Here is a 282870-nt window from a genome sequence, read left to right on the forward strand (position 1 = left end):
CACAACAAAATGAATCAGTTATATATATACATATGTTCCCATATCTCTTCCCGCTTGCGTCTCCCTCCCTCCCACCCTCCCTATCCCATCCCTCCAGGCGGTCACAGATTACCGAGCTGATCTCCCTGTGCTATGCGGCTGCTTCCCACTAGCTATCTACCTTACGTTTGGTAGTGTATATATGTCCATGCGTCTCAGATGTACTTTTTACCTCCTTCCATCCCTTCACACCAATGTCGGATGGGATGGATGGGTGTGTGGGGCTGGGGTCCAGGGCCCAGGGAAGCTGAGACTAAGCTTGTTTGGATGAGGTTCGCGACGGGCCGAGAACGTGGTCGGCTGTGGTCGCGCCCGAGGGGACATCGAGTAGGGGTGACAATGCAAACCCAGCCTCCTCTTCGGCCCCGTTTTCGTTCGCTCTTTTATACCAGCGTGTGGGATCGGGCTGAGCTCCCTGACGCTCTGCAGGAGTAACACGACGGCGGGCTGCACTGGGATTCTCCAAGAGCGCTCAGAGAACCTTTGGTGCCCGCCGCAGCTCCTCTCCACCCCCACCACAGAGCCCCGCAGACGACGGAGAAGTCCTGGCCGGGTCAGCCCAGGTGGGGGTGACGCACCTGGAAGAGGCGTCCGCAGCAGGCTGGGTAGAACTACTGCGGTGGGGGGAGAGGGGAGGCATCACGGATTATCGCAGGCAAAATCGTGGATCTGCACACACATAACCATCGAAAGCTCTCACGCACGGAGGGCAGAGTTTGCCTTGCCCCGTGGACGGCAGCCTTGGAGGACTGGGCAGAGTCTCCCAGAAGACAGTGCCGTGGTTGATTCTAAGCCAAGATGGTTGCAGCGCAGTTGGAGCGCTGGGCAAGAGAGGACTAGATCTGTGGGCGGGGCCCAGGGGCGGGGTGGGGCGGGGCCTTGCGAGGGGCGGGGCCAGGAGCTGGGCTGTCTGTGCTTGTCAAAAGGCAGCCGCCGATCCCCAGGCGCCGGGAGCGCGGAGCAGCGTGCCCACACGCAGTACCAGGTGCGGACCCGGGACCGGCGAGGAGAGGGGGCCCCAGTATCGGGATTAGGCGCGGGGTGGGGGCGTCGGGGGTACCGGGTCTGAGTGCCCGTGTGCAAGCACTAGAGTCTGGGCGAACTTGGCGACCGAGATCTGGGCTGTCGTGCCTTGAGGCTGGGGCACTAGGGGGACCCTGAGGTCTGAGAGAAAGCTGAAGTTCGTGCCAGGCTGGAGAGGGGAGCAGCGACCTCCTCGGGGCTCAGGCAGCGGATCACAGAAACGGTCCTCCAGCAGGGTGCTCGGCACTTGGGCAACAAGAAACATTTGTTTCCTTCCTCTGTCGGGCCGCCTCGGCATGGACTGGAGGAATAAGAAAGGGAGGGATGGGCTCTGTAGGGTGCTGAGGTCTTCTGGGGATGGAGTGTGTATAGCCTTGCTATCTTATAGGACCCACGCATGGTTACCTGCGATGATGAAATTGGATCTTTTAAGTAGAGGTTTTTTTGTCCTTTCCTTTTCTTTTCTCGCTTTTTTTTTTTTTAAGCCACCAATTATTTTAGACCTGGTTGATCCAGTGCACTGGACTTATTTTCTCAGGAAAGTCCATCCATAGATGTCCACAGGAATTCAGGGGCAAGCATCTAATCGAGTAGGGGGCTCAAGGAGTAGCTTCTATTGGGGGAGTGAGGAGTCCCACATCTGTGGGTGGTGGATGAAGAGGATTTCAGGGGAAGTATCTAGGAGGGAACATCCTATGGTCTCCGGGGAGCAGTTTGACATGGACCCCCTCCCCCCATGGACCACTGAGGCTGAGACCTAGGCTGCCTGGGCTGGGAGAGCCCTGGGTCTCTGAACCCAGGCCCTTCCCTCATCTACTCCTCCTCTTCCTCCTTCTCCATGCGGTGAGTGAGTCAACCTCCTGTCTGGGCTCAGCAGCCAGAGGGGCCAGAGCCCAGGCAAGCAGTTGGGCAGGCATTTTCCAAGCATTGCAAAAGCTCTCCTGGGCAGAGTTCAGCTCTGCACCAGCTCCCTGCTGGAAGGCGGCTTCCTCATGGCCGGTGGTGGCCACTCCTGAAGGGGACACTCTGCACAGCAATGATTATGGGATGGCTATGGTATGACTCCAGAATGGGTTGACTGGGAAGGGATTGTGGCTTTGTGGTAAATCCACATCTCTTATTCTCCTGGGATCAGGAGGTGCATCCCAGCACGGCAGAATTTTCCAGCCCCTCATATGCCATTTCTGCCTAGTGATCTTGTTAGCTGCCTATGTGTGTTAGGGAGGTGGGCATGCACAAGGGATTGGGAAAGACTCTGGGATAAGGGAAGCCGTGGTGCTGGCAAAGGTTTTAAGTCGGGCTGGGAAGTGGGGGTGGTTTGCTGAGGTGGAAATGGATTACCTGGACACTGGAGCCTCAACTTTACGAACCAAGAGGGCTGTGTTTCGGGGGGGATCTTCCTCATCCCATCCCTGTCCAAGTGCTGGAGGGGATGGTGAGTCCTTCTGGAATGGTGTCAGGATTGTACGCAGCCAGACCAGGAGGCTATTAAGACTGCAGATTTCTCTCTGGCTTTTGCTTTGGGTGTTTCAGATCCTTGAGCAGAAGTAGGGGCCGCATTTGGCCCCCACTCAGTGGCCTCTCTGGACCCATTTGAAGACAACCCACAAGCAGGCTGGGGGGCTGACTCAAACTGCAAACAGCTGGGGAATTCACAGTCTGTGCTCTGGCTGGGTCCCATGACTTCAGTTTGGCTGTCCCTCATCAGCCATGACTTGAACCCTTTCCAGGGTAATGGATAAGAAAGGGGGGAAGAGAAAAAGGATGAGAAAAGAGGAGAGTGGGATAAGGAAGGAGGGAAAGAAGAGGGTTAGGGTTAGGGAGCTTTCCTCACCACTCACAGCCAAAACCATCACACGCTATTCGTATAAATACTGTGGAAGGTCTGATGCTGTTTGAGGTGCCCTAGTTACCTGTGTTTATGGTTTCTCGGTCTTCTTTCCCTATTCGACCTCAGAACTGATCTCCTTTGGGCACCGAGTCCCAGAGGAAGCACCAGGAGGACCTCTTGGACCCACACCGTCCGCTCCCAGAACACATAGCCGGTGTTAAAGCCAATGTCTTTCACAGTTGGAGGAAGGCCTGGGGTCTAGTGGGCCAGACCAAGTGGTTATCCAAGACAGGAGAAGGACTTGCGGTTGTTCATTTCTTTACCCCACATCCTGAGGAGGCAGAGGTCATCCTGCCTGAGAGCCAGAGTTTCTCTGCAAGAAACTGGCCGGTGCTTAGATCCAGCAGGTGGGCTCTAGTGGCCGGAGAGCCAGAGTCATGAGCACCTGGAGGTCTGAGCTAGGATGGCACTCCAGTGTGTTGCTGGACAGGATGAACTATAGGAGCTCCAGCTCTCCATTTGTTACTGTTTACGTCTGGTTTGGATGCAGGTAAAGAGAAGTAAGGAAATGACAAGATTTTCTTAAGAGCCTCTTGTGTGCCCAGCATGGTACTAGGCCCTCTGAGGGATAACAGGGAACAGAGCCCACCAGCCCGGGCCTCTTCTTCCTAGATGGTCTGAGCTCAGGCTGGGCAGTGGCTGGCGGTATCTTCTTCCACTACAGTCCAGTTCTCAGGGGGTCCAGCTGGACAGGAGCCAGCCTGGCTGTAGCTCTGGACCACTAAGGTCTTGCTTCTAGTTATGCTTTTCTCCGGTTCCCCATTGACTGTCTCCTGTCTCAGTGCCCTCTTGGATGTGCTAGAGAGAGTGACTGTGTAATTTATTGCTCAAACTGGGAGACTTTTGAGAGTGAAAGGGGTGTGATGAATAATTAAACCCAAGCTGTTCAGGACAAATTGGAACATCGAGGCATTCTAGCAAACCCCACCCCAGACCCAGCGGAGGTCACTGCGATGAGGGGAAGATGGGTGGGTGTGGGTTTAATGAGGAGAAGAGGGGGGTGGTGCTTAATGATGAGGGGAAGATGGGGGTAGCCTGCTCTGTGGTGTCATCGCTAATTGCAGTCTCTCCCTGAGGGCAGCACTGCTCTCGGCCACCCTCTGTCTGGACTAGCCTAGTGTTCACTCCCTGCCCCTTGCCTGAGACTTCCTTTCACCCTTGACTTGTGAGTGGCCTCACCTTTGGTTCTCCTGCCCCACCCCTACCTCAGACAGGGACAGGAAGGCCTGCCAACTCGCCTTCAGGTGCCCCTGGGGAACTGGGATTTATACTGAAGCCAAGACTCAGCCTCACGCTTCCTCTTCTCTCTTCCCCCAAACCTTTAGTCTCTTCATTCTGTCCGCCCATCTTCCCAGACCTCCGGGGGCCCCACTGTCCCGCGGGAAACTCAGCATTAAAGCGGGTAGACAACCAGGAAGGGTAGGGTAGTCAAACCTTGCCCATGTGGATAAAGGGCACAGGTCACTTGTAATCAGGTTCTGGGGAAATGCTAAGCAAAGTGGAGGTCAGGGCCGAGAGCAGCTGCATAGCAGGGGAGGGAGCCAGGGCCCCTGGACACTGGAGCTTGACTCTTGGCTTGTCTGACGACTGGGGAAATGGTCCAGGGGAGGGACAGACTCTTCTCAACCCCGACTAAAGGCGTTGGTGGCGGCGGGTGACTGCAGCCTGCTGTGGAGACATGTGGAAGAGAAACTGCCTTCCCTCCTTGGTCCTCGCGGCCCAGATGCTCAGGGTGGGTTCCCTGGAGAGTCCCCAGAGGTTCAGCATGAGAGACGGGGCGCCGGTCATGGGGGTGGAGCCTCCTTGATGACTGTGTAGTGACTCTGTCCACTGTGGCAGGAAGGCAGTCATTCTCATCACCGACAAATGAAAACGGCAGGTGAAGACCTCTTGGGAAGTCCCACCCTTTGAAGCAACTTATGGGGAGGGGAGAGGAGAGAGCTTCAGGGGTGGCAGGGGTGACAGGCCGGTAGGTAAATGGCAAAGGCAGAAGGAACAGACGCTCGGGGAGTCTGAGTGTGTGTCATACCTTCGCAAACCTGCCCGACAGGTCCCGTGCCAAGGAATAGACCAAGCTGCCTATTCCACAGTCTTTGCCACACAAAGTCCCCCTTCTGCACAGGGCAGGGGCCTGGTCCTGAGCATGGTGTAGGCAGCTGCACCAGTGAGAAAGTGGAGTTTGGGCAGGACCCAGCAGCCAGTTCCTGGGAAGCTGCTGCCTCTCATTGGCCTTCTGATGACAGGTTGAAGCTTTGAGGTGTTATGCGAAGGGTGATATTCTGGGCCCTGGGAGGCACCCATGAGGCCCAAGCTTAGCTGGTGACACATCCAGTGTACAACACCTGCTGGGACTGGAGTTGTAGCTCCAGGAACAGCTGCTTACTGAGCACTCAGCCCAGTGGAACCAGGTGCTGGGCCCCAGACGCCGCGTGCACTGCCCCCGAGGGCTGTCACGGCTTGTGAGACGAGAACCACCACAATGTTCATTTTACAAAACTGGGGAAACCGAGGATTGGGGAGGTAGAGCCATGTGCCAAGGTGACACAGCTGGTGAGAGGGAGCGTCAGGACTCACACTGGGTCTGTCTTAACCTCAGGGGACCCTGCCACCTCTGCCCTGACCAGGCGGCCACAAGCATTCAGGGCCTGCCTCACACATAATAGGCCTGCAGAAATGTCCCTGAGCAGCAGGCTTAGGTTACGTAGCAGTTTGAATGAATTGACCTGGGAGCAAGTTCAGTTTGTCCAAAGGTTACTCTGGGGACAGTGGCCTCTCAGAGGAGGCTCCCTCTGCCACACCCTCAGCCCTCGGTGCCTCTCTGGCAGTCTTGGGTACCTCACTTGGGTAAAAACAGCAGACAAGGGCTTCCCTGGTGGCGCAGCGGTTGGGAGTCCGCCTGCCGATGCAGGGGACACGGGTTCGTGCCCCGGTCCGGGAGAATTCCGTAAGAATATGCCACAATTTGTGCACCCTTCCTCTTGTTGATGAACATGCCGCGGAGTGGCTGGGCCCGTGAGCCATGGCCGCTGAGCCTGCGCGTCTGGAGCCTGTGCTCCGCAACGGGAGAGGCCACAACAGTGAGAGGCCCGCGTACCGCAAAAAAAAAAAAAAAAAAAAAACAGCAGACAAGAACCCGAGGGAGATAGCCCTGTGTGGAGAGATTGCAGGGATCAAAGAAGACTTGGGAGGTCTGGAAGGCGAATAAGAAACTCTCAGTTTCAAACAGACCACTTCATTGATGACCTTCTATGTGCTAATTGCACCAAGGAAGAAAAGGCCATTGTCCCACCGTCCAACTGGGAGCTATTCTCACCTTGTTTACCTCTTCCTCTCCTGGCTACCCCTTAAGGAACACTCCCCAACCTACCCACCTGGAAAGAGAAACAGACTCCAGCCTCACCTGACGGCCTCTGCCAGGCACTGTGCTGATCACTTTCCTTGTCTCCTTTAATCTTCCCAGCTTTCCTTGGGAGTAAGTTACTAGTGTTCTCTCCAGCATGCATATGGGAAACGCAGGTTTAAAGAGATGCAGTAACCTGCACCGTGCTGTAAAGTGAACCCATGACCACAGCTCTACGCTGTGTGCCGGTGATGGGCCTGGCTGTACAAACCACTCTAAGCGCCAGAGCCAGAGCCTGGAGACACGTAGAAGGAGGAGAAAACACTGAGCCAACCCCTCAGCTGGGGTTCCCAGGGTTTCTTGGTAAATGACTGAAATTTTAGATAGTGCTATTAGGAGCTGTGCTAGCCGCCTTGCAGAATGGGAGAAACGCTGGTTTTGAGTTAGACACACGTAGGTTTAAATTCTGGCTTTGTGTGTCACTTTGTAAGGTTTAAATTCTGGCTTTGTCACTTTGTAGCTCGTGACCTTGGGCATGTTTCTTAATCTCTCTGAATCTCAGTTTCCTTATCTGTAAACTGGGATAAGAATAACTCCCTTGCAGTGTTGTGTGAGGATTAGAGATGATACAAGTGGAGCGCCTGGCACGATGTAAGCCCCGGAAGAGCTTGTGCAGACAGTCATTCACTAGATATGCACTGAGCACCTACTGTGTGTCAGGTACTATTCAAGACACTGGGAATTTAACAGTGAAAAGAAAAGACTCTTTCAATTGTTTTCAAATTTCGTAGACCAGAAACTTATCATTTCTGAGAGGTCCTTTTAGAAGCCAGGAATGGCTAAACTCAAATTCAGTAAATTGATTTCTCTTTCTGTTATGTGTTAGCTGATGAGCTTGGAAAAGTCGTTTAGCTTCTCCAAGACTCTATTTTTTTAAACTGTGAAATACATCATACACACAAGAGTACACAATAGGCCTATGTATACATTAAGGAGTAGTGTAATATATCCTGACCCACCACCTAAGTTCGGTGGAACGTTTACAGAAGCTTAAAAGCCCCCTTTCCTCTTCCCAGTTGCATCCCCTTCCTCACTCTCCACCACACTGTAACTAATATTATGAATTTTAGTTACTATTTCCTTGCTTTTCTTTGCAAGTTATCATCTCTGTATGCTTTACAAAACAGTGTATTGTTTAGTTTTACGTCTTTGGAGTCTACCTACACGTGTGTTGTCTGCGATGCACTTTTTTCACTCAATAGCATGTTTCTGAGATTCATCCGGCGCTTTGAAGCACACAGCTGTATTGAGTAGTTTTCAGTGCAGTGTCGAATTCCGTAAGAATATGCCACAATTTGTGCACCCTTCCTCTTGCTGATGAACATCTGGGCTGTTTCCGGTTTGGGGCTATCATGATAAGCTAATACTGCTAGGAAGACGTTGTGCTTGTCTTCTGGTGCATGTGTAGCCTTTTCTCTAGGGCACATACCTAGGAATGGAGTTGATGGGTCACACGGAATTCCCTGTTTGGCATTACTCTACATGTCTTCCACTGTGACTGTGCCAAAAACGCTCCTTTAAGTAAACACTCCTTTAAGATAAAAGTTCCCATGTTCCCCATCCTTTTTAACACCTGGTATAGACTTCATTTCTAAAATGAAAAAGTTGTACTAGATGAGTTTCTTTTTTTTTTTTTTTTTTTCGGTACGCGGGCCTCTCACTGTTGTGGCCTCTCCCGTTGCGGAGCACAGGCTCCGGATGCGCAGGCTCAGCGGCCATGGCTCACGGGCCCAGCCGCTCCGCGGCATGTGGGATCTTCTCGGATCGGGGCACGAACCCGTGTCCCCTGCATCGGCAGGTGGACTCTCAACCGCTGCGCCACCAGGGAAGCCCTAGATGAGCTTCTAAAGTCTCTTTCGGCTATAATAAGTGTATCATTCTTAATCTCAGGACCTGGTTTCTGGCTTATGTGTGTGCCTGTCTGATGTGTGGTGCACAGGTGGCCCCGTAAATGCCACAGTCTGACTCTGAGAGCCCTTTGCAGGGTCCCCAGGTGCAGCTGAAGCCCTTCCTCACCGGGCTTCCACCGACAGTGGGTGAGGGATCCCGTGGCTCTGCATCCTTCCCAACACTTGCTGTTCTGTTCAGTTCAACCGAGAGGCTGATGTCAGGGCTGAGAACATACCAGGTGCTCAATTAATACCCACTGAATTGCATTTTTGCCAAATGGATTGGGAGGGATGTATATTTTCCCTGAGCATTGATTTTAAGAACAAGATATGCAAGTATCAGAATCGTATGTGCTAGTTAGTTAACACATGTATGTGTTCACACGTGTATGTGTTCACACACACACACATGTATGTGTTAGCTAGTGCTAACTAGAGCGCTGGGGCTGGGGACAGGGATGGGATTTATGTCTGTCTTGGGCTTCTTGATCATTTGAAGCTCCGGGTGAGGTGAACCGAGGTTAGTAGTCTCCACTGATCAATTGTTCAGAGTCTGGCCTTGAAATTTGACCCTCTGGCTTGTCTGGTTGGAGAGCAGGGGGCGTCTGGAAGATGGGGTGAAGAGAACAGAGGAGGTGCCGAATAGGCTGGGCAGAAGTAACTTCCCACCTCTGGCAGAAGTTTGGAAATTCAGAGCCTTTTGGAGCAAAGACCTCTGCCCTGAAGGCGTTTTCCAGCATCATCCTGGCCAGCCTGGAACCGTCCCATTCCCCCTCCACTGGCACCAACTGCGGCCACAGGAGGAGGTGAATGCCCACAGAGAATCCCCTTCCAAGAGTTGAACACTCTGCCCGGGAGTGGAGGGTACCGGTTTGAAAGGTGTTAGATATACTCAGTGTCCTGGAAGCCGGATAAACAGCCAGCTGCCCAGCCACCCAGCCACCCACGGGACAAAAGAATGTGGCTGGTCGGGCAGTTGCATGGGCCACCCCAGCCCACAATCCCGTAATTACCCATCGAGTCTGTGCCTGTCAGCTCCACGGGCAGGCGAGCGCCTCTGCCCTGGGCCTTATCTTGGTGACCAGGCCCCTGCTGGGCTCAGCGGCAGGGCCTCACCTATCCTTCAGCCACTTCTACCCCCAACTCTGCCCCAGTGTCTCTCTCTGTACCAACCTTTGACCCTTTTGAAGCTCGCATATCATATAATAGCTGATAATCATAATAAACCAAAAGGTTACTATAACTTAATATGTTCCAGGCACCGGGTTAAATGTTTTTCGTGCATCTTCTCATATACGCCTCTCAATAATCCTACGAGGGAGGTAATATTGTTATCCCCACTTTACAGAAGAGGAAACTGAGTGTGAACAAGTTAAGAGGCTAAATTTCTTGCCCAAAGCCATCGAGCTCCCAAGTCAGAACCAGAACTTAAATTCAGGTCTTTCTAAGACCCGACGTGGGGTCCTTCTTCGCCTGCCACTGCCTGTCCTGCCCTGCGTCCCGGTCCTTCAGCTCCCCAACCCCTTCCTGTCTGAAGAGGGCTGGAAAAAGAGGCCGCAGTTGGTGCCAGTGGAGGGGGAATGGGACGGTCCCAGGCTGGCCAGGATGATGCTGGAAAACGCCTTCAGGGCAGAGTTCTTTGTTCCAAAAGGCTCTGAATTTCCGGACTTGTACCAGAAGAGGGAAGTTGCTCCTGCCCAGCCTATTTCGCAAGCCTGCCAACTTCTTGGGTGCCATGATGTTGAGAATTGGGGGATGGGCTGCCTCAGGTAAAATTCCATTATAATGAACGCCATCTAAGATCGGAATGACTTGGTTAAAATGGAATTATTTTAACCTGGGTGCAGTGGAAGAACTCAAATATGCAGCCTGAGAAACTAGAAATGAAATGGAGTTGATTCGCCCTTGAGAGTCTCTTAGGGAGGCTCTGGGAGGGTTTGGAGCCTAGGAGAAGGGTCAAATGCACCCCAGTTTCTCCCTGAATGCCAGGCTCCCCGGTGGTTGGGCAGGACTTGGAGGGAGCAAGGCTGTGACTGTCCAGTTGTCCATTTCCCCCACTGTGCTGTGAGCCCCTGAGAACAGCTCTGAACCCTGTCTCTGAGGTGTCACCACTCCACACAATACCTAACTCATCGTGGATATGCTCAGTAGATGTCTATTGGGTTGTTTTTTAGGTAGACCGGGTCCCCTAAGCTAGAAAAGAGAGTTGGAGGGCAATCGCTTCGTGTGACTAAAACATCCTTAAAAATCTGGACTGCAGCTCAGATGAATTGAACCAACTGTGCATAATAACAAGCGCTAACACTGAGCAGGTGCCATGCACCAGGCCCTGTGCTGAGCACTTTACATACATTGTATCTCATTTAATCCTCACAGATGAATGAGGTAGGTATTGTTATTTTTCTCATTTGACAGGCGAGGGAACGGAAGCATAGAGAGCTCAGGTCATTGGTTCTGGTCACACCTCTGGCAGGGAGGGAAGGCAGGGTTGGCACCCTGGCAGCCTGCCTCCAGAGCCTCTTCTCTCAAGTGTCTCCCTCATCACAGAGCTCGGCTGAAGCTGGGGGTTTGTCCCGGGAACTAGGGCCAGGTAGGTAACAGTGAGTGCAAACCCTGGTGGGAGGGCACAGGCCTGGTCTAGAGGGACAGCCCCGCCTCAGGCCAGCAGGGTGGCCACTGGAACTGCAGCACAGTGTGGCCAGATTATACAATATTTTTAATAGGAAGTGGGACATCCAGGTTTTTTCCAAAAGTCAAATCTCTCTCTTTTTTTGGAAACATTGACAGGCAATTCAAAAACGTATAATCACTGGTGGTGATGAGTAGGGGGGTGACAGACAGAACTCATTCATGGTCAGGTTTAGTCTGTAGGCCTCCTGTGTGTCCTCTGGTAGTTCCTTTCCTTTAAGAGATGACTGTTACCTGGAGAGGGACCAGGAAAGCCCTAGTGTATATAGAATTCCTTACTAAAGGCATGAATGATTCCTCTCCATGGGTACCCCTCCCATCGTGTGATAATACTTTACAATGCAGAGTGTTTCTTTCTAGAGAGTTATAATGAAATCTTTCAGTCTGATGATAAAAAATAAATCCTCCCCTTTCCTCCTTATCTCTCTCTCCCTCCCTCCTTCCTTCCTTCCTCCTTCCTCCTCTACTGTGTCTTCCCAGTCAGATATTTCCCTATAGATATTAGAAGGAAGGTTCGATGTAGAAAAATCAAAAGGAAACTAACAGTCAAAGAAAGGGTCTCTAGCCCCCGCCCCCCCCTCAAAAAAAAGTGACATTTTTGGATTGGGCTCGGTAGGCAATGAATGACGCTTATCAGGCCGGGTCTGAAACCCTCACTGCACTGTGGGCTCTCCCGGGCTGTGAGGACCTCATGCTGTCAGAGACGGGATCACGCTCTATGTTATACTTCAGAATGTTTTTTCACAGCTTTCCCCTTTATGCCTGAGAATAGGCCTTCCTCTCCCTCTTAAATACCTGGGAAAATCATTGTAAACTAATAACTAACATTGGTATGCAGTATAACAATGTTATAACACACTTTTTTTTTATCTCAGCTGATACAACATTCCTGTGTGATAGGCAAATGGGTGTAGAATTCCCTTTTGGAGGCTTGGTAAAGTAGCAATGTTTAATTCTTTTCCTTCCATTCCATGAGAGAGCCATAGCCAGGGAGGACTGAAACCTGGTGTGCGGGGAGCCCCTGGCTCCCGCAGGCCTTCCCATACCTGCCGCCCTCACCCCTCACCTGGCATCCACAGGTGGGAGGGTAGGGGGGAGAGCTGGTAGTCCGGAGCCCCTGACTGAGGTCTCCACCTCCCTGAAATTCCCGCTCCAGGGTGAGTGTGGCGTGGGGCACGGGGAAGGCCCTAAACCAAAGGGTGGCCCGTGGCCAGCCTCCTCTCCACGCCCACCCCGACTGCCTGTCACCCTGAGCTATTATTCCCCAAGCTGGGCAGAAAATAGCTCACTCAAGAGAATTATTTTTGTCTCTGTTAAACGTCAATCCTGGATTACTGAAAAGCCTGGTTGCAGAAGTGTGTTTCAGGACAGGAGGAGTACTGGGAAAAGTGGTGAGTCGGGGCGCAAAGGGGAGGCGGTGGGTGGAGGGGTACCATCTCTTCCCCCAGGGGCTGCGATGGCCACAAGCTATGGCCTTCTTCCCTAGAAAGCTGCTCATCAGGCTGCCCGACCAGCGGCCACTCCAGCTGACAGTGCGCAGCCTGCCCAGCCAGCTGGAGTGCAGTTCACTCACAGCTCCTTTGACTGAGTGCAGGCCCTGAGCTGGTCCATCAGATTCCTTCTCCAGGGATGTTTGCCTCTGCCCGAAGGAGTGTTGAGTGAAGGAAGTGGAAATTCTGTTACCTGTGTGGAGGTCCAGGCGGGCACCTGGGGGGCTGCAGACAGCCAAGGATGTTTGCCTCTGCCCAAAGGAGTGTTGAGTGAAGGGAGTGGAAATTCTGTTACCTGGTGTGGAGGTCCAGGTGGGCAGCTGGGGGCTGCAGACAGCCAAGGAGGGAAAGAAGTTGTTGCTCTGGAGTATAGACCTCCTCCCACTCCTAAATACCTGGGAAAATAATGGTAAACTAATAACTAACATTGGTATGGAGTATAGCAATTTTATAACACGCTTTTTTTTTTTTTTTTTTGCGTTACGCGGGCCTCTCACTGTTGTGGCCTCTCCCATCGCGGAGCGCAGGCTCCGGACGCGCAGGCTTAGCGGCCATGGCTCACGGGCCCAGCCGCTCCGCGGCATGTGGGATCTTCCCGGACCGGGGCACGAACCCGTGTCCCCTGCATCGGCAGGAGGACTCTCAACCACTGCGCCACCAGGGAAGCCCTAACACGCTTTTTTTTTTAATCTCAGCGGATACAACAGTCCTATGAGAGGATTGTTGGAGACCTGGTCTCAGCTTCTCCTGTACCCTGAGGCAGCATTGAATGCCACTCTGTGTAGCGAATCTGTCCCATCTTTGCCCCTGGGTACCAAAGAAAAACAAGGAAGAGGAAGATAGCCAATGGGTAGGGTTGGGGTGGAGGGTTTAGTTTGGAGAGGGTTCATGGGTTGGGACAAAGGCCACTACTTCCTACCACTTTGTGGCCCCAGGGAAGAATCCTCCAGCGGTTTGGCCTGAAACATTGAAACAAGAGGGTTATCTTCAATGATAGCTCTAAGGGGAAGGCTGTGCTTGTGTCATGTCATGGGCCAGCAGTGAACGTGGACGTCTGGACCCAGGGTAGGGGCTGGCGTGTGCCCACACATGCAGCGGACTTCCCACACATGTCCATGGCGCAAGTTGTTCGTGACCATAGTGGTTGGTGCCCTTAGAGGGATTCCTGGCAACAGGGAAGTGACCTTGTTGACTGGGAGAGAGGAGTAAGCTGAGCGCGCTGGCGGACGCAAATGTGGGGACCGGTGGGTTCTGTGGTAAGGCAGCTCTCCCTGTGCCCGGCAACCGCATCTGGCCACCCTGGACAGATTGACGCATCCACTAAGGATTGACTGGGGACGTGCCACTGAATTGTTCACAACTTCCATCTGCCCTTGTTGAATCTTTTGTTCTCTCTTTGGGTTTTCTCTCACAAAAAGTATGTTTTCCTATTTAGCTGGGCAGGATTTTCCAGAATTCTCTCCTCTACCTCTCCCTTCCAACTCAATTACTGATAGAATAATCCCAGGGGAAAGCAAAGGAGAACAAGTGGTGTGCACCAGTGCGGTAGAAGAGGCCCGCTGCCTTCCTGACCTGGGGGGCCCTTTCTCCGTGAGCAGTTGGGAAGGAGGCCCATTTTTACTTCCTTCACAAATCTCAAGGTCAATTCTGGTTGGAATGGGAAGCTGAATGGAGTCTGAAAGTCTTTGGTTGCAAAATATCATTGCAGTAATTTTAAAATTCCTGGTATTCAAGACTCAGTGTGTTTACGAGAAGTACACTCGGTAGAGGAAAGAATGGAATTTACTTCCGACTGAAATGAGTGTGGTCAGTTGGTTTCTTTCTTTCTTGCGTCCCCTCTCTCTCTTCAGCCATATGGAGCTAGTTTCTCCAGCTCCAAAAGGCTCTTTCCCTTTTGCCTCATAGCCTTTGCTCACATGGTATCACCTGCCCGGACCCCTCTTTGCCCTTCTCACCACTGCCATGTTAAACTATGGTCCCTTCTGTCTCAGTTGAGGTGCAGAGAAGTGACGTCCTCTAAAGAGCCTCTCTCCCTCTCCAAGACCAGGCCAGGTGCTCTCCCACGTGCTCCTGTCACACCTGTGCCTACCTGTATTGCAGTGCGGATCTGAGTTGGAGATTCCTGTTTGTCTCCCTCAGTAGACTGTAAGCTTCATGAGGGCCGGGTCTCTGGGCAGCTCACCATGGTGTCTCTGAGTCCTAGTATACAGCATGCCACATAGTCAGTGCTTAAAACCAGGCAGGGGTCACCATCGTAGATAAGGCATCAGAGGCCAGAACCAATACTGAGGCCAAGAAGAAATGCTGTGGCCTCCTTGGCCCTCCAATATGGTCCCCAAGAAGAAATCTACACGGCACAGCAGGACGGCTGGAATTCTGACCAAACAGAAGCCCTGGAAAAGCTCTATTGGGGAAATCATTCACACAGGAACTGAGTAGCGGCTTGCGGGTGTCTGCGGCTACCCTCTAAAGTAAATGGGAGCCTCCCCGCCTCTTCCTGAGAAGCCTCATGAATACGTGAGAAGTGTTCACCTCTTCACTAATAATGCAGAAGAGAGACAGGATGCCTTTGGGTAAATCAGCCCCTTATGGGACTGGAGCTGTGTGGTAGAGAGTTACCCCAGCCCCACCCCTCTCAGAGGACCCTGGGATCCCTCAGGGATTCTGACACAGGCCTCAGAATCCATCCTGGGATAAGTGAATGGCTTTCCAGGGCTGCCAAGAGCCAGGGTGGCTGCAGCCCTTACTGCCCCACCCCCGGCTCCGGCCCCCTGGCCTCTGCCAGCCTTTCCCATTGCTCTGCCTTCCAAGGCCTGCTGTGGTGGCCGGGAATGGGGCGAGGAAGTGCCGCTGCCCTGACAACCGAAAGGGGGCGCCCCTGGGCTGCTGAGCAAGGTCCCACGAAGGGGAGACAGATGCCCTATAAGCCCTGGATGCCGGAGAAGGTAGGAAAGAGACTCACGGGGTGAGAGAGGGAAAGGACACGCTATGAGCAGAAGCAGTGAGCAATCGGTGGCACCTTGGGAGTCACGGCCTCATCTTCCCTGTGGAGGAAAAGTCCAGATGTGTAGCCCAGCTTCTCTGCTTGTCAGGGAGAGATTAGAACCATCCAGTCTCCCTACCCCGAGCAGCCGGATTTTTAGGAGTCGTAGCCAATGGGTGGGGTCGTCCGTTTTTTCCCAGTTCGGCAGACATGTGGCTCTCTGGGCAATGCTTGGGGTGGAGCCTTGGGGATGGAGAACAGGCTTCCTGGCCTCCACGGCACGTCTCTGGGCCCTGAACTCTCCGCAACCGTACTAACAACAGTAACCGCTCTAATAATGAGAGCGAACATATAACGCTCCAGTGTGCCGGGCCCTGTGCTGAGTGCTGCGCAGAGATCTTGGTCCCCGTGACCACCTGTGACCTGGGCACTGTCATGTCCCTATTTGTAGATGAGGACACAGGGACGGGTTCTGGGGGAAGCTGGACAGTAGTCAGGTAGCCAAGGGTGTCAGGCTGGCCGAGGTGATTGTGGAGGTGAGCACGGGATCTGATGCGAAGGATCCCGAATATCTCGCTTGGAGTTGGCAGGACCTGGGACTTGGGTGCTACCTTTCCCACAGTGCAGGAAGAGGCTGAGGGATGCAGACATTGCATCGATCCCAGCAGGCGTAAACTTGGGCCTATGTGAACTTGGGCTGGGGACCAGCAGTCAGAAAGATGCTTAAGCTGGGGAGAGGGTCATGGGGCACTAAAAGCTGGCCTTGGGAATCGCTTGGGAGAAAGCTCTCTCCTGTTGTCCTGGGGCCATTTTCTTTTTTTTTTTTTTTTTTAGAAAATCAAGGAAAATCCCATTTGGCCATCCGTTACATCAGCAATCCCAGGGGTTCAGGTGTCCCCAGAGGAGGGCTAGATCTGTTCTCCCTGTATTCTTGGTCCTCTCCCTTTGGGCTGCCTCAGTTTCTACCCCTTGGTCTCCAAGTCACTGAACAAAGAGCCTCCTTGTCCCATCAACTTCCACCTGTGGCAGACGCCCCAGGGAAGTACTCCCACCCTAGTATCCCAGGAAAGCCACCCAGAGGAGCGAGATACACCCAGGCCAGGTGTATCCTGCCTCCCTCTAAAATAGTCCCGGACTGTCTTGAGTCCTCATCCATTTTTTCAGGCCAGAGAAGCCGGATGTGGGAGCAGAGTTGGTCAGGCAGGAGAGAGTGGGTACCCCTCACCCACCACTTTGTTTTTCTGTATTGCTTGTAAGGATGGAGTCAGTGCTGGGTGGCCTCACTGCAGACTGCCTCAGGGCCTCCTCGTGGCCTCTCCACAACTCCCCTCCTCTGAAGAATGAAATTCGTGCCCCCTTCCATGGCCTGTTTCTCTCCCACCTCACTCTGTTCCCCTGGGAAGCTGCTCGGGCTGGTGATGAGAGGTCTTGGGACCTGGGTGGGGTTGGAGAAGCATCCTCCCTCCTTGTGTGGCCTTTGACAACTCGCTTCCCCTCTGGCGGCCTCAGTTTCTTCTGCTGTAAAACCAGAGAGATTGGGCTGCAGCTACAAATGGGCCGGTTCCTTATGCTTCACCGGCCACTGTCACTGCCCACGCTTTCCGGCGGGGACAGGGCATGGCCTGCCTGTTACCTGAAGAACAGTAATCAACCCAGAAATCTTGTTGACAAAGCTGAGGGCTGAGTTTCCACTGGAAAAAGGCAGCTTGCAGGAATAATTGTTGTTGATAAGAAGTGGAAATATATCTAAGTAAGCTATGTATCTCCTGTCCCACTGCCTAGAGCTTCGTGGGTTCCTGCCTCTGGGTTTTGCTCAGCTCCAGGAAGCTACCAGTACTCCCAAGAGTGACAGGACCATCTGCTAAGAAAGAGCCTTGATGAATGGCCAGTAGAGTGGGAGTCTGCAGCATGGCTTCTCTGGAGTGACCTGCTAACCCGTGACACCGTATGGGGTGTCAGTCCATGACGTTTACCAGGTCCTCAAAGGCGAGGGATATTCCCCAAGAAGTTAATTAAGAAGTGCCTTCAGGGGTAAAGTTATTCCTGAAACTGCTGGATCACCAACCACTTAATTTCCCATCCTTCAGTCAGTCGTTAAACAGTTTGGTCCACCTCAGGCGTGTTCTTAGAGCTGCAGTGCTGGGGGCCAGCCTCCCCTGGAAACAACTGAGCCTAAGACAGAGGCGGCAGGCTGCCTTGGCAGAAGTTACTCACACTCTTCCACAGGGCCCTTTTCTTGGGCTGGAAACTTCTCTCCAGGTGAAGCCAAGGAGGCAGATGCTGTCCGCACTCACCACCTTATTCACTGCCCTTGTGGGAATCATGATGGTACCTGGGACGTTTATGAGGTCTAAATCAAAGTTAAATGTAGCCAGGCTAGCTTCCTGTGCTTCTCCCCAAAACCTCACTCGCATCATAAACTTTGTAGATTTTTTCTATCTTTTCATGACAATTTCCCAGCAGATGAGGAGTGTGCTTCTTTTTCTAATGTGTGTGGTAGTATCACATGGTGGCCCTACCAACCCCTCCTCCAGAGACACTGTGGGAATGGCCTAGTAGATTCATCTTAGATGGCTGCGGAGAGCTGGTCTAGGACCAGTGGTTGAAAACTGTAGGGGCTATTTCATCTGTGCATAATGAAGAACTTTCTAAGCACAGAGCCATCCAAAGAGTATGGATTACCGTGGGAGATAGTTCTCCAACAGAAAAGATATTTAAGTCCAGGCTAGAAAACTGGCTAGAATATTATAGAAGTGATTTAAGATGGTTGGAGTAGGTGGTGTTGAGTTTCCTTCCAATCTTGAGATATTCTGAGATGACTGGTATCCACTGGGTTTTACTTTGGAAATTGTAGTCTTCAGAAAATAATTTCCGAATGTTCTCAGCCATGTTTAAAGTGTGTGTGTGTGTGTGTGTGTGTGTGTGTGTGTGTGTGGAGGAACTGGGGAGACAGTGGGGAAAGAAAGAATTGGGCCAAGATCTAACTCTACAGTACACTTTCCTCTTTCCTTGCCCTCATTTCCACTCTATCCCCCCTCAGCTTCTTCTGCAAAGTAATGCTGAGACTTTCCTGGAGAAAGAATGTGGGCTTATGTTGGGGATGGTGAAGAAGGAAGAAAAGGCATCACCTCAACTGGCCATGATACTGCTGTGCCTAAGTTATGCTAGGATAAAGAGACAGCAGGTAAGAAGTTGGGTAGGTCATACAGCGTTCCGCACTCTATGGGCAGAGTTGCAAGGATGATGAAATGAAAACAACAAGAAAAGGGCGTGCACGCATAAGCGCGTGTGCACTTGTGGCTGGCATGCTCACAGGCCCATCCGCTCCAGAGAGAGCCCAGAGTGTGGTTGATTCCATGTGGGCCAATTTTAGGAAGAAGAGGAATTTTCTCCCCCTCTGCTGGGAAATCACTTACCTTTGCATTTCTTTCTAGAAGGAGAGGGAACTTTGAGCTAATGTCAACAATTAGAAAGCCCGTTTTTGATCAGTCCAGTCCCAACCGTGCTGAGGGAAGCCCCTCTCCTGGGCTCTCAGTCCCCACAAGACCCAAAGGGGCCACATCACTCCCACCCTTCCTGCCCCTTAGCATCTGGGGGTGAGTGGGCCTCACCTGTTACTGGGAGGGCTGGGGAGAGCGCTCAGTGAAGGAATTTCACTTCCTGAATGGTCTTAAGGCCTCATCATGATGGGAATTCAGCCTTGGAGTTGCATACTTTCAGAGCTAGAAAAGACCGTAGAAGTCAGACCTCTGTCTGCCGCTTGGTCCTCCTAGAGTCACAGCTTTACTGCCCTCAGGACTCCGAAGAGGGTCTAGTGAATGCAGCAGAGTTAAACTGAGCCCTGTAGCACACTTCGATCCTTGTCTTGCCGGGGCTCTCCCCAGGACACCCTGCAGTCCCCACGCTACAAGACTGTCCTAGGTGAGACTCTGCCTGGGGATGCCCATGCAGCAGAAGTCACTGGAAGTTGGGGTGTCTGTTGTGTGAGCTGACGGGCAGATGTGTGGGAGAGGCAGTTGTGGCTTTGATGACTGGAAGGAAACACATTATCTCCTCATTTCTTGCTAAAGCAAGGTCAGGCCTGGGGTCAGGCTCAGGCAGGGTTTTTTTTTTTTTTTTGGCTGTGTTGGGTCTTCGTTTCTGTGCGCGGGCTTTCTCCAGCTGCAGCGAGCAGGGGCCACTCTTCATCGCGGTGCGCGGGCCTCTCATTGTCGCGGCCTCTCCCGTTACGGAGCACAGTCTCCAGACACTCAGGCTCAGTACTTGTGGCTCACGGGCCTAGCTGCTCCGCAGCATGTGGGATCTTCCCGGACCGGGCCATGAACCCGTGTCCCCTGCACTGGCAGGTGGACTCTCAACCACTGCGACAGGCAGGGGTTTTGATGTAGGATGCTGACCCCAGAGGAATGGAAGCCAGGGGCTTTCTGCAGAGCTGAGCTGCTACCCCTCTGCTTCTCCGAGGCTCAATATTAGGGGTTTGGGTATTTCTAAAGCAGGGCAGGAGGGGTTGGCTCTGGGGACAGCCCCAGCAAAGGCAGTGGGATGCTCTTATACTCAGAACATGAATTGGGGGTGGGGGGTGTATGACGTGGCAAAGTGGGTGGTGTTAAGCTGAGGGTTTTTCCACTTGTTTTTTTTTCGCCCTGTGTCTTTGCCCCACTTTCCATGCACTTGGACCTACAGGCTAAATCTAGGACAATCTTTCCTAAAGGACCACCCAGTAGTGCAAAGTTGCATGGGGAGGAGAGGCCCATCTTTTGAATGGGGTTTTCCCAGGTAAGAGGGGTTGGCTGGCAGAAGAGATATCCTGGCTGATTTGGGAGCCTTGGAAGGAAAAGTGCCACGACGTTCTTCCGTCATGACCTGGGGATTGCCATGTCTGCTCCTCCCTGACTTAGTGGAAGTGAAGGGTGTCCAGGGCACAGGGTGAGGAAATGACTGAGTTATCTCCCTTAGGAAAAGTAGAGCAGAGACTCGGGGCTCAGCTGCCTCGGTTCAGATCTGGGCTCCAAAGGCAATCGTCTCTGTGCCTCAGTTTCCCCATGCCTAAACTAGGGGAAATAACAGTACCCGCCCGCGAGGTTGTCGTGAGGATTAAATGAGTGAGGGTACAGTGCCCGGCGTGAGTATTAGCGCCTGTGCTGGTGATTACTGCTGGGATGGGTTGAGTTGGCAGGAGGCAAGGGCAGCCCTTGGCCGTTGTGGGCAGCCAGCCTGTCCTCGTTGGGTCCCTGGCATCACCACTGGCCTGGCCGTGGGACCCTGGGCAAGTCTCTCAAAGTGCCCTACGTGGAGTTTGGTTTTGCCATCTGTAGAATGAGACTGCCCCTCATCTCACAGGACTGTTCGGAGGTTACATGAGATCCCGGGTGGCACCTAGTAGGTACTCAAACGCCTTCTCTTTAAGCTCAGGGCTGGTAGGCTACCTGGATCTCAGGTCTGACTTCTAAATATCTTAGGGGCTGAGAGCAGGAAAGCAGTGGTCCTTTCTGTACCCATTTGGTCCTTACCTCAGCCTTCCTGAGGAACAAGCAGGGAGTCTGGGAAATTGCTAAGGCCATGGGATAGCATCTAGAAGAGCCCGGTTGGCTGGGGGGCCTTGGGCAGTACAAGCAGAGGGAGCAGAGGAGAGCCTGGCTTGGAGGAAGTGGCCACATGTCTGTACCCTGCAGGTACCCCTCCTCCACCCACGGTGCTTGGGAGTGGGCCAGCCATGTTCACGTTATCTCAGCAGGGTCCACTGACACTTTCCTCAGTTGTTCCTTGGGGGTGGGCAGTGCCTGAGGGGCTGGTAGATGGGTCAGTGGGCTGGCAGTCTTAGGACTGGGCCCAGGTCTTGGATACCCCTTGGGCTCTCCCCTTCTCTGCCTAGTCGGGCCACTAGGAGGCAGTGAAACAAAAGCTGGGGGTCTGAACCTTCCCCACATGGAGTTTGCCTGAAAGGCCTTTGCCAGGGTTCCGGGTCAGGCACCTGCATATCTATTATCTCCCCAGCCACTTCCTATTGGCGTCAGCGAAGGGAGGAAGTGTGTGTGTGTTTTTCTGTCTGGGTGGGCAAGCAGCACTGAGTGTGGGTGGAAGTGGGAAGGGTGAAATTCCACCAGCCCCACCTTGGTGACCCATCACGCCACTAAGACCCAGAGTCTGGACACTAGAGTCAGCCCACCGTCAGCCTTCGCCGAGGCCGGAGGTGTTGAGCATGTCTGGGGAAGAGCTAAAAGTGGCAGAAAACATCCTGTTTGAAAGCAGTGCGTTGCTGTATTTAACCCCTGCAGCACCTGCCCCGCCTACACCCAGTCTCCACAGACTGCAGATCCCAGACACCTGTCTTTGAAGCTATCCCAAGAGGCCAGGGCTAACCTGCACCATTCCCAGCTCCCGAGGGGCCTCTGCCATCGCCCGGGCACCGGTCTCCTTCCCGCCCTCAGCAGCCTGCCAGGCACCCCTCTGGCTCTGCTTCTCGAGCATCCCTAAAACCCCGGCGTGGGGCCGTGGGAGCAGTCGCGCTCCCTTGGAAGAAGCCCTCCCTCCCTCCCAGCACTCTCTGCTACGCTTTCCATTTGCCCATGTGCTGGATGCCACTCCCACTCCTTCCCACTGCTCTTGCTGCCCCCGGCCTCAAGGGAGGGCTGTTCCTGGCTGACGCTGGGCTCCCGCCCCTTCAGTCCTGCCAGGGATGACACCGCATGTCTGCCCCCACCAGATCACTTCCGTCAAGTTTTCAGTCCCTGATCTGGGGACTAAAGCCCCTGGAAAGAGCCTCTCATCCTGCTTGATGAGCTCTCTAGCGGTGAGGTCAGCGCTGAGCTGTAAAGTGCTTCCCCTTTTCATTTCAGGCTCCTTTTGGTTGGAAGCGTCTGTGAGCCCTCACAGAAGGGCACCTCTGCGCTCGACTTCCCTTCCCTCCTCTGCTCCTTCAGGTGGGTGTTTCCTCCTCAGCCACAGCCTCCTGGCTTTCTGTTATCCGGGGGCGAGGGGAGGCGGGCGTGGGCAGGCGGCGGGCAGGGGGAAGAGGAGATACTCCCTTGCCCTTGGCAAACGTGGGTCGGTCCAGTCCTGTATCAGCAGAGTCCTCAGCATCCCGCGGCCAGAGACCTGGAGCCAGGCTGATCGGGGTGAGGCCTCAGTGGGAGGGGCTTGCAGATGCCCAGGCCAGGACCCCAGGGGGCCATCCAGCATGGTGAGGTTTCCTATCCAGCTCCCAACTCCTTTCTCTTTCCTGCCCTCCACGGTCTCTGCCTGTCACTCCTGGCACTGCCAGCTCTCAGGCCATATGTGCCTGGGACTCTTCTCCACCTCTGGACTCTTGGTCCTGGGCCCTGGCTTCTTGGTAGCAGCGCATAACCCCAAGCAGGGCTGAGTTTTCTCTCAACTCACCTGAAATTGTCCTGTTCACTCTGGGCCTCCGGCTGCCGGGTCCAGCCTTCTGTCAGGCCTAACCCAGTGCCTGGGGTCCCACCCCCGGGCCAGGAGCCTTCCTGCCATCACTGTGTTGCAGGAAGGCGCAGTTGCCCGGCTGTGGCGCTGTGTTGTTTCAATTCTCTTGCATCATCACATCTCCAGTGAGCCCAGATGATGCTGAATACTTGTTGGACGGATCTGACTGATTCCCTTCCACTCTCACATTTAACTTCTCTTTTTCCACCAAATCCACCGGATGTTTGGTCGCTGGATGACACGGACTCTGTAGCAACATCATGATGACTGGGAATGGCATCATCTCAGCTGACCTGGGGTCAAGCCACAAGCATCCTAGACAGTTTCTCTTCTTACCCCAATGGTATTGGGCCTCTGGGATCCCTGCCCACGTCTGGGTTGTGGGTGACACTCCAGGAGCCTGGAATCAGCCTGGACTTCATATGGGCTATAGGGACAGTGTTGACAAACCCAAAGGCACTCTCTTTTATTTTTAGTTGTTTTACAGTTATGCAATGTTTTATGTAGCATATAAAACAGAAAATAGAGTTTTAATAATAGTAATAAGAATAATAAGACACTGTATACTGACCAGTCAGAGAAATGGAATATGGTTACTGCATAATGCCTCTGCATGCCCTCCCCAATCTTACTCCCTCAAAAGTTTCTGTTAATCATTCCTTTGTTCTTTTTTTTTTTAAAGGGCTTCTCTCTCTGTCTCTGCATGTGTATATATATAAACATTATCATTTAATAAGTATCAACCTAGCTGTGATAGGGATGGGCAACATGGTCACTATTATTACTTTAAAGTTCCCAGGAAAAGAAGAGCTGAAAGAGAAAGTTAGGGAATCCAATACATCTGTCTGTGATCAGGGCCCCTCTGCCCCTGCAGGACTGACAATACCTGTCCTTATCTGTCCAGCTTCCTTTGTTTGGCTTGAAGCTCTTGGGGAGATTTTTCTTTTTGTAAAATTAAGTATTTGTTTTGTGCACTTTGTAATTATAGTTGCTAGAAAACCTCAATGTTTGGGCTTCTCTGGGCCTCATTTGGAAATCGAGTGATAATAATAGCACTTGCCTCATTGGGGTGAGATGAAGATGGACTGAAATAAGACCTTACCAGGCATGGATGTGTCAAACCTCAGCTCAGGTTGAGAGCCTAGTCATTGGAAAGAAGCCTGGAGCTTCCCAAGGGCCCCCGGAAGCTGCCTCTCCCTCTTAAGTGGGAGGACATGGCGCCAGGGTAGGAGGGGTTAGGGTGCTCGTCTCCTCACCACTGGCTTTCTCTCTTGTTTTTCTTCTGTCCTGAGGGACCCTCCTGCCCTGGAGCCAAGGCACTTAAACCTGTAACAACCCATGTGAGGACTCAGATAAAACCGGGAGGCAGCAGGGTCTGAAACCATTTCAGGGAGGCAGGAGGGACCCCAGAAGCAGCTCTGAGCTGACAGCAGTGGGGGTCAGAGGCAGCAGGAAACCAAGGCCCCAGTTTGCCCAAGGGAAGACCTGTCAGCAGCTTCCTGAGAAGGATCTCCCAAAGCTATATACTTTGTTCCCTCTATCTCTTTCCCCCCTTTCTTCAAGTGTGAAATCCATCTCTAGATAATGCCTATTTATACAAGCCATCTCTGAAAACAAGATTAGTTCACTGTGTATGACTCACATTACTCAGAAGGACGTTCAGAACAATGTGTCGAATTGATATTGAAAAAAAAGAGAGAGAAAAAGACTGATGAATTAGGTACCAGGACCGCAGGAGCACAAGTCCTGTCCATCCTGAGCTGCAGGGCGGCGAGGACCTGACACGATAAGGTCTGATTTGGGCATGTAGTCTATCCTCTTCCCCTTGCCCTGAAGGAAAGGGGGGCTGAGGGTTTCCCTCTGCGTTGGAGGCTGTTGGAGGGCCCTTGTCCCTCCTGGAGGGGACACTAGGCAAGAGAGGCCTCTGACCTGCGGCAGGTCCGCTGCTGAGGTGGAGCTGAGACCAGTGGTGTGCGTCTGTTCATTCGCATAATCCTTCCTCACACCCGGTGAAGAGAAACACATTCTTCAGATGAGGACGGTGGGGTGCAAAGAGGCTAAGCATCTCACCCAAAGTAGCCCAGCCTGTAGGCAGCAGCCGCAGACTCTGCTCCCTGGCGCCTTGGTTCCAGGCCACGCCGTGAGCATCACTGCAGCGCCCCTCCACAGGTTTGCTCCGAACTGGGTTAGGAGCCCACCTTCTGCTCGAGGCCGGCGCAGTGTCAGGAGGGTGAGCTGGGGACCGAGAGCCACGAAGGGAGGGCACCAAAGAATCCTGCTCCGGCCTGGGCCCCGGGGAGCTGCCCAGCTTTGCTGAGCTCCTGGCGGAAGGGCCGCCAGCCGGCCCTGGCACTGTCTCACCCCTGCCTGCTGTCCTTGCAGGGATGGAGGCGATGGCAGCCGGCGCTTCCTTACCTGACCCCGGCGACTTCGACCGGCACGTGCCCCGGATCTGCGGTGTGTGCGGAGACCGAGCCACCGGCTTCCATTTCAACGCTATGACCTGCGAAGGCTGCAAAGGCTTCTTCAGGTAAGTCCTCCCCAAGGGCGACGGGGAGGAGAGCAACGGGGTTTCCCAGGAAAAGACCCTGCGTTTTCCGCGTCTCCTTCCCTACCAGGCCCGGGAGCACGCCAGCTCTCACAGCCCCCGGGGGCGATAGGGTCTCGAGGCTGTCTTCTTCCTCCTCTGCCCACAGCTCCAGCTCGTCCTCTGACTCTCTCTGAAACTGCTTTCCTGAGGTGGCATGTAGGTCCCCATCCTTCCATTACCCCTTGACCCGCAGCCCCCTGCACCGACCCACATGTCTGTCCTCCCGGAGCAAACCTCCTATCAGTTGATGATCACAGCTTCCTAATCCAAGAGGCCGGCATGGCCTTGGGGAGGCCCAAGAACTTGGCCTCAGAGCTTGCCTCTCCCCACCCCCCATAAAAATCAAACCATTCCCTGGAACAAGGGAAACTGCATCCCTGATTTGACCTCCATAGTTGATCTGTGCCCAGATCTGCGTCCACGGCTTGCTTGTCCCAGGTTGGAAAGCCAACCTCAGGAAGCACAGGCATTCCTGTTTGGTCAGGGCCATTTTCTCTATGAGCAGCCTTCTCTCTCCTCATGTGAGCCCAGCATTACCAGTGTAAACAGTGTGGGAAAGTACTAGAAAGGCTAGACAAAGGCTGTTCCCATCCGGAACCAGGGAGGGAGGATAGGGAAGTGATGAATTACAGGATGGGATTGGGAACCATGAGAAATTGGCATTTGGCATATTTTGGAGAGAGAGAAAGAGAGAGAGGGAGAGAGAAGCCTGCAAGAAGGTGACCAACAAAGAGCTTCTGTATAATAGTCTTGTTGGAGGTGAGTAAAACTAAGGGCAAGGCTTTAGCCATCAAAGAGAGGAAAGTCAATCAAGTCTAGAACAAGGACTCCCATTTCCCTGAACGGGCATTGAGGGCAGAGTGAATCAGAAACCTCAGGATGTCTGCGGTGCTCTCCTCCAGCTCGGGGACCCCCGGGCTCTATATATACAGGCTCCCGACTCACCTGCCCTCTGTCTCGGGAGCTGGCAGGCCTGGAGTTTCACTGCCTTGAGCAACCGCTGGGCCACGGGCAGGGCTTCTGCGGGTGCTAACTGCCTGTGTGGCCTGGCACTGGTTGCCTACTCAGTTCGGGAACCAGACCGGCAGCGTCGCTGGTTCCAGGTCCTGTTGCCACGACTCTTGTTCCTCTGGTCTGAAGCCCGTGCTTTCTGCAGGGTGGGCCTTCCCGAGCCCAGGCCTTGTGTCCCAGGTGCCACCTGGACCCTTTGCTGCCAGGGCCTGGGGATGGGGGAGCTGCCTTCAGAGTGAAAATGGAGAAGGGGTCTGGGTGCTCGCTTCAAGGCCTGTTTTGCATCTTAAAACCAGGCAGAAATGTGTGGGCTGTAGTTCTACCGTGCCGTTAATTAATTGTCTGTCTTTGCTCAAATCTCTCGACTTCTCTATGTTTCAGTTACCCCGACCCCTCTAGTATATAGAATAAACGGAGGATTAATGAAATAACATATACAAAGGTGTTTTGAGAAACAAAGCACAGTAGAAATATATACATATTTGAGCCTGATGGGTCAATACTGATGTCCTTTGTGGAACCTTGTCCTAATAAACAGAAGTCTCTCCAGCCATCCACCCTCCTTTTGTTTTCTCTTTCACACACTGCCTCCCAGATTTTAATGAGCAACTGTGATCCGAGCACTGGACTAGGAGCTAGGGACATGGAGACCCAGACAAAGGTCATATCTCGTCAATCTGTAACCCAAACGTCTCCTGCGGCTCTCAGGGCTGTTTGGTTGATTCATGGACCCCACCCCAAATCCCCTCTCTTTCCAGGTCACCACCCACTGGGGCTCTGCTCTGAGAGATGGGACTCTTAGGTGGCTGCTTATCGGACTATGACATGTGGGAGTTCCTCACTAGAGTAGCTCCGACCCCTGCGCACCTGGGCTTGCTGCCCTCAGACACACCACTAGGCGGTGAATGCTTGGGACAGACCCATTAGGCATCCGAGTGGAGGGAAGACAGTCTCCCTCATGTCCAGAGCCGGGTGATGCCAAAAGGACAGGGACGGCAGGTTTGCACCTCCAGGGCACCACGGACCAGCAGTGTGGCTCGCTGCACGCGGGCACATTATGCTACCGTAACCCAGCCTTAGCCCCTCTCTCTGAGATGCCTCAGAGTTCTGCTGCTGGCTGATGGCCACAGCCCCCGCCTGCAAGGCCTGGCATTACCGGCAGCAGGCTGCTTTTATCTTGTTACCCTGTCCTCGGTCTACCTTACATCTTTACTCTCTCTGCCTTGATGACTGAGCCAGGCTGCACTTTCTGAAAAGCCAACACCTCTGTTGTTTGGCTTGAATTTTGTTTTATAAATACACGCACACACGCATGCACGCACCGTTGATCTTCACTGTCTGTGGAGTCCGTATCTGCAAATTTGACTACCTGCTAAAATTTACTTATAGTCCCCAAATCAATACTTGCAGCCCTTCTGTGCTCATTTGTGGACACGTGCAGAGTGGAGAAAACTTCGAGTCTCCCGATGCGCATGTTCCCAGCTGAGGCCACGCAAGACATCCTGCCTCTGCCTTGGCTCTCACGCTGTAAACAAGTGTCTTTTTCTTGGTCTATTTAGTGCCACCCTTTTTGCATTTTTGTACCTGGTGGTGATTTCACCGTTCAAGATGGCACCCAAGCTTGGTGCTGAAATTCTGTCCAGTGTTCCTAAGCACAGGAAAGCTACAAGTTGCCTCGCAGAGAAAAGACGTGTTAGACAAGCTTTGTTCAGACGTGGGCTATAGTGCTGTTGGCTGTGAGTTCAACATTAATGAATCAACAATATGTATTAAATGAGGTGCCTTTAAACAGATAACACACATGAAACAAAGTTATGTACTGAGGGATTGATGAAAACGTTGTGACCAGAAGCTCTCAGGAACCTAACCCGTGTTCTCTTAGGAGCGATGGTACAATATTTGCTGATGGTTCAATATTTGCTTGATAGAACATAACTACCTCAAATAACAAGAATAGACTGTCTATATGTAATGTCTTCTCTTCTTTCCCCTCCCTTCCCCTACTTCTCCTCCTTTGCTTCATACAAATTCTGTTTGATATTCTTCCACTTTAGTCTATTTCAAATAGTTGTTTGAGAATTCCATTGTCACTTGTATCTGTTTGTGAAATCCTGATCCTGGGAAGGAAGGCCTCTGTCAGTGGGAGGTACTTCTCTGTGTCGGGTACCACATCCTTGAGAACACAAAGATAACACAAGTCCTTGCTCTCAAGGAGCTCACTCAACCCTACGGTAGCAGTTCTCAAGGCAAGAGCATTACTCTGGTGTTGGGTCACTGGCTATTTTCTAAGCCCTGGGGTATAAGCCCATTTGACCATTTCGTGTTTGGTTGACTTCTAAGTCAAGCTAAACCGCTCTAGAAGGTAGAGCTCTGGTCATCCCAGCAGGTCCAAGACTCATAATCAAACCGAAGTGTGATTATGGGGGTTGGTCAGTTCTGTTGATCCATGGTCAGACATTAGAGACTATTGCCGGCCAGTTCCTCACACACACATATATATATAGTGATGATCTATGGATGTGGATGAATCTCTGATCATGAATGGCTTTGTCCAGATCTTGATATAAGGGAAAGGTGTAAAGGACAGAGAAGAAAAATCAGAAAGACCCTTTTGATGAAGAGAATGAAGAATACTGGCGACGTTTAAGAGGTGAACTTGGAAGGCAAGGTTGAGAAACAGATCACTGCTCGCCTCTGTACGTCGTCTCCCTCCTCCTCAGGACACCGTGAAGCTGACATGTGCAGCAAGTACCAAGCCAACAAAGACAATGTGGAGAAATGTCTTCTTGTTCGTGAGCCCCAAGGTTCTCAGGGACCTTGTTGATGACGGGCCTTGGGGAGCACAGGCTGGTGAGGATCCAGGAACGTGAGGAGTGTTCTGGCTTTCAGGAAGTTCATCCTGACAATATTTGCAGGAGCTGTGCTGTGAAGGGAGCAGAGCAACGGGGCAGGAGTCCAGCGACTCAAAGTGCTAAAAGGCAGTAGAGTAAATAGAGAGGGGAGGGGTGGTCCTTTGGGGCCTTCTGTGGGCACACGTGAATGAGTCAGCAAGAGGCTGGTGTTGCTGGAGAGAACTTTGTCCAGGTCAGCTTGGCATCTGGCCTCTCTCCATAGCTGCTCAAAGATGTGAACAGAAGAGAATGAGGGGGTCAGCTATGAGTGATGTTTGGAAGCTTCGGGAGAGGAGGCCAGAGTAGTTGGAGAGGGAACGCCACTGGAGGTGTCAAGAAAGGCAGCTGGACTTCCCTGGTGGCGCAGTGGTTGGGAGTCCGCCTGCCGATGCAGGGGACACGGGTTCGTGCCCCGGTCCGGGAAGATCCCACATGCCGCGGAGCGGCTGGGCCCATGAGCCATGGCCACTGGGCCTGCGCGTCCAGAGCCTGTGCTCCGCAACGGGAGAGGCCACAACAGTGAGAGGCCCGCGTACCGCAAAAAAAAAAAAAAAAAAGAAAGGCAGCTACGTGGACATGAGGGAGAGGGCACATCTCTTTCTGGTCAGTGTTTTATTTCCTTAGGAAGCCAGCACTCTCCTCAGGGCTCACTGGTGTGAATTCCCTCTCGACACACACTGGGAATCCTCTCCGTGCGATGGCAGTAGAGGTGCCAGTGGAGAGGATGGCCATATGTTATCCCCTACTTCCAGCCCGCCCACCTCAGATCCTGCCTCTATCCCAGTGGCTTCTGTGCCCTACAGAAGTCCTTCAAGCAGCCCCTGCGTCCTGCTCGTGGACTTTGGAGGGCGTACTTTTGACGGCTGCTCTGGCTTGGACTGAGATATGGTGGATTCGTGATAAGGACCATATCATGTAAGAATATCAGAGGCTTTGGAATCAAACAGATCTTGATTCTAATCTCAGCTTTTACACTTTTTAGCTGTGTGACATTAAGCAAATTGTTTAACTTTCCATTGCCTTTTTGTACCACCTGTAAAATAGGGATAATACCTATCCTAATAGGTTGTTGAGAGCATTGGAGAGAATATGTAAAGTACTGGCAGAGAAGGCTCTCAGTAAGTGGTACCTATTATCACTGTCCCTTTGTAGTGTCTGAGTTTCTGAGAACAGACAGTCCTTTCCTCTCCTCTATCGTGGAACCTGGAACACGTGTGACTTTGTGTGTCAGCAAGGGTCTCTGATTAAAGGTCCCCAAACAGGAGTTAAATATCAGGTATGAGAAAGAAAGGGCTGGTCCGGGGGCTCTAGAGACCTTCACGTCAGTCAAGGACTCTGTGAGACCTGGTTGGTGCTCAGAGAAACTGGACATTGCTCGCTGTAACTCACACAAAGACTGTGGGTCTAGACATCAGGTGCAACAACACATGAAGCAACGGCACGTTTCGAGTTTCTCTGCCTGCAGAGCCCCACACCAGGCACCCCAGGCGTTGGTGTGAGATGTACTCTTTGCTTCCAGGGTCTCGGATTCTCACTGCTTTCTTCAGCCACCCTTCAGCTCCCACTGCCCCTCCCTGCCAGCTTCTCTCCTTTCCCTTTATTTAGTGCTTACTTTGTACCAGATCCCGCTTCCTTTATTTAATCCTTACAGCAACCCGCTCTGTAAGGTTGTTTCCATTTTACAGGTGTGGAAACTGAGGCATGGGCATGGGGAGATTAAGTAACTTACGCAAGGTTGTACATTTGAGTTTAAACCCAAACAGATCCATCTAACCAAAGTCTGTGTTTCATTTAAATTTTTAAAATAGCTATAAAGGGTGGGGTTTTTTGTTTTTGTTTTTTGTCTGGTTAAGTAATGCCTGTGAATGGTTTTTTTAAAAAAGATGTAGACAGTTCAAAAGAGAACATAAGTGAAAAATAAGTCTCCTTCTCAACCCAACTCTCATGTCCCTACCCACAGGATGAATTCCTGGAAGTGGCTTTACTGTGTGAAAGGCTCTGTGCACTTTATATATTGGTAGATACAGGCATACCTTTGCAGATACTGTGTTTTTTACAAATTGAAGGTTTGTGGCAACCCTGCATTGTCAGATGATAATTAACAGTTTTTAATGATAAAGTATTTTTTAATTAAAGTGTATTCATTGTTTTTGTAGATGTAATAGATCTTAATAGATCACAATATCGTGTAAACATCACTTTTATATGCACTGGGAAACCAAAAATTTGCGTGACACGCTCTATTGCGATATTGGCTTTATTGCGGGGGTCTGGAACCAAACCTGCGATGTCTCAATGTGTGCCTGTATTGCCAAATTGCCCTCCACAAAAGAGGCCTGCGCTCTTTACCAGTGCTAACCTACCTTCCCTTAAAGTTGGTTTTTCTTTTTGAACCCACCTGCTGAGAACCCCTTGACGTCATCACACACAAATGTGCCCAGTGGGTCTCATTATCAGACCACACAGGCAGGCCTTTCATATCAGGAGCTCTGTAAGACATCTGCATCCCGACTGGGCTCTGGGATTTCTGTGACACTAGAGCTGCAGTGGAGACAAAGCTCAGAGCTAGTATTTGGCCCCAGTTTTGGGTTTTACAAGGTGTGTCTCTGCTGTCAGGGGTTACCTACTGAAAAAGGACCCTCCTGTCCCAGGCCCGAGACCCTGGCCCCAGGCGCTCGATGCTTTTGTGAGCTGCTTGTCTCAGACAAAGTTGGGCTGAGCAGCTATCTTCCACTCTCCTGTGTGTGGAAGCCTGGGTTAGGCTTCAGATTTACAATATGAGAAAGATAAAAGAAAGAGAGTGAAGCTTCAAAATCTTTTTCCAAGCGAATTTGCAGTTGGGGGAGGTGCGCACTGGTGAGGGGCAAGGGGCAGGCCCCGTAGAGCCTGAGGAAGGAGAGACGGGCCTCGAAAGGACGCTGGGGCCCCCTCCCTCCTGGGGCCTCGGGAAGCTCTCAGCCCCCAGCGCAGGGATGTGAGAGGCTTTGGCTCATGTGTCTAGAGGTGCCGTGATGTGTGTTCTCCTTGGTGCCCGCGGCCCTAGAGAATGAACAGGGCGACCTCTGAGCCAGACAAGACAGTGGGTAGGAGGACAGAGCAGCCCCTCAGCTCAGCCCCCAGGCTAAATGTGTGGTTGTTTAAAAAAAAAAAAAAGGAAATGAGAGTTCACTCTAATTAGAAACTTCTGGTCCTTGAGTAGGGTTAGAGAATTATGGGCATTCTGGGGCCCGAGCATTTGTGGTATGACAGGTGGGAAGGAGAGAAGGGAGTAAAAGGGGAGCCAATCTCATGTCCGGGAACAGATCGATGTGCCCTGTGGTGATGACAGTATCTCATTTCAGGTTAACCAAGGTGCTTCTATGTTTTTCTGTTCCTCTGGGAAGCTGCGGTAAACGTATGGAAGCACAAGGAAAAAAGGCTTTCTGTTTCCATAGGCAAGAGCCTGGGATACTGTCTCTCCCTGAGGAGTCACTGCAGGGGCAGTGACTTCAGTGGGCTGGACTCGGGGCTAAACCACCCGAATAGCTAGCACTCCTCCACCTCCCCGTATTGCCCAGTCTGCTGGTGACCCCTTGGGTGTGAGGGTTGTGATGGGAGGGTACCAGGGCCGAGGTCCAAAGCCAACAGCACCTGCTTCCCAGACCACTGGGTGTCCTTTGCCTTGAGCTGTGCTCAAGGGCCAGCTGCCTGAAGCCGTTCGCCTGTGAGCTCAGCTTCATCGAGCTCCTTGAGTTTCTGGGTATGCAACAGTATGTCCAATCCAGGAAGCTAAAAGCTGAGCCTCACATTCCTGAGGTCCCAACTTGGGAGCCTCAACTCTTTGCTAAATCGCCTCAAGTAAGTCTCTTCACCTCAGGGGTCCTATCCATAAAATGAGGGGTGCCCTAAGGGTCTTAGAGTCTGACTACCTATGACTTCCTGTTCCTCTAGTCTCTTCTCCCCTCTCCCATGGGTCAAGTTGGTTTGGTCCCCGTATGTCCATGTCGACTGATGAACGTGTTTGTCCTAAATCATATGTGTTCCAGTGAGTGTGAACAATAAGTCATTTTTTCACCAAAAACATAACTAGTATATGACAACTGGAGAAGACGATATCAGTAGCTTATCTCCAGGAGAGGGAAAGGGTCGAGCCCGGACCTTGGCTTCTAAGGCTTGGGCACCTCCACAGCTCCTTGAAAGATGCTGCTGCTCACAGAGAAAGTGATTCTGCCACCATCTTCCCCCAGCTAAATCCTGGCCCCTGTCCTGGGGCAGAAAAAGCGGGGCCTCCCCTTGCTGGGGCTGGCGAGAGTAAGAGGAACCTCCAGGATACAGATGCTGAGAAGCCTCTGGGGAGCTGTCCTTTACGCAGCCTCATGAGCGTCCCATGTGCCGTGGCTGGGAGCAGGGGAGAAAGCCGGAATTAGGAAAATGAGCCTTTGGGCTTGCAGGCATGCCTGTGCGCACACACACGCACACGCACACGTGTGCAAACACACACACAAACGTTTACATAGGCTGTGGGGTGGAGCGGGGGGTGCCAACTAAGAGCTAAGAGCTCTTCGGTAGTTTTCTGTTCTTACAGAACTCTTTAACTTCCTCTACCTTTCCGAAAGCCGAGGCCAAACCTCGAGGCACCCACCTGCTCCTGTGGCTGCTTCTCCTGCTGGGCAGCTCGTCTGGGTGTCTGAAGCTATGGTTTGGGCCCTTTCTCCCTTCTCTGTGCACCTGTGCACATGTCTGTCCCTGAACCGGGGATGCTCTAGTCACAGATCTCTGACTCTAGAAGACTTAAAGAGATAAAGCTGAGACCAGCTTCATCGCCTCTCATGAATGCACTAAAGGCAGTGAGGGCAACTCTACAGATTTCAGTATTAAAATGGTTTTTTTTGCTAGCTAATTCACTCACATTTCCTGTGTAATAAAAAGAAAGGGAGAAAAAAAAGAAAGAAAGGGAGGAGGAGAGTACTGTAAAGGTAAGTAAAACCAATGATGGGGGCAGAATAGGAAATGACTGGGCTGGGCCGCCATCCTCCTTGGGAGACATAGAGCCCCGGGGTGGGGGGTGGGGGGGGCATTGGCAGGTCTCCTGATCACAGCCCTCTCAGGCCACTCTCCCACAGGGCAGGGCCGAGGGGCTGGGAAGCAGGTGACCCAGCCGAGGGTCTGTGCTCTCTCCGCAGACGGAGCATGAAGCGGAAGGCACTGTTCACCTGTCCCTTCAATGGAGACTGCCGCATCACCAAGGACAACCGCCGCCACTGCCAGGCCTGCCGGCTCAAGCGCTGTGTGGACATCGGCATGATGAAGGAGTGTGAGTTTCAGGGGCGGGGCCTGGGCGGGGCGAGGGCGCGGTCAGGGGGAAGGTGGCTGCCGTTTATGCAGGTTTGGCCAGCAATGTCCTCTTGCCCTTCCTCTGTAGCTGCCGGCATTTGAGGCCTGAGTCGGGAGTCCGGGCATGAGTGGGACCAGCAGCATCAGGCAGGGTGGCTGGAACTCCAAGATCAAAGGCCCAAAGAGTCCTGCCAGCCTTTTTAGGATCCGTGTGTGTGTGTGTGTGTGTGTGTGTGTGTGTGTCTGTGTGTGTGTGTGTGTGTGTGTGTGTGTGTGTCCTGAGGCCCAGGAAGGGCCTGTCCTGTGCGAGGCCTGTGAGGAGGGACAGGCAGGGCACTGCCTACATGAGCCCCCCCAGGTTTGTCTTCCTCTAAGACGTCATCGCCATTCTTACAGCAGCCTCTTTCCAGGACCTTCGGGGAAAGGATGAGGGTTAAGGACCCCAGCGTTCTTTGGACTTTGGGAGAGAGGGCTGCTGTGAGTGGGGAGGGGCAGGAGTGATGGAGAGGAGAAACATTCAGAGCCTGGCTGTCATGGGGGTTCTGCCCCACCCTAGCCTTCCAGCCACTCTGGCCCAGTGAGCAGATCCGAGGGCTGGTGTCCAGGACTAGGTGGAAAGATCCTGTAAGGGGAAGCCCTAGACTCTAGGAGGACCCTCTAGGTCCAGATTGAAAAAGAGGATCGATCCTCTAGGACTTCCTGCCCAGCACTGGCATTGCAGAAGAGGACCAATGTGGCAGGTTAACAGGTTCTGACCCACTGTTAAAAGCAACCCTTGGGGGGCTTCCCTGGTGGCGCAGTGGTTGGGAGTCCGCCTGCCGATGCAGGGGACACGGGTTCGTGCCCCGGTCCGGGAAGATCTCACATGCCGTAGAGCGGCTGGGCCTGTGAGCCGTGGCTGCTGAGCCTGCGCGTCCAGAGCCTCAGAGCCTGTGCTCCGCAACGGGAGAGGCCACAACAGTGAGAGGCCCGCGTACCGCAAAAAAAAAAAAAAACAACCCTTAGGGACTTCTCTGGCGGTCCAGTGGTTAAGACTCCGTGCTTCCAACTCAGGGGGCGCGGGTTGGATCCTTGGTCGGGAACTAAGATCCCACATGCTGTGTGGCGTGACCAAAACAAAACAAAACTAAGCTAAACTAAAAATAACCCCTGGACTTTGCATTTGAGCTCTAGTGCCAGTTACTTGGTAAGCAGAGTAACCATTGAATTCAGTAGACCCTGGGAAGGGCTGGCCAGGCCCTCCCCTGGGCTGGAAGCAAGGGCACTGGGCTGGCCTGGTCACAGGTGCCCTCGGCACACTACTCCCTGCTCTGTGCCTTTTGCTCACCCCCGTCTGTGAACTGTACCCTGATCCCTTCCAGGGCCTGGGATGGGGGCCGTGCCCTGCTAAGCTATGGGCCTGAGGAGTCTCAGGAGGGACATTCAGATACAGCCACCCCTGGAGGCCCTCCTGGCCATGGGGCCAATTCTGGGGTGCGGGGGGGTGGGCATTGGAGACGTTAGGTACAGGGGAGACGTGTCTGGAACAAGGAAAAAACCACAGGACAGGGCTGAGGGGATGGGAAATTTCTTCCTTGCTGGGAAAAAATGCTCTGTTTTTGGGAAACAGAGGCCAAGTGGTGGTCCCAGTGAGGCCTCCTCGGGCTTTGACAGGCTCCCTTCTGGTGGGCCATGGCCCCTCACTCCCGATACCAGCTCCCCAGCCAACGCCAGCAGCCCTGGAAGAAGCTTCCAGGCCATCGTTCCTCCTCGCCCCCATGGGAGCATGCAGGTCTGGGCACGCTGATCACTCCTAGCCCGGGTCCCCTGCCCCGCCCAACTCCTGTTTATCCTGGAGTCATGGAGGCTCAAGGCCTGGGTGCCTCGTGGAGCTCCTCACACGTTGGCTTAGTGCAGCCTGCTCTGTTCAAGGTGCCAGGCTGGACGTAAACAGGAAGCAGTGTGCGCCGCCCCTGCCCCTGCCCCCTCCGAGCACACAGCCTCCACAGGGCGGGGGACCATGGCTCTAAGGCTCCAGCCAACCAAGAGTGGCCCAGAGTTACACCTGGAACTCAGTAAGGCGCTGCCGCAGGAGTTCTGGTCAGGGCCAGCCTCACTGATGTCCCGGAAGTGCCTCTCCTTTGTCTCAGGAGAAAAGAGGTGCTCCATCCGCTTAGAACAGGAAGCACACTTAGAAATCATCTGAGACCCAGAAAGGCAAAACTATTAATACCAGGATTGGAGTCAGAAGGCGTGTTGGGACTAGAATCCAGCTCTTTATCCCTCCTGGATCCCTCCTGGTCCCCGTGGAGAGCACTGCACCCACCGTGATGAGCAGGCCTTGAGTGTTTCAGGGTGCTTCCACCCCAGGAACACCACGTGGTGGGGGGCCAGCAATCCAGAAGTGGACGCCCACCCCCAGCCCCTGGTCAGCTTTGTGCCTCAGCCAACCTGATCTCAGCCTCAGTCCCTCGGACGGAGCCCCATGCCCCCCTCCTGCTCTATGCCCAGGGCAGCCCTGTGCCCACCACTCTTGCCAGGCTAGTGCAGGGAGCTGTGCTGAGTTAGGGATGGGCTGGTAGAGCTGCGTTTTGGGGTCTGGGCCCCAGAGCTCCATTTGTAAGAGAAATGTTGGGCCAACATGAGGCTTCTTCTTCCCACTGCCCCAAAGGGAAGGTCCTCCAGGAAGAGCTCTATTTCCTGCCTCAGGTTAGCCAAGCTTTGGGGGGCCTGGAGCTCCCCAGTTCAGGTCCCCTAGGAGAGCCGCTTATATATCACCCAGGCTGGCTGTCATCCCCAAGGCCTAGCCTCCTAGAGACAGCTGAGTGTCAACATTAGTAAAACCACAGGGCACCCCAGGGCTCCCTTTGAAGGGAGCTGCAAACCCAGGCTCCTTTCTGCTTGGGACAGGGAGGTGGCCGTTTCTTAGAGGAGGCAGAAGAAGCTGAGGAGATGCCTGTAGGAACCAGTGTTTATTGACCACTTACTGTACCAGTGTCAGGCACTAGTACTTTCTTGTTAAAGTCTGACAACAATCCCTAAATATATAAATGCTTCTGTTTTTATTTTTTGTGATAGATGAGCAAATTCAGAGAAATTAAAATATCATGCCTCCAAAGCTAATAATCTAGGCCTGTTTCCAAAGGTCAAGCCTGTGGGCTCCACCCCAGCACAGCCCCTCGGCCCCCCTCCCCTTTTCTCCCCACTCCCCTCAGTGGGCCAGAGCGCCTCCACTGTGCATTTCCAGACACTGCCTGGGGCCCTAAGAGACGGGCGGAAGAGAGTTTGTTCCCGCTAAACACTCTGTCTCTCTTCGAGTCCAGGTTGACTTGATGTCCTTGGAGCCCAAGGCATTTCACAGTTGAGCTCTGGCCTCTTGTAGACCTGGCCTGCACATGTGAACTCGTTTAATGTTTTTATACATGTACATCTTTTCTGCCCAGCATGAGCACAGCCCCTGGCACATAGTAGGTACTCAGTAAATATGTGTTGAATGATTGAATATTAGCTCCCCATTATGCTTCTTTGTATCTCTGCATCTCCCACTGATTTATCTATCAGGAAGATCTCCCAATCTGATATTGTCAATGTCATTCATTTGGGAAAATTTTATGTCTGTTTCCCTAATGCTGTCCTTAGGCCACCTGTGGCAAACTGAAATGTTTTTACCTTTGTTCGTGCCTTCAGATCTTGACTCCCTAACTCTGTTCTAGACTTTATGGAACAGGGAATATCTTGCATGGGATTAACTTGAGCAAAGCCATTTGCACACTCAGCAAGGACCTGGGAAGCGACTAAGCAGCCCTACAGATTTCACAAAACCCCTGTACACAGCTCATGTCCTTTATTAACTGGAGAGCCCATCGATGGGCTTTTAACTTGAGTGGCTTTTAACTTCAAAATGTGCCTCCTAGTGAGAAATAAATTTCTATTGTTTAGCCAAAAAAACACAAAAAATAAAACAAACAAACAAAAAGAGTGTCCTCCTACATGATAATAATGGTATTTTTAGTAGCAATTCATTGAGAAAATGATTCTTTAAATCCTATGAAATTAACAGCCGCTTTAAACAAATGACTTATTTCATAAGTCACAACAACATCTGCACATGTGAGAGAATTATGACTTATTAGTCCCCAGAAAATGTTGCCTGGAGAGAGGCCCACGGATTGGCAGCCTTCATTTGAAACCAGCAGATCTTAGCATTTCTTCCTCTAGTACCGCACGTGGGATGGTGGTCACTGTTCACTAGAAGTGAGGGAGAAGATCAGTCAGTGTCATAAGGTTAACCTCAAATCTCTTCACTTTTTCCTTTTAAGGTAAATCACTTACAAGCTTTGCGACTTTATTTACTTTTTCATACTCTTCAGATGGATTGGAACACCTTGTGCGTCAGGGCTCCATGGCTGAGGACCAGGGTCCTGCTGAACATTCATGGCCAATTATAGTCACAGGCAGTATGGGGTAGTGGTTAGGATCTCGGACTGTAGAGCCAGACTGCCCAGGCCCAAATACCAGCTCCACCACTTGTCTGCTGTGTGACTCTGAACAAGTTTTATAGCCTCTCTGGGCCTCACTTCCCTCATCTGCAAAGTGAGGATAATAGTACCTGCCTTAGGGGTTATTATAAGGACTAAGTAATGTGAGTTAATATATAGAAGCAGTTAGAATAGTGCCTGGTACATTCAAACAAGCCTCTATGTTTATTAACAGTATTTTTTATTACATACAGCTTGATCACCAGGATATCCAGCTCCCGACAGATGAGAAGTAACTCTTAAGGGGGATAAAGGCATACTTCTAGAGACACACAAATAAGAAGAGACAACACATAGCTGAAGAGAGCGGGCTAGACTGGTATGAAAAGTAGTATGAGAACTCAGAGTCACAGCTGAGTCATATAGTGCCTATAGGGAAACAGCCCGTACAATTCTGAGGTCATAACCTTGTCCCTGCAAAGTCCAAGAATTATTCAGAATGATGCCTCTGAATCATCAGGCAAAGGTTACATGATGTTACGGGTGTTCTGTCACAAGGCATTCTGTCTTGAAAATACTTCCGTCACAATGATTTAGATTAAAAACGTAAGCTTTGCTCAGTGATCTGGTGGACTGGCATGCGGCGTGCGCCATTCCGACATGGTAGGGAACACGCAGCATTGCTATACTTCGCACCGTTCTTTCCTGAGCCAGGATGACGACCAGCACATAGTAGGTACAGCCAGTGTTGGTGTGTTGGGTGTCCAGGGCGTCAGACTATTGAGGAAGCCTCACTGGGCTAGCCTTGGTGCAGAAGACACAGGCACTGTAGGATGTGGCCCCCACCCTTAGGTAGCCTGCAGCTCCAGTGAAGGAGACCTTGAACTTCTTAGGCTCTCTCTATAAAGGTATTTACTGGGACCTGTACTAACCGTAAATGTAACAGAGTGAAAAACGATCAGGTGCCCGTGTGTGTGGGAAAAACGGCTCAGCGCAGATCGAGGTAATAAGAAAGCCTCTTGTCGTACGAGAGGGCTGTGAACTGGGTGCTGGAGAACCAATAGAGCTTGCATGGCTACTGGGGAGAGAAGACCCAGCTGGACAGGCATCCAGCACAAGGAGAAATGCAGTGGCAGGTCGTGTACACAGGTCAGCAGTCCCAACGTGACTAGAGCAGAAGCTGTGTCCAGTGGCACCGGGAAATGAGGTTGGAAAGTTAGGGAGGAGGGGAATCACGGAGAATCTTGACTTCAGGTGGGGCATGGTAAGCAGGAAGGATCCAGAAAAAGTTTCTGAGCAGGAGAGTGACATCATAGAATCACAGGGGGTTATCAGAGCCCTGTCGGGGCTGAGAGGCATGCCTGTGGGCACACAGAGCCAGCCCCCCACCCCCCACCCCGGCTCCGCCTGCCCGGCAGGTGAGCAGGAAAGACCCGACACCTAATCTCAGCTTCCCCAGGCTAGGGCCTCGCACCCTGCCTTAAATGGGATGCCCCCTCGCCCACCCTGCTCGATCTCTTGGGGTCTGAGCAGACACCCTCTCTGGGAGGAGGGCTGGCAGCTCTTCGGGCAGGTGAGTCAGTAACCTGGGCGTGGTGTCCACCCCAGTCTTCCTCTTGCTATAGTTTGTCTCATCTCTGGAAGAAACAGGCCATCTTTCGCAGCAGGCTTCCCTTTCCTGCTGTGCCCACTCCCACCCCGGACCGGCTCTCCCTCCCCGCCCCTGCCAACTTCTCTCGTCTTTCCCCCACCCAAGGGGCCTAGGCCAATAGGCCTTTCTCGAAGCCGGGCACCCACCCACTCTGGGGTTCTGGTTCCTTTTCCTGCTCTTGTGAAACTCTCAGTTCTGTGGGCAGATGCCCTGGTAAGACCAGCACAGAGCAAGCAGCTGCAGGCCGAGGGCCCCAGCGCCCACTCCTGCCATCAGCGCTCTGCAAGCCCCAGCCGGGAGGTCTGTGTGCCCGGCCGCTGTGCTCAGCACTGCTGCTCCCAGCCCTGCCCTCCCGGCAGCTGGCCCAGCACCGGGAGGCCCGGAGACCCTGCACAGCCTGCAGGGGGCAGGGGACCCCCGAGGTGGGATACACTGGCCAGTTGCTGGAGAGAGCTTCCCAGGTTAGAGCTGTGAGCTGCTATGCTTGGGGACTTCCAGAGGACTCGAAAACTTCCTTGGGCAGTCATTCCAAGACTGGATGGGCTGAGACACGGGTTGTTTGGGCCCAACCGAAGAGGCAGTCTTTCTACGTTGCTCATAGTAGATCGCAAACATGGAAACTTGGATGTGGGGAAGGTCGTGTGAGGTCTTCTCAGCACCTCCTAGCCTCTATCGCCGTGACTGTGCACCCTCCCTCCCCATAGTGTCTCCCTCAGGATCAGGAAATACAGGGACGGGGTAGAAGCTACAAGAACAAACGTTTAGTGAGCGTCTGCTCTGTGGCAGGCCTGCATTCAGGTCTCAAAGCAGTCGGTCCTTTGAGATCGGATCCCCACATACGCATGCCTTATGGAGGAAGGAACAAAACAGGGACTTAGAAGAGATCATATGGTCCAAACTTCTCATTTTAGAAACAAGCAAACAAAAGCCTGGAGAGCTCAGTCTGTGCAGAGTCAGACACCTTGTTATTGAGATCCCAGGCTCCCTAACAATGCCCAGGCATCCCATCTCCCCAGTCCTCTATCTCCTCCTCTCTCACGTGTCTGCCTTTTCAACATAGAACACGCAATCTTCCATTTGTATTGTGGGCTTGGGGTCCCCGTGGCCGGACGGCCCGGTGAACTCCAAGTGTGAGGCACAGCCCCTTCCATCTCGTGCCTTTACCTGGAGGAAGGTTCCTTGGAGGCGCTGCAGGGGAGCCCTCCTGACTCCCCCCTTCCCGCCCCACAGTCATCCTGACTGATGAAGAGGTGCAGCGGAAGCGGGAGATGATCCTCAAGAGGAAGGAAGAGGAGGCCTTGAAGGACAGCCTGCGGCCGAAGCTGTCCGACGAGCAGCAGCGCATCATCGCCATCCTGCTGGACGCCCACCACAAGACCTATGACCCCACCTACGCCGACTTCAGCCAGTTCCGGGTACAGCACGAGCCACCAGCAGAGCCCGGGCTTGGAGGGGGACGGAGGGCAAAGAGGCGTCTGGGCACAGAACCTGGGAAGGGAGGGAGGCTGCTCTGGCCTTCTGACACTGGGGAGGACTCCCCCTCCTGTCAGAGATCAGGGCTGGGGTAGGAAGGTGACCTCCAAGTGTGGGCCTCTGACGCTCCATCTTTCCCTCCAGCCTCCGGTTCGAGAGGGTGAGAATGAAGGGAGCCATCCCTCAGGGCCTTGGTTCATACACACGCCCAGCTTCTCTGGAAACTCATCCTCCGCCTGCTCAGATCGCTACACCTCCTCTCCAGGTAAGTGGGACTGCACACCCCCGCCCAGAGAGCCCAGAGCTTCCCCAGCCCACCTGTCCTTGGCCGCAGCTGGAAGGACAGCACTTACATACTGTGTGCCTGGCAACGTCCTCAGAGAAAAACCTTTTTTAGAGAAGAGGCGGGGCTTTCCTGAGGGCCCACGTGGAGGACTCTGAGGAAGGGGCCAAACAGGGGTCTGGTGGGCAGGGTCTGCCTGCAGAGCCTCTGTTCTTTCCTCTAAGCCGGGCTTCGGCCCCTGGCTCCCTCCCTGGGAGTGACCCGATTCCTTTAAATGGTACTTTGACGCGGGCCCTTGGGGTTTTTTTTGTTTGTTTCATTTGGGGTTTTGTTTTCTCCAGTTTTATTGAGATATAATTGACATATAGCATTGTATTAGTTTAAGCATTGTATTAGTTTAAGGTGTATAACATAATGATGTGATGTATGTATATATTGCAAAATGATTGCCACAGTAAGTTTAGTTAACCTCACATAGTGACAAAGATGTTTTCCCCCCTGTGATAACTTTTAAGATGTACCCTCTTAGCAACTTTCAAATATAACAAACAGTGTTGTTAACTACAGTCACCAGAGCCTGAGTCTTTGGAAGGTGGAATTCAGCATGGAAGGAGAAGATGTGGGTCCCACTACAGCCCACCTTCCTCTCAAGCCCTGGGGGGCCCCTAAGGCCCTGGAGGACCTGTCTCTTCCAGCTCATCCTTGCTTTCCTCTTATAGTCCTTTCCTACCTTTCTCTTCATCTTCCTGCCTCATCCTCCCCCTGCCCTTCCCTTCATCCTTCTACCTCTCACCCAACCCAGCTGCCCTCTGGTTGGGGCCTGTAGAAAGGCAGGGATGGAAAAGCCCCCTCCCCTCTGGGGAACTAGAATCCTCAGATATGGTACTTCCAGACTCATTGATGGATATGTGCCCAGATCCAGAGTAGGTGGGAGGGCTCCCTGTGTCAACTAGACAGAGATAACAGTGGAGCTGGCCGTGTGTCTACTCACCTGCATGGACCACTGCACAGATAACTGATCCTCTGAGCCCCTCACCTTGTAGTTAACCTTGTAGTAACCCCTCCCCTGTGGTAATTTTCTCTACCCACTTTCCTGCTCTTTTTACTCTATGGTATATTCATTTTTATCAATGAGGGTCAATCTGGGGACTTCCCTGGTGGTCCAGTGGTTAGGACTCAACACTTTCACTGCCGAGGGCACGGGTTCAATCCCCGGTCGGAAAGCAAAGATCCCACAAGCCTTGCGGCACAGCCGGGAGGAAAAAAAAAAAAAAAAGAGGGCCAATCTGCATGCTATACATTGGTCTGTACTTCAACTTTTCATAATAATTTAATATTATTTAGAAGTTTTGATTTCTTATCATAGGTTAATTAATTTGAGGTGTTTACCAACCCCCCATGGTATGTTCAGTATAGCATATATTTATTGAAAAATTCAAACTAGTTAACATTTTTAACTTTAAAAAAATTATTATATAAAAGTAATATGTGTTCATTGTAGACATTCAGAAAATATAAACTAAATTATGTATATTATATATATTATATATAATCTTTAATCCTACCACCCAAAGATAATGTATCTTTTCCCAATTTTTTTATATCTATTATTTTTATATTTTTATTTATTTTTTTATTTTATTTATTTATATATATTATTAAATATATAATATATATTTTCATATATATATAAAAATATATAAATATATATAAATATATTAAAAAATATAAAATATATATAAATATAAATATATAAAATATATATATAAATATATAAAACATATATGTATATTTTATTATATATATTATATATAATATATATATTATGTTATATATAATATATAATATATAATATATATAAATATATAAAAAATATATATAATATATATTTATATTAAATATAAAATATATAATATATATTTTTATTTTATTTATTTTATATTTTTTATTTTATTTATTTTTATATATATTATTATATATAATCTTTAATCCTACCACCCAAAGATAATGTATCTTTTCCCAATTTTTTTTTAACACATATATATGTTCAGAAATGGAATTGTGCTATACGCAGTCTGGTAACTTGCTTCTTTCTCTTGATAGTATATTGTCATATCTTCATACCATTCAGTACACACCTAGAATATAATTTTTAAAGGCTGCATAGTATTCTGGGGTGTAATGTACAATAACATATCCAAACCCCCATCACTGGATATCTAGATTTTTTTTCCCAGCTCTTCATTAAGATAACAGTATGCTTGTGGCTAAATATTTGCACTTATTCTGAATTTTTCCTTGTGTTGAATTCATGGAAGTAGGATTACTGGTCATAGAGTGTACATAATTGTAGGCTTTTGGCCATCACGGTCAAATAGCTTTCTAGATTAGTTGCACAAATGTATGCCTCCTTTATACCCCAGAGCTGCACAAGGATTGCCTAATTCCCTGCATCTTTACAAACCCTGGTGTCAACATATAAACGTACTTGCTTCTAGTTTAGAGGTGAAAGGTAGATGTTCTTCTTGGCCATTCTTTGATCACTAGTGAGGTTGAACATTGTTTTCCACAAGTTTATCGGTTCCAAATACATCTTTTTTTTTTTTTTTTTTTTTTTTGCGATACGCGGGCCTCTCACTGCTGTGGCCTCTCCCGTTGCGGAGCACAGGCTCTGGACGCGCAGGCTCAGCGGCCATGGCTCACGGGCCTAGCCGCTCCGCGGCATGTGGGATCTTCCCACACCGGGGCACGAACCCGTGTCCCCTGCATCGGCAGGCGGACTCCCAACCACTTCGCCACCAGGGAAGCCCCCAAATGCATCTTTGATTTGAGATCATTAGGAACAACATGTAAACTCATATCTTAAAGAAGGTCTCTTATCTCAGAGTGTCTCTGATATTTGATTTTCCTGCCCCACTCTGCTGAAGGAAGACACAGAGAACCCTAGGGGGAAGCCTGGGCTGAAGTGACCTTGGAGAGAGATGGTGACTGTGGGATTCCCAGCTGGCCCTGCTGCCAGGGTGTAGGAGGGCCTCGCGGGGCCTTGCAGAAGCCTGGCTCAAGTAGTTCCTTCTCTTCCCTCATCCTTCCCCAGATACGATGGAGCCAACCGGCTTCTCCAGCCTGGATCTGAGTGAAGAAGACTCTGATGACTCTTCTGTGACCCTGGACCTGTCCCAGCTCTCCATGCTGCCGCACCTGGCTGACCTGGTCAGTTACAGTATCCAGAAGGTCATTGGCTTTGCCAAGATGATCCCAGGGTTCAGGTAAGGAGCTTCTGGGACATCCAGGGAACAGAGTCAGAATCCTAGACTGAGCCTGAAGAAGGCTCGGAAATTACCAATCTACTGCTTCCCAAGATACAGCCTCAGGCCCTACCCCAGACCTCCTGAGTCAGAATCTCTGGGCAAGGCCCAGGAATCTGTATTTAAGAAGTGCAGCCCATCCAGCATTATTCGGCAGGCCAGCACTGGAGAGCCATCCATCCCTTATACTTTCTATGTGACGGAACAGGAACCCAGTGAGGTCCAATGGCCAACACCAGGATTTCTAGTGTTGGAGCCCACGTGTCAGAGCCGGGTTAAGAACTCTTAGTTCACTGCTGTGTCCACTCCAGCTGCCTTGGATCTATTCCTCATATTATCCTTTTCAATTAAACCTACAGTGATCCTGCACACCCAATTCTGAAACCAGGATGAAGTGATAAAGAGGAAAAAGGGTTGGGCTAGTGATGTGATTTAGGAATCCTAGAGGGAGACGCACTTGTACATATAACCTGGGCATCTTTCACCCGATTTACCCTTCACTCAAGGCTGTTTCCTAATCACACTGAGATCTTTTTTGCCAAAGTAGGTAAGTATAAGGAGTTCTACTGGAGTAAAGACCCTCCCTTATGGATTCATTCATACAAATTTCATTCATTCATTCAAATGTTCTATTGTTTTGGTAATAATGCTATCTATAATACTTATATTTAAATGGTCATACAGTGTTAACTATTCTTAAAAGTACATAAAAGTTGACGCTTTTGCTAGATATGTTGGGAGGCAGTTATATCTATATTTGTGTATATCAATAGCTTCATTCTTTCTAAAAGTTCATTTGGAACACTGTCACCAAAGAGATATACATTGTGGTCAAGAAATAAGTGAATAAACTTCCCTGGCGGTCCACTGGTTAAGGGTCCACCTTCCACTGCAGGTGGAATCCCTGGTGGGGGAACTAAGATCCCGCGTGCCACGTGGCGTGACCAAAAAAAAAAAAAAAAAAGAAAGAAAGTAATTAATATCGAGCAATACTCTCATCATTTCAAGTAGTAGCAATAGTTGCAGCTCTAGCAGAAGGGGTAGAATGCTTCCTCAATACTGATGCTTGGATTCAGCGCTACAATACTGGGAGATGGAAAATGACTGGACGTTGGCCAGCTCTGGATGGAAGCTAACACGAGGTGCCGTTTATGGTTTGGTGAATCTCTGGTGCGTAGGGAAGCCATCAGCTACTGTCTAAATTGCTGCATTGCCAGCTAAGTGATGGTAATTCACACAGCTAAACCCAGCGCATCCCAGTTTGTTTCTGTCCTGAGACAACCTGCTCTGTGTTATTTTATGCCTCACACCAATTCAAATAGCAGGGATTCACCAATGTTCTTTCCTGGAATTAATGTGAAAATTATAAAGGAGAGAAACCATCAAATGGTGTTGAGACACTCTTACTGTATCGCACGTTTTGGTTACATCAAAAAGAATAAAGGCCACTCTGCAGGCAGAACGGGTGTCACCTGTGAGGTCAGCATCGCACTGGGCCTGGGATTTACCCTCCAGAGTCTTTCCTTGGAACTGATGGCAACATTGCGCTTAGTACAAGTTCCAGCTCCCTCCCCCACTCTTCTCTTTACTGTTTGCAAACTGCACGTGTTCCCAAAGTCTTGTTTTGTGCAAACAGCTAGAGAAAAAACACTTCAAGGTGTTGATGGATACACTGTGGCGGGTGGCTCTCGTCCTAATTCCAGGAGGAGCAGCCCTCACCTACGCAGTCCCCAAACCTTGCCCAGTGGGGAGCTGGGCCAGAGGGCACCTGAAGCCCTGTCCAGATGCTAAGGTTTGGTGGCTAGGATTGCCCACGTGGGAAAACTGTCCTAAAAAGAAAGTGACCCATTTAACCGGATTACCCCAACGCAGCCCCCTCCACTAAGTGACCTGAGCCCCAGTTTTTCTCTTGGCCCCCATCCCTTCCCTTCGCCACATATACCCTCGCACAAAATAGCACCACCTGCCCCTCAATTCCTCTCCCCAAGGATGAGCTGAAGTCTACCCCCTTCCTTCCCTTTCAAGCCTCATTCTCCAGAGTTCCCTGGTCTAGCCCTGCAGTCCTGGCCGAAGTGAGGTATATATGAGCAGGTATTGGAGCCGCCCAGCTATGGAGGCAAAATCCATTAAATCGATCCTAAACACGCTTGGGTTAACTTTTCTGGCTTCAGCATGTCTTGAGAAGACCCAAAGTGGAATGTTTTCCAACAAAAATGGAGCAGGCTTCAGCAAGAGCTCTGTGGGGCCTTTTACGTGGATGCCCCCTGGGAATGGGTGGAGCTGATGCTGCACCTGACGGGGGCCAGAGCCCAGGCTTCCATAGGAGCCAGGCAGGGGCAGCCCAACAGTTCTCTGGTTCTGCCGGTTCCTGCACTTAGAGGTTCTGTTTTTCCAAGAAGTGAAAGAACAGTGGCTGCGCCCCTGGTGGCTTTGATCTTGCTGCCTGGAGGCGGGGGTGGAGGGTGTGGGGAGGGCAGGATGAGACTTCTGTGTGGGTGAGTGGAGGGGGGAGTACAGGACAAGATTCCAGTGTGGGCAGGACTGGATGGGCTGTGCTGGGTGTGGACTGCCCTGTGGTGTGGCCTTGGCCCTGCCCCTGGCTCCCACCTCTTCTCCCTCAGCCTCTCGGTCTGCACCCCACAAATCCCCCTCCTTCAGCCCTGCAAAAGAAATGCATGGAGGAAGCGGTGTCAGGAGCAGAGACTCCATGGCCAGGCGCCGTCTTGGATCCGAGAACCAAGGACCACAGGTTTCACTGCCCAGAGGGGCGCATGAGGGACCAGGCCCCAGCCCCAGAGGGCTAAACGCCTTCAACCTCACTGCCATTTCCATCCCCAGGGGCTCCTTCCTGGGTCACAGGCCTGGGGTCATAGTGCTTCCCTCCTCCTATGCCCTTTCCTCTATATTCACTTATTCATCTGTCCAACAATCAGCTTGCTTATTACATAAACTGTGAGGGATAAAAGGTGACTAGGACACAGTCCCTGGCCTCCAGAGGTACAGCGTCTGATGGAAGAGATAGACATATGGATAGCCGCGGTGAAGAGATAAGGGCGCCAAGAGGTACTGAGGGAAGGCAGATGGGGAGAGGCTGGACCCTGCCTAGGGGGGTGGGGAAGACGAGACATCCCCAGAGCACCTCACAGGTGCCCAGAAGTGGTCACAGGTGTGGAAACTGATCAGGGTGTAAATATTACTCAGGTCCAGGGAGGAGGCCCAGAGCCGGAGCCGGTGCCCATCACAGCAGGAACGAGGTCTCTTACTGAGTTCCCCTTTATCTCCACCGCTACCGCCACCCACTACCATTTCCAGTTCTGGCTGTGAGCTGCACTTAGAAAGTCCCTGTATTTCCAGGCTGTGGGTGGTAATTTGAGGTCATTCTAGGTTTGCTTTCATAGAAGTAGTGTGTCTGGATCACAGCAGGCAGTGATCCCGCTGAAATCTCTCTAGCCAGGCACCCATGGGATGTTTGTTCACTTCTGGCCATCCATTTTGAGTGGGCCATTGAACCAAAGGTTATATACAAAGATGTTCCTCATGGAATTCCTTATAACAGCAAAACTTAGAAGCAACCAAAGTGCCCAAAAATAGGTGGCTGGGAGACTGTATTTTCCAAAGATTTGATAATGAACTTGTTTTACTCGTATAATCAATTAAAACCCAAATGAGGGTGGTGTTAGTTTTTATTCTTTCAATGTGGATTGAGCACCCAGAAAAGGGTGACAAGGTTGATGAGACATCTAGATGCCATGGCATCAGGGCTGTTTATTCCAGAGAAAAGGCAAGGAGGGACATGGTGGCTTTCCTTAGATGGTTAAAGGGATGTCCCACGGCTAATGGAGAAGTCTGGTTCTGTGTTCCTTGAGAGGACAGAACTACAAGCAATGGATGAGTGTGTGGATCACGTGGCTTAGAGCCCAATAGAAGAGACTATTAACCCAAAAACCAAGCACCTCATGGCTGTATCCAGAGGCCAGAAGCTCCCTGGCACTGGGGGAGTCCTGCAGAGGCTGTGTGAGAGCCGTCTATCAGAAACTCTGAGGAAGGAAGTGGACCACATAGCCTCTAAGTGGGGCCTTCCAACCCTAGCACTTTGTGATTTTCCTTCAGTGCAGGCCCTTTGGCGGTCATCTAATCATGCAAGCCCTTTTACGCCTCCTCATACATCACCTGTTCATACAGGACTCTCATCAGTTAATATCCGGTTCCCACCTTTTTACTTTCCAAAGTGCAGCCACAGGGGATGACAGCCCATCGACAGGATATCCAGGAGGAAATCCACAGAAAGAGAAAGGGAGGAAAAAGAGGAAGCAATTTGATCTGTGGGTCCTGCCTTTTCCTTGTCGTTGTTCAGACAAGCCCAGCTCGTGACTCAGAACAGTGGAACTATTCATGAGCCTCTTGACTCATCAACACATAGCTGTTGACCCTCTCCTCATGCTCAGGGCTCAATGAACGGTGTGAGGGCAACACTAAAGTCATTAAGAGCTGGTGCTGGCCCTCAGGTAGCTTACGATGAAGAGCCAGAGACAAGTATCTGAAGGACAGAGGCAAAGAAGGGGAAAGGGCAAACTAGGATTACAGGCAACGTGCAGCAGGTCGGAAAGGAATGGCTCTAATTCTATGAAGAGAATCGAAGGGTGGAGGGATCCAATGGAGACCTCACTGGATTCAGGACCAGAAAGGTGGGGCGGAGCAGAAGATGGGCGCTCTAAGCTGGAGCTGTCCCATGTTCAAAGGCATGGTGGCATGAGAATGCCTAGCATCTGAATGTGGAGTAGTCCGATGTTGTTAGAATGGAGGGTTGGTGGAGTCTGTGATGGGAACGGGGGCTGGAAAGACAGATTGTAGCCAAGTTACGGCGTATGGGCTTGATCCTGGGGCATTTGATAGTCAGTGGGGATTTCTGAGCGCAGGAGTGACACGTCCCTGTAACAGTAGTAAGAAAGGTGAACGAGAGACTTGACTCCAGGAGTCCAGTAAGAGGCAACCTGAAAAAGATGCTGGAGCTCTGAATCAGAGCAGCCCAGTGGGAGTGGGAGTCCAGAGATGTCCTGGAGACAGAGTTGACTTCACTACGGGAAGGACCGAAGGGCAGGAAGAGGGAGAGGGAAAGAAAGCATGGGAGCCACTGGGGATGGCTCTGGCCATGCTTTTGCAGATGACCATATTCATGCCATAGCCCTGGGAGCTTCTCCAGGCTCTATCTTCCTAACCCTAGAAGAGCCATGGCTGCTCCGACCTCGGAGACCCTGGAAAGTCGCTGGGTTTTCCGTGTCTTAGTAGCTGAGCTACATCAGTTGGCATTTGGTCACAGTTTTGAGTTGTTCTCAAGTCTTTCTCCCTCAAGAAACAGCCTCGTTCTTTCCAACCAGGCTGCAAGCTCCTCGAGGGAGGACCCAGGGCACATGCTGGTCACCTGGCAGGTGTATACCTGTCAAAGCACTGCACTGGTTCGCATGAACCAGTAACCTGACCTCCCCCCCGCCGCCCCCTCCCTGGCAGAGACCTCACCCCTGAGGACCAGATCGTGCTGCTGAAGTCGAGTGCCATCGAGGTCATCATGCTGCGTTCCAACCAGTCCTTCACCATGGACGACATGTCCTGGACCTGCGGCAGCCCGGACTACAAGTACCAAGTCAGTGATGTAACCAAAGGTGCGGCTGGGCTCTGCCTCCCGGGGTCATGGGCCCCACCAGGCACATCAGAGGGAGTGCGGCAGCACCAGGGAGAGAAGGGTGAGGGTCAGGCCGGAGGCGGGGTGGGGTGGGTGCCCACAGCAGCTGGCCGTTCTCTCTCATAGCCGGACACAGCCTGGAACTGATCGAGCCCCTCATCAAGTTCCAGGTGGGGCTGAAGAAGCTGAACTTGCATGAGGAGGAACACGTGCTGCTCATGGCCATCTGCATTGTCTCCCCAGGTACCTAGCAGTGTGGGGAGCAGGAAGGAGGAAGTCCCGCTGGGGGCCAGCAGGGAGGATTGGAGGGAGAAGTGAGCACAAGGAGAGACCAACAGGGAACCACCCACTTTGCGGGGTCCGCCCAGCCGGTGTGCTGTGTGTATGTTGACGGTTCCCTCACTACCCTTGCAAGACCATTGGTGATTCATGGGTGGAATTCTGAGGAACCAAATAGATGAGGCGTCTCAGGCCACAGACAGTACTCAAGCTCTGCTCTTGTGTGAACTGGACTGACCTCTGCTGACACTTGAGGTCCCCTGGGGATGGGGCACAAAAGCCTGGGGCCTGATAGGAGGTTCTGCTGGCCCGACAGACAGTTTAGCTGCCTGATTTTGGAGGCAGGGTGCTGTGATCCTTGAGCTCTTCTGCCTGTTTGGGGTGGGAAGAGGGAGAGAAGCCGAGGAGGGAGGTCTTGTGGTTCTGGGGATGCTGGATTCCTGATGAGGTCTCCACTGGGACTGTGTTCAGAGAACAAGCCAGTGGCCTTTCTCCAGGGATGCTTTCCTGGGCTGGGGGCCCAAGGAAAGGACATGGGCGCCCCTCCTCCTGGCCAGTGAGCATTCACTCATTCATTCGTTCATGCATTCACTCAGCAATGATTTACTGGGCTTCGGGCAGGAACCAGGCACTATGCTGGGCATAGGGACTCAGCGGCAACCAGGACACAGACTTCTCTCCCAGGAAGTGTAGAAAGAGACATGAAACAAATACTTTATTTTAAAAATAAAGAAGTACACGCTACATGATGCTACAGAGGGTATAGCAGAAAGTGGGAAGCTGATGTCGTCTGGGGCATGGAGGTACGGGGTCATCAGGGATCGCCTTCTTGAGGAACGTCCTTTAAGCTGTTACCTGAAGGGTCAGCAGAGTCAGGCAAAGGTAATGGAGCTGAGTTCTGGGCAGAAGGAAGGCAAATGTGAAGCCTGGAGTGCAGAGAGCATGGCTCATCGGGGTCCTGATGAAAGATGGAGCACAGAGACAGAAGGAGAGAGAATAGGTGGGGACAGGCCCAGATGGCCCGCAGACGGACCTGAGACTTGATCCTAAATGCCACGGGAGGTGGCCGAGGGGCTGGGGAGGACTGTGGTGTCACAGGTCAGCAGCCGTCCAGGAGTGACCTGGGAGGATGCTGAGGCTGGGGGTCTGTCTGTGTGGGCGGGGGGAGGCCGAACGGTGAGGCAGCTGTGGCTCAGAGCTCCTCGCCCGCCCGTCTGCCCCAGACCGGCCCGGGGTGCAGGACGCTGCGCTGGTCGAGGCCATCCAGGACCGCCTGTCCAACACACTGCAGACCTACATCCGCTGCTGCCACCCACCCCCAGGCAGCCACCTGCTCTACGCCAAGATGATCCAGAAGCTAGCGGACCTGCGTAGCCTGAACGAGGAACACTCCAAGCAGTATCGCTGCCTCTCCTTCCAGCCCGAGTGCAGCATGAAGCTCACGCCCCTCGTGCTCGAGGTGTTCGGCAGCGAGATCTCCTGAGGAGGGCAGCCTGCCCTGGCGCCTGGGCGGGGCTGCCTCTCTGGGGCCGGAGGCTGCCCAGCTCTCCCCACTCCTGGAGTTCAGCCCCTCCTCTCCCACTTCCCCTCCCTGCCCAGCCCATCCTCCCTGCTGCCCAACCTAACACCAGGTCTCCCTTACCTGCAGGCCACGGGCTGCCCCCAGTGCCTCGAGACCTCAGTCATGAGGAATTGCTCTTTATTTGACAAAGAATCTTGAATGGGGGCAGAGGGCAGAGGCTGAAGGTGGGCCCGTGCCAGGGGATACCCCCTCCCACACCACAGAAGTGGCGGCTGGCTGGTGCCAAGGGAACAGGCAGGCGGGAGAGACGCAGCCATTCCTCAGGGACAGAGATACCCTCACCTCTACCCAGCTCCAGGCCCACACGCCCAGAGCCTGGTGGGATCACCCTTCCTTCACCCCACCCACGATGAACACTGACCCGTGACCCACACCTCATCCTGCTGCCGCTCTGTCCTGGGCAGTGTGCCGCGATGGGACCTTCTCCCTCTGCCTTCCTACCCTGGCCTGCCCAGGACACTCACTGCCAAGGAAGACCAAAATCAAGGTGACTAAGGTCACAGCCTCCCCTCATCCACCTCTGCTGGCCAAAGGGCATTTGCCTAACCCCACGGTGCCCACCTTCTTCCCATCGCCATGGTAACATTCTCCTCCGGAAGTAGCTGTGATAAGATGGGCTTTCTCCCCACGGCGGGGGCCACTGGCCCAGAACCCGTGTGCTGAGAGGCCAAGGAGGGAAGAGAGCAGGGCCCAGGCAGTGAGGGGACAGGCAAACCCAGCCTGAACGTAAGAGTAGCCGATGGAGGCCACACCCGTCCTGCCGCCAAGCCCACAGCTCCTCAGCCTGGAGCTGAGGGGTTGGCCGAGGCGGGGCTCTCCCTCCAGCAATCCACATGGCAGGACTGAATGGCCCCCAGGCTTCAGAGAATCGTGGGCACCATCCTCATCCTCACCCTGCCAGTGCCTTACCTCCCACCCCAGAGAGAGAACCGGCCGCAGGCTCCAGGGCCCTTGCGCAGCGGCCAAGGGCGCTGAAGGGGCCTGATCCTGGGATGGCCAAGGGTGGTGACCCAGAGACCATCCCACTGTCTGAGCCCCCCGGCAGCCTGGAGAAGCAGGTGCTGCTCTGCTTACCAGCGGGGCCTCATCTTTCCCACCTGGCAGGGTGGGATGGGGGAGAGGAATTTCCAGACCCCCAAAAGCCCAAGCCCTCCCTGCCCACCTAGTTCTGCTTCTAACACTGCTGTCCCCCGAAGGCAGTGCTTCAGCACCCCGGGTGGGGGGACAGCGGGTTGGCCTGGTGGCTGGTCAGTGAGAGCACTGGGGGGGAGTCGGGCGGGGTACTTCCTTATTCCCACCCCCCACCCTGACGTCCAAAGGGACCTGTGAGGCAGGGCGGGGTAGGGGCACCGAACCTCAAACTCCCTGTATGCAGAGCAGCTCAGCAGGTGGGCACTCACAGCCCGTGTACCCGGTTGGGCTGCTCTGGGGCGTGGGTGACAGGCATGCCGGAGCAGAGCAGAGAGGGCTCCTCCAGGATCGACAGAGGGTCCTTCAGATCATACTCAAGTCTGGGGAGTTCAGCCGCGCTTGCTTTCTCAGCCAGGAGGAGGTGGTGTCAGCACCTGCGTCCGCTGTTCCCTGAAGACCCCGGCAGCAAACCAGCTTACCTCCACGACAGCCGCCAGTGTCTGCTGGCCAGTGTTTCTTCATCTGACAGCCACCGTCCCTATTGCAGGACCGTCCTTAGACTCAGTGTGATGTCTGTTAGAGGCGGGTTGTCTTCAGACTCCATTTGGTACCACATTCTAATATAGCGGGTAGTAGGCGCCACTGATGAAGCGGTATTTATGGGTGGTGACGTACGTTGTGAAAATTCTACACGTTAATTACTGTTGTTGTTATTTTACAAATTAGGGAGAGGCCCCTGGGATTTGATTTTAGCTGCAGAACACATTGGTCCAGTTGTCAAGTCAGTGGTAGAAAGGGCTTGAAAATCTCTGACCCAGTTCAATCCCCTTGTTAAAGAAAACTGACGCTGAGAAGGTGTGACTCACCCAAGCTCGTGTAACTAGTTCAAAGCCGCCCCAGGACTGGACCCGGACTTTGGACTTAGGGTCCAGTGCTGTTTTCACTACACCATGCTTGAGCTCAGACTCCATGTCCCACGCCCCTTGTGGCTGACCTCATCCCTGGGGGAAGCCCTGGGTTTTAGACAGAGCATGTCCAGATCCCAGATCCCTGCCTTGCTTCCCTGGGTTGTCACCCCACTGACCCATCAGGAGGAGGAGAAGGGACACCTCAGCCTGTGTCTCAATGTGAATCACACCCCAGCCCCAGTGTGGCCTTGGCCGGAGGGGGTCTCTGCCGCAGCTCGGCGTAATGCTGTTGCCTTATCAATAAAGTGCATCTGTCTTTGTACTGTCTTCACCCTCCTGGCGCTCCCCTGGACCTGCCTTCCCCAGGGAACATGACAGGATCCACTGAGAACGCCAGTTCCTCAGCCCTGGGGCCCATGACAGCTCAGTCTAGTCCCAGAGGGAAGTCCAGCAGCTGGGAAGATGAGAAGTGAGGCTCCCTGGGGCTGAGTTGGGAGACAATGTTATCATCTTTTCTGTTTTAGAATGAGAGAATGTGAAGGTAGACATTCATACGTCTCAACCTTTTTAACCTATATTATTGGAAAGCTAGGAAAGTCTGCACCAAAAATGCCCAATAAACGAGATTCTGGGAGATAGGAAAACCCTTCTCTGGCCGACTGGAAGAAGTGGGAGAATCTGAAGGAGGCCAACAGGGAAGCTTGGAACGTACAATAGATCTGGTTCAATCTGGGAATAAAGCAGCAAAGAAAGCTTTGAAGAGGGCCTCCTGCGTGATTTCCAAAGAGAAAAAAAAGTTTGCCAGAAATGTGTCAAATAAACCAATGAAGAAAGCTCTGCTATGGTAGTAAAGATGGTGCATACTTACACAGCACTTACCTGGTGGCAAGTACTGCTGTAAATAAACGCTTTATGCAAACCAGCTTGCCTTATCCTTATAAGGACCCTAGGGAAGATGGACGACTGTTACTCTCATTTCGCAGAGGGGATAATTTGCCCAAAGCCACAGTGGTGGCAAGTGAGAGATAGGGTTTGAACCCTTGGCGGCAGGCTCCAGAAACCATTAATTACCTACTACACTGTACTGCTTCGTATTGAGCTGAGTGGGCTGACAAATGACAGCTAGTCATGCCAGCTCTCTATTCAAGTGGATGTAAGGGAGATTCCCATTCCTAAAGTAGGCCTTGGGAGAGAGAAATTGGAGCTGCTGGATCCAACAGGGCTGTACTCTCAGGAAGCATTCAGTCACATGTGTTGGGTCCATTTCTGTGTGGCCCTTACCTGAGAACCTCAAGAATAGGAAACCAGGCAGCTGTTGACAAAAATGTGCCTTGTATTTGAAATGCTGTGCCAGTGACTTGGCAAACTTCAAGTGACTCCTGTGAATATATAGGACTCCCAAAGGGCCCCGAGGAACAAATGTACCCCCTCCATTTCCAAAAACAAGGGGGGTTTATGATAAAGGGCAGCTTTCGTTAAACACACAAGCAAAAATAACTAACCAAAGACACACGTGGTCATCTGCAGGGAAAATCACGCAAGGGAAACATAACCAATGTATTTATTTACAATAAGTTGGCCTAGGGACCTGTGGATGTGATTTAATTTTTCAGAAGCATCTGAAAAGATTTCAAACCAAATGTGTCAGTGGGGGAGGGGAGGGGAATAGAAGAATTGGCGGTGGGGCTTGAGGGCCGTTTTGTCAAGAAAAGTGAATGGACTTAGGGAAAGGAAACCAGCAGCTGCATAAACGGACACAGGCTCTGGCAGGGGAAGCGTGAAGACATGTCCTTAGAAACTGTTAGGAGACTCTTTATTTAGCATTTTGATAGACGGTCCAGAGGAACACAAAATCTCCACGGCCGTGTGTTACAATCAACGTTTCCAGGTAAACAGAGAGGAATGCACCCACTTAGGAGAAAGTGATTTTAAGTTTTCACATTCCAAGTCTTGGGGCTACATCTGTGCTGTTCAGTAAGGTAGCTGCATGTGACTATTTACATTAAAATTCATTAAAATTCAATAAAAGTAAACATTAAGCTCTTCATCTGCACTCGCCACATTTTCAGCACTCGATAGCCCCAGGGCTATGGGAATGGACGGTGCAGATACCGAACATTTCCCTCATTGCAGAAAGTTCTATTGGACGGTGTTGGTCTACACAATGCATTCTTATCTGGTCCTATGTTTGGATGGTATGTTGCTGTTGATCTGTTGGGCAGATGGCCACCAAGCGTTCGACACCATATAGAGGGTATTCAGGGAACATCCTCCCTTTACATCAAGCAATGCTGCAGCGGGACTGCTGTGAACACGTCTGCTCCTCGAAAGGACATAAAGAAGAAACATCTCACACATCGTGAGGTTGATAGGCTCAGAGCTTCAGGTGGCATAAATACGTCAGCGCTGTTCCAGGAGATACTGATTCCTTCAGTCCTGGGGACAAGCAGACAGGGCCTGCCTGGAGCGACCAGATCCCTCAGGTCAGGGTCTCTAGCTTCTACCGGGGCTCCCTGGAAGCTGTCTATGCACCTTGGGTCTGTCTGCCTGCCCCACGGCCCTGCAGGGGACAAGGGTGATGAGTGACATCTGGCACTCCTAGTACGGCCAAAGGGCTGCCTCTTCATGCCAACGAGCATCACTGCGGGCAAGAAGCCTGTGAGGCTCCTGAAGGGGTCTGTGCTCCAACTGACCAAGAAGCACAGCAGGAGGTGGGGCAGAGGCTGGGAGTGGTGATGGGGGGTTGTCACTGCTCCAGAGAGCTGCTTGGAATCTCTGCACTCAGACATGCCGTATGTGGTATATGAGATAGTGTTGCAGGTCGGGTTCTGGGGAAGCCAACTCTGAAATGTAGATGGGAGTGCAGGAAGTTTACTGGGGAGAGGTCTCGAGCTTGGGGGGCAGGGAAGAAAGTGGGATTGGGTAGAGGGAGCAGGGCTGTCCAGCAATCTCAGAGGAGATCTCAACCAGCCCTTACGGGGAGCTCTGAAACGGGGAGGGCCCTTTGGGTTGCCCCAAGTTGAGGTGAGAGAGCGGGCTTTTCCATTCGTACATCACCCCGTCCCTGGAGGCAGGCTGTCCCCAGGAAAAGAGTTACCTCTTTTCAGCCAAGGGCAGGTAGGACTGGGGGTTGTTTCTTCACATTTTGTACAACCTGACGCCTTGGGGAGGGACCAGAATGCTGCCAGGCCCTTCTTTTTGGCTCTAGGGAGGGGGGGTAGCCATAGCTCCTGGAGCTCTCTCCAGAGGGGTCGGGGTGGGGGTGGGGGGCGTTCCCAGCCTCTCCCCAGCTCTGGACTGTCTAGTGGTTTTTTTTTTCCTCCCGAAGTCATGTTGAGCTTCACCACTAGGTGGTGCTACTGCCCTATAGGGACAGGTTTGGGCCGCTAGCCGGGCCGCTCTCCCCCACTCCCTCCTCCCTCTACATCCTGCTCCTGCTTTTATAACTCTGTGAAGGTGCCTGGCCTGCCGTGCCTGGGGCCTCTGAGCACCTTCCCTGCTGGTCCCACGTTCCCTCTGAGGTCCAGCTTGGTTGTGCAGTGCTTGTAGTGTCTCCAAGCACAAGTGTCTCCAAGTGTCACACTGAGCCCAGTGCTGTGGACACAGCGAAGAATAGGACAGTCGCTGCCCCCCAAAAAGGTACAGTCCGGGGGGAGAAGACAGACCTGAAAACAGGCCATCACCAAGCAGCAGAAGCAGAAGCTGAACGCTTAATGGCATAAACTGCTGGGTCCCTGTCCTGGCTCTCCCACTTGCTACCTTGTGTGACCTTGGGCAAGTGACTTAATACTTTTGAGCCTCAGAATCTTCATCTATACAATGGCAACAATAATAGTACCTACTCCTAGGTTCGTTGTTGTGATATAACCTGTGTAAATCACTTTTCACAGTACCTGTGCTGCCAGCACCACTATTAGTTTGCAGAGTGAAAGGGTGGTCAAATAAGTTTTCGTTGCAAGTTAACATTGCTCCAGTCCTCTGACCATGGTCCTTGCTAGGCTCTCTGGACTGGTTCCAGGGGGATCTCTTTGACCCCCCCATGCAGATCTCAGCCTCTGGAGCTGTGAGCCCCTGCTCCGTGAATATCTACAGGGGCTGGGGGAAGGCGTCATTGCTCCATGTGGCCACCAGGAGGCAGGTGTGCGACTTCATAAGCTAAATAGGCCCGAATTGAAACAGCCCGGCTGGAGAGAAAAGTGTGGGAAGGAGATGGGAAGGTAGAGACAGAAACACGGGGAACTCTAGTTAATACTCTCTCCGGCTTCTTTCAATTATGGTCTTTCTTTGCCAGCTTCACTGCCTCAATGACCACCACCACCGACTTCCCTGCACACACGTTACTGACCCATAACTAACGTCAGTATTCGCTGGACGGAAGTGGTTCCTGTCCAGAGAGGGGGAAATCAAGATAAGCCTCAAGAATCAGGTTTGCCCCATGTATTTTTTGTGTCACAGTTTCTATGCGTTTACCCTGGCGTTCTCTGGACCCATGTTCCCTTGGCGAGGTGCACAGCCAACATGATGCCGCCTGTCTGCCGCTCCAGGAAAACGTGTCATTGTCCAGACTGTGGGACTCGAGCCACGGCCACGTCCAACCACTTGCAGCTCTGACCGTGCACTCGGCAGGCTGCTTCTACACCAGCCCTTCTCAAACATTGTGTTCTTTGGACCCCTATTTGGACTATTAAAAATAAAGATCCCCCCAACCAAAGAGCTTTTGTTTATGTGGGTTATATCCATCAATATTAACCAGATTAGGAACTTAAATTGAGAAGAATTTTAAATACTCATTAAATTTTAAAAAAAACTATAATGAATCTAAGTTAACATAAATAATACAATTTTTATTAAAGGTAACAAAACAAATTTAGTGACAAGAAGGTATTGTTTGACAGTTTTGCAAATCTCTTTGATGTCTGGCTTCATAGAAGGCAGCTAGATTCTCAAAACTGGTTCTGCGTTCCATCTGTTAGGGTATCACACACGATGGAAACCTTGGGAGACTCCTCTGTACACAGGTGAGAGAATGAGAGTTAAAAAGGCAAATGATGATGGGGCTTCCCTGGTGGCGCAGTGGTTGGGAGTCTGCCTACCAATGCAGGGGACGTGGGTTCGCGCCCTGGTCTGGGGAGATCCCACATGCTGCGGAGCAACTGGGCCCGTGAGCCACAATTACTGAGCCTGCGCGTCTTTAACCTGTGCTCCGCAACAAGAGAGGCCGCGATAGTGAGTGGCCCCCGCTCGCCGCAACTAGGGAAAGCCCTCGCACAGAAACGAAGACCCAACACAGCCAAAAATCAATTAATTAATTAATTTAAAAAGGCAAATGATGTCGTAGTATTATGAAAGTAGCTTTGACCTTGCAAAGCCCCTGAATGGGGCTCAGGGATCCACAGGGGTCCCCAGCCTACACTCTGGGACCCACAATGCACACTTTTCTAGGCCTTGTTTCTTCAGCCAGACATGCCCCACCCTGTTCTCCATCCCCCAGTTTTCTCAACTCAGCAAACCCCTGCTGATCCTTCAATTTCCAGGTTCATCTCTTGCACAGATTCTTCCCTGAACTTCACAATGCTGTACCCTCCCTTGCCCCATCTGGGTAGAACGGTGCGCCCACTCTATGGTAGAATGAAGTGTACATTGTTGTGTGTTTTAAATTTCTGGTTTGCCTTCGGGGCTCCCTACCAGACTGGAACAAAGGAGGGATTCCATAAATGTAGCTGAATAAATACATGTATGAACGAATGAGGATGAGGCCATGTGCCGCCCACTTCTGTAAGCATCTGAAAGATCTGATCTTCACAATAGATGTCAAATTAAAAAAAAAATTCTGCTTGGGTTCCTGCTGGAAGATGAAATGCAAACAGACTTATGCAAATTTCAGCACCTTCCCCTGAACTTTGGAAACTGAGAAGTTAAGTCCCTGTGGCTTCAGAACCCACATGCTAACTACCTCTCCCTACAGCACCTGCCGTATCTCCCTCATTCTGCATGTGGAGGGTTGGGTTTTTGGTCCAAAATGCAGAATTTAGCATTTAGCGCTATTCATATCTATCTGATTTGATTTCGCCCACATTTTAGCCTGCTCAAATCTTTAGCATCTTCATTTTGTCATCCAACATTCTGACCATCCCTCTTGGCCTTGCATCTTCCAAAACTTTGCTCCGCAGACCATGTACAGAGCTGGCTAAGACAGAGGCGAGACGATGCCTTCTTGCAGGTTGACACTAGCGCACTGACCAGACTTGGGATCAGGGTCCCTACCAGAGGGACTTGACTTGGGTTCAGTTGTTCAAGACCTCACTGGGAGAAAGGGAAGGGGTGGGTAATGAGATTGAGTCTTGGGGAGGCGAGTGGATGCCTTGCAAACACCCAGGCATCCACGGGAATTTGGGAAACTTGGCAATGCTCCCACAGCCCTTCCCTCTCCAGGACTCAACAGTCTTACCCCAAGTCTGAACAGATTCTTATAGAATTAGACCAGATCTGAGCCAAGGCTCAGGGATCCAGGGATACCTGATATAGGGGATGCAGGAAGGGGTGGATCAAGTATCAAATTCCAAGCTGGATTGTTCTGCAAATACTGTCTGAGCTGGACTCGGGGAAGAAAGACACAGTCTCCTCCATAGATTCTGGTTGCTGAGAGGGGAAGGTGGCGAGCAGAACTCTCCGGAGGCATCCGTACCTCCTCGGTGAGAAATGGAGAAGTCACGTGCAGCCCAGCCTGGCAGCCCTTATTTAGCTCAGCGGGGTCTCCCCATTGTCCCCTCCACTTGCACTCAGACTCCCACAGGGCATCTGGAAAGGCCCTTGCCACCCTGACCCAACCCCATCTAATTACAAATCCTGTGAACATCTGTGGCAGCCAGCGTGGGGCAAGGGCAAGGTAAGGTGAAGTGAGTGCAGGGGCCCCAACAGTGTCTGCACCTGGCTCCTGTTTCGCTGTTTGTCTCCCAGGAGGGCCAGGTAGAACAAGCAGCCCATCACGAAAGGCTCAGCCACCGGGGCCAGCCCAGCCTGGGTGCGGAGGGCCATAAGCAACCGGGTTCAGAGTGTGAGGGAAACCCCTCCCCGCTGCCCCCTTTGTTGCCCCCAGCCCCACAGATTTAAATGTCTTCCCCTCTCCCACCCTGGAGCCCTAGAAGAGCAGCAGGGAGGAGACAGTGAAACAGCCCTGGGTGATAAAGTGGGGATGGGGAGAAGTGATAAAGGGGATGGGAAAGAAGCCAGCCCCACTTCCTCTCCGATAGGGACCCCGCCCCGAGGGGCTCCCGCCTTCTGCTGTGTTCACAGGAAGGCCTTGAGGTGGCGGAGGAGTGGATGGGAGGGGAGCAAAGGGAACATTGTCAGTGGGCAGGATGCCAGTAGACCTGGGAGAGGACCGTTCAGTTGGTTGTTGGTTCCTTCGCATGCAGCCCACCGCGGGCCTGCAGGGGCTGGGCTGTGGGCACGGAGGCAGAGGGAGCCCAGGTGCTCCCTCACACAGCGCCCTGCCCACGTTGCACCACTCCCAGCCTTGAGGGAAGCAGCCACGGGGGTGAAGGATGAATCCTGATCCCACCTGTCACTAGCTGTGTAACTTGGCGGCAATGACGTGAGCCCTCTGGGCCTCGGTTTCCCCACCTACGAACAGGGTCTTTGTGCAGCGAATGGGAGGAAGCTTGCAGGCCCTCCTCTAGGGGAGCAGGTGAGAATAGCAGAAGCTGCAACGAGGGGGGAGCAGGATTTGAACTACCTGCCGGACTGCTGGCAGCTGGACTTGCTCTGTCTCTGCTACAGAGCAAAGATGCTAGTTGCGCTCACTTGGAAGGTGTTGCGAAAAGTAAATAAGTGAACACACAGCATTTAGACTTGGGTCTGGTTGCGGTAAGTGCTTGGTGACTCTCAGTCTTGGTTATTAAAACTTTCATCACTCTCTCAGGGATCCTCTCCTCTCCTAAGTCATCGTCCTTCCAACATACACACATCCCGAGTCAGGACTAGAGGAGGTGGAAGCTGGGACTCACAGGTGGGCTCCTCTTGTGAAAGACCCAGCCCTGCTCAAGCCACCCAAGGAGGGGGAGGGCCAGGCCCACGGCACCCCGTTCCAGGCCAGGGCTCTGCTCCCTCCCATTATCTTCTCCTGCAAAGCCGCCTCCACCCATCAACCCCCAACAGACATTACAGACCCTCAACTGTCTCCAACTGCCCTGATTCACCATGAGGCTGGGCCCTTGCCACACCACAAACACCCCATCCCCCCGGCTACCCCACCTCTGTCCCGAGGTGGAGGGGAGGCTGCCTGCTTCTCAGGGAGCTGGGGGAGGAAGGGGGGGATGGCCAGGAGGACACGGCCCCCACCCCGGGGCTGCCTCTGGAGCTCGAGAGGAAAGAGGGAGAGATCTCAAAGGCCCCCAGGCTTCCTCTGTCTGTCTTATTTCGCCCTCTCTGCGTCTCCAGGCCGCGTCTGCAGTTTCTGCCTCCCTCTCTCTCTCTCTCTCTCTTTCTCAGGCTGCTCTTCCCCCCACGCCCAGAGCACACCTGGTTCCTCACATCAGATAACCCAACCACAGCAGCCCCTCCTCGCCCCCTGCCCTCTTCCTCCCCCGCCTCCTCCACCTTGTGGCTCCCTGACTCACCTAGATTTCCCTGGGGAGGGCTGGGGAGGGGGTCCCCAAAGCCGTAAAGCCTTACTGTTTAATGAGGGTGTGAGAAGACTACTCTTCCTTTTCCTGCCCCCCAACACACACACACGCGTGCACACACGCGCGCACACACGCATGCACACACATATGCACGCACGTGCACACACGCGCACAGATATGCACGCACACGTGCACACACGCGCACAGATATGCACGCACGCACATGCACGCACACTGGAAACTATACCCCCGTGCCCTGTTGGAAACAGAATGAAGGGGAGGGAGGGACCTAGGGGCCAACCTTGAGGTACCAGGAAAATCCAGCCTGAGGACATAGGGGGCGGGGGTCGCAGAAAGGGGTTCCCCAGCTCCCCGCTTCTAGGCCAAGAGAAGCTTCTTCCCTTTTCCTGCTTGTGTGAGCTCATCTGGAGTCTCCGCAGGGCCTGCCTCAGGCCAGGGTCCCAGCTGGGGAAGTGGGTAGACACAGTCTGGGCCGTTCACAGTCCCAGCCCCTGCCTCCTACTCCCCAGAAAAGGCCGGGTAGGGAGGGGCTAGGAAGAGGAGGAGGAAGAGGTGCTGAGAGTGCGGGGCGCTGGGCTTGGGGGAGAATTGGTCAAGATATTGTGGGAGGGGGTGGAGTGGGACACAGGAGGGAGTGGGACACAGGAGGGAATGGGACAGGACCTGCCGGGTGCCTGGGAGCTGAGGCTGGACGTTTTAATGCCTCTTGACAACAGATGAATCATAGGCAAATTATGTGGAAATAATGGCATAAATAAAGATGTGTTATTTCAAGGCCCCAATGTGCGTTGCTGGAAGAGAGCTGAGGGGGGCGGGACAGGAGGCTGCCCAGGCCGGATGGTGCCTGTAGTTGGGGGCCCAGGTAGAGTTCCCGTGGGGGGCAGTGGAGGTGATGGCCCACTCACGTCTCTCGTCACCTTCGGGGCGATATGAAACAGCAGGTGGCCAACCACAGCCTGCCAAACCCTCCCCCAGGGCAGAGTGGCCCTCACATACCCTAAGCTCCCTGGTGATCCCCCCAACCTTCCCCTAACCTCCCTGGGGCCACTGCTACCCACACACATTTTTCCCTGTCCCAGTGCCTGCTCTTGACTCCTGTCCTCTTGGGACTGTCCCTCCAGGCCCAGCACAGGGTCTTGCCCCGAGCAGGGACACAGGAGCCAACCAAGCTCCAGGGGCCTTCAGTGAACAGAGCACCCCCGGAACCCAGACTGGGAATCTGGGCCTCTTCCATCTGGTGGGTGCTGAGCTAATACCCGCAGTGACCTAACGGCTGGTACAGAGCCCAGTAAATATACCTGCTAGAGGAATGAAGTCAAGACCCCCATCAGGTCATCAGGGCGCTCCCTGTAGCCCAGTCTAGGCTTCTGGTCAACCCTCATCCCCATTCTCCGTAGCGCTTCACAATGTCGACAGTTATTAAACGACTAGAGAAACGTGTGCTTTCACACCACCCAACACAGTCACTACCTGTTACTCGTATTTCCTCTCAATCTTTTCCTCTGTGCTTCCGTCGGGTTTCTTTGCCATCACCTGGCATGTAGAAGTCTGTATTCTCTTGCCATGCTATGTCACATTCAAAACATCTTTTTAACTGTTTCATAATTTTCTATTGAGTGGAAATATAATTTGCTTCGCAATTTTCCAGTTGTAGGTGTTAAAATTGGTTCTCATTTTCCATATGGTAAAGAATGTGGTGATGAGGGCTATTATGCACATATTCCACTCGCCCCACCCTGAATTTTGGTTATAGAAATCGAGTTTAGGGTACTTTGGGTGGGGTCATTGAGCCAAAGGGTAAAAACAGCTTCTAGCTCTTACTATATATTGCCAAATTGATATCAAAAGAAGTTACACCACCAACAACGACATGTACATTTCACCACATTCTCACTAATGTTTGAAAGCGGTGCTTGCCCTCATCTTGTTTGAATTGGCGTTACTTAGATGGTGATCAGGTTGAATGTTCCCCTACCTTTGCTTACTGGCTGTGTTTCCTCTTTCCCCGAAGAGTCATTTCTGTGCTTTGAGCTTGAGCCCACCCCTGTTTCAGTGTTTATTACCAATTTGTGTGAGGCGAGCTCTCTCTATAAGGATTTTAAAGCACCGTCCATTGCCATCGAGTGCAGATCTCTCCTTCGTGATGTTCTCCCCACTTTGGATTGTGACATGGCGCTTCCTCTTGCTTCATTTAAATCTCTGACTGCTCCCTCTCCGCTCTCACCGAGGATCTCTGGCCTTTAGTTGTCCTTCCCTCCTCTTCTGAGCTCCGGAGAGCAACTGTCCACTCAACTTCCCCCTGACCATCCCACCAGCACCTCAGTCCATGTGTCCACAGCTTGACTGTTTTTTTCCTCCAAGTTTGCTTCTCCCCCCATATTCCCTAACTCTGCTGCCCGAGGACCTTTGGGTGATGTGTCCAGAAGGAGACAGAGGAACGCAGAAGCTAGTGTATCTGAAGGGTTAATGAGATTCTGTCAACCTTTGGCTTAAGAGGACCAGGGCTGGGAAGAGAAGGAGGCGGCCAGTTGTCTAGGGAGATGTCACTCTGTGACTCAGTCTCCTTGCTTGTCTGTATACTGGGACTGGTTCCAGGTCTAGAGACAGATGCTTGAAAGCCAAAGTGGGTGGCCTTCCTCCTAGAGCAAATTAAGCCTTGGCATTGACCTCACTGGCCTCGTCCTCCACTTCCCAAGCCTCTTCCCCGGCAAGGGACTAGAAGGGCTGAAGAGGAGGTTAAGCTACTGTTGTCTAAACCTCTGCTGTTCGATACAGTAAGCCACTAGGCACAGGTGCTATCAAGCACCTGAAACATGGCTACAATGTACTACAAGTGTAAGATACACACTGGATTTCCAAGAGGTAGTATGAAAAAAGAATGTAAAATGTCTCATTAACAATTTTTTATTTCGATTGCAGGCTGGAAAGATGTTTTTACATATATTAGGTTAAATAAATATACTATGAAAATGAACTTCACTGATGTATTTTTACTTTTATTTTTTAAGAAAATTTAAAGTTACACACATGGTTCCCATTCCGTTTCTATTGGGCGGTGCACGTCTAGCCCCTCCTAGCGGGCAAAATGTGGGGCTCCAGGCTGAGCGGCTCCAATGAGGGCTCATGACGGATACAGATACAGACCCACTGGAGATGTGGACCAGCCGAAGGTCGAATCAGATGTAACCAACCAGGCAGTGGCCAGTCTCCCCCAGGCAAGGCAAAGCAAAGCAACATTTCCGGGACAACAACTTACATCCTGGACTTCATGAGGCCCCCTTAGCTGGCTCTCAGCTCTACAGAGCTTGTTCCCGTGGACAAGTTAGTCCAGGAACAATAGTCCCCCAGAGCTTTGGATCTCCCCACCTCAATAGTTCATGGGGAAGTTCTCCATCATTCCATCTCCATCATTCCCTGGGCCCCTCTCCAGAAGCTGGAAGCATCCTTCCTTTTGTCTAGAGCCCTGCCTCCCGCCCACTCGGGCTTCGGCTCAGCCCACCTGTGGGCTGGGAGGGGATGAGAGAGGATGGTGGGCCTCTAGATACACCGGCTGGGCCACAGACATATTTTATGCTCCATTTCTAATGTCTGTCCTTCCTGTTGTCCCACTGATAGAAAAACAGAAAGGGAACAGGAGGCGGCTGGGTTGGCAGGCACAACTCACTGGGCTGCCCTGCTCTGTCCCATCCTCCCTTGCCCGGGCCCCAGCTGAGCCATAGGAGGGCACCAGGGGCTGGGGCCACAGTCTGCGTGGGTGTGCCCCTCCTCTCCCCCAAGCCTAGAAGACTCCACCTCTCCCAGGTCCTGGCTGGGATCCGAAGGCCCCAGGCAAGTGGGGGAAGGGGAGCCACTCCTACTTTCCCAGCAGCTGCTGCTGCCTCTTCCTGTTTTGCTAAAACTTTGGCTCTGGACCCGAGGGGTTGGGGGAAGTCGCCAGCCGCTCCCGCCCCCCAAAGGTCAACCTCATCCCCCTGGTCCTCTTAGCTAGTTATTTATAGCCCCCCAGGCCCTGACTGAGGAGCTAGATCTCTCCTCCGTCAAATGTCAACAGCTGTGGCCATTGCCCCAGGGATGCAGCCAGATGTGCAGATCACTCCAGATGTGCAGTGCCAGGATTTGGGAGAGCAGGCGAGGCCCCTTCTTCCGTTGGTGTGGGCATTCCCTGCAGCCTGGTTCAGGGTCCCCTCCTCAACACTGCGTCAACAACACCTGAGTATGGGGACGGGGTTGTGGGTGGGGGGTTGGTCGGCCAAGATCCCACATATTTTCTCCAGTCCCATAGCCCGGCTCCCAGAGGGGACAGCTAGGGCTATAGACCTGCTTGGATTTCTTTGAGTGAATTAGGTCAGTACTCATTTTGAGACTGAATTTGTAGGGGAAAACTGCGGTTTAGTGGGACAGGACGCTATCTGCTATTACTAACGTCAGCAGCGGGCTCGTCCCTGACAGCCCAGTGGACGGGAGGCTCCACACCGAGCACTTCACGTCCTGATCAGTCCTCACAACAACCCTAATATGGCAGGTACTTCGTATCCCAGTTTGCGGATGAGGAAACCGAGAAATTCCAGCCCAAGCAGCCCGACTCTAGAGTCTCAATCTTAACCACAGTACAACACAGCCTCCCTCAGCCAGTCCTCCTTTAAATGGTTCCTGTGCAGAGAAGACTGGAGCCCAGCTTCAGGGTCTGCCCAGGGGGAGAGCGGCTGTCTCTCTGCCTCCCGTCCCCTCCTACCTCTGCCTCTCAGGCCAAGCCAGAATGAGGGATGTGAGGATGGAGCGGAGACTATTACAATCACTGCCGTTCCAGGCACAGAGGGGGCCAGGTCAGAGCAGAACCACTGCCCTCGCCCACAAGGACCCAATGGTCCGTCAGGTCCCTTCCAATGTGGTGCATCCATGACTCTGGGAACCCAACAACTCTTGCAGCATCAGTGGTGGAGCCCCTCCTCTGACAGTTTTCTCCATTCCAGGCTCTTTTCTTTGGCTGTATCCTGCTCTCCAGGAGACGATGAATTCCCCAGGGATAGGGACTGCAGTTCCCTTTGCCTCTGTGCCCAAGAACCTGGCTTGGGCAGAGGAGATGCTCAATAAATAAGACATTATACTCAATGAAAATGAGTACAGTGGTGGTTGTATGTGGGTGGGCACTTCAAGGTTGCAGCAAGCATGCTCCCACTCCTGTCTCTGCATAGCTACCCTCACCCCATTCTACCCTCCCCTCAGCTCATAGCTCCTTTCCTACACACAGGGGCTACTAGTCCAAATCCACCCTAAAAGACACTCCTGGGGAAGAGAGGTGAGTGTTCTTAGGCCAGGACCTCCTCAAGGTCTTTCCTGGAGATTCCAGGGCCAGAGGTAAGTGTCTCCAAAGAGGAACCATTAAGGTTGGTAACAAGGTAAGATCCTGCCCAGCCACAGGGCCTACGGAGGGCCCTGCTGGGGGCACGTAGCAAGGCTGAACTCCCGAGCCCACCGGTGGGTGGACTGCAGCCTCCCTACAGGGGCCACTGGAGCGAGTAATTGTGAGCTGGCTACAGAAAGGCATTTTGCAACTCAGACGAATTTCTTCTCGTTCACGATTAGGGTATGGCCCAGTGGCTGCCTCCCTGACCATAATCTCTGCTGGCGCAGGCATCTCGGGGCTGGGCAGTGCAGGCTGGGGAAGGAGCGCTGCCCTAGAAGCTGGGATGCCTGAGTTCTCTGCCTTCTCCCCGCCACGGATTAACCATCACATCTCCGGCAGGGAGACTGGGTCCTTGGTTCCCTCATCTCTAAAGGCGTGGTTTGATTAGATCAGAACGTCCCAAAGCTAACCACATCTTAGAATTACCTGGGGATCTGCAGATTACTAGGTACCCTCTGCCACCCCAAAGAGACTGACGCAGACTGTGAGAGAGCCCCAGAATCTGTTTTTCACAGGTTCTTCCACGTGACTTTGATGTAATGTCAGGTTTGGGGGATCCTACACACTAGATAATCTTATAAATCACTAGCAGCTCTTAGAAGCAAAGATTCTAGTAAATGGAATGGCCATAACAAGAGGTTTTGGTGCTGCGGGGTTTTATCAGAGGGCAAGTGATGAGTGGTTTATTTCATTATTACCGTCCATTACTATTTTTTTCCCAGTTTTATTGAGATATAATTGACATACAGCATTGTATAAGGTGTACACATGATGATTTGATTCGCATACATCATAAAATGATTATCACAAGTTCAGTGAACATGCATCATCTCATATAGACACAAGATTAAAGAAATAGAAAAAAAAGGTTTTTTCCTGTGATGAGAACTCAGGATTTACTCTCTTAATAATTTTCATAGATATAAAGCATATATAAAGCAGTATTAATTATATTTATCATGTCGCACATTATCATTATATCCCTGGTACTTATTTATCTTATTACTGGAAGTTTGTAACTTTCGACTACCTTCCTCCAATTCCCCCTCCCTCCAACCCTCCACCCCTCACACCCACCCCCTGCCTCTGGTGACCACAGATCTGATCTCTTTTTCTAGGAGCTTGTTTGTGTGTTTGTTTTGAAGTATAATTTACCTACAACACTATGTTAGTTCCTGTTACCCAACGCGGTGTTTCGATATCTCAATTTTCAATATTCCGACCGTCATCATCACTATTGCTGTTATTATTTTGCCGCTGGCATTATTGTTATGGAGGGACGTGGCACTGCCCCCATCTGCCTGTTTCTGTCACTAACAGGGCTCTGGCTTGGAGGGGCCCTTGCTTACCTCCAGGCTAGAGTGGAGCTGGGAGAGAGGGGAAGGGAGGAATGGGCCGTCCCTGTAGGTGGGGCCTCTTGGCCAGGGGATCTTTCTGTCTCTCTCTCCTGGGTGGAGTTTGGCTGGATGGGCTTTGGCACCCGCCTCTGGAGCTGGGAGAGGATCTTCCCATCCATGTTCCTCCCCCACTTTCAGTCTCAGTGGCCTCAGCCCTGGGGACTGCCCCTTTCTCCTCCTCCTGTCCCCATTTCCTCCCCAGGCTCCCTCAGTCCTCACCAACCCCATTCCTAAACCTCACTAATCTGCTTGTCACCCTCTGCTTCCTTGCCTCGCCCTTGCACATGCCATTCTCTCTACCTGGAATGTCACCCCCTCTCCCCACACCGATTCACATTTCTGGGCTCTTTGAAAACCCAGCCAAAACTCACCAACTTCATTTCGGCTGTGATCTGCTCAGGTCTTTCCTCTTTGTCATGTACTCATTTGCACTCGAAATAACACGATCAGAAAACTGCTTTTAGACTCAGAAAAATAAGTAGAGATGATCTAAACCAGCTCTCTCATTTGATAGATGAGAGACCAACCTGAGGCCCAGAGAGGTCTTAACTTGGCCAAGATCACACAGTAGTGAGAGTTTTTGAAATAGTTGGCTTCACAAGAGGCTTTCAAGTATCTTATGTGTTTTGTTTTATTTCCTCAATACAATGTGATCAATATGAGGGCAGAGGCTGTGTTTTTGTTTTCATTTTTGCTTTTGTTTTTTATCTCCACTGTGGTGTGTGTGTGTGGGGGGGCAATTGTAATAGTTCTAAAACTCAAAGTGGTACAAACTTTTGCATATATTATTCATATGATCTCAGACCAGCCCTGTGAGGTAGGTAACCAAGGCCTTGCTATTTTACAGAGCAGGAAACTGAGACTTAGAAACGTTTGACCCAGGAAGTTAATGGCAGAACTCAAGTTCCCTGCCTCCTCGTCCCAGCCCAGGGCCCTGACACCCACGATGCTCTCCTGAGGTTCCTGGCCGGGACCTGGGGTAGCCAAGGGGGTGGCCTCTGCCGTCTTCCTCGTTCACTGTGCATTCTTCACCTTGGGGTTGAAGAGGCCTTGCCTTTGGCTTTCTGCCGCTCCCCATACTGTCCCACTGCTTTCTCCTTGTGTCCCCCCGTGGCATGGTTGGCACATAGACACATACACATATATACTCAGAACTGCAGGTGTCTAGGGCAACAGACCACAGGGGAAACCACATCACCTTTGTTGACACTGGAGGGAGGTAGGGGGACAGGGAAGGAACTTGCTTAGTTCTCTCCACCTGCCTCTGCCCCCACAGTCATCTCACCTCCCAGCTCAGGCTATCTGAACTTGTAGCCATGCCCCAGCCTCTTCCTGATTTATCTATCCAATTCTGGCCCAGGAGGATATATGGCCTCTTCTGTCAGATCCTAAAATCCTGGATGGGATCTGCCTAGCTGTACCCCAAAGCCACAGCCCTCAATCCTAACCAGAATACTTACATAGCTCCTCTGATCCCTACTGGGCAATGTAGCAGACAAAGGTGGGAACCGGGGATGAGAGGACAAGGCTGGGGTCAGTGAGGAAGGAAACTTGACATCTAGAATGTCACTCTTAGATGAGCGGGACCTCTAGTAACCAGGCTGCACTGGAGCGGGAGACCTGACTGCAGCTTCTGCACTGTTTTGACCTGCTAGAAGAAACTGCACAGGCTCTGAATCAGGCATATTTGGGATTAAGTCACTTACTGGTTCTATGGCCTTGGGCAAATCATTTTGTCTTTCTGAGCTTTAGTTTGCTAACTAAAACAAAGGGGATAATAATGAGATATAAGTGAAAGGGCCTTGAACAGCACATGATACAAAAAAGATGCTCAGTAAATCCTAATTACCCTCCCTCCCTCCCTCCCTCCCTCCCTTCCTTCCTTCCTTCCTTCCACTTGTTACATCTGATCCCATGACACCCTCTATGGAGTGGGGGATCTACTGCCCCTATTTATGTGGAAGTCCAAATCCTGCGCATTGGCACCCGATTCTAGGTTCAGAAACTGGAATGCAACGCCGAACCCACCCAAGGAAGTGCTGTCCCTCTGAGATCTCACCCAGGCCAGGGATCAACACTTTCTGATTGGCCTTGTGGAGAGTGTGGGGGAAGTGCGGGTTAGGCGAGGGATTGTGGCTTCAGCTACCACATCTAGAAAACTGGGTCAGGAGTGGTCTCAGAGGCCTGAGGTTCAGACCAGAAGACTTCGGATGGAGCTTTGAACGCTGGCAAGAGGAGGGCACCCAATAACACTCGTTGAGTAAGTGAATGGCCTCATCACTTACTAGCTGTGTATCTTTGGTCAGGTTTCTCAACTGTTGTGAGCCTTACTTTAATCACAAGCATAACAAGGATAACTGTGAAGAATAAATGATCTAATGTTTGCCAGGGGGATGGCATAGGGCTGCTACATGGGAAATAGTCAGTAAAAGGTAGCTAAGTAAGGGGAGGAGAGAAGAAGGAGAAAGAGAATGTCAAGCAGACCCAGAGCCCCAAAGAAAGCAGAAGGCGGGTGCCCTCAGGCTTTGTACTGGCCAGAGACTCAAGGAAGAAGCCAGGGAGCCAAGGCAGGTCCTATGGGACTAATCTCTTCTGCCAGGTGCTTAGTTGAGCAGTCTGTGAGAGGTCTGGACTCAAGAACCTTTAAAAAAAAAAAAAGGGCTTACCTGGTGGCGCAGTGGTTGAGAGTCCGCCTGCCGATGCAGGGGACACGGGTTCGTGCCCCGGTCTGGGAAGATCCCACATGCCGCGGAGCGGCTGGGCCCGTGAGCCATGGCCGCTGAGCCTGCGCGTCTGGAGCCTGTGCTCCGCAACGGGAGAGGCCACGGCAGTGAGAGGCCCGCGTACCGCAAACAAAGAAAAAGAAAAACAACAACAACAACTAAAAACCTCCCCATGGTAACCAGGGTAGAGGAGAGAGAGGTAGCCTGCACTCTTCTGCCTCATGTCTCTCTCCTGGAGGCTCTCTAACACATCCCAGAAAGGGACGTGTGATTTAGAAACTGGCTTAAGACTTGTCCTCTGGGTGGGGATGGGGGGATGGTAAGTAAAGGGGCAAGAGAAGGAGGGGCACAGTCCAGCTTCCTGGTTGTAGGACTCACCTGCTGTCTTTCTCTCTGCCTAGACTTCGGGGGCAGGGAGTTCTGGTGTGTGTAGAAAGCCACGTGCTGGGTAATGTGGGGACACGCAGAGGCAGGAGGAGATACCCTTTGTGCTCACACCTCCTGGAACTCAGTGATTAGGTCAAAAAGAAAAAGAAAACTCACAAACAAATCCATGAATGATGCATATGATAGACATGAGCAAACAAGGGCCTGATTTCAGTCCAGAAATAACTACGGGAGTCCTGGGGGGGGGGTGTCAGGAGGGGGCATTGTGAGGCTAAAGGAGAAAAAAAGCAGGGGAGAGGCTGGGAGTCTGAAGCAACCAAGCCATTTTTCTGGAGGCTGTGGGCAAGGACAGGGATTCAATTAGGAAGAGGGGGGGCGGTGCTGGGAAAAACACACCTGAGGTGGAAGAACATGTGTCTTTCAGAGTCAGTATGGGGAGTCATAGGGAAAAAAGGTATATTGGGGGTGTCCAGCTGGGGGATGGTCCTTGAAGGCCATGAACCTCTGTTCCAATTTAACAAATAACTCAGAGGGAGCCTGAATTCTGTGCAAGGTACTCAGCAAGACACTACAAGGAATGCACCCATGACTAAGGCCATAGCTGGGCTCAGGGGGTGTCCACTCTTGAACATTCTTGGGAAGGAGGAGAGAGTTGAGACAAGTATACAGTGGGTGACGGTCAAAGTACAGGGAAAGATTGACAAGGTGCTGGAGTGGGGTCCTTCGAGGGAAGGAAAGAATCTCTCTGGCTATGGGAATCAGGGAAAGGTTCCTGGAGAAGGTGATATAGACGTTGAGGATTGGACAGATTTCAACAGGAGGAGGAAGGGGCTGGGAGGGAATGCGCTGAGCCAAAGTAGGGGAGTGGGAAAGCATGAGGACACGATGGGGAGCAGCCAGTAGCCCAGTATGGCTGAAATAATAACAGTAATCATAGCAACTAACATCAGTGAGCGCTAAGTACCAGGAGGTACTGAGCAGAACAGCAGAAGGGGTGGGAAGAGAGAGAGAGATGCGTGTAGTGCGGCGCCATGCTGTAGGAGACCTTGGATGCCAGGAAAGGGGTCTGTGAGGATAAGTGAACAAGCGCAGAGGGGTTGGACCTGCCTGCTGAGTGAGCGCTGGGACCAGGAAAAGGCCTGAAGTAGGAAGCAGGAGCAACAGGTGGTGAGGCCGGACCCGGTCTGGCAGCAGCAAGGAGTCTATGGTCATATTGGACCTTGGCACGGCCAAGCCCCCCTAGGCCACTGGGACTCTTGCTTCTAATTTGTCGTGGCTCCGCCGCTGGCTCAGCCTCAATTTCTTCTTCTTCTTCTGTAGAATCCGGGACTCTGGCTTTCCAGGACCGAAGGAGGCAGGATGGGGACGGAGGGAAGCTGCGCTCTGCCTTCTAGCAGCGAGGCCCCCAGCGCAGGAGAGCCCAGCGTTTCCGTTGCAGACCTCTCCCCTTCCCGGGAGCCGCTGTGTCTCTGACCCAGCAGATTGCCAAAGGCGACAGGGCTCATAGACTAGGCCGGGAAGCACAATGGCGAGGTCCTCAGCCCCCGACCCCTGACTCTGACCTTCTGGTCCCGCTAAAAGGGAGTGGGGGTAGGGAGGGCTGCTGCGTAAAGCCAGCCCGGAGCTGAGTTTATTAGCTGAGGGAGGGCTGGAGGCGGCTGCATTCCGACTCACAGACTGGAACATTTCTGTGATCCGCTGTAATGCACTGGGAGACACTGGGCACATTGCTGAAGTTTGACTCATAGGGACCGGGAGGGGGAAAGTAGGGGGGAGGGTGGTGGGGGGAGAGGAATGGGAGGAAGAGAGGAAGAGGAGAGGAGGGAAGGAAATCCCTTGAGAAATTTCTTTAAAAAAAGAGAACTTTCAAAATCCGCACCACCCCCACCCCCCTTTTTCTTTTAATAGGAACAGGCTGGACCCTTCGATTCCCCTCAGCTGGCGAGGTCGGGGCGGGGGGGGGGAGGAGGTGGCAGAGGGGGAGGGCTGGGCAGTGATTCAAATCAGATCCTGGAACTTTCCTCAGGCAAGTCGTGCTTGGGGCGGGGGGCGGGGGTGTCTGTCTGGGACTCCTCGCCGGGACCGGGGGCTCCACGCGTGTCCCGCCGTCCCCCTGTGTAACTGTTGGCTGGTGGGCCGTACGTATGTGTGCTTGTGAGCGCGGGGGTCCTCCCCTGCAGAGTGTCTGTGTGAACGAGTCTGCCCTGGGTAAACATGGATGTGTGCTCGCGTACGTGGTGTCTGCGAGGGTGCGTGCGCTCAGGTATCTGAGTTTCCGGGAATTGTGCGCGGGTCGCTGCGCCGCGCGGCGGCCGGGGCTGGGCGGCAGCGCGGCATCCGCGGGCGGGTCGGGGCCGCGTCCCACGTTCCGGGTTCGGCGCTGCCTCCCCGCGAGCCGGCCGCGCGGGGTGTCCGCCGCCCGCCAGCCCGGGCGCCGCGCCGTGTCTGCGAGGTGGTGTGTCCCCGGGCCGCGAGCGCCGGCCCCCTCCCTCCCCTCCCCCTTGGCCCGCTCTCAGACTCAGATAAAGCATTTCCTTCCATTGTCATCCTACCCGGCCGGCCGGGCTGCCAGGGCCCTCCCCCTCCCGGCCCCCTCCCTTCCTCTCGCCGTCTCACAGTCGCTCCGCAGCCTCCGGCGACCGGGGGGATGTGAGGCCGGCGCCCCAGCCCCCCGCCCCGCCATGAGCCCCCCGCTCTGAGGGCCCCGGCCCCTGGATGCACAGCCCCGGCGCTGGTGAGTACTGGGCTGTCGCCCCCCGCCCGCCCCGCCCTGCGCGCGGCACCCAGCGCCGCCCGCCCGCCCGGGCTCGGGCTCCGGCTCGGGCTCCGGGCGGCCCCGCGGGCCCGGCCCGGCGTGCGCCCCCCCCGCCCGTGCCCGCCCCGCCCGTCTCCGCGGGGCTCTGGCAGGCTCCCGGCCCGGGCTGGTTCCGGGGCCGGAGGGTTCGGGCCTCCAGCGGGGCGCCCACATCCGCCAGCCGCGGGGCAGCGACAGGCCCGAGGGAGGGAGTTGGAGGCCCCGGGCCGCCGGTGCGCGGGCCCGGCGTCCCATCACCCCCGTTTGCGGGGAGAACGGACCGGGGGACCCGGGAGTGAGGGACGGCTGCCGCGGCCCCGGGAGGGGGCGGTGCTCCGGAGCGGAAGGTTGGGAAGCGCAGGGCAAAGGGCAGGACCCATTGAGTTGGGGCCGGGCTCTTAGCCCCGGACATCAGCGTCCCCATCCCGCGAATCCCGGCCGGACCGTACTCCGACCCCTCCGCTGGGAAGTGTGATCCCTGGGAGGGAGGGTCTCTGACAGCGAGGTTTCTCTCAGCACCGCCCCCGCCCCCCACCTTTGCTCACCCATCAGGGTGAAGAGACACCTGTGCCCGAGTGAGCTGCGGAGGTGCTGGAGGGGCGCGGGAAGATGGTGACCGCAGGCTGTGTAGTGAGTGGTGGGGGACAGGATGTGTGCCCCCCAAGCCTGCGGTCTGTTGGTCCTGGGGAGTAAGAGCAGGCGGCAAATCTGGCAGCTGGGCTGGGCCCTGACGCCCAGAGTTTCTAGGCCTGTGGGCTGAGAGAGAGAGAGAGAGAGAGAGAGAGAGAGAGAGAGAGAGAGAGAGACCGACCTCTGGGGCTTGCAGGCCGCCCAGCTCCCCCTACCCCCATTTCCTTCCCTCCCGCTGCCCAGGCTACCCATTCGGATCTGACCTTGCCAGCCACTGGTGCTCCTCCCACCAAGTCCAGGCCATTCCCCGTCCCTGCCGGCTGTCCTGCATACCCCAGAGGCCTCCCCCTGCATCTGGACACTGGCTGTCTTGCTGCTGCCCATCCCTCCCCACACCCTCATTCAACATCTGCTTGAGGCCCAGCTCTGCCTGCCAGTTTCAGTGGCCCTGCTGGGGACTCAACATCTGGATTCATCAGCCTGTTCCCTGGACTTGCACCTGGATCCACGGGAACCTTCCTAAGACCCCTGCCCAGCCACTGGGCTGAAAGCAAAGAGAATGTGACTCAGTTTCCTACCTCCTAGTGGGCCACCTCGGTGGCCCATTTCTCCCCCATAGCACCCCACAGGCCAGGTCCTCCCAGTGGTTTAGGCTGCCACACACTCCTGTCCTCATACCAGCCCTCTCGGGAGCTCCTTCTCCAGCCTCTACTACACATCTCCTAGCTCCTCCTTGCTCAGCATCGCAACCTCCCTACTCTGCTCTCTGTTCCCTCTACCCACCTGCATTAATAAGTAAGTTTCCTCCTCTGTGGAGTCACTTCTGGGGAAACTAAGGCACAAAGCAGTCTTGCTGTGTTCTTCCCAGTGAACCTGGACTGGAACCAGGTCCTGGACCTGCTGGGACTCCTCCCCTGCCTTTAGTCCCCTGATGGTTCTCATCCCTGGCTTGGCCAGGCTCACAGCTGCTTCTTGGTGTAACATCTGGAATGGCCCCGGGAAGTGTTCGCCCGAGGTCTCTGTGTTCCTTAGCTTGAGCCCAGGGATGGGTGTCTCTCTGGCCACCAAGTCTTAAGCTGTGATCCTGAGGCTGAGAAGGTTGCATTCAGGTCTTGCACTGACTATTCCAAGAATCTAAACTGGTCGCTCCGCTTTTATGCTGGAGCTCAGTTTCCCCATCAGTAAAGTGACCACAGAGGAGGAGATGGATCGGTGGGGGCTCTTATGCCCACCACTTCCTTCAGGAATAATGGACCCCAGCTTTCATCCTGGTCTGGGAATGAGAGTTGGAACTTTCTCTTCGTCCATCCTCTCCTCAATTCGGATATGAAGCCCTTGGAAGGGAGAAACGCATGTGTGATGGGCGTACAAGCGGGGACCCTCCTGTAGCTGCAGGCGTCCTTGCCCAAGGCCAAAGCCTGCGTAACCCCTGGCATCTCTTTGTCTTTCTTCTCCTGACCTTTCATTTTAAGAGCTAGTAATTCTGAAGTTGGCAGGGGTCTGAGAGAAGATGAGCTAATGCAAGGCCCAGGGTCACCCAGCCAGGGAATGGCAGGCTGAGCAGGGCTGGGACCAGACCTTCTAACTCTGCCCGTGCCCATTCTCCTGGCCTTCTTCTCCCCTGGCCTGGCTCAGGTCCTGCCCATGCCCCCTTTACGCCTCGGCCCTGACCTGTCCTCAGTCGGCGTTGAGACTGGGGCCTGTAGTGGGGTGTGGGGTATTGCTGGAAACAGGGCCCGGGGTAAGGCGTGGGAGCTGGCCTCTGTCCTCCCCAAGGCTCTGGGACTGTGCGTTTATGTGTTGGATTTGTTCACTAGATGGGGCACTTCCTCTGGGGCAGGAAGCTTTGATTTCCTGTGGTGGGGATGCTGGTAGGATTAGAAGCGGGGGACTCAGCTCTGGGCCATCCCTGATGTTGTTGTTTGGAACCAAAAGGGGCAGAGTTTCTGCATAAGGCTGCTTTCCCTCACCCAGGGGAGGCAGGAAGGAGAGCATTGGTGAGGAGGCCTAGGCTAAGGCCAGAGGAGGAGGCCAAGAAGGCAATGAGATGGGGGGTGGGCAACACAGCAGGAAGCCTGGTCAGCAGGTGACCCTACCGGGTATTGTGTTTCCCTGTGATATTTCCCCCTGTTTCTGTGGCAACCTTCCCTGGGGGACCCAGGCTTTCGAGCTGCAGGAAAATGCCCCCAGACAGCCCTTTCCTTAGAGGTCTGAGTATTAGGAGGAGTCCCTCAATCTGGCCACCTCCTTTGCCATTTTGGCGCCTAGGCCCAGGGCTTGGGAATCTAGGCAAGTGGGTTGAGCGAGCACTGGGGGTCGGGGCGGGGGGCTGGGCTGGGTGGAGGCCCTTTTGCACCTCCCCGGGGGGACGGGAAAGAGAGGGCCTGCTGGACTTTGGGGAGGGCTCTGTGCCTCCCCTCATCCCATCTCCCCACTGTCCTCCAGCAGCTCTCCCCCTTCGAAGGGGGAGCTGGACAGCATGCTGCCTGGGGCAAGGGGTGGGGGGTGGCAGAGGCGGGAGGGATGTTTTCATCAGCAGAGCATAGCTCCTTTGGTCCTGGACCAGTTCCCAGAGGCAAAATAAATTCAGGATAGTGTCTGTTTAGTGTGGGTCAGCATGTGATGGGTGTGTGTGCACACTGGGTATGAGGTGGTGCGCCTGCATGTGTGCCCCTGGGCTGTGTATGTAGAGGTGGCGATCCACGTGGTGGCTCTCTGTTGGGTGTCTGGGGAACACGCACACGTGTAGTGCAGATGTGTGTCGTCTGTAGAGCTGTGCACCGTTGCAATTCGTGGCTCTGCGTGGGGTGTGTGGACACGTTTTGGGGGGACGTATGCCTGTGCAGGAGTGGCTTTTTTTTTTTTTTTTTTTTTTTGCGGTACGCGGGCCTCTCACTGTCGTGGCCTCTCCCGTTGCGGAGCACAGGCTCCAGACGCGCAGGCTCAGCGGCCATGGCTCACGGGCCCAGCCGCTCTGCGGCATGTGGGATCTTCCCGGACCGGGGCACGAACCCGTGTCCCCTGCATCGGCAGGCGGACTCTCAACCACTGCGCCACCAGGAGAGCTCAGGAGTGGCTTTTTTAATGGAAGTCCAGGTATCTGCTGGAAAGCATTTTCATCCCTCCTCAAATGCCGGTTCCCGGAGCATTTGCTTTAGAGTCACCTGGGAATGTATTAAAAATAAAGATCTTCAGGCCCCATTTCAGATAGACTCAGAGTCTGCAGGGGTTGGGCCTAGGAATCTGGAGTTTGACATGCGCTTCAGTGAGCCGGTGCAAAGCCGTGTTTGAGGACTGCCAATCTCTTCATATTTTCTTTTGAGGAAACTGAGACCCACAGAAGGTATGTGGTTTGTCCAAGGACACAGGGATATTAAGAGGAAGAGCCAGGACAAAATTCAAGCCTTTCAAGACCAATCCAGGACCCACCCATGCGTCCCCTGCGGTGTACATGTCCATACTCAGCGTGATGCCGTGGACCACATGGGACTGGTGCGGATGCTTACTGGGCCTTGACCTTTTCCCTGGGGTCCCGGGCTTCCCGACCTTGCTCTTCCTGTTATATCCTGCTTCCTCGTCCCTGGGGAAATCCTGGAACTGTTGCTCGTCAGTCCTAAAAGTGAGGTTGGCAACCAGAAGGCCCCCTTTACTGAGCCAGGCATTCAGCTATTTAGTTACTCATTGGATGCTTACTGAGCCTTGCTGTGTGCCAGGTCCCAGGCACAGATACACAGTGAACACAGAGGCAGGGCGTCTGCCCTCAGGGAACTTCCACTCTAGTGGAGGAGACAGTAAGACAAGTAGGCAAGTAAAGAAATGAGTATATACACCTAGTTACCCATTGCGCTAAACCCTAAGAAGGAAATGAACCAGGTGCAGCGATAGAGAATAACAAGGTGGCACTAACTTAGACAGGGCGGCCAGGGGAGGCCTGCTTGAGAAGTGACATCGATGCCTGCTCTCACCCCCCCAGACTGGAAGTGAGCCCTCAGAGCTTCTGAGCCGTTCTTGGCAACCGCCTGGGTCCAGGTGAGAGACCTGGGCTGAGTGCTGGCAGGGGACTGGAGCGCAATCTCCAGCCTTCTGCCTGGCAGGGAACAGCAGGGTCTCGGCTGCTCGAGCCATCCCCAGAGGCTGGCAGAAGGGGCGAGGAGGAGGGAGAGCTGGACAGGGCTGGACCCAGCCTGCTTCGGCGCCTGGGGGCGCAGCCTCTTCCCCGTCGTGGGGCCGAGTCCAGGGCCCTGTCGACATGTCGGGGGTTGGGAAGGCGGCAGCCTCTCTCAAGTGCCAGCCCATTCCTGACCCTCCTGCCTCACCTTCCTCCCACCTCGCTCCCTTCCTCCCATCTCCCCACCCTGCAACTCCAGTGCCAAGTCCCTCCTCTCTTGGTCTAGCCTGGCTGCCTCTGTGGCCACTGGGATTTATTTACCTGGCTCAGGAATCACCCGGGGTGGGGGTGGGGGTCAAGGCTTAGAGAGGAGCTGGGCCCTGGAAGAGAGGACACACCAGAAAGAAGGGCTGGGGCAGGGGCCAGCGAGGACAGGGCAAAGGGAGGGCCGAGGCTGGCCGAGCAGGGGGCCGGGGCAGGAGAGAGGGAGCAGAGGAGATCTTTGGCTGGGCGCTCCAGAGCTGCTCCTGGGCCCTTGGAATCTGCTCCTCAAACTGGGTGAGCCTCTGAGCGGGGGGCTTGGGAGGTGTTGGGTGGGGGCAGCAGATGACAGCTAGAAGGCAGTGCCCCCCCTGGTCCCCCGGCAGCCCCACCTCTTCACCCCCGTCTCAGGAGGTTCACTTTCACATCAGCAAGCAGCCTGGAGACCCTCTCACCTCCAGGCTCTTCTCGTGGTAGCTCTTCCCTGGGGCCCCAGAGCTGGCGGCTGCAGGATGGTCGGGCCCTTTGCTCAGAGAGCTGAATATCAGAGGAGCCCTCACGTGAGAGAAGAGGCCCCGTCTGGCCTCCCACCCTCCAACCCGCTGCCTGGAGTCTTTCAACCCTGGCCTCCTTTAGGCTGCTGGGTGCAGTCACCCCCTGGACTCCTGTGTCTCCCAGGCCTTCTGCCCAGGATGGGGAGGGGACATCCCATGAGGAGGGCCCTGGGCTAAACTCTCCGTCCCCACCCCTTCACCAGCCACTTCCTTTTTTCCCCATGTTGCCTGCAGGGATTGGAAACCCTGGTGGGCAGAGACCCTGGGCTTTCAGGGCGAGCCTGGTGCCCTGGAGGGAATGAGGGGGACCCCATCTCCCTTCGGGAGTCCAGCTCAGCTCTCTTGCACCCCGAGGAGGCCAGCTCTGGCTCCTGCAGCGGCCCCCCCCTCCCCAGCCCTGGAAGTCCCATTCCTCCCTCCCCCGCTGCCAGGATGACAGGGAGAAGCGGGGCAGGCGGGGAGCCACAGGTTCGGAAAGCGTCGGGGTGGGGGAATTCGGCGACGGGCCGTAACTGTCTTGTTTTGCTCGCCCCACAAACCTGCACGGGCATCCGCTGCGCCCTCCTGGGCGTTCAGGTTGTGGAACTGCTCTCAGAATGACGGGCTTGTAGCACCCGGTTGGGGCAGGGGGTGGGGGTGGGGTGAAGGGGGGAGCCCCAGGCCAGGGGGAGCTGGAGGGTTAAAAATAGCAACAGCCGGGTTTCGGTTAGCAAATGTGGAGGCGGGGAGCTGGAGGCGGGGCAGGCGGCAGGCCGTGTTTGCCCGCAGCTCAGGGCTGTGTTTCCCCTGGGTCCCAGGAGTGAGTCACGGTGGAGTCGGGGGAGTCGCTGATGAGGTGCTGGCACAGCACCCCACCCCCGCCGGGCGAGGGGCTGGGCGCAGGCTTCATCTCCGGGGTGCTAGAGGCCGTGCATCTCCCTTCCAGGCCTTCAGAGCCATCTTGAGAGTTGGGCCAAGGAGATTGTGTGATAGAGGGGAAGCAGCTTGCCGTTCTCATACCAAAGACCTGGGTTTGAATCCCAGCTGAATGGCTCTGGGACCTCGTGCGAGGCTGCCACGGGCTCTGAGACTTGATTTCCTGGTCTTTCGTGTGGGGATTTGCTCGCATGCGCGTGTTAACTCCCGGTGGATTCTAATGCACCCTACAGATGTGAACGGTCACCCTCGACTCTCCTGTGCCCATTGCAGAGCTTGGCAGAAGGGCCTTCCGAGTGAGGACACAGAGGGAGGAATGTGGCAGTGTCCCCGTTTCTCCTGCAAACCACTGAGTGTAACCTTGGGCGCATGGCTCTCTGTGCCTCAGTTTCTCCATCTCTGTAATATGAAAATAATCATAGTTTCAAGCTCCTGGAGTTGTTCTCAAGATTAAAGTAAGTAAGGTTAGCACCGTGTCTGGTATGAAGTCAGTACACACAGAATATTATCACTGTTATTGATGTTATTGTTCATATTTTTGAAGGTCAGGGATAGGGAATGTTAAAGACATGAAGAACAGAAACTGGGCTCGGCCCCAGTTCACAGGAAAAACCAGGCCAAATTCACTGTTCCAGATTCCTCCACCCATAAGGGCCTGGAACGGCAGGAGTCTATAGCCAGAAGTCGCAGGGTGGACCCCTTCTCTCTTTCACTCCCCCACCCCTGGCCTCTCCCAGTGAGGCAGGATGCGGGGGAACCTGAGGGCCTCGCTGCCAGCTGGCCCCGGGGAGGGTCTGGGATGGGACTGGCCCTGATGGCCCTGCTGTGGAGTAAGTACCTTGCCAGCATCTGTTGGGGTGACCTTTATTTTAGCCCCCTCCCTGGCAGCTTTTAAGAGGAGCGTGAGGCAGAGGAGGGATGAGAAGGTCAGTGATGTCAGCAGTCTGTATTCCCAGCACAGTGGCCCTGGAAGAGGCAGCAGGCATTTCTTTCAGGAAATGATCATTATTCAGCCTACAGGCATCCATTAAGTCAGTCCTGACTTTGTGCCCAGGCCTGTGCTAGGCCCTCTGTGTGATTCGGGAGAAGCGGAGGATGCTGAGCTGTAGATAATGCGGAACTCCAGAGGATATGGGGTCCAAGAATATAATACGTGGAATCAGTGAAAGCCCTACGTCCCAGTTCTCACGGGAACCAGAGGTCGCATCCTGACTTTGCCGCCCGTTGGCAGTGCCGTCTTGATATCGTGTGGGTGCACATACACACATCAGTTCTGTTTTATTATTCCAGAGGCAGTTCCTGTGCATCGTAGGCAATCAGACAACACAGAGGAGCAAAAATGAAAGAATAAGAAACATCCCGATCCCAGCAGTGGGAGATCACTGCCACGGTACCTCAGTGTACACCTTCCCATCTCCTGACATGCCTTCATACACCGTGCTTCTTACCAAAACGAGACCATACCACGTATGCCATTCTTTTCAGTCAGTGATCTCCACCTTCCAGTGCAGTAAATTTTCATCTCATCGCATTCGCAGTTGGCTAGAAATTGTCCTTCACAGCTGGTTTGTCCAAATCTGTACCCAGGACTGTGCATCTGGCTTTTGAATTCCCTGAAAGCTGTGTTAAGCACCCTGGCTGGATCTGTGGTCTGGAAAAACCCCAGCTGAGTGAGTCTCAAGGGCAGCCCTGGCCACAAAAGGGAATCGTGTCACCTGGAGAATCTGCCCGACAGAGTTCTGCCATCTTCCAAAAATAACAGGCAAAATGAGTGGGATTCTGGGGCATCACGGGGATGGGGATCTGGTATTCACTGTCATGAATATTAATGTGGCATCCCTGTGAGTGCCAGCATTCATAGCTTGTTGCTATTCACGGACTCATATCCGTGATGCCCCAGGCCATGGAGCAGGCCGGGGCCTCGCTGTGGCCTCTCTCCCTGCCCCAGGTCCAAGGGTGCTGATGGCTGTTTGGTGTTGTTCCTAGTTCCCGGGAGCCTGCCCTGAAGATGGGTGCTCCCTTTTGCACTTGTGGGCACCTCCATCCTTGCCCGCGGCCTGCCCGGGTGTGTGAGGCCTGGGCAAAAGAGGAGAGAGAGAGAGAGAGAGAGAGAGAGAGAGAGAGCGCGCGCGCGCGCGCGCGCGCGCACCCATCCCCTCCCTGGGGGATTCGGTTCACTCCCAAGTAGCCGCTCGGGGGTGGGGGGGGGGTCTTGCTCTGGTTATGCAACGTGCATTTTAGACAGGGCTTGACAGTTTCCAGAGGGCTTTCACACAGCATTGATGCTCCCTGGCACCTGGGGGTTTGCTCGTTTAGTTATACCCTGCTGGGGGCAGCTTACAGGAAATGATAAAATGGTAATATGTACATTTAAAAAGCAGGGAAAACGTAAGATGAAAAAGGGAGCGAGGATGGGGTCGTAAGATGAAAAAGGAAGTGAGGATGGGGTCGGGGAGTGCCTCCTGGACATGAAGAAGCATGTGAGGGACACGGGCAGAGATGATTCAGTTTTTATTTTTGTTGTTGTTTTCTGGATGGAGTACCGGCACTGTGAGAACATGTGAGTCACGCCCAGGCCTTCAGATGTTGGGACCGCACTGTGTCCTGTGTGACCCCTTGGTGGCCTTACCTCACCTCGGTGGGTGGGACTGGTTGTAAACACCAGCGTAGTGATTATAGCTTAGGTTCTGGAGTCCCAGAAGCCCCACTTGCCACCTGTGTGACCTCGGCAAGTTTCTTAACCTCTCTGAGCCTCAGTTTCCTTCCTTGGTAACGTGAGGATGGTAGCAGTATCGACCTCATGGGGTGGTTGTGAGGACCAAAGGAGATAGTACAAGTCAGACACTCAGCACAGTAACCAGCACCCAGTAAGCATTCAGCACGTGGTTGTTGATCATACTAATACTACTAGTTACTGCTAATAATAAAATAATAACGATGGACATTAATATCATAGCTTAAGCTTTTCCCTGGCAGTCTCGGGAGTGGGCTGAGTGGCCTCGTGGGTGGCACAGGTGAGGGGAGCCAGGAAGGCACATCTGGGAGAGGCAGAACCGGTGGGAGGCAGAGGTGGGGTGCGCAGGGAAGCAGGGTCTCCAGAAGCTGAGGGATCAGTGAGGGCGAGGGCATGAACAGGAGAGAGGGGAGAAAGGAGCGGCCCCGAGACAGCCCCGGGGCGGTGACTGTGCTTCCTGTTGGGGCAAGCGCTGGCCCTTGAGAAAGACTGGCTGGGGCTGGCGGGCGGCTAAGAGGGAGCAGCTGGTCTAAGTGGGGCACCAGGGGGTGGGGGAGGGGGAGAGACAAAGGCAGAAGCTGATAGAAACTCGACTCTTCTCCCCGTGTTACAGATGGGGGCCCCATCTTGACTGCTCGGGCTGTTTTGCTTATGATAGGAAAGATGGTGGTTAGACATCATGCTGAACTTCCTGTTTCAGGGATTGGTGCTCCGGGAACAGGGGAGTGAGGGTAAGTGGGAACTGGGGTGTTTGAGGCCTTTCGGGACCTGGGACACCCTAGGGCAGGCTGGACCAGGGGTCTGGGCGTGGGACTGGAGGAACCTGCCTGCTCAGGGGTGTTGCACACCCTGAGCCCCTGAGCAAGTGGCTCTGCCCTCCCTTTCCCACCTTCACAGAGGGCAGCCAGGGAAGGCTGAGTGGTGGTCCGAGAGGCCCCGGGAGCGGGGGCGGGCCGGGCTTGGAGGGACTTCTGGTTTTCTTTGCCAGAGGGCAGGGAGGCTCTCCAGGGAGCGCCAGTCCCAGGAACTGCCAGCCGCTCACAACTCAGAACGGCCCAGCTCCCCCTGCCATCTGTGAGGAGAGGCCACAAAATGGAATGGACTTGGGGCAGGGACAAGGAGCCAGGGAGGACGCTTTCCCACCCCCAGGGAGCGCAAGCTGCCGCTGCCATGGTTACGTCTGCTTCCTGTTTGATTCATCTCAAACAGCAGAAAGGGGGGTGCCGGCTCCCAGCTCGGGCCGCCGCTGCGTGGGGCTGTTTACAACTGCCCCATGTGGGATTCCCAGAAAGAGACTCCAAACCGGACATCCTGCGGCTGCAAAATACCCAGGTGTCAAGAGCTAAAAATAGCTGCCCCAGGGCCCCAGGCGCGGGGAAAGGGGCATGCTGGCTGCGGAGGCGGAGGGCCGGCCCTGCGGCCCTCACGTCCAGCCTCCCGCCTGGCGCACAGCTGCTGAGCCTGCAGAGCGGCGGCCCCCTGCCTCGGCCTGACTGGAGGCCTTTGTCTGGGCAGGTCCACATCCCAGGCCGCTCACCTGGGAGCCGAGCCTCTGCCCGCCCCGCCCGCCCTCCCAGCGGAGCGTGCTTTGAGAAAGCCTCAGAGGGACTCGGGAGCAACTAAAGAAGGGACAGGGCAGGGCACCCGACCGCCTGGAAGATGAAGCCGGTGCTCTTGCAAGGTCGCCGGCTCCTGTCCCCACGTACAGTACGAAATCATTTCTTAGAATCTGCAGAGTCAACAGTTGCTATCTATTAGTGATTTGGGGGGGCTTGTCTTCACGGGGGCCCAAAGGTGGAACAGGCAGCTTCTGCCCTCTAACCTGCAGCAGGGCTGGAGTTGGCCGCCGGTTCGGGTCTCTGGGGGGCTATGGGATTCTGGGGTCTTTCCCTGTGCCCTGCCGGGTCGTGCATTTGCTGTCCCCCCGCTGGCCTGTGGCAGTGCAAGTGCTGGGGAGCAGCAGCGGAGAGCGTTGCTTGAGAACATGGATTCTGGGGCCCAGTTGCCTGGCTCGAGTCCCGGCTCAGCCACTCCCATGTTCTGTGCCTTCAGACAAGTTATTTAATACTGCTGGGCCTCAGTTGACTAGTCTATATAATGGGGATAAAAACAGGAACCACCTCATAGGTTTGTCATGAGGGTTAGGCGAATTAGCAAACGTAGGCCACCTAGAACAACTCCCGGCGCGTAGTAAAGTGTTAGTTTACAAAAGTTCAGAGGGCGGAGAAAGAGGAGAGCCTGTGGTTGGGAGAGTCGGGATAAGAGGTGGGACCGGGACTGCATCTGGGAGACAGTGGGCTGTGGCCGACGCGGGGAGGACACAGGTGGCATCAGACACCGAAATGCTTGTGCCAGAGGGAGGCTGCAGACTAGCCTGGGAGCAAGCAGTGTGAACCCGACCACGGTGGGAGCACCCGCCATGTGCTCCCTGCTTCACACGCAGCACTGCTCATCTCACACGGCCTCTTCCCCGTCCATATTCTTTATCCTCTTATTTCAGAGGCATAGCCAAGGCTTGCCCAGGCTGCGACGTGTCCCTGGCTCTCCCTGCCGGTCACTGAGGGAGTCAGAGTTTGAACCCAGGTCCATCTGACCTCACAGCCAATGGCCTCTGTTCTGTGGACCCTCACTTCTGTCACTTCATGGGGCAGGAGTTTCCAGCCAGCGAGCAGCCCACTGGGCTCTGGATAAATCTGAGTAATAAGCAGCTTGGTGCCAAGATAATGAGCAATAGAATTAATAACGAGCAGAGAATTTCTGGAAGGGGAACACAAGAAACTGTTAAAAGGGGTTGAGTCTAGGGAAGGTCTAGGGAGTTGGATGAGTGAGAAACTTCTGGTTTCATGCTTTCAGGGGCTCTTTGAATTACTGTCGCGTCTGCAAGTAGTATACTTTTCAATTAAAAAAAACACCACCTGTGGGCTGTACCTTAAACTCCTTAAAGTGAGAGCCAGGTTTTATTCACTTTTCCATCCCTTCAAGGCCTGGACCAGGGCTTCCCTGGTGGCGCAGTGGTTGAGAGTCTGCCTGCCGAGGCAGGGGACACGGGTTTGTGCCCCGGTCCGGGAAGATCCCACATGCCGCGGAGCCTGCGCTCCGCAACGGGAGAGGCCACAACAGTGAGAGGCCTGTGTACTGCACACAACACACACACACACACACACACACAAAAGACCTGGACCAGTGACCTCACACAGAGGTACTTAGTACCTGCTTTTGGGATCCACTTCTTGGGTTTCCCCCTGCACTGGTCTGGTCTGGCCTGGCTGTACCACTGACCTGCTGGGTGACCATGACATAGCCCCTTGCCCTCTTTCTTTCCCTCTCTGGGAAGTGAGAGTGTTGACCTGCACAATCTCTAAAGCCCCATCAGGTCCTAATGTACACTGCACAGTCCTCACTCAGTGTCAGAGAGTCAGGCAACCATGATGTTCTCTCTTCTGTTTATTTATTCTTGGACCTTCCTGAAGCCATTTCACCCCCAGCTTTGTCTTCTTTGCCAGCCCCCCGCGAAGTCAAACTTCGTCTGCCCATGTCAGGGGAAGCAGACCCAAGCTGAGGAGGGCAGTGGGGTGGTGGAGGGAGTCCGCCCTGGACCCAGGGCTTGGCCTCTTGCTCCTGCCTGTTTTCCTCTGCCTGCAGGGCCTGGGTCTGCCTGCTTCTCCTTTTTCAGCTCCTCAGGAGACCAGGGAGGGGGACACAGCCTCGACAAAGACATCAGAGGCGTCAGGAGGGGGCTTGTGGGTGGCGTTGCTCCTGGGGAAGCCCTCCCCTGATGCAGGGCTGGCAGCACCGGGAGAGCAGGCGGTCAGGCCAGGCTCGGGTTTCCAGTCGCATCTGCTGGGCAGGTGAGGGCCTGGGGCAACAAGGGAGGAGTGGGAGGCCAGCTTGTGCTTAGGGGACAGAAGAGTGGCATTTGTGTCTGCCCTGGAGGTTGCTGAGGGCCGGGGTGGACCCATTAGGGTGGGATTTCTGGGTAAGATCAGGTGTCTGGTTGGGGAAGGTGACTTGATAGGAACCGCAGCACGAGGTAAACTGCCTCTTCAGCCTGACCAGAGTTGCTTCCAAAGAAGGTAGAAACGGGGGTGGCCAGGATTCCAGAAATGAGAGCTCTCCACCCAGGTCCGGAGCTGTGTGGAGAAGGGTCCAGCCCTACGCAGTGTTTTCTGTCCCTCGGGTCCATTCACTCCTGATTTTATTTCAGTCTGACCCCAAATTAATGGTAACGGCGCTCTGAGAGGGGCTGATGAGAAGAGGGGTCCCCAGATTCATCCCCAAGCCTGGGATGCAGCCACTGACTGGGTGCCTTTAGATACTCTCCTCTCTCTGGTACACAGGAGAGCTGTCCCCCAGATCTTATCTCTGTTGCTCTGGGCTCTTCTGAATCCAAAGGCTCTCACAAACCTAGGGGGTTGGAGGAGAAGCAGAACTTTTTCGAGGCATTGCTTTTAGAAGCTGCCCCTGTCGGCAACACACACACACGCACACGCACACGCACACGCGCACACACACACACACACACACACACAGCTTTTCTGAACAGAGTTTATATCATCATAGATCATCATCACAGAACATCCCTTTTGGGCCCCGTAACAAACACGACAGAGTTCAGGGCCATTAGCTTTTGTCCTATCCACAGGGTGCACGGTGTCCGGAACCCATGGTTACCAGGGGAGCTGGGCACAGAGAAGCTGGCTGTGCTCCCACGCGTGAGTGTTGCTGGCCAGCCCTCAGGCAGGGACCGAGGGAGCTAGGGGAGAATTCCCAGGAGGTAGGGACTGGAGGCCAAGGACTCCAGGCCAGACACGGTCTCCGGGACTGCACCCGGAAGTCCAGTTCAGAAACCTCTCTTGGAGGACCAGGTCCCGCAGAAGAAAGGGGAGGTCCTAAGAGAGTCCAGGGTAGGGGGCTACCACATCCTGGGGAGGGGAGGCTGCCTCCCATACTCCTGTTCCTTGAGGCTCACAAACCCTGAGAAATAACGCATGCCGTGTGCTAGGCAGGGGGCCATTGTGTTCAAGTCGCCAGTTCCTAACAGAGCATGCCAGGTGCCCAGCAAGGTGTTAGGAGCAGATGGGCATGGCTTAGCCGTGACACCGCAGAGACCTGGATTAATGGAGTGTCGAGGTGGGGGGCACAGAGTGGGTGCTGTGGATGGTAAGGGGGCTGTGGTCAGGGTGAGCTTCATGAGGAGATGGCCTCGTGCTGGACTTCAAAGAACGGGCAGCATTTGAACAGGTGGAGCGGCATTTCCCTACCAAATGTCGACATCCGAAGCGCAGGCCACTAGTGTCTGAGGGCAGTTGGTGGGAGTCTGTGCCCAGAGTTGCCGCCTCCCCCAGAGGCTCCCGCCTGCAGGGAATTCTCCTTTTCCAGCTTCTGGAAGAGGACTGGGGCTGCCCCTTAGGCAGTAGTGCAGCGCCCGTCAGTTGTCCTTCAGAAGATGCCCCTTCTGCCCGAGGAGGGCTTCTACCACATCCGCCTCCAGGAGGCCTCCAGGCTCCAGGTTCCATCATCCCCTTGGCCCTAAGCTGGGACAGCAGGAGGGAAAGGTGGCCTCAGGACTCAGCTCTGTCTTTCCCCGCCCCCCAGCCAGTCCCTGGGATCCCCGGACCTCTCGGCTGCCGACAGCACCGGCCCTACCGTGGGGTTCCATGGGTTCTGAACGGAATGGAGGGCCCTGGGCTGAGCCTAGGAGCCTGGGAGAGGTGACCATTTCCAGAAGGAAAGACTTCTTTTTGAGGTCATCCACGAAAAAGGCTGAGTGGTTCTCTCCTCGGGGGGCACAGAGGCTGCAGGACCCAGGATGGGGCAGGAGGAGGAAAGGGGTTCCTACCATGGGGCCCTCGAGCTATGCATTCCAGACCCGCCACTTCACAGCTCCCACCAGATCTGACTTGACCTCCAGGCCACGACCCGGTCCCTCCCACACTGTGGAAGCCTCAGAGGGGGGCCCAGTTCCCCTTCCAGGCCTGCTCTCCCTTTCTCCCCGTCTCCCTCCTGGCATCCTTAGTGCAGTCTTAGCAGCCGTGCTCTCCCGCCTCGCCTCCCAGCCCTCTTCTCCCCCTTCGGGCTAGGGGAGCCTGGTTTGGCTGCCCAAGGAAGATTGTATCTGAGCACATCAGGGAGGGCCGAGGGCACCGTTGCGTAAACCAGGGCCTCCTGAGTTTCTTGCTGTGGACTGAGCTCTGGCGGAGCAAGATACCTGAGCCGCTTGAAAGATCAGATGAGGAAGATGGAACTGGGGATCGCTCTCAGGCGGCACGGGAGTCCGAGGAAAGGAATGGGGTGGGGTCTCGTCTTTTCCCTTAGCTTCTGGTGGAGGTGCCCTTGGGCTGGAGTGGGGCCCCCTGGACCAGCAGGCGGCCTGCCTGGCTTGGCCCTCTCTCTTCCTCCTCCCCTGCCCCTCCCGGCAGCCGCCTCACTCCATCTCTCTTCTCTCTACAGATGGGACCCAGGTGAGCCCGGGTGCCCACTGCCCCAGTCCCCCTGGCACAGGTAAGAGTGGGCCTGAGGGAGAGTGTGGTGGGGAGTGGAAGATGCGCTGGAAAGGACAGAAGCGGGGCGAGGAGCTCAGGGGTGGTTCAGAACGGTGGCTGGCTGATTGGCCAGAGAGTTGGGAGGTTGGGGTTCTGGGGGAGGGGGCGATGTTGGGGTTTTGTGGGGAAGGGGTAAGAGGGGGGATAAGAGAGGCAACTCTGGATCCAGGTTGGCCCCAGAGCTGGGAAGCACAACAGGAAAAGGAAAGGCAGGATGTTCTCCTCGTCCATGCTGGTGCAGTGAAACAGGAAGGCAAGTAGGAAGCTAATACTTATGCTCGGACCCCTGCCTCGGGGGCTCTGGGCAAGGCGGCGCGTTCTCATTTGTAGGCTCTGCAGTCCTCACACCAGCCCTGCGGGGTGGGAAGATGCCTCGTGCTGCTTGGGCGGGAAGGAGAGGACCCCTCTCCGTGGGTCTCTCACCATTCCTTGCCCCCGCTGCTCTTAGGCCGTGCTGGGCGAGGAGGGTTTAGGACGTGCCCATGGGGCGGGGGCGGGGGCTGGACCGGACGAGGGCCTGTTGGGTGCAAGGTGCACACCTGACACCCAAACTACGGCAGGGAGAAAGGAAGGCCGCTATCCTCTTTGATTCAGTCCTAGCCATCAAAAGCTTACAGGCAGGTGGGGAGACAAGATATACAAGTAAAAAGGGAAATAATAGTCGAATGCGATATGTGACCAGTTCCAAAGGAGGGGGCAGCTGATTAAGGAGTTTGTCCATCCATTCAAGAAACAGTAAGTTCATCACCTACTGTTATTTTGTTCTCCTAGTTGTGTAATTTTCTAAAAATTTAAAGACAGAAATTGGAAAAAGAAACATTAATGAACCCCACCTCTGTTCCAGGGCACCGAGGATATAGAGATTTATTCATCGAATCAAACAGTATTTATTGGGTGCCTGTCGCTTGCTAGGTACTGTTCTAGGTGATGGGATAGTGAGCAGTAGGCAAAACCAAGTCCCTGCCCTTGGAGCTTAATTCAGATTTGGTACCTGCCTGGGCGGTGCTTTCAGGGCACAGAGCAGCCAGTGTGATGGAAATCCAGAAGAGGGCTTGACCCAGCAGGGCACTGGGCTGGGTCCGGGAAAGAGGGAAGACTCCAGCTGGGCTTGGAAGTCAGGGTAGGATCTGGAAAAGTAGACACGAGGGAGGAGGACGGCACCAGCAGGGGGACGTGTGAGCTAAAGCTCAGAGGTACGTGGGCTGTGACTGGACAGGAGCAGACGGCTGAGGCAGGGGGTCCGTGTGCAGATGTGGGAGGCAAAGCTGACAGAAGCCGGCTTAGCATCAGACCGTGGAGACCCCCAAATGCTGAGTCACCCTGGGAGGCGTTGCCAGGGCTGCAGGCAGAGCCCCTCCCATGTTCCCAGCAGCCTTCTGCTCTGGAGGCCGGGGCACTGCTGGGAGAGAGGGAGGGGGCCGCTCCCAGTCTGTATGGCTGAAGTCTGGGTGGCCTGCCCTGGGTGCCCTGAGGGCCCCCTTGCATCACCAGGGGAGTCACCCCGGAAAGCCAGGACACCTGACGTGGGAAGACTGAGACCTTTCCTGGGGCGGGAGTGCAGTGGCATCAGAGGCCCAGATGGAACCAGAATGAGAATTTGGGGTCCCTGGGTGGACACATGAACAAGAGGTGGGAACATCAAAGCAGTGCATTGCCTGCTCTTGGCCATATCGGGTGCCCAGACACCCGCTCCGGTCTCTTGACATCCAGAGAGTCGTGAGGGCATCTCCCTCCTCTGCTCCTCTCTTGTGTCCATCTCACGGTCAGAGAATGTGAGAACAGACACCGCTTAGTGACCACCTACTGCAAGCCCCTCTGCCTTTGCCCAGTGAGAGACCCCTCTGCGGGTGGGGCAGGGGAGGTGACTTCCTGGAAGTCAATGGGAAGACGGAGACGGAGCACTGGCCTCAGCAGGACGGAGCCCGAGCTCACTGTGCCCCGAGCTGGGTGGCCTTGGCCAGGTCCCTTCACCTGCGCCTCAGTTTCCTCACGTGGGAATAGTAATAACTACCTCCCAGGGCCTACAGGGGTGATGAGGTAGAAGGGTTTGCAGCGATTGTGCACGTGTGCTGTGGATGTTAAGATAATGGTTGAGTTGGGCCCAGATGCCGCATTTCCTGACTCCCCAGCTGGTCTTTGCCACAGTCCTCCTCAGTCCTTCCAGTCCTTCCAGTCCTCCCGGCTCAGGCCCAGAGGACGGCCTGTGGCTGCCCCCGTCGGGGAGGCCCAGCGTTGGATGAGCTGAAGGAGGCCTCTCCGGAAAGGCTTCCCCGCTTGTGTGCCCTGTCTGAGGGCACCTGCTCCCAGCCCCACCTGCTTCCCCTTCTCCGGGATAACTGTCCACCTCTGAGCACCTCAGAGTGTCTCTGGCTGCTGAGCCCGGCCTGGCCCAGCAGGCGGGGCTGGCACAGGACCTGGTCTGGTGGCTGGTTATAAATAGCCCCTGCATCCACAGCCTTGGCAGGGTGCTCCTGGCATGGGTGCAGGGGACACTCGAGAAGAGGCAGCTGAGGCTGCTGAGGCCCAGAGCTGGCGTGAGGGTACCTGGGCGCAGGCTCCACGGGCATGTGGGCTGTGCAGGCCCAGGGCGCAGGCCAGGGCTGGCTGTGGCTTTGAGGCACCTCTCCTTTATCCTGTGGCCTAGGATAGAGTAGGGAGGATGGCAACTGAGAGGGCCTGGGACGCCCTTTGGGGCTGGAGGCTGAACAAAGGGGACTGCCTGTCCGATCGCTGTGTCGGAGCGCAGCTCATCGGAGGGCAGCTGGGCCCAATCCTCCTTCCAGGGTGGGAAGAAGGGAAGGAGAGGCCAGGGCCCAGAATGTATCACTAAAGGGCCCTCAGCCCCCAGTCCTGGCCTGGAGAGGCAGCGTATTTCGTGGAAAACTCTGTGCTTGGAGTCAGAAAGCTCGATCCACACAGCACCAGCGATAGACTGTGTAGTTATATGACCTCCTTTCTCATGGGTGAAACAGGCTTGAGAATAACCACCGTGCGGGACTGTGGGGAGGGTGTTTTACCATCGTCAAGTGAATCTGAAGGAGGCTGATGAGGTAACCGTGCACCTGCAGAGCCTTCCGGCCGACCCTGCCCTCTCTGTGTGCTCAGGCTGCCCCAGGCCCTGCGCAGACACGCCAGGCCCTCAGCCCCAGCCCATGGACCTGCGGGTGGGCCAGCGGCCCCCGGTGGAGCCCCCGCCGGAGCCCACGCTGCTGGCCCTGCAGCACCCCCAGCGCCTGCACCACCACCTCTTCCTGGCTGGCCTGCAGACCCAGCGCTCGGCGGAGACCATGAGGGTAAAGATAGAGCTCCCCACGCACGCAGCGGCCTCGAGCTCAGACCCGGCACCCCTCCCTCCCTTCAGCCTCCCCAGACCCTCGCCTCCGTCTCCAACTCCTCGCCCCTCCCTGGGCGGCCGGCCCTCCCCACAGCTCTCAATGGACACGCCGTTGCCCGAGTTGCAGGTGGGGCAGCAGGAGCAGGAGCTGCGGCAGCTTCTCAATAAGGACAAGAGCAAGCGCAGTAAGCATGGAGGCCTCCCCAGCCGGTGTCCACGGCCTCCTTCGTGGGCACGGGACGGGGGAGTGCCGGCCTGGGTCCCCCTCTGCTTGCTGGGCGCTGCGGGCGAATGTGGGTGGGGCCTCAGGCTTGGCTTTTGCCTGAGGGGTCCCTGGGATGCCTCGTCCTGGGGGCGTGGTCAGGGCAACGGGCAGAGAATGTTCCAGGGAGGCCACCAGTCCACCCACCCCCAGCCCACTGATGATTTCTGCCCCTGCAGGTGCCGTAGCCAGCAGTGTGGTCAAGCAGAAGCTGGCAGAGGTGATTCTGAAGAAACAGCAGGCAGCCTTAGAGAGGACGGTCCATCCCAATAGCCCCAGCGTTCCCTACAGGTAACTTCCTCTCCCACCTGCCCCCTCGTGTCCCTGCCGCGCCCCTCCTCCCTGGAGCACACGTACACTCGCCCCCTCTTCCTCCCAGCTGCCCATCACCTGATCCTCACCCCTCACTTCTAATCATAAGGCCTCCCCCCAACCCCTCTCCCAACTGATACCTGCTCTCTTGTCCTTTAATTATCGCTCCTCCCCCGCCTGTCGCACACACACTCTCACACACACACTACGCTAGCTTTCTTTTCTCTTTATATCTTCCTGTAATCACAAAAACATCCTGATTCCTAGAACAGGATCCTCCCATTGTGTTTGGCCCTTATCCAAGCCCCGGACCCTGGCTCCCATGCCTAGGCCCGAGGGCGGCATCACCAGTGGGCTGCAGGTAGGATGGGTGGCCCAATGCTGCCACCTGGAGATGGCCGGTATTCCTGCCGGCGAGGCACTTCCTGACCCTGCGGGCTGCTGCCTTCCTTAGCAGGTCCCAAAGGGTGGAATGAGATGGCTGTCAGGCCTCTGGGCATGCCTGCCCCTCTGAAGCAGCCTTGGCACTCACCCCACAGAACTCTTGAGCCCTTGGAGACGGAAGGAGCTGCCCGTTCCATGCTCAGCAGCTTCCTGCCTCCTGTACCCAGCCTGCCCAGCGACCCCCCAGAACACTTCCCTCTGCGTAAGACAGGTGCGTGGGACAGGCCGGCAGGGACCTCCAGGGGAAAGGAAGGACCTTGCATGAGGGTCAGGGAGGGGGGCCTGGCTGGGCGGGGGACAGTCTGCACCCGGTGGCTTTCTCTCTGGCACTGCCTTCTCTGGCCTCTCTCAGAGAGGACTGGGAGGGAGGGCGTAGGCCAGAGACCGGGGTGGGGGGTGTGTGGGGGGTGGGGGGTTGTGGGCCTAGTAACGCCGGTGTTCCCACAGTCTCTGAGCCCAACCTGAAGCTGCGCTACAAGCCCAAAAAGTCCCTGGAGCGGAGGAAGAACCCGCTGCTGCGGAAGGAGAGCGCCCCGCCCAGCCTCCGGCGGCGGCCGGCAGAGACCCTCGGCGGTGAGGCCCGGCGCGGTGGGCGGGTGGCAGGCCCGGTCCCTTTGGGTCAGGCCCCACCCAGACAAGGGATGCCCGCCTCAGGGCTGCCATGGGTATCTGTCGGGGGGTGTCCTACACACTCTCCAGGGCGCAAGTTGGGGCCGAACCCCCCGCCCCCTTGCTCTGTTGGCTAAGCTGTCGCCTGACCAGAAGAAGGGGCACGCTAAACAAATAAGTGTCCAAACGCACTGGAGACTGGTGGCGGCCTCCCTTCTGCCCGCCCTGCTGGGAAGAAAGCAGGAAGCAGAGCCCGCCCACTGGGGGAAGGGGCTTGTTCCCGGCCCCGCCTCCTGGCCCCGCCTCCTGGCCCCTGACGGCGTGTCCCCCTCTCCCCAACCCTCAGACTCCTCCCCCAGTAGTAGCAGCACGCCGGCGTCAGGGTGCAGCTCCCCCAATGACAGCGAGCACGGCCCCAACCCGGTCCTGGGCTCCGAGGTAAGGCCTTGCCAGGCTGGGCTGTCGGGGGCAGTTCTGAGGCTCCTCTCAGCAGGCGGCCCGACCAGGCTGGGGCCGCAGGGTCTGGGCAGCCCCCACCGGAGCCTCCTGGGGGTTCTGGGGAAGGCGTGCCCAGGGGTGGAGGTCTGGGACCGGTGACCCCTGCCCTGCTCCCATGGCAGGCGCTCTTGGGCCAGCGGCTGCGGCTGCAGGAGACCTCTCTGGCTCCGTTCGCCTTGCTGCCCACAATCACGCTGGGGCTGCCCGCCCCTGCCAGGGTGAGTGGCTGAGGCGCCCTCCCCCACCCCAAGCGCCCGAGATCTCTCTCTTCCTTCTACACCCCACCTGATGGCCTTCACCATCTCCCTGCTGGAATCTTCTCCCCTGTGATGCTCCCCACCTCTCCTCCAGGCTGATGGTGACCGCAGGACCCATGCGACTCTGGGCCCTCGGGGACCAGTCCTGGCGAGTCCCCATGCTCCCCTCTTCCTGCCCCATGGCCTGGAGCCCGAGGCTGGAGGCCCCCTGCCCTCTCGCCTGCAGCCCATTCTCCTCCTGGATCCTTCGGTCTCTCACGCCCCCCTGCTGACTGGTGAGTCCCAGCTTCTACAGGAGAGGGGCTGGATCCCTGCACCCTGCTGAAGGCCAAGCGTGGGCAGGGTCCCTTCCTCCTGGCTCGCCCCCTCCCCGCCCCACCCTTGCTTCCTTCTGCTCCTCCCTGTGGTTCCCTCCTTATGCCCCCCACCCCGTTCTTTCCAGTGCCCGGGCTTGGGCCCCTGCCCTTCCACTTTGCCCAGTCCTTACTGACCACCGAGCGGCCCTCCGGGTCAGGCCTCCACCGGCCGCTGAGCCGGACCCGCTCAGAGCCCCTGCCCCCAAGCGCCACTGCCCCCCCACTGCTGGGCCCCCTGCAGCCCCGCCTGGAGCGGCTCAAACCTCATGTCCAGCTGATCAAGGTGAGTGGAACTGGGTAGGGGAGGTGGTGAGGGGTTGCTAAACTGGGACCCTGGGGGCTGAGAGAAGGGAGACTTAGGAGGGGCAGAGATCTGGAGGGTCGGAGGGAGGACGTGTGGCTCCTGGGGGCCCAGCGTGTCTCTCAGCTATCATCTCCCCTCCCCAGAGGCCAGCCAAGCCGAGTGAGAAGCCCCGACTGCAGCAGATACCCTCGGCTGAGGACCTCGAGACAGATGGCGGGGGCGTGGGGCCGCTGGGGGATGACGGCCTGGAGCACAGGGAGGCCAGCCATGGGCAGCATGAGGCCCGAGGCCCTGTTCCTCTCCAGCAGCACCAGCAGGTATGGTAGTGCCCAGGTGCCCCTCGGTGGAAGGCAGAGTCAGGAGACTCTGGGGCCTGGTAAAGATGGAAGGGAGGGAGATGGGATATCAGCGCAGGGGACAGCTCGGGGACCCACAGTTCCTCTGCCAATTCCACAGCAAGTTACAGACAGACAGACAGACACACGCACACACACACGTGCCGCACCCTCCAGCAGCCTTCCCATCTCAGGGTGAAGCCGTGTCCCTCGTCCAGCAGCAAGACTGGCCTTTCACAGAGCCCCACACATTCCTGCCCTAGGACTTCTCCCCTGTGAGCGCTTGTACTGTTTCCAGGAAGGTGCTAGGGCAGGAGGTGTGGCAGAGATGGGCTCAGCCCTTCAACTGTGCAAGTCAAGCCGTGGGGTATTGGTTTGCTGGAGCTGTTGTAACAAGTGCTGCAAACTGGGTGGCTTAAACAACAGGGCTTGTTTTCCCACACTTCTGGAGGCTAGAGGTCTGAAATCAAGGTGTTGGCAGGGTTGTGCCCTCTGAGGGCTGTGAGGGAAGGAGCCGTCCCAGGCCTCTCTCCTTGGCTTGTAGACGGCCGCCTTCTCCCTGGGTCTGCACATCGTCTTTCTTCTTGTCCGCCTCTGTGTCCCAATTTCCCCTTTTCATAAGGACCAGAGTCATGTTGGAGCTGACCCTAATGATCTCATTTTTAACTTGAGTACCTCTGTAAAGACCCTGTCTCCAAATCAGGTCGCATTCTGAGGGACTGGGGGTTAGGATTTCCATCCTAAATGTGAGGTGGGAGGGGACACAACTCAGCCCGTAACACGTGGTAGCAGGCCACACACATGTAGGCTCACTCAGGTCCCTGTGTCCTTGGGTGGTTGGCAGTCCTTGGAGACAAGGAGATCCTGGTCAGAGCCAGCCTGAGGCCCCTCACCCAGGTTCTCACCTTGGAGTCTCGAGGGCCCAGGGAGCTCTGGTGGAATAGGGTGGTCAGTCTGGGGGGCAGACCTTTCGGGGGGGTTGGTGGGGGCAGGGAGCTCAGCGACTCAAAGACCAGAGCCCAGCTGGGAGGCAGGGCCAGAGGCTTCTGCAGAGAAGGGGCCTGCATGGAGGTTTCCAAGGCTGTGGGCAGAGGTGGATGGAGCAGGGTACTGAGAACCTGGAGACTGAGACCCCTGTGTCCCTCAGGTGTACCTCTGGGAGCAGCAGCGACTGGCTGGGCGGCTCCCCCGGGGAGCCACTGGGGACTCCGTGCTGCCTCCCCTGGCCCAGGGCGGTCACCGGCCTCTGTCCAGGGCTCAGTCTTCCCCAGCCGCGCCTGCCTCCCTGCCAACCCCAGAGCCCACCAGCCAGGCCCGTGTCCTGCCCAGCTCAGAGACCCCTGCCCGGACCCTGCCCTTCACCACAGGTAAGGCCCGGATTGGAGGGCAGGAGGAAGTGGCTGGGTGCACACGGAGCCTCGGGGCAGAGGACCATGTCTGTGTCATGGTTCACTCAGGACATTTCTCGAGGCCACAGAACACTTTCTTAGTCTTATGAGATCCCCCCAGCGTCCCGTGGAGCAACTGGTGGTTCTCATTTTACAACTGAGGAGACCCAGGCTCAGGAAATCGAAGGGGACAGCAAGCTGGCAGTCAGGCCAAGCTAAGAATTCAGGTCTCCTGACGACTAGTCCGGGCCTTCAAAAACGATATTTATTATTGTTGCTCTGCTTGTGAAAATAACTCAAGAGCATTTTAGAAATTTTGAAGAATACAGAAAAGCCTTAAGAATGGAACAAAAATCACCAGCCAGTATCCCGCCACCCAGAGGCAGCCCCTTGTAAATGCTGCCGTATTTCAAGCCGGTCTTTGTTTTAGCCGCATCTATAAATCTCACATACGGTCCATTTTGTGGCTACGTTTTGTATCCTGCTTCCTTCACTTTGCACATCATGAACACCTTGTGATATAATTAAACTCTAAAAATGAGATCTTGTAGTATGTCATCACAGTATTTTTGTTGAAAGATTTCCTGTGGGTTGAGCAGTTAGGTGGTTACTCACTTTTGCTCGTTTGAATTTCCTTGTAAATTTCTATAAATCTCCCCTTATCCCTGGGATTGTTTCCCGAGGGTCACTGTCAAGGAGTGGCATCCCCGGGTCAAATGCTGTGAGCGTTCTGAAGAGCCTAATGTCCTGAGATGTTCTGAAAGTGACCCTCCCACTGGCAGCGTGCAGGGCCCTCCTCTGGGCGTCCTGCTGGTCAGGCTGAAACAGTCACTTCCCCAAAACTGCATCTGTCCTGTCACGTGGCCCACTGTGGACTCCCAGCTCCCAGCTCGGGGGTGCCTATTTGGGTCCTGACATGCAGTGCAGCCCCTGGCATCAGGCCTCCCTGTGTTAGGCTCTGAGCTCTTGAGGTCATGGTCATTGTCCCTGGGCCACGTGGGGGGGTCAGTGAGTCGGGAAGGCAGCGGCTGGGTGGCGGTTGTGCTGGCCAGGGCTGCCTGACGTGTGGGTGAGGTGCCCAAGGCTGCCTGGGTAAGCAGCTGGGGGTGTGCGTACGGGCTCCGAGGGGCAGGATGGGGCATGTGGGGCTGTGCGGGGGTGTGGAGGGTGTGCCCGGCCTGGCTCCATGGTGGGGCTGGGGGTGGGGACTCCCCGGGGCCCTGGCCCTGACCCCTGCTCCCCGCAGGGCTGGTCTATGACTCAGTAATGCTGAAGCACCAGTGCTCCTGCGGAGACAACAGCCGGCACCCGGAGCACGCGGGCCGCATCCAGAGCATCTGGTCCCGGCTGCTGGAGCGGGGGCTCCGGAGCCAGTGCGAGGTCAGGAGGCGGCGTGGGGGCTGTGGGGTCGGAGGGGCTGAGGGTCACAGAAGGGAAGGGGCTGGGAGGCCCTGGAGCCAGAGTGAGATGAGGGGCGGCGGGGTGGTGGGAGTGGCAGGGGAGGGGCCGAGCAGGGGCTCAGGAGCTCTGTGGGTCCTTCCTCAGTCTCTACGGGGCCGGAAGGCCTCCCTGGAGGAGCTGCAGTCAGTGCACTCGGAGCGGCACGTGCTCCTCTACGGCACCAACCCGCTCAGCCGCCTCAAACTGGACAATGGGAAGCTGGCAGGTAGGGGACCGATGGCGCCTGGGGCCCCCAGACCTCCCCTGGCTCACCCAGCCTGAGCATCCCCTGTGCTCTAGTCCTAGCTCCGCCCAGCCTGTCCCTCCAGCGTCCGGGACACCCCCATGCCGCCCTTAGTCCCTCTGCTGCCCACCTCCACCCCTCCCTGCCCACCCCGCCTGGCCCTCTTCTCCGCTTCCCCGCTCCCGGCCGGAGGCAGAGCAGATGCGGCTCACACACCTGGACCTCTCCCCACAGGGCTCCTGGCACAGCGGATGTTCGTGATGCTGCCCTGCGGTGGCGTTGGGGTAAGTGTGCCGAGGTCTCGAGCGCGCGTGGCCACGGGCTCTCAGACCTCCTCCCTTCCGTTCTCCCGGGCCCAGCCCCTGCCTGCTTGTTCTTGTGGTTGTGCTGGGCCCCGTGGGCCAGGGGCTCTCCCATAGTGCCCCTGTGCCGGCTGGAAGCTCCCTGTGGCGGGCATGTCTTCCTGAGTGTGGAGTCCCATCCCTCACACTTGCAAGGCATTTGGTGGCTGTTGAGGAGGCCCGAAGAGCAGGGCCGGGCCCGGGGCTGGGGCTCGTCTCCCGTCGTGAGCACGCTGGCCTCCAGGCTGCTTTGCGTCCCTGGAGTGGGCTGCCCGGCCTGGGGCTGCAGGGATGCCTCTGGCGACCCTGGGGCTGCAGGGGTGTCCTTGGCGACCCAGGCCTGTCCCTCCCACGCCCTAGCTTTCCGGGCTCCCTCTCACTCTGCCGGGGGACTTCTGCCTGCTGGCAGTGCTCTCCTCCCCTCAAAAGGTCCCTGCGCAAACCAAACCGGGCGTGTGGAGGCAGGGGACGGAGGCCCGGTCCTGGAGGGAAATGGGAGCTGTTGCTGGGGGGCTGCGTGGGAGCCGGTCAGCGCCCTGTTCACAACTTCCCATTTCTTGCCACTTTCTGATTTTTCCAACTGTTGTTGCTTCTGTTTTCTCCTCCCTCCGCTCCCTCTCTGTCTCTGTCTCTCTCTCTTTCTCCAGCCTCTTGCGACTCTCTCTGCCTTCCTCGCCTCTCTCGGTCCGCCTCGCCCTCCCCATCTCCCCATCACGCCCCCCGGCCCCTCCCTAGCCTTGAGGCCCAGGGACTGGGTTTGGGGGGCCTCCCAGCCTGGGCTAGGGGCCCCGAGTGGAAGACAGTGGTGCAGACGGCCCCTCGAGCTCCGACGGTCCCGAGGGCCTGAGCAGAGTCAGCTGGGGCTTAAAACCCCCTCCAGGCCCAAACCCCAAGTCCCGCCCAGGTAACGCCATGCCCCCTCCTCTGACCGGGGGGCAGGCGCGATGCTGCCGGCAGAGTGCTGGCCAGTTGCGGGCTGGTGATATGGACTGAAGCTGGGAAGGAGAAGTCGTGCTGGGACTGGGGGACACGGGAGGCCTTGCTTTTCTGGGCGGCGGGGCAGTGGGGCGGCAGCGCCGTCTGCCCAGCTCCCTGCCCCTGGGGTCCTGGCCGTGGGGTGGGCACCGCCCCCCGGGCCCTGGCTGCCATGGGAGGCCTAGGATGATGCGGGCCCTGACTCTGGCCCCCGCAGGTGGATACCGACACCATCTGGAACGAGCTGCACTCCTCCAACGCGGCCCGCTGGGCTGCCGGCAGCGTCACTGACCTCGCCTTCAAAGTGGCTTCCCGAGAGCTAAAGGTAGGAGGTTCGAGTGGAGGGTGGGCAAGCCACGGAGGAAGGAGGCAGAGGATGGGGTAGCGGGGAAGGCCAGACCCGACACCCAGCATCACATTCCTCTTGGATATCACCACAGGGTTTCGAAAGGGAAATTGAGAGCTCTGGGGACCAAGATGAGATCTGAACCCTAGGCTCCTGTTACCTGGTGGGGAAGCAAGCCACTGTGCCCCTGGGCCTGTGGTCTCTAAGAGAGACAGGGTCACGATCATCCAGGATCGGTTAACACAGACCCGCTGTGGACCGTGGGCAAGTTGCAGGGCCTCTCGGGAGCCCCGTGCGTTGGCAGAGCGCCTGTTGGTGATGCTGAGGTTTTACAGACCGGGTTGGCGCTCATTTCCTCATTTGCTCCGGGCTGGGCACCTTACGGGGGCTTGTGCTGAGCCCCCCTCCTCCCCCCGCCTGCTGTTTAGGAGCTCACAGCCCAAGTCCTGGCTCCACCATCTGCAACCAGGCAACTTTGCACGTGTTGGTAAATCCGCGGAAGCTCCAGGTTTCTGCTGTCTGTAAACCAGATATAATAACAATGTTTATCTTACGAAGATTAGATAACGTTTACCTCAGGGAGCTGTGAGGATGAAATCCAGCATTTACCCAGTGCTTAGCACAGTGCCAGGCACATAGATTTTGCCCAACAAATGACAGCTGTTGTGATTCCAAAGTGGTAACGGCCAGGAGCCACCGGCGTGGGAGGTTCTGTGTTCACGGCCCGGGGGTCAGCACAGGGCCCTTGATACCCAGCCTGGTCAGGGTCAGTCACACTGGCAGCTGTTGCCCTGGGGTCCCTTCTCGGGGGAGGAGCCTGGGGGTGGGGTGGGCGGGGGCAGGTTCATGGAGGCGTGGGTCAGAGGTCTGGCTCTTCGGTTGACGAGCATTCTTTCTGTTTCCAGAACGGTTTTGCTGTGGTTCGGCCCCCAGGACACCATGCAGACCATTCCACAGCCATGTAAGGCCTGGGGGAGGCCTGGGTGGGCTGAGGTAGGGGGCAGGCCCTCAAGGCCCTCCTGTTGGGATGTTCCCCCTCCTTCCTCTGAGCCTTCTGGGGCTGGGCCGGGCCAGAGGCAGGTGGAGGGGGTGCGGCACGGGGAGGGAATGGGCTGGCACGACCTCTCTTTTCCTTCCAGGGGCTTCTGCTTCTTCAACTCAGTGGCCATCGCCTGCCGGCAGCTGCAACAACAGGGCAAGGCCAGCAAGATCCTCATTGTGGACTGGGTGGGTCCCGGGTCCTGGCCCCGTCAGGTCCGAGAGGCCTGTGGAAAGAGCCCTGAGCCTGGCGTTAGGAGACATGGCTTAACGTCCTGCCTAGTTCCGCATTAGCCTCCCCAAGCCTCGGTTCCCCCACTGTGTAAAACGGGGGAAATGCGGTGAGGATAATGCCCCCATCACGGGGCTGTTGGGAGGCCCAGAGGAGATGGTATATGGAAAGGCCTCAGCTCCCACAGGGGAGGGGCCATTGGAATGCCGTCTTCTGGCCTCTGGTGGCTTCTTCCTGCAGATCTGATCATTTCTGCCTTTCTCCTGCAGGTAGTGACAGTACCAGTAATAACACATAACATCAACATACCACTAATCGCATCCAGACACTGATGGTTTCACGCCTCATATGTCTAACCCTGGCTCTGACCTGGTTTACAGATGAGGAGAGGTTAGGTAACGGGCACGCAGCTCTACCCCTCGTCAGTCCTGAGACTGTGATTTGAACCGAGGCCTGTTAGCTCTGGAGCACGGCCTCGTGCTCTGCTTTGCATTGACATCTGCTTATGGGACATTCCTACACAGAATGGAGGGGAGTGGAGGAACTTTCCACACTTGCGCCCACGCACGGTCCTGTGAGTTACCATGGCTCTCCCTGGAGGGGTGGCGCTGGGCCTCATGGTCCGGCCCCTCTGCAGCGGAGCATGGCTTCCATCACTTGCATCACTCCATGACCTTGGGCAAGACACAGTAGCGAGAGTTCCTGACATGTGTGACCCTGGACTCTTCCCTCTTCCTGGCACTGATCCTCCCCTGGCACGCACTCTTTCCTCCCCTTCAGGGCTTCGTGTTATTGCTACCCCCACCTAGCGTGCTATGTACACATCTCTACATACAGGGGGAGACTGAGGCTCAGAGAGTGCCCGTGGGTCACGCAACAGTTTAGCTCTAGGAGCCCCCATGTTCTCACCCCCAGTCTAGACTCCTGACCCTCAGAATGGTCACCGACCTTGAAACCTTTCCAACCTGCCCCAGTCTCCATGTGTCTGCTTTCAGACCTGCCCTAATCCACTGCCCATCTCCCTGCACAGGACGTTCACCATGGCAACGGCACACAGCAGACCTTCTACCAGGACCCCAGCGTGCTCTACATCTCCCTTCATCGCCACGACGATGGCAACTTCTTCCCAGGCAGTGGGGCTGTGGATGAGGTAACCACACCTTCCAGCCCCACTGACTCTCCCTTGTGGCCCTTACTCGGCCCCTGTCACAGCTAGCTGTGTGATCTGGGCAGACTGTTTAGCCGCTCTGAGCCTCAGTTTCTCCATCTGGAAGTGAAGAGGTTGGATGAGCTGGTCTTGCAGCTCTGACATCCTGGGATCGCTCTCTTGGGACTCTGCTCTCCTCACGTCTCTCTTGCCTCCTGTTTTCCAGGTGGGAGCTGGCAGCGGTGAGGGCTTCAATGTCAATGTGGCCTGGGCTGGAGGTCTGGACCCCCCAGTGGGGGATCCTGAGTACCTGGCCGCCTTCAGGTAAGTGCTCTGGGGACCCAGCAAGGCCACCCTCTCGTCCCCTTTTCCAACAGCACCAGGTTGGAGGCGATCAGGTGGCTGGTCAGCCTGTCCTCATCCAATTACTAGACATTCATTGTAAGTCAGCCCCGGAGTGGGCCTATGGACTGAGACAAGCAAAGGGAAAGGCACTGTTACACTGGCCTCTAGGGGCCTCCAGTCCCTGTGGGAAGACAGGAAACACAGAATGAAAGGTCAAAGGGTGCTTTATATTATAAAGTTTATAATGTCACACGTTACCAAGAGCCAGTGTTGACCTGAGTGCGGGGAGATGGGCAGGGTGGAGTGAGCACCTCTGCACAGGAACTGAGAAACTTAAATTGTGGAGAAAGAGGGCGAGCAAGCAGGTGATGTCCGTATTGGGGGAGTTGCTTAAGAAAGGCCATTCTAGAAGAGGGACTTTGCTCAGGGTCCCTTATATCTTTCACTCTGAGGGTTCCTATAGTCCATTTGGAAAAAGAGAACCCTGGAAGTAGGTCTCCATATACTTTTCTAGAGTGTTCTCGATGAGAGCTAATTCTGTGGGAGCCCTGGGCTGGGGTTCCTGGCATCTGTGTGCCCAGAGCCCGGGGCCTTGAAGGACACCAAAATAGACCCCCGAGTTGGGTGAGGGATGGAGGGAGGCAGCTGTGAGGGGCCAGCGGGGGCAGAGGACGAGAATGGATCTGGTGGCCCAGGACCTCAGAGGGAGTCCGTCGCCCTGGTCAGCTCTCAGGTGACGAGTGGTGAGGTGTGGCCAACTCAGTCCTAAGTGGGTGGCAGCTAAGTGCTGAGTGTTTCCAGTGTTTCCCTGAGGCTTAGTGACCTGCCCCTTCCCGAGGCCCTGCCCACCGCACCCCCCGAAACACACACAGACACACCCACACGCCCACTCCTCTTTCATTCCCTCGGGTGCCTTCCTGCCTCTCGCCAGTGAAGCGCCCTGGGTGGCTGAGTCCTTAGGCTGTACCAGGGACATGGGTGGCCAGCCAAGGTCAAGGAAGTCAGAGGCATCTGCTCATCCTGCTGGGAGAGTGGGTGTCTAGGAGTCCTGAGAGCAGGGTGCCCCCAGTAGAGTTGGTGGGAGAGGGCTGGCGGGGCCCTTGGCCTCTGCCCCTGGCAGCCCTGCACAGCGTGGTGAGCCCCCCTTCTGCCCACACAGGATAGTCGTGATGCCCATCGCCCGGGAGTTCTCTCCGGACCTGGTCCTGGTGTCAGCTGGGTTTGATGCTGCCGAGGGTCACCCACCCCCACTGGGCGGCTACCACGTTTCCGCCAAATGTAAGGAGGGCCCAACCCAGGGGGCAGGTGTAGGGAGTGAAGGCTAGGCCGGGAGGGGCGGCACAGCCCAAGGCTAGGGGGAGGTGGCAGTGGCTGGCCCAGGGCCCCAGCACAGACCAGGTCAGTTCACTGTGGGCGGCCTAAGTCACACCCAGGGGGCTTAAGTCCCGTAGACCTGGAAGCTCAGTCACAGGACTCCTCCCACCCCAGCTGTGTCCTTCCCAGGCTGGGCTGGCAGCTTCTCCTGGGGGGGGCAGTGGGGAGGAGCAGTGTTCTCAGAACAGAGGGAGCCCACTCAGCCCCCTGGGCCATGGGGCCTGGAGGACAGAGAGGAATATGGTGTGTCTTAGCGAAGAAGACATGGGCTGGAGTCCATGCCCTGGGTTCCGGTCCTAGCCCTGCCACTTACTAGCTGCCCTTAACCTCGCCGAGCCTTCAGTGAGGCATACTAATGGGATTTACAGGGGATTCCGTGTGAAAGCACTTGGGAAGGTAGAGATTTGTGCGTGAGTCACTCTTTCTAAGGGAGGAGTCAAGCAGGGAGTTACCAGAGGTAGAGAGGGCCCCCCTCTCCTCCACCGGTGCCCCCCTAACCCTCCTCGCGCAACCGTCTAGGTTTTGGGTACATGACGCAGCAGCTGATGAGCCTGGCGGGAGGCGCGGTGGTGCTGGCCTTGGAGGGTGGCCACGATCTCACAGCTATCTGTGACGCCTCTGAGGCCTGTGTGGCTGCTCTTCTAGGCAACAAGGTGAGGAGCCTGCCCCTGATCCGTGCGTCGGTGGGGCAGGGTGTCCGGCTCTCCCAGGAGTGCCCCAGGGAGCAGGTAGACAGGGCGCCTCCCTGAGGGCATGCAGATGGGCGGGGTGGGGGTGGCCAGGCCTGGGATGAGGGGAGCGGCGTGGATGCCTCTTCCCCAGGTCAGGCGTAGGGCCAGCGTCCCCTGCCCTAGGTAGAGCCGGGAGCACGTGCCTATTTGCGCTTGGAAAGCGGGGGCCCGGGGGTGGGAGAGAGCTGGGCCTGGGGGTCCCTGAGAGGTGGGTGACTGATGTACTCTTTGCTTCTGTAGGTGGATCCCCTCTCAGAAGAAGGCTGGAAACAGAAACCCAACCTCAATGCCATCCGCTCTCTGGAAGCTGTGATCCGGGTGCACAGTGAGTATGGACAGAGGACACTGCTGACCCCAGACTCGGGAGAAACCTGGGGCTCTGCTGCCCCCAGTGACCAGGGCCCCAGGTCTTCCAGCACCAGCCAGGCCAGGGGTGCTGCTGCTCTGGAGTAGGCTTCCTATAAAGTACCCCACGATAATGGGAAGCAGCCCCCCCCACCATGACTGGATACCCTCGGAGCCCTCCAGACGGACCCAGCCCTCCAGACGGACCAGGCAGGACTGGCCTCCCATCCCCAGCTGCTGCCCTAGGCCAGGGCCCTGCCCACAGCAACACTCGGGCCCTGTTTGTGGAAGTGCTGGTTCCCACCCTAACCCTCAAACCTGGCCGCAGGAGCTCTGGGTGCTTTCGGGGCCGAGTCTTAGATTAACCCCACATTTGGAAAGCACTTTAAATTTTCAGCTTCAGCTCAGCATCTGTGGAGCCCTTTATGTAAAGACCCGTGATCTATGCCAGGGATACAAAAATAAACAAAATAGATTTCCCACGTCCGGGCTCAGTAGGGCTGTTGTACATGACAGTGCAGCTGCTGCAGGTACTCGGTGTGGAGCCCTCCCACCGGGCCAGGCTCCGGGCCGGGCGTGTTCCGTGGACATTATTTCTCGCCACAGCAGGCAGGACGGTCGTGCCCATGGTCTAGATGGGGCAGTGGGAGTCCAGGGTGGTAAGTGGCTTGCCAACAGCCAGACAGAGTGGCCGCGGTGTTGGTCACCTCTCCCGGCACTGTGTCCTCTGGCCTCCCGTGCCTGTGCTGCGCTGAGCGTTGCCAGGGGCTACATGTGAGGGGGACCCTGGGCTCCAGCAGGCCGGGGCTCAGGGCTCCGTGAGGTCACCATGACACAGACCCCATCTAGGGGAAGGGAGGCCCTAATGGGGCACTTAGGAACCCCACACCCATGGGAATGGGTTAGCGGTGGCCTTTCAGCCAGAGGCGTGTGGGACTGGCTTGGACCTCTGCGAGGGCCCCTCACTGCCACGCTGAATCTGCACTGCTCACCCTGTCAGGGCTTCGGGGGCCGAGTCAGGGAGGGTGTTGCACTGAGGGTGGAGGCAGGTGAGAGCTGACCCCACACCGAGGACGCGTCCGCTACTCCTGGGCCTGAGATGTGCAGCCTCAGGACCAGTCTAGGATGCGTGGTGGGCAGGTGGAGGGCCTTGTGCCCCCAGCCCTTTCTGACTCGGCTTCTTACCCAGGTGAATACTGGGGCTGCATGCAGCGCCTGGCCTCCTGTCCAGACTCCTGGGTGCCCAGGGTGCCAGGGGCCGATGCAGAAGTGGAGGCAGTAACTGCACTGGCATCCCTCTCCGTGGGCATCCTGACTGAAGAGCGGTAATGCCAGACCCCTGGCTCACAGCCCCTCCAGCCCCTTGGACCCTCCCAACCTGCAGAGCCCAGGCTCCAGCCCAGCCACCACGGCCTTCTCGGGCTTCCTGGGAAGCTGGGCTCAGGCCTTTCCCCTGGCTCTTCAGCGGCACCCCCCCCTTTCCCTCCCCCAGGACCTCAGAGCAGCTGGTGGAGGAGGAAGAACCCATGAATCTTTAGGCTACAGGACGGATCTGCCCCCTGCCGCGCCCTGCCCCGCCCTGCCCTTCGGACCTGGTTCTCTTCCAACCTCTGGCAACAGTACCCGTTCCCGGGGTCTTCAGAGATCCTTCGGGCAGGTAGTCGGGGCCAGAGAACAGCCTCTTGACAGTCACCCCAAGGAGCCTGGGAAGGCCCCTGGGTCTAGCATAGGGACCAAAGAAGACCCTGACAGGAGGCGGGCTGCGTAGCCAGCCGGGCCCCAGTAGGGCTCTCCCCGAAGCCCAGTCTACCCCTCTGGGGTCTGGGCCCCTAGATGGGCCCCCGATCCTCAGGCCTGCACAGAGGAGGACTGGCGCAGCCGGGCCCGCTCGCAACCACTATTCCTGGTTCTGTAGACCCCCGACTTTGCACACAGCCCCAGGCTCCACACAGAAATGTGAACTCGGCCTCCGCCAGAGTGGCCCTTCCTAGGCTCTGGGGGAGGGAGGATGGGTAGCAGGGGCAAAGGGGTCCCATGTCCCTGCGTGCAGGGGGAGTCCCTCCTCTCCTGCTTCCTCAGATGACTCTGGAAGCTTCCTCCCCACCACTGGGCAGTGAGACAGACCTCCCTCTGAGAGCAGTCATCGGCAGGCCTCCCATCTGGTGCCTGCCCCTGCCAGAGGCCACCTGCGTCAGCCATCTCAGGGCTCTGGTGCAGCAGACAGGTGCTCCTGGAGTTCTTTGCTTCCTGATCCAATGGTGCCAAACCCTTCATCTCCCCTCAGAAGCACAGCATGACCCCCAGGGACCCCTCAGTAGTCACCACCCCCCTCCGTGAGCCTTCTCTTTCTGGGGTCTCCCCCACCCCAGCTGACTCCTGCCCTACATAGGACTAGCTTGGCTGACGGGAAAGGGGGTGGGAGAGTGAATGGAAGACATGGGGGAGGGGAGGCTGCCCTGGCAAAGACTTCGAGGCTTCTGGGGTCCAGGCCTGGGGCCAAGAAGGAAAGTGTGTGTGTGTGTGTGTGTGTGTGTGTGTGTGTGTGTGTGTGTGTGTGTGTGTGTGTGTGTGTGTGTGTGTGTGTGTGTGTGTGTGTGTGTGTGTGTGTGTGTGTGTGTGTGTGTGTGTGTGTCAGTAAGAGGAGGGTTTGTATGTGTGTGCACATGAGTGTGTCTTCCCGAGGACCACCATGCCCTGTGTATGTATGCATGTTTTTGTAAAAAAGAAAAAAAAAAGGAAAAAAAATCTGAACAATAAATGTTTTATTTGCTTTAAAGGTTCATGTGAAAGGGCCTCCGGGGGTTGAGGGGTGGGCAGCGGGCCTACAGCTACACAGCACAGCCTGTGCCTGATTCACTGTGGAAGAGAAGGGACAGGTTGGGCCGTGGGGCAGCCCCCCTCCAGCTCCTTGGCCTTCTGTGGCCGCTGCCTTGCGGGAAGAATCCATTCTGAACACACCCTGGCTGCCCCCGCCTGCCCCACCTCTGGGTAGTGAAGAGGTGGCAGCTCTGGGCTGAGTCCGTAGACAGAGGGCCTGTAAGGGCGTGGGGAACATGGATGCCTGCAGACCCGGCTCGCTAAGGCTCCCCTAAAGAGTCCTGAATCAGACCTACCTGGGTTCAAGTCCCAGCTGGGAGCTCAGGTAAGTCACGTCACCTCCTGGGGCCTCTGTTTATCAGTTAAAGGTTCCCGAAATAGACACTGTTCGGTTCCTTCCTGCTCTAATGTACCATGACTTCTTCAGCATCTGCTGAGCCTAGAAGGGAAGAACGGGCGAGACAGCAGGCCTGGGCGAGCTCATCCAGTGGCGCCTGTCTTTATGGTTCCGAGGCGGCCAGGCTTCTTCAGCCAGCAGAAGGAGCGGCCTCATCACCTCCGACCTGGGCCCAAGCCCTCACAGCCTGGAGAATACGAGGGGAAGCATGTTCATCCCCTTCTCATCTGTCCTGGCCTCTTGGGGCGATAGGCACTCAATCCCACAGACGTTGCTGAGACTGTGCCCCGGGGCATCCTCGCCCTGGCTGGGGGGTTTGCTGAGGGGGCTGGAGGAAGAGAGCTGAACTGTGGGTTCCCCCATGCCAAGTGGGACCAGAGGGAGAGGGTCCCCTCTGAGCTAAGGAAACGGCTTGATGAGATGACTGGAGACCCCCATTCCCACCCACCGCTCCCACAGTCCACCCCATAAGAAAGCACCAGAGGCTAGCTGATACAAATGGCTGCTGTATTTCTGCTAAAGTGACAGTGACACAGATAAGGCAAAGAGCTGAGGGGCAGGACACGTCAGGTGGGAAAGGGGTAGACCGTGCAAAATGACAACCTAAGACAAAAAGATGGATGGAGCCCTTCCCTTCCGAGTTAGGTGAGCCCTTGGGCCAGTGTATAGGCAGTAAAGCAGATTTTGTCCTTCAGAAGGGAGATTTTAAAAGAGAAAAGCTCTGGGTGAAGGGCAGGGGCAGGAGTGGGGGAGGCATCTCGGGGCCAGGGGCAATCTGGGTGCCATGAGGGGCAGGCATGAGAAGGCCAAATGGAAATGCTGGGCTGGAGGTGCCTGGCACAGGTTTGAGGGTTCCTTCTAGCCCACCCCGTGCTGCCCCCTTCCCCAAAGCCCTTCGGGGGGCAGAAGCACCTTCCCCAAGACCCTTAGTCTGGCCTCATTTGGGGCGTCCTGCTCTGGGGTGTGTGGGGAAGGGGAGGACGGCTCTAGCATACTCATGGGAACCACCTCTGCGAGGAACAGGGTGGGTGGAGAGAGGGACACTGAACTCCCCTCGGGTCCCCAGGCCTTGGGAAAAGAGAAGCAAGTGTTACCATCCCTGGGACCAATGAGTTCAGCTACCTGACTCTTGGGGGACAACAAGATACGGGTGCTGGGGTAAGGGGCTGAGAAGTCTCTACTAGAGATCCCTTACCTGACCTCACCTCCCCAGGGTCCCGTCCCACCTGAGGGAGAGTGTCTAGGGCAGCAGGGAGCCCTGCCCCCAGGCACAGGTCAAGGCCCCACTGCCCTACCCCTTGCCTGTTGCCCTGGCCCTACTTAGAAAGATTGCCCACTGAGTGCTAAGAAAATAGATGCACTTGAAAAGGTCTAAAGCTGCCCTCCAGTCACGCTGATGAGCAACATGGCAGGACCCCTTTCCACGGCACCCAGGGTTCCCCCCAAGGGGACAGGACAGCTCCCAGGGAGACCACCGTCCTCCTGCTGTATACTTTCTGCCCAGGTTCTGGCGTTCCCAGGGGGTGTACAGGCCCGCCTGATGTCTCAGAGGCTGAGTCCAGGTCCTGAGGACCACCAGGGTGCGGAGACCTCATCGCTCAGGTCAGAAATCGCTGAGGATGCTGATGTCGGCAAAGTCAGCCCGGTAGCGGTGGGCATAGAGGCTGAGCAGGAAGGCCCACTTGAAGGAGATGAAGCTCCACACGCAGGAGAGGTAGTAGCTGTTGGGGTCTGTGAGGCCTGCAGGGGAGAGGAACCCAACCGTGACTTGAGAGGACCTTGCCCTTGACCCTAGCCACCATGCCACAAGCCCCGGGCCATCCTTCCCCACAACCTCCAACAGAGGCTGAACTGAGCCAGGGGAGAGATCAGGTGTGATAGAGGTTTCAGAGCATTCAGAGTTTGCAGGCAGGGAGCAGTGGGGATGAGGGTTGGCTAATCACAGGGCTGTATCATCCGCTCTGCTTCTGTGACACTGACCCTAGGCCACTGCCTTCCAATGTGCTTCAGCATCAGAGCGGGCAGGAAGAGCCTCTGGCTGCTTGCAGACTGCAGCCACCAGGAGGCGCTCCCATACCCTCCGCTGGAGGCTAAAAAGGGCGGCTAACCACACACTCCTGGGTGCTGAACGCAGCACACACTTCCCACGCGTTTCATTGATCCCTACCAACCCAGGGGCGGGGATAGGGGGCGTCCATTCTCCCCACTTTTACAACGAGAAAACTCGGGCACAGGGAGGTTAAGTGGTCTGTCCAGTCCCTTGGACGTAAGTGTTGAACCCAGGACAGGAATCCCGGGCCTCCGGAGTGCTCCACCCACCGGTCCTCCCACGCCCTCCCTTTGTGGAGGGACACCTTACTCTGGTGTCCGGTGACGGCCAGCACAAGGAAGGTGCAGAAAGTGGCGACAGAGACGGCCGAGAAGAGGACGCCCACGAAGAAGAAGCCACGCAGCCCCTTGAGCCACGTCCTCCAGTAATCCTGCATGTACATCACGTGCGTCACCAGGACCCACAGCGCTAGCACACCTGCCGGGAGAGACGGCTCAGGCAGCACCCCTCTCCTCACCTGCCGACCCCCCAGAGCCCTGCAGGTCCCCCAGGCCAGGCTCTTCGCATAATAACAGTAGTGTTGGCCTTTTCACTCTCCCGGTAAAGTGGAGTTTGCTGGAGGCCGCGTGGCCTGTGATATGAAGAGGATGTGAACGCAAAAGCAGCTAGGAGAATCTGGCTGCCTTTTACTAAGCCACACATTAACGAGATCTGCAAAAAATATAAAACTATGTCACTCTTCTCCCTCATTTTTTTGCTTTGGAAAACCTGAATACTTCTTACAAAAAAATGTTACTTATGTTAACACAATGTTATTATTATTATTATTTTTTGCGGTACACGGGCCTCTCTCTGTCGTGGCCTCTCCCGTTGCGGAGCACAGGCTCCGGACGCGCAGGCTCAGCGGCCACGGCTCACGGGCCCAGCCGCTCCGCGCCATGTGGGATCTTCCCGGACCGGGGCATGAAGCCGTGTCCCCTGCATCGGCAGGCGGACTCTCAACCACTGCGCCACCAGGGAAGCCCACGATGTTATTTTTAATATTACTTTAAAATGCTTAAAACTGTTCTCAGTTTTAATTTCTAATACAGTCCATATCGATAGATATAACCCACATAAACAAAATTTCCTTCGGGTCTCACCACTTTTTAAAGAGTGTAAAGGGGTCCTAAAGTCAGAAAGTTCAAGGACTGCTGCAGCCCAGCCTGCTTTCCGGGGACTCCCCACTACCCACCCTGGGGGCCACAGCTGTGAGAAGCATTCCTCCCGCCCTGATGCTTCTGCTCTCCCAGCCTTCAGAGGCCACCACCGTAACGTTGCAAGGCCTGTGGCTGAGCTCTTGGCAGTGGGGCTCTTCCCAAATTCCATGCATTGGTTTTATGGGATGGGGAGGCCCAGTGGTTAAAACCCCCAGGGCCACCCAGTACCCAAGTGGCCTTCTTCTTGCCCTTGGCCAGACTCCATTTTATTAATTTCCTTTTTAGGCCACACCACGAGGCATGCGGAGTCTAAGTTCCCTGACCAGGGATCAACCCGTGCTCCCTGAAGTGGAAGTGCAGAGTCTTAACCACTGGACCGCCAGGGAAGTCCCCTAGCCAGACTCCATTTTCCTAAGTCGTTTGCTGAAAGGGCAGGCCAGATGCCCCCAGCCGGTCCTGGGCCTGCCCTCTGGGCCCGACTGGGCAGTTCCCCTACGATGCCAGCTGCCGCTCAGACAATACAATGAATGCCCTCTGTGCCGGGCTGTGCCTGCCGCCGCAGCCCAGAGAGTGGAGCAAATAGCAGTTCCATTGGCAAGGGTCCAGGGCAGGGCCGCAGGGTCCTGACAAGGGACGAATGAGGGACAAGGCAGAGCCAGCTGCAAGCTGTCCACCTGTGTGTAGACCGCTGGATCCTAGGAGTCAGGAGGCCCTTCAAAAAGTGAGCCGCACACGCTGCACGCAGAGGAGCACGGGAAGGCTGGGGAAAGTGGTCAGCTCTGGCAAGGGAGAGAAGGAAGAGAAGGTGACAGGGAGATCGGGGTGGGAGAGTGCTTTGACTGAATCTATGACGTTTTAATTTTTTAGGCTGAATGGTAAGAATGAGGGAGTTCACTAAATTGCCTATCCTTTTTTACTTGCCTGCAATATTTCATAATGTTTTTTTAAGTTGGGGGAAAATCAAAAGGCAGGGGTGAATGTCATCACAGATCTCTGCTCTGATTACCGGCTCAGAAGCTGTCACAATTCAGGCAGCCTGGCAAGGGCCAGAAAACCACGAGACTGCCAACCAGGAGACCTGGGCCTGGCACCGATGTGCTGCTCGTGACTCTCAGAGCCTCGGCGCTTCCACATCTGCAAGTGGGGGAGCCCAAAGGTCCCGCCAGCCTGGAAACGGTGACCCAGGACTCCCTGCTAGTGAGGACTCAGCTCTGCCAACACCTGCCGCTTCCCTTCCCACGCTGTTTGACCCACGCTCTCCCAGCTCTGCCCTTGCCCCCCCTCAGCCTTCCTCAGGGGTTGGGGGCCTGGAACATGGGTCCCTCCAGCCCTGGGATCAGGGTGAGGCAAGACAAGCTTGTCTCTGTCCCTGCCTAGGCAGGAAGTGGGAGCAGGCCAGAGGTGGACAGAATAACAATCCCCCGGCTACAGCTTAACATCTTCCGTGATCCGGATGGACGGTGTGATAGCCACCTTTTCCAGAAGTGTTTCCCAGTCCTCTCACACAGGTCCTAAGTGTTCACTGGGGGAGCTGTTTGGTTTCTTAAAGGGCCCGCGGAAGGAAGCGTATCGTCACTGAGCACATCCAAGGAACCGTCAGATGGGTACCTTTGCGACCGCTCCACTTGCCCTCTATCTGCTCACTATGCCACAGAGGGGCTGAGATAGATGGCTCTCAGACGCTTTACCACTCAAAGATTCTAGAAGCCAGCTTAGGGGAAAAATAAGGTCAGAGCAATTTCCCCCGTGACTCAGCAATTTCTAGGTTAGGAAGTGTTGAAATAGGGGCCTGTGGGATGCCCTCTCTTAGTCCACTGGCCACGCTCCAGTGGTGCCCCCAGGACACCCCCCACACACACACACATCCATGTACCAAAAAGGGCTGAGCAGAAGAGGAAGATGGCCATTTTGGGTGTGCCAGGCCCCAGCTCTCTGTTAATAAGCAGACGCATCCTGCCCCACCTCTCACTTGCCCTGCACACAGCCCTGGCCTCCAGATAAACACAGGCCACATCTGGAAGCAGGCCCCTCCCCACCGGCCCTGGCTCCCGCCTCTGTCCTTAGAAGGGGGATCTCCCCCAACTCCATCCAGGGGGTCAGTGAAGGAGCACAAGCCCCCCCCGCCCCCCCGCCGGTCCCTCCCACACCTCAGCCCTGCTCACTTCCCTGGGACACTCTGGACTCCAGGAAGCCTGGTCTGCATAACTCAGGGCAGAATGGACGGTTTCCCAGGCCCACCCGGATGCATGTCCACACCAGACCTCACCCCTCGCTCCACCCCACCTGCTTCAAGTAGCAGGGCTCTGCTCGGTGGCTCGGGGCTCAGAGCTGACAGGCCCAGGACAAGGAAGGCACACAGGTGGTCAGTGAAAGTACCCCCAGCGGCTGGGTTGGAGGTGAGGGGCCAGGAGCCCAGGGGAGCTCACAGGGAAACAGACAAGTGGGCCACTGGACCCAGGCCCTACTCTCTGCCTCCACCCCTCCCCTCCACCCCTGTCCTTTCTCAGCTCATGGGGAAGAACACAGAGCTGGTTAGACTCCTGGGCAACTTTTCTATTCTTATTCTCTTTCCTCGGTCTACTAGACCTAAAGCAAGTCTTTTTCCCAAGCGTTCCCACAGCAAAACTATTTCTTCCGCCTCTCCTCCAAGCCAGTTCTTCCCAGACGCACACCAGGATGGGAGAGACTGGGTCTCTACCCACGAACGTTTCTCCCAGGTCCCCAGGAAATCAACAGCCCCCAGCAGCCCCACCTGGCACACAGGGGAAGGAGCACGCTGGGGCTGCCCTCTGGTGACTCAGCAGTTTCTGGAAAATGCCAAGTCAGAAGCGGGGTACGCACCAATCTGCTGACGCTTCATCCCCAAAAGAGGAAGAGGCTGACTGGCTGCAGACCCTCTCAGCACCCATTCAGGGCGCAGAGGGTGTGTGGCCCTGGCAGCCCTCCCCCACCTGCCACACTGCCACCACCACCACCGTCACCAGGCGGCTTTGGTTCTGCGATGGCTGTCGGGGAGCTGCCAGGACCCTGCTCTAGCTGGTCGCTGCCCTAGCACCTCTTGCTGTGGGCGGCTCCACAGCTGGCCTGCCTCAGAGGCCAAGGGAAATCTGCAGGGAGGAAGAGAGGGCAGGGCTCAGGTCAGAGGGAAACCCTGGGACTCCCTGGAGCTGCCCCCCGACGGGCAGCTGAAAGATGGATGATTCGGGGAGAGGACATACAGCTGTAGCATTCCAGACCTGAACGGGGTCTCACACAACACCCCTGTCAGCAGAATCTCCTTCCATTCCTTACGGATGAGGAAACTGAGGCCCAGGGGGCATCGATGTGCCCATGGTCACACAGCTCGGTGGGGCTCACTCCACCAGGCCAGACTCCGACACACCCAGTTCTGATCCCAGGGGCAGCCCTCCCTCCTCACCGCCCACCAGCGCCCTCATCTCAAGTCTCATCAGGGCAACCCCTGGGCCTCGCCTGGAGAGTCACACCTCCTTCCTGAGGGGAAAGCAGCAGGCCGACAGGAAATAGGAAAACACTGCAAAGCCCAGAGAATCATAAGGAACATGGTGGGCGGTGGGGTGCAGCGGGGAAGGGGGTCAGGCGTCTGCTGATAACTGAGCAGAGGTGGGCAGGCTGGCCCCCTGGGAGGAACCACAGGTGGGGCATCTAGGCAGGCATGAGAGCAGCCCAGCCAGGCAACCACGTGCCCTTCCTCGGAGAACCCAAGTGCTCTGCCTGGCATTGCTTAGGCCGTGGTTACCTACACCCCTCTTCCAGGGCAGAAGCCCCACCTCCCGTCCCTTCTTGACCCAGGTGTGGCACTCAGGGAGCTTTGGGGCCATGAGCAAACCTCGTTATTTTTAGTTAGTCCATGTAGGGCTCCTGTGGCAGAGGAGTTTAATTATGGAGTCAGATCATCCTGTGCAGAACTATGAACCTTACACGTATTTTTTCCCAAAGTGCTTTCCCCACACATATAATTTCATGTAGCTGTGTAACCCTAGGTAAGCTATATAAATAGCTTATAAATAAATAGCTTATATATAAATAAATATATAAAAAATATAAAAATATATATAAATAGCTTATATATAAGTAGCTTATATATAAATAAAAATAGCTTATATATAAATAAATATATAAAAAATATATATATAAAAATATATATAAATAAATAGCTTATAAATAGCTTACACTAAGCCTCAGTTTAAGCCTGACCTGTAAAATGGACCCAATAATAATGCCTACTTCCTAGGACTAACGTAAGGATTAAATGAGATGATGAAAGCAGTTTGCTTAACACAGTGTCTGACACATAGGAAGCATTAAAAAAAAAAAAAGTTAGCAAGTAGAAATGATATGCTTCGTCTTCACACCAATTCTACAACACAGAGAGGTTAACAACATGCCCAAAGGTGCACAGCGAGTACAGAGCACCGGTAAGCACCAGACCTCCCCCAGCGCATTGACGTTCTCAACTCCGGTACAAGCCTCCTCTGGCCTCCTTGAGGCACAGAAAGGGCGGTCGGAGCCGCCCTTGGCCCAGGAGCCACAGCAGAAGAGTGGCAAAGAGACACCAACATGGTGGGAAAAAAAGTCGTTTCCATCAGATCCCTAGCGCGGTCCTCCGGGGCTCCGCTGAGGACTCCTCTGGCGACTCCGTTGGCGGTGGACTCCACCCTGTTAGGAGGCACATGGGCTTCCCCGGGAACCCCCAGCCCTCCTTTCCACTTACTTCTTCTCTGCCCTCACCCAGTCCCCAGGGAAGGGGCGCGGATCCCCCAGCACAAGTGTGTGTGTGTGAAGACCGCCGGGTCTTCACACCTGGTTGCGCGAAGGAGGTGGCGAGAGCAGCGGGCGTGCAGGGAGGACGCTGTCACTGGGCCCAGGGTGGAGGGCGGACGGGCTAACCCGGGGGCGCCGGGGCTGGTGCAAATGACACATACGGGACGTCGGCGCCTCGGGCGGGCATTGAGTCCCTGAGGCCCCCCGAGGATGTCCAGGAGCCCGGGCCCGCGCGGGGCCTGCTCTGCCCACGGCCAGTTTTGGGTAAACACCCCACCCGCTCCCCCGGGAAGCGCCGCCCGCGAGGAGCCTGCGGAGCAGCCGCCGGCTCCTCCCCGCAGCCGCGCGCCCGCGTCCGCGCGGCCGGAGCCGGGACCCAGCGACCCCCGCGCGCCCCGCGGTACCTGCGAGCCCCCCCATGGCCGCGGTCCCCGGCTGTCTGTAGACCACCGTCCAGACGAGGAAGATGGAGAAGCCGGCCACGGAGCTGAGGCCGGAGTAGGCGGCGCGGAGGCCGAGCTGCAGGCGGGACGGGGCCATGGGGCTGCGGGCGCCGGGCGCAGAAGGCGAGCGTGGCCGGCGGTCACAGGTGCAGGGCCCAGAGCAGGAGCCGGGAGCCGGGAGCCGGGGGCCGAGCCGTAGCCGCCGGCCGCCCGCGCTCCGCCCCCGGCCCGCCCCCTGCGCCGCCGGCACAGCGCCCTCCCCGGCCGGAGGCCGCCCGCGCCCGGAACCACAGTGGAGGGCGCGTCCTGGGCTTGGCCTTGAGTCCTCGGGCCCCTGATCATTCGGGGATGCCGCCTAAAAAGGCAGGTTCCGGGCTTCGTCCTCTGAGCTACAGGATATTTGGTCCCTGGCGGGGCCCGGAAATGTACGGGTGTACAAGCCAGCTGCCGTGATTACTTTTAAAATTTATCACGTTCTCCTTTAAAATTTAAGATGTAAATTTCTCGTTAAAAATCAAGATATAAAAATTAAGGTAGATGAAAGTACACAGTGAGTATGATTCCTTCCGCCCCTACCTATCCATCAGTTCCCTCCTCAGGGATTAAGCGATTCTCAGAAGATTCTTGTCATGGAACATCTGCCCCATCTTCTAACGTCAAACACCTCACCCTCAAGGACAGCTCCCTTCTCCTTTCATCTCCGCAAGCCTCGTCCTCCCACCCCAAATCTACCAAACATCACTCCCATCAGAATCAGACAATTCTAGGGTAGAGGCTGGAATCTATAGCAGGTGTATACTGAGCTCCCTCCGTGGGCCCAGTGCCACGCTGGGAGCCGGCAGGGAAAATCAAAAAACACAACACACGGAGCCCTCAAACACTTATAATCTAGTTGGGGAGGCCCGTCACATACTGGCGCAAAATAAGTAGCCAATATACCTTGTATTTATTGCTTTTCACTGCTGTAACAGAGTACCACAGATCTAGGGGCTTCAAACAACACACATTTATTATCCTACAGTTCTGTAGGTAGGTGTCCAAAAAAGGAACTCAGAGGGCTAAAGTCTAGGGGATGGCAGGGCTGCCTTCCTTTCGGAGGCTCGAGGGGAAAATCTGTTGCTTTGCCTTTTCCAGCTTCTAGAGCTGCCCACATCCCTTGACTCCTGAAGGTCTTCCTTCATCTTCAAAGCAAACACACCCCTCGGACCTCTGCTTCTGTCATTACATCATCTCCTTTTCTCCTGCCAACTCTGCTGCCTCCTTCTTTTCCCTTATAAGGACCCTTATGATTAAGAACCTGGATAATCCAGAATAATTTCCCCATCTCAAGATGCTTAACTTAATCACATCAGCAAAATCCTTTTTGCCATGTAAAGTAACGTATTCACAAATTCCGGGGATCAGGACATTGATACCTCGGGGGGCCATTATTCTGCTATCACATCTCTCTGGAATGTAATCTCCATGAATAGCGACTGTGCCTCTTTCATTCACACCAACACATAGAAGAGTTCACAGCACATAGTAGCCCTTTAGTAAACATTTGTCGAATAGATGAATGTGAGTGAATGAAGGTAAGAATCAAATAACAATAAAGGGGATCATACACAAGAAATCTAGGCAGGACATGATTAATTGCCAAGCGAGCAATGTAAACCACATTTGCCTCACTTCAGAATAGTCTAGGGAGCTTCATTTTTTAAAAAAAAAAAAAAAAAGACCCCCAGACTCCACCCCTGACAGTAAATTTGAATCTTGGGAGTATATATATATTTTTAATGAGAAGTGATTTTAATGAGGTGAGCTCGGCATCCAGCCCTCCTTTGGGAGCCACTGATGGAGAGAGTTAGTGCTGGCTGTTCAGAGGAGGGAGCGAGCCCTGTGGTCCAGAGTACACTGCCACGGATGGTTCCAGAGCTGGCTGGCAGGGATAACAGTCCTCCACGCAGTGGGAGCAGCCTGTGTGACAGCCCAGAAGGAAGAAATAACATGGCAGGTTCGGGAAACTGTAAGTAGTTTGTGGTCTGTGGGTGGAGTGATGGATTTTGAGGTTGGAAATGTTCTGAACATAAAGGGCCTTGCTTGCTCTGCTGAAAAGGCTTTCCCCTGTCTCTGTGAAGCCAGGGGAGAGAAGTAACAGTTCTGTGTTTTAGAAATGTGGCCAGGGTAATAGTGTGAGGGTGAACTTCCTTCGAAAGGACTAGAAAGCAGAGAGGTCATTCGGACAAATTCTTCACCTCCCTGTGCTTTAGGTACTCCGTCTGTAAAATGGGGACAGGGCACAGCTGTGATGTCTACTTCAACATGTTATGATGAAGAGGCAGTGCTTAGAAGAGTGGCAAGTATGTAGCAGGTGCTTAAAAAATGTCGGCAAGTATGGTTAGTAGCAGCAGAAAGGTTGCCACAGGAGGAGAGCCTGAAAGGTGGTTCAGGCTGAGGCAGTGAGAATGGGGAAGAGGGGCTGATTCAAGAAATATTTAAGCTATTTGAACCTTAAGGTCAGGTAGCAATTAATTAGCTGGGCAGACAGAAAGGAGGAGAGCAAAAATATTTATTATGAGTGCACGTCAGGAGTATTGGAGAGGAGTTAACAAACTCGTTACACTGGAGAGTGAGGTTGTGCAAGAAAATAACGAGAGATAATTATGTAACAGTAGCTTGGGCCCAGGATGTAGGTTGCCAGCAGGCTGACACTTTTTTTTACATGTGGAAGCAATACGGAGCTGTTGAAGGATTTTATGTTCAGATGGGATCACCACTTACTGTGCGACCTGGGCAGTTTTCCCCTAACTCAGGAGAACTTTCTGCCAAGAAGAAAATATTCTATATCTGCCCTCTTCAGAATGGCAGCTACTAGTCACACGTGGCTGTTGAGTATTTGATATGTGCCTAGTATGACTGAATTTTTAATTGATTTTAATTTAAATAGCCACACGTGGCTAGTGGCTACCATATTTGACAGCACAGGAACTTCTCGGAACCCCTGTCGCTCCATCTGTGTAGTGGGAATGATGATACATCATTGGCTTGTTATAGCAATCGAGAGATATTGAGATACTGCAGTTAAAGCACTCAACACAGTAATTTGACAAACTATTATCACTGTTGTTGAAATTCTTGTTATTATTGAACAGGGCTAGCATGACATAAACCATGCCTTAAGAAGATTATTTGGTATCCAAGTTGGATTTGATGGGAAAAGAAAATTGTAGAAGAGAAAGCGTTCACAAGGCTATTTCTGTGGTGAGATGGGGGATAATTAAGATCTTATCTGGAGAAAGGCCACGAGAAGGGAAAGCATGGGAGGGTCATGAAGCTGCAAAGCACACTGGTATGCACCACGCATGCTCTTCTCCCCACATCAGCTTCCTTTCCAAGGTGCTTTCTGAGAGTGCACTCCCAACCGAACCCAAGACAGGCACCACTGCCCACCACCCCCCATCCCCAAGAGAGGTAGCCGTTCTCCCTGCCTGTGACAGAGACCCCAGTGCTCACCGTTAGCATTCTGGCACAAGACCTACGAAATAGGAACTCTGAACACTTCCCAGCTTCCTTGCAGTTAAACTGATGCCATGAGAGTGAGTTCTGAGCAATGGAATCGAAGCAGAAGCAATGTGTGCCATTTCCAGGCTGGACCCATACAATCTCCCACGCAGCCCTCATTCCCTCTTCCCATTCTGTGATGATTCTAGAGGCCACATGTTGAAGACAGCTGCGCCACATGGTGAAAAGAGCCTGGGACCCTTGAATGAATGAATGAACAGAACTACCCACTCCATTCCCCAAACCTGCATCGGACTGTAATATGAATGAAAAATACACCCTTTTCTTCGTGCTAAGCCACTGAGATTTCGGAGTCATTACAGCTAACCTCATTACCCTAATACACCATCCCTCATTCCATTTCAGGTCATGAAAACGTCTCTTATGTGGATAACCTGTCTGAACTACCAATCCCTCCGAAATCACTTTTAAATTGGGCCCCACCAGTATTAAGACAGACTCCTGACTCCCACCCACAGACACCTTGTCTCCTAAGACATTTCTTTCTCATTCCCCCAAAGCAGGCACATTCCAGACATAGATCTCCTCCCACAACGTTACATCAGGGATACCCCTACCGAGCTATATGACAGTTCATTGAGTTTCTTGGACGTGTGAGGGTTTCCTCCTCTCTGCTTCTTAATCCCCGCACAGAGGGACCTCTGATGTCCTTTGGGGTATATCCTTGTCTACTGTAGCTCCAGCCCCAAACCTAGGCACCAGTTGGTCCTCTCCTTCCTTTACCCGCTATGTGCAATTCATTAGCAGGTACGGTTGGGTCTGCCCTGTCCTTTCTCCCCAAGACACTGCTTAGTCCAGGCACCATCATCACCACCTCCCCACTTGCAGCAGCTCCCTACGTGGTCATCCTCTGCTCGTTCTTTCCCCTCCAATCCACTCTCCAGCCAGCAGCTGGAATAGTCTTTTTAAAATAACAACCAGAACATGGCACTCCCCTGCTTAAATCCCTCCAATAGCTTCCATAGCAATTGGGGTAAACAAGTCAGTTGCCAACTCCGACTAGTCTCACCTCTGCCCATTTCACTTCAAGCACACTGGCCTTCTTTCTGTTTCTTGAATGTGCCAAGCTTGTTCCTGCCCCGGGGTCTTGGTAACTTTGTATCTGGAAAGCTCTCCTCTGAGTTCTCATAAGATTCATAAGGCTTGCTCATCGTTCAAGCCTCAGGTCACATGTTACTTCCTCAGAAAGGCAATCCTGTCCTTCCTCTCTAAAGTACAGTCCCCTACTCTGTCTTACGTCTTGTGGTAAGTGATAGCACTATGTGAAATTGTCTTGCGTATTTGTTTATCCTTTCCAACTCCACCCTTGCCGTCCCATTGGAATATAACCTCCATGAGGGCAGGGGCTTTACCTTTTAGGGACCAACTCCTCTCAGTTTGCCTAGGACTGTCCTGGTTTTGCCAACACACGTCCAACATTCCAGGAAACCCCTGAGTCTAGGGAAAACTCTGATGGTTAGTCACCCTATTGCCTTCCTTGATCACTTCTGTATCCCCAGTACCTAGTCTAATGCCAGGGCCTTAGGTAGGAACTCAATAAATATCTGTGCAATAAATAAAGGCAAGAATGGCTGGCTGTCCATAAAGAATTCTTTGATCCTGGCTCTAGGGGGCAGCCTTCTCCACCCTTGTGTCTTGAGACCGAGCTCTGCAAGGTTGGGCTAAAAATCTTATTTGCAAGATTTTCCCCAGAACTTACGTGGTCCCTTTGCTCACCTCCAGCCCTTGTGGAGTTCAAGGCTAAGGACCCTGGTTAAGGCAGCCCCAGGCCGTGCCTGACACGGAGGTGGATCCCCTGGGCCCAGCCCGCCTCACCTGGTCCCCCTGCAGCTTCGTCTTCCTCTTGAGGTCAGGCTCATAGACCACAGAGCTGAAAGGACCATTCTAGAGAGGAAGAGCAGGTGGCTCATTGCAGGGAAGAGCTGGCCCCATCATGAGCACTGCAGCTGCCCAGACTGCAGGAAGTAATCCCGAGTTGAGGACTCAGATCCAGGGGACACCTTGGCCACTCCTCCCCCAGCGCTGCTCCCTAGGGCGGTGGCTGCCTTCTGCCCCTAGAAGGGGACATCTTCACCTTTTATGGCTAGAGTGAAACCATTCACAGTCTGGCTTCTCACTGAGACCCCACTTCCTCTGCCTGCCCACTGACGACCTGGAGGTCCACGCAGAGGACAGGATGCTGAGTGAGAAGATGCTGAGCGGGAGCAACAGGTCTTTGAGCTCCAGAGCTAGATAAGCATCAGAGACAGACAAGTGTGGAGAGGGAGAATGTGCGAGCGTGTACGCGTGTTAGCAATCACAGCCGCCGCAGCATTTGGAAGGGCAACAAGGAGGGGCCCGGGGCCTAGGCCTGCTCGCCTCTCCTTGTCCTCTGGTGACTTCCATCTGCTGACCTGAACCCCCAATCACAGGTGCATCCTCCAATGCGCTCGCTCTTTTCCTTTCCCTTTCACTGTGGGGTTGTTGTTGGGTGAGGGGAGAGAGAGGGAGAGAGAGAAAGAGACACAGAGAGATAAAGCCAGGAGTTAACCTCTGCATGGACTGGAGCCTGGGGCTGTGGGGAGTGAGCGAATACAAAGGCTGAGGCCAGGAGAGGAGGGCATCAACTCTCCCTAAAGGACAAAGCCCGGCACAGGGATTAGTACATATTTGTCCTTCAGATTTGAGTTTAGGGACTGGATTTGTTGAATGAGAAAGTCACCACGGAGGCTTGATCAGTACACACAGATCCCCCCAAAAGCTTGACACCTGTGCTTAGTCCAGCGCTCGGGACCCATGAATAGCACCCTAGAGAGGTTTGAGGTGCGAATCTGAGGGCACTCCCTGGAGGAGGGAGAGGATGGGCTAGAGACAGACTGAGGCAGTGCGAGGAACAGAGATGGGCCAAGAACCGGTTGGAAAGGTGACAGAAGGAGAGGCAGACCTGGGGGAGCCATGAGGAAGGTAGAAGGACCCATGGCAGGAGAGGGGGAGATGAGTTTACCTATTCCACTCAAGAGGCCTCTCCTGGGTCTTCCCTGGTGGCACAGTGGTGAAGAATTCTCCTGCCAATGCAGGGGACACGGGTTCAAGCCCTGGTCCGGGATGATCCCACATGCCACGGAGCAACTAAGCCCGTGTGCCACAACTACTGAGCCTGCGCTCTACAGCTGCGAGCTACAACTACTGAGCCTGCATGTTGCAGCTACTGAAGCCCGTGTGCCTAGGGCCTGTGCTCCACAACAAGAGAAGCCACCACAACGAGAAGCCCGTGCACCAACAAGGAAGAGTAGCCCCCGCTCGCCGCAACTAGAGAAAAGCCTGTGCTCAGCAACAAAGACCCAATGCAGCCAAAGATAAAATAAAATAAATAAATAAATAAATAAATAAATAGAAGAAGCGTCTCCTGAGGGCCTGCCCTGGCTGTGCTAAGCACGCGGCCTGGATTTCTGATTGTAGTTGTGGTGAGTGCCGGGCGTGTGGAAGAGAAACGGGGCCCTGCAGGAGGAACTGACACAAGCCGGGCTCTGTGGCAGGAGAAGAACCCGGCAGGGGCACAGCAGTGGCTGCTTCGCCTGGCACCCAGGACCCCAGCCGGCACCGTCAGCTGAGGCCTGGGGGAGACTGGAGATTAAATCAGGATCCAGTCCTCTGTGGAAGGAGGGGGAATGCTGAGGTGGGCTCCATGCCCGCCCTGCAGCAGGTTTAAGGGGAGTCCGCTGCCCCTCCATTTCTCTGGAGGTAAAGCTCCTAGCTGAGGGGGCTCCGAGGCAGGAGCAGGAAGGACTTCCTGAGGCCTGGGTGGGAAGTCTGAGCCGCGGGGGGCCGCCTCTCCATCCTGGAGCGGAGGACTGATCCCAGGCGGGGAGGGAGTGGCCTGCGGCCTTCTCTCTCAGTCAGACCTGCAGACGTCACCTCTCTTTTCTGTTTCCCTCTACAGACCCCATCTCTGCAGCCTCCCCTGGCCTTTCGCTGCGTCCTCTCTGGAGGGAGGAAATGGGCAGTGGGTCTAGTGCCGAGTCTTTGGAGTGTTCAGCTTCCTCTGGCCCCTGCACTTCCCGAGTGGGATTTGGGGGCAGGATGGGGGTCTGCTCTGATGCTGGGAAGGGCCTTCTCTGCATGGCCTGCTTGCCTGGTCACTCACAGCCTTGCCCTCTCCTCGGCCAGGGCTCAGGATCCACACGGAACCCTCCCTCGGGCTACTGCAGCTGCCCCTGCCTAAGTCTCTAAAAGGGCAAAGTGGGTGCAGAGTTCGAGTCCTGAGCAAGGGCCCAGGGAAGATGGGAGCCCCTGAGATGAGGGTCCGGGGAAGGCTGGGGATGTTGGGAGGAGGTAGTGCGGGCAGTGAGCCCCAGGGAGAGGCGGGGGAGTGGTGTGGGCCGGCAAGTGCAGACTGGAAGCCCCAACAGGGGTGCAGGCGAGGGAGCCAAGGAGAGGGCTCTGGGCCTGAGGGAAAGTGGTCATGACTGGGCTGGAGCCATGGTTTCAGAGCACTGATTACTCAAGGGCAGATGCAGTGTCTCCTGGGTATGTGGAATACACACACACACACACACACACACACACACACACACACACACACACACACACACACACACACACACACACACTTGAGAAGCAGAAGCTGGAGGGAGAAAGCACCGCCTGCACATTCAAATACCACCAAACTCGCCTGCTAGGCAGGCCTGTTCCCCTCCCTTTAGCACAGCTCCAGACCTGCCCCTGCCTTCTACCCTGCTCTGCCAGCCTCTCCTCACCCTCTGGCTACCGCCATCAGCACCATGGGCCTGTCTAGTGACCGTTTCCTTGCTCCTGTCATGCACGGGTAGCTTGACCACCAGCCAGAAGAATGAGCCTGCAGGAAAGTGTGGGGACTCTGTTCTCGCCTCAGTCAGCTCCCCACTGCTCCCCAGCCCTGTCCCGCCCTCACAGACCTCCCTCCAGCTTGCCCCCCACTTCCTCTGCATCCCTGCTCTACCACTGTCATAGTGGCTCAAGAGTGACTGGCTGTGACCTGCTGGTCCCAGGAAGGTTTGGCTTGGTGCCCATCAGTGTTCCAGCTCCCTGCCTCAGCCCCCCAGGAATGGGCAGGGGAGGAGATGGGGGAACTGGACTGGAACCAACCTTGGGGCCAGAAGCCTGGACAAGTGCCAGAGGACCTTCAACCTTCCAGAGCCGGGAGGTAGAGCCCAGGTGAGGGTACCTGGGCTCTCTTCTCAGTCCCTCTCCATTTGTTGATAAGCTATGGCCAGGGGATCACATCAGGATGCTGAGGGAAGCTGCAGCAGGCCGAGGTACCCAGGCACAGCCCTTATATCCTCTGGCCTCCAAGCTGGCCCTTTTCCTCAGTCCCACTGCCAGCCTATCAGCTAAGACGTCCTCCAACCTCCCACCCTCCAACCCACCAGCAACCTCAAGGGACACAGCTGAGCCTCGTAAGCAAGGTTTGCAGCACAGAAGGAGAAAGGAGACAAAGAAGCAGCCGGGAGGGAGGTGAAACAAACTGTCCGAAAATGAACTGGGGCAGCAGCCCCTCTCCCTTCCGCCCTGCCCTTGGTACAGGCCCACAGCAGGCCCCGGCTGACTGTCCCACCGACTTCAGCTCATTTCCACCCGGAATCATTGAGCACCTGCTTTATGCCAGACACTGTGCTGGGTATGGAGGCCTGACCAGATTAGTGTGTTAGTGAGCTACCAGAAAATTCCACCAGGCTCCGTGGCCCTGGAGCCCAGTATCTGCCCAGTTTTAGATCTCCAGTTTACAGCAGAGTTGCTGGAACTTACAGTAAATGCCATTGAAGGAATTAAAGATTCTTGTGGCACTGCACAGGAAGGACTGAGGAAGGCAAGGTTGAGAGTAGCGATCACCAAAGTGTGATTAAGAGGGTAGGCCCTGCCGTCAGACTGAGTTTGGCATTGCTACTTACTAGCTGTGTGACCTTGGCCAAGTTACTTCACCTCTCTGTTCTTCAGTTCTGTTCCTCACTTGTAAATAGTGATTGTTCTGAGGATTAAAAGATGATGTCTATAAAGTAGTAAACAGAGTACGCTGCACATAGTAAGTGATGGAAGAGACCATCGTTCTGCTAGAGCAGTTTTAGTGGGGATGGGGCATGACGGGTGGATGCAAGAGGTTATCCATTGGTTGAATCAACCAGAATTGGAGGCTGATGAGATGTGGGAGAGGGAGGGAGCGAGGTATCAGGTGCCTTGCTTAGGCAGTGGTGGGGGTCCTGGAGCAGGGAGCTGAGAGAGGCCAGGCGGGAGGAGAGGCAGCTGGGGTGGGAAGGGAGTTTTAGACTCGTGTAGTGTGAAGATTCAGGAAGCTGTGGGCTCCACGAGTGTAGAGTTCAGCAAAGAGGCTTCAGTGGGAGGAATACAGCCCAAAGTCACAGCCGGCCAAGAAGCCCTCCTTTCCCATTAACCCTCCTGGACTATTCCCTGGGAGCCTCTGCCGTCCCCTGCCGCCTGCCTGAGGGAGTGAGGCAGGGTTCCATCAGGCTCATGCCCTGGCAGAGAGCTCATCATGTGGGTGGACAGTGTGAAGAGGCCCTGCTAGTCAGCCTCCATTATCTGTCTGTCCCTCCCCCTACGTCTGGAGCCTGTGCACCCAAGTGTGAGGGAAATGACTCTGGATGTGGGCTTCTCTCCCTTTGCAGGAGCTGTCAGTATATTTGAGAGGCAGGATTACAGAGTGGTAAAGCGTACAGACTCCTAAGTGCTTGGGGAGAACCACTCACTGCTCCACATCTTACTTGTGGAACCTTGGGTGTGTCAGTTAACTTTTCCATGTCTCCACTTCCTCGTCTGCAAAATGGGATAACAATAATACCTATCTCATAGGATTGTTGAGATGATTAAATCAGTGAATGTATCAAGAACATCAACCAGTATAACAAGTACCAAGAACAGGGCCTGGTGCATGTTAACTATTGTTATCATTTATCTGTCCTAACACAACTTTCAGGCATCTAAAGATAGTCACAGGAGGGTGGAGGCTGCACCAGGGTATGGCACGATTTTCCCTGTGATGACTCATCATCTGGCTTAAAGTGTCTTCCTCAGACACACTCCCCTAGTCCCCTGCCCCCTCCAGGACTTAGGCTCCATCAAACACCTACCGAGCGTTCATTTCACAGGCCAGTCCCAACCAGGAATCCTGAGAAGGAAACACCTGCTCCATCATCTGCCTTGGCAGGAGGTGGGGGGCTTTGCCCTCCAGTGACAAGAACGAGACAAGTGGAAGGTCCGATTTGAATGACTTTCTTTGGATCCTTGTACCCTTGACCTTGGCAAGCTACTTGGTAACTCTGAGCCTCAGCTTCACCATCTGAAGTGGGAATGACAGTAGTACTACTTCATAGGGTGGTGGCAGAGATAGAATACCTGGGAAGCACTTGGAACAGTGCCAGCCACTTACAGGCTATCGTGGCCTGCTGAGAGGGACGCAGATGTCCTGCCTCACCCACTGGCTCCATTTCCACTTGCCCAAAGTAGGGGCAGGATGAATAGGAAAGGGGGGACCCCTTTCTGACCCGACTGCCAGTCTCCGGAAACTCCCCTGCAAGGACTTCTAGACCAGGTCACTGGCACCAGAGACCTGAAATTTCAACTCACTCCCCCAGCCCCACTCCCTCTCTACTCTCTTCCCCATGGACACCTGTGACCCCAGGCTGTTATCCCTTCAAGCTGTTCTTCCTTCTTCCAAATTCCCCAAACCTGAGTGGATGGGTTTGGTCTGGGGGCCAGATTCATTTTCGGGCTCCCCTCCTTCCCTGAGGGGGTCATTTAAAACTCCACTATCATTTCTCAAAGTGGGAACCCAGCAGATTGGGGTATTTGTTCAAAATATAGATTTTCCACTTCATGCCAATAGGACTGAATCTGAAGTTGAGGGGATGGAACTTACAATCTGATAAACTCCTGGAAGGATTTTCAAAGACACATTAAAATTGATTTTAATCACAATTAACCCCCCCTCCAAGAAAATAATCATCGGTGAAACAGCAGGGGACATGGATTGTTAGAGATATGTCTTCCTCTGTCCAGGCAGGCTCAGCAGCAAAGGGAAAGGGACACAGGTGGGGTAAAAAGGGGGTGAGTCCTAGAAAGCCGGGGGCGAGGCGTGCGACTCCTTCCAAAACCCTCGGTGACGCCCTGAGCAGTTACGGCGCCGGCGCTGGGGGAGCTGCTGTCCCGGAGCCACTGTCTCTCCGCGGACTCAGAAGCAGGAGTGGAGCGAAGAGGGGGCGCTGGGCCAGCAGCGCGGCGATGGGAACTGAGGCCCAGGGAGGCGATGGCTTTCCACACAGAGCCCGCCTAGGACTCTGGAATCCCGAGCTCGACCTTCACCCGCCGGGGGCGTGGCCTTCTAGCCCAGCTCCTCTGGGATCTCAGCCCCACCTCCAGCGCTCACAGTCCCCGAGCGCCGTCCTTCCTCTCCAGCCTCAGTGTCCCCACCCGCGGCGGGTGTGTGTGTGTGTAGGGCGGGGAGAAGGGGGCGGACGGGGTGTGTGCATAGAAGCGCGGCAGTGGGAGGCTCGGCAGCGGGATTCCCTGCGGGAAAACGGCCCCATCCCTCCCCCGGCCTGTTCGAGACCCTGAACCGAAACAGGAGGCAGGAGGCCCCCGGCCGGCCGGGAAGCAGCCCCAGCCCGGATTTCCCTCCCGGGTGGGGCCGCAATGACTCACCCCCTTCCCCCTTCCCCCGGTTTCCTTGTTTGCATTTCTCCTCCCGGCCACGTGGCGGCCGGTGTAGCGGCCCGCAGCCCCTAGCCCGACACCCCCGCCGCCGCGACCCCGGCTCGCAACCCAAGGGCGCTCCGGCCCGCCAGGGTTTCTCGGGACCCGGGCTCCCGCCGGCTCGGCTCATCCTGGGCTCGAGACTCCGCCCCTCGCCCGTGCCCGCCCCCGCCCCCGCCCCCTTCCCTACTGTAAGGCCTGGCGCGTCCTCCCCGCCCTCCCGGTCCTTCCCGGGAAGGGAAGAGGGCGGGCCGCGCAGGGGGTGTGACAGCTCCCGCCCGGACCAGTGCCAGCTGCAGCCTCGCTTCAGCGCCCGGTGCCAGCTGGCTCTTTCGTCTGGGACGGAGGGGAGGCTCGGGGCTCCTGTCGCTGGGGGTGGGGGAACGCCGCCCCTCAAGTGCCCAGCTTTCCCCCCACCCACGAGGAGCCTCTCAACCCAGCCTGGCTCGGGCTGCCCTGGCAGCGGGTCCAGCCAGGAATTGGCCTGCTCACTTCGCCTGGGACTTACAGCAGGGGCTCGCTGTTGGCGGGGGGAAGGGGGGCGGCGGGTCTCCCGTCAGCCCCCGCCTTTTGCTCGGCTGTGCGAGCTCGAGGAAGAATATGAAGGTGGGTAAGGTGGGGTTAGGGGGAGGAGGAGCCGGAGAGGAAGCTGACACGGTCGGGGAGTTGGGGTGGGAGAGAGAGGCTTGGTCAGGGGTGAGGGAGGTGGAGAAACGAACGGTTTGAGCTGAAGCTGCATTTCTGGGGCATCCAGAGTCCGTAGTCCCATACCGGGAGTCGGTGGAGATCCCTGCAGGGCCATGGGCGGTGGAGTGGGGCAGAATTCCCCAGAAGACCGGGAAGAAGGACCTGATCTCTGGTGCGCCAGCTGGAGACCCCTAAGTGCGCCAGACCGGCAGGCCCCAGTGAAGGTCTTCCTGTCCCTCCCCCGGCTCCTGGCAGGGATGCAGCACCTCCGCCTGACCAGTCCAGAGGACTCTAGGGAAGTGGTTCTGCCTGGGGCAGTTGTGCCTTGGTCCAGCTGCCCCAGGCCCGGCCTCATGGCTGTCTGCCTTCCTCCTCCCGTCACAGGTGAGCTGGCCAGGTGAAAGCCGCTGGCAGGTGGGCCTGGCTGTGGAGGACAGCTCAGTTCTGGGAGCCCCGCCGGTGGGAGGGCTCCCGGACGTGGTGCCGGAGGGGACGCTATTCAACATGGTGCTGAGGAGGATGCACCGGTCCCGGAGCTGCTCCTACCAGCTGCTGCTTGAGCACCAGCGCCCCAGCTGCATCCAGGGGCTTCGCTGGGTGAGTGCCCACCCCCTGCCCGGGCCAGGCACCAGGGCTGGAGGGGGCCCTGACCGGAAGAACGGGCATGCTTCCGGCGGCCCAGCTCGCTCTGGGGCCATGAGGGGGACAGCTGGGGTGGACAGTGGGTCAGGCAGCTTGGCTGCAGTGTGTGGGTGGCTCACACAGCTGCACTGCGTGTGCATGTGGTGCCCAAGTCCCCCCCATTCAGGCATGAGGGGAGGGGTACAGGGATTTGTCATGTAGTTGTCACCTCTGTGTGCCTAGAGTTAGGTGCTTGCGTGTCCTCCAGGTGGTGGTGGGAGGCATGTATGAAATGCTGGGGACCAGGTCAAGTGGGGGTCAAGAGGTAAGCTTGGTTACTGTTTTTTAAACATCGCCGCGACAACATTCTCCTTTAGTGAGGGCTGAACTGCATCGAGTCTGCTTTTGGATTTCGGGGTGAGGTGGTCATGTGAACATTGCTTGGCATCTGGCTTTGAGGGGCTCAGGGGAGAATTCTGAGAAGTTTGGAGTCTCTGAGATGAACGGAGCTCCCTTTGCCCGTGAAGAATCTCTCTGGAGCTGCAAGAATGAAGGAGAGAGAAAGGGTGTGGGGGAAGGATGTGGGGGGGCTGGGGGGGCAGGATAAAGGTTGCAGGATCCAAATCACAGAGAAGCTCTCCCCAACCACCCAGACTTAATAGGTTCTTCACCTGAGATTCGCTGTGTCTATTACCTGTGCCCAGCCTGGGTGGAGGTGAGTGCGGGGAGAGTGCTTGGGCAAAGGGGCGGAGAGAAAGCAGGGCTTGGGAGAGCTCCTCTCTTATCAGCAAATTCCTCTGAGTAGAATGACCACCACTTTCTGCCTCCTTCCTCCTACCTCACCCAACCACCATTTATATTTACCAAAATATGAAGCTGGGTTGAGAAAACTGAAGCCCACCAAGGTGATGGGGTTCTCCTTGCAATGGGAATCGGGAGGAGAATCTAGGTGTCAGTCCCCAGCTCTCCCCCAACCCCTCCCTCCCTGGGTCTTCCTGACAAGGGGCCTCATGGGCCTGGGTCCTGTTCCAGATGACGCTCTGGAGGGGGCAGGGGAGCTGGGTTCCCTCTGGGCTTCGCTGTCTGCCCCCCTCACCCTCCAGGTCACTGGCAGTAGCTACTGCTTGGAGCCAGTGGGCTGGAACCCTCCCTCCCTCTTTCCCTCTCAGGCTATAATTACTTGTGCATTTCCTGTCCCCTTCCCAGCTTGTAGAGGCAAGGTGGGGAGTGGGGGGAAGGTCAGGTGCCAGGACAATGAGGTCACTGGAGGATCCCCTGGGACCCAAAGTCTGGGAGGGGGTGGAAGAGGCCGCCAGGCTGTCTCCTGGCTCCCCCAGTCCCCCAGAATTGAAGGGCTGGTATGCATGGGGAGGCTGGAAGAGTGAGGGTGAGGGTTAGTGGAGTAAAAAATGGGGTCAGAGGCACAGAAACAAAGCCCCTCCCCTGCCAGGTATGTGTGGGTGTTGGTGATTAGAGGGAACTTAGATTTTCAGGGCTAGAGACGGGGCACATCCTCTCCTGAGGACCATCTCTGGGGAGTGGGGGGGCAGAGGTGGTTTCAGCCCGTTTCGTCTGTGTTGTTGTTGTTTTTTTTTAACATCTTTATTGGAGTATCATTGCTTTACAATGGTGTGTTAGTTTCTGCTTTATAACAAAGTGAATCAGTTATACATATACATATGTTCCCATATCTCTTCCCCCTTGTGTCTCCCTCCCTCCCACCCTCCCTATCCCACCCCTTTAGGTGGTCACAAAGCACCGAGCTGATCTCCCTGTGCTATGCGGCTGCTTCCCACTAGCTATCTATTTTACGTTTGGTAGTGTATATATGTCCATGCCACTCTCTCACTTTGTCACAGCTTACCCTTCCCCCTCCCCATATCCTCAAGTCCATGCTCTAGTAGGCCTATGTCTTTATTCCCATCTTACCCCTAGGTTCTTCATGACCTTTTTTTTTTTTTTCCTTAGATTCCATATATATGTGTTAGCATACGGCGTCTGTGTTTAAGAGACTCTGGGTACCTGTGAGCTGTACCTCTCTTCTCTGGATAATGCCTTTGGCCGAGGAGGGGCTCACATGAGGGAACAAGTACCCGGCAGGGAGCGTGCACACACAGGGTGAAGGGTGGATGTTGAAAGGAGGTGGGGCCCAGAGCCCCAGGAGGGCAGTGCTGGGAGTTATTCAGGCCATGCCCCCCTCTTAGAAAATCAAGGGGGAAACCCATCAACCTCCTGAGGTCTGAAGAGAGCACTTTCTGTTCCTACTAGACCAGGACAAGAGAAAATGAAAGCAGGTTACAGCAGGAGGGCCTGAGGTTAGATACAGAAAGGACTTACCAACCACGGCAAAGCTGATGCTGGAATGGGATGGAAGGACGTCTCCTTTGGAAAACATGACGGGGAGATGAGATCTTGTCCGATGTCCGGGAGCCTACAGAGGGACCGATCTGTCTAGAGGCAGGGGCGAGATCAGGATGACCTCTGCTGGGTCCTACCAGCTCAGAGAAGCCTGGGATGCTTCTCTTTGAGTGACTTATTTGGGGGACGTGGCTCTATTCTCGAACTCAGAAAACATGCTTTCATCCAACCTGTCCAAATCATGGTAGTAGCTAATCGTTGTGTAGTATTTATATCCCAGGCGCTATTATGAGCTTACTTTGTCATACCAGATAATCTCACAGCAGCCCTGTGAGATAGCTACTAATGCCATCATCTCCTTTTATAGATGCGAAAGCAGAAGCACAGAGAGGCTAAGTGAGAGGTCTAGGGTCACACAGCTGCTAAGGGACAAAGCTGGGTTTTGGTCCTAGGCGATCTGGCTGCAGAGTTCAAGCTCGTAGTGGACTTTCTATTGCTGTGGATGGTAACACCGACACCCCAAAACATCACCCCCACTCATGCATCCTTTCCCAGTCCCATTGTACACACAGCCCTGGCCTGAGACCCTAGCCGTGGCCTAAGGGAACTGGTCTGACGGGTCCCAACATGGCTTTCTGGCTCTGTGCCTGCCCCTCCAGCGCGACTCTGACCCTCAGTGACGGGGGTGGGGCAGGCCATGCTGCTGATGCCAGGGAAGCTAGCTGGGACCTCCTCTTCCACCTTGAGTCCTTCCTGTCCAGACATGAGAGGAGGCGGTGGGTGAGGGCCTTCACCCCTGCCGTACCAGCCGCTGCTCTCCAGCTGAGAACCCTCTAAGCTGACACTCAGGGTTATCAGATCAGGGACAGGGTCAGCGGAAGTACAACATTTCGTGCACTGTGTCCAGATGACAGGTGCCCAGCATGAAATAATAATGTTACATCAAGGTACTTAACACTGACTAAGCAGTTACTACAGAGCAGGCGCGGCTTCGAATGCTGCATGTTATGAACTCATCGGATCCTCAGAATTACCCTGTGGGACAGGTGCTGTTATCATCAACCCCATGTTACAGAACGCTGAAGCACAGAGACATTTATAAGCAGCCCAAGGTCACACAGCCAGCCGGTAATGGGGAACCGAGATTTGAACCCAGGTGCCTGCCTCCGGAGCCCACACACCTGCCTGCTGCTCTGGAATAGCGCCTCCACCCCGATGCTGGGAAGTCCCGGTGCACCGGGAACATGGCAGGGGTCCAGAGGGGCTATGGAACTTGGTCTAACCCAGTATTTTCCAAACTTCCTTGCCCGTGGAACATTCCTGAGGGCAGCATTCACCTCTGTCATCTCTGCTTTCATGGCACACGGTGGGGGAAGCACGGGGCCGCGGAGGCACCATGGGATATGGTAGGGCTTGGTGGCTAAGGACGTGGGCTTTGGAGTCAGAGAGGCACAGCGTGAATCCTGGTGCTCCTGTTTACCGGCTCACAGGGCAGGTTATGTAACCTCTGAGCCTCCTTTTCTCTAGCTGTGAAATAGGAGACAAACACCTACTTCAGGGTCAGCGTTGGTAGGGTTATGCAGTGGGATCTTAAATTTCTAAGCGGTTGTGTGACTCTGGGCAAGTTGCTTCATCCCTCTGGGCTCCTGCTTTCCTCGCAAAATGAGAAGGATGCCTTCCTCAGCTCTGATGGGCCAGAGCCCCCAGCTTCCGAGCCTCCAGCCTCCGTGCACATCCCCTGGGGCAGGACAGGAAGTGCTTTAAGCAAGGCCTGAGGATCTGAGATCTGAGTCTTGACCAGCCTGGCCACGTGACCAGGCACCTCCCCTCCTGATGTGCCCTGCGGGGTCACAATAATACCAGGAAGGGAGTGTGTGTGCGCGGGAGCCTGGGTCGTGGGCACCGAAGGGACTTGGGGCAGGGACTGGGGCCACCTGGGCACTCTGACAGCTACAACAACAAGTCATTAGCACTCGGTACTGTTTGTTCCAACACAGGGGGCTGGCTGGGTAGAACTCCTGCCCTTCCCCCTCCTCGTTTCCTGTCAGTAAGTCTCCAGGGCTATGTCTGGCACCAGGATGGGCCCCATGACCGGGTCAGGGATACCTATGGGACACCTAGCGACTTCCGCCCGGCGTTGGGCCAGGCACCTACGCGCGCCAGACCTCAGGCCTCTGCCCGGCACACGGTGGGAGGATGCTGGGACCGGGGAGGGGACTGTGGCCCCAGGCCTGGTCGTACCCTAGCTCCCCAGCCAGGTCCTCTTCAGGCCCTGTGTGTGGATGGGAAAGCAGCAGAGAGAAGTGGGACGGGAGAGGAAACAGGCAGGTGTGGTGGGTGGAGTGGGACCAAGAATGTGAGCACTTCTGGTAGGAACTTGAGTTTATCCGTGACTGTGCGGCTGTGTCTGAGTTACAAGCGCACTTCATCTCTAGACTTTTGTTTCTTCCTAAGTCAGGGGGGATAGACAATACCTGCTCTGCCTACTTCCCACCTGATCCTATTCTATATGAGATCAGATGAAATCATGGAGGTAGACATACTTTGTAAACTTCAAGTGCCTGCCTTTGGGATGGCTCATAGAGGGTAGGGCATCCTGTCCAGAGATGCCCACAAATTCCAGTCCTCAGGTGGCAGGAAAAGAGGGGCATGGGAGGCTTCCATGGCCGACATCCCAGGGCACACAGGCCCAGGAGTCCTGGATGCCCAGTTGATGCCAAGGGCAGGGAAACCTCGTTCTCCAATGATTTGTACGTAAACCCCGTCTTCCAGAGCTGTCCTGTGTGCTACCAAGACTGACTCACTGTTACAGGGTTATTTATGAGCTAGCAGCGACAGCATCTTGGAGAGGAAAGGGGCCTTCCAGCTTCACAGATCAGTAATAACAACTAACATGTATATACAATTACATGTATATGTCAGGCAGTGCTTTAAACATGTGATCTCTATTAACTCACATAATCCTTCCTAAAGCCTGAATTGTTGTTAGGAATGTTTTATAGATTTATAGGCAGGGAGAGGTTAAATCATATATTCAGGGTCACACTGCTAGTAAACAGAGGAGCAGGGATTTGAATCCAGGAGTCGGCTCCAGGGTTTGTATTTTTAACTACCAGTCTGCACCGAGGCCCACGGAGGGCAGGAGTTTCGCCCACGGCCCTGTGACTGGGGACTGACCCTGGCCTGGCAGGAGGCCCTGGGACGCCAGGCCTCCCGAGCTGCTCACTTTCTGGCCTCTCCCTGGCCTTCTTATCTCACGTCGTCATGCTCCCCCCAGCTCCACTGTGCCCCTTCCCTACACGGTGCAGTTTACCTGGGAGCCTGGGCACACCTGGGCCCTGAGTAAGCAGAACTGGAATCTCATCTGTGGGGATGTACCGCTGGAGTCAGGAAGCAAGACAAGGGTCTGGGGATAGGGCAGCAGGGCGGGCATGAGGCGGACGCCTGGCATATGGGGGGTGCTCAGTGAGTATTTGTTGAAAGAGTAGGTAAGTGGACGCCTGGAGTCGGGGACTGGGCAGGGGCTGGGACTGACGGGGGTGGGCATCTGACAGCTGGGTTTAAAGGCCTGGCACTAACACTCAAACCCTCCCACTGCCCTCAGACGCCGCTCGCCAACAGCGAGGAGTCCCTGGATTTCAGCGTGAGCCTCGAGCAGGTACAAGCCACGAGGGGTGGAGCTGGGAGGCGGAGCACAGCGAGGGCTTCAGGGCCTGAGCCAGCTGTGCCTCTCCCCGGCCCTAGGCCTCCACGGAGCGGGTGCTGAGGGCGGGGAGGCAGCTGCATCGGCATCTCCTGGCCACCTGCCCCAACCTCATCCGAGACCGAAAGTACCACCTCCGACTCCACCGGTGAGTAGTGGCCTTGGCTACCTCCTTGCCCACCCCCTCCAAACCCTCCCCACCCCCTGTTTTCTTTCCCTTTCCCTCTGTTCAGGCACCTGGGCCCAGCCCTGCTTCTAGACCCAGGTGCCTTTCAGATGGAGTGTTCTTCCCTCTCGCCTCTCCCGTCCTGCCATTTGAGACTCCTTCTTCTTCCCTGGCCCCTTCACCTCCCAGGCAATGCTGCTCTGGCCGGGAACTGGTGGATGGGGTCTTGGCCCTGGGGCTGGGGGTCCATTCCCGGAGCCAAGCCGTGGGAATCTGCCAGGTGCTGCTGGATGAAGGTGCCCTCTGTCATGGTGAGCCCTAGCCCTGGGTGGGTGCCCGGGGCTGGGCAGTCCTGGGGAGCAGGCACTGGTGGGCATTGCTGGTGGGCATTGCAGCAGGGGGCCTCACACCCACGTGGCCTCAATTTCCTCTCCTCCCCCACGCCTGGGCCTCTGCCCCCCAGTGAAACACGACTGGGCCTTCCAGGATCGAGATACCCAATTCTACCGTTTCCCCGGGCCGGAGCCGGAGCCTGCAGGCCTCCACGAGCTGGAGGAGGAGCTCGTTGAGGCTCTGGCCCTGCTCTCCCAGCGGGGGCCTGACGCCCTGCTCACGGTGGCGCTTCGAAAGCCGTAAGTCGGGCGCCTTGCATCTCGCGGCCCTGCTCTCGGACTCGGTAGTTTCGGTTTCCCCTCTGAGGGGTGGTCCCTTACTTTTGTGGAGGGAAGGGACCCTGGCTGGACCAGAGGCCTGAGCTCTGGTCTGCATTCCGCCATGGACTTGCTGTGTGATCTCGAGCCCTCCTTCCCCCTCTGAACATGGTCCTTCCTCTGTCACTGAGGCCGTGGGACACGTGGCCTCCGGAGACGCTGCCCACTCTGCAATGCAGAGAGACGGAGGGCTTTGGAATCCGCCGGCAGGTCTGCGTTCAAATTCCAGTTCCACTGGCTACTAGCTCGGTGACCTTGGGCTCTCCATGCCGGCTTCCTCTTCTGTCAAAGGATAACAATACCCACGTCATGGGGTTGTCGTGAGGGTGGAATGAGGTAATGCGTGTAAAACGCATGGCCCAGTGTCTGGCATACAGCGTGCTCCCGGTAAAGACTGGCCCGCTATTGATAAACAGCGACTGCTGGGGCACCGGCTGGCCCAGGCCCAAGCTGGGTGGGCGTGGTGGCTTCCCGCTCTTGGCCTTGGGCCCACAGCTCATCACTTCTTCCCCGCCTTCCTGTGCCCGCAGCCCCGGTCAGCGCACAGACGAGGAGCTGGACCTCATCTTTGAGGAGCTGCTGCACATCAAGGCCGTGGCCCACCTCTCCAACTCGGTCAGTCCCCCGACCCAGCCCTGCCCTCCCCACCCCCAAACCTCCCTTCCCTGTGACCGCTGCTGGGCCAGAAGACATTCCCCTCCCCTTCTGCCTGTGGCTGGGAAACCTCAGTCTAATTTCTTGCCCCCGGCATCCTTATCTGTAAGCCCTTCTGCCTCTCTTTGCCCATTTCTTCCCCTTGCTTTGTCTCCCGCTGAATCCCAGGTCACCTGACCTAACTACATCTCTGTCCCCTGAGCACTTGTGGCTTTGGACCTAACCGCCTCACATGCTCCCTCTTCCCCTGAACTCACCTCATAGACCCTCCTCTCCCCACCCCCAGGTGAAGCGGGAATTAGCGGCAGTTCTGCTCTTTGAACCACACAGCAAGGCAGGGACCGTGTGTAAGTCAGACGGGATGGGAAGCTGGGCACCAGGGACCTGGACATGGGCGGAGGCCACATGGAAGAAGTGATGGGTCCCCGGGGGCATGTCTGATCTGTGCTTCTCTCAGTGTTCAGCCAGGGGGACAAGGGCACCTCCTGGTACATCATCTGGAAGGGATCTGTCAATGTGGTGACCCACGGCAAGGTAAGTCTTCCCTCCCTGCCCAGCCCCCTGGGGTTGACCTCATGGGCAGTGCCTTTAATAGACCCAAGGCTGCCGATCTCCCGGGTCTCCTCCTGCCTTAGTGGCTCTGTCCGCCATGGGTCTGTCCCGGCGAGGGCTGGGCGGCAGGGCTGGGCTGTGACTCAGGCCTGGCTGCAGGGCCTGGTGACCACAGTGCACGAGGGAGACGACTTTGGACAGCTGGCTCTGGTGAACGACGCACCCCGGGCGGCCACCATCATCCTGCGAGAGGACAACTGCCATTTTCTTCGCGTGGACAAGCAGGACTTCAACCGTATCATCAAGGTGCCATTGCTGGGGGTGGGGAGGGCAGGGGACGTGGCAGGGACACGTCTCTGGAGAAGTGGTGTGGGGCAAAGAGTAAAGACCAGAGAGAGCCTTTAAGGGTCAAGGAGAGGTCGAGGGTGGAGAAGCTCGGGGCGCTGGCTGCAGGTGGCAGCCCAGCCCTGCGTGTGTGAGGAGGTGCACAGCGTGCTGAGGAGGGCCAGCGAGCCCTGGGGACCCTGGCTTGGGTGGGAGACCAGGGGGCCGGGCTTACAGAGGGGTGGGGGTCTAGGGTGCAAGGGGATGCAGCATGATGGAGCGTGGGATCCACGGAGGGAGCCCTGGGAGGGATGGGGTGGAGGAAGGGCTCAGGCTGGGTGATGGGCAGGGGTAGGAGTGGGGGTTAAAACCAGGGTCATGAGCACTGAATGGAGTGGGAAAAAGGCTGAGGGTCCCTGTGGGAGCCTTGTGGGGTTCAGCGTTTGGAACGGGGGAGGGAGAGGGAGAAGCTGTAGGGTGGGGAAAGGAGTCACGGTGTATGTTGAGCACTGGGTGTTGGCTTGTTCTCCAGGATGTGGAAGCAAAGACCATGAGGCTGGAAGAACATGGCAAAGTGGTGTTGGTGCTGGAGAGAACCTCTCAGGGCACTGGCCCTTCTCGTCCCCCAACCCCAGGCAGGAACCGGTAACATACCCACCATGCTCCCTTTCCATACCACCTCTCTTGCCCACCTCCTCTCCTTCCATTTCCCAGGCTTTACTCCCTTCCCCGTGTCATACCCCTGCCCTCTGGCCACCTGGGGGTGGAGAGGCTTCCAGGGACTAAGAGGCATCCCCTGAGTTGGTCCCCCCTCCACCCCAAGGTGAGAGAGGGCTGGCAAATAGGGATGAGTGATACGATTGATTATTGATGTCTGCCCCGGCTGTGGGAAGGGGAGTCGTGGCATAAGTGCTATGGACTGGCTGCTTCTGCTAGGTATATAGTGATGTCTGGCACCCCGGAGAAGATCCTAGAACTTCTGTTGGAGGCCATGCGGCCTGATTCCAGTGCTCATGACCCAACAGGTAGGGGCAGGAGACACCCTGACTGCTCTCTGACTCATTGGGTGGTCAGCACAGCATGGGAGAGGGCCAGGCACCCTGCCGTCTGACCTCATCGCGCGCTAGTTTGGTCCGTTTGGTCAGTTGACGGGAAGTTTGCATTCCTGTGTTCTTGGTTTGGGTGGGAAGCGCGGTGACGGGGATTGGGCATCACTGGTCCCTTGCCCGTGGTGGGATTGGGGAAAGGGATGCTCCAGCTGTGCATATACTTGTGCTCAGTAGACGTGACCGCTGAAGCCCCCACCTGTCCCCTGTCCCTGCCCTACAGAGACATTCCTCAGCGACTTCCTCCTGACCCACAGTGTCTTCATGCCCACTGCCCAGCTTTGCGCTGCCCTCCTGCACCAATATCCTTCCGGCCCCAGGGGATTAGGATGGCGTGTGGAGTGGGGAGAAGGAATCCCTCGTATCGTGGCTGTGCCGAACCCTCCGAAGTGCCAGCATCGCGCCAGGCCCAGCTTGTGCATACGGGCTCTGGGCGTCCTGCCCCTCCCTTGCCCAAGGTGTGGTGGGTGGTCTGGTTAGAGGTTGTGGTTCCCTTGACGGGTGCCCACTTTCCACGCGGAGCCCGTGGGAGGCAGCGAGCAGGAGTGCAGCACCTATATCTGCAACAAGAGACAACAGATCCTGCGGCTGGTCAGCCAGTGGGTGGCCCTGTACGGCCCCATGCTCCACACCGACCCTGTGGCCACCAGCTTCCTCCAGGTACCTGGGCGTGAGGCAGGGCTGGACCGGGCTGCCCGGGGTGGACGTGGAGTCTCAGTGAACTTTGGCTCCTCCCAGAAACTGTCAGACCTGGTGAGCAGGGATGCCCGGCTTTGCAACCTGCTGCGGGAGCAGTGGCCAGAGAGGCGGCGACACCACAGGTGATGCTTTGGCTCCAGTTAACTCGTCGCCTGGGGGACGGGCGGCGCAGCGGGGATGGAGAGCACTGCCTCTGGGGCCAAGCACGTGGCTTGAATCCAGGCTGCACCACTGTAGCTATGCCGCCCTGAGCCCATTACCCTCACTGCCCCCCACCCCCTAGGGCTTCAGCTCTTGTCTGTAAAACTGGGAGAATACCTACCCCTCACTGCACCTGAAGAGTGCAGCTCAGGGTGTGCTGTGCTCACTTGTCTAGACTTGTTAGCGTTCTTACCGGTCCCCTTGCTACTCGCCCTCCCATCACGTGCTCCTCCGTATGCTCATGCAGCCACAGTCATTCGTGGGCCACCCTTCTAGCCCCAGCACACCTGCTGTGCTCACTGCCTCCCAATTATTGCCAAGCACCCGTGGTGCCAGCTCCTGCCGGCCAGCCCGGTCAATTTCCTAGCGTTTACCTCGCCTTCCGAGACCTTCCCGCCCTCCCAGGCATCCCATGGGGGCGGCTGAGGTCCAGGGAGAGCTCCTGTGCAGGCTGCCTGCCCGGACACCGCGTCCCTTTCTCCCTTGAGCTCTCTTTCGCTCCCTTGCTGGCCTGGGAAAATCCCAGGATCCAGGGGCTGGATTTCAAGTCTTGCCTGTCTCACCGAATCTTTGATCCTCACCAAATCTGCAAACCTCTGAGCCTCTGGTGAGGGCAGGTAGAATCCAGAGCCCGTGTTGTCCTCTCTGCTCCTGAGCCCATGTCATCCCGCCTGCAGGGGGCCCTGCCCGCCAGTCTCACCTCGCTCCTCTCTTGCTCCACAGGTTGGAAAATGGCTGTGGGAACGCATCTCCGCAGATGAAGGTGTCTGCCCCGAATGAGGTCCTCTCGCTTCTGCGGGGCCCCAGCTGTCCCCACTCCTCCAGGGACCGCCGGGCCCCTCCTTCAGCCCCTACCCAAGGGGCTCTGCGTGGGCGGCCCCCCGTCCCCTGTCGGCCCCAGGCACATCCTTGGGTCTGGGATAGGTGTTCATGGAGCTCAGGCTGCATGTGGCGCTGGGGCCAGGCCCTGCAGGGAGACACAGAGGTCTAAGGTCACTGCTCCCCCCGCCTCCCCCAAGCCAGGGGGCTTTTATTCCATCTGGGAGGTGATTCATGCTCACAGTTAGAGCCAGTTAGCAGTTCCCACCTGGGAGGTGAGGGGTGGTGCCTGGGGGTAGCCTCGGAAGCCCAGGGGTTCCTGGGGGCCAGTGCAGGGAGCCCAGAGGAAGGCAGGCCGAGATCCCAGTGCCATTCCCAGCAGCAGGCGGGGCGGGGGGAAGCAGGAGGAAGAGCCGTGATGGGCGCGAGATTTGAGGGATGGGGCGGAAGGGGCTGGGCAGCTAAGTTGGGGCTGGCTGGGGGCTCATGCATTGGGAATAACACCTAGATGCCTCACCTGGGCCTGCAGCGCCCAGCTGCTTCTCCCACCTCATCCTGCTCCCCCCTCCTCCTCGCAGGCTCCTTTTCGGCTAAAGGTGAAGTTCAGCCCCTCCTCAGTCTCCTGCCCTTACCTGCTGGCCCCTCTCCCACCGGCTCCCCTCCAAGGTGTCCTCTATGGTTTTCCTCAAAGCATTATCCCAGTGGAATTGTTTTCTTTCTTTGTGTACTTGCTTATTGTCTGTTGGTGTCTGTCATGTCCCACTGGAATGCCCGCGTGAAGGGCCTTGACCTCTGTCTCCCCAGCCTGTGGTTGCCACTCAGGGAACGGCCGGCGGGCACTGCGTTAGGTGCCGAGGATGCCGTAGGGGGCGGGGGGAGCCACGCTGGCCTCGAGGGGCTTGCAGCGAAGCGAGGGACGGGGCTGCAGGGCAATCTCATGCTGTATAAGGGCGAAGACAGGGGTCTCTGGAGACGGGAAGGGGAGGGCTGACTCCGGGTCAGGGTCAGGGAGAAGCGACCGCTGGGCCTGGGGGAGAGGGGGGAGGTGGGCAGGGGCCAGAGCAGGTGCCCCCCCCCCGCACTGTGGGCCACGGTAAGGGGCCTGGCCTTTGACCCCAGAGCAGCGTGAGCCGTTGAAGGTGTCTGAGCCGAGGACTGACAAGATGAGATTTGCGTATTGCGTAGGTCAGCTGAGGAGACTGCGCTATCCAGCAGACAGTGACGGTGGGAGCCGTGATAGGAAGCTTAATCGGGCTCTTGTCAGGCAGATGGCAGTGGTAGAGAGGGAGGCGCTCGAGAGGTGAGGCTGGCGGGGAATAGCTGGGCCGTTTTAGTAGATAAAGAGTGAGGCAACACACGGGCTGGTGGACCCTGAGGTTGGCCTGGGCTGGGGAGGGGGGCACACGGAGACCCCAGGACTAGAGACATGCCGTGGGGAAGCGGGGGCTGGGCAGCAGGAACCATGAGCCCAGGGGAATGGCGGAAGAGTAGCCTGGCAGGTGGGATGAGGGATCCGAGGGGTGTGTTGAGTTTGGGGTGATGGAGCACAGACGCGGGAGGATCCAGGAGGCATTTGAGACCAGGGCCTGGAAGAACATTCAGTGCTCAGTGGTATGGTTTTAAGAGTCTTCCATCTGCGGGGGTGGGGTGGAGTGGGAGGGTGCGTGAGGCTGGGGGGAGCTCGGAGGGGAGCGCAGAGATCTGGAAATCCAGGGAAGAGCCATGAACCAAGGTCCGAACCTGATCTGCCACCTTCAGAGCAGGTAGAGTCAGTACAAGAGTTAGAAAGAGTGGTCGGTGTGCAGAGGAGCTGTGTGAGGGAGGCCTCTCCCCAGCAGCCCACTGTGGTGGGGCCATGGAGGAAGGGCTGTGGGGTGACGGGGCAGCTGACACAGTTGAGTGCTGGTGGACAAGAGCGGGGTGTGTGTGGGGGGGGGCGCAGGTGGCGGGTTAGGATTCCAGCTGGGCCACTTAGCAGCTGTGTTTCTTTGGCTATGTTACTTAACCTCTCTGAGCCTCACTGATCTCATCTATAAAATGAGGATAATAATATTTTGTCAAAGGGCTTTTGTGACTATTTAGATACTCAAAAGATGCCTGTACTTAGCCTGGCATGTAGCAAATAGCAAATGGTAGCTGAAGGAGGAAAAAACCGAGATCAACAGCTGAGGTGTGTTCGTATTAGAGCAATTCTAGACCCAGCTGGTAGAGGGGGTAACACACACGTAGAGGGGCACAGACTTTGCTCTGTCTCCTCCAGGAGCCTCAGTCCCCAGCGCCTTACCTGGCCCAGATTCATGGGCCAAGCAGAGCCCCAGGGTGGTGTGCGTGCCCCGCGGGTGCCATGCTCCTGGTGACAGAGGCCCCTCCCCGTCCCTGCATGCTCTCCTGTGTCCTCCCGGCCTTACTTTCTCTCCCTCTCAGGCCCGGAACATGCCTGTTTGGCTCCCCAGCCAGGATGAACCTCTCCCCAGCAGCAACTGTGCCATCCGAGTCGGGGACAAAGGTTGGTGGTCTGTCCAAGCCAGCCAGTTCATAGCTCGAACCCTACTGTCATCACCCTTGACCTTGGGGCGCCTGGCCGAGGATGGCATGCCACGCTCCTCGGGGTCTGTGTTCCAGGCTCCCCCTCTCCTTGGCTCAGGGCCTCCCACCCACCCAAGCTACTCCGTAGTGCCCTTGCCCGCCTGCTCGGGACCCTCCCTCCGCTGCAGTCGCTGCCCTCTCCCTCCTGGGGTGGGGAGACGAAGCAGCCCCCCCCCCACAGCTCAGCCAGCCTTCCTCTCCAGTCCCCTATGACATCTGCCGGCCGGACCACTCGGTGCTGACCCTGCAGCTGCCTGTGACGGCCTCAGTGAGAGAGGTGATGGCGGCGTTGGCCCAGGAGGACGGCTGGACTAAGGGGCAGGTGCTGGTGAAGGTGAACTCTGCGGGCGGTGAGTTGTGTCTCTGGGTAGGGTGGCCCCAAGGGAGGGGACCCCCTCAGAGCCGTGCCCATCCCCCGAATTAAGATTATCATCATCTCTATTATCTTTATCATGTTAGTGATGGTTGGCATTTATTGGGAGGTTTCTTACATCTCTTCAAAGTGCTTTGCATGTGGTGAAGAGCATGAACTCTGGGGCCTGTTGCCCACATTTGACTTCTGCCCTTTGGCTCCCTTCTCTCTGTCCCTGGGCAGGATGCTTAATCTCTCTGGGCTCTGTTTCATCATCTGTAAAATGGGGATGAAAAGAGTGCCTGCTTCATAGAGGAATTGTGAGGATAAATGAGCTCATCTATAAAAGTGTTTAGAATGCGGTCTGACCCATAGTCAGCACTACGTTATTATCTGTTATTACGTAGCTACTGCTACGTCATTATCATGCTTACATATGTATTGAACTCTAATAGCAATCTTATGAGATAGGTATTTTGATCCTATTTTCAGACAAGGAAACTTAAGCTCAAAGGGGTTCAGTGATTTTCCCAAGTTCACACAGCGAGAGCGTCGTCGAGAGCCTTTGAATTCGGGTAGTTGCTCATTTAGTCTGTAGTCATCTTTGAGGGTCAGCTGTGGGGCAGCAGTGTGTTAGGAGGTAGAGGTACCATGGCAGGTAAGATAGAGCAGCTTGACGGTTAAGAGCCTAGACAGTGGACTCCCAGATCTGAGCTGGAATCCCAGACCCACTGCTTACTGGCTGTGTGATCCTGGGCGAGTCGTTTAACCTCTGTGAACTTCGGTTTCCTCGTCTGTCGAATGAGCACTGTAACTGTACCTATCACATAGGACTGCTGTGGCTATTAAATAAGCTACTGTGTTTAAAGCCGTTAGCACGGGACCCAGCATAAAGCTGGTGCTCGGAATACGGCAACATGAGGATTATTAAGACCTGCCTTTGGAGAACTTGGGACATTAAAAACCACTGTTGTCCATGAAGGACACAGCCCAGGTCTGACAGCTGGAGCCCAGGGTAGGCAGCTGAGAATAATGGCAAGCAATGGCAGGGACACTGGCAAAGCCTCCTTCCTTCAGGAAGTGGGGAGAGAGGATGAGGTCACCTGTGCCTATGTGCTGCTCTGGGAACCACTGCCCTCTGGTGGCTACCTGGCAAGTTGCAGTTGTCCTAAGCCAGTGTTTATTGAGACCCTACGTGCCTCAATATTTTATTACAAACTCCATAATATGTGTATATTTCCTTGTAAGTCACATACATATATTCCTACCCTAATGTTACATGATCATAACACAACACACAAAATAGAAGTGCAAAACAGGTGAGAAAAACCAATAAAGTGAAAGAGCTACGGTTTTTTCCTGGACACGTGGATGGTCTTGTGTACCTTAATTTGGAGGCTGATGGTCTAGGGACTGGGGACTCAGACATGACTAAAAACCCAGTCTCAGTCCACAAGAGCTGATGAAAATCCGCACAAAGATTTCTGCAGGGCCTTTCCCAGTTCTCAAAAGGCCTGTATATGTATCGTGTATTTATAGCCACTAGTTATATTTATATCAATGATTTCATTTGACTTGTGAGTAGTCAGGGAAAATCTTAGTGTCTCCGTTCGACAAAGGAGGAAGCCGAGGCTCACTGAGACTCCAGCGTTGCCTAGCGTCAGCCTGTCTCACTAAGACTCCCCTTTCGTCGTCCTTGGGCCGTGCTACCCTGTGTGTGTGGATGCGTGGGCATGCGCACCTGTGTCTTTGGAACACCTGCCCAGGGCTCCAACCCTGCTACGGGGAGAAGAGAACTTCCAGCCTCCTGAATGGGGTCTCCACCCTGCCTCCGGTTGCTTGCTGGCCGCCCTCTCTGTCCCCACCCGGCACAGCCTCTGCTCTCTTTGCAGACACTGTTGGCCTGCAGCCAGATGCCCACGGTGTGGCCACATCCCTGGGACTCAACGAGCGCCTCTTTGTTGTCAACCCTCAGGAAGTGCACAAGCTGGTAGGGACAGGCAGGGCGCCAGAGCCTGGGGAGGAGCTGCGTTTTGCGGGTGGTAGGAGTGGGTGCTAGGGTCACATGGAGAAGACGGGGAGGGCTGGCTCTGACTGCTGCTGGGCCTTAAGGAGGAAGAGGAAGGAGTTGGCCTCAGCCAATGGGGAAAGTCCCCAGGATGTGGGAGGGGAGAACGGGTTGGGAGCTCTCAAGGGGGAAGAGGGAGACCTGCCTCATCAGGGGTTCCCCAGAGAACAGGCACCCTACAAGGAGGGGTCCCAGCGTCGGGGAGCTGTCTGGGACATGCCTCCTTGGGAAGCCCCTCCGTCAGATGCCCCTCCAGCCCCTGCCCTCCCTGACATTCCTCCGACCCTGGGCACAGAGGCTCCTCCCACCCTGCACCTTTCCCCCGGATTCCCCAGGCAGCCCCCCTGAGCACTCTCCCACCTGCAGACCCCACACCCCGAGCAGCTGGGGCCCACCGTGGGCTCTGCAGAGGGGCTGGACCTGGTGAGCACCAAGGACCTGGCGGGCCAGCTGACGGACCACGACTGGAGCCTCTTCAACAGCATCCACCAGGTGCAGGGGCAGAGCGGAGGGGAGGGGCCGGCGATGTGGGCTCCCCGCCTGCCACGCGCTGACCGCTCATGCTGTCCCCGCCCAGGTGGAGCTGATCCACTACGTGCTGGGCCCCCAGCCCCTGCGGGACGTCACCACCGCCAACCTGGAGCGCTTCATGCGCCGCTTCAACGAGCTGCAGTACTGGGTGGCCACGGAGCTGTGTCTCTGCCCTGTGCCCGGCCTGCGGGCCCAGCTGCTCCGGAAGTTCATCAAGCTGGCCGCCCAGTGAGCGCTGTGGGCTGGGTGCGCTGGGTGGGCGGAGTCCTGAGGCTGCCTTTACTTAAATGCCCGACCCATGGGCAGGGTGTTGCCAAATCTGCCAGCCCCACGCTTCCCTGGGTCCCCTGGAGCCTCCGCCTCCCCACCCCGTCCGGCCCCGGTGCCCGCAGGGCGCTGGACCCCAGGCCGGCTGCTGTATGGGTGCGGGGCTTTGCACGTGGCTGAGGGTCTCTGGGTCTTCTGTTCACAGCCTCAAGGAGCAAAAGAATCTCAATTCCTTCTTTGCCATCATGTTTGGCCTCAGCAACTCGGCCATCAGCCGCCTGGCCCAGACCTGGGAGGTGAGTGCCATCTGCCGGGGCAGGCCAGGGCCTTCCCACCTCGGTCCTGAGTCAGGCCCCTGCCCGTTCTGGGGGTCCTTTTTGGGGATGGAGCTCCCACCCCAGAGCAGTGACAGCCCCGCCTGCCTCTCCTTCACAGAGGCTGCCCCACAAAGTCCGGAAGCTCTACTCGGCCCTCGAGAGGCTGCTGGTGAGTGCTGGGCCCCGGTTCCTCCCTCCAGAAACCCCGATTCTTGGCTCCCTTGCAGCCTCTCTGCCGGTCCTTGTCTACTTCTGGGTCCCCTTGTCTACCCTGGGTCAGGGCCTGGTTCCCTTTGGCCTGTGAGTTTGGGGTGCTGGCTGAGGAACAGGTGTTGAGCGTGATTGGATAGTGTGCTATAGCCCTCAGTATGTGTGCTGGGGGGATGGCATTTGCTGTGGCTATGAGGTCCTGCGTGAGGGCAGTGTCTGGCGCTGGGGTCTGAGGTGCCAGGGGACCGCTGGGGGACGCTGGACTCCAGCTGACCTGCCTCAGGACGCAGGAGGCAGGTCCTGGCCTCAGCTCCCATGGTGTTCTGGGGCCTGTCCGTGGCCCCTCAGGAGACTCAAGGGGCCCATGTGCCAGCCCAGGCCAAGAGATGAGGAAAGAATTCAGGAGCCGAGCCCTCCACTGCCAGGAGCTGTTAGGGGGCCGGCTTGAAAGGTTTGACAGTATTCAGGGGAGAGCTAGTGCAGGGTGCTTTCATCAGCAAGGTTCTAAGACGCTTGAGGAAAAACTTCTCCTGGGGCTCAAGAGGTTCAAAGGAATTTACCCACTAGAGAGAGAGAGGGAGAAACAGGGACGGAAAAGAAAGAGTTTTCCATGAAACCTCAGGGCCCCTGTGATAATGGCCACGACGTGTCCTTGGGGTTTAATCAGAGGCCAGGAAGCCACATCACGCAGACTGGCAGTCACAGGTCCAGGCCCCCCCCGCCTCCGCAGAGCCTGCCTTGGTGAGATCTGGGGCCGAGAGGAAGCTGAGCTCCAAGGGGATGGGTGCACAGCCTCTCCTTGGGACGGTGGGCATTGGTTGCGCTGTGGCACGTGGTGGGTTATGGTGTATGGGACCTTCCCTCTCTCACTGTGGCTTCTTCCCTCTCAGGACCCCTCATGGAACCACCGTGTGTACCGTCTGGCCCTCACCAAGCTCTCCCCTCCCCTCATCCCGTTCATGCCCCTTCTTCTCAAAGGTAAGAGGGCCAGTATCCACCTCCCTGTCTCCATCCCATCCATTCCTGCCCCTGTGTGTCCATCCGACCCTCTGAGTGATTCCAGTGCGCTGATGCCCTGGGGGACACAAAGATGAACTAGGAGTTCACAGGGTAGGAGCAGAGTTAAGACATGCAGACATTAGATGGCCGATGATACGAGGCCTAAGAGATACAAGGAAATCGCTCCAGGAGGTTAGTTGGGGAGGAAGAGGGCCATGTGGGGGACCGACAGGCCCGAGCCCCCCTGTTATTGACCCCTCACCTTTCCTTGGCTGCTGGAAGGGGAAGGAGTTTGGGGACCTATGAGCAAAGCCCATCTCTTTGCAGACATGACCTTCATCCATGAGGGAAATCACACGCTGGTAGAGAATCTCATCAACTTTGAGAAGATGGTGAGTCCGAGGAGAGTGGGTGCCTGACACTGGAATGGGCTGCAGGCTATGCACGTGGCTGAGGGTCTCTGGGTCTTGCAAGACGATGGCCTTGCAAGGGCTTGGGGATGGGGAGGGAGATGGTCTAAAGTTGTTCTCAACAATATAAATATGAATTCTTCCTTTAAAATAGCCATTACTCCATTGCATGCCCTCATGAGGGTCTGGTCTCCACTGGGGAGTGCTGGGGTGACAGCCTCAACTATCTCGCACTTCAACCGGAGCCCCCTCCCGTCTAAGCCCTCCCTGACCTCTGTTCTTCCCAATGCCTGGTCCCCACTGGGTTTCTGGGTGAGCTGGGGCACAGCAGACAGGACCCCATCTCCTACAGCCACTAGTTCCTACGAGCACTTCAGCTGTCCCGCACCAGGGTCCCATTCCTCACACTGGGTCTCACGTCCTTGCTTGGCCCGCAGAGAATGATGGCCAGAGCTGCGAGGATGCTGCACCACTGCAGAAGCCACAGCAACGGTGAGAGGGCGGGTTCCCCGCGTAGGTGCCCCTGACCGATGTCCCCTTCAAGGCACTGGCTTGGCCCTGTCTCGCTGACTCCCCCCTCTCACCCGCCAGTGCCTCTGTCACCGCTTAGAAGCCGAGTCTCCCACCTGCACGAGGACAGCCAGGCGGCCAGGATTTCCACGTGTAAGTGCGGGCAGGGGTGGGCGTTGACGAGTTGGCCATGGCTGGCATTTACAGGCACGTGCATACGTGATGCTGATGACCCTTCACAACACCTCTGTGAGGTAGGCAGAATGTTATCCTAACTTGAAGATGTGCGAACGGGCTGGAGCCTTGAAGAAGCCTGTGGAAGCCACAGGGTTAGATGGAGCTGGGACCCAGGTACTCTTACTCCAGATCTGCGTTCTTTTAATTGGCCTTCAGTTGCACGAAATGGGATTCATCGTAATCCACAGTTCATACCACACCGTCCTCATTATTTTAATGTATGTATGTAGATTCTGATAATACGATGGGCACCTCTGGACCCAAGCCAAACATGAGGACATTGACAATAGCTTCCATCTCCCTAGTGGTGTCCCTCTCTCCTGTCCTCGTGCCCCTCCCGCCCAGGGGAGCCACTCTCCTGAATTTTGAGTTACTCGTTTTCTTGTTTTGGAAAATAGGTTTATTATATATATGTATGATAAAATATATATGCACACGCACATACGTATACATCTTTTAAATACCTCATATATATATGACAACAAAATATTCTTTAGTTTTAGTTGTTTTTGAGCTTAGTAAAAGGGGTATTAAACTGTATGCAATTTGGGGGGGCCTGTTTTCTCCAGTCTGTGCTCTTGACCACCATGCTATTCTGCCCCAGCAGGGGGGCGGGGTGTCTTCTCGATCGGCCGTGGGAAGTGGCAGGCTCGGTGGCGGAGGGCAGGGAGGCCGATTTGCTCCTTGGAGGAGGAGGGGTGGGCTCTCCAAAGTGCGCGGCGCCCCCCCGCCGACCACCCCTCCCCCCCTCCCCCCACTTAGGCTCGGAGCAGTCCCTGAGCACCCGGAGTCCAGCCAGCACCTGGGCTTACGTCCAGCAGCTGAAGGTCATCGACAACCAGCGGGAACTGTCCCGCCTCTCCCGGGAGCTGGAGCCGTGAGGAGGGGCCGGGCTGGAGCAGGCACTGGCCGCCGGGAGAGCCAGGACGAGCCGGGCCAGGAGGCCCACGGGCTGGCCGCGCCGGGCAGGGGCTGTCCGCGGACTGAACTTGAGGCCCTGGAGTGGGCGGCATGGAGGCAGCCGTCCCCTTGATGACTGGTGGCCAAGGAGGACCTCGGGATGGAATGAGCCGGGGCCCAAGGCCAAGGAATGGGGGACAGAGAAGCCCTGGAGTGGGTGGGAGAGCAGAGCGCTCCCTCTGTGTGTTCAATAGAGAGCTCTCCGCACCAGGTCTTTTCCAGATTCCATGCCTCTCGGCTTTGTTGACCGGCCATCGCCGGGCCCCTGGGGTGTGTTTCCGCAGTGGACCGAGCGTCTGCATGTGTGTGGCATGTGGGTGGCAGGGGCAGGCCCGCTGCCCGGGGAGGTGGGGAGGCAGGGAAGGGTGGGGGCCGTGCTGCTTTTCTTTCCACGGCCTGTGCGATAAACAGCTGGGTGTGGTCGGGGCTGTTTGTCTGGGAGTGGTGGTCCCTGAGGAGACTTATTGTTACCCTAAGCGGACAGAGAGGCTGTGTTCTCGGGCCAGCCCCAGGGGGTGTGGCAGGGAAGGCCGAGCCCTGCCCCCTGCCCGGGATGGTCTCTGGGACCCTGCAGGGCTCCAAGGCTGACTGCGGCTGGACCTCAGCTTGGTCACCAGAGCGGCAGGAGCCTGGAGCCCTGCACGGGGCTGGCCGGAGTGGCCCTCAGCTGTCCACAGTGGTCTGAGAGGTCGCTCCTCCCTCCTCTCCCCTCCCCTCCCCACTCCACTTCCTGCCCGTCTGCTTGCAGCCCCGCTGGGCGGTGCTCTGGGAGGCGAGGCAAGGCGGAGGTGATGGAGAGGCTAAGGCTGAGGCTTCTGAGGGGAGCCCATCCCTTGCTGAGGCCTAAGGGCATCCAGGAGTCAGATTTCCTGCCAGCAAGCCTTGTCAGCTTGGAGTCCCCTCTCCCCTGCCAGCTGCCGTGACGGGCAGTGATGACCCTCCTGCCCCGGGAACTCACGTGAGGAAGCCCCAGGTGGGGCTGCCCTCCTCTCTGCTCCCTGTGGCTCTGAGCCTGGCCAGGGGAGGTGCGCTGTCTGACCCCGAGAGGGGCCTCTCGGCCTTGGGGATGACCCGGAGTAGGTTCTGAGCAGCAGGGTCCTGGGGCATGTGGAGGGAGTAGGCCCATACCTGGGAGGAGGAGGCAGCTGGTATAGCTGCCGGGGCTCAGGCTGGACACACCCTCACCTCCCCCCGCCCCCACACTGCCAAACCTCTCATCCCTGTGGTCATGGACACGCACTGCTTCCAGAAAGGGCCAGAGCCCTTGGCAGGAGGCAGCCCAACTGGGATTATGCCTCGGGTTTCTAAGTGCATCTGAGCAAGTCAATGAACAGTTCTCTGCCTCCATTTCTCCATCTGTAAGATGGGTGTGATACGATGATCTCAGATCAGCGCTTAGTGGCAAACAAGTAAACTGCAGCTCTGCCTCTGCAGCTGAGGTGACAGCTGACGGCTGTCCTGTGTCCTCTGCCTGCTGGGGCAACATCACCTCAGAGGAAGTGGGGAGCCCACTTCCTCAGGAACAGCCTGGGGTGGAGCAGACGGCAAGGTAACCAAGCCAGTGTGCCCTTGCCCGTGGGTAGAGATGGAGGACCCTGAGGCACGGAAGCTTCCAGAGCTGAGCAGTCATGACATGAGGTGCAGGCTCGGTGAGTCAGGACTCCCAGGGCCTTTCTTCTCTCCTAAACCCATTGTCTGTCAATGTTTCAGCAAAGGCCAGACCGGCCAGCCAGGCGCCCTTCTCCATCCTTTCGGACCCAGGGTGAGACCAGGCCTGTGATGAACGGTGGGAGCTGAGCGTGGTGGGGCTGGTGTCCTCCATCAGCATTTCTCTTTTTCTTCCCTGTGGTCACACCCGTGTCCCCAAGGAGCTTTGGCTGTGCAGGAATCTCCCTTCCACCTTGACCGCCTGGCCACCTCTAGCTGCCTTAGTCTCTGGGGCCAGACACCTTTTGAGCCTGTAGGGAGAGGCCTTGCCAGGAAAGCAGTGCCCAGGGCAGGCAGGGGACATAGACCGGGAGCCGAAGGCCCCAGTGATGGGCTGGACCACTGCGGAGGAAAAGGCTCCAGGTCACGGTGGCCTCTTGCCCTGAGGGCTGTGTCACCTTCTGAATCCCTGACTGCCCAGGCATGGGGTGGAGTTGTGGCATCCCTCGTGCACCCTAGCAGCCCGGGCTGTGTGTAGGGGGCCCCCAGTGTGTGTCCCAGCTTCGGGAGAGCTGCGATGGGAGGAGGAATTCATGGGACTGCTGAAAGAAGGAAGTCTGAGGTCAGACCTTTAAAACAATCTCTTACCTAAAAGGGGGTAAAGCAGAGAGGGAGTGTGTGTGTGTGTCCTATGGGGAGAAGGGACAGAGGTGGTAATTCCTAACATCCCTCTTTTACCCTCTTATCCTTAGTTTCCCTGCAGAGCCCTGGGGCAGCCTGGGGACCAGGCCAGGACTGTAATTGTGGGGTGCACACCAGGGAGGGTTCCCCTCCAGCAGGCTGAGCAGGACCTGGTGAAAAGGTAGGGCAGCCTGGGGAGCCCCGACCCTCTGGCTGCTCCCACTTCTCTCCTGGGAGCCAGCCATCCCCTTTCTCCCCAAGCCCCCTCCAAGCGGGACAGACCTGGAGGTGGTGATCTAGCGCCCTTCCCCCACCAAGGCATCCAGCAGAGTTAGAGCTCACGGTTGGGGGCGGGGCCCGGGGGTCGGGGGTGGGGCAGACCTGCTTTCACATTCCCCGTGGCTTCTGTGTTCCCGGCAGCCCCGGGCCTCTGCCTGCTCTGCCTTCCAAGCAGCAAAGATTAATCTTCTTAATGTTGCTGTTACTCACAGTATTTCTCGCGCTAATAGACTGAGATTTGAGTAGCGTTTTCATCTTTTCCAGCACACTTTCACATCTATTATCTTAATTTTTACCCTGATGATAGGGTAGGTATTTTTACCCCTGTTTTGTAGTCAAACTGGAGCACGTAAAGATTTGCCTAAGGTCACATAACTGGTTAATAACAGGGTGGACTGGCGAAGGAACTGGATGTGTATCAGCCATGCCCATGCAATGGGCCTCCCCATCCATGCCTTTCCTCGTGCCCCTGGCACTCCAGATGCAACCTTTCTGAGCCCCAACATTTTCTGCTTTCGTAGGGATAGACACAGCATATAAATGTCTCCCTCCCTCCCTTCATTTTGGAATACTTACCATGGGCTTTGTAGGGGAGTCCTACCTATAAGACGGGCAGCCCTGGCCGTCCTGGAGCAGACCACCCAGCTAGGCAGACGGGCACAGGACAAGGCCATCGGAGGGGACGAGATGCCACAGAGGGCAAGGCCAGAGAGAGGTGCGTGCCTAGGGCCACGGGGTCTCACTGCTCACCCCCAAGCCCCCAGGCGCCCAGCTGCTCCGTTGGGCTGCAGGTTCACGGTCCCAGCCATCCGGCCCCCAGAACCCTGCATGCCGGCCTCACAGCTCTGCCTTCCAGAGTTGGGGTGCTCTCAGCTCACCACTGGTACAAACCACCTGAGTATCAGTACGGTGGCTGGTGGCTGGGAAGGGCTCTGACCTGGCCCTTGCTCTTGATCCCTCCTCCCTCCCATGGAGGTCAGAGCATAAATGCATTTCCAGAATGTGTACTCAGACCCTGCCCCGTGCACAAAGTTCTGGGCTTCTCACGTGTGCCAAGGCCACGGGCTGGAAGTACATAGTGTCCTCTCAGGCCTGTCCAGCTGCCGTCTCCAGCCAATCTGGGTGACCCTCTCTGGGATTCTGGGCTCTTTGAGACCGGAGCCTAGCCCAGCCTGACAGGGCCCTGGAAGGGGCTTGTGGTACAAGTGATGGGTGGCTATCATCCCGCCCAGCGATGATGAAACTGATCTCTCTGAGAAGCCAAGTCCGACTCCCCTGCGCTTTGAGATCTCTTCTCTCCCACGCCTGGGGCCTTCGTGCGCGGGCCAGGTGGTCTGGATGGGGCCAGAGGGGCCGCCTCTGCAGGAGCATGGGCCTAGGGACCCCCAGAAGAAGGAGGAAGGGCTGGGCTCAGAGCCCAGACCCACTTTGTGTGGGAAAGTGTGAGACTCTGGTTGCTTGCGTGTGTTTAGACTGACCGTTACGAACCCGGAGCCAGGGAGCCGAACGTTCACGCTGCCTGCCATCCTGTTGGCCCTTGAGGAGGGCTCGGGGCCTCAGTTTTCTCGCTGGGGTGTGAGTTGCGGGCAGCCAGAGCTGCTTCCCGGTTGCTGAGTGGAGGAGAGCTCAGGCTTTCCTGGCGCTCGGGGGGCTCTAGCCAGCAGAGGGGCGGAGACAGGGTGACTTTGTGCTGCAGCCATGGCAGCAGGACGCTTTACACTTACTCTGCCTCCCAGAAAAGTGCTCTGGGAGAGCTTGACGCAGCGCAGGCCAGTGTCAGGGCAGTCCTCCCGCAGGTGGGCCGTGTGTGCGGGAACCTCGGCCTCAGCAGCACCTGGCCTTGAGCAAGTCCCTGCCTCTCCCTAGACCTCAGTTTCCTTATTTATAAACAGGGATTTGGACTAGAAGGGTTTGGGATGTCTTCCTGCAATTAGTGTCTTTGATTTAGACAGCTCAAGGCGTCACACGGGGTGAGACTGTGCAGACCCCTCTTGGTCATGAGGCTGTGGGGCCTCCCCACCTTCCTGAGCACCTTCCCAGTGGTGGCCCCCAGCCAGACTGCCCGCGGGAGGGAGAGTCAGCTGTGAGCACAATTGTGTTAGAAGCATTCTCAGAGAGTTCTCTGCCCCTAAATATCTCCTACTGCAGCCTACCCGAATCCCAGTTGTCTGTGGGAGGCCCCTCTTATGTAGGTACGTAACTTGGGAGGATTCTAATGGTCACTTTAAGGGGGAGAGCAGGAACGGAAGAGTCCCCAGGCAGGGGCATAAGGGGCATTTTCATGACATCAAGTGAGGGGCAGGGTCCAGAGTATGACTTAGGGAACACGGCAGAGTCTTCCAGGGTGAGAGTTGGAGGGAGAAGTGGATGGCCAGCTCCTCTGGGGCAGGGCCCTGCAGGGTAGCCTGGGTGCTGGAGGGGGAGCCTGCACATCCAGGCTGCACTCTGGTGGCCCACGGAGGAGGCCAGCCTTCTCTGTCTCTCCTCTCGTTTCTTGTCTCCTGGGCCGTGCAACTGTTGGCAATCTCATCAAACAGAACCAAGGCCTAGGAGGCCAGAGCTGTTCCCACTGAAGCTCTTGGCCTCCCGCAGAGCAAAGCTCAGTTCCCCAGGCTACAGCTGCAACCCCAGAAAATAGGTGCTACCTTCGGCAACCGAACCAGGTAAGCTGGATGATGTGTGACTCGTTAAAGAATCATCCCCAAGACCTGAAAGTACTCAAAGTGTACATTTTGAAATGTAAATTTATTTTTGGAATTATATTTGGAATTTTTTTTTTTAAATCACCTTATGGGGAATTCCCTGGCGGTCCAGTGGTTAGGACTCTGCGCTTCCAATGCAGGGAGCACAGGTTCGATCCCCGGTCAGGGAAGTAAGATCCCAGAAGCCTCGCGGCGTGGCAAAAACGAAAAGAAAGAAAAAGAAAGATTGCCACTTTCTCATGTCTCTGTTTTAAAGGTAATTTTTTCAGGGAGGCCTTCCCTAACCATCCCATGTAAATTAGATCTTATGTGACCTTATTTTTTTTTTTAAACACACACTTATCCGGTCTTGTTACGTGCCCGATACTGTTTTAAGGCTTTGCAAGTCTTGACTCATTCAAGTCACCACAACTGCCCTGTAAGGTATTCTTATTCGCTCTATAGTTACAGGGGACACCAAGGCACAGAGAGGTCAGGGAACTTGCCTAGGGTTGAACAGCAGGTGAGCGGCAGAGCTGGGATTCAATCCCAGGCAGTCTGGCTTAGAACCAGTGGTCTCAGCATGGTGTTCTGCTGGCCCCAATCCAAGCTTTCGGTGCACTCCGTTCCGTCGTCCTGTAAAACGCTGAGCAACTCACCCTTGCATCCACTTCGCTTTGCATAACGGAGCGCATGCTCAGATGCACGAGGAAGGGGGAAGTTGTCCATCATCCAACTACCTCGGCACAGTAATTATGGTAATTTTGACAGATTGTAGATCTCCAGACCGTGGGTCGGGAACTGCCCCTGCCAGTCCTGTCATCGCCTTTGTGAGCAGCCGGCTGTGCCCAAACACCTGGGGTGAGAGGTGTGCGAGGTGCCTCACGCCTGCCTCGTTCCCGATCGGCCTCCGCCCCTTGCCCTTGCTCACTCCCCCGCTGCCTCTCCGAGCCTCCTTATCACTGTCTGCCTGTCTCGGCCACGTCTCTTTTTCCCGTCTGTGCCTCCAGACCCTCTCCAAAGCCACTGGGGTTTGAGGACATGAAACAGAAGTTTTATTTTACAATCACTAGCAGGCGGTATAAAACAAACATTAACACAGCTGGCAAAAAGCGCGGGCAGCTGGTTATCTGGGATCCTAAAAAGCAGGGTAAAGTTGAGTGATCTTTACATTGTGGATTCAGAAGCTGCTGGAATGCTGGGTTCTAGCCGATCCCTGCACTGGCTGCCCCTTGGCGGTGGTGTTGCCAACAGGTGGTTTGGGGCTTTGGGTCCCCCCCCCCAAAGTTTCCATTACTCCTGAATGTGTTTGCTATGAAAATACAACTACAGAATGAATCCCTGCACCCGCTTCCAGCCACTGCCCATAAGCCCTCTCCCCCCGCCCCCAGTACCAACCCGGGAGCGTCCAGAGCTCCTGGAGGGAACCATCTGTTCTCTCCGTTTTGCGAGTCATCTTCCCTTGGGCTTTTATCACAAGTGAGGCTCAAAGGCTCAGTTTGCTCATTCAGTCACTCACTCATTCACTGATTCATTGCTGGTCCCAGGCACAAGTTGACAGTTATCTAACACACATCGCATGGGCAATACAAAGCAGTAGAGGGGACCCAGGAGGCAGGGTTCCTATCTCAAGGAATTTCAGAGGCCAGCCGAAGAAACAACCTGTGTGGATGAAAAGTTCACCGGCAGTGCAGGGGTTAACCGACACTTCGTTGGCAGCACTGTCTATCCGAGGCAGCTGTGATGTGTTTCAAAGGCACACATGACAAATATCAAGAACTGAGTCCATAGGCAGGAGTGGAGGAGGAAGTTAGGCTTTGTGGAAGGGTGGGTTTGCTCTGGGCCTGGAGGATGAGTAGGAGATGGACAGCTGATGTGTTTGGGGAGGGCCCTCCAGGCAGAGGACCAGCATGGGGCATGGCCGGCACAACCAGAAGTACCGCCTGGGTACATCATAGTACACTGTGATGAACGGGGCAGGCGGCACGTCTGACTAACATGCCTAGGGTTGGCGGTGAGTGTGATGCTGAATGTCAAGGATGCCCACAAACTTAAAAAAAAAAAAAAAGCTTGGGAACCGAATCGTGGTACACAGCACACAAACCAGTGTGGGAGAAAACCACACGTGGAGCCGTGCTAAGACACTCAACAAGAGGAGACTACAGACTGACGCGGCTCACACGTGACCAGATGTGGGCTGCCATCCTGGGGCACTCCCAGGTCACGGTGGGATGGAGCCTGGAGATCCAGCATCTTCAGGTGCCAGGGTCCCCTTGGTAAGTGACTCCAGGCCTCACCTGTGCTGGACCAGCTGCAGGGCCCTTCCAGTCTCTGGTCGTGTGCAGAAGTGACTTGGCCTTGGTTTCAGAGAGGTCAAGGGTGGTGGTCTAGGCTGGTCTGGGCATACGTCTCCTTTAGTAGCCCCCTGGGGCTCTCCCGTAGCCTGTTGGTCCTCACACACCCCTGACCCTCTTGGAAGCCCAGAGATGAGTGTGAGCTACTTCAAACAGCAGCCTAACGCTGGGGCTTCTCTGTCCTCTATCCCACCAGAAACCGGTGGGTTCCAAGAACAGTTTTCTAGCCCAGCCTGAACCCTGCCAGTCCAGCGTCAGCATAGCCCCAGCCACAAAGACAGCACCAGTAACTATTTGCTGCTGGAATCCCCACTCCTCACACCACTGACGGCTGACAGCCTCCTAGACTCTTGCCCAGGCAGCTGCACCCTCTCCACCCTCCAAACCTTGGCGGAGGCCATAGCTGCAGCCTCCCCTCCCTTCCTCCCGTGGAGCGGCCGCCTCCGTTGGTGTCCTCATTGTGGGGATACTATCCACAAGAACCTGTTGCCAATTTCTCCCCGCCCGGGTCTCAGGGCCCCAGCCTCCTGGGATTCCCACCTTGCTGGCTGGCCCCCACGGTGGCTCCTTGGGAAGTAGAGCTTTTCATCAAGGGTGGAAAGCTGACAGGGGGACCTCACTGGGGGAGAACTTGGAAAAAGAGCAACAGCATTGTCTGCCCAGGAAAAGAAAGCTGTCTGAAATACAATTCACCGTGTCTGTCTCTGTGTACATACGTGTGCGCATCGAAGTTTATGAGGCGTCTTTGCATGAACGTGTGGATGTGTGCTCCTAATATTGGCCAAATGGATTTTTCCTACTGTCCTGTCGACTTTTGTCCATGTCAGCAGGTCTCGGGGTTTGGGGTTTGGGAATCTGATCTGGGAAGGGGGGATGAGCAGCCCCGTGATCCCTCAACACCAGAGGGCCTCCCGTGGAGGCAGAGTGACGATGTAGTGTTGTTAGGGCATTGCAACATCATATGAGAAGTGGAACCAGGTGACCACGGAGGTCCCTTTAATTCCGATGCATCTGACTCCAGACCACTTTGCATAGCAACCCAGACATAATTAAGTGGTTGTTGATGTGCTTTGAAGGTTGCTGTTTGAGGCAACCTTTCTGTGTCTCAGTTTCCTCACCTGTAAAATGAGGGTAACGATAGTACCTATAAAGGGTTGCAGCGAGCGTGGACGGGATAGCACGTAGGAAGCTCTTCGTGGGTGACACGTGGTACGTGTTCAGTCAGTGCTGGCGGTCGTGGTGAAGGTCAACCTTCTGGTTCTTGTTGGAGGACCCTATCCAGGACACTTCGGTCCTCAGATGGCCCATCTGGCTCTATGGGGTCAGTTTCAACTGTCTCCCCAGCTCCCAGCCTTGCTCCTGACCTAAAACTCCCCTGATGGAGGGAAGCGCTCCCACCCTTGAAACTCCATCCCACAGTCGGTTCAGCTGGACATCAGGGCAACCCTGGCCAGACCCCACTCCCACTCTGATAGGTTTGGCCTCACCCAGGGTCCCACCCTGGAAGGGACAGACCTTCCAATCCCAAACTCTGAGGCACCATTGCTTTCTGCCCGGCCAGGGACACTCTCCTTTATTCCCTAAACTACCTGGGGTCCAGGATATGTCCCCGTGCTCCCAGTCCAGGGAGGGTGAGGATTCTGGCTGGCAGTGGCTCAACCTCTGCTTCCCGGTTGTGCAAATGGCACTTATGCAAACAAAGGGCTCCTTCTCCCTTTAAGCGGGCTTCCTTCCTGGAGAAAATGGCGGGGCAATTGTGCTGGTGGTGTGAGTCCCTTGCAAGGTGGGGACTGCCCCACCTTGCAGCTGTGCACCCTGGGGGGCCTGAAAATTAAAATCTGAGAACTTGGAAAGGATCATTAGCTCCAACCCCATCGTTTCAAAGATGGGAAAACTGAAGATGGGAGAGAGAAAGAAAGTTCCACTGTTAAAGAAGGATGGAGGATGTGTTCACCCCGACTCCACCCCAGGAAAAATTACTGCAGCGTGGTCTCAATTGTTCATCAGTTTTGCCTTTTTCTATGAGACTTCCTTTTTGAGAGGCCTGAGAATCTCCGTGCAGTGCTCTTTCTGGAAAGGGCATTTTACTTAGAAGATTTTACCTTTATTAGGAGGGAAAACTTGGCAGCCCTACGTTGCTGCATCTCTGCTCCCAGACCTGGGAGGATGGGAGCCCTGAGAGCCTTGTCTCTCTCTGGGGAGGGGTCCCTGGGGGAGAGGAGTGTAAGAGGGATGAAGAGAGGAGAGAAATGATGGTCCTTTGGCTGCCTTTAAGAGGCGTCATCAACCTGGAGCCTGGGAGAACCTGAAAGAGGTAAAACCTGAGATGCTGACTCAGTAAGAGGTAAAGGCCCATTTGCGTGACATTTCAAGGGTGACGTGGCTACGTGTGGCTTGATGTAGCAAGAACAGCACTTGTTTCTGACCTGTGCCTCCTAGATCACTCCTTCTGGAAGCCCAAAGCTTGTTGAAGCACTTCCTGTTTGTCTAACACATAATGACCCTCTTACTATGTTCCTCATGCTGAGCACCTGGAATTCAAATATGGAGCCAGTTGAGGCCCTTGGAGGGTCAAGACCCTGGCTTGCAGGTGGGTGGATGTTTGAAAGGCATCACCCAAAGATGAGCTCATGAGTGCTCCCCCCCACACTAGACCCAAGTTGCTGTGCCTGCTCGCATGACCTATTTTCTAGCTACAAACAGCTAGCATTCCTTGTTCTAAACATCTGGCGTTGCCTGCCTGCTTAGTTCCCTTGCCTCGGGCTTCAAACGGCTGTTGGGCTAACCCACTCTCCACCTCCGTCCCCCTGGAAGGACCTGGATGCACCAGATCCACAGGTTCTGATGTCTTTAAAAGGATCAGCCTGGGCAGCAAGGCTCATTTGGGAGCTGTGATATTCACGTTGACTCTAGTGAGAGTCCAACGGCCAATCGCCTTTTGGCCTCCAACCGGACACCAGGAAGGCCTGTGTTCCCCTGATAGTGGCCGTGCTCTGCGGCCTGGCCTGGGCTGGTAAGTCACTACTGGTGGGGATGGCAGGAGTCCTGCCGAGAGTTGGGGGACTTGGGAGAGTGTGAGGGTAGTGAGAAGAGAGGGAGCCAGCTCTGTCCTAAAGCCATGGACACCTTAGACCAAGCCTGGTCTGAGGCAGGAGTTGCCTCTGGAGTGGATTGGGTTGTATGAAGGGAGCTGCAGAGCTGATGGACCGATGTCATGGAAGCCCCTTCTCGACGACTTGGAAGATGAGCCCCAAGCATCCCTTAGTCCAGCCTGACTTTTGATCTCACCAAGGTTTTGTTTTCTGGGGCCACTGTATAGCGTAAAGCTGGGCTGTGGCCGACTGGCTTTGAGTGGCCTGGTCGCCCTTGGTCACTTCCTCTGCTACCTGGGGGTAGGTGAGCTGTCTGCGTGGGACCTTTCCCTGAGTAAAGGCTTAGGAGGAGGGCAGGCTCCGGGGAAACTGGAAGAGCCCCTGACCAGGAGGCAGGTCATGTGGTCAGAGGAATCAGTCTTGTCCCGTGTTAGAGGACCTAAAGCAGAGAAGGGTCCTGGCCCCCAGGTACCAGCGATGCAGGGACAGGACCCGTGGCTAAGGATGGGAACATGTTCCTGTTCAGCAGCTGCAGATGCGGACGCTGATGTGTTAATTAGTGGTTACTGGGTGAGTGGGGAGAGTGCCAAGGGAGGGGGCTGGGCTGAGGGATGTGGGGGGAATCCTCAGCCCAAGGAGAAAGAATCCCACTCAGGTTTTTCCTACCTAGGACTGTCGTAAGGGTGAAATAAGATAATATACAAGAAGCCCCCTACATGGAGTGAGATCTCAATAAACTGGGTCTTTGGTTATGATTATAAAGATAAATACATATAAAATCATTTATAATATTTATAAGTATATTTAGAACATATTAATTCTAGTAATATAACAAGTATTTATTTATATAAAATAATTTATATAAACATAAAATTTACTCTTGGAATCATTTCCAGTCAGGTTGTGGATAAGGAGACCCCTAACAGGATTCCTAAATGGAAAACGTTTGGAGGGGAAAGCCATTCCCAGGCCTCCCACGCTGGATGGGATCGTGTACCCCCTCTCCAGCACACATGGCAGAGAGCTGGGCCCGGGGTGGCGCAGAGCTCTCGGTAGGGAGTGAGGGAGGGTGCGAGAGCCTCTAGCTTACTGTGAAGGAGTGGTGTGGGGTTGAGGCATTCCAGTCTCAGGAGAGGAGAGCAACTGGAGACATTTGATCCTTGGGGGACATCCCTGAGGGCAGAGGCCAAGGTGGCTCCGGAAGGGCAGATGGAGCCCTTGCTCCTGGGGCTGGTGGTCTGATCCTGCTATGGGACTGATGGGGAAGAGAGGGTCCAGTGGGTGATGCCTCCTTCTTTCCTGAAGTGGGGAAGAGGCTCGGTTCTTGTCTGTCCTATGCCAACATCTCAGAACTTAGATGCAAGAGTATGAATAGCACGGGAGCCAGTCTTAGGTCCCTGGTTGTTTCAAGTGAATTGAAGCAGGAATCTGGTCCTGGAAGTGAATCTACCTGGTTGGCTAGGTGTCCACGGAAACAGCCTCTGAGACCCCCCAGAGAAGCACAGATGTAGGAGTCCCCAACCATCAGAGGGGCTGAGGGCTGGCATATAGGGACACCCAGGTTTGGGACCAAGTTTCTTGGTGGGCAGTGTGGTTAGGGACTGGGTGTTCAGGCATACTGAAGTGTTGGAGTGTACGGAGAAATTTAGCATTTCGTGTAGGGATGGGGGCTGGTGACAAGCTCTTCCCGGGGACTGGAGAGGGTACCTCTGTCCAGGAGAAGAAAGGCCAAAACGGGGTAAGGCAGAAAGAGAGTCAGAGAGATGGGGCAGAGGATTACTGGAGCGGCGATTCAGGCGCCTGGCTAGCGAGCGAGGTGCACACAGAGTGTTTGTATGAACGGGAGGTACCGGGTGGGGTCGCTGGAGTGAGTAGTCAGGGTGACACTCTGACACTCACCTGAGTGTCCCCAGAGCAGCCCGGGGAGGTACGTATGAGGAGAAGTCCCTCCCCCTCCTAACCTCCCCCCTCAAGTCCCTAGGTCCTCTTGAAGCACACGGTGAGGTGTACAGGGACGTGTGAAGGATCCCTGGCCTGGGGTTCCTACTGGGGACAAAGTTCTTGAACAGAGATGAAAAGGTCCACTCAGCCAGGGCCAGTGGGGCGGCGCCCTCTCGAGCTCTACAGAGCTGACTATTGACTTGCAGCCCTTCTCGACTGGTACCAGCTGCTGGAATGGGGTGAATTCCTTCCTTGGACTCTGCTGATCTGGCCCATTAAGAGCGTTGCCCTGATTTGTCTGAATTCTCTCCCTTTGGATTCTGGGTGTACTGCCAGGCTGACTGAGCAGGCAGCTGACACAGCCTTCCTACTGGGCTGAAAACTTCACCTTAAGGTCTTTGCATTTGGGTTCCACCAAGGGAGCATCATTTAAGATTCAGGGGGAGTTCCCCTAGGCTTGGAGGGACAAGTGGCCTTGGGCCTGGTCTCTTTTAGGGACAATCCACTGGCTCTGCCTTTCTGGCCACACTGGAAGCCCTTTACACAGTGTGAAGTTGCCTCAGGACCTGGGTTCATCTTGACGCCTCTTTGATGTAAAGAACACAGACCCATAGCGGAGATGTCAGCTAGAAACTGTCAGCAACATCAACATGCTGACACCCCAGCCCGAGCGATGGCCCAGTTGAAACCCCGGGAGGGAGTCAGCTAGATTGAGTAGGTAGACAGGGAAGACTGCTCCAGCCAGTCTGGACACTTGCCACCTGGAAGATGGGCATGAAATACTGACTGTTTATTTATCTAACATCTAAGTGGTGCAAGTGTGTCATGCGGTGTCCTAAGTGCTTTACAAAAATGAACTCATTTAATTCTTATGAATAGACTATGAGATGGGCTCCATTATTATCACACTTTTACAGAGAAGGAAACTGAGGCAAAGAAGGTCAAATGACTTGCCCAAGATCACATAGCTAGAAAGCAGAAGAACCAGAATCCTGGCCTCGAGCAGTTTGGTTCTTTGTCTCTCTGCTGTGCCACCCTCATTAGCACAGTATAAACCCTAATCCCAGAATGCAAACCAGTGACTAAACCCATATCTCTCTTCTCCACCTCCACCCCAATCCAGGCTAAATTTCGATGCTACACCTGTGTGGAATCACAACCAGGACCAAACCCCAAATCTAAGCTAAGGCAAAATTGGGATTATTTCTCCTCTCCTAGTCTTGACACATTCCTCAACCCTGCAGTTTTCAACCTATTCCCTTTCCTTACCCGAACAGCAACACAAAATTGTTATTTTACCAATAATTAACTCAAGCCCAAATCCTAACTTTAGCTCTTAATCTAAACCTAACCCACCCCAATCCGGGCCCCAGTTAGGTTTCAGTTTCTTCATTCATACAAATTCCAGTGTTAACTGTGACTCTGACTCTGATCTTGACATTCTCCGTAACCCACAGCCTGACCCTAAACCCAGTACCCACTAAATCCAAACCTCAGGAACCTCAAATGGAAACAAAGGCTCTGTTATCACCCTTAAAGCCCAGAGTGAAAGGAAAGAGCGCCCAGCCAGCTACCCGCTCCACTGTCTTTGCTGTGGCGGGCTTGTTATTTTAGGAGTGCTGGTGGGTTTGTACCATGTCTTTCAAAATTTCTTGTCTTATGCCCCTTGTGACCAAAAGCTGGCTTCTGCAAGCCATTTGGCTGGAGTAAGGGATGTGGTCTGTGGTTACATAACAGAACTTATTCCAAAGTCCAATTCTCACCCAAACCCACCTCATTCCCCACCCTGAGCTAAACTAACCCAAACTAGAAGAGACAGAAAGACGTGACACGGGGGGGGGGGGGAAGAGGGTGCAGAGGAGACCAAACGAAGGGGAGGCAAGAACAGAGAAGCAGAAGACATCAAAGGGACACAGGATGAGAGACAGAGGTCAGAGGGGAGAAGGCAGGTGGGATCACTGGAGTGAAGGTGACTCACCAGCCTCTATGTGACAGGTGAATGGTGGCCTCTGGGCCATGCCCAGCCCACAGACCTCTTTCTTCGGTCTGTCTGAATTTTTTAAAGTTGGAAAAGTTCACATAGAAATGAAGGCTTCTTTTGAAAAACTGGAGGCTCTGGCGACACTGAGCCTGCATCTCAACATGGCAACAATTGGCTGGAGCTGCTAGTGGCAGCCAGTTTCAGGCAGGGCATCGTTCCCAGGTTTGTCACCGTCCCCACTTCTTTCTACTGCCTTCCTGCTTCTTGACTCATTTGTGTTACAGGTCTAGCCCCGATTGGCACCTGACTCTGTGATCCTGGTCTCTATTATTAGTCAGTGGGTGGCAGGTGGTGGGTGGTGGGGACGAGGCTTATGTTGTGTATGGGAGGCTGTGCACGTACCTCTCCCCGGCAGCTAGCAATGACCTTCCCTGCCAGGTGGGGCTCCTGCCCCTGTCTGTGAACCCTTCTGCAGAGGGTGCCTTGATGAGGAGAGTAGGATCCCCATAGAGCTAAGTTTGTGACCTTTACTGCCCGTAGGCCAAATGGAGTCATGCGCATCTCGCTGTAATGGCCACCACTTGTCCTGGGTATTCTAGGATGTCTCCAACATAAAACCCCAACTTAAAATAAAGTAGATGTCGTTTACCTGGAATATCTGTCTGAACTACCAGGATTAATAATATCTGGAAAATTTAAGTAATTCCCCAAAAAAGCAAAAGAATGAAAATATCATTTTAGCATGCATTACATTACCAATTATCATTTTCAAAAGTAAAAAAGTGGTAGTGAACTTTCCCAACTTGCATGCCACCAGGAAGACCACATGGCATCAGTAACTGACAATTCATACCACTCTTCCTATCGCGAGTGGACTGAGTGGTTGCACATCTCTGACCTGTCATTCCCAGGCCAGAGGTTAAATGGGACATGCATCGCCCTCAAAAGCCAGTTGTTCTTCTGCTACTCCAACTACACAGTTTAAAATTTGAAAAACTCGCTTTGAATAATTCCCTTGTTTGGATGCTTCCAATATTTTAGACTCCCAGATAAATGGTCTTCTGCTTTGTGACATGAAGCGTTGCTAACCGTGTGTCAAACCGTGTGTCCCATGGTAGGTAATGGCCAGCAAGACCACTGCATATGGTTGTGCAGGTTGCGCACTGCACAAGGGCCCCTGGTTGAGAAGGTGAGTTGGACCAAAGTTGAATTTGTATCCTTCTCGCTAAGCCATGTGTCTTGGTGAAGAGCTGTGTCTGCTGAGAAAGGCGTACCTTTTCCTAATTTGCCCAAGAGTGGTTTCTGCTGGCCCAGCAATGTGCCCTCAGAGTTACTTCCACCCAAAAGAACGCTAAATCAATTTACACAAAAAACACCACACATACGAGCAGCTCTGCTCATCAGGCCCAGGCAGGGAAACCCAGGCCCAGAGCTCAGTGCCAGAATCAGAGCCAACCCCCCTTCTTTTTTTAAAAAAATAATTTTTATTGGAGTATAGTTGATTTACAATGTTGTGTTGGTTTCTGCTGTGCAGTAAAGTGAATCAGTTATACATATACATACATCCGCTCTTTTTTAGATTCTATTCCCCTATAGGTCATTACAGAGTACTGAGTAGAGTTCCCTGTGCTATACAGTAGGCTCTTATTAGTTATCTATTTTATATATAGTAGTTGTATATGTCAATCCCAATCTCCCAATTTATCCCTTCTCCCCTTCCCCCTCGGTAACCATAAGTTTGTTTTCTACGAGCCGACCCCTTTCTGCTGCCCTGTGCCGCATGTAGCAGACACAGGGAGGCCTGTGCACCTCGGACAATCAGGCTGGCATTTTACGATAGAGACGATACTCAGCCTAGCAGCCGTTTCATCACCGTCTCTGATGTGCAATTCAGAATCCTTTTCCCACAGAAAAAATATCATCAATGGCGATTGAGGCTCTAGATCAGCTCACAAAGGTCTATTTAGCATAAACGGTGGCTGAGTTAAGAACCCTGTGGACTGTCAGCACTTAAAACACAGCCTGGCAGAAAGCAAGTGATCAGGAGATGTTTGTTGACTGAATGAATAACCTGCCCCACGGTTCTGATGGTAAGAACAAGATACTATCTGGTGACCGTGCTGACAGATTCTGAAGCACTTTGTAATAGTGTTGGGTTTTGGGGGGAGTGGTGTAGGGGTAGAATTTATTCCCCTCCGTGATGAGAGAGGAGCTCAGAGTCCCCAGCAACATTCATTCCCTCGTCTACCTCCCCAGCCCCGCTCCACCCTTCTCTGCCCAGAGCCAAGGTTGCAGTTACTCAGCTCGCAGGCAAGGGAATGGGCCAGCAATAGGAATGTGCTTTTCTGAATGCGCGTAAAGATTCCCAAATGCAGCCTTTGTGGCCATTGCCAAGTGTAATTGCGAAGAAAGAAGGGAATCTGGTATCTCAGGAAACAGTTCTTATTCCATGAGGCCTGGGAGGAGTTCACCCTTGACTCTGGGAGTTATTACAGGTAAGCGATGTTCCTAAGTGAGGGTCTTGTCATTTGGAGAGTTCAAGCCTATCCACCTATCAATTTACATTAAATAAAAGTCATCCCAACCTCAGAGTTTTCAGCCCGGAAGAGACCACCTCCTGCCCACCACCTCCCCTTTCTACAGATGAGCACACTGGGTACCAGAAGGGTGAATGGCGAGGAGGGTTGTCGCCTGGGGATGTTGTTTCACTTCTGTGAACAGTTTTCAATCCCCCTGTCTTACACTTTCAGATTTTCTCCTCCTTCACCTGGTACTTGCTCAACGTACCCTCGCCCCTGTTTTGTATTTTCTTCCACTGCACATGCTTGTCCCCGAAGCCAGGAGGACTGAGAATCAGTGATAAAGAGGAGGGGCCCCTTGGGGAGGTTTGGTGACTTTACTTCTCTGACCTACAGCTGATGAGGACCTCAACGAGCCTGAGCCATTCCTGGAGCTGGAAGAAGAGATGGAGGGGGCCCCGGCTAGCGGTGAGTCTGCCTCCCCAGAGGGGGGCCTTCGGGATAAAGATGAGGGACGTGAGAGGATGAGGAGGAGGGGGCAGCCACGTGAGTGGCCACAGGCCCAGGCCAAAGCCAGATGGGACCCCAAATCCAGCACCTAGAGGTGGTGAGAGCAGCTCGCTGGACTCCTGGGGTCTGGGAGGGAGGAAGCCCCAGGGCCTCAGTGACCTGGGGGGTAGGCAGGAAAGAGTCCGAGGCCTGCTGAGAGGGACAGGGAAGGGGAAGAGATTTTATTTTTAGAGAGGGAAGATTATAAAAACAACAGGCCAGAAAGTAGAGTTCGGCACCAGAAAGGACTTCCTGACTGTGAAGGGTGTGCACCAATTAGGCTTGTTTGTTTTCCTTCCCTGGAGTTCTTTAATAGGAAGCATCAGGAAAGCAAGGCTGGGGGGCGGGGCACGGGGTGGGGTGGGGTTCATGCAGTGGGCACGGCCTGGCCGCTGCGGGGAGCGACCCCTAGAGGTCAGCCCAGGACACACCTCCCCTCTGTCCTCTCAGACTTGTACTCGGCACCCAACTCCTGCCGGGCCGCTGCCTGGAAGCCTTCGACAAGCACCACCTATGCCACTGCAACGCCCGCTGCCCAAAGTTTGGAAACTGCTGCGAGGATTTCGAGAGCCTGTGTGGCCATGGTCAGTCTCCTGCTCCCTTTAGCATAGCCCCAGAGGCAGAGGAACTCTCTAGAGCAATAGCTCTCCCGGTGTGGTCCCTGGACCAGTACCATGAGCATCATCTGGGAATTATTAGAAATGGAAACTCTAGGGCTCACCCCGGACCCATTGAATCAGAAACTCTGGAGGAGGGGCCCACCACTCTGTTTTCGCAAGCCCTCCAGGCAATTCTGATGCGTGCCAAAGTATGAGAAATTTCCTAGGGGCAGGGGGCAGTGTGGCTATTTCATGGACATTCTGTGGGCAAGGCCATGTGCTGAACTTAAGGATCCTTTAGGCCGCTAGGCCCCTGCCCTACAATCACGAGGGCGCCTGACTGCAGCCCCTCTCCCCCGCTGCGGACTTCTGGAAGGTGCCCAGGAGGGGATGCACACAGACAGCTGCTTGCCTCCTGGCCTCCCTCGGGCTCTGAAACACCCCTCCCCCAATTCCTCCCAGAGGGTTTCTCCCACACCAGCGATGCCATAACGAAGGGGGAAACGCAGAGCATCTCTGAGAAGATCTATAGGGCAGATACCAACAAAGCCCAGGAGGAAGACATTGTTCTCAATTGCCAAAAGTGCATCTCGCCCTCGGAGGCCAGAGACCAAGTAGACCGCTGCCCAGAGCCGTGAGTTCCCTTCAGGCCTCTTCCTGCAGTCTCTCCCCCAGCTTTGCTCGCTTTGGTGCCTCAGCTCTTTTCTCCTCAAGGCAGGCAGGACCAAAGGGAGAGGGAAAAAATAGGTCTCCAGAGACAGATAAAGCCATCTGAGGACCTGTGGGGATCCATTTGGGAGGGTTTCTGGGACTGGCTGGGCTGAGAATAGAACTGACCTTCCAAGAGATGAAGTGGAAGAAAAGAGGGACCTCATGCGTTGTCCCCAAGAGTATGTGAAGTCCCCAATCTGCCTCGGAACCCAACCCTCTCATGCCCGCCCCTGCACCTGGAAGTTCTGGAGGGGTTTCTGCTCCGCATGCAGGCCTCTCACTGGGCCTCCCTCTACCTGCCCCAGGCTCTTCACGTATGTCAATGAGAAGCTCTTCTCCAAGCCGACCTACGCCGCCTTCATCAACCTCCTCGACAACTACCAGTGGGCCGTGGGCCGCGGGGAGCACTTCACAGCCCAGCAGCTGGCTGAGCAGGACACCTTCCTCAGCGAGGTTATGAAGACGGCCGTCATGAAGGAACTCTACAGCTTCCTCCACCAGCAGAGTGAGTGACGCCGTGAGGCCTCCCCCAGGCCCCGAGAGAGAGGGAGGCCCTGCTGAGGATGCGGTGTGCCCACAGCGGGCCAGGCACCCCTGGGAGCTCCACGGCGGGCAGGTTAAGAGAGCAGGTGGGGACTAGGTGGAGGCCAGTGGACCTCTGGGAGGGGACAGAGAGGGGCCTAGAAGAGACCACAGACCCAAGCAGGAGCTGAAAAATCCTCTGTCCGGCTTCGAAGTCAGCCCATCTTTTGACCTAATCTTAGCAGCCTGGTTTGCCCCCCACTTGCTGCTTCGGTCTCAGGGTTCTCCGCAGGCCGTGGGTCACCCAGCTCCCGCTCAGCCCCCAGGGCACTCCTCTGCCACCTGAGTTGATCCCGGACTCAGCACCGCTTTGCAGGCACGTAGGGTCCCTGCCCCCGCTCCCTCATTGGGCACTAAGTCCAGGAAGGAGGCCGGCCCATTCCATATTTTTGCTGGGGACGCAGCAACAGAAAATCAACAAAGGTTCAGAGGGGGACGTGATACTGGGAAGGGTTCTGGTTGGAGAGACTCCAGATACAGATACATGTGAATCAGACCAAAAAAGGTTTGGGCCGCAGGACTTCTTGGCATGCGGTGTGTTTGTTGGTGTCCTCCAGATTCCTTTCCTGAACTCCGGGCAGCTGGGCCTTGCCTGGGGGTGGCTCCGTCCTGGTCATCCCTTGCTGGCCGTGGGATCGCCTCTGCTCGGAGCCGTTGCATTCCATCCTCCGGTGGCCCCGTTAAGAGTTAGTAACACTGTTTTTAGGTAAAGCCGGTGACACACAAGCAAGCCCTGCGAAGAGGGCGCGATCCTGCACTGCCCCCTGGCGTTCTCCTTGTAGTAAACACAGGAGAGGATCTTGGAGGTCGAGACTGAGCCCTAGTCCAGGCTGTTCCACTACCCACCCGGTCTGCGCCTCTCTCCCTGTCCAAATCCCACTTATCCTTAAAGTTCTAGCTCACATTCCACCTCATTTATGAAGCTGCACTTGCTGCAGCTCACAGCTGGCTTTCGGAGTCTCTTCAGAGGTCAAGGGTTTGCAGTGTGTCCTAAAATAGCCTTGGGCCAGAGAGACTTGGTTTCACTTGCTAATGACGCAAGGGATCCTGGGCCGTTTGACCCTCAGACCCCAACTGAGCCTTGTCTGTGCAATGCGGTCTTGGGGGATTCATGCATGTAAAACACTCAGTGGAAAGCCTGGCACCCGGTAAGCTGTAGCCATTCAGATTGTGAAGGCGTTCTCTATTATATCGTGTGTTCTTAGTCTTGTTTTCCAACTGCGTGGTTTTAAAAAACTGTTTATTGTATTTTATTTTTATTTTTGGCTGCGTGGGGTCTTAGTTGCGGCACGCTTTCTCTTCGTTGAGGTGCGCGGGCTTCTCTCTAGTTGTGGCGTGTGGGCTCAGTAGTTGCGGTGCGTGGGCTCTCTAGTTGTGGCACGCAGGCTCAGTAGCTGCCCCTCGGCATGTGGGATCTTAGTTCCCTGACCGGGGATCGAAACCCCATCCCCTGCACTGGAAGGCGGATTCTTAACCACTGGACCACCCAACCGTGTTTTAAGTCCTTGAAAGGAGGGAATATGCCTGGTATCTCTTTAGCGTCCTCTACACACAATTCTGGGCAGTGAACCGTCGATAGTTGCTAGCTCTCTAATTCAGATCTCCAGCCCTGACATTTCCCTGCCTGTCTAACTGGCATCTACTCAGAACTTAGGGTAAAGAGAACTCACGGTTCCTGCCTCTTCCTCCAGACCTGCTCCTTCCTCATCTTCCCCATCTCATAAATGACCCCATACTTCATCCAGTTGCTCAGGCCCAAAGCCCAGGGGTTATATTTGATTCTTCTCTTTACCTCCCCACTCCCCACCTCCATTTCCTCCACCAGGAACGCCTGGTAACAACCTGACATGAAGAATCTATGTGAGGATTGAAAGCACTCAAACAGTGCCAGGTACACAGAACAAACTCAGTAAATCGAAACTATTTTTCTTATTGTTAAGGTTTGACTGAGCTCCAACCTTCTTTGCATGGGCTGGCAGCTGCCTGCCTCTCAGACCTCCTCTCCTACCACTCTCCCTTCCGGCTGGCTGTGCTCCAGCTACATGGGCCCTCAGCTCTCTAAACACCGGGGTGTCCTGGAGCCTTTGCACTTGCTGCTCCTTCTACGTGGAAGGCTCTTTCCCCCGGGTCTTTGCATGGCTGACTCCTTACCCTTCAGGTCTCTGATCAGTGCTACCTTCTCAGAGAGGCCTTTCTAGAAAAGCTCCCACCCGAACCCCACCTCCAGGCATCATGGGACAATCTGCTTTATTTTCTTCATAGCACTTATGTGAAATCATACCATTTATTGTTTGTTTATTATCTGTCTCCTCTACCGGAATATAAACTATAAAGACAGGAATCTTGTCCTTGTGATTCCCTGATGAATCCTCAGCCTTTAGATCTGGGCCTGGCACAGAACAGGCGCCCCATAGAATCTATGGCATAGATAACTGCTGAGCGAACAACTGACTATGTTGGCGGAACCCACCTGTCTCTTGTCACGCTGGAGCAGGTGGCCCTTCCTTGCTTTCCAGGATCTGGCCCTGCCTTCCCCTCTTCTCAGTCCTCTGTGTTCCTCTCCCCAGACCGCTACAGCACAGAACAGGAGTTCGTCAACGACTTGAAAAACATGTGGTTTGGGCTGTATTCAAGAGGCAAAGAAGACGGGGACTCAGGCGGCTTTGAACATGTCTTCTTAGGTGGGATTACTCTGCTTGGGAAGAAAGAGTTGGAGGGATGAAGAGAGATGCTTCCCTCAGGCACAGGGCAGCATCAGCACCGATGAATCAGTAGTCGAGCCAGCTCGCAGGGCAGGGCACGTCTGCTCCCTGGCCAAGAGGGAGGGGACTGAGGGGCCATGTTTGAGGGCCAGTTTCTTCTGGAGTATCAGAGGGAGAAAGAAGCCCAGACACCGGGGCTCCCAAGGTGCACACGTAAGAAGAGAGACGTGTTTGAGGCCCTGGCTGTCTACCTCTCAATGGTCCTCTGCTTCCAGGGCTTGGTCAGCAGTTTCCTAAGGAGGCCCCATTGCCCCAGCGTAAGGCTCCCACCAAGTCTGGCTTGCTCCTAGGGAAATGGCTAGAGGAGTATCTCAGAATGGCCCAGGGTCAGTGGGGAGAAGGAACTCTCCCAAGGGCTTCAGCTGAAATGGGAGTTGTGTGTGTGTGTGTGTGTGTGTGTGTGTGTGTGTGTGTGTGTGTAGCTTTCTGAGGTGAGAGTTAGGGGCGTGAGGGACTCTGGGAAGTTGGGGTGGACATTCTAGGAATAAGAGACTGGAGAAGGGGTACAGCCTTGGCACGGGAGTGGGGAAAGAGGTCGGAGGGGAGGCCCAGGTCACCCACCTTGATCTGTTTATTACAGGTGAAGTCAAAAAAGGCAAGGTCTCTGGCTTCCATAACTGGATCCACTTCTACATGCAGGAGAAGGAGGGCCTGGTTGACTATTACAGTCACATCTGTGACGGGCCTGTGAGTACTGAGTGCTGACCCCGTGGGCTGGAAAAGCGCCGTCAGTACCCAGACGTCCTGTCCTCGTTCTGAATTCCAAACAGGCAGACTTGTCTCCCACCCTGACCCTCTTGGCAGTCTAACGGGGATCGTGAATAGGACTTCCCTATTTGCTGGAAAGAGGGTTTAGCCAGCCAGGATGCTTCCAAACAGTGAAGGCTCCCGAGCTGCAGGGGGCAGGGGGCAGAGGGCGTCCTCTCTGGATAGGAGAGTGTGGGCAGGGGAGAATCCTTAGAGGGGAAAACCAAAGACCTGAATTTCCTTAGAATGTGGTGTCAGCTGAAGTTTCAGTCTGGCTAGTCTGAGTTAAACTTCTTATATTTTTATTAAAAAAAAGAACCCTTTGCTGCCCTGAGCCTGGAAATAATTTGGGGGCAATAAGCTGTCCTTCTCTTCCGCATGTGAGGGCCACAGGAAACGGTTATGTCCCTGCTCCCCTGGCATCGGGCACATGGATGCTGACTGTGGCCTTTCTGGGAGATGCGAGCTGGCGGCTCCAGAGAGAGGGTGTGTGCAGGACTCAGATACCCTAGCAGGGAAGACTGCATCGTCTGTCGATTTAAAGAATCCAGTCTCCCCAGGGAGCTCACACAGACCCCCACAGGCCCTCGACAAATCCTAGCCAACCCTCAGTGCGACTCCGCACTGTGGCACTCAGCAGACCCCCTTTACCGCCCTTCTCTCCGCAGGGGGATTCTTACCCCAGGGTGCTGGCCTTGCAGTTCAGCTGGGACGGCTACTACAAGGAAATGGGTTCAGCTTTCATCGGCAGCAGCCCCGAGTTTGAGTTTGCCCTTTACTCCCTGTGCTTCATCGCCAGGCCAGGCAAAGTGTAAGTCCTGGTGGCTCAGGAGGGCTTGGACAAATCACTGTTCTGGGCCTCGGTTTTCTGTCTTGGAACGTGAAGCAGTTGATCAGATCAGTCGTGTAGCTGCCAACCTTCACCCCAGCAGCAGAACCACATCCCCTCCCTCCTCCAAGTGCAATCGTATGCAGGAGCTTAATATACAAAACAGTTAGAAATGGAGTTGCCCTGGGGCTGCAAGCCTCTCTGTTTGGCCCCTGAGGCTGTTTGGGGGAACACTGGAGCCCCAGAGAGTACAGTTAGAAACCACTGGCCCTCATCTTCTCTAACATTTGAGGACTCTGGGCCCAACCACTTCTGAAACCCTAAGCGGACATTTCATTTCTGGAGGTCGCAGCTCTAGAGTTGGATTTGAGAATATTCCTGTAGGACAGATGAGAAGCAGTATTCTCTAAGAAGACAGAAAAGAAGACAGAGTTTAAGAGGGCCCTCTGCACGTGGGGAGCCAGAGGCAGACGCTGAAGCGAGCTGTGGCAGCTCCCTTAGAGGCTAAGACAGGGTGGAGCCCTTCCGCGCGGGCTGAACTTCATCCTTCCAGCTTGGGGACGGAGGTGGAGTGAAGCAGGTCCCTATGATTTGCTGATCTTTCCCCACAGGTGCCAGTTAAGCCTGGGTGGACATCCCTTGGCCATCCAGACCTATACCTGGGACAAGTCAACCTACGGAAATGGCAAGAAGTACATCGCCACAGCCTACGTGGTGTCTCCTACCCAATAGAGCTTCGAGCTAGAAAGGGGCGTGAGGGCAGTGAGAGCTCTTGTCGGACTGAGATGCTATTTGCTCTGCGCTGGAGGGGGAGGGAATGGAGGAGACTGGGAGGGACTCCCCAATCCAGAAATGCCCATATGAGAAAGAGAGAAAATGATACAAATTAGAGAAACAGTCACATCTTTGTCCTCCAGCATTTTGGAAACAGAAGGTGGGGACCCTCAATAGCTCTTTGCCCTGCTGGGAGGTGGAACCCTGAATAAGTCCTTGAGGTCTCCAGGCCTCATGTTTCCTTTTAATGTAAAGGGAAGGGGTTTGCCCCATTTCCTCTTTTGGGGGTTGGTGAGAAGGCAAACCTGATGACATTCTTACTGTGAAGATGTTTTCAATTGTTCTTAGGAAGAATGGCTGAGAGAAATTCAAGGTTACCCTAATGGCTGTTATGGTACACAGCTCTGCAAACTGTAATCACCCCCATACTGGGGCCTCAAATAAAACAGGCTATGGAGATCAAGGGTGGGTATTTGGTCTTTTCTAGGGTGAGATCCTCTCAGAACAGGGTCCGCGAGAGGGTAACGGCTGATGCAGTGAGTAGGCTGGAGCAGCAGTGGACTCCTCCAGGCCCGATTTTTTTGTAGTCAGCTAGGTAACTGCAACAAGAAGCTTCCTAACTGTGGGTATTTTGTGCAGTTACAGAGCTGTATTTTGATTCCAAATAGTTTGTAAAAGAGTTCCCCTCCTAGGCGGAAGATTTTGCATCAGAAGAAGAAAGGAACCTAGAGCTTGGTGTCACTAACGTAATTATTTTAAGTCTAACTCAGCAGCCATAATTTGCATAAGCTCTTAGAATGGAAGACAGGGAGACTGGGGCTCCCTATTTCACTCAGTTATGCATTTCTCCCCTAATCACATTGGGAACCAGATGCTGTCCCACAGGGCAAGGCTTGAACTATGCTGTAGAGTCTTGAGTCTCAAGTCATTTCAGAAAACTTGAAATGTGTCTCTTCTTTGCATATGGTCCCCCTCAACTGTCTGTCTCCCAGCCTTTTCTGTGGAGCAGGGCTGGGAGTGATGCTTCTGGCTTTAGTGACTCTTTGGGATGACCTGGAGGATGTGGTATCTTGGTAAAGTTCCTGACTCACCTAAGTCTCTCTAGCTAAGACCGGTGGAGAATTCACCTGGTGGACTTGTAATGTGAAGGGCGGAAGGAGAGCCCTTCCCGCTTCTGGTTCCACATATAATTGAGCCTGGAAGTCACCATTCCATCCTAACAACAAGTAAAAACTGAACAGAGTGAAAAACCAACGATTCTTCTTGGATCTGTAAGACAGGGGAGAACACAGGCAAACTGCTGCCCTCGGACTGGAAAGACAGGTGAATGTAGGAAGACACAGAAACCAGGGCTGTGGTTCAAAAACCTAAACTGTAATCGATAACTGCTGGAGGTTCAGTGCACTTGGCTCTGAGCGTTAAAAACTCCAGGGGACCCAGTCACAGGGCGCCTGCACAATGCTGTGAAATGTACCTCCAGGAGCTCCCATCATAAACGTGTGAGAAAAATCCCCTCAGCCTTCCCGCACCGGTGTGAGAAAAGAAACCATTTTGAAATACTCCAGAGCATTCTGTCCTTCTTAACAAAGTCTGCCCTGAGGGGAAGCTAGTTAGCCAGAGCCTAAGCTGCTGGGGTATTGTCAGAGCCTAACTGACAGGTAGGGAGAGACCCAACTCTAGCCTTCCAAGTGGGAGAAGAGAAATTACCCAACTCCAGCCCCCTTCCATCCATCCTCTCCGCACAAGCGGGGAGAAACACTTGTGAAATTCACAGTACAGAGGCATAGGCTGACTGAAGGACAGACCTACAGAGGACTACAGAATGCCTTCCCTCCCCTCACACCTCACCACCACATTACTAAAGGCCTATTTACAGCACTTTCTTTTACTGGTACATTGTGTCTGGCTATCAAGAAAAAACTGTTACCCCAAAACGGGGTTCCCCTTTTGGTGGGTGTCGAGCCAAAAGACAACCAGGCCAAAGATAGGGAGGAAGAAGGATTTCTCACTTGCAGCCACAGTAAGGAGAACACTGGGGATCTTTCCCAAAGCAGTGTCACCCCAAACAGCAAAACTGGGGAAGTGTTAAGCTAAGGGCCCCTGCATGTTCATGGAGGGGCTTGGGCTGTCTGACAGAGTCCAAGCTTTAGTTGAGGGTCAGAAAAGGTCAACAACATCACCCCTCAGTTTCCAGCTGATGTGGTGGTTGAGCTCTTCAGGCTAATCTTCCTTTTTTGTGTGTGCGTTACGCGGGCCTCTCACTGTTGTGGCCTCTCCCTTTGCGGAGCACAGGCTCCGGACGCGCAGGCTCAGTGGCCATGGCTCACGGGCAGGCTCAGTGGCCATGGCTCACGGGCAGGCTCAGTGGCCATGGCTCACGGGCCCAGCCGCTCCGCGGCATATGGGATCTTCCCGGACCGGGGCACGAACCTGTGTCCCCTGCATCGGCAGGCAGACTCTCAACCACTGTGCCACCAGGGAAGCCCCCAGGTTGATCTTTACTACTGAAACAGAACGGGGAGTTTTTACCACTTATCTTTGCTATCTTTTTTTTTTTTTTTCCTGATCTTTGCTATTGTTACTTCTCTTGCCTGATAACAGTCCTTTGTTTCTGCATTCTTTTGTTCCCTTAAGATCATTAAATACTCAGACCTGTTCAAGGGCAAGCACTGTGGCCAGGCTTAGATTACAGAATGGCTTAGGCCCCAAATGGCTTCTCTTCTGTCAAGAAAGCCATGCCTGGTTCTCTTTCTCTGGGGACTCCCTACCCTCTCTGCTTGCATAACGAAAGGCAAAAAACACAATTTGAAGAGATAGAGCAAATAATCAGAACCAGGCATGGCAAGAATGTTGTAATTATCATACTAGGGATTTAAAACAACTATGATTCATATGCTAAGGGCTTTAAGGGATAAAGTAGATAGCATGCAAGAACGGATGGGCAATGTAAGCAAAGAGATGGATGTTCTAAGAAACAATTACTGGGCTGCACCCCACAGGCCTGCAAGCCCTGTACTTGCCCAGCCTGCAGGCTGAGGAAAGAGCCCAGGATCGAGGACAGAGACATCAATGGCTTAGTGGATAGGGGGATCTTACATGCCTGAAGCAAGGTCCTGGAGCAACACCCTGCTCTGTGCAGCAGGTGGCAGGCAGCAGTATTCACTACCATGGGGGTGGGTGGGTAGAGGAGAGCGAGGTTACCGGTGATAGAGGGAATTGACCTCAGCACGCCCCTCACTGCCCCTCTATGGTGGCAACACTAGTATGATGGTGAAACTATCATAGTGGAGACATTGTGACCTAAAGGTTAGAACAATCCCTTGCTGGAACCTGGGGCAAGTAGCAGACATTTACTGATTAGGCTATATGATTAAGAGGGAAGGTCAGTCATGTGAGTAGGGTGTAGGTAAGGCAGGGACTGGTTGAACAGGGATGTACAGAGAGCAAGAGAACAGCCATCTTGGGTGGCCTGATCATACAACAATCAAAAAGAAATGCTAGAGATAAAAAACACTGTAATAGAAATGAAGAATACCTTTGATGGGCTTATTAGTAGACTGGACTGCTGAGGAAAGAATCTCTGTACCTGAGGATAGTTCGATAGGTACAGAAAAACCAAAAGGCAAAGAGAACAAAGACTAAGAAAAACAGAACATTCCAAGTACTGTGGGACAACAACAAAAGGTGTAACATATACATAATGGGAATACCGGGAGAAGAAGGAGCAAAAGGAACAGAAGAGATATATATTTTTTATTTTTATTTTTTTAGAAGGACATTTATTTATTTATTTATTTATGGCTGCATTGGGTCTTCGTTGCTGTGCGCGTGGGCTTTCTCTAGTTGCGTTGAGCGGGGGCTACTCTTTGTCACAGTGCGGGGGCTTCTTGTTGCGGTGGCCTCTCGTGTTGCGGAGCACGGGCTCTAAGCACGCGGGCTTCAGTAGCTGTGGCGCACAGACTTAGTTGCTCCGTGACATATGGGATCTTCCCAGACCAGGGCTTGAACCCGTTTCCCCTACATTGGCAGGCGAATTCTTTTTTTAAATAATTAATTAATTAATTTTGGCTGCGTTGGGTTTTCATTGCTGGGCGGGGGCTTTCTCTAGTTGTGGCGAGCGGGGGCCACTCTTCGCGCGGTACACAGGCTTCTCATTGCGGTGGCTTCTCTTGTTGCAGAGCACAGGCTCTAGGTGTGTGGGCTTCAGTAGTTGTGGCACATGGTCTCAGTAGTTGTGGCATGCGGGCCCTAGAGTGCAGGCTCAGTAGTTGTGACGCACTAGCTTAGTTGCTCCGTGTCATGTGGGATCTTCCTGGATCTTCCCACCGCAATGAGAAGCCCACGCACGGCAGCAAAGAGTAGCCCCTGTTCACTGCAACTAGAGAAAGCCCACGTGCAGCAACGAAGACCCAATGCAGCCAAAAAAAAACAAAAAAAAGACAGAGATTGTCAGGGTTAATCAAAAAACAAGACCCAACTATACACTGTCTACAAGAAACCCACTTTAAATATAAAGACATGTACAGATTAAAAGGAAATGGATAGAGAAATATACCATGCTAATACTAATCAAAAGAAAGCAGGAGTAGCTATGTGAATTTCTGACACAGCCGACTTCAGAGCAAGCAAAGTTACCACAGATAAAGAAGGGCATTGCGTAACGATAAAGGAGTCAATTCTCCAAGAAGCCATAACAATTCTAAACTGTATACACCTAACAACAGAGCATCAACTACATGAGGCAAAAACTGATGGAACTGAAAGGAGAAATACATGAATCTATTATCATAGTTGGATATTTCAATATCCTTCTCTCAAAAATGGACAGATCTGGCAATAAAAAAGCAGTAAGGACATAGTTGAACTCGACAACACCACTGATCAACTGAATATAATTGACATCTATAGATTACTTCATCCAACAACACAGCATACACATTTTTCTCAAGTTCATATAGATCATCCACCAAGACAGGCCACATTCTGGGCCATAAAACACACCTTAACAAATTTAAAAGAATAGAAACCATACAATGTCTGCTTTCAGACCACAATTAGCAAACTGAATCCAAAACAATATAAAAAGAATTATACACCACCGACCAAGTGGGACTGATTCCAGGTCTGCAAGGCTGGTTAAACATTCAAAAATCAATTAATGTAACCCAGTACATCCACAGTCTAAAAAAGAAAAATCACGTGATCACATCAGTAGATGTAGAAAAAGCCTATGACAAAATTCAACACCCATTCATGATAAAAACTCTCAGTAAATTAGGAATAGATGGGAGATTTCTCAACTTGATAAAGACTATCTACAAAATAACCTAGAGCTAACATCACACTTAATCGTGAGAAACTCAAAGGTTCCTGCTAAGATCAGGTACAATGCAAAGATGATCCCTTTCACAATTCTTTTTCAACATTGTACCCCAAGTGCTTGCTAATACCATAACGCAAGAGAAGGAAATAAAAGATATACAGATTGGGATGGAAGACATAAAACTGTCTTTATTCACAAATAACATGATCATCTATGTAGAAAATCTGAAAGAATCAATGAAAAAACTCCTGGAACTAACAAGCAATCATAGTAAGATTGCAAGATACAAGGTTAATATACTGAAGTCGTTGCTTTTCTATATACCACAATGAACAAGTGGAATTTGACATTAAAAACATAATACCATTTACATTAGCCCCTCAAAAATGAAATACTTATGTATAAATCTAAAACAATATACACAAGACCTATATGAGGAAAACTACAAAACCCTGATGAACAAAGTCAAAGAACAATGAAATAAATAGAAAGATATTTCATGTTCATGGATTGGAAGACTCAATACTAAAGGTGTCAGTTCTTCGCAACTTGATCTACATATTCAGTGAAATCCCAATCAAAATTCCAGCAAGTTATTTTGTGGATATCAACACGCTAATTCTAAAGTGTATATGGCATGGCAAAAGACCTAGAAGAGCCAATAAAATATTGAAGAAGAATAAAGGAGGACTATATTACCCAACTTTAAGACTTACTATAAAGCTATGTTATCAGGACAGTGTGGTGTTGGTGAAAGAACAGACAAGTAGATCAATGGAATAGAATAGTGAGCCCAGAAATAGACACCCCTAAATATAGTCAACAATCTTTGACAAAGGAGCCAAGGCAGTGCAACGGAGTTAAGGTAATCTTTTCAATTTTTCAACCTTTTCAACCTGTCAGTGATGTTAGAGCAACTGGACATTCACATGCAAAAAAATCTAAACACAGACCTTATATCCTTCACTAAAATTAACTTAAAATAGATCATAGACCTAAATGGAAAACACAAAACTATAAAACTCCTAGAAGATAACATAAAAAAAAAACCTACATGACTTGGGGTCTGGTAATGCTTTTTTATATATTTTTTATTTTTATTTTTTTTGTGGCACACGGGCCTCTCACTGTTGTGGCCTCGCCCGCCGCGGAGCACAGGCTCCGGACGCGCAGGCTCAGTGGCCACGGCTCATGGGCCCAGCTGCTCCGCGGCATGTGGGATCTTCTCGGACCGGGGCATGAACCCGTGTCCCCTGCATCGGCAGGCGGACTCTCAACCACTGCGCCACCAGGGAAGCCCTATTTTTTATTTTAAAAAATATTTATTTTTTGGCTGCATTGGGTCTTCGTTGCTGCGCATGGGCTTTTGTTAGCTGCGGCAAGCGGGGGCTACTCTTTGTTGTGGTGCGCGGGCTTCTCACCGTGGCTTCTCTTGTTACCGAGCACGGGCTGTAGGCACGTGGGCTTCAGCACTTGCAGCACACGGGCTCAGTAGCTGCGGCACGTGGGCCCTAGAGCACAGGGGCTTCTGCAGTTGCGGTGCGTGGGCTCAGTATTTGTTGCTCACAGGCTCCAGAGTGCAGGCTCAGCAGTTGTGGCACACAGGCTTAGTTGCTCCGCGACCTGTGGGATCTTCCCAGACCAGGGATCAAACCTGTGTCCCCTGCATTGGTAGGTGGATTCTTAACCACTGTGCCACCAGGGAAGTCCCTGGTAATGCTTTTTTAGGTACATCAAAGGCAAAATCCGTGAAAGAAAAAATTGATAACCTATACTTCATTAACACTAAAAACTTCTGCTAGAATAAAAACCATATGATCATCTCAGTAGATGCAGAGAAAGCTTTTGATAAAATTCAATATCCATTTATGATCAAAACTCTCCAGAAAGTGGGCATAGAGGGAACGTATCTGAACATAATAAAGGCCATCTATGACAAACCCACAGCTAACATCATACTCAGTGGTGAAAAACTAAAAGCATTCCCTCTAAGATCAGGAACAAGTCAAGGATGCCCACCCACTCTCGCCACTTTTATTTAACAAAGTTTTGGAAGTCCTAGCCACAGCAATCAGAGAAGAAAAAGAAATAAAAGGAATCCAAATTGGAAAGGAAGAAGTAAAATTGTCACTGTTTGCAGATGACATGATACTATATTTAGAAAATCCTAAAGATGTCACCAGAAAACTACTAGAGCTCATCAATGAATTTGGTAAAGTTGCAGGTTATAAAATTATAACACAGAAATCTCTTGCATTTCTATACACTAACACAACTATCAGAAAGAGAAATTAAGGAAACAACCCCATTTACAATCACATCAAAAAGAATAAAATACCTAGGAATAAACCAACCTAAGGAGGCAAAAGACTTGTACGCTGAAAACTATAGGACGCTGATGAAAGAAACTGAAGATGACACAAACAGATGGAAAGATATGCCGTGTTCTTGGATTGGAAGAATCACTGCTGTGAAAATGACCATACTACCCAAGGAAATCTACAGATACAATGAAATCCCTATCAAATTACCAACGGCAATTTTCACAGAACTGGAACACACAATTTTAAAATCTGTATGGAAACACAGATGATCCCAAATAGCCAAAACAATCTGGAGAAAGAAGAATTGAGCGAGAGGAAACATGCTTCCTGACTTCATACTATACTACAAGGTATAGTAATCAAAACAGTATGGTACTCAGGACTTCCCTGGCAGTCCAGAGGTTAAGACTCCGTGCTTCTATTGCAGGGGGCATGGGTTTGATCCCTGGTCAGGAAACTAAGATCCTGCATGATGTGTGGTGCAGCCAAAAAAAAAAAAAAAAAACCACACACACACAAAATAACCCAGTATGGTACTGGTACAAAAACAGACACACAGATCAATGGCAAAGGATAGAAAGCCCAGAAATAAACGCATGCACTTATGGTCAATTAATCTATGACAAAGGAGGCAAGAATATACAGTGGAGAAAGGACAGTCTCTTCAATAAGTGGTGCTGGGAAAACTGGACAGCTACGTGTAAAAGAATGAAATTAGAACATTCTCTAACAGCATATACAAAAATAAACTCAAAATGGATTAAAGACCTAAATGTAAGACCGGATACTATAAAACTCCTAGAGGGGGCTTCCCTGGTGGCGCAGTGGTTGGGAGTCTGCCTGCCGATGCAGGGGACACGGGTTCGTGCCCCGGTCCGGGAGGATCCCACATGCCGTGGAGTGGCTAGGCCCGTGAGCCATGGCCGCTGAGCCTGCGTGTCTGGAGCCTGTGCTCCGCAACGGGAGAGGCCACAGCAGTGAGAGGCCCGTGTACCGCAAAACAAAACAAACAAAAAAAACCCCAAAAAACTCCTACAGGAAAACATAGGCGGAACACTCTTTGACATAAATTGCAGGAATAGTTTTTTGAATCCATCTCCTAGAGTAATGGAAACAAAAGCAAAAATAAACAAATGGGACCTAATTAAACTTAAAAGCTTTTGCACAGCAAAGGAAACCATAATCAAAACAAAAAGACAACACACAGAATGGGAGAAAATATTTGCAAATGATGCAAGCAATGAGGGATTAATTTCCAAAATATACAAACAGCTTATACAGCTCAATATAAAACAAACAAACAACAGAATCAGAAAATGTGTAGAAGACCTAAACAGACAGTAGGGAACCCTCCTACACTGTTGGTGGGAATGCAAATTGGTATAGCCACTATGGAAAACAGTACAGAGGTTCCTTAAATAACTAAAAACAGAGTTACCATATGATCCAGCAATCCTACTCCTGGGCATATATCCGGAAAAGACAGAGACTCTAATTTGAAAAGATGTACCCCAATGTTCACAGCAGCACTATTTACAATAGCCAAGCCATGGAAGCAACCTAAATGTCCATCAACAGATGAATGGGTAAAGAAGATGTGATACACACACACACACACACACACACACACACACACACACAATGGAATATCACTTAGCCATAAAAAGGAACGAAATAATGTCATTTGCAACATGGATGGACCTAGAGATTATCATACTAAGTGAAGTAAGTCAGACAGAGAAAGACAAATATCATATGATATCACTTAAATGTGAAATCTAAAAAAATGATACAAATGAACGTACTTACAAAACAGAAATAGACTCACAGACATAGAAAACAACTTATGGTTACCAAAGGGCGAAGAGTGGGGAGGGATAAATTAGGAGTTTGGGTTTAACAGATACACACCACTATATATAAAACAGATAAACAAGAACCTATTGTATAGCACAGGGAACTACTGGGTTGGCCAGAGTCTGTTTGATTTTTTTCTGTACGATGGCTCTAGTAGTGCTTGTCTTTAACTTCATTCGAAACAATTTTGTTAGATTGTATTGTGACAGCATATCAGCATGCATTAAAAAAAAACTTATCAAAATTGGTGAATTTTTGTGTCGCCATTTTAATACTGAAGTTGGAAGAAAAACAGCAACATTTTCAGCATATTATGCTTTATTATTTCAAGAAAGGTAAAAACGCAACTGAAATGCACAAAAGATTTGTGCAGTGTATGGAGAAGGTGCTGTGACTGATTGAACGTGTTGAAAGTGGTTTGCAAAGCTTCATACTGGAGATTTCTCGCTGTACGGTCCTCCACCGTCGGGTAGACCAGTTGACGTTGATAGCGATCAAATTGAGACATTAATTGAGAACAATCAACGTGGCTATACCACATGGGAGATAGTCGACATACTCAAAATACCCAAATCAAGTGTTGAAAATCATTTGCACCAGCTTGGTTATATTCATAGCTTTGATGTTTGGGTTCCACGTAAGTTAAGCGAAAAAAATCTTCTTGACCATATTTCCGCATGCGATTCTCTACTTAAACATAACGAAAACGTTCCAGTTTTAAAACAAATTGTGATGGGTGATGAAAAGTGGATACTGTACAATAATGTGTAATGGAAGAGATCGTGGGGCAAGTGAAATGAACCATCACCAACCACACCAAAGGCCAATCTTCATCCAAAGAAGGTGATGCTGTGTATATGGTGGAATTGGAAGGGAGTCCTCTATTATGAGTTCCTTCCAGAAAAACCAAACCATTAATGCCAACAAGTACTGCTCCCAATTATATATATAACTGAATCAGTTTGCCGTACACCTGAAACATTGTAAATTAACTATACTTCAAGTAAAAAAAAAATTCTGCTCTGGGAAAGACAATATCAAGGGAATTAGCAGACAAGCCACAAATGGGGAGAAAATATTTGCAAAAATATTTGATAAAGACCATTATCCAAAATATAAAAAGGATGCTTGAAACTACAAAAAGTAAACAACCAATTAAAGAATGGGACCTTAACAGACATCAACCATCAATAGACCAAAGAAGATCTACAGATGGCACATAAGCCTATGAAAAGATGCTCCACCTCATATGTCATCAGGGAAGTGCAAATTAAAACAAGACACCATTACACACTTGTTAGAATGGCCAAAATCTGGAACACTGACAACACCAAATGCTGGTAAGGATATGGAGCAATAGAATCTCTCAGACATTGAGGGTGGAAAAGCAAACCGGTATAGCCACTCTGGAAGACAGTTTGATTTTGTAACAAAACTAAGCATATTCTTACCATATAATCCAGCAATTGCACTCCTTCATAATTACACTCCTTCATAATTACACCCCCAAAGGAACTGAAAACTTCTGTCCACACAAAACTCTACAAATGGATGTTTTTAGCAGTTTCATTCATCACGGCTCAAACTTGGAAGCAACCAAGGTGTCCTTCGGCAGGTGCATGGATAAACTGTGGTACGTCGAACAATGGAATATAATTCACAGCTAAAAAGAAATGGGTTATCAAGCCATGTAAAGACATGGAGGAATCTGAAGCTCATATTACGAAGTGAAAAAAGCCAAACTGAGAAGGCTCCATACCGTATAATTTCAACCATCTGACATTGTGGAAAGGGCAAATCTATGGAGACAGTAAAAATAATCAATGGCTGCTGGGGGTGAGCGTGGAGGGGGACAGATGAATATGCAGAGCACAGAGGATTTTTAGGGCAGTGGAAATACTCTGTACGGTATTATAATGATAGATATATAGCCATTAGTCATTTGTCCAAACCCACTGTACAACACCAAGAGTGAACCCTTAGTTAAATTATGGATTCTGGGTGACTATGATGTGTCAATGTAGGTTCATACCTGGTAAAAAAATGTACCATTCTGGCAAGTGATGTTGATAAAGGGGGAAGGCTATGTATATCTTGGGGTAGGGGGTGTATGGGAAATCTCTGTACCCTTATCTTAATTTTATTGTAAACCCAAACTGCTCTCAGAAAATAAAGTCTTTAAAAAAAAAAAAAGAACGGAAGGAGGATTGCACATAGACTCTGAGGGGATACATGGAGACTGGTGGTCCCTAGCCTTGGTAACCAGCCCCCTTGACCACATACACAGGGGACATAAGGACACCTCTGGATGCAGCTTCTGTGGTTGCAGAGGTTGACCAAACTGAGGGAGGAGGAGTGCCAGAGAGATACAAGGAGACTTCTCACCTGTAAACAGATTATTTAGGCGACAGATGCTAGGAAAATGACAGGTATGGAGTAGTGCCTCAGGTAAGTCACAGAGTGCAGATTTAAGAAATAGGGCCACTCTTACCCTTCCTCAAGGGGGGTCACAGTCAAATGAGCCAGACAGGGCGTAGTAGAACGGGCAGTCACAGGTGCCAGCTCTGAAGACAGACTGCCCAGGTACCTCACCAGGCTCTGTCATTTGCTGGCTGTACGGGCAAATTTCATAATTATTCAGGTCAGCGTCCTTACCAGTAAAATGGGGATAATATTACCATTGCTGTGAGATGAGGAATGTAAAATAACATGCTTATTTCTTATTACAATTCTTACTTGTCTTCCTTATTATACAGATTTCATTTTGCATTAGGAGAGGCAGTTTACCTTCCCTGCTATCAACCTTAACCTTTATCTCCTGGTGCCCAGTACTTGGGCTTCTTAGAGACATCTTCAGAGGTCTTCCAGACAGTCAAGTGGGAGACAGGGAGAGATGTAGGAGAGTTATTAAATCCCCGGGTCTGGACCTTAGCTTTACAGGAGGGAGAGACAGGAAATAACATTTGTTGAGCTCCTACCATGTCCCAAGCTGTGCTAAGTAGGCCATCTACATACATTTTCTTACTCCAGTAGGTATTTTTATCTTCTCCATTTTAATTTTAATTTACATTAAGCCTCAGTGTACAGATTACATTCAGATTACATTTTCAGTAAGTGGAAGAATCAGCATTGCAGAATTCAACCTTCTTCCTCAGGTTATAGTGAGCCTGGATTTCTAGCAGTATCAACTCATTCATTCACTATTCTTTTGACAAATAATTAAGGCCTTTGATAGAGGTTACTGGTTGCCCCTCAGTATCTGCTCCCTTCCTCTCCTTCCTTATTTACTGAATTCTTGTTTTTAGATGAGCACATGACTGCCAATAATAAAAAACCCTCAACCTCCCTTGCAGAGGGAAGGCTGCCATTACAGGCATAGTTTTTTGTAGGACAGTGGGAGCCTCAGGATTAGGTGATGGTGGCCATCAAGACCATCTGACTAACTCCTCTCACTTTGATTTTGTACTCACCAAGCAACAACCGATTATTATGTGAAGAGAGAGAGAGAGAGAGAGAGAGAGACAGAAAGATGTGAGAGGGTCTATGAGGTATTACTAGAACAGCCAGCTGGCCCCCTTCTCTCTCATCTCAGTTGACTCTGACAGAATTAATTTTTAAAGATAGACTTGCTTTGGGACTTCCCTGGTGGTCCAGTGGTTAAGACTCTGCACTTCCACTGCAGGGAGCACAGGTTCCACCCCCAGTCGGGGAACTAAGATCCAGCAGGCCCTGCGGTGTGGTAAAAACAAAACAAAACAAAACAAAACAAAACCCATAAAAACCCCAACAGAGTTGCTTTTGTTAAGAACATCTATAAATCTGTTTTAAAATTATTTATTATTAGATTAATTTTAAAACACACACAAAAAAAATCCCTTAAAAGTCAGTTTTCTGTCCGCCAACACAAAAGACAAAAGAATCATTCCCTTAGTAAATATTTTGGTGACAGTTAATGATTTGACTACTATGAGTTTAAAATACAAAGATACCAAATAATTATACAGTGGGAAAGATGTGCTGATGACTTTGTAAGGAAGGTCCCCAGGGTGGTTTTTCACTGATCCTTACCTGGATTAGTGGGTCCCAGCCTCAACTGCATGGCTATATCTTGTGCTTTTAAAAAAATCAGGATGCCCAGGCTGTGCTAATTAAATCACAGTCTCTGGGGAGAGGTCCTAGAAATCAGTATTTCTTTTCCCCACACTCCCAAGGTGATTCCACAGTTCAGTCAAGCTTGAGAGCCACTAATCTGAATTTTTGGTCTAATGTTTAAGATCACAGAGCTATTTCAAATGGAAAGGTTTGTTTGTTTCTGTTTGTTTTTGTGGGCTTTTAAAATTACTTTTGTTTTACAGTTTTAGAGTTGCCATGAAAAATGAGAGAAAGTTCACTCATACAGGAAGCAGAAGCACAAAATATTAAAAGCTTCATATTCTTTTTTTCTTTGTGGCCAGGGAAATCTAAAGACAGACCTTAATACCGACACACATCCAAGAAAGACTCAGAAATAGATATTTAGAAAAGGAAAGAGTTTACTTGCAAAGGTGCAAGGTAGGCAGACTGAGAAACTGGTTTGCCGAATACAAGAACTTAAAGAAAAAAAAAACTACTACAAAAATTGCTAGAGTTACTGGTTTACATAGCCTGTTTATGGTAGACAAACAGTAACTTTCTCACATGATTATCATACAAAGGTTGTAAAATACCATTACACACAGCAAGGCAAATATTAAAACTGAGGGGAGGGCTTCCCTGGTGGCGCAGTGGTTGAGAGTCCGCCTGCCGATGCAGGAGACACGGGTTCGTGCCCCGGTCCGGGAAGATCCCACATGCCGCGGAGCGGCTGGGCCCGTGAGCCATGGCCGCTGAGCCTGCGCGTCCGGAGCCTGTGCTCCGCAACGGGAGAGGCCACAGCAGTGAGATGCCTGCGTACCGCAAAAAAAAAAAAAACTGAGGGGAATCCAAGGAATTATTCAAGGCGTTATTATTTGGGGAATCAGAACAAGTCAGGATGATCCTGCAGTTTTTGGATTACCTAGTGTGAAGTTTGGTCATACCGGAAGCAGGCAAAGCAGCAGATTTTGCTTTAACACACCTGTCAACGCTCTAGCCTGGTTCTACCCCGAAGAGGGCACAGTGTATCTGACCTTCTGCGCACGCTCCGACCCGGCTCCAGGGGGCGGGGCGAGGGCACGCGGGGACTTGTGGGAAAGCCCAGGAAGGCGGGGCCCGGCGTGAGTCATTGCGGGCGGGAAGCTGCGGCAGTGGGGACGGTAACAGCACGTTAAGGTGAGCCGGCTTTGCGGTTATCACCGGCTGCAGCAGCGAGGAGGCTTTTGGGGTCGCCCTGCGGGAGGAGGGGTGCAGCCGTGGGTCCCGGGTGAGGCCGAGAGGGCAAGGGCGGACGGCAGGGCCCGGCGTTGGGGCGGCGTGGCGGTGTCTAGGGTAGAGGCGCACCGGGGAGCTCGTTCCGGGAGGGGCTCGCCCCGAGCAGCCCGGGCCTGGACGGACAGCCTTGCTGTCGGTCTCTCCACCCCGGCTGCCCGGATTATTGGGCGATTTGCGTTGGTCAGGACCTTAGATCCACCCTCCCCAGGGGACCTCGGTGGGGCCCGTCCCCTTTTGGCGTGGGTGTGCAATGCTCGCCCGGATATTGGGTATGAAATTGATACCCCAGGCGCTGGAAGTTTCTGGTTGCCCGCCTGGACGCAGGTTCCGTGGGAGCAGAGGTGATAGGCGAAATGGAAAAGGTTTCTTCTCCCGCCCCCCCCCCCCCCAACGTATCTCAGTGGCTTGCTGCGCTTTTATTCACATTTTTTTTTTTTTTTTTTTTTTGCAATACGCGGGCCTCTCACTATTGTGGTCTCTCCCGTTGCGGAGCACAGGCTCTGGAGGCGCAGGCCCAGTGGCCATGGCTCACGGGCCCAGCCGCTCCGCGGCATGTGGGATCTTCCCGGACCGGGGCACGAACCCGCGTCCCCTGCATCGGCGGGTGGACCCTCAACCACTGCGCCACCAAGGAAGCCCTTATTCACATTTTTGAGTCCTTCGGCAAAACATTGTACTAGCTTTGTTTTTTAATGCGATATACATATGTGATCAAACATGGGCACTGCCTGAAAGAAGCTTAAGTTTAGTTTACTTTCTGACGCAAGGCCGGGGGGTCAGAAGACCTATAGTCGGTTGCAAACATCTGTTCCTCCTCCTAAATGAATCCCTTTTCTAATCTCTTCTGTCTCTCCCATCCTAACCAACCCTCACCCCCCTGTCCACCCCATACACACTTAAGCTTTGAATTCCCTCCCACCTTTTTGGGGACCTTGCTGCATCACGCATCCCCTTTCCTATATTTTCTTTTACCTTGCTCCTCAATTCCCCCCCATACTCGTGGGCAATTTTAGGTTATGAAAGGCAAAATTATGCTAATCCCCATATAATCTCATTTACTCAGCTCATTTTATTTCTCTCCTTAAAAAAAATCCCATTAAAACTAAATAATCTTTATATGACTAAATATAATGCACTATATTTCCTCCATGTGACTTCTGTGGCCTTTGACACTGCTAACTTTCCGTCTTCTTGAACTAAAACTTCTCTTCTGTGACAGTACTCCAAGTTTTCCTCCCAGCTCTCTAGATGCCACTGCCTGATTTTTACTGTGTTGGCATTTCTTCCTTGGTTTGTTCCCTAGATATGTGTTCTTCAGGCTTCCCCCAGCGCCCCCCCCCCGCATTGTCACAGTAATTAAACACATCCAAATCTCATGATTGTAGCTTCTACCTTTATGCTAGTGACACCCAAATTTATATTTCTAGCCCTCTGTAACTACATACTGGCTATGTCCTGATGTCCCATAAGAACTCAGTCACCTTATCCCAAACTGAAAAAAATCTGTCTTTACACGTGTTCTGCAATCCTGAAACCTCTTTTCCTTTTAAAATTGTGATTCCTGACTCAAAGTGGTACCACTAATCTTACCAGGCTCCCAAACCAGAAATCTAAGACTGAGTCCTTCTCTGCTCACCAACTCCTCAGTCTAATGAGTCATCATGTCCCTTTTATTTTACCACCTTAATGTTTCCCATAGCTTTCAGACTGTAGGTCAGATCTCATGGCCTGGCATTTCCTGATCTGTCCCATATTTGCCTTCTCTTCCGTTATTCTCCCTCCCAGTCCCTCATTCTCCTGGCCCACTCCTCCACATTAATCAGTTGGCTGGCCCCTTTTGAAACATGGCTAAATTTCAGCACCTCTGGGGACTCTTTCCTTGAACCTGCCACCCTACTGTCTGATTTATACCTGTCCTTTGTGGTCAGCCCCATAGCATCTGCATGTACCGCTAGCACAGTGGTTCTCAACCAGAGGATATTTGAAAATGTCTGGAGACATTTTTGCTTGTTACAGTCCAGAGGGAAGGGAGTAATACTGGCAACTAGTTAGTAGAGGCCAGGGATGCTGCCAACCATCCTACAATGCACAGGACGGCCAACCCACAACAAAGAATTATCTGGCCCAAAATCTCAGTAGTCCCAAGGTTGAGAAACCCTGCCTAGCATAATATTTTGTTACTCAGTACTTAGATTATTTTCTTTTTTCCTCCAGTAGAGAAGGGACCTTGTCTTGTTTTTGCATCCCTAAATCTTGATACAGGGCCTTTCACATAGCCAAAGTTCAATAAATGTTGAAAAAAAAAAGAGTGAAGGAGGTAATTAGGCTAAACTTATAAACTCTAGAGATGAGCAGCCAATCTGCTACCATAGGCTGCTTGCTAATTTTCAGTGATTTCCTCCCTGTTGCCTTTCATTCATGTTGCATGGATGCCCAACCTGTCTGTTTATTTTGCATTTGTTTATTCAGCAAACATTGATTGACTCATTTTAAGCATAATATACTGATATTTTCTTTCTTCTGCATCACTGTAGGTTCCTTTCCTTACATGTATCTTGGCCATTTATGAAGAGGTAAAGATCATTAATTAGCTGGATTTCAAAAAAAAATAAACCAAATAATTCTATTTAATTCTTATCAGAGGTTGGTTGATAAAAACTGTGCAGGCCACAATGACTTCAGCAAGTAAAGCAATTGAATTACAACTACAAGTGAAACAAAATGCAGAAGAGTTACAAGACTTTATGAGGGATTTAGAAAACTGGGAAAAAGATATTAAACAAAAGGATATGGAACTTAGAAGACAGAGTGGTGTTCCTGAAGAGGTAAATTGCTTAATTAAATTCCTACTTTAGCATCCAGCAAAACTATCTTAAAGTAAAGCACCACCTTTAAAATGTTTTGTGGAAATACTGATTGAAGTGATTTGCTTTCTGCCAACACTTGGAAAAATTCTACTTTTTAAAGTCTTTGTAATAATTGTATTAACTATATTAAGACATTTTAAGGCTTAGTGAATAGTTCCTGAAAGGAAGACCATGTGATAATTTTAAGGTAAATGAACAGAATCATAAAATATGTGGGTTTGTATATAATTCTGTATATCATATGTAATTGTATATTTAGTGATATATTAACGTACAGTATTGCCGTAAAAACTTAGGTAGTACCTAGGCTCAACCAAATGGTTTTCTTAAGACAGTGCATTCAAATACGGATAGCATTTTCATACTGTTTGTAATGATGTGGAGTCAGTTCAGTGTGCCATTGTACTGCTGCTAAATCATTGTACCAAGGCTGAAGATCAGGCAGTTTTTGAATTTAGGATTGCAAATCCTAAAATGCAAAGTGTATAATTAAAATTTCTAGGTAATATCAATACTTTTCTTATGACTAAACAATGTTCAATATTTGTCAAAGGAAGAATTAAACTTTTCAGGCATAAGTTATCATTATAAATGAGTGAATTGGTATTTCTGACCACTTGAAAATTAAAAATTACTTTTACTTGAAAATATACTTTAGTGAGAATTTTGAACATTGCTAGTTATACAGAAAAGAAAAGAGCAGTCTTAAAACGTTGTGTTGTTTTCCCTTCCTAGAATTTACCTCCTATTCGAAATGGGAATCTTAGGAAAAAGAAGAAAGGCAAAGTTAAAGAGTCATCTAAAAAAACCAAAGATGAAAACACAAAAAACAGGATAAAATCTTACGATTATGAGGCATGGGCAAAACTTGATGTGGTAAGTTAATCTGGTTATATGCTTCTTAGTATTTGAGTAAAATTTTCTTGGAGTTAGTTAAGAGTCATGGATTAAATGAAAAATCATGTAGAGTTCTTAGGACCTGTGTCTTTCTCTTATAGACTATTTTGTGTGGAATAAAAACTTAAATACCTAGCTGTTCAGTTAACTAGATTATTTTTTCTCCTACAGTCCTCTATCAGTGAATAGTGGCTAAAACAGCTGGATTCTTTTCTTTTTTCCTATTTTTTCTTTTTTTCTCCTTTTGCACAAATAGTACATAAGAGATCCAGTGTACTCTTCACCCAGTTTCCCCTAATGGTTACATCTTATTTAACTATAGTACAGTATCAAAACCAGGAGATTGATATCGGTGCAATGTATGTATAGTTCTTTGCCATTTTATGACCTGTAGATTTGGGTAACCACCATTGCAATTAAGGTACAGAAATATTGCATCACCACAAAGACCTCTCCACCTATAGTTGCGCCTACCTCCTTCCTCTTCATCATCTCTAACCTGTAAACAGCCAGAATTCTAAGATAGTAATAATATGAGAAAAGAAGGACTCTACCAACATTTTTTTTTTTTTTTTTAATAGACTGAAGGACCTGTAGAATACTGGCTAAAAGAGAATGCCTTTGGGTTTAGTCTTAGGGCTAGGGCTGCGTGACAATAGAATTAGGGCTATCTTGATTTCAGGAAGGGCCCTTCTAGGCTGGTGTGGTGCATGCCTCCCATCTCCCACACATGAGACACAGTGTAGCTGGAGAATTAATTACTCTGCCTCATAACCCTCTACCCAGTATTCCAAGCAGCCACTGTCAGGCCAACCTGTGAACGGGAACCTGTTGGCCAGCCTTATTCTAGACTCTGACCCACCCTAAGGGTTGATTTTGTTAGGTTGATTTGGAATACACACTCGCTTTTAGTCTTTTTAAAAGTGTTCATTATGTAATGTTTGATTCATACAAAATAGTTTGTAGAGATACGTGTTCTAAAGCATGATAATAAAATGAATACATAAACCCACCACCTAACATAAAGAGAATTTTTTCAATCCCATTGAAGCTGCCATTGTGCTCCTTCCCTGTCCCATCTTCTTTTCTCCTCTCTATCTTCAGAGGTAACTACTATTCTGATTATTATGTGTATTATTTTCTTTGCACTTTTTTGTTTAACATTTTTATTGAGGTATAACATTCATACAGTAAAGTCCCAAAATCTTAAATGTACAACTTCCTGAATTTTCACTCATGTACAAAACTGAGAAACTACCATCCAGATCAAGATATAGAACATTTCTCGTATCCCAGAAACCTCCCTTTTCGGTTGATTACCTCCCAAAGGTGGCCACTGTAGGGATCTCTAATATTGTAGATAGGTTTTGCCAGTTTGGGAATTTCTTACAGTTGTATCGTACAGTATGCACTGTTCTCTGTTGGCTTCTTTTGCTATTATTGTCTGAGATTGATCTGTACTGTCAGTAGCAGTAGTTTGTTCTGTTTCATTGCTCATCAGAATTCCATTGTGTGGATATATCACAGTTTGTGTATCCATTCTCCTGTTGATATACACTGAGTTGTTTTCAGCTTGGGGCCGTTATGAATAAACCTGCTATGAACATTCTTGTACATGTCTTTTGATGGATATAGCACCTGGGATGGTATTTGCTTGGTCATAGTTTGTATATGCATTTAGCATTAGAGGATGATTTTTCAAATTAGTTGTATTTCTCTTTTTATAAAACATTTATTTTTAATTAATTAATTTTTAAATTGAAGTATAGTTGATTTACAATTTAGTTTCAGGTGTACAGCAAAGTGATTCAGTTTTATATGTATATATACACACACACTTATCTGTACTTTTTCAGATTCTTTTCCATTATAGGTTATTACAAGATATTGAATATAGTTCCCTGTGCTATAGTCGGTCCTTATTGTTTATGTTTTATATATAGTAGTGTATATCTGTTAAACGCAAACTCCTAATTTATCCCTCCCCCACTTCCCCCTTTGGTAACCATAAAGTGTTTTCTATGTCTGAGAGTCTGTTTCTGTTTTGTAAGTGAGTTCATTTGTATCACTTTTTTCTTTTTCTTTTTTAATTTTTATTTTATATTGGAGCATAGTCGATTAACAATGTTGTGTTAGTTTCAGGTGTACAGCAAAGTGATTCAGTTATACATATACATGTATCTATTCTTTTTCAAATTCTTTTCCCGTTTAGGTTATTACAGAATATTGAGCAGAGTTCTCTGTACTATACAGTAGGTCCTTGTTGGTTATCTATTTTAGATATAGTAGTGTGCACATGTCAATCCCAAACTCCCAATCTATCCCTGCCCCCCGACCCTTCCCCCCGGTAACCGTAAGTTTGTTCTCTAAGTCTGTGAATCTGTTTCTGTTTTATAAATAAATTCATTTGTATCTTTTTTTTTTATTTTTTAGATTCTGCATATAAGCAATATCATATGATATTTGTCTTTCTCTGTCTGACTTACTTAGTATGATAATCTCCATATCCATCCATGTTGCTGCAAATGGCATTATTTTATTCTTTTTTGTGGCTGAGTAATATTCCATTGTATATATGTACCACATTTTCTTTATCCCTTCCTCTGTCGATGGACATTTAGGTTGCTTCCATGTCTTGGCTATTGTAAATAGTGCTGCTAGGAGCATTGGGCTGCATGTATGTTTTCAAATTAGAGTTTTTGTCTTTTCCGGTTATATGCCCAGGAGTGGGATTGCTGGATCATATGGTAGCTCTATTTTTAGTTTTGTAAGGAACCTCTATACTGTTCTCCATAGTGGCTGAACCAATTTACATTCCCACCAGCAGAGTGGGAGGGTTCCCTTTTCTCCACGCCCTCTCCAGCATTTATTATTTGTAGACTTTTTGATGATGGCTGCTCTGACTGGTATGAAGTGATACCTCATTGTAGTTTTGATTTGCATTTCTCTGATAATTAGTGATGTTGAGCATCTTTTCATGTGCCTATTGTCCATCTGTATGTCTTCTTTGGAGAAATGTCTATTTAGGTCTTCTGCCCTGGTTGTATTTTTCTTAATGAAACCAAGGCTAAATGAGTCCAGAGAGAGCACACATTATTATTTAAATAGTATGTCATCTGCTTTAGTAATGTCTCGATGCAAGAGAAGTATGATTTTGGGTCTTGAATTTATTACTGTTGGAAATGATACTTTCTGAACATGATTTATTCTCTGCTAAGTATTATTTAATCTGCTTTCATTTTTTGTAACTTTACCCCCTTCTATGTAGCCTTTTCCTTTTCATAAATTGGAATCTTCTTAGAATGCCCTTTCCTAAAAGGCATCATGTCAGATGATTTCTTAGAGAGTTGCTTTCTACAGTCATTTATTCATTCAACAGATATTGATTGAACTCCTGGTTTGTGTGGCCAGTGCAGTCATGGTTGTTCCATTCTAGTTCAGATCTGAGCAGCGGCTTTGGTGTTCTGCTGCTGTTAGTTTTCTACACATGTCTGTGTAACAGGGTTGGACAGTCTTGGCTTTAATCTTGGTAGGCTGATGGAATTTCTAGAATCTTCATGCTAAAACACATAGCTAAATTTCAGTCCATCTTTGAATGTTCATTCAATGAAACTAAGCATAGGTCTTATTTTGTTTTTTAATTTATCAACAATTTTTTCCTACATAAATTATTTAAAATAGTATATTGTTAAATACAGAAAGGATTTTGTTTATATAATAATTAAGTTTTTGTTTACATGAGGTTTTTTTAATAAATTTTTAAATTTTATTTTACTTATTTTTGGCTGCATTGGGTCTTCGTTGTTGCGTGCGGGCTTTCTCTAGTTGGGTCAAGAGGGTGTGCTACTCTTTGTTGCGGTGTGCGGGCTTCTCATTGCGGTGGCTTCTCTTGTTGCAGAGCACGGGCTCTAGAGCACAGGCTCAGTAGTTGTGGCTCACGGGCTTAGTCGCTCTGCAGCACGTGGGATCTTTCCGGACCAGGGCTTGAACCCGTGTCCTCTGCATTGGCAGGCGGGTTCTTAACCACTGCGCCACCAGGGAAACCCCGTTTACATGAGTTTTAATGAACTCTTTAATGGTTACTGGTTTAAAATCTCTTACTAGGGAGTTCCCTGGTGGCCTAGTGATTACGATTCTGGGCTTTCACTGCCGTGGCCTGGGTTCAGTCCCTGGCTGGGGAACTGAGATCCAGTGAGCCAAGTGGTGCAGGAAAAAAAAGAAAAATCTCTAACTAAAAATCATTCTTTTATTATATGTGCTAAAAAAATGATTAAAAAAATACTGATGGGGTCCATGAAATGATTCATTACCATGAAAGGAATGTGTGAGTCAAAAGAGATTGGGAATTGCTGGACTAGCATGTTACGTATTTTCTTTGGTAGAGTCAGCTATATTTGGAATAGACTGAGAAACAGTATAATATAGTCATTGAGAGCCCTCTGGAGGAGGCAGACTGCCTGGGTTCAGATCCTCATTTGGCCACTTACTAGCTGAGTGACCCTGAGTGAGTTAACTAACTTCTATTTGTCATTTCCTTCAAGTGAAACACATGGGTAATTATGTCTACCTCATAGGTTGCTGTGAGAATCAGGAGTTAATTGTGCTCTACAAGCAGTTTTTGTTTTAAAAATAAGAGAAAAAAAAGGTTTTTAGATAAAACCTTTCTCTGCTGTTGGATGCAATTACATAGATTTGGGGTTATTTGCAAACTTCTCTTATGTAAAGGAATAATACTTCACTGCTAATAGTTTGTGATTTAGGGGTGATTTTTAGACTCTATTGACTTAGCTTACTTTATGAATTCAAAGTCAGATTCTCTAAGTGGTTTGGATCTTGGTTTTCTAAGCAAGAATACCCTTTTGTCTGGGTTTAGTCTTAAAAATGAGAGGTTACTTGAGTTGCTTTTGTAGGCCTTTGGGTCCTTAGATTGTAACAACTTAACGTTCTGTTGAATGTTCTTTGGGGGGGGGGCGGAGTTTATCTTCTGTTTTTAATGGTCATGTAATTATGAACACTGTTTCCCTACTTTTGATTTCAGGACAGTATCCTTGATGAGCTTGACAAAGAAGAGAGTACCCATGATTCTGTGTCGCAAGAATCGGAGTCAGAAGAAGATGGGATTCATGTAGATTCACAAAAGGCTCTTGCTCTAAAAGAAAAGGTACTCTTTAGGTTAGCCGTTGGTTCCTTCAAGTAAGCAGGATATGTAGAAAATCATGTCCATCCCAAGATTTCTACAGCATAATTTAGGGGGTGTTCAAACTTTAAGCTGTTATTGGCTATATCGCTATCGGGAGGCAGTACAGTGTAGTGGTTAGGAGTATGTGCTCTGAAACCAGATTATCTAGGTTCACATCCTGTGACAAGTTCTTTAAATTGCCTGTATGTACTCAGTTTTCTCAGCTGTAAAATAAGATTAATATTATTACTAAACCTCAGTGGGTGGTTGTGTTATTAAATGAATTATTATATGTAAAGTGCTTGGAGCATACAGAGAGTTACTCCAGGGCTTTAAGTAGTAGACTGAAATACTAATCAGATCAGCGCGTGATTCTTGACATGGACATCATATCCCACTCTTCCATATCACAGACCATCTTTGGTTGCTTTTTGGAACGTTCAACATCTCCCTGAGGAATGCCTCATTATTGTAAAACTGGCTATATTGCTTTTCAAAGAGGTGGCACTCTTTCAGATTAAAATTTATCTTTATGCCTTTCTTTTGTTACATTTCTGTGGGTTCATATTGTCAACAAGAAGTATATAATGCTAGGTATTTTACTCATTTTTCTGCCAGGGCTCTTGGATTGTGACCAAACTATGACTATGTAGTGAATTTTAGCACTTGTAAAAAGACCACTTTGCTTAATTCCCTTGCCTTTCCTGTGAGCCTTGATCACATGGCTAATGAGATAGGAAGAGATGGATAATAATGAAAGAAAATGGCTCTGGAATTCTGTGCCAGTATATATCTGACTCGTATGCTTTTTCAGGGTAATAAACACTTCAAACAAGGAAAATATGATGAAGCGATCGAATGCTACACCAAAGGCATGAGTGCTGACCCATATAACCCTGTGTTGCCAACAAACAGAGCATCAGCGTACTTTAGACTGAAAAAGTAAGGAGTTTCCATAATGTGTGTGAATATTTTATGTGTATATGGAGACTTGAAAAAAAAAAACTTTCGCGATAAAATGTGTGGGAATGCTTGAAAAAGTTTTACATTTCTTTTCAACTACAAATTTTTGTAACTCACTCCCTTTTATTTAGTTCTTTTACTTAAGCCATTTTAAACATTCAGGTGCTCAAACCCTGCTCCTGTAGCTCACTTTACCGAGGTGTTCCTCCTCTAAAAGTTGAGTAACGATGCTCTTTACCTAATTCACAGGTGCAAAAAAAGTCAGCTGGGTAAAAATTTTTTATAAATTAATTTTGCTTCATTATTTTGAAAAATTATTTATCCACTATTTAACACAGAGAACTTTTATTATGGTAAACTTAAAATGTGTTTCAACGTTTGTTTAAGTCATACCCTTTAAATACTTAACGTTGGAGAACATAAATGTGTATGGTCTTAATCCTAAGCAGGGAACTGACCCATCATAAGAAATTTTAAAAAGACAAATACCATCAAGGAGGACATGCTTACTGTTTTAATTATTTGGAAATACGAACTATATTGGTGTCTGAGTTTTTACTGTTTTAAATAGAATATTTTTAGATCTTTGAAACTCGTGCTATTCATATCCTGACAAATTAGGGGAATATTTACATTTTATAATATTTGATATCTACACTATGTAAGTGATGAAGAAGAATTTTAAGTAAACCTGCATGAGCCTGCCACCCAGCTTAAGAACCAGAACATTATTTTTGAAGCTACCTTTGATATTCTTTTCCATATCCTGATCCCTCCCAGTAAACCATTATCTTGAGTTGTATATCATTCTTCTGATTTAAAAAAAAAAAAGTTCATTATATATGTATGTATCTTTAAATAATATATTGTATAACATTGCTTATTTTTGAGCTTTAAAAGTATTTCATACTGGATGTAGTCTTCTGTGGCTTGTCTATTTCTTTGAATAGTATCTTTCTAAGATTTGTTTGTATTTTGCATATAGCTGTAGATCTCTCATTTTCACTGTTATATGCAGTTCCTTTTTAGTAATATACCATTATGTATCCATTCTCCGGTTGCTGGATTGTTGGTTTGTTCCTTTCTTTCTCTCTTTCCTTTTCTTCTCCCTGCTTTCTTTCCCTGCCTTCCACCCTCCTTCCCTTTCTTATTTAACAACAGTGATACTGTGAACACTCTTGTACCTATTTCTTGGTGCTGGGTCATAGGATGTGCACAGGTTCAACTTTAAATGGTGGTAAGCAGTTGCTACAAGGGTAGTTGTAACATTCCTGTTAGCAGTGTATAAGAGTGAATGTTCCGTATCTTTACCAACACGGGTATAATTGGGCTTCTGAATTGTTTTCAGTCTAGGGGGTGTAAAATGTTAATTCACTGTGGCCTTAACTTGCATTTCCCCAATTTCTAATGAGGTTGAGCATCTTCTTATATGTTTATTCACCACTTATTTATTTTTTTTCTGTGAAATGTCTGTTTTATCTTTTGACCATTTTTCTCTTAGGCTGTTTTGCTGTTGATTTTTAAGAGTTCTTTATTCTAGATACTAATTCTTTAGTGTTTATAATAATTATCTTGTCTCAATTTGTAGTTGATTTTCCTTTTTTTATGGAGTCTTGGTGAGCAGAAATTTTTAATTTAATATAATTTTTTATTATTATTTTTATTTATTTATTTATTTTTTGCGGTACGCGGGCCTCTCACTGCTGTGGCCTCTCCCGGTGCGGAGCACAGGCTCTGGACGCGCAGGCTCAGCGGCCATGGCTCATGGGCCTAGCCGCTCCGCGGCATGTGGGATCTTCCCGGACCGGGGCACGAACCTGTGTCCCCTGCATCGGCAGGCGGACTCTCAACCACTGCGCCACCTAATTTTATTTTTTAAAAATATATTATTATTATTATTTTTTCGACCCCACCATGTGGCATGTGGGATCTTAGTTCCCCAACCAGGGATTGAACCTGTGCCCCCTGCATTGGGAGCCCAGAGTCTCAACTACAGACTGCCAGGGAAGTCCCAGAAATTTTTAATTTTAATGTGTTTCATTTATTGATTTTTGTAAAATGTTGACACTTTGAAAAATACGATTTGTTAAAGTAGTTTCCTTCCCTGAGTTCGTAACAGTCTCCTATATTTACTCCTAAAAGTTTTACTTTTCACGCTTAAGTCTTTTTATATATGCTGAAGGTAGAATTCCAGTTTCATATCTTTTCACATGAATATCCCAGTTGTTTCAGACCTATTTGTTGAATATCCATGCTTTCCCCATGAATCTGCAATTCCACTGTTGTCATATGTCAAGTTTGCACGGATCTCTTTTTCATCTCTGTATTCTTTACATTGATCTGTTGCCCATTACTATAACCATTCCACACTGTCTTTAATTAGTATAGCATTATAATTATAATTTCTTGGTATTTGGTATAGGGCATTCTCCTACCTTATTATTCTTTAGGAATGTTGGGTATTTTTGAACTTTTACTTATCAGTATAAATTTTAGAATCATCTTGTCAAATTCCTTGAAAACTTTTAATTACAATTGCTTGGATTTATAGATCAGTTTGGAGAGAATTATATTGTTGTGTTTTTGTGTCTTATTATAGATGAATGTGAAATTGCTCTACTTCTTTGATGTCTTTGAAGACAGTCTTGTAATTTTCTGCATATGGATCTTGTACATCTTTTGTTAAATTTATGAGTTTTTTGTTGCTGATCTCTAGTAGAGTAGCCGCCTTGCTAAACTTTCATTATTTCTAACAGTGTCTCCAGATTGTTTTTGAGTTTTCTTGGTAGACCATCATATCATCTAAGAATGGCAGTTTTGTTCCTTCCTTTACAGTTCTTTTGGCTGTTATTTCTTTCTTATGGAACTACATTGGCCAGGACCTCTAGCACAGTACTGAGAAAAAGCGGTGACAGTGGGCATTTTTGTTCTTTGCTTTAAAGGGAGTAGTGCTCAAGTCTCAGCATCAGGAATTATTGATTTTAGTGGGCTTCACTAAAAGGAGATGGGAAACATGCCTTCAATTGGGAAGTAAATTCCCTTTTCAGAGATTTCAGAAACAAATTTTTTGAAGTTTTGGTTTAACAGATGATTTTTATTTATTTTTTTAAATTGTAGATTTGCTGTTGCTGAGTCTGATTGTAATTTAGCAATTGCCTTGAATAGAAGTTATACAAAGGCTTATGCAAGACGAGGTGCTGCTCGATTTGCTTTGCAAAAATTAGAGGATGCCAAAAAAGGTATTAATATTTTCCAAGTCATCCATATCTAAAAAATTATTTAAAATTTTAATTTAACTGATGCTATACGAAGAATAATAGAGAATGACAGTTACTACCTTCAGAGATCTGTCTATTATTGAATAAAACTCATTTTTGCAATTTAAAATGTGTCTTGATATTTTGGGAAAAGAGCATGTTATTTGCCACCAATTAGACTTTGGTTCAAATTCTCATTTGACCATGAGCTGTGTGACCAGGAGAAGGTTACGTATCTTCTCTGATTTTCAATTTCTCATCTGTAAAATAGGGATTAAAACATCTTGTTGGCTATCATGAGGCTAGAGGTAATGCATGTAAAGCCTTAACACATTTTTATTTATTTGTAAATTCTAAGCCTTCCATTATTCCATAAAATAGGTTTGCATAGTACAAATCACAAAATCTGAATGACGCTGATGTCTGAAAGATTGTGCTCCTTCTTGGTTTTATGAAGTATAACTTATGATAGCAAGTATTCTTCCTGGGGCTGGTAGAAGAAGGTGATCTGTCACAAGGATTCTGTCAGGGTTTTGTCTGTCCTGGGGGAATGGAGGAAGTCCAGTGGCATAATGTTAGTGTTTCTTAGTTCCTCTTAATTTTGCTACAGGATAGTTACCTATTTGTCACATGTAAGCAAATGATTGTTGTTCTATACCGGTTTTTTAATCTCATATGTCTTTCAAATATTCATTATCTTCTGTTTTACTCAGATTATGAAAAAGTATTAGAACTGGAACCCAATAACTTTGAAGCTACAAATGAACTCAGGAAAATTAATCAGGTAAACTGGTTATTTAAATTAAGTACATTACTTATTCCTTTTATTTGATAAAGTAAAGGTTTTTGCATAGACTTTGTACTATGTAACATAGACATTTTTCTACTTTTAATTCTTTGTACTATAGAGTTTTTTACTAAACAAATTTGTAAGCTAGAGGTGGTATAATGGTATTTAAAGATTCTTAATTAGTTATTATCTTAAAAAGTTGTCTGAGATATTTAGAACTACTGCTGCTTCACTTTTTCCTAGATGTCAGAATCATTTTTCTTTATCTCACTGATTTTTCGGATTTGGCTTGTGCTTTGATTTTTGTACTTTTGCATATTTCTTTGATTTTTGTATAGTTTTAAAGTTGCTCCATCTTTATGGTCTATATAGCAAAAATAATACTGATTTTTTAACAGTAAGAAAATAGGTACTTGAATGTAAAATTTGCTGTCAAATGATACTGAACAGTTACATATTCCTTTTACTTTGCTGTTGAATCAGTTATAATTATTTTGCCATCTGTTGAAACTTTGATAAAAAAGTGAATGATTGGGGAAAGTCTGCCTTTAAATATTGCCATTACTTATTGCACATAAAATCTGTTGGTAGATATATCAACTTGATTATAATTGTGAACTGTATTGTGTATTTTCGTGTTTTGTCCTAGGTCAAATAATGACTATGAATATTAAATTTGAGAAATTTGGTGATGTGGTCTCAATTACCTTCTTTATTTTTGAAAATTGTTCCTAGAACAGTGTAGAAATTCAATAAATATTTGTTGAATAAATAAATGAACAACTGTCTTTAGTGAATATTACTTATTTTAATTGGAATAAGATGCACATTAAATTTCTTTGCTTTTTATTTTAGTAAGTAGAAAGATTTTGAATTGATGTAAATATTATTTTAATTATTTGAAATGTGGCAGGAATTCTAATATATTTGAATAATTTATTGTTTTAAAGTCAAATATGTATGCGTCTTCCATTACTTGTTTTATTTTAGCTGACTGCTATGTCTCCTAGGCTTTAACTTCCAAAGAAAACTCATATCCAGAGGAAGCTGATACAATGATTAAGTCAGCTGAAGGAGAGAAAAAACAAATTGAAGAGCGACAGAATAAACAGCAGGCCATTTCAGAGAAAGATCGGGTAATCCAGGATTCCAACAAATATATGTTTCTCTGAGCTTACTCTTAGCTTTTTGTGTATCAGTTAAGTTTCTGTCTTTCCTAATATTATATTAAAATTCTTCTTCAGTAGAAACTGAAACTTAAATATACTAAAACTTCTGGGGCCTACTAATTAAAACTTTGAGTAATTGATGACTTAATACATAATGTTAAAAAAGTATTTAAGTTTAGGAAACAAATTATTTTTGAGCATTTTAACATATATTTACATATTGTGGTTATAAATTTAACATACAAATAAATTACAATTCATTCTTACTTATTTTTCATTAACTCCCACTGAACTATTTCTAATAAAAATTTCTTTAGAAATCCTGAGTTGAGATTTAATTTAACATATTATAGCCTTTCATGGACCCACAACAAATGCTTATGGAATGATTATTGATTGTGATATATCTGATTCTGATTAGAAATAAATGTTACAGTGAACTCTAGTATACACATTCCAATACAGTTTAATTTATCCTATGTTTAGGCATATTAATGTTACTGAAGAGTGAGCTGTACAGTCTGATACTCTGTTCTTTCACAAAAATTATTTGAGTTTTGAAATTCTTCTGTAGAGATTCTATTTTTTTTGGCTGTGCCTTGTGGCTTGTGGGATCTTAGTTCCCTGACCAGGGTTTGAACCAAGGCCCTCAGCAGTGAGAGCGTGGAGTCCTAACCACTGGACCGCCAGGGAATTCCCTGTACAGATTCTAATATTACTAAAGAGTATAATATTCGGGCCTATATTTATTTATAAAATTCTATTTACTTATTTATTTTTTGGCTATGTTGGTCTTCGTTGCTGTGCGCGGGCTTTCTCTAGTTGCCGTTAGCGGCAGCTACTCTGCGTTGCAGTGCCCAGGTTTCTCATTGTGGTGGCTTCTCTTGTTGCAGAGCACGGGCTCTAGGCACACGGGCTTCAGTAGTTCTGGCGCATGGGCTTCAGTAGTTGTGGCTCACGGGCTCTAGAGTGCAGGCTCAGTAGTTGTGGCACCTGGGCTTAGTTGCTCCACGGCATGTGGGATCTTCCCAGACCAGTGCTCGAACCCGTGTCCCCTGCATTGGCAGGTGGATTCTTAACCACTGTGCCACCAGGAAAGCCCCTGGGCCTATATTTATTTTTTATTTATTTATTTATTTTTTTTGCAGTACGTGGGCCTCTCACTGTTGTGGCCTCTCCCGTTGCGGAGCACAGGCTCCAGACGTGCAGGCCCAGTGGCCATGGCTCACGGGCCCAGCCGCTCCACGGCATGTGGGATCTTCCAGGACCGGGGCACGAACCCGTGTCCCCTGCATCAGCAAGCAGACTCTCAACCACTGCGCCACCAGGGAAACCCCTGGGCCTATATTTATTAAAATGTGTTTTTAATTTAAGCTTTGTCCAATCTTAATTAATAAAATAATGGTTAATGCGGCAAGGTAATATAGTAGCATACTTTTTTTTTAGTACTGAAAAGAGATTAACACCATTGTAAAAGCAGTCCAAACTAACAGATTCTAAAACATGTATCATGGATTTTTAGCAATTAAAATATAGTTTAATTACTGATATAATAATGATGGGTATACTTGCAGTGTTGCTAAAGATTTGAATTCAACTAACTTTTGTTTTTGCATTTTCTTTTTTATTCTTCTCCATACTTCTTTCCAAAATGACAGGGGAATGCATTTTTCAAAGAGGGGAAATATGAAAGAGCAATCGAATGCTATACTCGAGGGATAGCAGCAGATGGCGCTAATGCCCTTCTTCCGGCTAACAGAGCAATGGCCTATCTGAAGATTCAGAAGTAAGTATTGGTTACTTTTAATTCTTTTCAAGATGAAAAATGAAATTTACCATAAATTGGCATATTAGCTAAATAATAAATGTAATTCATTTACTTCTAAGCATTAAAGTTAGAGAGAGAGAGAGGGTGTGTATGTGTGTCATAGTACATATTCAGTAAAAGTTAGCTCTAAAATATTTTTCCAGTTTTAATGCTCTGGCATTACACAATTTAACACTTCTTTTATTTCTTTATGTTATTCTGAATTAGTGATTTGAAAGTTATTTTTAACCTCAGAACCCTTTGGGCAGAATCTTATCTGGAAGTGTATACATATATAACAAAAGGGAATTGCTGTCATTGAAACTGCTGATTGATTACATATACAACTAAAACTTGGTCCTGTGATACTAACCACATATTTCTGGATGCATTCAAGGGCTCCATGTTGGACAGTCAGCAGGATAATATCTGATGACAGAAACTATGTCTTTGAATCTGTTGTAATAATACTTTACACACTAGTTACAGAATTAAAACTTCCTATAACTATTATAAGTAAGGATTCTAAACTATTCTGGTGCCGTAGACCACTTTGGCTGCGTGGTGCACCTTTCTCAAGATAATATTTTTAACTGCATAATGATACATTTAGGATTACAAAGGAAATCAACTATGTTGAAATAGAGTTTTAAAAATATTAAAATTTGTGATACATTGGTATACATACTTTTAAAAATTAACATAGTACAAAATGAGAAACTATGTTTAAAATACAGGCAAGTTAAAAATAAATAAAAATACAGGCAAGTTAAAGTTAAAAAATTTTTTAAAGACATATTATTGTGAAAGTTTGAATAAAGCCACTAGAACTTGGGGGTGTTCTTTGACACACCTTCCACATATTGATCAACCAGTATGTCTAGGTAATGCCCAGAAAGCAGCACAGATGATTACATTATACCAGTGTGATAACATATGGCTTCATTCTTTGGCATCCGAGTGACTGCTAGGGACAGAGTTGCCTGGTAGCTGGCCAGCTGTGTCGTAGGAGCATTTATAAACAGGGGTACTAAGATCACATGCAAACAAACAGCAGGTTAAACTACCACTGTATTCCTGAAGTAGTTGTGTTATCTTAAAGATGTCTGTAACAAATGTAATGTGATACGAAAATAACTGATTTTTATTGGTGACAAAGTCATAGGTACTGTTTTTACTACTGTGGTTTGTTATCTACACTTGTAATTGAAAGGAAAGCTGCATTTCATTTAAAAGTTAATGAAAATAAGGGTACTGTATTTTTCCCAACCAAGTTTTCAGATCTCTCACAGGATCTCAGGATAGGAACCTCTATCATATAAGAAAATTTTGATTGTATATTTAACCTCATTGAAATTAATAGACACATTAGAAGTGTATTATTTTGATTAGTCAGAGTAAAGATCATTGCATATCTTACTAACTTAGGAAAATTTTGAATTTTGCTATTCCAGAATTGCACATGATTTAAAAATTGTAAGGCCTACATTTTTAGGTTTGACTAGTGCCAAGAATAATACCTTCTAATAGGTGATTATATTTACATTTATGAGAGCTCTAATTTATTGTGTTTTATTACTTTAGTTGATAACCACATAAGTATATTATGACAAGTTAACAGTATTTTTTAATTTGAAAGAACTATTATGTGACTTTTTAAAACACCTTTAGTGGAGTATAATTGCTTTACAATGGTGCGTTAGTTTCTGCCTTATAACAAAGTGAATCAGCTATACATATACATATGTCCCCATATCTCCTCCCTCTTGCGTCTCCCTCCCATCCTCCCTATCCCACCCCTCTAGGCGGTCACAAAGCACGGAGCTGATCTCCCTGTGCTATGCAGCTGCTTCCCACTAGCTATCTGTTTTACATTTGGTAGTGTACATATGTCCATGCCACTCTCACTTCGTCCCAGCTTACCCTTCCCCCTCCTGGTGTCCTCAAGTCCATTGTCTACATCTGCGTCTTTATTCCTGTCCTGCCCCTACGTTCTTCATAACCATTTTTTTTTTTAGATTCCATGTATATGTATTAGCATAAGGTATGTGTTTTTCTCTTTCTGACTGACTGAACTCTGTGTGACAGACCCTAGGTCCATCCACCTCACTACAAATAACTCAATTTCGTTCCTTTTTATGGCTGAGTAGTACTCCATTTTATATATGTGCCACACCTTTTTTATCCATTCATCTGTCGATGGACACTTAGGTTGCTTCCATGTCCTGGCTATTGTAAATAGAGCTGCAATGAACATTTTGGTACATGACTTTTTGAATTATGGTTTTCTCAGGGTATATGCCCAGTAGTGGGATTGCTGGGTCATATGGTAGTTCTATTTTTAGTTTTTTAAGGAACCTCCATACTGTTCTCCATAGTGGCTGCATCAATTTACATTCCCACCAACAGTGCAAGAGGGTTCCCTTTTCTCCACATGCTCTCTAGCATGTATTGTGTGTAGATTTTTTTGATGATGGCCATTCTGACTGGTGTGAGGTGATATACCTCATTGTAGTTTTGATTTGCATTTCTCTAATGATTAATGATGTTGAGCATTCATTTGTTTGTTGGCAATCTGTATATCTTCTTTGGAGAAATGTCTGTTTAGGTCTTCTGCCCATCTGCGGATTGGGTTGTTTCTTTTTTTGATATTGAGCTGTATGAGTTGCTTGTATATTTTGGAGATTAATCCTTTGTCAGTTGCTTCATTTGCAAATATTTTCTCCCATTCTGAGGGTTGTCTTTTGGTCTTGTTTATGGTTTCCTTTGCTGTGCAAAAGCTTTGAAGTTTCATTAGGTCCCATTTGTTTATTTTTGTTTTTATTTCCATTTCTCTAGGAGGTGGGTCAAAAAGGATCTTGCTGTGATTTATGTCATAGGGTGTTCTGCCTATGTTTTCCTCTAAGTGTTTTATAGTGTCTGGCCTTACATTTAGGTCTTTAATCCATTTTGAGTTTATTTTTGTGTATGGTGTTAGGGAGTGTTCTGATTTCATTCTTTTACATGTAGCTGTCCAGTTTTCCCAGCACCACTTACTGAAGAGGCTGTCTTTTCTTCATTGTATATTCTTGCCTCCTTTTATCAAAAATAAGGTGACCATATGTGCGTGGCTTCACCTCTGGGCTTTCTATCCTGTTCCATTGATCTATATTTCAGTTTTTGTGGACAGTTCCATACTGTCTTGATACTGTAGCTTTGTAGTATAGCCTGAAGTCAGGGAGGCTGATTCCTCCAGCTCCGTTTTTCTTTCTCAAGATTGCTTTGGTTATTCGGGGTCTTTTGTGTTTGCATACAGATGGTGAAATTTTTTGTTCCAGTTCTGTGAAAAATGCCATTGGTAGTTTGATAGGGATTGCACTGAATCTGTGGATTGCTTTGGGTAGTATAGTCATTTTCACAGTGTTGATTATTCCAATCCAAAAACATGGTATATCTCTCCATCTGTTTGTATCTTTATTTTCTTTCATCAGTGTCTTATAGTTTTCTGCATACAGGTCTTTTGTCTCCTTAGGTAGGTGTATTCCTAGGTATTTTATTCTTTTGTTGCAGTGGTCAGTGGGAGTGTTTCTTTAATTTCTCTTTCTGATTTTTCATCATTAGTTTATAGGAATGTAAGAGACTTCTGTGCATTAATTTTGTATCCTGTTACTTTACCAAATTCATTGATTAGCTCTCGTAGTTTTCTGGTAGCATCTTTAGGATTCTCTATGTATAGTATCATGTCATCGGCAAACAGTGACAGCTTTACTTCTTCTTTTCCAATTTGGATTCCTTTTATTTCTTTTTCTTCTCTGACTGTGGTGGCTAAAACTTCCACAACTATGTTGAATAATAGTGGTGAGAATGGGCAACCATGCCTTGTTACTGATCTTAGTGGAAATGGTTTCAGTTTTCACCATTGAGAACAATGTTGGCTGTCGGTTTGTCATATATGGCCTTTATTATGTTGAGATAAGTTCCCTCTATGCCTACTTTCTGGAGGGTTTTTATCATAAGTGTGTGTTGAATTGTGTTGAAAGCTTTCTCTGCATCTAATGAGATAATCATATGGTTTTTATTCTTCAGTTTGTTAATATGCTGTATCACATTGATTGATTTGCATACATTGAAGAATCCTTGCATTCCTAGGATAAACCCCACTTGATCATGGTGTATGATCCTTTTAATGTGCTGTTGGATTCCATTGCTAGTATTCTGTTGAGGATTTTTGCATCTATGTTCATCAGTGCTGTTGGCCTGTAATTTTCTTTCTCTGAGACGTCTTTGTCTGGAAGTGTTTGAGAAGGATAGGTGTTAGCTCTTCTCTAAATGTTTGATGGAATTTGCCTGTGAAGTCATCTGGTCCTGGGCTTTTGTTTGTTGGAAGATTTTTAATCACAGTCTCAATTTCAGTGCTTGTTTTTGGTCTGTTAATATTTTCTATGTCTTCCTGGTTCAGTCTTGGAAGGTTGTGCCTTTCTAAGAATTTGTTCATTTTTCCAGGTTGTTCATTTTATTCGCATATAGTTGCTTGTAGTAATCTCTCATGATCCTTTGTATTTCTACAGTGTCAGTTGTTACTTCTCCTTTTTCATTTCTAATTCTGTCGATTTGAGTCTTCTCCCTTTTTTTCTTGATGAGTCTGGCTAATGGTTTATCTATTTTGTTTATCTTCTCAAAGAACCAGCTTTTAGTTTTATTGATCTTGCTATTGTTTCCTTCATTTCTGTTTCATTTATTTCTGATCTGATCTTTATGATTTCTTTCCTCTTCTTAACTTTGGGGTTTTTTGGTTCTTTTTTCTTTAATTGCTTTAGGTGTAAGATTAGGTTGTTTATTTGAGATGTTTCTTGTTTCTTGAGGTAGGATTGTATTGCTATAAACTTCCCTCTTAGAACTGCTTTTGCTGCATCCCATTGGTTTTGGGTCGTCATGTTTTCATTGTCATTTGTTTCTAGGTATTTTTTGATTTCCTCTTTGATTTCTTCAGTGATCTCTTGCTTATTAAGTAGCGTATTGTTTAGCCTCCATGAGCTTGTAATTTTTACAGATTTTTTCCTGTAATTGATATCTAGTCTCATAGCATTGTGGTTGGAAAACATACTTGATGCAATTTCAATTTTCTTAAATTTATCAAGCGTTGATTTGTGACCCAAGATATGATCTATCCTGGTGAATGTTCCATGAGCACTTGAGAAGAAAGTGTATTCTGTTGTTTTCGGATGAAATGTCCTATAAATATCAATTAAGTCCATATTATTTAATGTATCATTTAAAGCTTGTTTCCTTGTTTATTTTCATTTTGGATGATCTGCCCATTGGTGAAAGTGGGGTATTAAAGTCTCCTACTATGTTTGTGTTACTGTCGATTTCCCCTTTTATGGCTGTTAGCATTTGCCTTATGTATTGAGGTGCTCCTATGTTGGGTGCATAAATACTTTCAATTGTTATATCTTCTTCTTGGATTGAGCCCTTGATCATTATGTAGTGTCCTTCTTTGTCTCTTGTAATAGTCTTTATTTTAAAGTCTGTTTTGTCTGATGTGAGAATTGCTACTCCAGCTTTCTTTTGATTTCCATTTGCATGGAATATCTTTTTTCCATCCCCTCACTTTCACTCTGTATGTGTCCCTAGTTCTGAAGTGGGTCTCTTGTAGACAGCATATATATGGGTTTTGTTTTTTATCCATTCAGCCAGTCGGTGTCTTTTGGTTGGGGCATTTCATCCATTTACATTTAAGGTAATTAGCAATATGTATGTCCCTATTACCATTTTCTTAATTGTTTTGGGTTTGTTATTGTAGATCTTTTCCTTCTCTTCTGTTTCTTGCCTAGAGAAGTTCCTTTAGCCTTTGTTGTAAAGCTGGTTTGGTGGTGCTGAATTCTCTTAGCTTTTGCTTGTCTGTAAAGCTTTTGATTTCTCCATCGAATCTGAATGAGATCCTTGCTGGGTAGAGTAATCTTGGTTGTAGGTTTTTACCTTTCATCACTTTAAATATGTCCTGCCACTCCATTTTGGCTTGCAGTTTCTGCTGAAAGATCAGCTGTTAACCTTATGGGGATTTTCTTATATGTTATTTTTTTGTTTTTCCCTTGCTGCTTTTAATATTTTTTCTTTGTATTTAATTTTTGATACTGTGATTAATATGTGTCTTGGCGTGTTTCTCCTTGGATTTATCCTGTATGGGACTCACTGCGCTTCGTGACTTTGATTGACTATTTTCTTTCCCATATTAGGGAAGTTTTCACCTATAATCTCTTCAGATATTTTCTCAGTCCCTTTCTTTTTTCTTCTTCTTCTGGGACCCCTGTAATTTGAATGTTGGTGCATTTAATGTTGTTCCAGAGGTCTCTGAGACTGTCATCCATTCTTTTCATTCTTTTTTCTTTATTCTGCTCTGCAGTAGTTATTTCCACTATTTTATCTTCCAGGTCACTTATCCGTTCTTCTGCCTCAGTTTTTCTGCTGTTGATTCCTTTTAGAGAATTTTTAATTTCATTTATTGTGTTGTTCATCATTGTTTGTTCACTCTTTAGTTCTTCTAGGTCCTTGTTAAACGTTTCTTGTATTTTCTCCATTCTATTTCCAAGATTTTGGATTATCTTTACTCTCATTACTCTGAATTCTTTTTCAGGTAGACTGCCTATTTCCTCTTCATTTGTTTGGTCTGGTGGGTTTTTACCTTGCTCCTTCATCTGCTGGGTGTTTCTCTGTCTTCTCATTTTGCTTATCTTACTGTGTTTGGGGTCTCCTTTTCGCAGACTGCAGGTTCGTAGTTCCCATTGTTTTTGGTGTCTTCCCGAAGTGGCTAAGGTTGGTTCAGTGGGTTGTGTAGGGTTCCTGGTACAGGGGACTGGTGCCTGCATCTGGTGGATGAAGCTGGATCTCGTCTTTCTCGTGGGCAGGTCCGTGTCCAGTGGTGTGTTTTGGGGTGTTTGTGACCTTATTATGATTTTAGGCAGCCTCTCTGCCAATGGGTGGGGTTGTGTTCCTATCTTGCTAGTTGTTTGGCATAGGGTGTCCAGCACTAGCTTGCTGGTTGTTGAGTGGAGCTGGGTCTTAGCGTTGAGATGGAGATCCCTGGGAGAGCTTTTGCCGTTTGATATTATGTGGATCTGAGAGGTCTCTGGTGGACCAATGTCCTGAACTTGGCTCTCCCACTTCAGAGGCACAGGCCTGACACCTGGCTGGAGCAGCAAGACCCTGTCAGGCACATGGCTCAGAAGAAAAGGGAGAAAAAAAGAGAGAGAAAAAAAAGAAATAAAATAAAGTTATTAAAATAAAAAAATTAAAAAGTAATAAAAAAAGAAAAAAGAAAAAAGAGAACAACCAAACCAAAAAACAAATCCACCAATGATAACAAATGCTAAAAAACATACAAAAAACCCCCCAAAAATTAATGGACAGACAGAACCCTAGGACAAATGGTAAAAGCAAAGTTGTGCAGACAAAATCTCACACAGAAGCATACACATACACACTCACCAATAGAGAAAAAGGAAAAAAATATATCGTTGCTCCCAAAGTCCACCTCCTGAATTTGGGATGATTCGTTGTCTATTCAGGTATTCCACAGATGCAGGGTACATCAAGTTGGTTGTGGAGATTTAATCCGCTGCTCCTGAGGCTTCTGGGAGGGATTTCCCTTTCTCTTCTTTGTTCGCACAGCTACAGGGCGTTCAGCTTTGGATTTGGCCCCGCCTCTTCGTGTAGGTCACCTGAGGGCATCTGTTCTTAGCTTAGACAGGATGGGGTTAAAGGAGCAGCTGACTAGGGGGCTCTGGCTCACTCAGGCCGGGGGGAGGGAGGGTTACGGATGTGGGGTGAGTCTGCGGCGGCAGAGGCCGGCGTGACGTTGCAACAGCCTGAGGTGCACCGTGTGCGTTCTCCTGGGAAAGTTGTCCCTGGATCCCGGGACCCTGGCAGTGGCGGGCTGCACAGGCTCCAGGAGGGGGGTGTGGACAGTGACCTGTGCTCGCACACAGGCTTCTTGGTGGCGGCAGCAGCAGCCTCAGCGTCCCATGCCCGTCTCTGGGTTCCGCGCTGATAGCCGTGGCTCATTCCCGTCTCTGGAGCTCGTTTTGGCGGTGCTCTGAATCCCCCCTCCTCGCGCACCCCGAAACAGTGATCTCTTGCTTCTTAGGCAGGTCCAGACTTTTTCCCGGACTCCCTCCTGTCTAGCTGTGGCGCACTGGCCCCCTCAGGCTGTGTTCATGCCACCAACCCCAGTCCTCTCCCTGCACTCCGACCAAAGCCCGAGCCTCAGCTTCCAGCCCCTGCCCGCCCCGGCGGGTGAGCAGACAAGCCTCTCGGGCTGGTGAGTGCTGGTCGGCACCGATCCTCTGTGCGGGAATCTCTCCGCTTTGCCCTCTGCACCCCTGTGGCTGCGCTCTCCTCTGTGGCTCCGAAGCTTCCCCCCTGCCCACCCCCTGTCTCCACCAGTGAAAGGGCTTCCTAGTGTGTGGAAACTTTTCCTCCTTCACAGCTCCCTCCCAGAGGTGCAGGTCCCGTCCCTATTCTTTTGTCTCTGTTTTTTCTTTCGCCCTACCCAGGTATGTGGGGAGTTTCTTGCCTTTTGGGTGGTCTGAGGTCTTCTGCCAGCGTTCAGTAGGTGTTCTGTAGGGGTTGTTCCACATGTAGATGTATTTCTGATGTATTTGTGGGGAGGAAGGTGATCTCCACGTCTTACTCTTCTGCCATCTTGAAGGTCTCCCTACGTGACTCTTATTTGTATCTTTTTCTAGTGTGTCTTTTAGATTCAGTTAATATCAGAAGTTTTCTCTTCTACATAGTGACTGCTGTCAGATATTACAGACTAGATGAGGAACAAGGAGAAGAGCAACTCTTTCAAACAGGAGTTTGACCTGAACCGAGATCTAAAGGGATAGTATGATTAGTGAGGTGAAAAAACAGGTCGAGTGTCCTCGTGCAGGTTCACAGGCACAGGAGTTGGAAATTCCATGGTACCTCTGGAAAGGACAAGTGGTTCATATGATGGCTGGCATGCAGGGGCAGTGATAGAGATAAGGCTGGAGCGTCATGCAAGCCCCCGACTTTGTGCTCTGCAGACTTTATTGTAAAAAATGTGGGGACCATGCAGTATCTTGAATGGGAGAATGATATAATAAGTCAAGTAGAACATATACTGGTTGGGGCATGGACACGAACACACACAAACATGTTCTTTCTCTTGCTGAAAAGTGAATTAAAGAATTCAGAGGTGTTTAATCTTTTTCACCCTAGGTCTTGTTTTGAAGGTAGAATGGCATTCACTTAGGCGTTGGGAAGCATGTGATCACAGAAGATTCTTTTTTTTAAAAATATTTGTTATTATGAAACTTTTCATAATAAACTCTATGTACCAAATCATCTAGTGTTCACTAGCCATACCTTTTTTGTCATATTTGTTTCAGCTGTTTTCCCCCGGAATTATTGTAAAGCAAATCAGAGACATTATGATATTTCATCCCTAAAGGATGTTTCATACATAACCACAATACCATTATTATGCCAAATAAATTCACAATAATTCATTAATGTCATTTTAATATATATGAGGGTCTCAAGTTTTTTCTATTGTTTGTTTTTTTTTTAGTTTTTCTTAGCTTTTTGTTGTCATAAAGCAGTACTCAGACTGAATTAATTGCTGGTTGCATGACTGAGTAGAATTTATGAAAAGTAGTAGGTGGTATGCTTTCACATATATAATGGATCCTGAGTTCTGTGTGTGCTGTTTTCCTTAGGTGATGTGTACTGTGGGTAAATATTAATGAAGTTTGGAGATTTAATGCCAGTTATAATTTTTATTATAGTACCTGTACATACTGAGAGTTGGAGGGGAGGTACACTGCCACCAGTGGTGTTCTTTTGTCTGCTCTACTCATATTTTATCATCATTAATTTCATCCTTCCAGCAGACTCATTCCTGACTTCCCCTTAATCTGATACCTTCTCTTTCCTCACCAGATGATTCCAAAATTTGGTGAGAATAAAAAATTTAAAAATTAGTCTTTTCCCTCAAACACAGATTTGGGAGCTGGTAATTGAAATTATATGTATATTTTTATATTAGAAACTCAGTTTATATGAAGTTTGCTGTAAGCTACATTTTTCCACTTGGTCGTTTTATCATGTTTAATAGGTATGAAGAGGCTGAAAAAGACTGCACACAAGCTATTTTATTAGATGGCTCGTATTCGAAAGCCTTTGCCAGGAGGGGAACTGCAAGAACATTTTTGGGAAAGCTTAATGAGGCCAAACAAGGTAAGACTATTTTTATAACACCCGGCCCTCACTCTTCCTGTTGACACTCCTGTTATAGAAGCAGAGATTTGCATAGCCTTCCCATGTTTCAAGGATACAGAACCTAGAAAAGTACATTTTCTTTCACAGTTTAGATCATGAATACGTTTGTAGATTTGAAGGAATTCAGCTTCCATAGTGGACCTGGTTATCTTTTAATAGCATACAGTACAATCTGACCAAAATCAATGAAAAATTCGAATTATAGGTGAGAAGGAAAAGAGCAAGAAAGAGGCAAGAATGAAAAGGGAGTCAGCAACCAGGAGGTAGAGGATAATATGAGACTGTAGTGATGCCCCCGCTTTTTTTCTTGATACTAGTTATTCTTATTTTTTCATGATCTTTTACGTATTTATTCTGTTGGTTATTTTGAAGAACCAACTTACTTCTCTTGTGTGTTTTCTGTTTTACATATTTCTGCTTTTTATTTCCTTCCTTCATCTGTCTCTTGGCTTAATTAGCTGGTTTTCTAACTTCTTGACACATCAATGCTTATATAATTGGTTTTCAGCCTTTGTGTTTTGAATGTTCATTTAAATCTGGCAGTTTAAGTCTGGCTTCAGCTGTAGCCCATGCATTTCTTTATCATGGTAAAATAGACATAACATAAAATTTACTGTTTTAACCATTTTTAAGTGTACAGCTCAGTGGCATTGAGTACATTCACATTGTTGTCAGCCATCACCATTACACATCTCCAGAACTTTTTCATCATTCCATTCTGAACATGCTACCCTTTTGACAATAACTCTCCATTCCCCCTTCCTCCAGCCCCTGGTAATCAACATTCTACTTTCTGTCTCTGAATTTGACTATTCTAGTACCTCATGTGAGTAGAATCATGCAGTAGTTGTCCTTTCGTCTCTGGCTTGTTTCACTTAGCACGTCTCTAAGGCTCATGCATGTTGTAGCATATATCAGACTTTGATTCCTTTTTAAGGCTTAATAATATTCCATTATCTGGGATTCTCTTAGATTCTGTCTTATGTTTGGTGATTACCCTGTCGTTTGTTAACAGTGTGAGTTTTGGTAAGTTAGATGACCTCTAGATCAAGGCCTCAGTTGTTTCACTGTAAAGTGGAGTTGTAGTCATGTTACATGAGAATTCATATAAAGCAACTAGAATAGCAGTTGGTAAATGTTAGTTCTTACTATTGCTCACCAGTTTCCTAGCATCCTGAGTAAAACTTCTTGAGATAAATATGGGGTTACTAACTAAATATATAATTTTTTGAACTCCATAAAGTATTTTCACTAATTTATTATATTTCTTAAAAATTCATTTTAGATTTTGAAACTGTTTTACTTCTGGAACCTGGAAATAAGCAGGCAGTGACTGAACTTTCCAAAATTAAAAAGGTATGCATTCTTTCCACCAAAATATGGTCTTATTTTCTGAAGCATAAACACATTTATTTGTTGCGTGATTAACTTGAGCATATTTTGATAGTCATGGTTACAAATTTATTTTCAAGGAATTAATTGAGAAAGGACACTGGGATGATGTCTTTCTTGATTCTACTCAAAGGCAAAACGTGATAAAACCCATTGATAATCCACCTCATCTTGGATCAACTGTAAGTAAAGGCCCTTTAATTTTTTCCCTTGCTATTTAAATATCAGTGTTCTATTAATAAGAGCTGAAAACAAATGTTGAGTTAGTAGACTCTGAAAAGAAATGTTGAAATCTCTTCCAAGAGCCATTTTTAGAATCTTTAAAAAATACTTCTTAGGAATATTGGCATAATCAAATTGGGGAAAATTGAGCTGTTTAAAGTTCTGGGGTAACTTTTTAAAGCGACTTTTAATTTAACACTAAATATTTCTACATATTTTCTGGCTTTAAAGGAATTTGGAGCTGTTTTACATTTTGTAATTAAATATTTTTATTTCTATTACTGTTATTTGAGATTGGGATTTTATTACAGTAGTCTTGCATCTTCTGTGGGGTTTGATCTAAAGTTAGCACTTTGGCAAACATCTAGTACAGGCATACCTTGTTTTATTGCACTTTGCAGATACTGCGTTTTTTACAGATTGAAGGTTTGTGGCAACCCTGTGCTGAGCAAGTCTGTCAGCGCCATTTTTCCAATAGCATTTTCTTACTTCGTGTCTTTGTGTCACATTTTGGTAATTTTTGCAATATTTCAAACTTTTTCATTACTATCATATTTGTTATGGTGATCTGTGATCAGTGATCTTTGTTACTATTGCAAAAAGACTTGCTGAAGGCTCAGATGATGGTTAGCAATTTTTTGCAATAAAGTATTTTTTAATTAAGGTATGTACGTTTTTTTAAGACATAATGCTATTACACACTTAAAACAGTACAGTATAGTGTAAACATAACTTTTATATGCATTGAGAAACCAAAAGATTTATGTGACTTGCTTTATTGCAATATTCACTTTATTGTGGTGGTCTGTAACTGAACCTGCAGTATCTCCAAGGTATTGCCTGTATAGGCAGAGTTATTCTTAAGAATATACACTGCACATTGTTTTTGGTATGCCATACTGTTTTTCATTAAATCCAACAAAGCCAGTTTTTTCCTGCAATATTGGAACAGAAAGAGTAGCTGGTAAAATGCAGTGGTTTGTTTTGTTTATATCTATATCTATATCTATATCTATATAGTGTGTGACTCTATGGTAATTTCTAACATTTACATGGTATTATATATAGAAATAATGAAAGATAAAATGCATATAGAAAAGTACACAGAACAAATTAAGATTTAAAGAATAAAGTGAACATCTGTGAAACCACCAACCAGGTCAAAAAATTGAAAGGTATCAGCCTCCAAAAATCTCCCTGTGTGCCCCTCACTGATCATGATCTCCCTACACCCTAGAAGTAACTGTTATGCATGGATGATGCTTTGAGAGAAATAACAATTTTACAAGGAAGTCGGAGCAGATATTTTTATCCTCCTTTTACGAAGGAAGAAGGTGAGGCAAAGAAAGTTTTGTGTTTTGCCAAGCTCATAGTTCAAGTTAGTAAGAGATAGAGGAATTCTTTGTTTAATATTTTTCTTGGGTTCTTATTTTGACTTTATTCTTGAATTTTCTGAGATAATAATTGTTTCATGTGCCAGGCGTAAATCTTAGTTGCTTTCATACATTTTCATATATCATGTTCATTTTCAAATATCATATTCACTTGCTATTATTCTATTAACAATAAAGGTGATTAAATGTTTAATCCAATGTGATTTAAACTTTTATCTCTTTGTAAAACTTTGTCACAGAAGTTAATTCAAAAGGTAAAAACAAAGCCTTTGTCAGACTTTTGCTGTCCATAATTATAAAGACATTACCATGTGGTAAATCAGATATCTGTGTATGGAAGAATGTCCCATGGCCAGTATACCCTAAACAGCTTTTATAAATCTGTTGGGTACTCTTCTCCCTCAGTTTAAAAATCAGTTTATGTTAATAGCTGTGAAAATGCAACATAAATTTGAATCTTTTGTGGCTGGATCTCAAAACAGAACACCTTCATGAATTGAGAGATCTGGGGTAAACCATTTTGTAACTGATCCAACAGAAACAAAATCATTATCCTAGTGGGAAGGGGAAAAAATTGCTATTTATTTTTATAATAGGTCTCCATTTTAAAAAGTGGGCATTGTTTAAAAAATAGTAGGTGCAGTTTGGTATGATGCTTTTGAGTTGATTTGAGCCCCATTTCATAAGCTTTAAAATTTTAGGCGAGTGTGAACCCTATGTGATTCTTACTTTTTCTACTTAAGTTGAGAATAACTCACAGGTTAGTTGAGATCAAAGGAAATAATGTCCAATAATGCTAAGGCAGTTTCACGTAAAACAAATGTTAATTTCCTTTTCAGTCATATATGTGTGAGGCCACCTGGACACTGAGGAAAGTGGTCAGGAAAGAAAGGAAGGCCCAGGAGGTGGAGAAAAAAGAGTCCTGGGGTTACTTTATTCAAGCGAGAGGCTCGGTTGGGGTGTCCTGTGCTTGAGGGTTTGCAGCGGGGAGTACTGTTAATATGTCTTCTATAGAGAGACTGTAGGAGAGCAGTAATGTAGGTCAGCTGGGCCTGGGGTTCCTAGGTAGGATGGTAGTAAATGAGAGTTTGTCCTGATCTCTTGGTCTCCACTAAAATATTTTATTTTTTTCATTTTCCTGATTCCCCATATCAAAAATTCACCGTTCTGCTTGGTCTCCTTTGTCTCTTTCTCCTTTCTGTTTATTCTTTTTTTTTTAAATAATTTTATTTATTTATTTATTTATTTTTGGCTGTGTTGGGTCTTTGTTGCTGCACGCAGGCTTTCTCTAGTTGCGGTGAGCGGGGGCTACTCTTTGTTGCGGTGCGCGGGCGCCTCATTGCCGTGGCTTCTCTTGTTGTGGAGCACCGGCTCTAGGTGCGTGGGTTTTGGTAGTTGCCGCTCGTGGGCTCAGTAGTTGTGGCTTGCGGGCTCTAGAGTGCAGGCTCAGTAGTTGTGGCGCATGGGCTTAGTTGCTCCGCGGCATGTGGAATCTTCCCAGACCAGGGCTCAAACCCATGTCCCCCGCATTGGCAGGCGGATTCTTAACCACTGTGCCACCAGGGAAGCCCTCTGTTTATTCTTATTTCTCTTTTCTTTTTCTTGAAATGATATAATATAGTTAAATAAAATGTATGCTTCTAAATCTTAATTTAAAAAGATGAATTGATCCTTTCATGTTTTCTTACATCTTTCAACTGTAGTGGTATCTTTTGTGTTTCACTCCTGTTACCAGCATACTGTCATCCCCTCATCCCTCCCAGCCATCAGTAGCATTGAGCAGCTCTCAGTAGCCACTGGTCTACCCTGAAAGAGATCATCTGTTAGGAAATTCATTAACTAGGATCATGTTTACACCTCTGTTGTCAATGAAAGGATTTGGTTTTAAATGGAACTGCATTGATACAATTCAGTAGTTATAGTCTATTTTTTATAGTCTGTTCTTTAACACTATTTTTTTAACACTAACACATATCCATTCTTGGTCAATATCTTGATAGAAAACTATTGGTGTTGATAGTTATCAGCAAAGCAAAGGCCTTAGATTAACATGATTATCCTTAAAGATAGAACCGCTAACGGGATTCTGTTAACAGACTTTTAATAGCTTTTTTATTTATGTGCATTCATCTAGTAACACTCAGTTGTTACCATTAGGTCTTTTCTTAGTTATGCTAATGGAATGCCTGGTTTTAACACTGAGTTTAGTATATATGTCAAAAGTTTTTATATTTGCAGCTTTCTGATTTAAAATTCAACTGTACAGTTGGAATGAAAACTTAGAGTATACTAAAGAACGTCTTTTATTAAAAAGCAAAGAGTATTACATGTAAGCTTGGGAAGAAATTGACAATATTTGCCACCTGTTATGATTGAAATAAATAGTGAATGCTATTTATATTAATAAATTAAAAACCATTATTGTGGTCGGGTACTTACCAACTTTGTGTAAATTATTTGGCAAATCTTTAATTCTAGGCTGGTTTTATCCAGCAGTTAGAGGATGCAGTTAGGTTTTTGTTTTTGTTTTTTAAAAATATTTATTTATTTCCTTATTTGGCTGCATCAGATCTTAGTTGCAGGATCTTCGTTGCGGTATGCAGGATCTTTTCTTTCATACAGAATGCAGGTTATTGCCTGGCCTTGTTCTACTTGCCTTCAGCCCACAATACTGATGTCACTTGGTCATATTTTTTTCTTGGCTTTGTTGCCTCTAGGATAAACTTCAAGCTCCTTGATACAGCACACAAGTCCCTTTATAAGCTGCCTTTAAGCAGCCTTTCAGGCTTTGTCTCCACCTCTCCTCCCCTTGCACCAGCCCTACTGGACTTCTCACCTTTCCACTGACCATACCCTTCAACACTGCCATTCCTGGGTACTTTTTCTGTGAAGCCCCCCGATGTCAATTTTTATCTTCCTTCCTCTGTTCTTTTAGCACTTTGTACCTGTACCTTTAATAATGCATATTCCATTGCCTTGTAATTATTTATATATGCATCTTCTTTCCCCCATTTAGACCTACATATGGTAGTCTGGCAGTATGACTCCAAATTGAATTTACTTACAACTGGGATGTTGGCTGTAAAAACACTGTAACCTTTTAATTTGTGCCCCTAAAATAGGAAACCTTTGTATGTTGATGCAAAGAATTGATTTTAATTGTTTTAGAAACCACTCAAGAAGCTTATTATCGAAGAAACTGGTAATTTGATGCAGACTGTTGATGTACCAGATAGCACTACTGCTGCTGCTGCTCCAGAGCGTAATCCTATTAATCCAGCAAAGGTAACAGCAACCACTGGCACGAGTAAGAAGAACTCAAGCCAGGATGACCTTCTGCCCACAAGTGATATCCCAAAAGCAAAAGTATTGAAAATAGAAGAAATCAGTGATACTTCAGCTCTGCAGTGAGTAGAAATACTTTTATCTGATAGTCATCTAGAATGGCAGTAATCCCACTAGAAAATAGATATTGCTGATGAGACTTCTGGTTTGTACTCATCCACATAGTTTTTTGAACTATCCAACTTTACATTGTAGTTTTTCTTTTAACTGTAAGAGAGGTTTTGCTGAAGGAATGATCACTATTCCTTTACCACACTGAGGACTTTAGAAATAAGAGAGAGTATCTTTTTAAAAAAATATATTTTAATTTTATTGGAGTATAGTTGATTTACAATGTTGTGTTAGTTTCAGGTATATAGCAAAGTGATTCAGTTACACATATACATATATTCATTCTTTTTTAGATTCTTTCTCAATATAGATTATCACAGAATATTGAGCAGAGTTTCCTGTGCTATACAGTAGGTCCTTGTTGCTTATTTATCTTACATATAGTAGTTTTTGTATGTTCATCTCAAGCTCCTGATTTATCCCTCCCCTCCACGTTTCCCCTCTGGTAACGATAAGTTTGTTTTCAATATCTGTAAGTCTGTTTCTGTTTTATAACTAAGTTCATTTATATCTTTTTTAAAAAAATTAGATTCCACGTATGAGTGGTATCATATGATATTTGTCTTTGACTTAATTCACTTAGTATGATAATCTCTAGGTCCATCCATGTTGCTGTAAATGGCATTATTTCATTCTTTTTTATGGCTGAGTAATATTCCATTATGTGTATGTACCACATCTTATTTATCCATTCCTCTTTCGATGGACATTTAGGTTGCTTCCATGTCTTGGCTGTTGTAAATAGTGCTGCAGTGAGCATTGGGGTGCATGTATCCTTTCAGATTATCGTTTTCTCCAGATATATGCCCAGGAATGGGATTGCTGGATCATATGGTAGTTCTGTTTTAAGTTTTTTAAGGAACCTCCATACTGTTCTCCATAGCAGTTGTACCAATTTATATTCCCATCACCAGTGTAGGAGGGTTCCCTTTTCTCCACACCCTCTCCAGTATTTATTGTTTGTAGATTTTTTGATGATGGCCATTCTGACTGGTGTGAGGTGATATCTCACTGTAGTTTTGATTCGCATTTCTCTGATAATTAGTGATGTTGACCATCTTTTCATGTGCATTTTGGCCATCTGTATGTCATCTTTGGAGAAATGTCTGTTTAGATCTTCTGCCCATTTTTTGATTGGGTTGTTTGATTTTTAGACATAGAGCTGCATGAGCTGTTTGTATATTTTAGAGATTAATCCCTTGTCGTTTGCTTCGGTTGCAAATATTTTCTCCCATTCTGTGGTTTCTTTTCGTTTTGTTGATGGTTTCCTTTGCTGTGCAGAAACTTTTAAGTTTAATTAGGTCCCATTTGTTTATTTTTGTTTTTATTTTCATTTTACTAGGAGGTGGATCAGAAAAGGTATTACTGCAGTTTATGTCAAAGAGTGTTCTGCCTGTGTTTTCCTCTAAGAGTTCTATAGTATACAGGCTTACATTTAGTTCTTTGATCCATTTTGAGTTTATTTTTGTGTATGGTATTAGAGAATGTTCTAATTTTATTCTCCTACATGTAGCTGTCCAGTTTTCCCAGTACCATTTATTGAAGAGACTGTCTTTTCTCCATTGTATAGCCTTGCTTCCTTTGTCGTAGATAGTTGACCATAGGTGTGTGAATTTATTTCTGGGCTTTCTAGCCTATTTTATTGATCTGTATTTCTGTTTTTGTGCCAGTACTGTACTGTTTTGATTACTCTAGCTTTGTAGTATAGTCTGAAGTCAGGGAGTCTGATTCCTCCAGCTCTGTTTCTCTTTCTCAAGATTGCTTTGGCTATTCAGGGTCTTTTGTGTTTCCATATAAATTAAAAATTTTTTTGCTCTAGTTCTGTGAAAAATGCCATTGGTAATTTGATAGGGATTGCATTGAATCTGTAGATTGCCTTGGGTAGTATAGTCATTTTGACAGTATTGATTTTTCCAATCCAAGAACATGGTATATCCTTCCATCTGTGTCATCTCTGATTTCTTTCATCAGCATCTTATAGTTTTCACAGTAGAGGTCTTTTGTCTCCTTAGGTAGGTTTATTCCTAGGTATTTTATTCTTTTTGATGCAGTGGTAAATGGGAGTGTTTCCTTAATTTCACTGTCAGATCTTTCGTTGTTAGTATATAGGAATGCAGGAGATTTCTGTGTATTAATTTTCTATCCTGCAACTTTACTGAATTAATTGATGAGCTCTAGTAGATTTCTGACAGCATTTTTAGGATTTTCTATGTATCGCATCATGTCGTCTGCAAACAGTGATGAAAGTATCTTGAACAAATTGATTTTGTGCATTTTCTTTTCTAGAACTTCAGTAAATATGTTTCACTTTGTAATTCAGGATTTTTAATTTTTTATAGGGAAGCTTCATAAACAATGTAGAATTTAGGCATTATTATTCTAGCCATTAATATTTAAGATATTCATGGGCTCTTTAAATTTTGTTTGGAATTTTTCAAAAAGTCATGCATTTTCTTAGTGATGAGAATATAAAAGACATAGTTTAGTAGTTTACTTTGGGGTGTTGAAATTTTATTCATATATTTTTGCATTGCTACTCAACAGTCCTATTAAAAGGTTTTTTTGTTTTAAACTTTGAACTTTAGTAGTTGTTTACAGTGACATTATAGATTGTGGGAAAACTTTAAGTAGGCAGTTTTTTTTTTTTTTTTTTTTTAAAGGAGGAAGCATTTCTTCCTTCTTGGAATCTTTCTTGAAACTGTGGTAATTCACATAATTCAGAGTGAAAGGTTGACTTGTGAGTATATGTGATATAATAATGCAGTGTATAGAAATGTTTTCTCAAAAGGTGGCCAGGCTATTAGCTCAGCTAATGAGAATAGTCATTACGTAACCAGCATCTGAAAATTTGCACAAGTATAATCTGTCTTGCCAAAAGTATACATATATTATCAGCTGAAAGAATTTACTACTGGCAGAATATAAATAGATAATATAGTATTAATAAAGTCAGAAATTTAAAAATCTCTGTTGATGTTTCCTTATATAAGCTTTGACTATTTGTGGTTCTTCTCTTTGTTTTTCTTTTTTATTATTATTATTTATTGATTTTTGGCTGCCTTTGGTCTTCATTGCTGCTTGCGGGCTTTCTCTACTCTTTGTTGCAGTGCACGGGCTTCTCATTGAGGTGGCTTCTCTTGTTACAGAGCACGAGCTCTAGGCGCGTGGGCTCCAGTAGTTGTGGCATGTGGGCTCAGTATTTGTGGCTCACGGGCTCTAGAGCACAGGCTCAGTAGTTGTGGCGCACGTGCTTAGTTGCTCCGCGGCATGTAGGATCTTCCCGGGCCAGGGATCAAACCTGTGTCCCCTGCATTGGCAGGCAGATTCTTAACTGCTGCGCCACCAGGGAAGCCCTGTGGTTCTTTTCTAATTGTTTGATGCTTCTGAAATATTTCAGACCTGAAGTCAATTTGAAAAAGGATGTATGTCGGACTTTCAGTGAGAAGATTTCTATAGAGGTAGACAAAACACCTGCTCAGTTTATCAGGACTGCTCTTCCTCCAGTTCCTGCAAACTCATTTCAGCTTGAATCTGATTTCAGACAACTGAAAAATTCTCCAGATATGTTGTATCAATATTTGAAGGTAAGAGGGAGGAAGGTGGTAGTTCTCCTGTAAGTTAGAGGTCAAAGAACTTCTTTGGTCACTATATAATAATAGTACTATATTTGCTTATAATATGATTGTAGAAAATGCTCTTATCCCTTGCCTGATACGTATATCAGCCTGGTCAGACCATTTTAAATATTTGCAACCAGTGAACCTCTGAAAAAGGTTCTGTGTTAAATTTTGTTTTCTAAAATAACTTAATCTAATTTCATACATCATGACTTAAACTTAATTCTTCATCCTTCAAGATGAGGAAAGAAGCTAAAATACATTGAGTGCCTTCTGTGTGCCAAGCAATGCTTGCAATATTTAGGCCGTCAGTTTCCTGAAAATGAGCTTTTATTTGCTCAAGAAAAAGAATTAACTCATATGAAATTTACCAAATAATGGATTTTTAGCATTGTCTTTTTCAAGTAGTTCTATTTTTTAAACTTTCTAATTCTTTTTATTGGTCCTTGAGAGCTCTCTTTCATTTCCTGTTTCTGTTGGGTAGTACACATCTCTACATGAGATTTTTCTCTGTCTGGAACAGAGTGATTATTTTATAGTTCCTCTAACTTTCATTCTTCTATCATAGTTGCATTTCAGTATGACTCCATTATTATTCATTGAATACTAATGCATAATAGTTATTTTTTACTATGTTGAACTAAGCAGTTATTACATAAATAGTTTGTGATTGGGAATGTTGCCATAATTGAATTTTCTAACACCTTATATTTTTCCCAAGCAAATTGAACCATCCTTGTATCCCAAGCTGTTTCAGAAAAATCTAGATCCAGATGTATTCAACCATATCATTAAAATTCTGCATGACTTTTACATTGAGTAAGTAAGTTTAGTTATGCTTTCATGTTGTAATGCTCAGCTGTTTCTAGTGATTTGGGAACTTCGTTCTTTTTCATGTCATATTACCTTTTGTATAGCAAAATTAGCTCTCTTATAAATTCAGCTGTTGCAGAAGTTGTAAAGAGATGACAAGTACAAACAATGAAAAAGGAAATGATTAGGAGGAAAAATGACTTAAAATTTTTTTAGAGAAAGGTAGAGTATGGAAGTGGCAAATATTATAGCAGATTAATAACGTCTGTGCTGTGCCACACATTTAAGAATATTACGATTTTTTCAGTTGACTTGATAAAATTCTTCATTTGGGCACTTAAAATATAGACAGTATGCAGGGGAAAATGATACATGAAGACCTTATTTATATATAATTAGAAATATTATTTTAGTAAGCAGACAATGAGCTGCTTTTAATTGATCATTTGTTTTTTTATTTGGATTATTTCAGGAAAGAAAAGCCATCACTCATCTTTGAAATCTTACAAAGACTTTCTGAACTAAGAAGGTTTGATATGGCAGTGATGTTTATGTCAGAATCTGAGAAGAAAAGTGAGTTCTGTGAAGAAAGCTTTTTCATATCTCTTTATTCTTGTGTGTTCCTTTATTCAACAAATGATAGCAAATATTTATTGAATGTCAATTATGTACAATTAAATTAATTACAATTAAGCTAATTAAATTGAATTACTATTAGATTAAGTAAAGTTAAATTTTTTCATCGTGACAACAACTTTGTGAGGTGTAGGTATGATTATCATTTTGGTTTTACAAAGGAGGAAACTGAAGCATACACAGGTAAGGAACTTGACCGAGGTTCCATAGCTAGGAAGCCAGACCCAGGAGTTAAACTGAGGTGTTCTGGGCTCTTCTACTAGAAAACACAGTGATAATGTAATGGTTGAGCTCCTGGCATGATGGAGCTCGTGCAGGGTTCCTGCCACAGGAGCTTGCAACCGGGCGTGGGTGCATCGGAGGTCTCACCCATTTTTTTGAGCTAATTTCCTTGAGTTTCTTTGATTTAAGCTGAATTCTCAAAAAAGTGCAGGAGTCAGTTGAAGGAGGTGGGAATGTGCAGAGGTTTTGAGGCAGGAGAGAGCAAACTGAGCTCAGAAAATTAAAAGGAGTGCAGTGTGGCTGGATTGTAGAGTTAGAGGGTAGAAAGAGGCAGGTGATGAGCCTGAGGAGTTAGATCCCTTGTTTATTTCTACATCTCAGTCTTTGGCATAAAATGTCAGTTTTGGGGAACGCTAATTTAAGTAAAATCAAACTATGGAGAAACTTCAATTACAATTGACCCTTGAACAACATGGGAGTTAGGGGCGCCAACCCTCCACACAGTTGAAAATCCACGTACAGTTTTATATTCGGTCCACAGGATGTGAGGTTCCTCATTCACAGATTCAGCCAACCGTGGATCATGTAGTGCTGTAGTGTTTACTGTTGAAAAATATCCGCCTGTAAGTGGATCTGTGCAGTTGAAATCTGCGTTTTTCAAGGGTCAGTTGTACTTGGAGTTTTAAGGCTATACTGTAGTTTTAGGAAAAAGAGAAAAATCATTAGAATGCAGGAGTACCAGTTTTTTAGTTTAAAAATAGCAAAAACTATGATTTTCAGATACTTTCTGGACTAAACATACTTTGGGCTCCTTTTCTGTTTCTTCTTTATGTATGTAGCAGTGACATTGAATCTGAATCACTAAGAAAAATACTCTGTATGTTGAACTTAGGGAAGTGGACATGTAATTTAGAGAGATTCCTAATAGGAGTAAACCAAAAGAAGTTTCTGCTTAATCTTTAATCAGAAACAGTCCCTGAAAGTATTATCTGCATTCAGTTGAATGCAGACCTCATTTTTTATCACTTTTTTTAGTCATTCTGCCCCACCTCACTGACTTTGTGTCTTTTTAATATACCAAATTACCAAACTTCTTATAGCCTCAGGGTTTTTGTGTTTGACTTACCCCTCAGCCTAGACCATCCTCCCCTGCCTCTTCCTCACTTCATGCAGTTTCCACCTAATAGTCACCTCCTCAGAGACACCTTTCCTCACAGGCCTACTCACAGTAACTTCCTGCCTCCCTTTCCTCATCACCCTCTGTCATCTTACCTCGCTTTATTTTTCTTCATAATACAGAACGAGCTGACAGTATTTTAAGTATTTGTTTATTATTTCTCTCTCCCTAATAGAATGGAAGCTCCATGACAGCAGGAACTTTGTCTACCTTGTTCTCTAGGTCTCAGCGTGTAGAACGGTGCTTAGTACATAATAACCTCTTAGTATAAGTGCATGAGTGAATGGATTTCTTGCCACTATGATGTGATAACTTGAAGTGTGCTCAAAGAATGTGAGTTGGCCCTTCAGACTGGCCTCTACCAACAGTACTGTCTTGGTGGGGTCACCACTGTCCACTAAGTTAAACATGGGAAGCACTTACAGTGGTTCCTGGCGTGTAACTTAATATTCAATAAATAGTAGCTGCTGTTGTCTTTTATTATTGTCATTCTTATTAAAAACTGTTAGCTAGTTTTAATGTTGAGGAATGTATGAACTATAATAGCATTTTCCATAGTGTTGAGTGTAGACCGGCCATTTCAGTGGTATGAAGGATATTAAATGACTCATAAGCAAATCTTTTTTTAACTTTTAATTGTTATTATAAAAATGTACAGCTTGCCCATCAAACATGATTTTTGTGAATGTTATTGCTAATTCTTAATTTATAGTAGTGATATAAATTTTTCTTTTAAAATAAAATGATTTAAGTTTTGAAAAAGTTAATTGGAATATTAAATAAGTAAAAGTATACTTGTTACACAGGTCAAAAATCTTTAGGGTAGTACAGAATGAATTATGTTTCATCTGCAAAGTTAATGTCATTGAGGATGTAGGGGAAATTTTTTACTGCCAAAGCAAAATATTCTGCTAAGAAACATCATTGGACTGATACAGTTTTCTGTTCTCAGGTTGGCTTTTTAAATATCTGAATTAGAATTTATAAATAATCCTAATGATTGCTTTATAATGTAAAAAATATTTAACAGATTTGATTACTCCCTTTAATTTTTGCCTTACTTTTTAAAAATGGAGATTAAAATGAATTTTTTTTCTTTTTCAGTTGCACGTGTATTATTCAATCACATAGACAAATCAGGATTGAATGATAATTCTGTTGAAGAACTCAAGAAAAGATATGGTGGTTGATTTCCATTTTTACTGAAATTATTGCCTTTGGATTTCATATATAAATTTTTTTCTACTGAAAATAAAATGTTTTGCTTTTTAAGAAAATGATATACAGGAAAAGTACCGTTTTTGGATGTAAGCTAATTAAATATAAAGTGAATTGTGATTTAACTAGTGAGAAATATACTTAAGTGAACTATTTATAAGTTTTTTTCTGAAAATAAAAATATAAATAATGAGGTATACTTGTAAAGATCGGTGTTTTATGTCATTTTATTTTATTATTTTTATCAACAAAATTTTTTTTATTTTTATCTTTGGCTGCGTTGGGTCTTTGTTGCTGTGTTTGGGCTTTTTCTAGTTGTGGTGAGCGGGGGCTACTCTTCGTTGCGGTGCACGGGCTTCTCGTTATGGTGGCTTCTCTTGTTGCGGAGCATGGGCTCTAGGTGCACAGGCTTCAGTAGTTGTGGCATGCAGGCTCAGTAGTTGTGGCTCACGGGCTCTAGAGCGTGGGCTCAGTAGTTGTGGCGCACGGGCTTATTTGCTCCGTGTGGCATGTGGGATCTTCCTGGGCCAGGCCTTGAACCCGTGTACCCTGCATTGGCAGGCGGATTCTTAACCCCTGTGCCACCAGGGAAGTCCTATAAGTCATTTTAAATGTTAAGTTTAGATACATTCTTCAGTGCCCCGTAAGTGTTACATTTTTAAAAATGTTTTCATGAGTTTTTATAACCACATGACAAGGTTGCTTCCTTAGCATATGAATAAAGTTATATAGAGGGAGTTAAGTAGATATCAGATTGTTTCATTATAAAATGTTTTCGTACCTTTGTGCCAGTTCACTAGCACAAAATTGCTTAGTTGCAGGATGTGCATCTTTAGTATTTATGTTGAAAGCAGACTTTCAGTTAGACTTTGTAAATAGGTTACTTAGAGAGTCACAGCGTACTTGAATTTCAGTGCTACAGCTGTTTTTCCTCATGATATCCATGTCCATGTTATATGTCAACTGAATGCAGGTAATCTAAAGCAAGGTGTAAAAGTTTAAAATCTAGGAATGTTTAAGGTAGTAATTAGTGTATAGCTTGTGTGTGCGTGGCTCATGTGAGTGTGGTGTCTGTGAGCTTTTGAAATCCAGGCTAGTGTTCTACTTATCCTCGTTCTGCATGGTCCCTGGCCCAGTCCTTTGCACAGTTAGGTGCCCACTTGGTAAATTTAATTGAATATAAAATTTAATTGAATTGATGGTAGGAATCAATTTTAGTAAATGTTCAAAGTAGCAACTTAGCAAATTTTGGGCATCCTGTAAATATTGCTAAAATCAATTTAATTTTAGAGGCTGTCATGTTAAAAAAATACTAGGTCACCATCCTATAGCTGTTAGCATCAATAAGACAGTCAAATTTAAGACTTTATTTTTGTTGCAGCATACATATTATTATGCCTACAATTCCTTGAGGAATAATCAATCTGTTTAAAAAGATAATTTTCCCAGTTCATGGTATAACTTATTAGATCATAATTTGTATAGCTCAGTGTTTTACTACATGCTTGGAGTTTATTAATGTTATATGTTGCTAAATGTATAGTCTTATGATATATAAACAGGCAATGAAATTTAGTCATAAAGTATAGCTTATACATAATAATAATAGAATGACTTGAGTTTTTCTTAAGTCATTAATACGAAGGTGATTTTGCAGGGATTTTGCAGTCATTAATAAGAAGGTGATAGGCAGGAGGGTGCTTGTGGGGGCTTGGCTGTGGGGAGGTGGCTGAGAGGGTGGGAGCCAGGGCATGAAGGGCCTTCCACACAGTGACAGAGACTGGTTTTCTGAAAGTGATGGGGAACCACTCAAGGTTTTAAGAAAGAGAGTGACATGTGGTTTGAGTTTTAAGATCATTCTGGTAGCAGTGATGAGCAGTGGATTGGTGATGGTGTGGCTAGAAACAGGGAGACCAATTGAAGAATACAAGAATGCAGGAGATAAATAACATTTGAACTAATAATAATGGGTAACATGAAGTACTGCCTATTTGCCTGACATTAGGGGCTTTATGTCTTTTTTCATTTAAATCCTCAACAAACCTAGGAGGTAGGTTCTGTTATCTCCACTTTACAGATAAGGAAATTGAGGCATATATCGGTTATGTAACTTGCCTATGGTCACCTGGTAACAGGTAGTCTGTATCCAAAGGCTACTTGCCCAACCACCATTCTATACTATGCTGACTGGTGCAAAGGGATGGAAGACAGGTTGAGTTTAAGATATCTTAAGGAGGGAGAATCCACAGGGCGTGGTGGTATTCATTCACGTCTATTCAAACATTTCTTGAGTGTCTGTAATGTGCTGGTAGGTGACTAAGCACCGGGGAAAACACAGGCCCAGTTTCTGCCCTCCAGTAGCTCGCAGTGTAGCTGGGGAGTCAGATAAACCAGCAGTTGCAGTACAGTGTCATGAGTGCCTTGATAGTTTGGAGAGGGCACTGGGGGAGCACAGAGGGTGCAGCTCTGAGTCAGACTGGGTGGCACAGGGAAGGAGGAGGCAGTGTTTGATATGAGACTTGAGATATGAGAACGATGGTCCAGGTGCACGATGGGAGGGAAAAGGTCCTGGCAGAGGGATCAGCATAGGTGGAGGTCATGTAACATGTCATGAGCCCCTTGACTTGCCCTGGGGGTTGTAGGCAATTCCATGCACTATCAAGGCTGTTGTATGGGATAGAGTTTGAATTTGATTGGCTACAGTCTCCTTTCGTTTGTTTTATTGTTTGTTTGTTTTTTTAATTTTATTTTTTTATTTATCTTTGGCTGCGTTGGGTCTTTGTTGCTGTGCACGGGCTTTCTCTAGTTGTGGCGAGTGGGGGCTACTCTTCGTTGCGGTGCGCGGGCTTCTCATTGTAATGGCTTCTCTTGTTGCGGAGCATGGGCTATAGGTGCGTGGGCTTCAGTAGTCGTGGCACGTGGGCTCAGTAGTTGTGGCTCGTGGGCTCTAGAGCGCAGGCTCAGTAGTTGTGGCTCACAGGCTTAATTGCTCCACGGCATGTGGGATCTTCCCGGACCAGGGATTGAACCTGTGTCCCTCCATTGGCAGGTGGATTCCTAACCACTGTGCCACCAGGGAAGTCCCTCCTTTGCTTTGTTTTTATTTGTTAATTTTTCATGTGTGCGCATCCTGACTCCATACTAGATTTTAAGCTCCTTGATGGTTGTGACAGTGTCATGTGTGTTCTTAGTGCTAACATTGGCCTTGTTCATGACAGAGGCTCCGTTAACGTTTATTGATGGATCAGTCTTACCACCTTTCTTCTTAGATTAGGCTAGAGTTAGTGCATTTCTTCTCTCACTGTGGTTATTTAATGTAGGACCCTCATTAATCCTGGCTCTAGGAAAACAGTTTCTCCTTAGTGAGATTCAGTGATGTTGAAACCAACTCACAAAGAAGCTATCAATTTAGTTTACCACATACCAAATCCTTCCTTTTTTGGGGGCTGCTACTGACTGGCTTTGATTGCAGACATTTTGCTACAGCTAATCTTCACAGATGTGGTTAAAGAAACCTTGTTTTCATGCTTTTAAAAATCTGAAAAGGTAGAAAGTAGACTTTCAGGCACATTGGCTTTTGAAAAAGAGGTGAGAGATACAATTGTTTTCATGAAGTGAGTTATAAAGCAGGTGGCATTACAAAATAAAGCAGAACGTCTAATTCACTGGAGAATTACACTATTCACAACTTTTTCACAGAAATCACTTGGAAAATAGAAGAAAAATGAAACTGTACATAGTTTGGGTTATCCCCATATCAGTAGGATTAAAATCAATAATAATTTGGGGCAACAAAAGGACTTGATTAAAAATCCTTTTTAACATGATTGTTTTATTGAGCTTGTATAGGTATAAAAACTCAATTATTTCCCCTTGAAGCCTGGGGATGGATAGCTTCACTTTAACTCAGCCCTAACACCAGCTCATCTAGCCGTAGGACATTTAACAAGATGAGTGATGTCTTTTACTTCTATACAGCAGTCCACGTGGCCTTCTAATCCCAACCTGGCAGTGGTGAGGAGGCAGAATTCCTTACATCTGAAAAGGGCTGCTCCTACTTGAGAACCTCAGTATGTGGAAACCTTCGTTAACTGATGCTTACTGTGGAGTTTAAAAGTAAGCAGAAAAGGCCTCTGGGTAATTGTACTTCATACATGTTCATCTGCTGTGTGTGCCCCACTAGAGGCAACTCTTGTGGCGACTGTGGTTAATAGTGCAGAGGGCCTGCGGAGGGCTTGGTGTCTCAGTTCTCCTAGGCACTTCCTATCCCAGGATCCAGGGCCGTGGGCAGCTTATGTAAGAAGACGGCACTCCTTCACTTTGTGTTGACTTCTCTGATGGCAACCAGCCAGGCACGTGGGGGATGGGAGACAGTAGATTCCCGCGTAGCTCATGGAATCCGTGTGGTGCTTTGGCAGCGACTGGTGCTGTGCTGACAGCTGCAAAGCCAGCAGGACTGAGAGTGATGAAAGGCTCAACGGAGGTACGGTTTTGGAGCTGGAGATGTGGGGAACAGACAGGGAAGGTTGCAGGGAGAAGGTGGGGTCTGAGCGGGCCTCAAAGGACAGGTGGGATCTGGGTAGGTGGGGGAGGGGTGACGACATTCTAACTGTCCTGAGTGGCAGATGGGTAGTAAAGTGGCAAAGTGGAAATTGCTGTGACGGCAGTTCCCTAATGGCACAGCAAAACCCAGTGCTGTTCACGCAGGAGAGGTCGCAGGGAGAAGAGCAGTAGTAGACTTGTCATTTGGTGTGTTTCCTGGAGGATCTTATATTTTACATAATGACCCTGCAGCATTTAAACTTCATGTTTTGAAATAATCAGCTTGAGGGGTCAGAGAATAAAAGGGAACAGGCCATGTAGTTGACATGGGTAAAACTAAATTTAGGCTTCATTAGAATCCTTCTTTTGTTTATTGTCTCTGGGGAATAGTGTAAATGAGGAAGGTGTGCCTGAGTTCCAGTGGTCTGGTTTAATCTACGTAAACTAACCTGCTTGCTTTACTGACCGACATTTAAAACCATCAAATTGAACATATTGATGATGACCCTGAGGCTGATGACGGGGGAAAATGTAGTTTCATGAAACCAAGGGCATCCCTTGGGTGGTGTGGGGCCGATGAAATCAGGATAAAATATGCAACTTAATAAAGGTTGAGTATAGAAATATTGAAAAGTGTGTGAAAATGTTGTCAGTAATAAGAGATTCTCAGCTGCTAATACGCTACTGAAATACATCAAATGCTCTTCCAACCCCTGTCCGGTTGTCTTTCACTGATGAGCCTCCCGAGTTGCTTCCTGTCTGGGGGTGGAGGCCTACTGTATTTGCATAGAGCAGAGCACAGTTGGGCGCAGGATAAATGCTCACTGAATGGAAGGGAGTGGAGCTGGAGACAGTTGTTGCTGTGTATTGTCCACAAACACCAGGCAAAAGTGATTGCTGAATTAATTCAGTTTTACAAAAGGAGTTTAAAAAAACAGCCATTCCTATAGCCAGAGTGGGGAAGACACACAAGGGTAGATGACTCAATCATTCCATTAATCACGTAGCAGAATGGAATTTGCAGCACCGTTTAGAATACATCTGGAATTTTGTCCCGAAGAATCAGGACCATAGAGAACATACAGTTTTTATCACAACAGTGTGCTCTGTGCTGTATAGTTTTCTTGACACTTCGTCCTATTTGACCTTTGAAACTTGAGAGATTTAGGGCAGCACTTAGGTTAAATTATTTGCTCAAAGTCATGTGAATAGTGATATAACTCAGAACTCTGTGCTGGTTCCAGAAACCTCTATCAGGTCTCCTCACATGGAATCCAGTAATGGTATGGACTTTACTGAGTCAAGTTTTACACCACAAACCACTGAGTGTGGACTCAATGGGAACTAGAACTAGTCTGCGTATCAGTGGGATATAAACATGCAATGTGTTTTCAAGAGATGGTTTCCATAGCACATTACTTGGCTCATAATAGGAAGTTAATAAATATTTGCTGAATAAATGAATGAATGGATTCAAGTACTGTAGAATGGGCTGAAGAATCCAGATGAAGAGCCTTTTAAGTTTGGCTCAAAGCACTTGCCTGAACATTAAAGACCTTTTCATCGTCAATGGGGATTATTTCAGTTCTCTTTTACAGGACCACACTGATCAGAGAGCTCTTACCCGCAAACATTTTTTGAATACTAAATTAGTGTGGAAAGGGAATAGGAATTTTGTGGAACTCTCTTATTGGTCCTAACAGTTCAAACAGACTAGTGATACTGTTAGCTACCATTTGTATGCACTCTGTTGTATGCTGGGCACTGTACCAGGGCTTTGCATATATCATCTCACTTAATGCTCACAGTATGCTCAGAGAGATAGGCTGTCCTGTGAAGCTGGGAGTCCAACAGAGGTCAGACTGACTTAGACACTCTTACTTCTACGCTGCAGTCACAGCTGAACAATCTTCGTGGTAACACAAAAGCAGAACCAGGGGAGAGGCAGGCTGGCAGCTGGGATTTCTTTATTACTGCCACCCCCTGGATCGTCAGAAAATAGCATGTACGTGGCCAAAAGCATAGGAGTCAAAATGAAAGTGAATTTATTGTTTATTGAGGTAACATTGGTTTATATATAACATTATGTAAGTTTCATGTGTACAACATTATGTTTCTACTTCCATATACACTATAGTGTGTGCTCACCACCAAAATTCCATCTGTCACCATTCAGTTGACCCCTTTTACGCATTTTTCACACCCCAAAGCCAGTGCCCCATACTGACCATGTCAGAAGCCCCACCTTCCTACACCAAGCAGAGTCCCCTTTTCCACTTTCACAAGGTCTTTCTAGGGACCCGTAGGATGTGGAAGGGTATTCTTCCTTCAGTACATGGGACTGTACTTTAGTGCATGGGACCTGGATCTAAAATAAATATCAGATCGGGCTTTGAAGAGGAAGAGACGTCCCAAAAATGCAGTCAGAACGCAGTGTGCAGAAATGTCTGTCTTTCCTTGGGCCAGAGAGAGGGAAGTACATGTTTGTGTGTGTATGCACGCCCGCGTGTGCGGTGGGAAATGGCTGTGTCTGTATATGATAGTCGTGTGTTTTAACTACCGGCATACAGGGATACCTGTTTCTCTTCTATTTTCCCTGCCTCCCAGTTTCTGCCATCAATAAATTGTTTTGATATTTACTTTATAGAGTCCATTTATGTAATAAAATATAGTGATTTTGCTTTTTATAGTGATTTGCTTTTTTGATTCCATGGAATCATGGAATATGTATGTTCTGTGACATCAGAGCAAAAATTCATCAAGGCAGATCCTGAATTTTGGGAAAGGAGTGCATTTGCAGTGGCAAAAGGCCAAGTTGAGACCAAGAAGTTGTCACTGTTTTGTGGTCATTGGTTTGATATCCCAAAGATTATATCATGTTCCATCCTCTCTTTTCTACTCTTTGTATGAAGCCTTTTGTGAGTGCTAAACATCCTGGAATTCTCTGTGATTAGTTACTTGCTCATTGGTCAAGTGGTAGTTTATTAGGATGGCAAGAGGACCAAAGGAAAGCACTCATGTATTTATTAGCCAGCAATGGATAGAGACCACTGATGTGCCTATCTGTTTCTCTAGCTACTGATCTTATTTTAGCACCAGGAGACTACAATTCAAGACCCAAGCAGTGTTATCCAGAGAGTCTGGCAAGGGTGGAAGCTCTGCTTGGTTGTAGACTTGATCGTGTTCTCGGTCTCTGAGCAGTGCCAGAGGGCCCCTTGCCACATACGTCTCCCCACTGGCTTGCTGCAGGGCCTGGAAAACCTATTCTATACCTCTTGGAAACACAAACAGTTTTACTCGGCCCAGGCCTTTTAATAGTTTGAATTTGAGCGAATCGGCCCATTAGCAGAGATAATTTTATCTGATAAAACCCACACCATCCTCATGCTTTGGAGAAGAGGATTCTGCAAAACTCCAAAGGCAGGCCTTGGGACACCAAAGCCAAGGTGGAGTTTAGGGTCATCCAGAAGTGAAAAGGGTGATCTAACTGGGGAAATGGAGAAGCGTAAGGTAGGGAGCCTGCCGCCTCCCACAGGTTCAGAGCTTTGCCTGAGTGGGGCCTGGAGAAGCCGAGGTCCCGGGCTCACAACTTGACTTTGAGTATCTGTGAGTCTCCAGGGTGAGCGTTCTGCTGAGTCAGTTTAGTGCTACGCACTCCTAACTTATAGCTCTGGTTATTGTTACCTCAGTAACAGCTGGGCTGAGGTTAGTAGAGGGTGAGGATGCTGTAAGATGGCCCCCATCTGCCTTCAGTTCTACTGCAGACCAAACAGGAAGGCCAAGATGCAGAATACCAGACTTAAATAGACTTAGGTATCATCACTAGGGCTCCAGCTCTAGGGCATCATTCATCACTTTGATGCCCCCAAACAACCTGAGCTGCCTCCTTGTGTCACTGGAAGACACCAGGCTTTAATGGGTCCCAGCGACACCCAGCCCAGGGAGTGCTTACCCGCACACACGTCCATCCTGACTGCTCCTTGTCAGCTCTTCTCTGGACGGCTGCTGCAGGCTTCCCTCACAGCCTCCAGTCTTCGCTCCTCCCCAGGCCGGTTTAATCCCACGTGTGGGTACAGGCCTTTCCATTAGCTTCCCAAACTCAGCTGATACCAGATGGCAGAGTTTAACAAAACGTTACCGAATACTTGAGGATGCCATCAGAGCATTAGGGGACAGAAAAGAGAACAGGCATCCCTGCTCCCGGAGCCCACTGCTTCTTTGCACTGGTGCCCCTTCTCCACTACGAGCTGCCTAAGTCGGGTGAAACAAGCCCAGTTCCAAACCTCACAGTTTATGAGCAAACCTCATAGTCTCTGCAGAGTTTCACTACTCTCTGTGAAGACGGACCTTACATTTGAAGGCTCAGCATCTCAGCCTGCAACCTCTGCACTTGGCACTTGTGTTATTCCTGCTTTCAGGACTTCCCTTGACCAAACCCCGAATTGTGTTTCCCAGAACAATGGGAGAATCTTCCCAAAGGAAAAAGAAAAGCCGGGAAACACACAAGAATGCAGAAATGCTTGTGAGTCCCCAGATGTTGGCTTGATTTTGATTTTGATTTTGTCTGTTACATTGGGTACCTGGGATTGGACTTTGCCCTTTTGACTCACCCTATCACCTTCTTTCCCATCCAAGAAAGCCTGATTTGGATAATCAGAGTCAGTCAAAATGTGGATTTCTAGTCTGCGGTAAAAACTCCAGCCTGCAGTCTGAAATGCTACAGTCAGGTTGCACTGCCTATTTGCCGTCTCATTTTTCATTTCATTTAATTGTCATTGCTTTTGATAGAGCAAAGCAGAACAAAGTTTTCTCTAATATCGACCACATGAGAGCTTTGAGTCCAGGCTGGGTGGACATTCAGAGAAGGAGAAAATCATATAAGGGAATGCAGCTCCTTAGATGAACTTGGAAGACAGTTTTAACAGGTCACCTTAACTAGCTGTAAATGACCTGAATTCAGGACTAAGATTTTCATTACCATAGTGATCAATATTGATTTTAATTATATTATCCTTAACATTTGTTAGAAGGAGAGCAAAGAGTCTTATTTTCACCTATAATTACTTTTCATAGATCTGCTTTTTACTCGGAGCTGTATTCATGTCATTTTTCAAGGGCTGCATTATTAGCTTTGATCCAGGAGATGGCAGTGTGCTTTTCATTTGGGGACTTGGACGTGAACTCTTACACCTTCTCCCATAAGCTGTCATGTATAATAGGACTGGTGCATTGTGAAATCCATGATGTAATATGTTCATTGGTCCACCACATTAAAACATTAATAAAAAATTAAATTGGAATATAGGAATGGGGTCATATTATAAATTCATAAAATTAATCTACTTATTTTTAGCAATCAAATAGTGAACAACTTAATACTGGATATACCCACTGGCTATTCAGTGGGTAAATAGAAATATAAAAAGCCATTATTACTTTAAAAAGCTTAAAACCTAGATGTGGACTCACAAGGCTAATAAAAATGAAACAGAAGACAGTTATATGTTAAATGAATTAGGAGTTAAGAGATTTCCATGGTCTAACATCAGCAAGAGGACTTCTCAGAGGGAGTGGTAATTAAAAGAATGAGTAGGGACTTCTGGATAAAGAGGGTGGATTAAGCACCATCACTTTCCCCCCTCTTCTCAGATCCTACTAAAATAATAGTAAAGGATTACCAATAAATAAATCACGAACAGCAAAAAGAAAGGCAACAGGGCATTAGGAAATAAGATACCAACAAATTTTGGAAAGATGAAGGTGAAGAGACTTACAAAAAGGATTTCCATGAAGGAACATAAGGAAAGTTTTTATCAAGTTGAAGAAAGTGCATTTGATTTCTATTTTTCTCAAAGTTTTTTTTTCAAATCAAAAATGGGTGTTAAATGTTTTTCAAATGCTTTTTTGGCACTACTGATCATGTGATTTTTTTTTTCCATTAGCTTTTTAATATGGTGGATCATATTGGTTGATTTTCAAATATTGAACTAGCCTTGCATCCCTGGGATAAATCCCTTTGGGTCATGGTATATTAATCTCTTTATATAATTCTGAGTTCTATTTGCTAATATTTTGTTAAGAATTTTTTTTACATCTATATTCATGAGGGATATTGGCCCGTGTTCTTTCTCTCCCTTTCTTCCTTTCTCCTTTCCTTTCCTTTCCTTTCCTCTTTCTTCCTTCTTTCCCTTTCTTCCTTTTCTTTCTTTTTCCTTCCTTCCTTCCCTCCTTGCTTGTCTGGTTTTGGTACCAAGGTAATACTAACTTCACAAAATGAATTGGAAAATGTTCTTTCCTCTTCTATTTTCTGCAAAAGATGGTGTACAACTGGTGCTAATTCTCCTTCAAATGTTGGATCAAATTCTCTAGTGAAACAATCTAGGCCTGGAGGTTTATTTTTGGGGAGTTTTAAATTACAAATTAAATTTCCTTAATATTATAGGGCTATTCAAATGATCTATTTAATATTGAGTGATATATGCTAATTTTTGGTTTTTGAGGTATTGATCGAGCTCTTCATTGTTAATTTGTGTGTATAAAATTGTTTGTAGTATTCCCTTATTATCCTTATTATTTTAAAATTTGTTGAGGTTTGCTTTATAACCCAGGATACGGTGAATGATTTGTGGGAACTTGAGATAAAACTATGGATTCTGCTGTTGTTAAGTGTATGTTTTATAAATTCCTACCTGTTGGTTGATGGTATTGAGTTTTTCCATGTCTTTGCTGATTTTTTGCCTAGATATTTTATCAATTTTTGAGAGGAATGTTGAAGTCTCTAACTATAATTGGGAATCTGTCAATTTCTCATTTCAGTTCTATCAGTTTTTGCTTCATATATTTTGTAGCTCTGTTCTTGGTACATGTACATTTAGAATTGCTATGTCTTCTTGGTGGATTGATTACTTTGTCATTATGTAATGTCTCTTCTTGTTTCTAATAATTTTCTTTGTTCTGAAATTTACTTTGCTTGATATTAATATAGCCACTCCTGCACTCCTTTGATTTATGTTAGCATAATATGCCTTTTTTCATCCTTTCAACCTTCTTATATCATTATACTTGAAGTGAGTTTCTTGTAGACAGCATATAGTTAGGTCATGGTTTATAATCCAACCTGCTAATCTCTGTTTTTAATTCATATATTTAGACCATTTATATTTAATGTAATTATCAATATTTTAGGACATAAATCTGACATTTTATTTTTTTGTTTTCTGTTTGTTCTATTTTTTTTCCCCTTGCCTTCCTGTGTGCTTCTGGAATCTGTTTTAAAATCCCATTTTGATTTATCTTTTTAAAAAGTATATATTTTAATATAGCTCTTTTATTGGTTCTCTATTACATTATATATATGTATATATATACATATATATGTATATATGTATATATACATATATATACACATATATATGCATATATATACATATATATATATATATAAATATATAAAACTTATTGTAGTCTACTGGTGGTGTCATTTTACCAGTTCAAGTGAAGTATAGAAACCTTACCTCTCTTTATATCCCTTTACCCTTCCCTATTTATAATATAACAGTCTTAAATATTTCCTCTACATACATTTAGAACCATACCAGACAATGTTATAAATTCTGCTTCAAGCTTCAAACATAATTTAGAAAACTCAAGTGGAGGAAAGCCTGTTGTATTTACTTAGTTCCCTAATAGTCCAAGGTTCCTCCTTGTGTTGTTTTCTATCTGTTTAGAGAAATTTCTTTAGCTATTCTTTTTGGGTAGGTTTCGTGGTAAGACTTTAGCTTTCCTTTATCTTAGAAATTTTTTATATCCATGTCGTTGCTGAAGGATATTTTCACTGGATGTAGGATTCTTGGTTGACAGTTCTTTTCTTTTGGCACTGCAAAATATAATACCACTTCCTCTAGCCTCCCTGGTTTATGATGAGAAATCTGCTGTTATTGTTATTTTCCTATGTGTGAGTTGTCATTTTTCTCTGGCTGCTTTCAAGATTTTTTCTTTGTTTTTAGCTTTCAGAAGTTTAATTATGATGTGTCTTGGTATGGATTTCTTCAGGTTTATCCTGTTTGACATTTGCTTAGCTTCTTGAATCTGTAGGTCTTTTTCTCCTGGGAAATTTGGGAAGTTTTCAGCCATTATTTCTTAGAGTCCTTTTTCAGCCCTGCCATTTTTCTCCTTGCCTTGTGAGACTCAGATTACATAAATGTTAGATCTTTTTTAAAAAAAAATAATCCCACAGATCTTTGAGACTATTTTTGTCTCTCTTCTCCATTTTTCAGGTTAATGTCTAATGTTTTGTCTTTCAGTTCACTGTTTCTCTCCTGTTTTCTCCTTTTGCTGTTAAGCGCATCCACTGAGATTTTTATTTCAGTCATTGTATTTTTCAGTTCCAAAATTTCCATTTGGTTTTTCTTTATACCTTTTATTTCCTGTTTTTATTTGTTTGAAGCATATTTGTAGTTGCTTGTTGAAGCATTTTTATTGTGGCTGCTTTAAAATCAGGTCATGTTAATAACTCTGAAATCTCTGTGTTGGCATCTACTGTCTTTTTCATTCAGTTTGAATGCTTCCTATTTCTTTGTATAATGAATTATTTTATTGAAACCTGGACATTTTCATATTACGTATGAGTTTCTGGACTTTATTTAATCCTTATTTTAAAAACTGATTTAATGTGACACTTCTCTGGCAGCAGGGGTGGGGTGGAGTAGGAGAGTGGGGAGGAGCACCACCATCCTGTTACTGTCAGTTGGAGGTAGAAATCTGTGTTCTCCATTCAGCCTCCTAAGTGGTGGGGGTGAGAGTGAGGATTCCTCCTTACTGGTGTGTGGAGATGGGAGTGTTGTTTCCCACTGTGGTCTCCACTGACACTGTGGTAAGGGCAGTCTTTTTATTGCTGAGTGGTGTTGAAAGTCCTGATTCTCCATCAGGCCTCCTCCTCTTCTGACCCCATCCCAGTGGGGAGGGGGAATGGGTACCTCATTATTGCTGGGTGGGGGTAGAAGTCCTTTTGCCCCATGTGGTCTCCATGAATACCATGAGGGTTGGGGTGTTTGTTACCGGCCAGTGGGGGTAAAATTCCTGGCTCCCTACTTGGCCTTTTCTTATACCAGCCCCTTGGGTATCAGAGCTCCTCATTAGAGCCTTACAAGGGTGGGAGACTAGGCTTCCTACTTGGTTTTGATGGTGTGGATGAGAGTGGGGCCACAGATTTTTCTGCAGTGTTTGCCTGGAGTAGAATAGGTATTATCTAAAAGTTTCTGTCTCGGGACTTCCCTGGTGGCCCAGTGGGTAAGACTCCGTGCTCCCAATGCAGGGAGCCCGGGGTTCAATCCCTGGTCAGGGAACTAGATCCCGCATGCGTGCCGCAACTAAGAGTCCACATACCACAACTAAAAGATCCCACCTACCGCAGTGAAGACTAAGACCTGGCGCAGCCAAAATAAATAAATACATATTAAAAAAAATTAAAAGTTTCTGTCTTGCTTGGCTGTACCCTTCCTAGTCTTTTGGTTAGAGAGAGCACGCTTTTGGGGGAATTTTTTTGGTCTGTGCCCCCTGGTGTTTCTGGATTACTATCCTCATTAGCCCCGCATTTGGGATACACGAGGCAAAAGGAAAGCCCAGGGTATTCACCACTGTGTTCTTTGGGTCCCAGAGTCCCTAGCTGATCTGCCTCCTCTCTACTTTTTAGAGTCTTCTTATATTTGATTTATAAATAATGTCCAGGATTTTTAATTGTACTTAGCAGGAGAAATAGGGGAAAGTACACCTACTGCTAGTTGTTTGAAAATATTTTCTGTACTTTCAAACTTAATCTCACCCAGAAGCAAGTCAAAATCTCCACATCAAGCTTGGTTCCTTACTTTCCCTCATTTTCCACAGTCAGTCCTCTTGGCTCTATCTCTGAAACGTATTCAAATCCTCTCCTCTCCATCTTCGCTTCTGTCAGCCAAGGTCAAGTCATCATCTCCTTCCTAGATTACTACAGTCAGGAGCAAGCACTTGTTAGAGTGAACTTTTAAAAACATAAATCACTTCACATCACTACCCTGATTAAGAAACTCTTAAAACCAGTTGGTTTTTCATTGCACCTTGAATAAAATATGAATTCCTTATCCTAGTCTATTAAGTCCCCAAATAATCTACCCCATACCTACCTCTCCAACCTCATCTCCTCCACTCCTCTCTTAAGTAAAAATGCTCTCATCACACTTACCTCATTTTCCTCTCATATAGACTTCTAACTTGTACCTGCCTCAGGGTATGAACTTGCCATTGGAGAGCTCAAAGTGCTCTTTTTCCAAATCTTCACAGGTTTTTTTGGTCACGTGGATTCCAGCTTAAACGTCACCTCTGAGAAGCCTCTCCCACCACCTCCCTTGCCCAAGTAACTTTCTGTATCAACACCCTGTTTAATTTTCTGCAAAGCATTTTATCACTAGCAATTTTTGTTATATTTATTTGTGTACCAGCCATCAGCTGTCTTCTCCCTCTGAGATATAAACTCTATGACATCAGGGTCATTGCTTATCGTGTCTACTGAGATTCGCTGGGGACACAGCATCTAAATAATTTTTATTGAATGGATGAATTTAATCAGTTCCTAGTGAGCTAATGACGTACAAGGGTTTATGTTGGGTGCAAGATAATATTTTACATCTGACATATCATTGAATCTGAATGTTGATGTTTTGTTGTAGACATCTTTTGTCACCTCCTATAAAGGAGGAAATGGAAGCTTGAAGAGATCCAGTCCTTCCCCCAGAGTTAATGAGTTTGATTCCACCAACATTTACGGGGGGCACATTTTCATGCCAGGCACAGTGCATGATACCAGGGATACAAATGTGAATAAAGCAGGGCTCTTGCCATCTAATTGCTCACAGTCTGGTGTGGAGACAGAGCACAGACCACTAACTGTACTATAACGTGCTGTGTGGATAAACTGTGGTAAGCCTTATGCCAAAAGTAGGAACAAAACATTAGGAGATAAAGAATTGTGTGACTAATTTTGCTGGATGGTTGGATGAAGATTTCAAAAAGCTTTACAGAATAGATGGCATTTGAGCTAGGCCTGCAAAGATGAATAGGCTTTTGCCAGGTGCAGAAAGGGTGATAAGAGCTTTCAGAGAGAAGAGGAGATGTGAAGGCAGAGGGGCTTGAAAGAGGACACATCCTGGCTAGTTAGCTGTTTGAGAGCAGGCTGGACTTTCACAGCACTTACGAAAGCGTTAAAGTGAGTCAGGCTGCAGGACTGAATGAATAGACTTTCATTCTTTTCTGAGTTAATGAAGTTTTGATCTACCTCCAAGAGTCAGTAAAAGTTTGCTTTGTCTAAAATTTTATTTCCAAAGCTTTATGTAGTTACGTTACACATGTTTTGTCCTCCAGAGATGGAAGAGGATGGTGCGTGTAGCCAAACAAGGAAGGTGTTACGCAGATCGTGAATAGGGGAACCGCACACACGCACCCAGCAATGACACATTCATCTCCTACGCCTTATACAGGTGTTCCACAAAATGCAAAAAGCCTTTGATTTGTCTGCTGTGTCTCTGGAGTTTTTAGCCACCAGTCAGGCTCGCAGGGGAGAGCAGAGGTGGGAGGAAGAACACTCTGCATCCTGGGTCGATACAGGATCCACCATTCTGTACCTCTTTCCTTAGAGCCGGAAGCTGGGTATTGTTCTGTCTTTCCGTGACTATTACATGTACCTTGAACACATCGCTAAGTGCTGTAGAATTGGTGGTAAAGGAGAAGTTTGCCGTTTATTACACTGAAAATAGAACCTCACTTCCATAAAGACACAGACCTACTAGAGAATGGACTTGAGGACACGGGGAGGGGGAAGGGTAAGCTGGGACGAGGTGAGAGAGTGGCATGGACATATATACACTACCAAACGTAAAATAGATAGCTAGTGGGAAGCAGCCGCATAGCACAGGGAGATCAGCTCGGTGCTTTGTGACCACCTAGAGGGGTGGGATGGGGAGGGTGGGAGGGAGGGAGACGCAAGAGGGAAGAGATATGGGAACATATGTATATGTATAACTGATTCACTTTGTTATAAAGCAGAAACTGACACACCACTGTAAAGTAATTATACTCCAATAAAGATGTTAAAAAACAAAACAAAACAAAAAAACCTCACTTCCAGCATCAGGTAGAATCTCCTTGTTCACTTCCCCTTAGCCACATGAGCTTCCTTTCTATTTCTTGAACACACCTTAAGCCGTTGCCTGGCCTTCTCTTCCCTCCTCATCCTGCAGGTCCCAGTCCAAAGGTTACCTCTTCATTGAGGTCTTCCCCACACAGACTGAAGTCACTCTTTCCCTCCCGGCCACACACCTGCTTTAGTCATTCTCTAGCATATTCGTTTCATTTATTGCAATCTTAGCCTTTATCACTTTTTGGATTATCGTTTTCATTTATCACTTACTGTTTCTTGTCTGTTTTCTAACCTCTAGAATGTTAGTTTCTTGCAAATGGGACCCTTGCCTGTTTTATTCCTAGCATTTAGCTTAGAATAATCTATAGTAGTTGTTCAATAAATATTTGTGAATGAATGAACAACACTGTTGCTGGTTTTGGGCTTAGACTCAAGATTCAGACAGCCAGGAGTTTGAATTCTGGCTCTGGCGCTCATGACCCAGTTTCAGAACTTCAGATTTTTCATCTTTAAAAAGGAGATAATAATAGCACTTACTTCACAGAGTTGAAGTGAGGATTAAATGAGATAATTTGTCTAAAGTGCGTGGCATTGGTTTTGCAACATAGTCAGGGACAATAAAGGTGTTTTATTATTATGGGAGCAAATCTGTAAATGTAAAGAATGCGATAAGATGTAATAAATGGGGTGAGAGGGGAGGTGAAGGGCAGGTTGCCTCAATGACATCTAAGGTGAGACCTGTTTCAGACAGATTTCACTGAGGAGCCGTATCCATCTAGTTACACCCATGACCGAAATCAGCAAACCACTCTGAAGGAGACACGTTAGTGACGAGGGTCCTCACTGGCATCACAGTACCAGAAGGATCATACCTGAGCTCTCGTCCACTTACCTACAGCCCGAGAATCAGGCTCTTTGTTACAGGGGAGGCAGCAGCCCCAAAGCAGTGAGCACACTTTGATTAGGGATGCTGATGAATGCCTTTAATAATGTGATGTTGTTGAGATCGCTTTCTCTCATTTGGAGCCTGGATCAGGTATTGGAAGAAGCATACTAACCCTTTATCTGCTGTCAGTTCAGATTTCAGGCTTCCTTCTGCATGCTCTATCTAAATTAGGTCTCCAGTCCACTGGGGAGCCCTCTGGCTTTTACCTCCTATTTTTGGAACAGTAGTCAAGCCTTGGATCTCCCGAAAAGGAGCCCCCAGGCTCCTGCTGTGGCCGGGGCTCCCCCAGGCTCCGCCTGCTCCGCACATTCAGCCAGCTCTGAGAGTTTGTTTCTTTTTTTTCTGCCGCCGGGTAATTGTTCAGCAAGTACCACCAGTGGTGTCTCAAAGCCAAGCCCTTGTCCATCAGCATTTCCAGGACCTCCCCCACAGGCTCTGAAGCCAGAGGTCCAAGTACAGCAGAGGAGGTCCTGCCTTTTATGCTTGTGTGACTCTTTTTTGGATGAGTAAATAGACTCCCACAAAGAAGGACACGTAAGAGCAAGCTAGAGGTGTAGTAATGGCTATGGAAGCTCAGATTTATGTGCTGGATTGAGAATGTTGTCAAAGGTCAGCTGTGAACAGTCCTGGACCCTGTTGCTATTTTCAGTAACACGTGGGTAGAGCTGGGGTGGGGTGGGGGGTAACTGATGGTGCTTTTTGACTGACTATAGTTACTAGTTAATGAAAGGTGCCAATGTATTTTACAATTTCTGGGTTCATTGGGCTGCTCACATCATACCTTTAGTTTGACTTTTCTTTTTGCTGGAGAACACCCTTTAGTAGTTTCTATATAGAGAGCGTGTGGGTGGTAAAAAAAATCTTTTCGTTTCTGTATATTTAAAATGTGTTTATTTTGCCCTTATCTTTAATGATCGTTTAGCAGAATACATAGTTTTTGTTACACTTTCTTTTAGTACTTTGGAGACACTGTTCTGTTGTCTTCTGGCATCCATTGTTGCTGCAGAAAAGACTGAGCATGGATTATATCCTGGAGACAAAGGAGAGCCATTAGAGGGATTTGAGTTCAGATGTAATTTGATGAGTCGGCTTTTAGAAAATTAGTCTGGGTGCAGTATGCGAGATGATTATATTAATTTTAATTGCAGAGTTGTAGACAGCAGTGTATTGAATGAACAATGTTCTATAAACATTTTATTTACAAAAGCATAACTCTTACATTATGTTGTGGCAGGAGACTATTTTAAGATACCAACAGAGTTTTCTTTTCTCCCTGAATTTCCTTCTGTCTCTTTTGCATGTAAGCAATTAGTTGGTCCTGTGCTCCTTGTCACAGGGAAGCGGATGGGGTAGAGGTTTATAACTGTGGGAATCCTTTTTTTTAGTTTATAAAGCAATTTACTTTTACATATATATGTATATTTGTTAAGGTCATAATCATTATTTATGAGACTTTGAATATTGGCCTTTACTATGTTATATAAAGTAATTTGTAGTGAAGCATGGATAAGAACACTTGCTTTTCGTGTTCAAGTTTGGTTTTCTTGGAATGTTACAAGATTATATTGTGAAATGTAATTTGGGTAATAATAGGCAAAACCCTGCTTAGTTGTGGGCTACATACAGCCATAAAAAAGTAAAAACAATAAAGCTTCATGGTTAAGAGTGAGGATTCTGGCTTCAAAATCCAGGGGTGGGAATTTTCTTGACTTTTTTTTTTTCAAAAGGCTAAACTCCGAGGAACAGGGAAACGATTCTGAAGAATAGATAGAAGTTCCCAGTCAGACACTGAAGGGAGGTGTGATCTCTCAAAGACTGGAAAAGAAAAATCTCCATCTTGTCCCCAGGGTGGGCAGAGGGGGGTGAGAGGTGGTGAGAGCAGGGAGAACCTGCACCCTGCTCCCAATCAGAGCGCACAGTCAGGGCCTGCAGAGGCAGCCAGGCTCCCGGGCTCGGCACAAGGAGGATGTGGCCTCTGGCAGCTCCCCAAAGGCCCGGGACTTCGTGTCCCTGCAGCATCAGCGCTTGGGATTTCAGCAGCGCCTAATGTGAGCAGACAGCAGGGTCACGAGAGGGAACACTGACCCCACAGCAACCTGATGCTGGCTCGCATTCCAGGATCGTGGCTGAGTAGGAAGCCTACACTTCCCTGTGTGTCTCCTTTGCTCTCACGCTATGACCTCACTCACAGCACTGCTGACACCAGATGTGGGTTTGTTTTTTCCCATACCACGCGATTCTCTTGATACCAGCCGGGTGACCTACAAGTTAACTGACACCATCTATGTGGAGATAGCGTCAGATCCTGCAGGTTAAGGTTTCAGTCCCACGAGACTGCCTTCCATCCACTTCGGCTGCCCATCACAAGTGGGTGGTCCCCAGGTTATCCGCAACTTCCATCCAACTTGGCTACAGATCAGGGGTTCCCATGATCTCCTCCCCCTTGGATTTGAGTGTTTGCTACAGTGGCTCGTAGAACTCCGGGAAACACTTACTTTAGGGTAAGATAAAGGATACAGATGAACAGCCAGATGAAGAGATCCAAAGGGTGAGGTCTGGGAGGGTCCGGGAGCACAGGAACTTCCTTCCCTGTGGAGTTGGAGTTGGGGTGCGTCACCCCTCCAGTACGTGGTGTGGATGTGTTCACCAGTCTGGAAGCTCTCTGAACACCATGCTTTGGGACACAGGTGTGATCAATTCTTAACTCCATGTCCAGCCCCTCCTCTCTGGAGAATGAAGGGGCGGGGCTGAAAATTCCAAGCTTCTAATCCTGGCTCGGTCTTTCCGGTGACCAGCCCCCATCCAGGAGCCATCCAGGAGCCCACCCAGAGTTGCCTCGTTAGAACAAAAGACGCTACTATCACTTAGGAAATTCCAAGGGATTTAGACACTCTGTGTCAGAGACCAGAGTCAAAGGCCAAATATGAGAGCAAAAGATGCTCCTAGGGCTTTTATCACTCAGGAAATTACAAGGGTTTTAGGAGCTGTGTGCCAGGAACTGCGACAGACACCAATGTTTATTTTTTGATCACTTCACTATGGCGGCACATCCCAGGGAGAGGGTTGAGAAGTAGTGCTTCCACTACATTGACCCCAGGGTATATGGCTTGAGATTCATAGTGGCTACAAGGTTAATTTAGCTATAGTAACAAATATTAGTTTACTTGACTATGAGTATCTGCTAGAGGCAACTTTTTTTTTTTTTTTTTTGCGGTACGCGGGCCTCTCACTGTTGTGGCCTCTCCCGTTGCGGAGCACAGGCTCCGGACGCACAGCCTCAGCGGCCATGGCTCACGGGCCCAGCCGCTCCGTGGCATGTAGGATCTTCCCGGACCGGGGCACGAACCCGTGTCCCCTGCATCGGCAGGCGGACTCTCAACCACTGCGCCACCAGGGAAGCCCGAGGCAGCTTTTGATAACTGTCCATTTGCAGATCTGGGTGGGGAGTCTAGACCTCTGACCCCAGGCTGGTGGAAAGAGCCCTGGGCTTAGAGGAGAAGCCCTGCCTTACAGTCCCAACACTGCCATGTTGGCACTGTAAGGAAGGGCTTAAGGTTGCCATGTACGTACAGAACACTCAGTTAAGTTTGAATTTCAGATAGTGAAAATTTATACTAAAATATTGTTTGTTATTATCTGGAATCCAAACTTAACTGAGTATTCTGTGTTTAAGTCTGGCAACCCTACTTCGGGCAGGTCATTTAACCTCTCGGAGTTTCAATTCCCTCATCTGAAAGACAGCAGAATGATACCCACCTGAGAGCACTGTGCTTCAGATCACGTGGGGTCCCTGCAGTGGGGCTGGGTTTCCCTCAACCCTCTTAGGGTCCCTGTCTGGGTCCCATACTGACCAGCGTTCTTAACCTTCCCCAATCAATAGAACTTGAAAAGAGGCCAGACAAGAAACTCACGCAAGGCTTTCCTGGGGCCCCTGCAGGGGGCAGTGAAAACAAGTAACGGGTTCCTTTGCTCTCTCCCTGTTCTTTATACAGGGTGAGGGGAGGGGTGGGTCCAGGGTTCAGTGGCTTAGGTGGTTTGCCCACCCCTTTGGTGGTGTTGCATGCAGGGGCCATGCGCAGTACCCTGCTGTTGCTCCCAGCACCTGTTTTTGCTCCTGGCTCTCAAGTAGTGGCAGTTGGGTTTTTTTTTTTGGTCTTTTTGTCCCTAATTTGCCCCAACAGCGCATGCACTCAGTTATTTTTGGTCCCTTATAAGTTCTTTGTATTTTGTTGCTTGAGGAGATGTGCGTCCAGGCGCAAGTGCTGCAGCAAAGGGTCTCAGGTCCCGGGTCCCAGCCTTTCTGAGGTCTGAAAATTAAAGTGACACAGATTAACAAGAGAAAATTATACACATTTCTTTAATATAAATTTCATGTGGCACAAGAGGCTTCATAAGGAAATGAAGAATGGAACATAATAAACCGGTTAAACTGACTATTTTAACGCTGGGTTTGATGAAGAGTGGGTAGTCATGGAGAAATAGGATAGGTCAAGGAGTATGAAGTACGTATAGTAAACTGGGGAAGCTTAGCAAGGCCTACTTCTTAGGATTCTTCTTGGGGTCCCTTGGTCTTCAGAGATAAGGATGCTCCTTTCCTCCAGGTAAAGGGAGGGCACTTTTCACAAGAGGGTTTTATGACCTGTTTCAGGGGGAAAAGATGGGGAGAAGTCCAAAGTGACCTTCTTGCTTCTTTGGCTTTCTCACACTCCTTCAGCTTAAAATACTCAATATACGAAGGTGCCGTATTTGGGGATAGTGTGTCCTGAACCCCCGTTACTAATGGTTGAGATGGTTAAGAATCTGCAGTCCTATGCACTCCTAGAGTAGTTCTATAATAGTTAACTTTGTGTGGAGTAAGACGAACTCAAGTTTTAATTCTTCTACTTAATAACCGTGTATTGTTAGCTATCCGTAAAATGAGATATTAATGGTATCTACCTCATGGTGTACTTATGAGGCTTCGATGAGTTAATGTATGTAAGGTGCTTAGCCCTGAGCAAGGTACCTGATAAGTGCTCAATAAATAATACTTAGTTCCCACTGCAGCTGTGCAAATATGATAACATTTTATCAAAGGGAATCGAGGAGACTTGGAAGTGAGTCATTGAACTGAGGATGACTTAGTGCTATCTCTGCAGTCAGTGCTGTAGTTATTAGAAGGGGACAGAAATTGCCAAGTTTAGAAGGGGAAGAAATTTACAAAGTTTTCTGAGTGTGTTAAGAGACAAAGATAACACCTTTGTGAGAATTTTTTTTTTTTTCTTCTTTTTCCTACGGTACGCGGGTCTCTCACTGCTGTGGCCTCTCCCGTTGCGGAGCACAGGCTCCGGACGCGCAAGCTCAGCGGCCATGGCTCACGGGCCCAGCCGCTCCGCCGCATGAGGGATCTTCCCGGACCGGGGCACGAACCCGTGTCCCCTGCATCGGCAGGCGGACTACTCAACCACTGCGCCACCAGGGAAGCCCCTTTTGTGAGCATTTTTGAAGAGTAAAGAATTTTCCTGAATCTCGGTCCATTCTATAAACTCAGAAGAAATTAACGGCTGATACCTACATTTTACCCCAGGCAGAAACATCCCTCAGACACAAACTGTGGATTCACTGCAGTCTTAGATGTATCACTAGCCTGAGGCTAAAACTCTTCCTGTTTGAAAGAAACAGACCCTATCTGGGTCACAGCATTAGTGAAGGGTGAGCTGGCCTCGCCCAATTTCTTCAGATCCCTGAACAGAGGGAGAAAAAAAAGAATGAATCAAACAGAGCTTGTCAGGTGAGTTTCAGGAGGGGCTCTGATATCTTTTAGTATAGGAGAACATTAAGATGTAACTACACAGAAAGGTAGAAATAAAAGCTAGATTTTAGTGACAGCAGCATCAGTTTTAAACAAGTTTTTGAGCTTGTTTAAGAAATATGAATATTCGTTTCGCTGTATCTCGTGTACTGTCAGTGATGACTTTTCAGGGACCTCAGAGATTTAATGGAAAAGTGAACTGATAAGCACGTGATTAAGCCATCAGACCCTGCAGCCATCAGCTAAAGGGAAAACCCAGCTTTCCCCTCAGCCCCGTCTCTATGGCCCCTGAGCCCACCTCGACTTGAGGTGCAGATTTCTTTCCAATGCTCTTTCTCTCTTTCCTCTCTTTCAGTCTTTCTCTCTGGTGTCTTCTTTACTGAGTTTTTCTATCCTGAAGCTTTCCCAGTCCAATCTCTATGGTGCTCCCTTGCAAAGTCATTTTTAACATTTGGTAGGTTTAATTGCTGGAATAATTATGCCCTTCCCTTAACGGATGTGCTGGGGTGTGGAGTGGAATGAACAAGTGAATATCTGTTTACGGCGCTTGAAGAGTGATAAACAGATTTACATCAAGCAAGCTGCATAGTCTGAACTGACATGTAAGATGCCCCTGGGGAGTGACTGATTTTTGCTTTTGTATTTTTTTCGTTTGAAGTACCTGTCGTTTCTTTTCATTTCATATTTCTTCAGAGGCAATCAAGACATGTTAGTGAATATAAAATGCACAAGTCAAACGTTTCTTTAAAAAGTAACTGCTTTGAAACAATGCAGCCTGTAGAAGTCGGATATGTTTTCTAACCTTATGAGAAACACCTGCTATTGTGAAAGCCTTATTATGTAAGCCCATCTGCATATGCAATGGTAAATAATTCCTTAATACCGTCGGTTGGTTATGAAATAGTCTTACAGGTTGAAAAATAAATTATACCTTCTGTTAAAAGTATATATTTCTCTCCTTTCTTACTTATGGTTCCTGTAGCTCAAAATCCATGGTGGCCTGTGAAGTCTCCTGGATATGTTTGTTTTTTCCGGTGAACCTCTGTTAGGTTACCTTGTGGTTCTTAAGCCTCTTTCAGTTCGTTCTTGTCTCATTTTCTCTTTCTCTCTCCCAGAAAAATCATTTGGAAAATTTATCGCTAGTCAACATGTGTTGACTGTTTCCCATTACAGGCTCTTTGTGGTTTGGAATGTGGGGAGATATGAATTAAGCAGTGGGAGAGGCAGCCTGTGGAATGGACCAGGCTGACCCGGTTGAGCACGTTGATGTAACCAGATCCATCATCTCATCACCCTCTCTCTCCGCTTCCCCCCATCTGCCCGCCTCCTCCCACTGTCCCCAGTACTTCAGACAAAGGCAGTAGAAAGAGCATGAGCACTGGCATCAGACAGACCTGTCTTTGAATCCTGCCAACTCCTAAGCTGTGTGACGGGTCAGGCACTTGGTCCCGTAGGTCAGGGTTTTGTTAGCTGGAACATGAGCTGGGTTACCATATGCCCCGCCTTGCCTGGCCAATCTTGGCTTACGCTTTGTGTCCTGGAATCCTTATTAATAACATCTCCTGGACTTTCCTGGTGGCGCGGTGGTTAAGAATCTGCCTGCCAATGCAGGAGACACAGGTTCGATCTGGTCCGGGAAGATCCCACATGCCACAGAGGAACTAAGCCAGCGTGCCACAACTACTGAGCCCGCGAGCCACAGCTACTGAAGCCCACCTGCCCTAGAGCCCGAGCTCTGCAACAAGAGAAGCCACTGCAATGAGTAGCCCGAGCACCTCAACGAAGAGTAGCCCCCGCTCACCACAGCTAGAGAAAGCCTGTGTGCAGCAATGAAGACCCAACGCAGCCAAAAAATAAAAAATTTTTTTTAAAAAGTCTCCTTTCACTGTCTCAAGTGCCCTGAGTAGATTATATGGTGACCCTAAAAATAAGGATAACTGTTATCTTCTGTTGTGGTGAGGATGGCATTACAACCGTCTACTGTAGTGTCTGGCACATAGATCCTCGAGATGGTACCTTTCATTATTAGTAGTAATCATTTGAAAGGATGCTCCACCTGATCTAAGTGGTTTACTTGATGTGGTGAGTCTGGACACGAGCTTAGAACTGAACATTTCATTTTCGTTTTCTACTATAGAATTCATTTAGGTTTTATGCTTTGTTTTAGAAATAGAATTAACTCCCACCTAGGTTTTTTAGGCTCTCAATTAAATGTAGGGCTCACCAAATAAATTTACCAATGTCAGAAGCAGTCATGATAACTTTAGGTTGGAAAAGAGAAGAGAAGTTAGGCACAATTTATTTCATTTTTAACAGGAAAACAGTGCTGTTTAAAACAAAAAATAAAGCATTCCAGAGAAGGGTAGAATTAATCATAGGTACAGATTGCTTTCTCTAAAGTACTTCTCTTGAATGAGCTCTTTGGGTAGAGGTTGAGAGTTGAATAGCCTGGTAACAAAATCCAGAGGGCAGAAGTCCTTGGAAAGATGGGTGGGGTGTCTCAGTAGGGGTCCAAGTGATGCACAAGGTAAAAACCATATATACAAGAAGTTCTCTGTTGGAAACGGCAGAGGGATTTATGGGGAAAAGATTGTTAGGAAGAAAACCAAGGGTTGGCCCTGTGTGTGTCTTTTCTGGAGTCATGAACCAGCTGTCAGACATATTAACTGCACACTGTTATGTTCCAGACCCTGAACGAGGCCCTGGTAAGGTGGGGATGTGACACACGGTCCCTGCCTCGAGGAGCACAGGCTATAGAGAAGGAGAGACACATGAACAGCAGCAGTCCTCTGTACTGTGGTAAAGATGTGCTTGGTGGCTAGATTGGTTAACTGCTGCAACAAACAGCCCCAAAGCCCTCGGTGACTCACCACACAGACATTGTTTCCCTCTTCTGTTAGAGTAATGAGGTGTTGGGAAGGCAGTCCTCACACGGCTCCCGTGATCTCCATGGCCTTCGAGCTCTCTTCCAGATCCTCTGCATCCAGTCCTCAGGTGGAGGAAAGAGGACACTGAAGTGTTGCACAGGAAGACTTTCTGGACCAGGTTTGGAAGTGGTGCACACAGCCATTTGTCATAGCTTAGTCACATTGGCCCATGTAATGCCGTGGCCAGGCAGCCACTTTCTGGCAACAGTTCTACACTATGGAAGAGGAACTTTAGTCTTTGGTGAACAGCCAACTGTTTCTGGAACTTATGCATGGAGAAGGAGTGTAATGGGAGCTTAGAAGCAAGAGAAACCCAAGTGTGTGCAGGGGGTCGGGGGAGGGAAGGGAAATGATAGCAAAAACGTCTCAGGAGATTAACATTTAAACTGAGTTTGGGAAGAGAAATAAGATTTAAGTCATAAAGAACTGTGGGGGAAGGACAGTTGAAATAGAAGAAACTGCATGTGCAAAAGCACTGGGGCACTCATTCATTCATTCATCTAACGAATCTTTATAAAAGCGCCTTTGAGGTGCAGGAATTGTTCCAAATGCTGGGATGGCGCTATATAAAAGACAGACAAGTTTCCCACTCTCATGACCCTATATTCTAGTGAAGGGAGACAAACCGTAAATAAACAAGCCAGTAAGTACACAACTCAGAACATCAAAGAGCGTGTTGTGTGGGGGAACCGCATGTCTTCAAGTTGGGTTGGGGCAAATGGCACACGATGAAGGTGGAGGTGAAGGCAGAGAGAAATGATGAGACTAGAGAAGACAGACAAGGCAGCCAGGAAGGGGCCTTTCATGCATTAAGGGGCACCAGGCAGAGGAGACAGGCTCACCTTTGACTCGTGGAAAGGTCTGGGGCGGGCTTGTGGCTGCAGGGAGGCCAATTCCAAGCCTGTTGGAATAAATGCGGTATGAAATAACGAGGCGTTGGTGGAAACGAGAGCTACGAAGGAGGTACAGTATGTAGCAGGGGTCCCCAACTCCCGGGCCACAGACTGCTATCGGTCCGTGGGCTATGAGGAACCCCGCCGCACAGCAGGAGGTGAGTGGCGGGCGAGTGAGCGAACCTTCATCTGCATTAACAGCCTCTCCCCATTGCTCACATTACTGCCTGAGTTCCGCCTCCTGTCAGCATTATGGTGAGTTGTATAGTTATTTCATTATATATTACACTGTAATAATAATAGAAATAAAGTGCACAGTAAATGTAATGTGCTTGAATCATCCCCAAACCATCGCCCCCTCCCACCCAGTCCATGGAAAAAGTGTCTTCCACGAAGCCGGCCCCTGGTGCCAAAAAGGTTGGGGACTGAAGGTGTATAGGAGTAGGCAGTGACGTCACAAGGACTAAAGAAACAGAGAGTCCAAGAATGACCCCTTGTCCCCTCCTCCCAGGTTTCAGGCAGAAAACAGGCAGCATGTGTTTCATTGACTTCAGTCCAGTCATTCTAGTTTGTGAACACTTTTTTTCATATTTATTTATTTATTTTTTGGTTAGTTTCTGATTTATAACAAAGTGAATCAGTTATGCATATACATATGTTCCCATATCTCTTCCCTCTTGCGTCTCCCTCCCTCCCACCCTCCCTATCCCACCCCTCCAGGCGGTCACAAAGCACCGAGCTGATCTCCCTGTGCTATGCGGCTGCTTCCCACTAGCTATCTATTTTACGTTTGGTAGTGTATATATGTCCATGCCACTCTCTCACTTTGTCACAGCTTACCCTTCCCCTCCCCATATCCTCAAGTCCATTCTCTAGCAGGTCTGTGTCTTTATTCCTGTCTTACCCCTAGTTCTTCATGACATTTTTTTTCTTAGATTCCATATATATGTGTTAGCATACGGTATTTGTCTTTCTCTTTCTGACTTACTTCACTCTGTATGACAGACTCTAGGTCCATCCACCTCACTACAAATAACTCAATTTCATTCCTTTTCATGGCTGAGTAATATTCCATTGTATACATGTGCCACATCTTCTTTATCCATTCATCTGATGGATGCACAGGAGTTGAATAGCCTGGTAACAAAATCCAGAGGGCAGAAGTCCTTGGAAAGATGGGTGGGGTGTCTCAGTAGGGGTCCAAGTGATGCAAGAGAAAGCTTTCGACAAAATTCAACTGTGCAATTATTATTACACAGAACAGCTTTCCTGAAGACCAGCTCTGCAATCTTTATATGTTTTTAAATTAACTTACAAAGGATGTGACTAAACATATCTACTTTGTTTGTGTCTGTGGCTGCCGGGGTTTTTAGCATACACTTTTATAGTAACGCTTTGTAATAGAAACACGGCTGTCTTCTAAGACAGATTTAAAATATTTCTCAGAATAAATATGACCATCAACTGGGAAGGAGACTGTTAAACGGTGAGTTTAGTTTCCTGAGGTGCATCGTTAGTAGCAACTGTTTTATGTGTAAGAACTTCTCCCTTAGGGAGAAAAATGGAACCCCAGTAGTCAAGGCAGAACATTATGCCTATAACCTTCTGGATTCAAATGATGGGGCTCTAACCCGAATGTCATGAAAATTTCAAAGATGAAGTGCAACTCCCTAGAGCATAGAGGGAGGAAGGAGAGGCATTGGAGAGGCATCAGAGAGGATCCCAGGACAAGTCTACTCACTCCAGATATCCTGGAAACGAGACAGATGTGCTGCTGAGGCAGGGGTGCAGGGACCTTCCCTCTGGGCGGCCCCAGATATCCCTGTGGAAGGAGCTGGGCTCCTACCCCTATGCCCTGGCGAAGGGAAGGGATCAGGAACTCTGGAGACTGACTTGTTTTCTCAGTGAAGCTGAGCGATGCTAGGCAGAGATCAGAAGCCAGAAATAAATGGTCCTTTAAAGTTCAAGGTGTCCAAGAAAGAAAGATCATTTCCCTTCTGCTGTGTATGTTTATAGAGAAGTGTTATGTTAGATTTCAGTGTGCATTTAACACCAGTGCTATTAATCAATTGCTTATTCCTTTTTTCAGTTGATTTTTGTTTTTTATTTTATTCTCTTTTTCCAGTTTTATTGAGATGTAATTGACATACAGCACTGTATAAGTTTAAGGTGTACAGCATTAATGACTTGACTTACATACATCTTGAAATGATTACCACAGTAAGTTTAGTGAACATCCGTCACCTCACCTCATAGATACAAAAGAAAAGGAAAAACTATTTTTTCCTTGTGATGAGAACTCAGGGTTTACTCTCTTAATAACTTTCATATATAACGTACAGCAGTGTTGATTATATTAATCATGTTGCACATTGCATCCCTAGTACTTATTTATCTTATACATTTTGCATATTCATTGATTCAAACTCACACTTCTTGAGCATCTACCATGTACCAGAAACTAGGCTTGATTCTAAGGATCTAAAGCTGAATTAGGCATAATGTTTTATCTTCCAAACTCAAAACCCCTGTGGGAACAGTCAGTTAGACAAGTAAATTTAATACAGTGAGATAAGTGCTAATAGTTGTATGTACAAAACGCCAGGAGGCACCATGCTAAGACCAGTTCAATGAAGCTGGGGAAGGTTTGTTTCATAGTGGAGGTGATATTTAAATAGATCAAACTTATCTTCCCTTGTCTGTCTCAACTCCAGTGAAAACCAGTAAACATAAACAATATTGACTAGTTCAGTGCTTCTTCTTAGCTATGCAAACCACAGAGGACAATGGAGCAATTTCCAAACCTGGCACCCTGTGGGTGCCTGTGGGGCTTAACAGAATTTCTGTGACCTTGAAACATATGAAAAAACTCTCAACCACACTCACACACACAAAAACGCAAATTACTTGTCACATTGACGAAAATTCGAGACCCATTCTGTTTGTGAGGCTGTAGGGGAAACAGGTCCTTTTGTGTATTGGTGGTGGGAATGTAAACTGGTACTATGCAGGGAATGTGGCAATACATTATAGGGTAATCAATTAAAGAAGCATTTATTCTTTGACCCAGCAATTCCACTCCTAGAAATGTATTTTTTTTTTTTTTTTTTTTGCGGTATGCGGGCCTCTCACTGTTGTGGCCTCTCCCGTTGCGGAGCACAGGCTCCGAATGCGCAGGCTCAGCGGCCATGGCTCACGGGCCCAGCCGCTCCGCGGCACGTGGGATCCTCCCGGACTGGGGCACGAACCCGTGTCCCCCGCATCGGCAGGCGGACTCTCAACCACTGCGCCACCAGGGAAGCCCTAGAAATGTATTTTAAGCATAGACCTGCATAAATGCAAAATTATACATGCACAGAAGTTATTCTTTGTGGTTTTCTTTCTTTCCCCTCCCTCCCTCCCTCCCTTCCCTTGTAATTGTTAAGTACCTATGGGAAGGAACTTTGAAACTATGTAAATATCGTTTCTCAACAAACTTTTGATTAACTAATTAATATCGTGATTCCCTATTTTATTCATGGATTATAATTTGTCCTATCATTACTTACAAATTTCATGGATTATAATTTGCCCTATCATTACTTACTTTGAGGCCCAAATTGTCCCAGATTGGACTAGTAGGAGCTTCTCTGTCCTTTTTAGATGGTGGCATTGTTCTTGGAGCTCTTGCTTGTTTTCTGGCACAAGATGTTCTAATGTTGGACCTTCCCTGACCCAGCCCTGGAACTGGTCACTTCTCCAAGGATCCCTGGTTCCTTTTCGTGGTGAATGGTGTTTAGAAACTAAGATTTATGTGCTAGCTGTGCCCATTCCGGTTAGGGTGTCACTGCTCTCAGGCTCTCTCAGTAGACAGATGGATATATATGTGTGTTTGTGTATATATGTTTACATCTGTATTTATTTCTATGGATATATTTCAAAACAGAGTTCACCTTGATATCTCCAATTCCTATCTAATATCACAGGATTCATTCTAGTTTTCTACTTATTATTTGTAACTCCCTTCTCTGACACTGAGAAACTTGGCTCCCATTTTCCTTAATATAGTCACGTATTTGCTCAATCCACCTGGTGTAACCCACTTCCCATCACTGCCTCTGCCCCTATGCAGATGCTCTCCTCACTCCACCTGTGCTCTGATACTTGCATCAGTTGGAACCACTGCCCAGAGCCCTCACCTTGCTGGGGCTCCAGCACCCTGCACCAGGTAGCCCTCCCAGGTGAACCCCTCCTCACCCTGCTTTGGGCTCTGATGACCCATGCCCAGCCCCTGCCACCTGTGGATGTCCTCCTTACCCAGCTTGGGCTCTGGCCCCCTGTTTTGGGCCATCACAGCAATGCCTACCTTCCTCCATAGCCACACGCTTTACTCTGACCCGCTAAGAGTTTTAGGACTGAATAGTTCAGGAAGGCAACGTTGGGAGGAGGAAGCGGAGGAAGAAAAAAAGTGGAAGCATTTAAATAATTTTTTTTTAAATTACAAGATGGAGGAGACAGGGATGGAATCAAGACTCATGTACATTTTTATTTGATTCTGATTTTTTGACCAAGTGACTCTTTTAATATTCAAAAAGAGAATTCTTAAATTTGAAAATAAATAAATGTAATTATATATTAAATAGGTAAAAAACATACCAAGAAAATCAAATTATTTTAAATGCTTTAGAAGACAATATTTTAAAATTTATTTTATTGAAGTATAGTTGATTTACAATGTTGTGTTAATTTCTACTGTACAGCTAAGTGACTCAGTCATATATATATATATATATATATATATACACATTCTTTTTCATATTCTTTTCCATTATGGTTTATCACAGGATATTGAATATAGTTCCCTGTGCCATTCAGTAGGATCTTGTTTATCCATCCTGTATATAATAGTTTGCATCTGTTAACCCCAAACTCTCAATCTATCCCTCTCTCACCCCCGCCTTGGCAACCACAAGTCTGTTCTCTATGTCTGTGAGTCTATTTCTGTTTTGTAGATAAGTTCATTTGTGCCATATTTTAGATTCCACATATAAGTTATATCATATGGTATTTGTCTTTCTCTTTCTGACTTACTTCACTTAGGGTGATAATCTTTAGTTTCATCCATGTTGCTGCAAATGGCATTATTTCATTCTTTTTTATGGCTGAGTAATATTCCACTGTATATATGTATAACATTCTCTTTTTCTATTCATCTGTCGTTGGACATTTAGGTCATTTCCATCTCTTGGCTATTGTAAATAGTGCTGCAATAAACACTGGAGTGCATGTATCTTTTCAAATTATAGTTTTCTCCAGATATATGCCAAGGAGTGGAACTGCAGGATCATATATAATAGGCAACTCTATTTTTAGTTTTTGAGGAACCTCCATTCTGTTCTCCATAGTGGTGGCATCAATTCACATTCCCACCAGCAGTGTAGGAGGGTTCCCTTCTCTCCACACCCTCTCCAGCATTTGTTGTTTATGGACTTTTTAATGATGGCCACTCTGACTGGTGTGAGGTGGTATCTCATTGTAGTTTTGACTTGCATTTCTCTAACAATTAGCGACGTTGAACATCTTACACGTGCCTACTGGCCATCTGTATGTCTTCTTTGGAGAAATGTCTATTTAAGTCTAGAAGACAATGTTTTAACCTGCTTAGTGGGATATATTCTCAGAACAAAAAATCTCAAATTTAATTCAGGATTTTAAAACAAGTTATAATATTATTTTAATTTTTTGAAAAAAAAATCATACCAGTTAGCTGATTTATTTATTTATTTTAATAAATCTATTCATTTTATTTATTTATTTTTGGCTGCGTTGGGTCTTCATTGCTGCATGTGGGCTTTCTCTAGTTGTGGTGAGCGGGGCTACTCTTCGTTACTGTGTGTGGGTTTCTCATTGCCGTGGCTTCTCTTGCTGCAGAGCACGGGCTCTAGGCACGTGGGCTTCAGCAGTTGTGGCACACAGCCTCAAGAGCTGTGGCTTGCGGGCTCTAGAGTGCAGGCTCAGCAGTCGTGGCGCACAGGCTTAGTTGCTCTGCGGCATGTGGGATCTTCCCGGACCAGGGCTCAAACCCATGTCCCCTGCATTGGCAGGCAGATTCTTAATCACTGTGCCACCAGTGAAGTCCCTGATATTTTAATTTTGAAACTAATATATATTGCAAGATAAAGCAAATAAGTGATATGTTAATGTTAGCAAGTAAATTTTTAGTATAAGAGAAAAGCAGTGTTAAGTTAAAAATCAAAAGAGTTAAAGACCTCTGTATTGTTAAATTTGAATTGGAAATTTCAATGTGAACATATGATTTAAAAATATATACATGTATATTTCCCCCTACCTCTATCCATTGGAAGGACCTAGAAGCATTAACAACTCAGTAACAGTGAGTATCCCTAACACCCAGATTTTGATCTCTAACCATTATTCCCACTGAAAGGAATCAGGGTTCTTTTAGAGAAATGGCTGATTTTGGGTCAGGGTACAAGGTGAGACTGGGCTGCATTTCTGTGCCAATAATTGGTTCTCATTGGCCAGAGATGGGACAATTTGAGCTTCAGAAAGAAAGACTGCAATGGAATAAAACACTAAATAGATACAAATCTGTAAGTCTATAAAATGATACTCAGAAAAGAGAAAAACAAAGACAAAACAAAACAAACGAAATACCATTTGTCACCTATCCCTTACTCTGAAAAGTGATAATTTAAATAAATAATTATTTACCTTGCCTTTCCAGAAGGAGCAGTTGATGAGATACATCTCCCTTTCTTTCTCTCACTCTTTCTTTCTCTCTCCTATTATCAGCTAATAAATGTTGGATGAATGTTAGAAAGAAAAACATCATCATATTGCAACCCCTAATGTAGTAATCGATTACGGCAAGAATCATCAGCAGATGCGAAAGCCATTACATATATAGTGATGGAGAACTGGATGCTCCAGTGCTGCTGAAGTATTACTCCACAGATTATCTGATGATTTAAAAAGAAAAATGGAACTTTACGATGGAGGCATGAAAGTTGTCTCTGGCTTACTGATAATGGGTCAATTAGATATGATGTACTTCACAATGTGTTGCAATATGATACAGCATCAATAATGATATCTTGCCTAAAGTGTTTAACCAGAATGTAATCCAGCCTCTATCTGCAAACTCCAGTTTACATGAAATGCTTGGGTGACTGGAATAAGTTAAATGACACTGCAAATTTAACAGTTGGACAATGTCAGAAAGTAGGCCATTCTGAGGAACAGCTGGCCTGGCCAAAGAAATGGGAGGGGGGCATTTTTCTGGGTTACAAGTGACTTAACAGATATAACAACCAAATATAATGTGGGTTGGATCCTGGTAGGACTAAACTAGGAGTAACATATATTTTTGGAGCAATTGACAAAATTTGAATATGGATCAGGTATTAGAAGATGATAAAGAATTTTAATTAATTTTGTTAGCTATATAATGATATTGACTTTAAGAAGGAAAATGTTCTTATTTTCATGGTGTCAATATAATTTATTGAAAACACTTTAACAAAAAGATTGATGAGGCAAACATGGTAAAAATGTTAACAATTATTAGTCTAGGAAATGGGTATGTAGGTGGTAAGTATACCATTCTCTTTTTTTCTTTATGCTTGAATATATTTATAATAAAAAAGTTAAAAATCATTCTGATTCCTAGGTCCCAATCCAGACTTACTGAATGAACATAAGCCCTAGTTGGTATCTGCATTTTTTTCAAGTAGCCTATCTCAGTGAAGGGATGGATGAATGAACGTCTTCTTCCTATGTATAATCTTTTTTTTAACAAATATTTATCAGGTCCTTACTGTGAGCCAAGCACTTTTCTAGGTGCTGAAGATTCAGCAGTGAACAAAACACATACAAGGCATCTTAAACCCATGGAGCTTGGCATCCTGCCTTGTCCATAGGTAGGCACCTTTAAAGCAAACAAGCAAACTTAAAAAAAATCATTAACTATAACACAAACACAGAAAACCACATGAAACAGAGACACAGTTTAATGAATTGTTAGGCAGCACACCGTGCCTCCCACAGGAGTTAGGAGTCTTCCATTCCCCGCGCACCCCAGTCACCACCGCCCAGTGAGAAAGCCTCTTACGCCCACAGAGTATGTTTTAGGATGCTATTAAGAATCAAAGACAAAGTTCAGAACACCGCCCTTAAAATTCTTCTGAGTACGTCTCTGCCCCCGCCCCAAAGTGAGGTTTTACATTTTTCCTTTGGTTCAAAAGGTTTTTCATCTCAGCTGTACAGAACAGTACAACTCAGTTATGCATTATTAGACATGCAATTTTCACTTTATAATATCAAGGAAACGGAGCCGCTCTGGGGCAGACTCATTCCTGATTCACAGCTAATTCTGAGAACATAATGTCATAAAGGATCTTCAGAGGCAAACACATAATACTATCATGGTGGGATGAAGAAATTAAAACGTTATTTAAAATAATCTCAGAGCCGGCTTCAAACGAGTGAAGGTAAGGTCTCCAGAGACTGTCTGCAGAGTCATTATGCTTGTAGTGATGTTAAAAGGTGGCCGGAGGCACTGCTTGTTACCTGGGGTGGTCGAATCAAAATGAGAAATAAACTTTTCTCCTTCTCCCCCCCCCCCCCCACTTAACACTCAGAGAACTTTAATTTTCTCCCCGTATTATACGATTTTGTTTTCTCTCTTTTTTTTTTTTTTTTGCGGTACGCGGGCCTCTCACTGTTGTGGCCTTTCCCGTTGCGGGGCACAGGCTCCGGACGCGCAGGCTCAGCGGCCATGGCTCACGGGCGCAGCCGCTCCGCGGCATGTGGGATCTTCCCGGACCGGGGCACGAACCCGTGTTCCCTGCATCGGCAGGCGAACTGTCAACCACTGCGCCACCAGGGAAGCCCTGTTTTCTCTTTTAATGTAGGTCTTCCAGACCCCGAGCTGAAAGAGTGTAAAAGTGGATGATGTGTTCCCTGCCTGTTCTCAGAATGCCCAAATCTTGGTACCAACACAGGGGCTGAAAAGTAAAGATACACGCGTTTTGTTTGGAAGTCTCAAAGCTCTAATACGAGGAGATTTTTAATGCACAGTAATGTGCCCTCTTCACCAGGCTGTTATGTGCATTGAGTAAAATAATAAGTATGCACAGCAGCTCGGGGTACACACCAGGAGTGCAGGAAGGGTTGGGAAAGCAGCTGAGCTGGGGGGCAAGCGTTCCAGACCGGGTAGGAACTGGACTCCCCTTCCTGCAACTCTGTCTCCTCTCTGGATGGCCTTGGGCCCATCTCCACGTGGTGAAGCCTCCGTCTCTCTACAGGTCAATGTGGGGGAGATACCACTTTCTCCCAGGGATGCTGGGGATTAACGGTGATTCTTACCATTGCCCTAGTGCTCGCTGGGGGCTGCTCTGTTTTGACACCTGTCATCTCGTGTGTTCCTCTCAACGTACTGCCCTACTCATGTTATTCATGAGCAGCTAGAAAATGTAGGAGGCATACGTTGTTCTTTTTTTTTTTTTAAAGGGGCACTTTGCCATTTCCCCTCATCCCCACCGCACCCCATCCTCAGACAAGAGGCATATTGATTGCATACTGGGTCCTCCTTTGATAGTTGGAAACCTCTTTCAAGTTACTTGATCTCTCTAAACCTTAATTTCCTCACATATAAAATGGGGATTAAAATAGTACCTTTCTATTGGGTTGTAGTGAGGATTAAATGAGATAAGGCATTTTTGTTTTTACTGGTGATGACGTCTGGGTTGTTATGGAAGGTCTCATCGGAGGCTCTGCTGCCCACGGGGTGGCCTTTGCTGTGCTGAGAGTTCCCCCACCTCATCCCTCCAGGTGTGAGCGAAGTAGAGAGAGTTTTCTGCAGCTGGGGCTAGAGGATGACAGATGTGGCTTTTGGCCTGTGATGGAAACTCCTGCTACAGCCCAGGCTCCCCTCAGCAAGACTGGGAAATAGCAGAGGAATGGGCAAAGCACAATTGTATTACTTTTCACTATCTATCATCACTTCCTTTCTCTAGTTCATAAATTTCTCCCAGCTATTGCCTCTCAGTGGCTTCCTCGGGGTTTAGAACTTGACACTTCAACTTTTAATGAGGAATGATAGCCGCATTTGGCTTTCATTGTTTTTCTCTTGTGCAAAACCTTATATTTGTTTACTTTCGGGAAGAAAAATAGAAGTGTATCATGTTGTCCATCTTGGGCTGGACATCAAATAAAAACAGTCCAATTGAAACTGAATGTCAGAAAAAGTGTTTAGCTTTGGCTGTGGGGTTTTGGATGTGACCTTCCTGGTCCCTGAGGGCTAGGAAGAACTGTGACTCCTCACAGCAGGAGTCCAGGCTGTTTCTTTATGGAAGTCTCTTAAAGGGCCTTGATAAAAGAAATTTTCACATGTTGAGGTACGGGGAAGTCATTCTGGCTTATACATGAGTTAACTTGAATCTGATGCTAACAAGAACAGTGTGTTTATGGCCTATCAAACATACATTGTATATCTGCTTTAATTATTAAGGAGAAGGGCACATTGACCAGAAGTAAAGAACGTCCATGTTAAAAATAAAGACATCCATTTGCAGCAACATGGATGGACCTAGAGATTGTCATGCTAAGTGAAGTATGCCAGACAGAGAAAGACAAATATCGTATGATATCGCCTATATGTGGAATCTAAAAGAAAAAATGAATGATATAAATGAATTTATATACGACACAGAAATAGACCCATAGACATAAACATAGAAAACAGAGACATAGAAAACAAACTTGTGGTTACCAATGGGGAAGGAAGGGGAGGGATAAATTTGGAGCTAAGGACTAACATACACACACTGCTACGTATAAAATAGATAACCTATTTTATACAGTAGCAAGGACCTACTGTATAGCACAGGGAACTATACTCAATGTTTTGTAATAACCTATAAGGGAAAAGAATCTGAAAAAGAATATGTATGTGTATGTATATATATAAAACTGAATCACTTTGCTGTACACAGGAAACTAACACAACATTGTGAATCAACTATATTTCAATTAAAAAAATAAAAAATAAGAAAATAAAATTAAAATAAAGACTAAGTTCCTCCCTTCCTGGGATGCAATGCTGGTACTCCTTCGATGATAGGACTTCCTTCCCAGATGCCAAGGCCATACTGACTCACTGTGTACGTGCTGACCTGTTTTCTTGAAACTTTGAAGGAATGTATCCCTGACTTGTTTGATGTTCTTTGTTCTGACAAGATATAAAACTGCTGAAAACCATGCTTCTCTGGAGCAGTTCCTCAGCGTTATCTGAGAGGCTGTCTTCTGAGCTATAGTCCTCAGTTTGATTCAAATAAAACCCTTTTCTATTCCTATTATAGATTGTTTATTGATTATTTTCATTGACAGCCTATTGCCTCAAAAAGCCATTTGGGGGCTTCCCTGGTGGTGCAGTGGTTGAGAGTCCGCCTGCTGATGCAGGGGTCGCGGGTTCGTGCCCCGGTCCGGGAAGATCCCACATGCCGCGGAGCGGCTGGCCCGTGAGCCATGGCCGCTGAGCCTGTGCGTCCGGAGCCTGTGCTCCGCAACAGGAGAGGCCACAACAGTGAGAGCCCGCGTACCGCGGAAAAAAAAAAAAAAAAGCCATTTGGCTCTGTTCACAGGTTGAATGCTACCTTCATTTTGCTTCTCTTCTGGGTCCTCATTTGAATGTAGGGTATGTGCCCAAGGACTAGAGGGACTCAGGCTGCTCTGAGACCCTCATCTCCCCTGAATGTCTTCTTTGCCCACTTACCTAAATTTCTGTCACCAGCCATGACCCCTAGAAGGCTACTGATGTAATGTTACATGGGAGGTGTTCTGTTCCAGGGTCTCAGTTTCCTTCCTTGGAGAGCATCGTGGGCACTGGCTGCCAGGTTCCTCTGACTCCTCCCTCCAGGCTCCCAGGCTCTACCCCTGTGGCCTTAGCACTGTCCTTTGACCACTTACCCCCAATTCTCCTCTCCCCCCGCAGCTGTATTTCATCCACAGGCCATTTACTGTTGAGTCTGCCAACTTTATATTCTCCTGGGAAAAGTACATCTACTTCTCTCTTTGTAAAATACATTTTATAGATTAATTTCTTCCTCTTTCTTTGTAAAATTCCTTGGCACGTGAAATGTGTTGAAAAGTACAAGGTTTTTGATCTCCCTTCTGTCTCAAGGAATTAAGATTCCCACAAGACTCCAGATATTTTTCCCCAAGCACTCTATGCTTTGGCAAAAACAGGCGGACAAACAAAACAAAAAAAGCACCCTTCTCAGTTAGCTGTGTGACGTATTAGCAATTCTCACTGAAAATGAGACACAAAAATTTCTTCCCCTTTCTTACAAATATGATTTTAAAATCACTTTGAAACTGTTCTTCTCTTTCTTCAGGTGAGATTAGATTGTCTTAAAATCTATTTGTACATTTCTGATTACTTGTACCTCAGGTGTTTATGTATATGCCCATATGACCCAATATGTGTATAACTAATACGTTTAATTGGGCCCTTGTTCTTTCCCTGGGGATTCCTGTTATTCATTCATCCACTCAATCACTCTCTCATTCTTTCATTCAATAAATAATTTTGAATGCCTCCTTTATATTAGACTTTGTGCAAAGTCTACTAAGGGGATACTATGGAATACACACAACCACAGGCTAAAATACTACATTTTTTTTAGCCATCTGAGTATCTGAGTACCACAGGTTGAGTTGTCTAGAAGTAGACTCTGGAGTTTGGAGTATATAGAGATTTTAAGGGATGGATTCCCCTTCCCGGCTGAGGTCCAGTGGTATCTGTACTTTTCTGAGCTTCAGGAGACTGAGTTCTACTATTAGCTCTGTCCCTAACAAGCTGTGTGATCTAGAACAGGTTGCTTCACCTCTCTGGATTCAGTTTTCCAATGTCAAAACCTAGGAAAGAGAAGTTCTACCTGCCATTTCATCAGAAGGGCATAGTAATAATGATGTTGTGTGAATACTTCATTACTTGCAGAAATAGAAAATCTGTCTTCATGACATCGATATGCAGTAGGCTGGAAAGGAGATGTAATTCCAATTTTACAAATAAGAAAATAGTTTTAGAGAGCTTCTTAAGAAGCTTACTTAGGTGGTCAATTTTGCCTCAGTGAAATCATCAGACCAGGAATGTAAAATAGCTCCTAAATTCACTCAGATATCCAATGGTTTTGGAAATAGAATCTTTACTTGGAAGGAAGGAGACTAATATTTATTTTTTTTAAATTTTAATTTAATTTTTTTTGAGACTAATATTTATTGAGTGCTCACTCTGAAGCAGCAGCAGTAGGTCATTTTACCCGTATACTTTCATCGTGTGTGACCATGTTTCTGTGTTGTTATGTATTATCCCATTTTACAGACGAGAGAACTGAGGTTCAGTTACATGGCTTGCCCTAGCAAGAAGTGGAGACGGATTTAACCTTTGTCTTCTCTGACTCCAAAGCACAGAACTGCCAGGGAGCATGGAGTACAACCCTCCACTAGACTTTTCCAGTGGGGCCATCAAAGCAGGGCTTCCCTGAAACAAGGGTAGTCTTGACTGGGGTGTTTGTGCTGTCCCAGCCCGATTGTCCCAGTATCCACAAACCTTCTTTCATGAACTGCACATACTGTCTTTATGGAGATTCATGGAAACCCTGTGTTATTGTTATGGTTGATGTTTTAATGCATCTCTTCTCCAGGCCATATTTCTTCACATGGTAGTCACATCATTTGAGAAAAGGTATTTAAGCACGCTTATTTATTAAGTATGCTCCTTCAGACTGATAAACACAATCTGTTAGACAGGCTTGATCTAAAATTTATTTATCATTGAAATAGAACTGAAATTTCCTGGTTTCCTGGGTTTGCATGAAGTCTTGTGGTGTTGATATATTATCCACTTTAATATTTAACTGTTTAGTTAGGTTCAAAATAAATCATTTTGCCCCATTTTGTCATAAAGTTTGTATGGCTTACTAGCTGCTTAGATTTCCCTCCACAGCAAATCCTTTTGTAACTCCATATTTCTTCCCCCAGAGTTAGAAATACGCACGCCGCAAGAGGCTGTGGGGAAAAGCAGTCTGCAGTTCTTGGTAACTTTGGGCAAACCACAAACAGCATCAGAGAACTGAGAAAAGTTCAATCTCATGGGCAGTAAGCATAGTTGTTTATTGCAGAATCAGCATTGGGCATAATAGTCCAATAGATTTTTTTTAATACTCACTGAATTCTTTTTCATCAAAATCTTGAACTGTTTGATTCACTAAGGAAATACCATATTTAGGAAGTTACGGCTGAATCAGGTTTTCAAATGGACACTTACCTGAAGTTTATTTCCTCTTTAGAAATTTTGAGCTTGGGAAGAAGTTGAGAGGAAATTTGGTTCCATCCTCTTGATAGAGGTCAAAGATGAAGTAACTTGCCTAAGAGAACACAGCTGGCTGGGGCAGAGGAGGAACAAGACAAGGTCTCTTGACTTTTCTTTCTTTTTTTTTTGTATGGGAGTATAGTTCTTTCACAAGGTTGTGTTAGTCTCTACTGTACAGTGAAGTACAGTAGAGTTCCCTCTCTTGACCTTCTGATAGGGCAATTGTTCTTGCTCCAAATGCTGCAAGCTCCCCCGTATAAGAAACAGGGTAGGACTTCCCTGGTGGCACAGTGGTTAAGAATCCACCTGCCAATGCAGGGGGCACGGGTTTGATCCCTGGTCTGGGAAGATCCCACATGCCGTGGAACAACTAAGCCCATGAGCCACAACTGCTGAGCCTGCGCTCTAGAGCCCACAAGCCACAACTATTGAGCCTGTGAGCCACAACTACTGAAGCCTGCGTGCCTAGAGCCCGTGCTCCGCAACAAGAGAAGCCACTGCAATGAGAAGCCAGCGCACCGCAATGAAAAGTAGCCCCCGCTCCCCGTGACTAGAGAAAGCCCGCGTGCAGCAACGAAGACCCAACGCAGCCATAAATAAACAAATAAATAAATAAATAAATCTATTAAAAAATCATTAAAAAAAAAAGAAACAGGATATTCATGTTGGTTAACAGAAAGTTACCACTCACCGTGGTGACCTACACATGGGTGACTGATTATGTATTTTTATAATGCTACATACATACTTACAAAAAATTCAGGCAATATGAATGTGTATAAAAGGATATAAAAGTGAAAACCTGCTACTTCCTGGCCTCCTTCAACCTTACTCCCCAGAGTTCACCACCAATAGCCTGGTCTGTAGCCATCTGGATTTTTCTAGCCATATTTAACACCCCTTTCTCCCCCAGAACACACACAGTTTACTTTTAAAAATTAAAATTAAATTGTTTATATATACATAATCTTCTGTAATTTGCTTTTTCAACAAAAAACAGATTGTGGGCTTTTTTCCATGTCATTATACATAGCTGTACCTCCTTCCTTGTGTGGTGCTCCAGTGGATAGAACAGAATACATTTAACCAGTTTTCTACTGATAGGAAACTTGGCCAGTTTTTAAGAATTATAAATCATGACCATGGAATATTACATTAGTGGGTCACAGCACCATCCAGTCTGCCTCTCCCCTCCCCTTGCAGTTGTAGGAGTTCCTTCTCCCCATGCCTGATCGTCATTCAATCTTTGGTCTAATAGTTCCAGGGGCCATTACAGTCAGTACCAGCGTCTGCCTGTCACAGTGCAATGTGCAACTCTAAAATCCCACTGAACATAATTTGTGCTCCTGTAGTGATTCAGAGTTTTGAAGTGCTGCAGGCTCATTATTAAATGGCCATTATTCTGTAGAAATCAGGCAGTGCTGGTTATTAGAGGCTTGGACCGAGAGAACATTAAAATCAGTCACCAGCATCTGTACACCTGAAAAACACTGCTGCTATTTCACTTCTTTTTTTTCTCTTTCTTTCTTTCTTTCTTTCTTTCTTTCTTTCTTTCTTTCTTTCTTTCTTTCTTTCTTTCTTTCTTTCTTTCTTTCTGTCTTTCTTTCTTTGTTTCTTTGTTTCTCTCTTTCTTTCTTTCCTTCTTCTTTCCTTCCTTCTTTCTTTCTTTCCTTCTTTCTTTTTATTGTTATATTTTGGCTGCAACAGGGCTTAGTTGAGGCATGCAGGATTTTTCCTTGTGGTGGGTGGGCTTCTCTCTAGTTGTGGCGTGCAGGTTTTCTCTCTCTAGTTGTGGCACGTGGGCTCCAGAGCATGTGGGCTCTGTAGTTTGCAGTATGCAGGCCTCTGATTGAGGCGTGTGAGCTCAGTAGTTGTGGCACACGGGCTTATTTGCCCGGCGGCATGTGGGATCTTAGTTCCCCGAACAGGGATTGAACCCACATCTCCTGCATTGGAAGGCAGATTTTTTACCACTGGACCACCAGAGAAGTCTTTCTTTCTTTCTTTCTTTCTTTCTTTCTTTCTTTCTTTCTTTCTTTCTTTCTTTCTTTCTTTCTTTCTTTCTTTCTTTCTTTCTTTCTTTCTTTCTTTCTTTCTTCCTTCCTTCCTTCCTTCCTTCCTTCCTTCCTTCCTTCCTTCCTTCCTTCCTTTCTCTTTCTCTCTTTCCCTCCCTCCCTCCCTCTTTCCCATTCTTTCTTTCTTTTTTTCTTTCTTTTTAAATATGAGAATAAAGGACCTTAGTATCTGAGATTAACAAACTTGAAATATCCTGCATATCATCCCTTATGTCATTCATAATTCAACAGCCATTTCCTGAGTGCCTGCTCCATGCAGGTTCTGATCAGACACCAGGCTTCCATGCACATCACACATGGTTATACCCCAGGTGCTCACAGTACAGACACTGACACTTGAAAAGACAGTGTGTTCTTTGGTAGGTACTGGATGCTTTGCTAATATTAAAAAAAAAAAGGAAGGAAAAAACATAAAGCAAAGATGAAGATGGGGAAAGAGGAGAAGTGGGCGGGGGAGGAGAGAATGCCCTTCTGCACCCTGTGTTAAAAATGATTCAAGAAGAAAATTTAGGGGATGCCAACAAATTTTATTTAACACTTTATGAAGCAGGTAGTCTCTGTTCTCAAGGGTCCAGAGAACTGGAAAATGGGGCGGAAGTCAGGAAACTTTTATAGGATAAAGAATAAGTAACAAGGAAGAGAAAAGGAGAAAATGAATAAGGAGCAAGGAAATAAATATAGAGCCCAGAGCTGGCTTGGTGTGTGGGTATCGGCTGACTGGACAGACTGCATTTCTAGTCAAGTAGAGCCTTTATAGGGACATGACAGTTGGCTGAGTTGTGTTTGCTGATGTAGCATCTGGGCAGGAGCTGTTGCATCCTGGGCCCAGAAAGGTATTTCAACACCTGTATACCCAGAGCAGTGGTTTCACATTTTAGTGGGGATCAGAAACCCTGGGGTGCTTGTATTCAAGCCCCGGCACCTTCTGCCTAAATTATTAGGAAAGAAGGAAGAAAGGATGGATGTGAGGGAGGAAGGAGGGAAGGAGGAAAGAAGAGAGGGAGAGGAAAGAAGGAAGAAAGGAAGAAAGAAAGAAAATAAGACTTGAACAATCAGTCCTAGCAATTCCCTTTTGTCCTCTGTTTCCGCCGCCCCCCAAGCCCCCCAAGCCCCCCACTTTCACTCTCTGGCTCTAACTCTCAAACGCTTCACAGCTGGGCCCTGAGCGACCCTCCCTCTCCCCCTCCCCAGCGGCTTCCAGGGGCAACGAGGGGCCACATCTGCCGAAATGTAGTCTCTCTTCTACTCCTAGCCCGCTTTGCTTACTGGACTTCGTGTGTAACGTTTCATTTTATCAAGAGTCCCACTACCCAAGAGCAAAGCAATGCAAACCGAGTCTAACAGCTACTGGCCTGGAGGATGGAGTCGGGCCTCTAGCCTGGCTTCTGAGACGGGTCTCTCTGTCCTCTGCTCACCATCTCCTTCCCCATTCCCTCCAGCTGCTCCTCAGGGGCCTCCTCCTCTCTTTGGATCTTCTCTGGGTGTTCACCAAACACTTGCCACCATCCCGCTTTTCCCTGTGACAAGTGCATCTGGTCCCTGAACCCTCAGCTCAAGTCCCCACCCTGATTCCACCTCCACCCACGCTGGGACCTGCCTCCTGAGAATGGAGCGGTTCCTTCCCGTGGGTGTTGAAACAAAAACAAAAGCAGGCCGTGTGGCCTGAGGACGAGGGGCTTGGACTCGGAATTCAGAGCACCTGGGGTGAGCAAACTCTGGGGCTTTGTGAGCCTTTGTTTCCTCACCTGTAACTATTCCCATTTTGCAACGTTACTGTGAGGATTGAATGAGATCGTTTGTCGAGCGTTTAGAGCAGCACTTTGTGCTTAGTAAGCACATAAATGTTAGTTGGTATGTGCTTATTTTCTTTATTAGTATGATTAGGATCCCACCTCCTCTCATCCCTTTTTTTCTTCCGAGAGCTCTCCATTTATTTATTTATTTAGTTAGTTAGTTAGTTAGTTAGTCAGTTAGTTATTTTTGGCTGTGTTGGGTCTTCGTTGCTGCGCGCGGGCTTTCTCTAGTTGCGGTGAGCGGGGGCTACTCTTCATTGCAGTGCACGGGCTTCTCATTGCGGTGGCTTCTCTTGTTGCGGAGCACGAGCTCTAGGCGCGTGGGCTTCAGTAGTTGCGGCTCGCAGGCTCTAGAGCGCAGGCTCAGCAGTTGTGGCGCACAGGCTTAGTTGCTCCGCGGCACGTGGGATCTTCCTGGACCAGGGATCAAACCCGTGTCCCCTGCATCGGCAGGCAGATTCTTAACCACTGCGCACCAGGGAAGTCCCTCCTCTCATCTCTTTAAGGACACCCATCCAGCAATTCTTCCCCACATCCTGCCTCACCAATCTGACTCTATATGATCACTTCCGTATGCAAATAGGTTGTTGTTACTCCCATCTTAAAAAACAAACCGAAACAAATTAAAAGGCACCACCCCACACTTCCCATTTGTAGCGAAGCTCCCTGGGGGTGTTCTCTCTACTCCCATCTAGATTCTCCTCCTTTACTTCTTTCCCGAACTCACTCGAATCAGGCTTTTGCTTCCCCTGCTTCACTGAACCGGCTCTTGCTGCCAAGACCACTATGACCGCTGCATTGTCAGTGCAGTGGCCACTGGGAAGTGTCACCGGCTGTGACACAGCTCTCCCCTCCTCTGTGAACCACTTTTTGGCTTGGGTTCTGGGCACCGCACTCTCCTGATTTTGCTTTTTCCTCAGTTCAGTCTCCCTTGCCGGCTTCTCCTTAGTTTTCTGGACTCCTAGACACCGGGATGCTCTGGGACTCACCTTTGGCCCTTTCGCCTTTTCCATCTACACTGGCTAGTGATCTCATTTGTCATTTGAGATCATCGACCTGCCCACACTCCTAAATTTACATCTCCAGCTTGGACTTTTCTCCTGAATTCCTGACTCAAATAATTATCTGCCCACCTGGCACGTCCCCTTGGATTCTAGCAGGCATCACAAACTTAGCATGTCCAGAACCGAACTCCTAATCCCGCCCCGACTCCCAGCC

At 49.7% G+C, this 282870-nt stretch overlaps 6 protein-coding genes across 30 annotated transcripts; 5 read left to right on the forward strand and 1 right to left on the reverse strand.

Moving 5' to 3' along the window:
- Positions 1–942: 942 nt before the first annotated feature.
- VDR (vitamin D receptor) lies at positions 943–56313 on the forward strand. Of its 5 annotated transcripts, none has more exons than XM_060166419.1 (10): positions 943–1024; positions 22240–22323; positions 25223–25370; positions 34495–34625; positions 41984–42168; positions 42371–42491; positions 45604–45775; positions 51320–51471; positions 51618–51734; positions 52994–56313. In XM_060166419.1, the coding sequence occupies exons 3-10, from the start codon at positions 25225–25227 to the stop codon at positions 53251–53253; spliced, it is 1284 nt and encodes a 427-aa protein (XP_060022402.1). In that variant the 5' UTR covers positions 943–1024; positions 22240–22323; positions 25223–25224; the 3' UTR covers positions 53254–56313. The 5 variants fall into 5 exon arrangements, with proteins under 5 accessions (XP_060022402.1, XP_060022400.1, XP_060022399.1 ...); XM_060166416.1 differs by lacking the exon at positions 943–1024 and adding an exon at positions 12306–12321; XM_060166417.1 differs by lacking the exon at positions 22240–22323 and having other exon boundaries at positions 956–1024.
- A 19119-nt stretch (positions 56314–75432) lies between these two features.
- Positions 75433–111918, forward strand: HDAC7 (histone deacetylase 7). Of its 13 annotated transcripts, none has more exons than XR_009543522.1 (26): positions 86573–86674; positions 92394–92444; positions 95591–96004; positions 96261–96372; positions 96933–97048; positions 97285–97410; positions 97793–97884; positions 98067–98162; positions 98296–98476; positions 98644–98840; positions 99005–99178; positions 100344–100563; positions 101831–101964; positions 102130–102250; positions 102503–102552; positions 103802–103909; positions 104836–104891; positions 105070–105157; positions 106231–106350; positions 106574–106671; positions 107852–107970; positions 108586–108719; positions 109038–109122; positions 110332–110467; positions 110635–111740; positions 111787–111918. XR_009543522.1 is itself a non-coding variant. In XM_060166426.1 (26 exons), exons 1-26 carry the CDS (start codon positions 86623–86625, stop codon positions 110678–110680), a joined length of 2991 nt encoding a protein of 996 aa, XP_060022409.1. In that variant the 5' UTR covers positions 86574–86622; the 3' UTR covers positions 110681–111918. The 13 variants fall into 13 exon arrangements, 11 of the variants coding, with proteins under 11 accessions (XP_060022418.1, XP_060022407.1, XP_060022417.1 ...); XM_060166426.1 differs by having other exon boundaries at positions 86574–86674; positions 95591–95778; positions 95914–96004; positions 110635–111918; XM_060166429.1 differs by having other exon boundaries at positions 86574–86674; positions 95591–95778; positions 95947–96004; positions 110635–111918.
- Positions 111919–112846: 928 nt separating this feature from the next.
- SLC48A1 (solute carrier family 48 member 1) lies at positions 112847–121038 on the reverse strand. The gene is made up of 3 exons (XM_060166436.1): positions 120792–121038; positions 114716–114883; positions 112847–114096 (listed from the first exon to the last, which is right to left on the reverse strand). Exons 1-3 carry the CDS (start codon positions 120925–120927, stop codon positions 113960–113962), a joined length of 441 nt encoding a protein of 146 aa, XP_060022419.1. The 5' UTR covers positions 120928–121038; the 3' UTR covers positions 112847–113959.
- Positions 121039–132584: 11546 nt separating this feature from the next.
- RAPGEF3 (Rap guanine nucleotide exchange factor 3) lies at positions 132585–155385 on the forward strand. 8 transcript variants are annotated; one of them, XM_060166440.1, is made up of 28 exons: positions 132615–132842; positions 134187–134399; positions 140386–140439; positions 140526–140632; positions 140840–140961; positions 141114–141282; positions 141891–141975; positions 142301–142361; positions 142472–142548; positions 142726–142872; positions 143423–143535; positions 144220–144298; positions 144506–144656; positions 144735–144817; positions 145620–145659; positions 146294–146381; positions 148140–148221; positions 148483–148651; positions 150528–150643; positions 151088–151213; positions 151299–151480; positions 151725–151815; positions 151955–152005; positions 152937–153024; positions 153373–153437; positions 153893–153947; positions 154047–154118; positions 154965–155385. In XM_060166440.1, the coding sequence occupies exons 1-28, from the start codon at positions 132645–132647 to the stop codon at positions 155081–155083; spliced, it is 3003 nt and encodes a 1000-aa protein (XP_060022423.1). In that variant the 5' UTR covers positions 132615–132644; the 3' UTR covers positions 155084–155385. The 8 variants fall into 8 exon arrangements, 7 of the variants coding, with proteins under 7 accessions (XP_060022420.1, XP_060022423.1, XP_060022421.1 ...); XM_060166441.1 differs by lacking the exon at positions 146294–146381 and adding an exon at positions 143827–143915 and having other exon boundaries at positions 132619–132842; positions 148505–148651; XM_060166442.1 differs by lacking the exon at positions 146294–146381 and adding an exon at positions 143827–143915 and having other exon boundaries at positions 132825–132842; positions 148505–148651; positions 150546–150643.
- Positions 155386–156334: 949 nt separating this feature from the next.
- On the forward strand, positions 156335–180353 carry ENDOU (endonuclease, poly(U) specific). The gene is given in 10 exon segments (XM_060166444.1): positions 156335–156811; positions 172734–172805; positions 173337–173360; positions 173363–173470; positions 173948–174119; positions 174502–174701; positions 177346–177459; positions 178121–178227; positions 178956–179098; positions 179728–180353. Coding segments are annotated over 10 exon segments (1125 nt in total). The 5' UTR covers positions 156335–156747; the 3' UTR covers positions 179849–180353.
- Positions 180354–194617: 14264 nt separating this feature from the next.
- Positions 194618–236351, forward strand: RPAP3 (RNA polymerase II associated protein 3). 2 transcript variants are annotated; one of them, XM_060166447.1, is made up of 17 exons: positions 194618–194683; positions 197424–197607; positions 198385–198525; positions 203585–203707; positions 204540–204667; positions 207806–207927; positions 208659–208729; positions 209746–209871; positions 211563–211690; positions 221832–221953; positions 223281–223351; positions 223468–223569; positions 228172–228410; positions 231857–232043; positions 232798–232895; positions 233362–233462; positions 236029–236351. In XM_060166447.1, the coding sequence occupies exons 2-17, from the start codon at positions 197455–197457 to the stop codon at positions 236112–236114; spliced, it is 1998 nt and encodes a 665-aa protein (XP_060022430.1). In that variant the 5' UTR covers positions 194618–194683; positions 197424–197454; the 3' UTR covers positions 236115–236351. The 2 variants fall into 2 exon arrangements, with proteins under 2 accessions (XP_060022430.1, XP_060022429.1); XM_060166446.1 differs by having other exon boundaries at positions 194654–194683; positions 197317–197607.
- The last annotated feature ends 46519 nt before the right edge of the window (positions 236352–282870 follow it).

Source organism: Lagenorhynchus albirostris, chromosome 11 (assembly GCF_949774975.1).
Source record: "Lagenorhynchus albirostris chromosome 11, mLagAlb1.1, whole genome shotgun sequence".
Taxonomy (NCBI): Eukaryota; Metazoa; Chordata; class Mammalia; order Artiodactyla; family Delphinidae; genus Lagenorhynchus; species Lagenorhynchus albirostris.

Coding starts and splice junctions, on each gene's coding strand:
- RAPGEF3 (XM_060166437.1), top strand. CDS start 132,645: ATGGGAACTGAGGCCCAGGGAGGCGATGGCTTTCCACACAGAGCCCGC. Junction 132,843..134,186: donor AGTGTCCCCACCCGCGGCGG/GTGTGTGTGTGT, acceptor CTCCCGTCACAG/GTGAGCTGGCCAGGTGAAAG. Junction 148,652..150,527: donor GAAGGTGAACTCTGCGGGCG/GTGAGTTGTGTC, acceptor CACCCGGCACAG/CCTCTGCTCTCTTTGCAGAC.
- SLC48A1 (XM_060166436.1), bottom strand. CDS start 120,927: ATGGCCCCGTCCCGCCTGCAGCTCGGCCTCCGCGCCGCCTACTCCGGC. Junction 114,884..120,791: donor GGCCATGGGGGGGCTCGCAG/GTACCGCGGGGC, acceptor CTCTCCCGGCAG/GTGTGCTAGCGCTGTGGGTC. Junction 114,097..114,715: donor GGCCGTCACCGGACACCAGA/GTAAGGTGTCCC, acceptor TCTCCCCTGCAG/GCCTCACAGACCCCAACAGC.
- RPAP3 (XM_060166447.1), top strand. CDS start 197,455: ATGACTTCAGCAAGTAAAGCAATTGAATTACAACTACAAGTGAAACAA. Junction 203,708..204,539: donor CTCTTGCTCTAAAAGAAAAG/GTACTCTTTAGG, acceptor ATGCTTTTTCAG/GGTAATAAACACTTCAAACA. Junction 233,463..236,028: donor GTCAGAATCTGAGAAGAAAA/GTGAGTTCTGTG, acceptor TTTCTTTTTCAG/TTGCACGTGTATTATTCAAT.
- HDAC7 (XM_060166423.1), top strand. CDS start 86,623: ATGCTGAACTTCCTGTTTCAGGGATTGGTGCTCCGGGAACAGGGGAGT. Junction 99,179..100,343: donor CTCTCCAGCAGCACCAGCAG/GTATGGTAGTGC, acceptor TGTGTCCCTCAG/GTGTACCTCTGGGAGCAGCA. Junction 106,672..107,851: donor GAGTACCTGGCCGCCTTCAG/GTAAGTGCTCTG, acceptor CTGCCCACACAG/GATAGTCGTGATGCCCATCG.
- VDR (XM_060166415.1), top strand. CDS start 30,030: ATGGCAGTAGAGGTGCCAGTGGAGAGGATGGCCATATGTTATCCCCTA. Junction 34,626..41,983: donor CATCGGCATGATGAAGGAGT/GTGAGTTTCAGG, acceptor CCCGCCCCACAG/TCATCCTGACTGATGAAGAG. Junction 42,169..42,370: donor CCGACTTCAGCCAGTTCCGG/GTACAGCACGAG, acceptor CTTTCCCTCCAG/CCTCCGGTTCGAGAGGGTGA.